The 216,902-nt window shown below is 39.8% G+C and overlaps 2 protein-coding genes and 1 pseudogene across 15 annotated transcripts; 1 reads left to right on the top strand and 2 right to left on the bottom strand.

Annotated features, from left to right (window-relative positions):
- Positions 1-13,319: 13,319 nt before the first annotated feature.
- Positions 13,320-107,112, top strand: ABCB4 (ATP binding cassette subfamily B member 4). 8 transcript variants are annotated; one of them, XM_036863801.1, is made up of 27 exons: positions 13,320-13,338; positions 29,397-29,450; positions 33,004-33,154; positions 38,879-38,936; positions 40,244-40,435; positions 41,517-41,688; positions 43,302-43,426; positions 46,968-47,139; positions 49,214-49,327; positions 50,388-50,498; positions 50,721-50,846; positions 53,159-53,362; positions 53,711-53,881; positions 62,646-62,807; positions 65,369-65,530; positions 67,938-68,084; positions 70,209-70,313; positions 72,539-72,616; positions 73,918-74,001; positions 75,045-75,248; positions 80,029-80,129; positions 81,627-81,767; positions 84,360-84,516; positions 86,293-86,490; positions 87,962-88,168; positions 98,672-98,818; positions 106,859-107,112. In XM_036863801.1, exons 3-27 carry the CDS (start codon positions 33,037-33,039, stop codon positions 107,060-107,062), a joined length of 3,660 nt encoding a protein of 1,219 aa, XP_036719696.1. In that variant the 5' UTR covers positions 13,320-13,338; positions 29,397-29,450; positions 33,004-33,036; the 3' UTR covers positions 107,063-107,112. The 8 variants fall into 8 exon arrangements, with proteins under 8 accessions (XP_036719696.1, XP_036719695.1, XP_036719697.1 ...); XM_036863800.1 differs by lacking the exon at positions 13,320-13,338 and adding an exon at positions 25,364-25,376; XM_036863802.1 differs by lacking the exons at positions 13,320-13,338; positions 98,672-98,818 and adding an exon at positions 25,364-25,376.
- On the bottom strand, positions 71,014-175,762 carry CROT (carnitine O-octanoyltransferase). Of its 7 annotated transcripts, none has more exons than XM_036863814.1 (18): positions 175,343-175,753; positions 175,002-175,091; positions 172,284-172,419; positions 168,914-169,038; positions 167,290-167,471; positions 166,994-167,118; positions 158,243-158,351; positions 143,508-143,601; positions 142,744-142,869; positions 140,994-141,095; positions 135,570-135,653; positions 135,047-135,154; positions 134,690-134,820; positions 127,695-127,818; positions 126,112-126,190; positions 125,929-126,022; positions 125,688-125,807; positions 71,014-71,124 (listed from the first exon to the last, which is right to left on the bottom strand). In XM_036863814.1, the coding sequence occupies exons 3-18, from the start codon at positions 172,396-172,398 to the stop codon at positions 71,085-71,087; spliced, it is 1,758 nt and encodes a 585-aa protein (XP_036719709.1). In that variant the 5' UTR covers positions 172,399-172,419; positions 175,002-175,091; positions 175,343-175,753; the 3' UTR covers positions 71,014-71,084. The 7 variants fall into 7 exon arrangements, with proteins under 7 accessions (XP_036719709.1, XP_036719710.1, XP_036719706.1 ...); XM_036863815.1 differs by lacking the exon at positions 71,014-71,124 and adding an exon at positions 96,047-96,131; XM_036863811.1 differs by lacking the exon at positions 71,014-71,124 and adding an exon at positions 106,998-107,083.
- Positions 175,763-193,241: 17,479 nt separating this feature from the next.
- LOC118900939 lies at positions 193,242-194,834 on the bottom strand (annotated as a pseudogene).
- Between the last annotated feature and the right edge of the window lie 22,068 nt (positions 194,835-216,902).

The raw sequence follows: 216,902 nt of genomic DNA on the forward strand, positions 1-216,902 counted from the left end.
TTGTGGCTCACGGGACCAGTTGCTCCGCGGCATGTGGGATCTTCCCAGACCAGGGCTCGAACCCGTGTCCCCCGCACCGGCAGGCAGACTCTCAACCACTGCACCACCAGGGAAGCCCTAAAAAAAGGACTTCTTTAAAAACTCTCATTAATTTTTGTAAGAATGGTTAAACAGTGTAATAATTCCTATTGTACATGTCTTTTCACATTGGGTTCTCCAAAGCCATCTGGCTTCATTCTTCTTGGACTTGATCCTGCTGATTCTTGCATTTCCACTTTATGCTGGCTGTCAAACCGACCACATAGATGAATACAGGATTTTAGGGGCTGAGATGGGGCAGAGGATGGACAGTTGTGAAGTGTATACTCTGATGTACATTGAATATCTTGCATTGCTCTTATAAAGGGCTCTTACAGGATTTTAATACTTTTGCATTTTTAAAAATACAATTCTTTTTCTGTTTTGATAATGCATCACTTTTCCCAGTAATTGGTCTCTTCCAAAGTTGATCCTTCTGGCGGCAGGTCATTAAAATGTGCCATAAGTTTAAATACATCATCGTGAAAACATGATGAAAAAGGAAAATATCACCAGAAAATGATACTCTGACTATAAAAAGACCAGCCAAAAAGCACTATAAACATGATTGAAAGTCACAAGCTGGGAGCAATATTTGCCATATTTATTATAAATAATTGGTATTGTTAATATATAAAGAATTTTAAAAGGAAAAAAATGCCATCACCTCCAAGGAAAAATTGGCGGAGGACATGGTCCAGTAAATCCCAAAGAAGAAATTCAGGAGAAAGAAAGTGCACACTCTCAAAGGAATGTAGATTAAAACAACAAACCCTTGAGGGGTAACATCAGCCCCATGGCGGAATAAGACATCCTTTGTTTCTCCCTCAGTGACATAATTTGGCATCCAAGCACAGACAAAAGTACCTTTTTGGGAGCTGTGGGATCCAGCATCATATGCCAAGGGACCTAAGAGGAGTCTTGCTTCCCCGTGAGTCAACTAATAGGGATAAAGACCTGGGTCCTGGCTGTGGACCCTGCAGTAACCTGTGAACTGGCTCCAGCCCCCCTTGGCCTTGGTCCAGGAACCCCTGGAAAACATTGTCTAAGACAATCACCCACAGACCAGAGAGCCTTTGTACAAGTCCTGGTTTCCAGATGAGAAGTTCCAGCACACCTTTGGAGCAAAAAAACTCTGAGTTTGGAAGCATTGAGAGGATGAGAGGAACAGCTTGACCTGACTTGCACCACCCCTCCCCACAAGGGGACACAGCTTAGGGCCAAGAGAGATCTCAGCCTGTGATTTCTTTCAGGGAAAGTGAGAGCTTGTGAATGAAACGTGGCTCACGGGAGGCTGCCAAAGGAGCTCGTTTCTCTCTCCCCACATCCAGAGTACTGAAACATGCACTGCATGACTGGGAGGCAGGAAGAGATGGAGAATGGCACATAGCTCCCTCAGAGGGTGTTAAAGGGACACAGAGCCTGCTAACCACATTCAAGAAGCCTGCCCTCAAGCCACTGGGAATGCCTCACCTGCAGATCCTCCAACGGGCGCACGGGTGTCCCCAGTGTTCAGTATGCCTCACCCACACAAACCCCCTGACCCTGTGGCTGGCTCCCTGTGTGTGCTCCCAGCAGCAGTGGTGAGAGCAAGATCTGGCAGATGGTGAGTGATATTCAAGCACACAAAGAATGCAGGCGTGAATCTGCAGGCCAGGGAGAGACCACAAATGAGCCTTTAGGGCCACCTTTGAGAAACAAAAGGGAGGCAGCCAATACATGGCTTGGTGCATTGCAGATCAAGGGGAGGCATATAAGCTTAAGGATTCTGCCACAAGAGGGAGCAAGAAGTGTGGATCAGGTGTAACCAGAGAAGGTCTGAGAAAGCCTCAGAATCACTAGCAGGGCTGATGGAAGATACTTCTCTCCTGAAGCCAGTTAATAAAGACAGGAGGAGGTGACTTTAACTTCAAATGGGAAGACAGCAATGCAGAACTTCAAGGAATATGAAAAATCAAGGAAACATGACACCACCAAAGGGTCACAATAATCTTCCAGTAACCAACCCAAGACATGGAGATCTGTGATTTATCTGGTAGTGAATTCAAACATGCTGTTTTCAGGAAACTCTGTGAGTTCAAAGAAAACACAAAGACAAGTCAACAAAATTAGAAAAACAATACACAAACAAAATGAGGAATTTAACAGAGATAGAAAATATTAAAAGGAACCAAACAAATTCTGAAGCTGAAGAATACAGTGAATGAAATGAAAAATATAATAAAGAGCATCAGTAGCAGAATAGGTCAGTCAGAAGACAGAAGAGAAGAACTTGGAAGTTACCTAGTCAGAGGAGAGAATGAGAAAGCCTACATGATATATAGAGTACTATCCAAAGAACCAATTTGTGAATTATTGGTGTGCTGGAAGGAGAAGAGAGGACAGAAAGCTTATTTAAAGAAATAGTGGCTAAGAATTTTCCAGACCTGGGCAGAGATTTAGATCTCCAAATTCACGAAGGTTCTAGGCCACCCAACAAAATCAACCTAGAGAGATCCTCTCCAATACACATTATAATAAAACTGTTAAAAATCTAAAACAAGGAATCTTAAAAGCATCAAGAGAGAAAAAAAGCTTATAACTTTCAAGAGAACCCCCATAAGGCTATCAGTGGATTTCTCAGCAGAAACCTTACAGGCCAGGAGAGAGTGGGATGATACATTCAAAGTGCTGAAAGGAAAAAAAAAAAAAGCCCTGCCAATCAAGAGTACTCTGTCCAGCAAAGTTGTCCTTCATAAACGAAGGAGAGAGAAAGACTTTCTCAGACAAACAAAAGCTGACAGAATTCACCACCACCAAGACCTGCCTTACAAGAAATGCTGACAGGAGTTCTTCAAGCTGTAATGAAAGGATGCTAATTAGTAACATGTAGTCAACTTCAGAATACTCTGATACTGTAATATGGTGCTGTATTAAAAGTTATAGGACAGTATAAAGGTTAAAGGACAAGAGTATTAATAATAGCTATAGCTACAATTTATTAATAAATACACAATATAAAGAGGTAAATTGTGGGCTTCCCTGGTGGCGCAGTGGTTAAGAATCCGCCTGCCTACCAATGCAGGGGACATGCGTTCAAGCCCTGGTCTGGGAAGATCCCACATGCCGCGGAGCAACTAAGCCCGTGTGCCACAACTACTGAGCCCGTGCACCACAACTACTGAAGCCTGCGCGCCACAGCTACTGAAGCCTGCGTGCCTAGAGCTCGTGCTCCGCAACAAGAGAAGACACCACAATGAGAAGCCCACGCACCACAACGAAGAGTAGCCCCCGCTCGCTGCAACTAGAGAAAGCCCGCGTGCAACAACGAAGACCCAACGCAGCCAAAAATAAATAAATAATTTTTTTAAAAAAGAGGTAAATTGTGACATCAAAAACATAAAAGGGGGGAGTAAAAGGTTAGAGTTTTTGTATGCAAAGTTGTTATCAGTGTAAAATAAACTATTATATGTGTTGGATGTTTTATGTAAGCTTCATGGTAACCACAAAGCAAAACCCTACAGCACATTCACAAAAGAGAAGAGAATCAGAGCATACCACTATGGAAAATCATCAATTCACAAAGGAAGGCAGCAAGAGAGGAAGAAAGGAACAAGGGAACTACAAAATAGCCAGAAAGCAATTAACAAGATAGCGCTAAGAAGTCATTACCTATCAATAATTACTGTAAACGTATGTTGATTAAATTCTCCAATTAAAAGGCATAGAGTGGCTGGATGGTTAACAAAACAAGACCCAATTATATGCTGACTACAAGATACTTACTTCAACGTTAAGGACACACATAGGCTCAAAGTGAAGGCATGGAAAAAGATACTCCATGCAAGTAGAAACCAAAAGAGAACAGATCTGCTTGCGCCTGCCAGAGAAAATAGACATATCAGAGAAAATAGACTTAAAGCCAAAAGCAATAACAAAAGACAGAGAAGGTCATTATATAGTGATAAAGGAGTCAATTCATCAAGAAGATATCACAGTTGTGAATATATATGTGCCCAACATTGGAGCACCTAAATATATTCAGCAAATACTAAGAGATCTGAAGTGAGAAATAGACAACAATACTATAATAGTAGGGGACTTCAGTATCCTACTTTAAACAATAAAGAGACCATCAACAAAGAAATGTTGGATCTGAACTACACTTTAGACCAAATGGATTAGCGGACATGTAGGGAACATTCCATCCAGCAGCAGCAGAATACACATGCTTCTCAAGTACACATGTAAAATTCTCCAGGAGAGATCATATGATAAGTCACAAAGCAAGTGTTAGTAAATTTAAGATTAAAATGATAGCAAGTATCTTTTCCAACCACAGTGATAGAAACTTAAAATCAATGACAGGAGGAAAGTTGGAAAATTAACAGTAATATGGAAATTAAACACTCCTGAACAACCAATAGGTTAAGGAAAAAAACAAAGGGGAAATTTTAAAAAATATCTTGAAGCAAATGAAGATGGAAACACAACATACCAAAACCTATGAGATGCAGCAAAAGATGTTTTAAGAGGGAAGTTTATGGAGATGAATGCCTACATTAAGAAATGAGAAAGATCTCAGAAAAGCTACCTTTACACTTCAGGAAACTAGGAAAAGAAAAATAAACTAAGACCAAAGTTATCAGCAGAAAGGAAATAAGATCAGAACAGAAATAAAGACTAGAAAAACAAAAGAAAAGAACAATGAAAATAATAACTTGTTTTTGAAAAGATAAGCAATATTGACTAGCTAGAAAGAAAAACAGAGAAATCAAATAAAATTGGAAATGAAAGGGGAGAAATTACAACTGATGGCACAGAAATAGGTTCATAAGAGACTACTCTAAACAGTTATACACCAACAAATTGGATAAAAACAAACTGATAAATTCTTAGAAACATACACCATACCAAGACTGAATCATGAAGAAGTCAAAAATCTGAATAGACCAATAATGAGTAAGGAGATTAAGTCAGTAAACCAAAACCTCCCAACAAAGAAAAACCCAGGGCCAGATGGTTTCACTGGTGAATTCTACCAAACATTTAAAGAAGAATAACACCAATCTTTCTCAAACTCTTCCAAAAAATTGAATAGGAGGGACCACTTCCAAAGTCATTGTACGAGGCCAGCATTGTCCTGATTAAAAAGCCAAGTATGAACATTACATGGAAACGACAGACAAATATCTGTGATGAATATAGATGCAAAAATTCTTGATAAAATACTAGCAAACTGAATTTAACTGCACATTAGAAGGGTCATACAGCATGATCAAGGGGGCTTTATCCCTGGGATGCAAGGGTGGTTCAAGATATGCAAATAAATAATTTATTAATAAATTATTTTTATTAAATAAAATGAAAAATAAAAATGAGATCATCTCAGTAGATGCAAAAAAGAATTTGACAAAATACAACATCCTTTCATGATAAAAACTTTCAACAAATTGGTTATATAGGCAATATACCTTAACACAATAAAGGCCATATATTGTAAGTCTACAGCTAACAGCATACTCATTGGTGAAAGGTTGAAAGGTTTTCCTCTAAGATCAGGAATGAGATAAGAGTCCCCACTCCCGACTCCTAGTCAACATAGTACTGGGCATTCTAGCCAGAGTAATCAGGCAAGAAAAAAAAATGGCATTCAAATCAGAAAGGAAGAAGTAAAATTGTCTTTGCAGATGATATGATCATATACACATACAGAATGTCCTAAAGTTTCTACCAAAAAATGTGTCTTTCTCTGCCTGGCTTATTTCACTTAGCATAATGCCCTCCAGGTTCATTTGTGTTGCCACAAATGCAGGATTTCCTTCTTTTTATGGCTGAACAGTATTCCATTTTATGTATATAGCACATTTTCTTTATCCAGTCATTCTTTGATGGATACTTAAGATTGTTTCCAAATGTTGGCTACTGTGAATAATGTGACAATGAACATGCAGTGCTGATTTCATTTCCTTCAGATATATACCCAGAAGTGGAATCGCTGGATCATGTAGTAGTTCTGTTTTTAATTTTTTGGGTAACCTCCATACTGTTTTCCATATTAAGCCACCAAATTTGTGGTAATTGGTTACAGTAGCCTTGGGGAACTGTTACAGGCTTCAAATCAGGAAAGCTAAATATAATGCTTTTATTTTATTTTATTTTTTTAAAAAGTGTAATGAGGCTCTGCGTTGGGCTAGCGAAAAGAGAGAAGAACGGGTGGCTGTGAGAAATATCCATAGTCTAGATGTGAAAGGTGGAGGGAGGAAAAAAACTGGCTAGGAAAATGCTGTGACATTGATGGAGGTGAGGAACTCTTAGGAGGAAGATGATGTGTTCATATGGCTTGAAGGTGACATCATAGTAGAAGGTTTTGAAAAGTATGGCCCTTGGGTACTAACTAAACACAGATGAGTCCCCTGTGTGCTGTTTGCTTGAATTCAACTCTGATTTTCTTAGTTCCATCCTACGATTCTCCAGCTCTGTCCAACTCTAAACAATGATGGTGATTTTGTTCACCAGAACGAACTTCTGAATTCAGGTCAAAGTGTGTTTCTGTTTCCTGACACAAAAAGCAGCAACTTGTTTCCAGGTCTCAATAATAAGAAGTCTTTTTGATTCGTTTTTCGTACTCACATCTTCATTTCAGATGCCTGCTTCTAGTTTGTGAACCTTTTGAGGAAAGGATTATGTCTTTGCATCACTTTGCTCTTTTGTCTGGCAACATCCTTAGTATGTACTCGAGGTTCAGTGTCTGCTCTTTTGCCAATTTTTTTTTATCTAGTATGAACTTTCCTCTGGGTCAGTTTTGCTTTATCAAAAATTAACATCTGAAAAGTCATTTGTTAATATAAGATATATTAACAGTATTCTTATCTAAGGCCATATAGTTTTACATAAAAAATAAGGAGGGGAGCTCATCATTACCATAAGACCTGTGACCCACCTTTACCTGCTCTACCAAATAAAAGGGAAAACTGTATGGGAATTGTGTCCATAATTTTGTAAAAGAAAAAAATACTTTTAAGAAGTTAGAGTAGTCTGATAACAGTATTATACCAATGTCAACGTCCTGGGTTTGATTTTGTATTATAGTTACTACCTGCTGTCATTCAGGGAAGCTGGATGAAGGGTACACAGGACTCTACAGTTTTTGCAACTTCCTGTGAGTCTATGATTATTTAACAAGAAAAAGTTAAAAGAGAAATAGGAGAAACATATGGTGAAGCTTTACTTAGAGACTTGCTGCTCTTGGAATTATCTGGCAGTCCAGTGGTTAGGATTCTGTGCTTCCACTGCAGGGGGTATGGGTTCGATCCCTGATCAGGGAACTAAGATCCTGCAAGCCACATGGCGTGGCCAAGAAAAAAAAATTTTGCTGCTCTTGAAGTGATAATAATTTGGGCTAAAATCTGAAAAATGAGGAGTTACCCAGGAAATGGTGTGAGTGTGGAAGACAGGATATAGGGATGAAGGGACAGCATTTCAGGTGGAGGAAACAGCCTGTTCCAAAAGGATTTGAAGTACAGGAAGAAGGATGTTGACGTTGGAGCTGGCTGATCAAGGCGGAGAGTGGCATGAGACACTGTGGCCTGCTACCTCTGGGAGCCCTGCCTGACAAAGTGGAGTTCGGGAGTGTTTTACCCCTCCCTCTCAGAACCCAGCCACTGTGCCACAAGAAGCAGCCCGAGTTACATGGGAAGGCCACATGACTTGACTCAGCAGAGCCCCCAGCCCACAGCCAGTATCAAGTGCCAGGCACATGAGTGGGTATCTCAGACATCCAGCCCAGTCAAGCCTTCAGATGACTGCAGCCCCCGCCAGCATCTGACTGTACCCTCATGAGATGAGAACCACCCAGCTGAGCCCAGTCAATCTGCAGAACCATAAGGGATCAAAAAAACCATTATTTTAAACCAATTGATAACTAGAATGAGTAATAACCCTTCTAGTTGCAGAGCCTATGAAGGATTTTCGCTTGCCTTAACTCTCGATCTTCAAAAGTATGCTGTAGGCTGTAATATCTTGGTGGGCATCTGGTTCACCGTAGTAATCCAACACCTCCATCGATGTAGAAAGTCCTCAATAAAAATCTTTGTTAAATGAAAACGAAAAAAGATTTGTCAGTCTTAAAAAAAGATTAGACAACAGATTTTCTGGAGCACCGTCTGTAACTGTAGTCCTTTGTCCCACTTGGAACTTCTAACACTAAGGTGAAAGACCTCTGCCCTTGGCGTCAGGAGAAATCAGAATAGCAAAGAGAAGAGCAGCAGTGCTTACAGATATGTGCAAGAGGCAAAGATACATGATGAAATATTTTTACCAGGACTCTTTCAAAAGAGCCAGTTTTGGTCATAAGGAAAAGTGACCTTTGAATTGGAAACTGAACATTTTTGCTTTCGGCACTAGGCAGCAAAATTTAAATGTTTTCCCTCTTATTGATCGTTGCTTGTTACGTGGAGAAGCACCAAGGCGCTCCAGCGGGAAAACCTGGGTTTCTCTTCTGGCTGCCTGTTTGTTACACATGTGATTCTTTGGGCAAGTTACTTATTTCCTCTCAACCTTTATTTCCTCATTGGGACTTAAGGAATTTCAATAGCTACCTCATTGGATTACTTGAGCACTAAATATTATAATAAAGTATTTAGGAGAATACTCAACAGATAGAATATAGCAAAAGAAAAATGTTGGTTGCCTTCACTTCATGTGTTTCTTGCTCTTCAAGGCCACCAATTCTCATGAAAAGGAAGTTCTGTTTTATATTTATTCACCTAAGAATTATCTTAAGTGCCTGTGGGCTAGATATTATTAGGAGCATAATGATAAGACAAGGAGCCACGGTTTAAGGAGACAGGAAATAAGTTTAGTGATGTGTGTAGGTGTCATAACACAAGACTTCTTGGGAAACTAAGAAGAGAGCCATCACTTCTCCTGGGAGTGCTTTGAGGGTTTAAAAAAAACTTCCTAGAGAACTGAGAATCTACTTGTCAGATGGACAGTAGAGAAAATCTATGCATGTGGAGAGCAGTGTAAACAGCCTGGAAGGCTGGATCAGAAGTGATTCATGGTGCTCAGTTTCAGGTGTTGGGTGTTGGGAGGAGTGGGTGGTGGCCACCACAGGGTTGAGTCTGGGAAGTCAGGTAGGAACCAAGCCTGAAGGGTCTGGTGTGCCAGAATAGGTGTATTTTTATTCTTGCTGTGGTTTATTTGAAATAGAGAGTTGAGATATGCCCTACTTTTGAGTGTCCACATTCCTACAAAGGTACCTGTGCAGTAAGATTTTATAAAATAAATCACATTTAACTTAACTTTGATTTCTGTTATGCAGATGGACATATCACCCTTTTACAAACTCCTTAAGGAAGAAAAGAACACACTTTAGAAACCTACCGTGTAACCCTTGCACATGTGGGAAACCTGCAAGAGAGCTTCTGCGACTGGAGTATTTCAACCACAAGCATCAGGGGCCCCAACATCCTAGCCTCTCAGGCCAGAAATCACACTGTTCTTTTTGGGAAGGAGGGGAAGAGGCAAGGTGAGGGAAAGAGGGTTTTTTTTGTTTTTCTTTTTAGTGAAGAGATAGAAAGAGAAAGCTAAACAATGTTATTAAGTCATACTTCTAATATTTAATTCTATTATTAAACAGTTGGCATTTGAGGCTTTCCTGTTCTATCAGAATTTGAGTATGACAGTTTTTGCATTTCCCAAAGAGTTCATTGTCCCTGTTCAATTCCCTCTTATGCAAAACGTGTCTGTCAGTGTGGGCAATGACCCCACTACTCCCACTCTTTAGAGTTTAAATAGATGACTCAGGCAATGAGTCATTTTTCCATGGATTGTCTATGTTGCTTGGAAAAGTGGCAGTTCTAGCCAAGCTATGGCTGAGACTACCTGAATTATTTGGAAAACACTATGGCCACAGTAATCTGCCTCCTTAGACTAAAAAAAAAATGGTATAGAATTCTTTGGGATCAGGGAGGCCAGGTCTGGAACATGTACATATAGATAAAACCTGGAGAGCAATATGCTAAAGGGAAATGGTTGGGTTAAAGTGAAAAAAAACAATTTTATGGACTCCCTCTGTGAGAACAAATACTTAGAAGAATGTCAGAGGCTAAATATAAAATACTGGATGTTTCATAAAAGTTTGCATTCGTGAATAAGTCTTTTGCATATATTTCAATTCTGAAAGTGAGTTTTTGGAGAAGCTAAATTTTTTATTGGCTATTAGTAGATGAAATTAAATTTCAAGGACATTTTATTTTTTTATTTTTTAAAAAATTTATTTATTTTATTTATTTATTTTTGGCTGCGTTGGGTCTTCATTGCTGCACACGGGCTTTCTCTAGTTGCAGCGAGCAGGGGCTACTCTTCATTGCGGTGCGCAGACTTCTCATTGCGGTGGCCTCTCTTGTTGCCGAGCACGGGCTCTAGGCACCTGGGCTTCGGTAGTTGCAGCTCACGGGCTCTAGAGCACAGGCTCAGTAGTTGTGGCACACGGGCTTAGTTGCTCCGCGGCATGTGGGATCTTCCTGGACCAGGGCTCGAACCCGTGTCCCCTGCATTGGCAGGTGGATTCTTAACCACTGTGCCACCAGGGAAGCCCTCAAGTACATTTTCAGTTTTCAAAATTTGCATTTACACTGGAAAGTCTACTTTGGCCAACAATTTTAGCCTTGCATATCAAGGCCAAGGTCATAGGTTAGCTATGCAGATCCTCTGCACCAAACTCCCATATACTTTCTACACCTCTTCAAGTTTATGTTTCACACTATATTTAAAATATTTGCTTATTTTTTCTCTCTGTTTATAGGTATTTTATATACCTGAGGGCGAAGTCTTTTATCTTGTAGTCTATACATCTTCTCTGTGCTCAGGGCAGTATCTTGACATAGCATGTGCCCTCTTCAAAAGTGTTGCGAGGATCATGAATAGACACAGCTAGGCAGGAAATGGTAGAGTTGCCAGTTTCCAGATTCTTCCACCTTGAGACGTGTCAAATATCTTCCCTTTGCCCTTCCATATTTACTCTCCTCCCTTCTCTCCACACTGCTCTCTGCCCGGGAGATTGACTTCTGTGGGTTCAGCTAAAGGGAAACCTGGGGGACAGTTGGAGGGGATCACTGTCCTTTTCAAAGCAGTTTTCTCTACATGACACTCATAAGGGTGCGGGGAGGGAGAAGTTCTGGTAACTTCTCCCTCCCCGCACCCATGCTGGCCTAGGAAAGGCAGTGCCCCGCCCCATTTTTGTGGCTCCAACATACTACACTATCCATTATGGTGTATCCACTATACTCTATGTTCTGCCCTTACCTTTGTAAATAGTCACTTCATTAAATCCTCCTTGAATATCCTAATTCAAATGTGCCTTTCCTCTCCTCCTGGGACTTCAACTGATAAAAGACAGTTCCAGTTATTTCAAAAAGAAGCCACCATTCTTGACAAGGTAATGATTGCTTTCTAAAAACCTTCTCAATTATGTCTGTGAGTCTAGATTCCTACTTAATGTATGAAACCTCTCACATATCCCACCACATCCTTATCTGCCTTTTGCCTCAAATGAAGATCATACCTCCTTCCAGGGCTCCACTCTTCACTTTTATCTATTTTTTGTATTATTTCCCTGCTTTTGGACTTTTAGAATTATTTCTCTTAGATGTAACTTCATATGTGAGATTAGAGAATACGAATTTTGTATTTTCAATGGGTATTGTGGGCTGGGAGTGGAGGGAAGAAACACACCTAAAAAAAGTTAAATAGCCTTGTTACTATAGAACTCTCAAAGAGTTTGATGTGCCTGATGACCTTTTTTTTTTTTTTTTTTTTTTTTTTTATAAATTTATTTATTTATTTTTGTCTGTGTTGGGTCTTCGTTTCTGTGCGAGGGCTTTCTCCAGTTGCGGCGAGCGGGGGCCACTCTTCATCGCGGTGCACGGGCCTCTCACTGTTGCGGCCTCTCTTGTTGCGGAGCACAGGCTCCAGACGCGCAGGCTCAGTAGTTGTGGCTCACGGGCCTAGGTGCTCCGTGGCATGTGGGATCTTCCCAGACCAGGGCTCGAACCCGTGTCCCCTGCATTGGCAGGCGGATTCTTAACCGCTGCACCACTAGGGAAGCCCCTGATGACCTTTGAGAGAGCAGCATGGTAACCAGCATTCCTCAAACTTATTTGACCATGGAACCCTTGTTATCTAAGTACCTGCTGGTACTCCTCGGGTCACAGTTTGGAAAACCTTGATCTTTAAAATCCATCCTTCTCTTCCTCCATAAATATTTCTTGAACAAATGAACAAATATTGACACAACTGGTCAGACCTCTAAGAGACGGGGCGTGGAAGACAGGTTCCACAACCCTTCCCTTGTAATCCTTCGGTGACTGTTGTGTCAGAATCTTCAAAGGTGTGCGTGGTGGGGTGGGAGGTAGCCAGCACTTCCTGCAAGATCAAGTTTGAGGTACTGATTGATTGATGGATATTCGATTAGAGGTCTTCTCCAAGCCTAGATTAATTGCGGATGCAGTTTCTCCTTTGGGCTTTCTGCCTTGATTCCTGAACTAGCTGGAGGTGGAAAAGAGGTGGGAAAGAAGGTAGAGTGGAGTGTTTATCAGGTGCTTGCAATGTGCCAGGTACTAAATTTAGTTCATCCCCTTTCTTAAAGGAGCTCACAGTCTAGTAGGAAGAAAAAGATGTAAGAATAATTAATGCAGTGTAATATATAATATAACATAACAGAAGGCTATAATGAACAAAGAGCTTATACCCTGGTTTCTTTAGGGGTACCTCGTTATTCTGTGGCAAGGTCTATAGTTACGGCATTTGACTTTATGCTTTGTTGCAGAGTAAGTTTAAGGTCAGACTGAGACAATGTCCACCTACCTGCATGTCTTACATAGAAAAACACAGATTTTTATAAGTAGCCATGATCTACTGGAGGTTACTAAGAAGGTGAGAGAGTGTAGAGGAGGGGAATGAGTGGATAAGTTAGAGAAATCTTTTTATCTAATACTTCACATCCCTTTTTCTATTGATGAACAAATACAAAGATTGGCTAATTTGATTTTAGAATCTTCTTCCTTTGCCTCGGCACCCTATTAGAGAAAATGGATTTTTAAAATCTGGTAGCAACTTCCAAGAAGCTGGAGTAGACATATTTTTCCCTATTCCTCCTGCTAAGTACAACCAGAAATACAGAACGTTATTTGTAAAACAATCATAAGAATACTCCGAAAAGTGAAGAGAAGAAGACAAACCAGCTAAGGACCTTGAAATCCAAAGAATGACATGGTGGTGAGTTCTTCATTTTTGTTTTTGGCCTGTGGGGTTTTTTTTTTTTTTCCTTTAATTGAAGTATAGTTGATTTATAATATTGTGTTAGTTTCAGATGTATACAGCAAAGTGATTTGGTCATACATATATATGTATATATCTATATTCTTTTTTTCATTATAGTTTATTACAAGATATTGAGTATAGTTCCCTGTGCTATACAGTGAATCCTTGTTTTTTATCTATTTTATATAAAGTAGTGTGCATCTGTTAATCCCATATTCCAAATTTATCCCTCTACCCTTTCCCCTTTGGTAACCATACGTTTGTTTTCTATGTCTGTGAGTTGGTTTCTGTTTTATAAATAAGTTCATTTGTACTGTTTTTTAGATTCCACCTATAAGTGATATCATATAATATTTGTCTTTCTCTGTCTAACTTACTTCACTTAGTGTGATAATTTCTAGATCCATCCATGTTGCTGCAAATGATGTTATTTCCTTCTTTTTATGGTAAAGTAATATTCCATTGTATATGTATACCACTTATTCTTTATCCATTCATCTGTCAATGAACATTTGGGTTGCTTCCCTGTCTTGGCTATTGTAAATAGTGCTGCAGTGAACATTGGGGGTGCATGTATACTTTTCTTAAAATTAATTAATTAATTAATTTATTTATTTTTGGCTGCGTTGGATCTTCGTTGCTGCACGCGGGCTTTCTCTAGTTGCGGCGAGCAGGGGCTACTCTTCGTTGCTGCACGCGGGCTTTCTCCAGCTGTGGCAAGCAGGGGCCGCTCCTCGTCACAGTGCATGGGCTTCTCGTTGCGGTGGCTTCTCTTGTTGCGGAGCACGGGCTCTAGGCGCGCGGGCTTCAGTAGTTGTGGCGTGCAGGCTTAGTAGTTGTGGCTCGCGGGCTCTAGAGTGCAGGCTCAGTAGTTGTGGTGCACAGGCATAGTTGCTCTGCAGCATGTGGGATCTTCCTGGACCAGGGCTGGAACCCGTGTCCCCTGCATTGGCAGGCAGATTCCTAACCACTGCACCACCAGGGAAGTCCCTGCATGTATACTTTTGAACCATGGTTTTCTCCAGATATATGCCCAGGAGTGGGATTTCTGGATCATATGGTAACTCTATTTTTAGTTTTCTTAAGGAACCTCCATACTCTTTTCCATAGTGGCTGCACCAATTTACATTCCCACCAACAGTGTAGGAGGGTTCCCTTTTCTCATTACCCTCTCCAGCATTTATTGTTTGTGGACTTTCTAAAAAAATTTTTATTGGAGTATAGTTGATTTAAAATGTTGTGTTATTTGCAGACTTATTGATGATGGCCATTCTGACCAGTGTGAGGTGATACCTCATTGTAGTTTTGATTTGCATTTCTCTAATAATTAGTGATGTTGAGCATCTTTTCAAGTGCCTATTGGCCATCTGTATGTCTTCTTTGGAGAAATGTCTATTTAGGTCTTCTGCCCAGTTTTTGATTGGATTGTTTGTTTTTTTGTTATTGATTTGTATGAGCTGTTTGTATATTTTGGAAATTGAGCCCTTGTTGGTCGCATGGTTTGCAAAGATTTTTTTCCAGTCTGTAGGCTGTCTTTTTGTTTTGTTTATGATTTCCTTTGCTGTACAAAAGCTTATAAGCTTGATGAAGTCCCATTTGTTTATTTTTGCTTTTATTACTATTGCCTTGGGAGACTGACCTAAGAAAACATTGCTACGATTTATGTCAGAGAATGTTTTGCCTACATTCTCTTCTAGGAGTTTTACGGTGTCATGTCTTAAATATAAAGTCTTTAAGCCATTTTTAGTTTATTTTTGTGTATGGTATGAGGGTGTGTTCTAACTTCATTGAATTAATTGTGGCAGTCCAGCTTTCCCATCACCACCTGCTGAAGAGACTGTCTTTTCTCCATTGTATATTTTTGCCTCCTTTGTTGAAGATTAATTGACCATAGGTGTGTGGGTTTACTTCTGGGCTCTCTATTCTGTTCCATTGATCTATATGTCTATTTTTGTGCCAATACCATGCTGTTTTGATTACTGTAGCTTTGTAGTATTGTCTGAAGTCTGAGAGGGTTATGCCTCCAGCTTTGTTATTTTTCCTCAGAATTGCTTTGGCAATTCTGGGTCTTTTGTGATTCCATATAAATTTTAGAATTATTAAATTGTTCTAGTTCTGTGAAAAATATCATGGGTAATTTGATAGGGATCACATTAAATCTGTAGACTGCTTTGGGTAGTATGACCATTTTAACTATGTTAATTATTCCAATCCAAGAACATGGGATATCTTTCCATTTCCTTGAATCATACTCGACTTCCTTTATCAGTGTTTTATAGTTCTCAGTGTATAAGTCTTTCACCTCCTTGGTTAGGTTTATTCCTAGGTATTTTTTAATGTGATTTTAAACGGGATTGTATTTTTTTTTGATTTCTGATATTTCATTATTAGTGTAAAGAAATGCAACTGATTTCTATATATTAATCTTGTATTCTGCTACCTCACTGAATTCATTTATCAGTTCAAATAGTTTTTGTGTGGAGTCTTTAGGGATTTCTATATAGAGTATCGTATCATCTGCATATAATGACAGTTTTACCTCTTCCTTCCAATTTCGATACCTTTTATTTCTTTTTCTTGTCTGATGTTTTGTCTTGTTTTGCTTTATTCTTGCTTCGTATATCCCAGACTTGGAGCTGAAGAAGGTGAAAACCCAGAAATGCCAATGTGCACAGACAAAAAGGAGCCCCAACAAAAGCCTGCTCTCTCTAACCAAAGGACCAGGAAAGGGGCAGCACAGCAAGACAGAAAATGTTTAGACATTTTCTAGCCTCTCTACTCTAGCCAAACATCATAGGAAAAAAAGTATAGCACCATCCAGGCCCACGCCTGAAAAGGCTGAGTGGCAAGCCTTGACTTCTACCCTTGAGAGGCTGTAACAAGGCACGCTAACCTCACCATCTGCGCCCCACCACGGTGATGTCAGAGAAAGCCAAGCAGGGAGCTGACTCTTCATCCCCACCACAGGAATGAGGTACCTCCTCCCCTCTCCTCTGGGATGGTATTAGAGGGGGCATAGTAGAGGCTCAGGACTTTCCCTGTTCAGCAGTAACAAGGCCACCTCCGCCCCCCTGTGGTGTCAGTGGAGACCATGTGGAGAGCTGTAACAATGCACTCCCACTCTGCCCAGCTAGGAAAGTATCAATGGAGACAGAGAGTCAGAACCCCCGCCTCTGCTTAGCAGTAACAAGGAGCCCCTCCCACCTCAGGGGTCAGCGGAGACCAAGTGAGGAATCTGGACTTCTACCCTCACTTACAGTAATGATACCCCTTTCCCTGGTAGAGCAGTGTCCCCAAATCAAGGAAAATAAAAGGTTTAATTAAGATCTAGAATCTCACAATACCTTAAATGTCCAGGTTTCAAGGGAATATTACTCAACAGACCAATATCCCTTATCAATTTGGACACAAAAATACAATATATTACCATTGGGGAAACTAAGAAAAGTGTACATCAGATCTCCCTGTATTATTCTTACAACTGTATGTGAATCTATAAACATCTCAAAATTAAAAATTTAATTAAAAAGAAGGCAGCAAGGGAGCAGGATAAAGAGAATTATAGATTCTACCTAATATTAGTAGGGTTCCATAAATAATGCACAGGTGATTGCAAACCCAAGTTAATTTTGCTTCAGTAGATTTCTGAACATTTCACAACACTCTTTAAAGTGATTGAAGAGCCCTTAAGATGCCACAATTTTAGGTCTAGGAAATAGTGCTGTGAGTAACTGAGAACTAACATCAAATGCCAACATAACATTCCTGTTCTTCTTTGTTATATTATCTATAGATATTTTAGTATGATATGAGCAAATATTTTAATCTGTAGCCAAGTACATACAATATTTTGAAAAGGTATGGTTTTAGAATAACCCTAAGAGTCAACATTAATGACCTAAAGCACAGTGACCCTAGCTGGTGCTTATTCATTTAATCTCTGACCTTGGCACCCTGCAGCCCTTCTGTCCACCCAACAGTTACCATAACTTTCACAGAGCACAAGAATTCCATTAGGCAATGTGACCTTGGAACTCTCAATGTGCCATTACTTTGTCCTGGTAGAAATGAGATGACCTTGTGATTGATAACAAACTCTTCCCAACTGCTTTAAATTTTGTCGTGGTACCTTTGCAAGCCTATCCTGGTTTAAGAGGGTATAAGGAAGAGTTCATTGGAAAAGTTCATTGGAACTACCAGTGAAAACCAGTTTCATTGGAAATCAGCATTACCCTCATCTTCAACATCTTATGAATGCCTTCCAATGTGCTGGGGCCAAATTAGATGAGTTTTATAATGAGGAAAAGAAAAGTGAGACCAAAAGGAAATGATTTTTTAGGAGATAAGAGGTCAGAGGTGGAGAGGGATTTTTGTTTTGTTTTTCACGCAGGTTAAGAAGGGTTTTGAAAAGAATTTGGGGAGAAAATTACAAGATGTAACATGGTTTGAAGGCAGTGAAGACAGGAGAAATCAAGATCCATCAACTCTGAGAGGAAGATGGAAGATTTAAGCAGAGGTACTGGTGACAGAAAATTTGGAAACAGAATGTAGGAAAGTGTGGCAACATGCAAATATAATAGTCAAAGATAGCATCTAACCGTCTCTCTTCAGAGATGAAAGGTCAGGGAATTGTTAGCCACAAATACAATATAGTGGGAGAAAGACCAGAGAGCATATTACCGTCAAGCTAAAGGTCGACTGGACAGAGAACTGAGTCCATTATTCTCTCTTCAGAGAAAACTGTTGCAAAGTCATTTATATTTAAATATAATATAAAATATATAATATAGTATATCCAATTATTGTAATATAATATTATAACACTATAGAAAATATTAAATATTTTAAAATACTTTGGTAGGTGGAGTTTGCTCTTCCCTTTGGCCCTTACTTACAGTACACTCTTTTTTTTTTTTTTATAGTTTTTAATGTACTTATTTATTTTATTTTTGGCTGTGTTGGGTCTTCGTCTCTGTGCGAGGGCTTTCTCTAGTTGCGGAAAGTGGGGGCCACTCTTCATCGCGGTGCGCGGGCCTCTCGCTATCGCAGCCTCTCTTGTTGCGGAGCACAGGCTCCAGACGCGCTGGCTCAGTAGTTGTGGCGCACGGGCCCAGTTGCTCCGCGGCATGTGGGATCTTCCCAGACCAGGGCTCGAACCCGTGTCCCCTGCATTGGCAGGCAGATTCTCAACCACCGCGCCACCAGGGAAGCCCCCACTCTTTTTTACATATAAGTCTTTTATGCTATAGCTTAAAACTATTGATCTATTCAGTACACATTTGATGAGCCTCTAGTGCTGTGGGTACTAGATCCAGAGATAGGCATGGCCTCTGCCTGGCAGCAGTCTTCCCCAGGGTGTCCTAATTCCATTCACTTACTTTTTAGGAATTCCAGTTGCCACACCTTTAAACCGAGAATGATACCGCCTCGCTTGTTTTCCTTGAACATGCTTCTTCTTTTGAGATTTGAATGAGGTGATATATATGTGTGACGGGCTCTGTAACTTTATAAAACACTATACAGATCTGATTTTTCTACTGGCTTATTCTCAGTTCATTTTGAGGCAGGAGCTAAGGCCCGTTTTTCTTTATATCCTCAAACCCTTGCACAGGGTCTGGTACATAGTAAGTGTGGGCAGCAAATGTTGGATATCTCATTGAACAAAACAGAGGAAAATATCTTTATTCTTGTGGGTCTTACATACTACTGAGGTGACAATAAACAGCAAGCATAATCATTTCATAAATTGTATAGTGTACTAGAAGGTGTAAAATGGTATGGGAAGAAAAATTGGAGTAGAGTAAGGGGAATTGGGAGTCCTGGGGATAAGCGTTTTTAAAGAGGTCAGGGTTGGTCTCATTGACAAGATGGTAATCAAGAAGAGACTTGTAGGAGGTGAAGGTTTCAGCCGTGTGAATATTTGGAGGAAGAGAATTTGGGGCCGAGGGAACAACTAGCCCAAACACCCTGAGGTGGAACCCTGCCTCTCTTGTTTGTGGAACATCCAAGAAGCCAGTGTGGCTGGCGGGGAGAGAGGCAGGGAGAGAAGTAGAAAACGAGGTCAGAGAAGTTACGGAGAGGGTGAGCCACTGCAGGCCATGGCTCCAAATGAACTGGGGGCCACTGGGGAATTGTGAGCAGAGACGTCACGTGATCTGACTCACTTTTCAAAAGAATCACTCTGGCTGCTGCTTTGAGAATGGACAGAGGCAGGAGAGGAGGTAAAGACAGGAGCAGAGAGACTGTTAAGAAGCTCTTGTAGTCAGGTGAGAGATGAGAACGGCTTGCACCATGCTGGTAGAACTGGAGAGAAACAAGTGGTCAGATTCTGGATATATATATATTTTTTAACCTTTTTTTTTTTTATGTGGACCATCTTTTTTAAAGTCTTTATTGAATTTGTTATGATAGTGCTTCTGTTTTATGTTTTGGTTTTTTGGCCACAAGGCATGTGGGATCTTAGCCCCCCGACCAGGGATCGAACCTGCACCCCCTGCGTTGGAAGACAAAGTCCTAACCACTGGTCCGCTAGGGAAGTCCCTGATTCTGGATCTATTCTGCAGGTAGAACCAATAAGATTTCCTGACAGAGTATGGGCTGTAGAAGAAAGAGAAGAATGCAGGATGACTCTAATATTTTTGCTGATCAACTGGATGGCTGGAGGTGCCAACTGAGAAGGAGAAAAACCTGCTGGAGGGGCCGGTTTGGGGGAAAGGTCAGGAGTCAAGGTTGGGCACTTGAAACATCCAAGTAGAGACACCAAAGATGCAGTTATATTGATATATATGAGCCAGGAAGTCAGGAAGGAAGTCTAGACTGTAAATAAAACATTAGAAATTGTTGGATACCAATGGTATTTAAAGCCCTGAGACTGGCTGAGATTACAGAGGGAGTGAGAATAGACAGAGAAGTCTGAGCAGTGAGCCTTAGCACTCCAATGTTGGTTGAGAAGCTGAAAGAAGAGGAACAACATCAAAGGAGACTGAGAAAGAGTGACCAGTAAAGCAGAAGAAAATCCAAGAAATATGTGATGTTCTGGAGTTCAAGTGAGGAAAATGTATCAAGGGAGAGAGATAAATTTGTCAACTGCTTGAATTTGTCAAGTCAGATAAGGACAAAAAATTGACCTTTGGATTTAGCAACGTAGAGGTTATCAGTGACTTACAAAGGCAGTTTTGGTAGTGTGAAAGGGTCAAACTCCTGATTAGAGTGTGTTTAAGGGAGAACAGGAGGACAGGAAATGGAGAAAGTGATAGAGATAACTCTTTTAAGAAGTGTAGCTGCAAAGAGAAGGAGGGAAATGTGATAGTAGTCGGTAAGAAAAGTGAGGTCAAGAAGATTTTTTGTTTTTAAGGTGGAAGAAATAACAGCATGTGTACCAGCAGGGCTGGGACAGAAAAGTTGACGATGCAGGAGAGACGGGGAGTAATGGCTCCTAATGAAGTCATTTTTGAGGAGATGAGATCTATCGCTGAAAAGTACAAACAAAAGGACTGCCTGCATATAGACACATGGATAGTTCATTTAGAGAAGCAGGGGGAAAGGCAGAGTGTTGGGTGCAGCCTCTAGTAAGCGGGCACATGTCCTGGCGGGAGACAATGGCAGTTCCCTTCTGAGCACCGCGATTTCCATCAATGAAATAAGAAGCATGTGACGATACGGAATGTGAAACAGAAGGTGAAGATATGGAATGGATGATAGACGTTGGAGGAAAGAGGAACTATGAAATAATGATCCAGGAAAGTGGAAGAGTAAATGCACTAAGGAAACATTTGCTGTTGGGCAGCAAAGGTTGGGATATAGTAGTGTATAAGACAGAAAAAAAAAAACCTTTGTTCGTAGGAATCTTGCATCCTGCAGAGTGGACAATAAATAATATGCGTAATAAATACATTAAGTATATAGTAAAGGGCCATTTAGTTTCGTGGTGGGACCATTCAGATGGTTTTGTGTTTTTCTTTAGCCATGTTCTGTTGCATGGTGGAAGCTTGTAGTAGTTGGATAATTTAAATAAGCAAGGTTGTAGTTTTACCAAGCAAGCCTGGTAAAGAGAGAAGGCAAGGGAGTTGCAGATGTCTGCGAGATTGGTGGAACACGGAACACCAGAAGAGTGAGGAAGGGTTAAAAGGTGGTAAGATCAATGGATTGGAGGAAGAAGATGTTTAACCATCCAAAACATTTGATCCATCTCCTCTATCCCCACTTCCCTGCCCTAGTTTAATGTAGTGGCTTAGAACAGTGCCAGGATTAGAATTCTAGCTGTGTCAATTATAAAATCTCTACTCTGTTTCATTTTAATTTTGTTTATCCCTGTCCAAAACACATTGCCTTAATTACTGTAGTTTCATAATAAAATTCTTGATATCCAGTAAGGCAAATCTTTAAATAATTTTTCAAAATGAAGGTGAGTTAAATTTTCAGGGAAAAAAAAGCTGAGAAAATGTATCACTGACTTAAAGGAAACACAAAAATGTTCTTTAGGTAAAAGGAAAATGATCCAAGATAGTGGCTCTGAGATGTAGGAAGAAATAAAGAGAAAGAAAATGATAATAAATATATAAATCTAAATAATAGTGACTATAAAGTAATATTCTCATAAGGGTCATAAAAGAAAAAATTAAAGTCCATGACAATAGTAGTGTGTGAGTCAGAGATGGATAAATGTGGTTTGAGAATTCTAAAGTTCTTGCATTGTCCTGGAAGAGGAAAAAGTACCACTGATTAGTCAAAGATACGTCATAATCTCTAGGAAGGAGTTAACTGTTAAATAGAAAAATAGAAGACTATAGACTTAATAAATCAAGAGAAAAGAAACAAAGAATAAAAATATTTAATTACTCCAAGAGAGAGCAAAAATTAAGATTAGAAAAGAAAGAACTAGTGGAACATGTAGAAAAAGTAAGACAGAGTGGGGGAAGGACATTAACCCGACATCAACAAGAGCAAAGCAGAAGTATCTCAATATCCTACCAACAAAAGAAAGTTAAGATTTCTTACAGCCTGAGTATCACTGAGAAATCTCCAGTGTATCATAGTGGCTTAAATATTGTTTTTGAATGAACAACCACATGGATGCACCAGGTAATGTTGTTTTATTGTTATCAAATAAATATAAAAGTGGCCCTTGGAATGGGCTGTAACACAGGCAAAAACATAAACAGTCATGTGGACATGGCTCCTCTCTCCCCACAAACATGCCTCAGATGCAGAATACACGTGATGAACACTTCTTATAGGGACAACTTTGTGAATAGACTCTGGGAGACAGACAGACAGGCACACACATCTTATTCCTGGGTCCTTTTGTTTGTTTTTTTGTTTTCGTTTTTAGTTCAGAAGCTTCCTACTTCCTCACGTATCCGCCTTTTCTCTCCCTCAAGTTGTCTTTTGTAGAAACTGAACAGGCTACCATCTCCTTATAGGCTACGGAGTTTTATAATGTCCTTCAGTCACCACCAAGCTTTCTTTCAAGCTAAACAATTCCAGTTGCTTTAATCTCAGAGTATTTTAACCTAGTGATCTGACCACCTGTTAGACTTGTGAGGAAGAGGAATTCTGGTTGATCAAAGAGAATCCTCATGATTGTGCTGGACGGGATAAGAAGAAAAAATATTTTAAGGAAAATCCGTAAATAAATTCATTTCTAATAATTCCAGAGCATGCCATAGTTTTTGTTTGTTTGTTTTTTAATTAATTTATTAATTTATTATTTATTTTTGGTTGCATTGGGTCTTTGTTGCTGTGCGCGGGCTTTCTCTAGTTGTGGCGAGCAGGGGCTACTCTTCGTTGCGGTGCACGGGCTTCTCATTGCAGTGGCTTCTCTTGTTGCGCAGCACGGGCTCTAGGCGTGCGGGCTTCAGTTGTTGTGGCTCACGGGCTCAGTAGTTGTGTCTCGCGGGCTCTAGAGCGCAGGCTTAGTAGTTGTGGCGCACGGGCTTAGTTGCTCCGCAGCATGTGGGATCTTCCTGGACCAGGGCTTGAACCCGTGTCCCCTGCATTGGCAGGTGGATTCTTAACCACTGCACCACCAGGGAAGTCCAGTGCCATAGTTTTAATCAACTCCCAGCATCTCTTCAAATCAACTTCTGCCTAGCTCAAGGTAACAGGCAGAGCAGGATGAAGATGAGTGGCATATCTAAGAGTGAGTGCTAGAGCTGCTGGCTCCTATCCCAGTCTCTTCTCCTAAGCCTCTTCTGATCTTTTAACTATTAATGCTAGTTGTCATTTATAAGGTACCTCCTATATGCCAGGCACTTTGCACACATTATGTTTAATCCTAACAACACCCCTGTTTTATGGTTTCGGAGACTGAATCAAGAATTAAACTGCCGAAGCCCAGACAGCTAGTAAGTGGTAGAGGTGAGATTCATTCCAGGGTCTGCCGACAACACCACCTCTTATAGGATGCTCTGCTTTAAGGTTCTCTGGGAACCCAAGAAAGCCATGGGATGACTTCTGTGTTAATAAGACAGAGCAGGAGCAAGGACCAGCAGGTAATCCTGCTACCTGGTTGGGAGGAAGGAAAGCCATATTTATGGAGTGTATTCTGTTCTAGGCTCAATGCTAGCTCCTTTTACCTTCTTAGTTCATTTATTCCTCACAGTGACCTGGTAAAGGAGATGTTTTATCCTTATGTTACATATGAGGAAACTGAGGTTTCGACAAGTGAGAAAGTGTCCAAGGTCACATAGCTAATAAGATGTGAAGCTCTGAGTTTGAATCCCACTGGCTTCAAAGCCATGATAACATATTACTCCCTGTTTTAGATTCTTCCTTTGCAAAGGAGTGCGGAGAGGTCAATGAAAAGCGACAACAAGACCACACGGGGGACTCAAGTGGGCGCTAGGTGTAGAGATAATTTAGCACAGGGAGAAGTCCAAGATTAGAGCAGTATGCCACAGGAGGACACTGGAGACTGGACCCTGGTCTCGAGGATGCAGCCTCAGGCGGGACTTAACCTCTCTGGGCATCAGTTTCTTATTGTTTAAAACAAACAAACAAACAAAAAAAACAGCGGGTTTTGAATTAGACGATCTCTAAAGTCCCTTCCAGCCCTAAAGTTCTGTGTCTCTAAGAATTAAGAGGGCACCGACAGAGAGAAGCTTAATGTGATGATTCCAGGTGGCCCTGCCCAGCTCTCGTCGTCCCTGGAGATGGTTGGGTTTGGTGGCCCGGGGACCAGACCTGGGGATGCAGAAGCGGGAGGCGAGCCTAGGGGTCTCTCTTGGTCCTCGACTGTCCCATGATTAGTGAGCGTCTAGAAACTGTCCCGCGCATGGGTTTAAAAAGAACACTGAGCGCCGAGGGAGTGTGACAGTCACTTTGTAGGGCTCGGGTGGCCCGCCGGGCGAGGCTTTCGGAACACCCGGCGGCACCGGGCCGGTCGCGGGCTTATCAGCAGTAGCTGGTGCAGCGGGCCCGGGGCTGGCTGCTCGCCCGGGTGGGCGGCGGCCGGCGGGGCACCTCGGGCAGCGAGGGCGGCGCGCCGGGCCCTTCTCCGCGCTGGGCCCGCCGTGTGAGCCGGGCGGGCGGCGGGAGCGGCTCCTGCGGCCCGGGGGCCCTCGCCCGGGCCCGACGCGTGCGCGGGGGTGGGCGGGGGCGAGGCCGGCTCTGCGAACAAAGTCCAGGCCCCGCGGCCGCAGCCCTGGTGCGCCCAGCAGCTCCGCCAGAGACGCACGAGGTCCCAGGTGAGGGGAGCTTGGGCGCGCCGGCTCCGACCGGGGGACTCCGGGGACAGTGGGCTCCGGGCGGCGGCAGCGCGACTTCCACGCGGCGCCCCCGGGCCCCGCGACCTGTCAGCCGGCCCCGATCCCTCGGGCAGGGTCTGCGAGGAGGCTGGTCGACCTCCCCGTGCTGGGGTGGGTGTTCTTGGACCTGAGACTGTGGTTTCTCACCTAGGCTGAGATGGATCTAGAGGCGGGAAGGATCGGAACAGTCCGGGTCCCCAGGAAAACGGAGGACGAATTTGAACGGGGCAGCAGCAGCAGCAGCAGGTACAGAACCCGCAGCCGCCGCTTTCCCGCGACACGTGAATCAGCAGGGCCAGCTCTGGCTGAGGGAAGAAGTTGAGAAAATCTGACGATGCCTTTGGCCTTTGTTTCGGAGCTTCCGTAGCGTCTTGTCTGAGGTTCTGACCTTACCCAAGGAATGTCACTGAGGCTTCTTTTGCAACAGGCTCAGGAAGAAGAGGATGTGTTTAAAAGTGCCCGCTTCTCTTTGTGCAGGGTGATCCGATGAATATGTGTGGCATAACATTCCTTGCGTTATGTAACCCAAAACTTTTCCGAAAAACTTTGATAAACATCATTTGATCTTTGTGCCCGCTTACTAGAGGCTTACTAGATGCAGAGCATCAGACACCTGTCGTTGATGGTTGTGCTTTTTAAACAAGTGTAGTGAAGCAGAAGCCTCCTTCCTCCCCCTCGCTATTCCTCTTCCTCCTCATTTTACCCATCCCACCCCCCTCCTCCCAGCGCCAGGCTGCTTCCTCTTTCTCCCCTGTGGGTGGTGAGGGGTGAAGAGGGGAGGGGGACCTGGGGCAGCCTCATTCTTCCTAACCTGTGCTTCCAAAGAAATTTTTGTTCACATGCAAGGGGGAAACCTCTTTCTTGAATGTCTTTCTTCCTGTGATGGCTCTTCGGTTCCCAGAGTTCCCTTGTTGCCCACGCTTCATGGACCTTAGTAGGGGCAGAAGCAAACCAGTCAATGACATGTTGCCATTGTCCCACTTTCACCGTGGGAATAGTGAATCACTTTCGCCTTCAGCCTCAGTTTATGAGGCTGTTGTGGTCTCTGAGTTCATGCCAAGCCACCCAAAACTAATTGAACTGTGTCATCCAGCGATCACCCCGAGGGACAAATTTTATCAGGTTCTGTAGTGTGTCCTCAAGCTGCAAGGGACCTGATTAGTCAACGGAAAACATGCCTATCTGGTGGTTCAACTGAGGCATTATTTTTGTCTGATAACGTCTTCATACAGTGATCTTGCCTTATTCCTTCTACATACCATGGTATTCATTCATAGAAAGTTTGGCGTGATGCATAAAATTGGTATTTTTTCTGCTAGAAAATAATTGATATTATTTCTACTAGAAAAATGTGGGTTTCGTCAGCTGACAATTTAGGCTGGGATTGACTGTGAATCTATAAATAGATGGCATTTTCTGGAAGAAGGCTATTTATGTATTGCACTGGCTGAACATTTGATGAATGTACAGAGGGGTTTTCCTGCAAAAGATGCAGTGACATAACAGAACTCAAGGAAGTTCTCAGAAGTGGAGCTCACAGCCTTGTGTTGGAAAGAAGACAGTTCAAAAGAGAAATACAAAAAGCTAAGAATAAGTTGAAACTGTAAGATTATGAAATTAAGTGTAAGGAGACAAATTTTTATAAAAAGTAGACTAACGCTTATACATTAAAGGAAGTTCAGCTCACTTCAGTTATCTAGGGAAAATTGAGAGTTAGTTACATGCTTGTTCCAATCATGCTGTTATTGCCTATGGCACATTCTTTTGAACGCATTTCATTGCAGATGTCTGTCCTTTGATTTTAGCGAATGTTCTAGATAATTTGGGATCAAGTCCTATGAGTAAAACTTTATCACCTACCTGGACATTTAAGCTAAATAAATTCATTTTATGTTTTAAAAAAAAAAGCTCTCCTAGAGTTTGCATTTATTGTATGGAAGATAGATATAAATAATACATATGCTGAATATGTAAACTACAGCAAATGTTAGAAGGTAATGAATGCTATGGAAAAGCATTAATCAAGGCTAAAGAAATCAGGAGTGCAAAAAGGAAGTCGTTTGCAATTTTAAGTAGGGTGGTCAAGGTAGGTCGTACTGAGAAGGCAATATCTGAGCAAGAACTTGAAATAAAGGAGGGAGGTGTGTGGCATCTGAGGGAGACCATTCCTGGCAGAGGTAATAAAGACTCTGCGATGGGAACATGGCTGGAATGTTCACAGAACAGCGACAACAGAGACAGCAGGGTGGCTGGGGCAGAGAAGCAGGAGTGGGAGTGGCACTGTGGTCAGAGAGGTGACAAGGAACATCATGTGGGGCCCTAGAGGCTGATGTAAGGATTTGGCTTTTACTCTGAGAAAAGTGGAAGCCATTGTAAGTCTTTGAGCAGAGGAGCAGCATGATATGAATTGAGAGTTTTTTAAAAATCTGCGTTATTGAAGTATAGTTGCTTTACAATGTTGTGTTAATTTCTGCTGTACAGCAAAGTGATTCAGTTATACATATATATGCATTCTTTTTTAATTCTTTTCCATTATGGTTTATCACAGGATATTGAATATAGTTCCCTGTGGTGTACAGGAGGACCTTGTTGTTTATCCATCCTATACGTAATAGTTTGCGTCTGCTAACCGCAAACTCCCAATCCATCCCTCTCCCCACATCCCTTGGCAACCACATGACTTGAGTTTTTAAATGATTACTCTGACTACTGTGTTGAGGAAAGACTAAAGTGGGCATAAGTGGAAGTGGAGAAACAAGGCAGGAGTTCTCCTGGCTATTGGGATAGCCATAAAATTGGTGAGCAGTGGTTGAATTCTAGATGTATTTTGAATGCAGAGTTGAGAGGATTTCCTGACACCACTCCCTGTAATCATTCAGAAGGGTGGCCTTTACTAATTTTATTTTATTATTTATTTATTTAATATAAATTTTTAAATTTAATTTTATCTATTTTTGGCTGCGTTGGGTCTTCGTTGCTGCGCGCAGGCTTTCTCTAGTTGCGGCGAGCAGAGGCTACTCTTCGTTGCAGTGTGCAGGCTTTTCATCGCGGTGGCTTCTGTTGTTGCGGAGCACAGGCTCTAGGTGCACGGGCTTCAGTAGTTGTGGCTCACGGGCTCTAGAGCTCAGGCTCAGTAGTTGTGGTGCACGGGCTTAGTTGCTCCGCGGCATGTGGGATCTTTCGTGACCAGGGCTCAAACCTGTGTCCCCTGTATTGGCAGGCAGATTCTTAACCATTGCGCCACCAGGGAAGTCCTGGCCTTTACTAATTTTAGATCAGTATGTATGATTTTAGCAAGTGAAGGATTAATTGATCTGGAGGACATTGTTAACATATTCATCTTCCCTCTGTGCATGAGCTCTGCAAGACAGGTGACCATCTCCCGGTTATCCAGAGATTCCTATAGTAACTTGGACGGTTACCTTTGCACTTGGTGATTGCCTTGCAGTCGAAACTGGATAATTTCGACAATTTGTGGACATCACTCTTTTATATTTGAAAGTATAATGTTGATACCCTGAGAAAACCATAATTCAAAAAGAGACATGTACCACAGTGTTCACTGCCGCACTATTTACAATAGCCAGGTCATGGAAGCAACCTGAGTTTCCATCGACAGATGAATGGATAAAGAAGATGTGGGACATATATATGATGGAATATTACTCGTCCATAAAAAGAAACAAAATTGAGTTATTTGTAGTGAGGTAGATGGACCTAGAGTCTGTCCTATAGAGTGAAGTAAGTCAGAAAGAGAAAAACAAATACCATATGCTAACGCATATATATGGAATCTAAAAAAAAAAAAAAAAAAGGTTCTAATGAACCTAGTGGCAGGACAGGAATAAAGACGCAGATGTAGGGAATGGACTTGAAGACATGGGGGCGGGGGGGAGAGGAGGCTGGACAAAGTGATAGAGTAGCACTGACATATATACACTGCCAAATGTAAAATAGATAGCTAGGGGGAAGCAGCCGCATAGCACAGGGAGATCAGCTCTGTGCCTTGTGACCACCTAGAGGGGTGGGATAGGGAGGATGGGAGGGAGACGCAAGAGGGAGGGGATATGGGGATATATGTATACATACAGCTGATTCACTTTGTTATACAGCAGAAACTAACACAACATTGTAAAGCATTTATACTCCAATAAAGATGTTAAATATATATATAATATTGAATATGATAAACTACTCAAATTTATATTCAATTGAAACATTTTGTAAACAGTTTTTAAATTCAGTCAATTATATTTTTTTTTACAGCAAACAAGATAAGGAAAAACGAAGAAAGTAAATTTGATTGGACCATTAACATTGGTAAGCTGTGAAATATTAAATATGAATAACTCCTGCCTTCATTTAAATTTGATGTCTTGGATCCATAGCTATAGCAGTACTTCAAGACTGTCTACAGGCAGCAATAGGTTTTCCTGCTGCACCTGTGCTGTCCTGGATTGGCTCATTGTAGTTAATGGCCACATTCTCAAGATGGATGATAAAAGAGGGTAGGGATAGGCTGGCCATGAGAGCAGAGCTTACTGGTGTACTGGGAAATGAAAATAGGACTTGTGTTCGTAGCGGCATACAAACCAACCGATTTCAGGAAAATGCATCTCAGCACTTGTTTCACAAAAAAACCCAAATTTGGTTTAAAGTAAGCTTGCATATAAAGAGATGTTAACTACAGAAAATTGTCAATGATTAAGAAATTTATATGTTCACGTTGGCTTCAGGAAAATAATTAAATATGGAGTTACTATTATGGACTCAGATATGTTACAACAATTCTCAGTGGTTTTCAGCTGGTCCAAGGCAAGCCAACATACTTTTGGAAGAAGTCGAATCTGTTTTTCATTTGTAATATGTCTTAGAGAGGGGACCCATGAAAGTGTTTGCCCACTGTTGGTGAATATGATGTGTTTCAAACTATGCCGGCCATTTTTTGATAGCAGAGAAGTTGGTATTAAGCGGCAATGTCAGCTGAAACCTCCAACTTATGAAGTAAAGGATGAGAGGACACCGAAACGTCCACACTCTGGAGCGCGCTGCATTCTTCTCATGTCGCCATAAAGCCCCTGTTCATTCTCTTCTCCCTTATGCTTGTGATGTTTTTGTTTAAAAGTCTCAGTAAGGGTAACATTTTTTCAGTTTAGTACTTTAGAGAATAAATTGTTTGTGAAACTAAATCTGGTTTTAATGCATAGCTTTTATTTTGATTGATTTATTCATTTATTTTTATTTATTTTTGGCTGCATTGGATCTTCGTTGCTGCGCGTGGGCTTTCTCTTCGTTGCGGTGCATGGGCTTCTCATTGGAGTGGCTTCTCTTGTTGCGGAGCACAGGCTCTAGGCGCGCGAGCTTCAGTACTTGTGACTCGCGGGCTCTAGAGCGCAGGCTCAGTAGTTGTGGTGCACAGGCTGAGTTGCTCCGTGGCATGTGGGATCTTCCCAGACCAGGGCTCGAACCTGTGTCCCCTGCATTGGCAGGCAGATTCTTAACCACTGCGCCACCAGGGAAATCCAGTGCACAAGTTTTAAATCTGCCTCCTAGAGAAAACAAAAATGTCACGACGTTAAAGTAGAAACAATCATTTGAATCTAAAAGTTTAACCTTAAGTTAAATTTAAGTGTAATCTTTTCACCCTCTGAATAGATTTTTTTGCTGTTGTTCTGATAGAGGTTCAGGACAAAACTGTGTTTTTTAATAGGAGTTAGAATGTATTCTTTTGTTGAAAAATCACTGAAAACAGATCTAGGTTTACTTAGGATATTGCTGTGAAATTATGGAGTTTTTAAATTGAAGCTTGAGACAATAAAGTTTTATTTAATTAATATGAAAAACTTTTAAATTGGAGTGCAACTAACGTATTACATTATATGAGTTCAGATGTACCATGAAAAGCACTTAAAACATTCCTCAATTTCACATAAATGTTCACTAAAGGAACATTATATGACAACCTGCTCCTGTGCTTGAACTGTGGCCCATAGACCCGACTGCTCTATCTCCCTTCCCCAGGAGCCATAAGACGAACCTTGGGGACACTGGTCCCTTTTGTAGCAGTTTTAGGGGCCCTTCCCCACTTGTCCTTGACTTTACCTGCTCCCCTTGTTCCATTCCAGGCCCCACCTGGCTTCTGACTCTTTCAGCACTCTTGCTTGCCCTGTGTGCTTGATGATGGAATGTGGTCTCCCAGACTGAACCCTTGGAACTCTTTGAGAACAGTTTGCACACACACCCCTCACTCCCCACCTTGTGCTTTTGACCTCAGGGTGCCCCTGCATAGTGACCCCGTCTGACTCAGCCTGCACTCTCAAGGACCCCACTCCACCAAGCCTGACTCATCATCCATTCTCCTGATTATTGATTCTTGTCTCCCAAAGGGGGGGGATGAGGGAAACGGGCAGCAGGAAAGATTAAAAAGACAGGAAAGATGCAAGGGACAGAGAGGAAGGTGTAGAAAACGGAAAAAACTACAGACGGAAGATGTAGTCTGGAAGGCAGAGGAGGAAAGAAGATCAAAGAGAGAGAGCCATAGTTCAGTCGATCAGAAATGATGAGAAAAAGTGCGAAATTGGAGAGGACTAAAAAAGATGGCGAGGGACAAAGTGTTTTGGAGTATTATGACACTGATTGGCTGGTTAGTTCTTGGGTGTTGTGCACTTCACTGTAACAACTGGTATCACCCCTCTCCTCTATAGGTGGTACTAAGTCCAAGATTGTTGGTGTGGCCCACCAGGCCTCTTAGACCTTTCTCTAATATCGTCTTCCACACTTTGTACCGTGCACTCAGGAGTTCCACTGCGTGGAGTTACCTGAGCACTCGTGTGGTTTCTAGTCGCCCTGCTGTTCTAAGCCTCAACATCCTCCACTTCCTCTGAGCTCCCCATTTCTTCTTCAGCTAATCCCCCCTTACCTTTCAAGATTCTACAGTGAGCGTCATCTCCATGAGCAAGACTTCCCTAAAGCACACACTCATGCACTCCTTAATGTCTGTTGCACTTCACTGTGGAGCTGCCTTCTAAAAGCTAACTTAAACCTCTTAAAGGGATCTTATCCTCAAAACCCAGAGGATCTGTTCCCCTCAACCCCTTTATAATTCTCCCTTTGAACTATTCTGAATGTCTTTCTTTTTAAATTTTATTTATTTATTTTTGGCTGCGTTGGGTCTTCGTTGCTGTGCGCGGGCTTTCTCTAGTTGTGGCGAGCGGGGGCTGCTCTTCGTTGCGGTGCACGGGCTTCTCATTGAGGTGGCTTCCTTTGTTGCGGAGCACGGGCTCTAGGCATGCGGGCTTCAGTAGTTGTGGCATGCGGGCTCAGTAGTTGTGGCTCGCAGGCTCTAGAGAGCAGGCTCAGTAGTTGTGGAGCACAGGCTTAGTTGCTCCGTGGCATGTGGGATCTTCCCAAACCGGGGCTCGAACCTGTGTTCCCTACATTGGCAGGCGGATTCTTAACCACTGTGCCACCGGGGAAGCCCTGAATGTCTTTTTAAAGGACATACTATGTGTGTGTATGTAAATGATGTCTACCCCTAGTTGCTCTTAATTCACTACCTCAGGAGCTCTGGAAAATCAAACATATTTCTTAATGGAACCAAACCTTCGTCCCTTCTGATTATATTGCACTTATCCAAATAAGATAGTGATTAAATGGAGTTAGATTGATTTCCTCACAGAATACAAAATAAATAGAATCATGAAATTAATCTGTCAGTGATTGGATTGAAATTCTTTCTTCCCTAATACCTTTATTTGCAACCGTTACAAAAGTACTGACATTAAATAAAAATCCGAAGAACATATCATTGTGACAAAAGAGAAATCCTGTTACACAAGCTAAGTATTCTTATCTTTTTTTCTTTTTTTTTTAGTTTCGATATTCTGATTGGCAGGATAAATTATTTATGTCCTTTGGCACTATCATGGCCATAGCTCATGGGTCAGGTCTCCCCCTCATGATGATAGTATTTGGAGAAATGACTGACAGATTTGTTAATATTGGAGGAAACTTCTCCTTTCCAGGTAAGCATTTCTCTATTTAAAAAATATATGTGTATTTTACATATATGTTTAACTGAGTGGAAGATTAGAAATTGATTTTTCTATTCATCAACTACTTGCTTCATGGTTCGGACATCTGGGTGACTCCAGATATCACAGAAGGGGTTGTAACATTCTCAGAAAACTTCCTCAAATACTCATTTAAATTTCAACAAATAGGTGTATGCTATTTGACTTTAAATATAGAGTAAGGAAATATCCATCTCCAGAAAGTTTTGCATTTAAATAAAGTAAGGAAGTCAGTCTACGTGAGGACGGTGGAACTATAACAGAGTATGTCTGGGCAGTGTCCATCCCATTAGTGATTACTGATGAGCTTCAGAATACATCAGTTGCGTGGTGGTACTTCTTAGCTATGCTCAGCTTGTAGGTCTGTTTCTGGTTTTCTTTTTTTATCTCCCCCCCATCCTTTTTGCTAAAATTAGACCCACTTTCTGTCTCTAATTTTGGATCAACAAGGTTGACTGTTACTTGATAGAATACTTTACTAAAGAGTGAATGGACTCAGTGTGAGAATGATGTGCTTTGATACTCACTCAAAGGACTATCATTACTGAAGAGCCAAAGGAATCCCATAAGTTAATGTCATCTATGTGAGAGGCTGTGTCAACAGCATTGGAGTGCGGTTTCAGTGGACAAAGTTATTTTCATATTAGCCAGATTTAACACAGAAAGGAAGATGTTCATGCTTTCTACGAAGCATGATAGCTCAGTTCCTCCCAAGAGACCTGTGGGCACTAGGCTGGAGAAGACCGAGTGAAGCTTTACTGGCACACAGATGGTGGAATAGAAGGAAAACAACTGATAAAGGAAAGGCAGCTTTCATAGTAAAGATATCTGAGAAAAAGTGGACTCTGTAATTTAGATGACACTCAGTAAGAGTTTTCAGTGTTCACTGATTGACAACTACATATTGGTTAGCATTGTAGGGCTTAATTGTAATTACCTAAGAGAACATGATTGCTTAATTTATACAACAGGAAAAAAAGCTGTACTTTACATAAACATTGATGGATATTAATGCCTTTTAGAAGTCTAGTAAAAGCATCCTTCGAAAGTTAAATCAAGCTCCTACAAAAATAGTTTATTTACTCTCCAGTACTATTGTCTCTGAGAAGAACCTCTTTATAATAAAAATAACACCAATAATAGTAACCTTTCATTGTGTGTATCAGGTGCTAGGTGTTATTTCACTTAAGCCTCACAAGAACCGTCTCACACAGCAGGTAATATTATTTTCTGTGACACATGAAGACACTGAGGCTTGTCCAAAATTATACAGTATTAGGGCAGAATTCAGGTCTCTCTGCCATCCCAGCCATGCTCATGCCCATATACATTATACTGCCAATGTAAATAGCTTTCTCCTTTAAAAAAATGTGTTTGGGAAAGTTTTAAATGGATTACTTGTGCTTGACCAGTGGCCAAAACTTCAACACAAACACCATAAAGGTAAAATTGGAGTAAGATAGGATAGTTTAAAAAGCCTTCAAGGAAATGAGGAATTTTCTATTTGTTTTCCTTTTACTTCTTATAAGATCTATAGATCTATAAGACACACACACACACATACAGTAGGATGATGCCTATATTTGAACATCAATAAAAAATTGGTTTCAACTCAGGATTTTAAAAAATCAGATTAACAAATGAGTGGATAAACAAAATGTGTTATATACATACAAGGGAATATTATTCAGCCTTAATAAGGAAGTTCAGACACCTGCTACAACATGGATGAACCTTGAGGACATTATGTTAAGTGAAAAAAAGCCTGTCACAAAAAGACAATTATTGTATTATTCCGCTTATATGAGGTGTCTATAGTAGCCAAATTCATAGAAACAGAAAGTAAGATAGTGGTAGCAGGCGTGGGGGAGGAGAAAATGGGGAGTTGTTGTTTAATGGGCATAGTTTCAGTTGGGGGAAGATGAAAAAGTTCTGGAGATTGGTTGTACAACAGCGTGAATATATTTAACACTACTTAACTCTACACTTAAAATGGTTAAGATGGTTTTGTGTATATTATCACAATTAAATTTTTTAAAAAATCTGATGCAGTGCTCTTATCACAGGGGAGTTGGCATTTGGTTCGGTTTTATTCGTCCTATTTTTGTTTTTGCTAACACCAGAGTAATTCCACAACTTTCTTATTTGGAGCAGTTTGCTTGTCTTTTCTGTGTTTCTAATTATGCAACCGTATCGCTTTGAAGCTGGAATGGCAGACAGGTGCCATGTACTGTGCCCAGGGCTAAATTCAAGGTCTCTCTGGGGAATGGCACGAGCAAGTCACTTACAGACCTGTAATAGCTGGAGTGATAAACTCACCCCAGTTGCCAACTCAGTTTCAGTGGCCTCCAAATTAAATGACACTTGGTCCTCTACGGCCACATTTGTCACTAGGCATATTAGCTGTCTTGGAGGGTTTGGAATGGGAAGTCCCTCAGATGTTATTAATTCCAATGTCCACTCTTTAGTAGTGTGTACAAATAATATTCCCGTGCCTCTTTGGAGAAGACGAAATTGTTACATTTCATACTCAGAGAGCTCATTGGTATGTTTACATTTGTAGAGTTTAGCAAATATCCTGGGGATTGAGAGTAGATAGAGTATTCAGCTGTACTTAGCAGAGCTGGCTGGCTCATCTCAGAGAGATGATGTTTATTTAGAGTCTATTCTTTAGAATTGTTGGATTCTTGGACAGCTAGACTAAATGGGAGCCAAATGAGAAGGGAATGTTAGAAGAAAAAAAGGTTTAAATTACAAGAGGGCCTGACAGTGACTTACTGTGAACAGAGCCCATCCTTGTCAACAGAATAAAGGCTCCGTGACAAGGCTCTTCCCTCACAATGACTTGGTTGTGCGGAAACTATGCATAAAACATTCCTCGTCCAAACCTTAAGAATGGAGTCATAGGAAACAGTTTTTCTGCAGAGTATTAGGAACCTGATATTTTATGCCAAGTCTATGTGACTGTAATAATGTAGGAGATTCTGTGGAGAAATCGATGTACCCTGCGTGCCCTTTGCCACATAGATGAGAGGAAAAGGCAGTTTTGAGCCCCAGTTACCTTAATTAATTACCCACACTACCAAAGCTGCCTGGACATGCACCAACTCTGTCCTGTGCTGAGTGTTTCTATATAATAAAAGAAGTGCTGGGCAGAATCAAGGAAGGCAGACATTGATTTACTTTGAGACTCAAAGTGACCTTATGTAATGTCTCCCCATGTAATCCTTAAGGTATATGTTTATTATTTAGGCCCTTACCAGCTTATGACTTTGGGCAAATTACTTAACCTCTATAATCCCTACTGTTCTCACCTTTGAAAGGTAGACCTACTGATAGAATTAAATGAGGCAATTTATGTCAAGTGTCTGGAACATAAATATTGGGGGAAAACTAGTTGTAAGAACTTGGAAATGAAACAGCCACTCTAAGATTCTGTTTCCCCATCTATAAAATGGATGAATTATATGGGCGCTCTCTAAAATGAATAGGCGGCTTCTAGAATTCCCCGTTTCCTCATTATGGGAGGCATTCAGGCAGGCTAGAGTAGGAGTTCTCCATCCTGGAACATTAGAATCAGTTGGGGACAGTTTTTAGAATTATGATCTAGACTCAGCCAGAGGTTCTGATTCAGCTGGTCTTGGATGGAGTCTGGGCATCTGTATTTTTTCACGCTCCCCATGGGATTCTAACAGGCAGACAGCATTGTGAAGCGTTCAACCACGTAACTGCTTAAAGACTGTTTAGGAGACTGAAGCCTAATACGTAGCATCTGAGAAGACCAGGTTGAGGCCCTTTCCAGATCTAATTCCATGAGATTTCCAGGTCTAGAATTCCAGATTTCATTCCATGACTCTTCCAGGAACGAGACATCAACACACATTTGCCTCACCTTTGTCATCAGGCAGCAGAAACTCTTGGTTTCCTGAGGGCTTTGGGGCTCCTACGGTTACTAACCCAGAATTAGATTGCCATTCTTGGCCTGGGACTCTGAGAAAGGAGCAGGTCAAACTTGGAATGTTTGTAGATTCTTATTTCCTAGGAGGGAGGGTCAATCTGAGTTGCAATATTGGTGTTGGAGGAGAGTAAAACTCATTTTAGGATTTCACCTGATTTCTATGTTCAGGGGGAAAAAATAGCCAGGTACACATATATCTGCAGGTTTCCTGTGGTTTTGAACAATGGTTTCTACAAATACCACAGCTTTAGGATAGCTTGTCTGCCTCTAATTCGAAACACGGTTCCAATGTGGCATATCAAAGGTGTCAGATTTATGAACTCAGGAGGGAAATGAGCATGCAAAACTGAACGGATAAGAACAGAAGTAAAATACGGTCTGATTCCTCAAGGATCTAGTAGCTGATAAAGAGCTAGATTAATAAGTAGAAACACTTCACTATGAACATCCGTAGAAAGAACAACCCTGAGGGAAAAATTATGCCACCATCAGGGCCACATGCCTGGTAATTGATCCTGACAGTAGTTTAAAATAAATTTCTACCGTATTTTCCTTTGGAGGAAGATAAGAATGATAACACAGCACCCAGAAAACATGATCTAAGGCTAAAACAAAGGCTAGTTTCTCTCCTGGCATCATGGTAAATGGGAAATGCCTACCCTGGTGTGTTTTCTCATCAATGCTTTGGTGACATTTTATCCTATTATTTTGTGAACGCAGTAGATATGGGCTGCTTTCTTTTTATTTTTTCACTTTGTGTTTTTGAAAAAGTGAAAATAAGTCATTACCACATGAATCAATCAGTGTAGTATAGTGTCAGGAGCTGTATGGTATAGTGTTAGGACTCTCAGCCTACTTGCTAGCTGTGTGACTTTGGGTAAGTTACGTTATCTCCCTGTGCTTCAATTTCTTCATCTGTAAAATGGGAATTTATGAAAGAGTCCTACCTCATAGAGTTGCTGTGAAACTTAAACGAAGTAATGCATGTAAAGTGTTCAGAACAATGCCTGGCATATAATAAATGCTCAATAAATCCTAGCTATTACTAAAACATGTAAACCAGAAAAGGCACATGGACATTTTTATCAAATTAGTTCAAATTAAAAGACAATTTCCTTCCAGTTAATACTGCTTTAAAAATACCAAAATACAGGACTGCTGATAACCAGGACAGGGAATGCAGGATGGTGACTGATCGCCAGTGATCCACTGACTTGTCTTTGAGCAACTCAGCTATCTTTCTTTTCTTTAATTTTTCTTTCTTTGCAATGAATGTAATTCAGCCTTTCTATTACTTATGTCGTGAGGAAGCATGTAAGGGAAAACACACACATATAGTAAAGTAAAATCAAAAGAAGCAAGTATCTGGAAAGTGCTTTGCGCCTCTAAGAAAAAAAGTGCCCCTTAAATCTTGTGTCTTCTATGTGGACCATTTCTTTTTTCCTCCTCTGCCTTCTGTATGCCCTTCATCAACTCCTCTCTGCTGCCTTAGGAAGCTGCTTTGCTTAAAGGCCCAAGACCTCTAGGAAGGGGGCTGAACCTGGGAGGGCTTAACTTCCCCCAGCTGGACCCTAAATGCACCTAAACCCTTGGGCCCTTTCCATGAGTCAAATGACAAGAGTGACTTGAGAGTGAAAAGGAAAGAGAAAAAAGATTTTTAAAACCTGGCAGTGCCTTTCAAAAATGTCTTATTTTTGTTTTGTTTTGTTTTTATTTAGTGAATTTTTCCTTGTTAATGCTAAATCCAACCAGAATTCTGGAAGAAGAAATGACTAGGTAATTGGCTAATATATGTATATATACATATGTACTTCTTTATGGTGTACTTTTAAAAAACATTTTATTTGAAAACAATTTCAAACTTACGAATAGTTTTAAGAATGTACAAAGAGTCCCTATATACGCTTTAGACTCTTTAACCTATTGTTTTCATTTATTCCCCCTCCCCTGCCATTTAAATAAGCTGCACAGAGTATGACCCTTTACTCATAAATACTTCAGCATGGCCCCTAAGAATAGGACATTCTCCTTACAACCACAGTACGCGTATCAACCTCAGTACATTTAATATTGATACAACACTTTGATCCAATCTACCATCTGTATTCCAATTTTGTCCGTTGATCCAGTAATGTCATTTATGGCATTTTTCCCCTCATTCAGCCTTCTTCGTAGAAATCCCAAAAGCCTGTCACATAACGTTTGTATGTTTACTTATCAGTTAATGCTGCTGACGTAAATGAATACCGTCTGTTTGCCATAGCAGGCCTGAAAGGCTTCTATCTGGAAACAGTTTGTAAAATGATATAGAAAATATATTTGAGAGTATTGAAATTGAATTTATTACTTTTAAAGATACTAACTTTTGGGACTTCCCTTGTGGTCCTGTGGTTAAGACTTCGCACTTCCGAAGCAGGGGGCACAATTTCCATCCCTGGTAGAGGAGCTAAGATGCCACATGCTGCGGGGCGTGCCCAAAAAAATAAAAATAAAAATAAATTAATTAAATTAAAAAAAAATAAAGATACTAACTTTCCTCTAATTTAGTTAAGACTTTACTCGAAATTGGTTTGAATTCATGACATTTTAGCATTCTATTTTTAAAACACCTTTCAACTTCTGCCAATTAGGAACAGGGTTTTTTGTTCTTTGTGTAAACAATACGGGAAAACTTATACTAAGAACCATTTTGCATGCTCAGTCTGTTTAGTCCTGTATTTGCAACGTGGTGCACTTTTTCAGTACAGTAAGATATGCAAGTCTAGAATATGAATTGTGAAAGAGTCAAATTGTGTTTACAAACTGTCAATATCAGTTTAAACATGGTTCATGAACACCATTATATTTTTTGCAGTTAACCACAAAACTTTATTTTACCTTTGGCTGATAATTCAAGTGGATAGATTTGCCATTATCCTCTTATAATTTAAGAAAAGAGAAAAAAATTAATGTGTGTTTGTTACAATGTCCTACACGGTCTTTGTGATCTGTCTGTCTGTAAATTTACTAATTCCCAGTTCTGAATATTTCTCCCCAAAGAGATTAAGACTATATTTAAATGAAACTTTTGAATTATTTTCCAGATATGCATATTATTATTCAGGATTAGGTGCTGGCGTTCTTGTTGCTGCCTATATACAGGTTTCATTTTGGACTTTGGCAGCTGGCCGACAGATTAAGAAAATTAGGCAAGAGTTTTTTCATGCTATTCTACGACAGGAAATAGGCTGGTTTGACATCAGTGATACCACTGAACTCAACACTCGGCTAACAGAGTAAGTATATTGTTAGCACCACACTTTCATAAAGAAATTAACTGCTAAGTATGTGAAAATTTGTCAAAGGAAGATTTTAGATGAAAAAAATTTTTTTTCCTAGATTAAGCATTTGGTGAGTATTGGGAATAGATCATCTGATAGCCATCTTTAGCAATTACAGCCTATGCCGCAGTGTATTTTCCTTATCTGTTAGTTTTTTTTGCCTTAGTTATGTAGTAGGCGTATTTGAGGAATGAGCTTACATCCTTTACTTATCTCTCATGGAGATAAACAGATATTTATCACGGGCCTGACAGATATTAAGATGACCCTCAAGATGGATGAATGAGTGAATCAATGATTGAATGAATTCACCAAGAGACTTGTCTTAGTACTTGTTGACTCTTCACTTAGTCAACAAATATTTGAGGGCCTATTATGCGCCAAACAGTGTTCTAGATGTTTGTGATATACCAGTGAATGAGACGAAGATCTCCATCCTCTTGTTGCTTACGTTCCAGCAGGGGGAGATAGATGATAAACTTTTTCTGACTGGAGGTCCTGGCAAGAGGGTAGTGAGCATATGAGGTCCAAGAGGAGGCAGGATCAGAGCATGTAGGGCCTGGCTGGCCTCAGCTTTGCCACTGGACATTTTTGATCTGAGGAGTAGCATGTTCAGATTTCCATTTTCAAAGGATCACACTGGCTGCTGTACTGAGAATAGAGTGGGTTGAAAATATCATCAAGGGTAGAAGCAAGGAGCCCTTCCCTATTCCTGTTGCAATGCCCTTCCTAGCTCCTGCTTTTAAACAAATTGACTCCTACGTTCAAAATGCTAATGTTTCTCTAACAGGATTAACTAATTGAATAGCATCAACTTTTAATGATGTTAACTTCTTAGAAGCGTGAACTAATCCTGAATTTCTTCCTTTGTACGGTATTTAGGTGGGGAAAAATGTCATTCAAGAGGCTAAGACTGTGAAAGAGGCTTGCAGGAGTCTGAACAAGTGTTGCCTGTCTCTGTGTTTGTTAGATGTCTGCTTCACCTTTCTGACTGAAGACCTCCTGCCTGTAACCACTTAGGTGTGATCTTTTTTAGTGACATCTCCAAAATCAGTGAAGGAATTGGTGACAAGGTTGGAATGTTCTTTCAAGCAATAGCCACGTTTTTTGCAGGATTCATAGTAGGGTTTCTCAGAGGATGGAAGCTCACCCTTGTGATAATGGCCATCAGCCCTATCCTGGGACTCTCTACAGCTGTTTGGGCAAAGGTATGTGAAGCGTGGGCATTTCCATGTGTGTTAACCCACGCAGACAGAGTTATTTTCAGTATGCAGGATTCTGGTACTTGTGCAGATCCATGTTAAATGTCATTTGAAACCACACCCAGGAGCATGTTGTTAATCTGGTGCTCTAATAAGGAAGATTGTATTTAAAGTGATTCAAAATGTCACAGTTATTACCTCAGTTAAATTTTGTTTTTGGAACTGTTACTACTTTAGGTAAATTTTCTGTCATACTAATTTAAATTACATAAATGGTCATGTCCTTATTTCAGGAAACATAATTTAAAAATATGACATTCCTTCAAACTACTGCATGAATATAAAACATTTAAATAAGTTTAGATTTGTCCTATTTATTTTTGTTACCTGTGACAGTTAAATGGCACTCTGACAATTTTGCCTTGCAGTAAAATCCACAAAACCTGTTCTATTTCAACCAGCACTCCAGAGTTGAGAAACTTTACTGGCAATTTTCGCTCATTCTGGGGTTGATGATGCACTTAGTAGACTCTGGCATCTCTTTTGTTTCGATTCTTCCTTTACTGTTCTCCTGCAACATCTTGTTTAGCCATCTTATTCAGTAGAATGCTCGTGAGTAGATCTGGAATTATGGTTTTCAAAGTGATTAAAAATCGTGACACAATAAGAAAAAGGATGGTGCATCCTTTCCAAGCAGTAAGGTTTTATTTTAGTTTATTTTGCAATTAACAGAGGAAAAACAGTAGTAGATACAGAACTCGACACTATTCCCAGAAACACTATCTAGAGAATTACATGTGGATTTCCTTTTGCTGACTCTGTTACCGAATCAAGTCCGGCTGCTCGCCGCTTAAAAAAAATCAATACTTGCAAAAGTTGGTAGAAAGGAAAGTTGCTTTTAATCAGAAATGCTGGCAGTCTGGGGAGATGGTGGACTTGGTGTCCCCCAAAAACCATCTCTGAAGATTCTGTTCAGTCATGAAAGCTTTTAAATGGAAAAGGGGAAGTAACCTCAGTTCATTGTTGAGGTAGGGGGTCAGAGTCATCGCCCTCCTCCACTGCCTGCAGGCTTGCGTGCAGGCTTGTTGACCTCTTGTGATCTTTCTTTAGATGTTATCTTGTTCACACAGTTTGTTCACGAGATTATTGAAGGGGAAGCTAGGGAAAAGATCTGGTCATCTGTTAATTACTTATTCTGCATTTCTACATCTTTGATCTATGGAAAGAACCAACAAGTTAGGCAAAGTATTGTGTGATCAAAAGATCTGAAAGGTGTGCTAGGGCCGGAGGTGAGTAGAGCATGGGGTCGCCTGGTTTAAGGTTAGTGACAAGACCAAGTGGCCTCCTGCAGAGAGCTCTTTCCTGCAAAGGGCGCTCTCCTGCCAAAAGCTGCTTACGACTCCTCTTGGGGAGCATATCACCAGGGCGGATCAAATGCGCCCCTTGTAGGGAGTGGAAACAGCCGTTGGATTGGGTACAGTGAGTGTGGTTTGCTTCATATCTACAATGTTTGATAAAGGACAGGGTTTGGGAAGAAAAAGTAAGTGAAAGAGTTGATCAGACTGTCTTTTAACATTTCTCCCCGTACAAAAGGCATGCAATGTTTCTCTTTTTTCCAGATACTCTCAGCATTTAGTGACAAAGAACTAGCTGCATATGCAAAAGCAGGTGCTGTGGCAGAAGAGGCTCTGGGGGCCATCAGGACTGTGATAGCTTTTGGGGGCCAGAACAGAGAGCTGAAAAGGTCAGAAGCATTCTTTGTCCACTAGTTCAAAGAACCCACTTTTACATTTTGTTACTTATTCGTTTGTGATATGTGTCTGCTGCTTTCCTTTACCTAATATTAACCCCTCACCCACAAAATATAGGCACCCTTTACTGATGGCTAGAGTTTAATGTCAGACTTTACGGCAGGGTTCTGACCTTTTTATGTTCCGTGGACTTCTTTGGCAGTCTGATGAAACCTATGGACTCCCTTCATAAAATAATGATTTTAGGGGCTTCCCTGGTGGTGCAGTGGTTGAGAATCTGCCTGTCAATGCAGGGGACACGGGTTCGAGCCCTGGTCTGGGAAGATCCCACATGCCGCGGAGCAACTAAGCCCGTGCGCCACAACTGCTGAGCCTGCGCTCTAGAGCCCACGAGCCACAACTACTGAGCCCACGAGCCACAACTACTGAGCCCGCATGCCTAGAGCCTGCGCTCCACAACAAGAGAAGCCACCGCAATGAGAAGCCCGCGTACCACAACAAAGAGTAGCCCCCGCTTGCCGCAACTAGAGAAAGCCCGCGTGCAGCAACAAAGACCCAATGCAGCCAAAAATAAATAAATAACTATTTTTTAAAAATAATAATAATTTTTAAAAAAAATTTAAAGTAATGATTTTAAATGCATAAAACAAAATACGTAGGATTACAAAGGAAACCAATTATAGTGAAGTACAGTTATCAAAACATTTTAAAATTGTGATGTGGTAATTACATATCTCTATTCTTAACCTATTAAATACTAAGAACTAAATACGGGTCAAATATTTACTGTAATTCAAAGTAGGGTTGCAGCTAAAAGATACTTTAAGATATCTGTAACAATTAGAACAGTGGTATGAAAATGATCTAGGATTTCTTTTGGCAACAGAGTCACAGTTACTGCTAACCATACAGCAGTTTGTTGCCTGCCTTGAGAACTGAAGGAAATGCTGAATTCTGGTTAGAGGTTAGTGATATTAAATATGTAAATTTTTCCCATTCAAGTTCCTTAACCAGGGATTCCAGGTGGAGTACCCCTGCTCTAAAGGAACTCGATAGGCGAAAACCTATATGCCAGAACAAAGCCCCCTAATAAAGGCTACTCAGCTCTACTTAAATGCCCCAACCAGTTTTCTTTAAATCATAACATCCCCTAATATAGCTGAAGTATGACTCCATGTGAAGTATTTTCTTTTGCCATCCTATGGGACTCCTGATACCCAAAACTCTGAGAGAGAAATTCTCTGGAAATTCTCCAGCCTTAAAAGCAGAGGTTTCCTACTCCCCTCTTTTTCATTTTCTATTTTTCTGTTCCTTAAGCCCTCTTCAAAGCCAACCTATGCCTGGTTCTCTAACTCTTCCTTTTTCTCTCTCACTGCTGCTTCCTGTACACAGCAGCCCACGCACCTCAGGATGAGTGTAATCAGTGCCTCTCCATTAGCAGCAGTAAGCGAGCCGCCTCAGCGAAGGTAATTACAGCATGTCCACCACTGTCCCTGGAGCCCCGTGTCACGTTGGGGCTGACGTGCCCGCACCTTGTGGCCGGGCCACCTGGGACTAAGCAGTGCTGGACATGGCGAGCTGGCTGTCTCCCCAGGGACGCAGCTCAGCTAAATGTATGCATCGTCCAACACTGAGGAAACAACACTGGAGAGCAGGGTGCTTTAAGTAATTGAAAGACATAAGTTTTGGTGGCAACGTACATTTTAAAAAAATGAACAAATTCTCAACATCTTATTTGGTTAAACTGAAAAAGATATTATGTTGTTTGTCTTTTGTTAGAAATAGAAACGCTCTAATGTATGTGGTATTTTCTCTAAAGTCTCATTGTATATCAGTGGATTTTTTTTTTCTGATTTTAGGGAGCCAAAATCAAAATTTATAGACTCTTTGCATCTAGCATGGAAGGCTTAACTGAAATTGACGGAAAAAATGTTGTTATTTGACAGAACCATTCTAGACATTTATACCTTTATGTCAAATCCTAGAAGGCAGTAATATGAATTTTAATTAATATTCAAAAATATGACAATAATAAAGAGCCATATTTAGGAAGACATTAAATTCTAAAACAATAGTAATAATAATAGTAATAGGAATTATCAGGTTTTGCCAACTGTATGCCAGCACTGTACTAACAACTTTCTATCATTATCTGTCAACCTCATAATCGTCTTGCAAGGTAGGGATTAGTAACTCCATTTTATAATGCCAATCAACTATCTTCAATTAAAAAAAGAGTAACTCCATTTTACAAGTGATGAAACTAAAATCTAGAAAAGTTGAGTGAGAGCCTATATCCCATAAGTAGTGACCACTTTATAACCTTGTACCCAGGCTTGACAGTTGAAGGTCAGCCTGATCAAAACCAAACCAAAGGGGCTTCCCTGGTGGCGCAGTGGCTGAGAGTCTGCCTGCCAATGCAGGGGACACGGGTTCGAGCCCTGGTCTGGGAAGATCCCACATGCCACGGAGCAACTGGGCCCGTGAGCCACAATTACTGAGCCTGCGCGTCTGGAGCCTGTGCTCCGCAACAAGAGAGGCCACGATAGTCAGAGGCCCGCGCACCGCGATGAAGAGTGGCCCCCGGTCACCACAACTAGAGAAAGCCCTCGCACAGAAACGAAGACCCAACACAGCCATAAATAAATAAATAAATTAAAAAAAAAAAAAAAAACCAAACCAAAACAAAAACCAAACCAAAGCAAAACAAAAAAGCAAAAGCCCAAGTATAAGTACACAAACATGTAAAATTCCTGTCCCTCACCCAGTGGGGCTGTGGAAGGAGGGTTTTCTCTGGAGAAGACAAATTGGCCTGTGTTAAGAATCTGTTTTAAGAGTCCCAAATAGTATTTACATTTTGGCGTCATTCCTGGTTGGCTTGGCTTGGTTTCTCTTCTTCCACCTTTACCTTGACTTGTGATGCTGGCCATGAAGGGATGGTGAGGTTCTCCCAGGGATGGGAGTTCAATCCTGGAACAGCTATGGGAACATTGGTGGGACTGGTAGGGACCAAGGGAGATGGGTCCAGGCCAGTAAAGAAAAGGCTCAGGGCTTCCCTGGTGGCGCAGTGGTTGAGAGTCTGCCTGCCGATGCAGGGGACATGGGTTCGAGCCGTGGTCTGGGAAGATCCCACGTGCTGTGGAGCAAGTAGGCCCGTGAGCCACAACTGCTGAGCCTGCGCGTCTGGAGCCTGTGCTCCGCAACAAGAGAGGCCGCGACAGTGAGAGGCCCGCGCACCGCGATGAAGGGTGGCCCCCGCTCGCCACAACTGGAGAAAGCCCTCGCACAGAAATGAAGACCCAACACAGCCAAAAATAAATAAATAAATAAATTTTTTTTAAAAAAGAAAAGGCTCGGATGGGTTCTAGTCCTGGCCGATCCTGAATCGGTTGAGTTCCCAGGAAGCTGGGTCTCACCAGGGGTTTCTTACTTTTATGGCTTTGTGCCTTAAACCTCCAACTATCAAGGAGGTGAATGTGGCTCAGATTATGGATTGTTTTCTTATTATCATGTTTCCCCCTCATTTTCTGGTAGGTATCAGAAACATCTAGAAAATGCCAAAAAGGTCGGAATTAAAAAAGCTATTTCGGCGAACATTTCCATGGGCATTGCCTTCCTGTTAATATACGCGTCCTATGCGTTGGCCTTCTGGTATGCATCCACTCTAGTTATAGCAAAAGAATACACTGTTGGAAATGCAATGACGGTAAGTTGTTTTCCTAATATTTATGAAGAATCTGAAAATGTTGTTTATCCATCTACCTTTTCTTTTCTTTCATTCTCCTCCTTTTTGAAGGATGAGCCATGGTTATAGGCTTTTTTCATTCTGTAAATCTTTGCTCTGTCCTGTGGGCAGAGCTGACCTTCTAGAATACACAGGGCATAACATGTAGATAGACCAATTGAGAAACATATGGAGCATATAAATTTTAAAAAATGGAATGAATTTATGAATGAACAAATATGTATTGGCGCCATCCTCATTCTGCCTTTGAGTTTCATTATATAAGAAAGTAAACATTATTATACATAGGTCATACTATGAGAGAATGTTAAATTTACATGATATAAAACATCAGCTATCCAAATACAAGATGAAAAGTTATTTGTTTCTTTTTCTTTTACAAAATGAAAATAGCTTCCTTTTTATGATTATAAAAATATATACTAGTTATACAAAGAATTAGAATAATTTTAAAAATTAGAAATTACTTAGAATTACTTATGATCTAATAATCCATATATACTTAATGATAACTTTTGGTGTATATCTTCCAGATTATTTTCTGTATGTGGATTTTTTTTCCTTTCAAAACTGGGATTGTATTATGCATACCTCTTTGTAAACGTTTGATAAACTAGCAATGTATTGTGACCTTCTTTCCACGTCAGTGACGGTCAGGGCAACACGTAACCATTCAACTAGCCATGTTTTAAAACCTGCACTTCCCTATCTTTCTAAACAGAGGACATGGAGCACTATTTGACCCTTTGATGATGACTTAGGGACATTATGAACATTTATCATTTCAAAATGTTCTCTAGGGTGGTACCTTCAGACTACATTGACGTTTTGGGGCTGTTTGGCTGGATGAGCTTTCGTCATTGCTGAGTCTGTTGTTTTCGCCTTTTGGTCTCCTCTCTGGTTGTCAGCTCGGAAGCTCTCCACCTCTCTTTACTTCCTCCTTTGCTAAATTTTTTGAAGAAAGGAGGTTGAATCCTGACTCTGCCATTCACCCTTTGTGATGAGTGTGCCCTCTCTGGCCTGGTCTCCCCATTTGTAGAATGCAGACAGTGACTTCTCCCGAGTAGGGCTACAGCATGATACCCATGATGCAGGGAGCCCAGCGATGCCCTATGCATAAAGACTGAGAACTCTAGCACATTGACTTCATAGCATTGCTTTTGGTAGAGACGGTTTTGCTCTCTTAGTGGTCTTTCTCTGTATTGCAGATAGTGGATAGATATTTGAGAGATATTTGAGTTCTGGGTATGTGAAGTGTTACTGTTACCGTCTTCTGAGAAAAGACAAACTATAAGTAGATGTTTCAGCATGCCCAGAGATAAAGGAGTCATTTCTCTTCATTTATGTTTTCTTCAGTTAACGTTTGTTGATAATCTGGATTCCTGAAGCTATAGTGTTGACTTTTCTATGTCAATTTATTTTCCTAGTGAAAAAAATATAAAGGGAAATGTGTTAAGTTTGTGTGCTATAGTACAGAATAATTGTATAATGGAATTATTAATCAACGCACACAGGTGTGATTTAGTGTTTTATAATGTGTGAACTATTACTTTTTATATTAAAAGTCTTACCAAAATATGTATTAATACATAACATAGTACTTTTTAAGGAAAATTTCTTGGGGCCAAAATCTGTTTTATCTTGAACATTCTGTGTAATTCCATGCATAGTTAGAGAAAATCATATAGGACTGAAAAATAATACTGATGGAAAATGTTTTCCTCTGGTGGCAATAGCTTCAGAATCAAGGAAATAGGTTTGAAAAATCTTTCTGACTTTGTCTAAGTCTAGGAGAAGAGCAACAGATAGTTTGGCAAGCTAGGCAAAAAAAATATTTTTGAGATTGAAGAAACCCATTCGTGCAATAAAATGCTATAGTAACCTTGTAAATTGTACTCTTTTGCCAAAAAAATTTTAAAGGGATAAACCTAATCTCGATCCTTTGGGTAGTATATGTTCCACACAAATCATATTTGAGATGATGGTGGACTCCAGAACAGGACTTATAACTTTTCCTTGTGTTCTTTTTGCTCAGGTCTTTTTCTCAATCATGATCGGAGCCTTCAGCATTGGACAGGCTGCTCCTTGTATTGATGCTTTTGCCAATGCAAGAGGAGCAGCATATGCGATCTTTGCTATTATTGATAATGTGAGTCATTTATTATTTTAATGCTGAAAAATTCTTTGAGGTCTGGCTAATTAAATCTGGCTTTCGGTTAAATGTCGAGTGAAAATTATGCCAAGTGAACAACCTCTCCTTAGTAATGAATGAAATCAAATGCCTCTTATTAATATTTCTGAAAGTTTATCTTTAAATAATCAAATAGCATTGATCTCATTTTGGGAAAGTACATCTGCACTAGTGTGTTATTATTAGAGTTCAAAGCAAAGATGTTTGTCTTCCTAGTTTTCCACCTTTTCTCTTTCATTTTGTAGCCAGACTAAGAATATTATGATTTGTATACAGGATGAGTGGATGGAAAAAATTACTGGTGGGACCAAAATTGATAGTATGCTTTGCTGTGGGTTGCCCCCTGTCAAAAAAAAAAAAAAAAAGATCCCTGTGCGTATGATATAATTTTGAATCAACTATATTGCATAAGTTGTACTGACTGCAGTGAAATAAAGAAAATCATTTTGACATAAGTATGTCACTGCATTTACACAGAGAAAATGCAAACTAGGTAACTGAAATGTGATTGTTTAATCCAAGCAATTCCTATTTCATTAATCTAAGTCATGAGAAAATTGTTCAGCTTCTGCGTATATAGAAAATTTACATCGTTCCTAAATAACTTGGCTCTAACCAATTGTTCAATCTTCTCAACCCAGTCCATTACATTTGTTGTTTAGGAATAAGCTAATTTTCACTAAATGCTGAAATACCTGGATATATCCATGATAGTATGTTTTTGTTATTGCAGCTGTAGGAATGTGCATGTTTGACCATTTAGAAAATTTATGAGGATATGCCAGAAACTTAAAGTGAAATATCGTATGAAATGAAATGAATACATCCCTTATGTACTTTTCAAGAAAAGCCTATTTTCTGAGAAGGAATATTTCCTTAAACACACAAACACGCACACACCGTCTTCAACTTGAGATGCCATTCTGGGTCCTATTTTTGGAATTTGCTGAAGCAGATTCCTTAAAAATGCAATTGTTTGTCCTATGATGGAATAGTCATTGAATTTTGTTTTATTTAGAAACCTAAAATTGACAGTTTTTCAGAGAGAGGACACAAACCAGATAACATCAAAGGGAATTTGGAGTTCAAAGATGTTCATTTCTGTTATCCAGCTCGACCTGATGTCAAGGTATTGTAAGTAATGTTTATAGGAATTCCTAATTCACACTGATTGTTTAATCATCTTAAAGAATCCATAGTCTCTATTATTTTGATATGTATGTGCTTTTTTCCTTTTTAGATTATATTCCCTTATTTGGTACTTTTTTTCCAAGTCTAAAATTGAATCAGATTACTCCCCTTTTAGGCTTTTGTTGTGAAGTGTGTTCTTTTTCTCTCTTTTCCCTCATAGATCTTAAAGGCCCTCAACTTGAAGGTAGACAGCGGTCAGATGGTGGCCCTGGTTGGGAACAGTGGCTGTGGGAAAAGCACGGTGGTCCAGCTGATACAGAGGCTCTATGACCCCACAGAGGGCATGGTAAGTGGGAAGAGCCATGTTCTCCAAAGTGGGAAGCTGGATACCAGTTAGCCCTTTGAAATTGTTTTGCTTTGTTTGGTTTGGTAACAAATTTGCATGTGAATCCAATTTTGGTAAAAAGGCTATAGAATTGTAGTGCATCTGGATAATGCATTCAAAACCTTGGGCTGCAGCAGGACGGTGGCCATGGAAGTCGGAATCCGCTAAGGAGTGTGTAACAACTCACCTGCCGAAAAAAAAAAAACAAAAAAAAACAAACAAAACCTTGGGCTGTTTTAACAAAAGTATTCAAGATGATAAAAGCCAAAGAAGCTAGACAACACTCTCCTCTGTTCCAACTAAGCTTTTCATAACCCACTAAGTCACTGGAAAATAGTCATCCAAACCACTGGGAGGACTTACTAAGTTTGGTCAAAAATATTCCATATAGCAATTATTAATAACCTTGTGTTCAGGATCACAAGAAATCTTAGGACAGTAATTAAATTCATCAAAGGCTGTTGAGTTTTCTTAAATGTTGGAATATCTGAAGGGGAAAGTGGGTTAGTCTCTAAGAAGCTTCTGGGGACATGGGGAACAGTAATGGCCTAGGGAATATTTTTTTGGCCTTTAAAAATTTTGTTATAAATTCTAACTTATTTATATTTATTGGAGTATAGTTGATTTACAATGTTGTGTTAGTTTCAGGTGTACTGCAAAGCAGAATACCTTTTCTGAGAAGAAGACATTCTCTTACGTAATCACAAAACAATCATCAAAATCAGTAAATTTAATGTTAATACAATACGAGCCCACAGTATATATTCAAATTTCCTCAGTTGCACCAACTTTTGGACGTTGAGTTTACCTGACATTGAAATGTATTATAATTCAACAATAATGAAAACAGAAGTTTACAAGTTACAAAGAAAAACAAAAAAACCTGAAAAGGCATTGAGATAGAACAGAGATTGCAGGAATGAATACAAAGTTTTCTAGGATACACAAATTATTTATTTATTTACTTTAATAAAATTAACAAACCTTCTTTGAAAAATCTGATACACCAAGGAGGAACATAGGGCCATCCTCATTTCCTAAAGCAAACTCTAGGTTGGTTCAAGTGTAAACAGTTTTATTCATTTTTTAAAAAGAACATACATAGTAAATACTAACCATTGAGGATAAGCATTTGAAAACATCTTATTTTTTAAATTATTATTGGAGTAATACATTTTTTAAAGAAAATACATGTCAGCAGGGAAAAAAGTTTTCAGAAATTCTATAACTCAGAGATATTGACTGTTCACATTGTGATTTAGCCATTTTTTTACTGCTGAAATAATAGAAAAAAATGCCCAGTGGTACAGTTGACTGATTCAGTTTTTCCTTAAATCTCTCCCCGTAAAAATCAGTAAAACTATAATAAAAGAAAGCAATAAATTGGAACAAATAATTTATGATATATGTGGGAAAACTATTATAATCACTGTTTTAGAAATTAATATGAATCTATCATAGGATATGAACATGCAAATCTTTCAAGAATAAATGTAGATTTGTAAAAAGTTGAAAGAAATGTTCAACCTCACTTATAATTGTATGTGAATTAAAATAAATATAAGCTACCACCCCACACTTATTAATTAGAAAAGACATTAAAATGATAAAAGCTCATAAGTTATAATGAAGCAGATATATATTTATATATTCCTGCTGACATAGTAAATTATTAAAAATCTTTTTAGAGGGTTGTTTATTCAACCTTTATTCAGCAAATAATAAATGCCCAACATATGCCAGTCATTGTATAAGTTAAGCAATTGTTATTGGAGAAGAAAAAATAAATCGTACTCTTCGGCCTGGTATTTCTGTGCTTTTACAATGCTTGTCCTTCAGTGTTCCTTGAAGGAAGCCAGATATTCAGCAGGGGGGAAATGCTGAAGTAAATTATGGTATATTACATGCAGTAAAACATCATAATGCCATCAAAATGATATGTGGACTAGGTAGGTAAAGGGACATTTTTATTCAGATTTAGTAATGGTAAGCAAAACTAATAGTTATGCCCAAAATGTATAACCAAATATATAATCACTTATGGGGAATAATCCATCCATAAAAAAACTGTATATGTAAGATTATAAATATCAAAAGAGAGAATACACTTTTTATTTCTAGTCTTCCACATTGTTTTATTTCCAATTCTCATTTCTAACCACTGAAATAAGTTAAATATTAGCTAAGGCTTTTTTGGTAACAAATTAAAGAGTCTTGATGCTTTATACATCAGAAGGTTTAAAATATTCAATGGAGGTATTTTGTTTTTTCAGATTACCATCGATGGGCAGGATATTAGGATGTTTAACGTAAGGTATCTGAGGGAAATAATTGGAGTGGTGAGTCAGGAGCCGGTGCTATTTTCTACCACCATTGCTGAAAATATTCGTTATGGCCGTGGAAATGTAACAATGGATGAAATAAAGAAAGCTGTCAAGGAAGCCAACGCCTATGAGTTTATCATGAAACTACCACAGGTAAAGCCTCCGTTAATGTAGTTGCCCTCGAAATGAGAATTTCAACTCATGTGAGTTCTTTCTTCAAAGGTCAAGCTAATAATGTTTGAGGTACAAGGTTGTCCAACTTTGCTAGGTAAGTCCCTTGAATTATCCAGTTGGAGCGTATAGCTTGGTACATGAAGCATACAAAATTTTATACAGAGTATGTTAGTAGTTTGTCAGAATTCGATATTATTTATTTTATTATAATTTGTGACTCATTACGATGGTCAAAATGAAGCTCCCTGTTGTCTTCATGAATTTCTAGACTCCATAGCTTTTTCTATCTGAAATACTTCAAGAGCTCCACCATGCTTTCTCTTGTAGAAATTTGACACCCTGGTTGGAGAGAGAGGGGCCCAGCTGAGTGGTGGACAGAAGCAGAGGATCGCCATCGCTCGGGCCCTGGTTCGCAACCCCAAGATCCTGCTGCTGGATGAGGCCACCTCAGCGCTGGACACTGAGAGTGAAGCTGAGGTACAGGCAGCTTTGGATAAGGTCAGTGGACCCTAAACACCTGAAGGCCAGCCAGTTGAGACGTTATTGAAAATTCTTGCCAATGCTTTGCGAGTCTAGGTTGAAAAACATAAACATAAGAGCAAATGAAGCTCTCCCGTGGGGTTTTCTTGGTTTCTCCTTTCTGGCAAGGCACATTGCAGAGAGAGGTGGGCAGCCCATTAACTGGCTTGTTTTGACCAAGGTGCAGTGAGCCCTAATCCAAACCTGTGCAGTGAGCCGCTTAGCTTTGTTTTTTTCTTGCATATAGGCTAGGGCTTTGATCAAAAGTAGTTGTGGTAAAATGTACAAAGAAAAATCTGGTTACTTACGCAGTGGTCCAGCTGAAAAGCAGTTCAAATATTTGCCTTATTTTGTAGGCAGTACATCGTCTTTATCTATTCATGAAAATGAATGGATGCTTTTCTGGAAATAAAGTTTAACTTGCGTGTTTGTCTAAGCATATAAATAAGCAACACTTTTTAAGGCTGCTGAGCTCATGGGCCCGGCTCAGAGTTTCTAAATCTCTCACTGTTGTCCTTACTAAACTAAAGCTTCAAAGGAAGAACCTTATCTTGGGACACTTTCAAGGTCAGTGCTGAAGTCATCTGTAATAACAACACAGTATTAAAACCAGAGTCAGATGACATCATGTAAATGGGTTTCAAACACATAAATATCATAAATATATTTGATTTGAGGAAGTTTAGTAATAAGATGTGCAAGTTACTTAGTCTATCCAACCTGCCTCTTGAAATTTTATTTTTTTGAATTGACCTATTTTATTTTGTTTTATTTTTTGATTTTTATTGAAATATAGTTGATTTACAATGTTGTGTTAGTTTCAGGTATACAGCAAAGTGACTCAGTTATACATAGTATCTATCGTCGTACATTTTAGACATGAACTGTATGAACCTTATTTTCTCAGGAAAATTTATACCTGAATCCTAAGTAAACACAGTTGCCTTGTGTGCTATAAACTGTAGTTAATTCATGCTTCCTGGTTTATCAGATTAATATTTTGGCTTATCTTATATAATGTAATTTAATAATTAATGAAAGATTATGATAATTATTCCTCACAAATTTTTATAGTCAATTACATTGCTTTCATGTATATTAAGTCTCAATATTAAGGAACCAAAATATAATACATAGGAGAATTGTATTTGCTTAGTTAATTAGAAGTGACTTAAATCAAGAAATCATAAAAATAATACATGCATAAATTAAACAATTAATTTTAACTCAAAACACATAAATGGTCATTCATGTGTCAATATATAGACTTTTTAGCATAAAGTTAGGTAGGATAAGAGAGATATTTATGTGAAAAAAAAAAGTCCTATTCAGCCCTAGGACCCATGTCCCAATACTTTGTAGGATAGAAACATTCAATACGTTAGCCCTTGCTGTGCTAAATGAACAGAATTACTGGAGATGTTGTTTTTCATGATATGAATTCGGTCAGCAAAAATTATAGCCTTGCAAGTTTTAATTAATATTTGGACAGGTTACTTCATTCAGTTTTAGCAATTTGTGTTCTGTAGGATTATGGCCCACTCCTCAGTTGATAACCTTTTACATATTGACTTTAAAAATAGCTGACGAATCACTCACAGTTTTTTTAAATCTCCAAGAAAAGCCATTAGCAGCTTGGGGTGGTGCTTAAGAGCACAGGTTGTGGTGCCAGACAGGCTGAGGTGGGAGTCCTGGCTTTGCCTCTTTCTTGCTACATGACCTTGGGCAAATTAACTAACCCCTCTAAGCCTGAGATATTGCAGAAGTAATTGGGGTGGGGGGCAGGGGGAGAAATAATGTCATAGGATGATTGAATAGATTAAATGAGATACTGCATGTAAAGTTATTAGCACATACCTTGCCCATGAGAAACAATGCAATTATTATGGTGATTACCATTACCATGATTATTATTCATTTTATTGATTGCTGAATCAGTTACCTATTGCTGCATAACAAACCCAAATTCAGACTTAAAACAATACTTCTGTAGATTGGCTGGGTGGATCTTCTGCTATTTTTACCTGAGCATATGGCTGTATTTACCTGGAGGGTTGACTTAGCTAAAATGGTCCAAGATGGCCTCACTCACGTGCTGGCTGTTGGTTGGGCATCTCATACTCATGCTAGTATTCACTCATACAATATGCTAACCCAGATTCTTTACACAGAAGTCTCAGTCCAGTGTATCCAGAGACAGAAGCTATAAGACGTCTAGAGGCGTAGACTCCAGAACTCACACGATGTCACTTTCACCACATTCTATTGGTCACAGAAAGTCACAAGGCTAGCCCAGATTGAAGGAGTGAGGAAATAGATTCTTGATGGGTGAGCTGTAAAGGATCTGTGACCATATTTAATCTTCCACAGCACACTCTCTGCCACAATTATTTACATTTCTCCCAAGTGCAAAATAAATCCACCTCTTCCCAAGACCCTCAAAATTTTCATACAGTTATGAGATCAGGCTCAAAGTCAGTATCTGAAGACGTGAATGTGGTCCAGATATGGATGAGATTCTTCATGTTAAGCTCATCTTGATCCAGAGAACTATGAACTAAAGAGACATTATCTTCCACACATATACCCACCATGTAATGGTGAGGCAGGGACAGGCTAATTATAACAGACACTCCTATTCAAAAAGGAAAACAGGAAGCACATAGCAGTTACTGCTCCATAGCAATTTTGAAACGCAGTCAGATGCATGTTGCCAATTACCCCACTGCTCCAAGGAAAGGAAACGTTCCTTGATTAAGGCTCAATTCTACCCTTAGTAGAATGGGTCCCCTAGTGCACTTTTTCTGCTTGGTTTGGGGCTTCAACCTCTGGGCTCTCAGATTCTCCCTCTGAGAGCTCTTTCCTTTTCCATAAGAAATGGCCCATGTCTGCAGCTAAGTAACTTTCTCAGCATGCTTTCTGCTCATAGAAATTTGAGACCCAGGGGCCTCTTTACATTTTTAATTTTCTCAGTCTCTTTTAGTCCAAGCTGATGGACTCTCTTAAAGACTTTGTGAGTTTGCTTAAAATTTGACTGTAGTTTGCTTAAGGCCCAAAAGTTACATCTTTAATTTTTTGGGGGGGCAAACCTCTCTCTACTTTGGGCTGTATATGAAGCTGCCATTAGAAAACGCTTTAGAGCCTTAGAAGCCCTTTTATGTAGCAGAGTGTCTCCTAGAATTTGCCTTAAATTTTTCAGAGATTTTAACAAAAAAATCTTACACCTACACCCTGATTTGATCTTTGGTCTCATTTGATTGGATGATTAACAATTCATTTTCCAACCCAGCAAGTACTGGGTCTTCTTTGTAGCCTCTAAATTCACCTTGCAAACCAAATGGCTTCTTCTTTAGCTCATCATTCTCTTCTCATACCTTATCATATACAGCCTGGCACTTTCAACATTCTGTTTAGAGACCTCTGGAATCTCCTTAGCCAGATGTACAAGTTCATTAGATAAAATATCTTTCTTCCAAGTTACTACAGGGAACAGTTTTTCCAGTTATTCTAAGGTTACGTAACACAGGTCACTGTCTTTCCAGCCTCCAATAGCAATTTCCTTACTTCCAGTCTCCACTAACAGTATTATCACCTCCCTTCTAGCCACTGCCTGCCACTCAGATCCCAGTCCCAAAGCCAATGTCACATGTTTAGGGTTTTGTTACAGTAGCATCCCAGTCTAATTACCAATTTCCGTATCAGTTGCCTTAATCCAGCACGTAGTGGGTTGGCTGGTGTGGCTCCTCTATTGGTTTTGCCTAGTCTCCCCAGGCAGCTACTCTCAGCTCAGGGTCAGCTGGGCTGGAATGTTCAAGATGGCCTCACTCATGTGCCTGGTAATTGGTGATGGCTGTTGCCTGAGGCAGCTTGGTTCTCCTCCAGCAGGCTTCTCATCCTCAAGTAGACTAGACAAGCTTCCTTTCCAGGTAGCTTTCAAAGATGGCAAACACACAAGCTATAAGGCCTCTTGAAGTCTATGCTTCAGAAATTGCACAAGCATTAATTCCTTCATATTGTTTGGTCAAAGCAAGTCACAAGGCCTGCCCAGATTTGACGAGGTGGAAAAATAGACTCCACCTCTGAAAGGGAGTAGCTGCAAAGTGTTTGTGACCATGTTTTATCTACCGTAGTTGCTACAAATAGTTTATAATCTACCCAATTGACTCCATACATTGCAAGATAACTAAACGGATATATTTTGCAGACAATAAACTATGTCTTTAAAAGGGAAATCCTTCATTATTGTACTCCCCCCAATGATACTAGTCAGTCAATTGGCTGGTCCATCTATTTATATACCACCTCTCTTTTAACAATGAAAAGTTGAATTTTGTAATTAATTATTTTTCCTCTGAGGAGCATAAGGATATACTACTATTATAGTTATTGTTTTTCCTCCCTGATTACCTAGCCTGGAAGAATAATATTTTCCTTTTGTGGATCCTTTATACATTTATCAATACCTCTTGTGGCACCAAGCTATTGTAGTTAGCTATTTATTTATATGCCTCCTCTCTCTTAGAAAGAATAAACCCCCTAAAAGACAGATTAATAAATGGTTCATGTTTGTGTCTCTATAACACCTACTCCAGTGCTTTGCCCATAGTAAAGCCTAAATAAATTTTTACTGAATTGATTACCATGGCCTAGCTCATTGAGATAATACATGTCTACATTAAAAAAATTATTAATGACCATTTCTGCTTTTGGCTCAATAGATAGCAGCTATTCATCAAAATAAATAATAGGTTTTTCCAATATAAGGTCTTAAAGAAGAATAGAAAAGCAGACTTGGTATTTTGATTTTTTAAAGAAAGTCAATAATCACAAAGTTTCATACCTACACACACTCTCCTACTCATAGTGTTTCCATACTGGAGGGGCAAGAAAAGAACCAGAGTAGTGATTTAATGAAATGATCGCCAAAAGTTTCATTTTATGCTTTTTTTCCCAGAAGTTCCAGAAGGGCTCATGGAATAGTACTTCCTTTGTTTGGGCCTGCCTTTCATTCCTACACATCCAAAATTAGTAGAAGTTCCAAATTTCTTAATAGTTGGTGTCCTTGAATCTAGGGTATTTATTTGCCAATGTTTTGTCATCACTGGGGTGTTTGAAAATAGCCCTTTGAAAATAGCCCTTTGTGTCAGATCTCCTCTACTCTGGCCAAAGAATCTCGGTCAAGGGTGACAGTTGCTAATTTTGAAATTAGCAACTTTGCCCACTTTGTTTCTCCTGCACACCAGTCATTTACTCGCAAGTCTGACTCCGATTCCTCTGGGTTTTTTAAAATTTTTTTAATTTTTTTAATTTTTGGCTGTGTTGGGTCTTAGTTTCTGTGCGAGGACTCTCTCCAGTTGCAGCAAGCGGGGGCCACTCTTCATCGCGGTGCGCGGGCCTCTCACTATCGCGGCCTCTCTTGTTGCGGAGCACAGGCTCCAGACGCGCAGACTCAGTAGTTGTGGCTCACGGGCCTAGTTGCTCCGCGGCATGTGGGAGCTTCCCAGACCAGGGCTCAAACCCGTGTCCCCTGCGTTGGCAGGCAGACTCTCAACCACTGCGCCACCAGGGAAGCCCCCCTCTGTTTTTTCTTAAGTTGATATAGCATCAACCCATTATAATCATCATGATAACCCAGTCACTGTTAGTATCATGAATATAATTAGGTTGATCAAAGTGTTTCCTCTGGGCCTCATCATACATGGACAAAGCCATGCAGCTTCCGTATCAGTAAATCAGTAAATATTTATGAATGTTTCTTTGGGGCCCATATGCTAAAAATCAAAGAACAGTCTTAAATGTTGTCCAGTAGTTATGCTCTAGTCTCTCTCTCTTTTTATGGTGTAACTCTTTTATATTTATTTAAACACAATTGCTTCATCTGGTTATTTTAGAGTAAGGACTGAAGAAGAAAGACCACATTATTTTTTTCCAGGCGGCTATGAAATTGGCTCCATAGTCCACCTTTTCTCTACGGAGAGACAAAGCATATTTATTCATACTATCATACTAATTCTTAAATGTTTTACGTCTATTTCTGGACTCTCTATATGGTTCTATTGATCAAATTGTCTTTTCACGTGATAGCTTCCCCCGGAATTTACTATTTTAATTGCTGTAGCTTTTTTTTTTTAAATTTAATTTATTTATTTTTGGCTGCGTTGGGTTTTTGTTGCTGCATGCAGGCTTTCTCTAGTTGTGGCGAGCGGGGGCTACTCTTCATTGCAGTGCGCAGGCTTCTCATTGTGGTGGCTTCTCTTGTTGCAAGGCATGGGCTCTAGGCGCGCGGGATTCAGTAGTTGTGGCTCGCGAGCTCTAGAGCACAGGCTCAGTAGTTGTGGCGCACGGGCTCAGTTGCTCCGCGGCATGTGGGATCTTCCCGGACCAGGGCTCGAACCCGTGTCCCCTGCATTGGCAGGCGGATTCTTAACCACTGTGCCACCAGGGAAGCCCTAATTGCTGTAGCTTTTTATGTTTTAGTATCTGGTGGAGATATTACCCAGATACTCATTAACTTTTTCAGAATTTTCATGGATGCTCTTTTTAAAAACATTGAGATATAATTCAGATACCATAAAGTTCACCCTTTTAAAATGCACAGTTCATTGGCTTTTTCAGTATATTCACAAGATTTTGCAACCATCAGCACAGTCTCAGTGCAGAATATTTTCATCATCCTGAAAGGAAACCTTGTACCGATTAGCAGTCACTCTCCATTCCGCCCTCACGCTTGCTCTTGGCAACCAGTAATCTGCTTTCTCTATGGATTTGCCCATTCTGGACATTTCATATAAATAGAATCATACAAGGCATGGTCTTTTGTGACTGGCTTCCTTCACTTAGCATAATGTTTTCAAGGTTCATCCATATTGAAACACACATCAGAATCTCATTCCTTTTTCTGGCCCAGTATTATTCCATTGTATGGATATACCACCTTGCCTTGTTTAAACCACCTTGTTTATCTTTCGATCAACTGATGAACATTTGGATTGTTCTCACTTTTTGGCTATTATGAATCTAGTCTTTTTTTTTTTAACATCTTTATTGGAGTATAATTGCTTTACAATGGTGTGGTAGTTTCTGCTGTATAACAAAGTGATATATATATCTGTATAACAAAATCAGCTATATGCACACGTATATCCCCATATCCCCTCCCTCTTGCATCTCCCTCCCACCCTCCCTATCCCACCCCTCTAGGTGGTCGCAAAGCACCGAGCTGATCTCCCTGTGCCATGCAGCTGCTTCCCACTAGCTATCTATTTTACATCTGGTAGTGTATATATGTCAATGCTACTCTCTTACTTTGTCCCAGCTTACCCTTCCCCCTCCCTGTGGCCTCAAGTCCATTCTCTACGTCTGTGTCTTTATTCCTGTCCTGCCCCTAGGTTCATTAGAACCTTTTTTTTCTTTTTTTAGGTTCCATATATATGTGTTAGCATACGGTATTTGTTTTTCTCTTTCTGACTTACTTCACTCTGTATGACAGACTCTAGGTCCATCCACCTCACTACAAATAACTCAATTTTGTTTCTTTTTATGGTTGAGTAATATTCCATTGTATATATGTGCCACATCTTCTTTATCCATTCATCTGTCGATGGACACTTAGGCTGCTTCCATGTCCTGGCTATTGTAAATAGTGCTGCAGTGAACATTGTGGTACATGTCTCTTTTTGAATTATGGTTTTCTCAGGGTATATGCCCAGTAGTGGGATTGCTGGGTCGTATGGTAGTTCTATTTTTAGTTTTTTAAGGAACCTCCATACTGTTCTCCATAGTGGCTGTATCAATTTACATTCCCATCAACAGTGCAAGACAGTTCCCTTTTCTCCACACCCTCTCCAGCATTCTCCACACCCTCTCCAGCATTTACTGTTTGTAGATTTTTTAATGACTAGCCTCTCATTTCTATCTTTTTAACTACTTAGGTGAATTGGGCTATGCTCTAATAACCATCCTAAGGATGTGGTTTTATTGCCTCAGAGTAGGAGTGGTCTTAAGAAGTTGTTAGTCTTTATAGGGCTAATGAGTGTTAAAAAAAAATAACCATTGTTAATGACATATCATGAATAGTTTGATGGGCATTTTCCAGGTTGTAAATGCCCGTTCCTAAACCCACCAAGCCAACGACATGTGAGTTCAGGGAACTACTTAGCGGGGGGTGATTTGTAGATTTCAGCATCCATAAAAATCACCTGAAGCACTTGTTAAAAATCATAGTTAATGGCCCCACTCCAGAGTTTGTAATTCAGATGGTCTTTGAACCATAACGTGAACCATCCAGATCCCAGGGTATGTTTTCACCTCAGCTGCCTGCATGGAGTCCATTAGAATTACAGTCAAAATCAGGCACTTCAAAAGAAATCCTACAGAAGTGCTCTGGAGAAGACAGTATGTGGCAACAACTTCTGAACATGCTTCTGCTAAAGTCTCTAGCATATCGTATAACTCAGAACGAGGGCTCCTCACACAGGTATGAAAACATTTGAGAAGGGTTGTAGACCTCCACAGTTATCCATCCTCATCCTGGAGGGACTGGCCTCCTGTCTGGTCCAGAACTTAAGTCTCCTTTTAGCCATTCACAGGTGAGTGATGCTTTTGTGCCCTAATCACACGGGGATGGTGAGCTATTCTCGCATCATCCGCAAACACCTCCATCCAAGTGCTTAATTGTGTGTTAATTGACAGTGCGGGACATTGTAACCCTCCTGCCCTACATGTTTGTCCTTTTTCCCTTTAGGCCAGGGAAGGCCGGACCACCATAGTGATAGCACACCGATTGTCTACAATCCGAAATGCAGATGTCATTGCTGGGTTTGAGGATGGAGTCATTGTGGAGCAAGGAAGCCACAAAGAACTAATGAAGAAGGAAGGGGTGTACTTCAGGCTTGTTAACATGCAGGTATCTGCCTCCTGGGAAGTTTTTCTGCTGTTTTCTCCTCAATATAGTATTCTTTACTTTATTTATTAAAATATCACGTAGCTAATGCCATGTTGAGAAATAAGAAGTTTTCAGGAAGATGCCTAAAATATACATCTGAGACTTTAATTCAGAGTCGTTGAAAGAATCTCTAAAGAGAAAGGTGAGGGGGGAGGAAAATAAAGGAAAATGCCCAAAACATTTTGAACTTATTCTTTAGGACAGAGATTCTTAATTGCCTGGGGAATGAACTTCTTGAGCAACTTTGCAAAATAAATAACCTAAAAATATGTTATTCTGTAAACATGATTCTTATATTTGTAAAAGTATATACATTTGCTTTGATATAACTGTAACTAGTATGTACATAATTTTGTTCTTTTTTCTTCACATTTCAGATACACATCATCCAGATTCTATCATTTTAATGGGTCCTCAGCATCTTTTCACATGTTCCTTGGCTGTTTGTATATTTTCCTCTGTGAAAGTGTCTGTTCCTGTATTAGGCTGTTTTCTGTTGAGTTGTTCATGATATTCTTATTGATTTATAAGAACACTGTGCATAAAAAGGAAATACACATTTCTCTTGCATGTATTGGAAGTATTTTTCCTGGTTTGTTCTTTCAACTTCACTTTGTTGTTTGTTTGGCTGCCATAAAAAAAGCTTTAAAATTGTATGTAATTAGATTATCATTTCTCCTCTCCATGTCTTCAGGATTTGGGGTTGTTCTTAGGATATTCACCCATATTTCCTTTCAACAGTTATTGTTTTATTTTTTACGATTGAATATTTGAGGCAGCTGAAGTATATCCAGGTGTAGGAAATAAGGTCTATTGGTTTCAAATATATACTTTTTATCAACTGGTGAAAAGTGGCCATCTTGGCTTTGGAGCTCAGTGACCTCAGCTCCCAGTAAATGAGGGCTTTAGGTGAGGCACAGAAAAGTATATTATGAGATAGAGAGAGGGATTATGCATTTGGTCATAGAAGAAGTCTAAAATCAGAATGGGCTTATTGGAAGAGCTGTCTATTGAGATAGCATGGACAAGATGACAAAAGGAGAAAAAGATAAGAAAAGGATTGATGAGAAGTGGTTCAGTTTGACTTGCCATGTGCTAGAATTTGGGGGAGCCAGGCTTGAGCATGTGGCGGGGAGCTGTGGAAGACTGTTGAGCTGGGGTGTGATTTGAGCAGGACTGCCCTTCAGGAAAGTGACTCTGATAGCAGTGTGGGAGTGGATGGAAGTGAGGATGTAGGGACCAGTTACAAGACGAAGTCTCTAAGCTAGGTTGTTTTTTTGTTTTTTAATAAATCTATTATTTTTTTTGGCTGCGTTGGGTCTTTGTTGCGGTGTGCAGGCTTCTCATTGCGGTGGCTTCTCTTGTTGCAGAGCACGAGCTCTAGGCACACAGGCTCAGTAGTTGTGGCTCACGGGTTCTAGAGTGCAGGCTCAGTAGTTGTGGCGCATGGGCTTAGCTGCTCCGCGGCATGTGGGATCTTCCCGGACCAGGGATCGAACCCGTGTCCCCTGCACTGGCAGGTGGATTCTTAACCACTGCGCCACCAGGGAAGTCCCGCTAGGTTGGCTTTTGTTGGGAGATGGTATGAAACCGTTCCAGTGGGAAACAAGGAAGTCCACCAAGCAGAGCATACCTGCAGTGGGGTTCAAGGCACAAGGGCAATATTCTGTCAGGTGCTGAAAGCACAACTGGAAAGTAGGATCAGATTAGATCCAGAGCTCAAGATAGACAGCCTCTGTGGGTACAGTAAGGCACTAGCCAGGTAATTGGGTTTGGGGACAGGACCTCAAGGGAAAAAAGACAATACCACAAGAACTGAGGTCCTGGACAAACCATTAAGATGTGGGCTCAGACGTGGCGGAAGCAAACAGAGAACAAAGTGAGACTCCAGGAAGGTTGGGTTGATATTCCCTCATCTAGCATTGAGCTAAAGGTCCTTAAATTATCCCTCTCCCTGACCCTTTAAGGAGAGAGTTGATCCCAAAGTGGGCAGTGAGGCTGAACCTGCAGGACTGTTCCCCTGGGGTGAGGTGTGGATGAATCTTTGCAGGACTCTGAGGAAGAAAGATGATGGTACTCAGCCAGATTAACAGCCTCCCTTGGGCAGTGACCGACCAGCTTTTCCTTGTTTGTAAAAATGAGCCCTTGGTAATGTTTCTGTTTATTCTTCTGCACCGTGGTGGTCTCTAACTTGTTTTCTGGATCCTGGTGTATTGAAGAAATTCCCAGTTACCTGCTGGATAATGAAAACTTTGCCTTTTAATTTTTAGAGAATATTTTTATACTCCAGGTTTCATATTGTTCAAACTGAATTTAACCTTTCTGTCCTTTGTAACCTCTTTTACTTCCATGTGTTGATATACTTCTTGACACTCTGCAGCTAACTTTGACTGAGAAGCTGTGACGGAACCTGAAAGTCTTGACACGTGATACTCAAATGGCTGTATGGTTCTAAACTTGGAGGTTACATCCATCTGGACGCAGACACACACACACAAGTCAATGTTTTGTTCTTCTTGTAGACATTAGGAAGCCAGATCCAGTCAGAAGAATTTAAAGTTGCACTAACTGATGAAAAACCTGCCATGGGTTTGGCTCATCCCATCGTTAGGAGTTCTTTTCATAAAAGCCTGAGGAATTCACGAAAGTATCAGAATGCCTTTGATGTGGAAACCATTGAACTTGTAAGTTGTTTTTCACTTAAATCTTTAGTTGTTTAGTTTTGCTGTTGAAATTCTTAGTCTTGCAAGTATATTGCAGGCACAGAGGATTCCTGCCATGAGCCATACTCTTCTTAAAAAAAGGAAACATCAAATTTTAAATGTATTTGTCAAAAATTGAAATCAATTCCAATTAAAATTGGATTTCCAATGAAAAAAGATCCAAAAACATAGTCTTTGTGCTTAGATGCTTGAAATTAAAACTAGATATTCCGCTTACTTTTGAGGTCCAGAGATAAATAAGGCTGGTCTAAAGTAAGAGGCCCTGATATTTGCATGCTCTATTAGGTAGGATTACTTTTGATTTCTATGCTAGGAAACTCAGATTAATATCAGTTTAAGAAAAATAAGAGGTTTTATTTCTCTTTCACATAAAAAAAATCTTAAAGGTGAGAAACCCAGGGCTAGAATGGTGCCTCCACCATGGTTACCATGGATTCAGGTTCCTTTCATATTTATCCTCACTATCCTGGCATGTAGCTTCCATTCTCAGTGATCTAAAATGGCTCCTGAAGCTCCAGCCATCACATCTGTGTTCCAAGCAGCAAGAAGAAACAAAGATTTTCCATAAGTCCAATACAGTACTTTTATTTATATGTCACTGGCCATAACTTAATCACATGGCGCTACTTAACTACAAGGAAGGGTAGATAACTGAATATTTTTGCTATATGCATTGCTACTCTGAATAAGATTGGAATTCTCTTACTAAGAAAAAGGGGAGAATAAGCAGAAATAGCCAAAGTGTACATTCTTTAACGTTTCTCACTTGAAGACTTGGGATGTTATTAATTCAAGTTAACAGAAGCCTTTATAATATTGATAGAAATCAATCCATTCCAAGAAAAGATATTTTATGATTTTAAGAAATGGTTTGAGAATACCTTTTGATGTTATTTATTGATAAAAGCTGAGTTTATTTTTACTTTTGTGTTGGCCTGAAGACAGTAATCCTACCGAGAATTCACTGCATCTGTTTTTCTCTGCCCACAATGTTATTTACTGCAGAGATTACGAGGGCTCTCTCAGAGGTCTCAATCTTGGTGTATTTATGGAAAGAGAATAACAGTTGAATTATTGTGGAGCTGCATTATCATACGTAAGATTAAACAATTTCCCCCTTTTTGGCTGTGGAAGTATTTACTTCTCATTTCCTCATTTATCTGGGCAGTTATGCTGCTAAATCTTGAGAGTCTGGTATTTTAAAGGAGCACTTCTCTTGGAGAAATGCACAGAGAAGAGTGGGAGTCAGAAAATGCCACATCAACAAGACTGTCCTAAGTGCCATCATAGAGGGATAAACGATGTGCCCAAGGAGCGGGGGAAATTAAGTCTGATTAGAAGGGCCTGGAAGACCTGCTGGCATGTGAAGAGCAGCCTCAGTTCGTTTAACAGACTGGAGACCAGGGCTAAAAGATAATGTTAACTAGGGAGGAAAAAAACACCCTAAAATGCAGAGAAAATGGGTGGCTTGAAAGAAGAGGGCTGAATAGAAACTATTCCCATGTTCTCTTTTTCATAGAGATGCAAACATGACCTATTTAAAAACTGTAAGGCTATGGGATTCCATAGGCACCTCTCGTATCTAGTTTACTGTTAAACCACCTCTGTAGTCCGAATATTCTCCTTTATGTGGCCTAAATCCTTCATGCTTGACCAGACACTGAGTTCAGCATTTGCTGAGAACCTGATGTTTGCCAGGCATTGGGCTATTTCTAGGGATATAAAGACATAGTCTTCACCTTAAAAACAAACAAACAAACAAGCAGAGTCATGTAAACAAACGGGGTGGGGGATCACAAAACAAGCTAAGCTATGAAATAGAAGAAGTCCGCAGAGGGAACAGTGGTGAAAGAAAAGGAGAGTAGTTACTTTAGTTTTGTGTGTTGGGAACACGTCACAGAAAAGGCAGCGCTGGGCAGGGTTCCGGGGTGAGGAGACCAGGCCCAGGTCCTCAGGTTAATCATGGCGCCTTGTGTTGGTGAGGCCACTTACCCATCTATTCACGGGTCTTGTCTCATGTGACCCCAACATCATGCCGGAGTTGAATTGGACTTGAATTCTAGGGCATTTTGTGCCCAGTTCCTGCTTCCGCTCACTCTGCTGAGGCTGGAATAGAGATGGGCTGGTCACACCATGAAGATTGCCTCTTGGGTGAAGGACTCATACTCAGCTTATGCTGTGTAGTCAATGGACATACTTAACATTTTGATAACATCCTGTCCAACCCTCTAGTAATTTGCTGTAGCCTGGTCATTCTCTGCATCTAGTCTGCAAGTTCCTTGAGGGTGATGCCAGGCCTTCTCTATGTCCATAAACTCCAGTGACTGTAGTGTTGTCACGTTTTTGTCCTGATATGTATGTGTTCTAGGATGAAACTGTGCCGCCGGTGTCTTTTATGAAGATCCTGAAACTGAATAAAACAGAATGGCCCTACTTTGTGGTGGGAACTGTGTGTGCTGTTGCCAATGGGGCGCTTCAGCCGGCCTTCTCGGTCATCTTCTCAGAGATTATAGAGGTGAGTCTGAAAACACCACTGGACAGCTTGAATGAAATCACTTCACCATTACATCAGTTCTCATGCCAACCTGGTCCATTTTGCAGTAAAGCAGCCTCAAATTAAACTAAGCCCAAGGTTTTAATTCCCTTTTGAGGAAAGCTGTTTGAGGCAAAAGAAAAAATAGGCAAGTTATGCTATCAATGAAATTAGAAACTGTAAAATCCCTGAAGAAGGCATTCTGATTCACTCTCTTCGTTTGGATGAACTGGTGTCAGGCAGTGGTCCCCATCCCGTTTGTGGAGAGGAGATGCATGTCTCACTGGATGGCTGGGTGGCGGGGAAGGGGAAGAGTTCAAGTCTCAAGTGTTCAAGAGGCCAGGCTCTGGGGACAGACCAGCCTCACCACTTAATCGCTGTGCAAATTGGGCAAATGCTTTCCCTTGCTGTACCTCAGTTTCTTCATCTGCAAAATAAACCTACCTCCTAGGATGGCTGAGGATTAAGAGATGATTTAGGTAACTATTTAAGAGTGTCTGCCTCGAAGTAAGTATTCAAAAAGTTGCTACATCATTGTTTAGCAATTGTAGCAATGTTTAGCATTGTTTAGCAATTGCTACATCATTGTTTAGCCATCCTTACAAGGCTTGGGGAGGCTAAGAAGGAAAAGCTACACCATCCAGTTGTTAAATTCATTGGGGTATATTTATCAGAAGTGATCAGAAATATCTAAGGCTCCATAAAATCCAACATTTATATTTTATAACCTTAGTCAATCTCTAATGTTATTGGAGAGACTTTTTTGTTAAAGATGAATTATTCTGCATCCCATTACCACTTTATTATGCTTCTTTTTTCAGCTTTTTTTCTATCTTTATTTTTTGAGCTTCATATAATGTATTATCCTTCAAAGTTTTATTTTATTGCTTAATTAATTTTTATTGGAGTATAGTTGCTAAGAGTTTATTATGCTTGTGACTTTGAACATTGGTTTAAGACCACAAGCTAAAAAATAAATCAGGAAGAACCCTCCAACTGTTCTTACATTACAAAATAAGGCACTCCCTGGCTCTCCTGCAATTCGAGAGCTTGTGTGGATTGTATTTATATTTGGGGGCATCTCCTTTGTGTCAAATGCTGATCTTGGAGATCAAGCAGGAAACAAAATAAACTAAGTCCTGCCCTCAAACAGTTTACCTTCTATTGGGACAGACACAGAACGCAGCCAAAAAGCAAATATGTAATGTGTCACAGCATAGCAAGCATTTTAAAAGCAGGGTCTGGCAGTACAGGGGCTGGAGCTGGAGGTGCTGTTTCATGCGGGTGGGTCAGGAGAGGCCTGTCGGGGCAGAGGCCCCGTGGAGTGGAGGCTGGCGAGCAGGTAGGGGGCAGGGAGGAATTCAGGCAGAGGGAACAGCAAATGCAGAGGAAGAGGCACAAACACGACAATGTGCAGCCACACACAGTCCGTAGGCAGTGTTTCAACCCACGTTAATAACCGCAAACAGTAAGTCCGCTACATGCGAACTTTCCACTTGTGAACGCGCGCGCCAGCCCGTGTGCCAGCTGTTGTACTGTACTACTGTACTTTTCAAGGTACTGTACTGTAAGACTGAGACTGTTTTCTTTATTTTTCGTGTTTGTTTTTTATGTACGTATCATTTGTGTGAGAAGTATTATAAACCTATTACAGTACAGCACTCTTGATATATACCCGATTGTGTTAGTGGGGTACCTAGGCTAACTTTGTTGGACTTACGAACAAATTGGACTTACAAGCGCGCTCTGAGAACGGAACTCGTATTGTATTCCTCCGATTCATAGAGACAGGCTCCCAAATGGCTGGGGGGAGGGTCATGGGAGTTACTGGTTAATGAGTACAGAATTTCAGTTGTGGATGATGAAAGAATTCTGGAGATGGATGGCAGTGGAGGTGGCACAACACTGTCAGTACACTTAATGCCACTGCCTAGTATACTTAAAATCTACTGTTTAGCCATTTTTATGTTACGTATATTTTACCGCAGTTAAAAAAACACGTACTCAGAACCTAGTTTTTAAAATGTGATGCTCAAGCCATTGTTTATGGGAGGAATAAACAAAGATCATGTAATCCAAGTGGGTGTTTTAAATGTTCTTTTGTAGATTTTTGGACCAGGGGACGATGAAGTGAAACAGCAGAAATGCAACATGTTCTCATTGCTCTTTTTAGGTCTGGGAATTATTTCTTTTTTTACTTTCTTCCTTCAGGTAGGTACCTATGATTTGATCTTCTCATCGAGTCTATATTCAGTTAGAGCATATAGATTAATTACCTATTAATTAGATTTTTGTTAATTATCTGTTAATATAGATTAATTATTGATTAATCAAAATCCGATAAAAGAAACAGGTGATCTAAACCTTAGCTTGGATTTGGAACTTCCAAATCTTAGACTGAAATGAATTGCAGACACAGTTGGCACAAGGCTCTTTGAGAGGGCAGTGTCCTCAGCAGGGGGGATTGTGACTTCCCTGTGTGCTAAATTACGTCATGTTACAGGTTGGCCCTCAGCAAAGGTTCATTACCAAGGACAAAAGAGACTTGAATTCACAGGACAACATAAGTCCCAGTTAAACTCCACTAGTCATAAATTGGAAAAAAAATCAGTACAATAGCATTCTCTCTTTTTTTTTTTTTAATAAATTTATTTATTTTATTTTTTGGCTGCATTGGGTCTTCATTGCTGTGCATGGGCTTTCTCTAGTTGTGGCGAGCGGGGGCTGCTCTTCGTGTGGTGCACGAGCTTCTCATTGCAGTGGCTTCTCTTGTTGTGGAGCACGGGCTCTAGGCGTGCGGGCTTCAGTAGTTGTGGCTCGCGGGCTTCAGTAGTTGTGGCGCATGGGCTTAGCTGCTCTGCGGCGTGTGAGATCTTCCCGGACCAGGGATCGAACCTGTGTCCTCTGCATTGGCAGGCGGATTCTTAACCACTGCGCCACCAGGGAAGCCCAGCATTCTCTTTTTTTACTCTTCATATAGTATCAAGTAACTTCTCTGATATTTTCTTCCTTAATTGATGAACTGTTTGAAAGAATGCACATTATATTGCATTTAGGAATTGTAGACCCGGACAAAATGAACTAGTAAACTTTGCTCTGGCTGTACTTGTCTACCTAGACTTCTGCCAAATTTCTTTTGTCTCTTTAACTCAGTGCCTTTCCAGTACACACAGGCCTTTCTAGTACAATCCATTAAGGCCACAGAATATTTCCTAGTCATGCCCAGTGTGCTTCTCTTTGATTATTGTTGAGCCAGTGGTAAAAGTAAGCCTAGCTTTTTATTTAGAAATCCGAGCCTTGCTCGTAGCAACTCAATGTCCAATGCAGTCGCAAGCCCTGGTGTGTTAGGGAGTGGAGCATACATATGCTGCAGCAGCAGTGGGCTGATGGACGGAACTACGGAGCCCTCACGAGCCCTGAGCAATCTGCCAGCAAAGGCGGGAGGAGACCAGGGCAGTCTAGGCCTGGACCCCCGGGGCAGAGTCACCCTGAGCACTGACCACCGATCCTCTTGGTTTAGTGAAGACCTTGGATGCATCCTCCCCAGAGAGCACCCCACGTGCCCACCCCAACACTCCGCGTGGCTGGAGGTTCACACCCATGCCAGCGCCTGGGAAGCAAACCCAGCTGTGGACATCTGGGCTGGTCTCCAGTTTGAACAGGATATAATTAGAAAGAGGGAAAGTGTCTGGCAAGGATGCTGGGGGAGACGGAGTAGCCTAATTGTTCGCTAATCTGAGAGCAGGTGGAGCTGTGACGGGGAAGCAGCAAACTCACCTGGAGCTTGATACTCCAGACATCCTCCCTCCCTCTACACTACAGGAGCCAAAACGCATCCCTGCATGGAATTTTGTTACTTCTGTTGGAGACTGATTTGCTTAAAGCATTAGGAACACACTGAACGTTGTAATTAAATACAGTATTCTTCTCACTGAGAGGTTGTCCTTGAGAGTTTTGACAAGGAAGTCTATTTAGAATGCTTCAGAAGCCAGAACTGGATACTTTTAAGGATTTTGGTCTTAGGATTTTATTGTATACCAATGATTTAGAAGTATATGAATTAAAAAAAATTTTTTTTATGGAAGTATAGATTTACAATGTGTTAATTTCTGCTGTACAGCAAAGTGATCCAGTTATACATATATAAACATTCTTTTTTTAATATTCCTTTCCATTATGGTTTATCATAGGATACTGAATATAGTTCTCTGTGCTGTGCAGTAGGTCCTTGCTGTTTATCCATTCCATATATAATAGCTTACATCTAGCAGTACATGAACTTTAAGTTGGAACTTTGAATTAGTATCTGGCCATAGACTTTGTCATTTGAATAGTTGATTCATAAATAAATGTTATAGAAATCCACGCGAATACACCCACTTGTGTCAGAATGCTTGTGATCATCAAAAGGGACAAAAGCCTTTCTTCTCGCCCAGGGCTTCACATTTGGGAAGGCTGGCGAGATCCTCACCACAAGGCTTCGGTCCATGGCTTTTAAAGCAATGCTGAGACAGGTAGGTGTGTTCCTTTCGAGCCTCTTCCTGTTCTGGCTGGCGTGCTGCCCTGCATGTTGTGTGTCCCAGGTGTTCATGCAAGGACTGCTCAGGGCCCTGCTAATGGTCCTGGTCCAAAGACCTCTCAGGGTTTTCGTGGGAGTAGGCTTAATTTAGGTAACTTTTGGGGCTTATTTTGCAACTATCTCTATCCATGTGGATACTATCATTTCCAGGACCTGTATCTGTTTTCTGGATTCTACGCAGGCCCTGGTGAGTCACTTGAGACTCCAGGATGCCTTTCAACAAAGGAAAGGGTGGTTGGCAGTGTTCCTGTCCCACGACTGACCATACTAACTATAGGTTTTACCAAATGTTGGTAATTGAGTTTGTTAGAACTCTGCTTTCACATTAATTCACTTGTTAATTCACTCAGTCATTACCCACTAGGTACCAGACAGTGTGCTAGTAGCTGGGCCTATAAAATGCATTATCTGCCCTCTTGGGAAGGTCACAGCCCAGTGCAGGACATGTGGGAAAATGTGCAAACATGAATTCTCTATTTTTATAGAGAAGGCTTAAGAGAGGGCCAGAATATTGTCCAACCGATTGGCAGGAATTGATTACATTCCTGTTCACAAAAGGGCACAGAGCAGGTATCATATTTTGTGCAAGTCTGAATTTGCAGACCTCTTTCAGTGTCTTTTAAACTGTTGCTATGGAGGAAAAATTACTTTATATGAAGCTTAAAGATGCCGTGGATGAGTGGCTTATAATTAAAATCATATCTAAGATAGACTCTTTTAATCCTTGCTTCAAACAAAACAAAACAAAAACGTGGTGAGAAACCAGGGCTGATGATCTCATGCCCAGAATTTGCAAGAAAGAGCCGTGTCCAGCACAACTCCACCGTGTCCAGCACAACTCCTTTGTGAGAGACACCACCCCATCAGGATACTACGGGAGTATCTGTAGTACAAGTTGTGAGGACTGGGGGATGGACCCACGTGCACCCACGGGCTCGGGGGAAGCTGGCGGCGAGCATAGCTGCAATCTGGATAAGCCCCGCCCCCCGTCAGTGTGCCTTCCCGGCACAGCAGAGCCGGATGCAGGTGGGGATGGGGCTTGCGTCCTGGTGGGGCTCCGAGGTGTACGCTCAAGGCAGGGACTAGAGCTCCCACTGCATGGGAGGTCTCCCCTCAACTCTGACGCCCAAGTTAAGTGTGGATATGTCCTCGGCATTGAATGTTTGGGATGTTTCATCTGATTTTCTCTGCTTGTTTTAATTTGGAATGAATTTAAAGGTGTATTTTGTGCCATAGGACATGAGCTGGTTTGATGATCATAAAAACAGTACTGGTGTGCTTTCTACGAGACTTGCGATGGATGCCTCCCAAGTCCAAGGGGTATGTAGACTGCACTCTACTACTGTTTTTCTTTAACATGGTTTGGAATAAACATATGGCATAGCTGCAACCTTTAAGCTGCCTTCAGCTGCAAACAACAGAAAAGTCAAACTGGCCTAAACAATAAAGAGGAAGGTTAGACTTAAGGGTTGGTGGATCCACTGGCTCACAGGTGGCCCGAAGGACTCAGGCGCCTTCTGTCTGTTGGTTCTGAGTGGCTTTCAGTCCTCAGGGTTGGCTTCATCCTGTGGCTTGTTCCCTCGTGGCCACAGGGCGGCTGCCAGGAGCAACCATAGCTACAAGCTTCCTTGTTTCCCATTCAGCGAAAGAGAGCGCACGCCTAAGCCTCGACTGCCAAACAAACACCCTTCCCTTACATCTAATTAAGACTGATTTGGGTCACATGCCCAACCCTAACTAATACCTGGCCCAGGGAGTGCCGCCATCTTCCTGGCTTCCCTCCCCAGCTCTGGAGCTCAGGTCTGTTACCTCGGAACTCACTGCTTCTGCATAGCGCAGGAGAGCAGCAAGTCCCCTGCAGTGTCCCTGTGAGAGCCCTCGTTTTCTGACTGGTGCAAACAGGATTACATCTTTATGCATGCTTTACGGGGGGATGGTCTCTTCGGATCTGTACCCTTGGTAACAGATGGTCTCTTGGGGCTCGTGAATCTCCCTCTTACACATTTGAAGCGAACAGGCTTTAAAATGACCAGAGTGCCTGTGGTGTGTTTCCTCTTTGAATGTTGCCTTCATGAAAAAGTGTGCACCCCACAGCCTCTCCCCAAAGCAGAGCAGCTGATGACTTGCTTCTGCAGTACTGAATCCGTATGGGCAGGAGAGGGAGGAGAGTTGAAAGGCACGAAGAAAAACCTGCAGAGCCTCCCAAGTTACCCACAGGTGTCTTGGGCTTATTGTAACAAAAGGGAGCAAATGTTAGTACAGGCACAGATCCCTCTCTCGTGGTTCTGACCCAGAAGCTGAAGGCTGCAGCTCATGGATTTGCAACTTAAAATACAGCTGCCTCTCTTCTTTTGCTCTTCCAGGCCACTGGGACCAGGTTGGCTTTAATTGCACAGAACACAGCTAACCTTGGAACTGGTATTATCATATCATTTGTCTACGGTTGGCAATTAACCCTTTTGATGTTATCGGTTGTTCCAATTATTGCTGTATCAGGAATTGTTGAAATGAAACTGCTGGCTGGAAATGCCAAAAGAGATAAAAAAGAACTGGAAACTGTTGGAAAGGTGGGTCCAATACGGCTTCAGTTGGTATAAGTATGGTTTTTAGACATGGGTTTTGATTGATTTATTACAACACGCATGTTTTAATAATGTTAGTACTCCCTACAACTAATAATGGTCAACGCTGTGCATGAAATATTTTACTGTGTCAATGCCTAGAACTTGAAAATGGGATAATTAATGTAAAGCTTTTATCCTATAGAAGGTGTTATATTCAGAAAATTTCTGAATTTGCAAAGTTCATTTTACCTTTTACTTTGTATACCGATGCCATTATTAGGACAGAAGTTACCCCTGTTTTACAGATGAAGAGTCCTTAAGGCAGAGAATTATAAGTGTATTGTTCAAAGTAGGACATTTGCCAGTACTTAAAAGACAGTCCTGTTCTTCTTGGCTGTGATTTCTATAGTTAATTAAGCTAGGCAGCCACCAGAGGACAGTAATGGTCTGATTTCTGGTTCTAATTATAATGGCAATTGGGCACACACTTAACTTTGTGCCAATTATTGTTCTAAGTATTTATATGCACCAACTCATCCTCACAATAATCCTATAAGGCAAATACTAATGTTACACCAATTTTACAAATGTGGAACCTGAGAATGAAACAAGTTAAAGGCATGGCTGGGTTTCAAGTCCTGGTCTAATTTCAAAGTTCTTTACTATATTAACCTCTTCATATGGGTTTAAATGTGTCTAAATCTCCATATAAACATTTTATTTACACGTACATGTATTTAAATGTTTAAATGTAGATAACAGCCGGGAATTTTTTTTACCCTTATTTATGTAAATATTATACTATTTTGAAACATTAGGAGGTGAAGCAGACAGTGTATATAAATTGTGATAGAGTTTCTATAGCACAACACTTGCAAAGCCCTTTCACAGACAATATTGCATAGGCCTTAATACAATTATGGTTACACAGGGTGGGCCAGATAGTATGTCTCGCTCATGGGTTAGAAAGCAGTTAGCATGATTCCCACACTTAAGCTCTGGGGTATCCAGAGTCCCTGAAGATCCTCTTGGCTGCTGGCTGTGGGTACTTTAGGGCAGTGGTACCCAACCTTTTTGGCACCGGGGACTGCTTTCGTGGAAGACACTTTTTCCACGGAGAGGGATTGTGGGGGGGCAGTAGTTCAGGCGGTAATGCGAGAGATGGGGAGAGGCAGATGAAGCTTCGCTCCACTTTCCTGCCACTCACCTCCTGCTGTGCGGCCCAGTTCCTAACAGGCCATGGACCAGTACCGGTCCGCGGCCCGGGGGTTGGGGACCCCTGCTTTAGGGCATCATTTCCTTGATTTCTGTCACAACTAACTACTGAAAAAACACCTTGTAGTGTTCGTTTCCTTTCTCCTCCTGAACCCTACCGCTTTTCACATTTCCGAAGGGAAATTGTCAGTAGGTAGAATGAAGATCAATTTTTCTTAGACTAGTCACATGAGTCTAGTTAAGATAATAGAATCTTAATTCTATTAAAAATGGCTAATGACACTGAAAGTTGCCAGAGTTTTGGCAGGAGCAGGGCAGTTAGAATGGAGCAGCTTGGCAAACAAAACACCACATTGGACCATCCGTCCTGGCCTTGCGGCTGCTCAGTATATCATACTGGAGAAGACCCCCCACTTCTCTGGTCTTCACTTTCCACTTCTGTAACGTGAGAAATTGTACCAGATGGTGTCCTAGGTTCCTTTCAGCTAATACATTGTCGTTCCAGGGATCAGAGAATGAACAACTCAGACTGATCAGTCTGAAATATTTTTAGTAACTACTTTAACCTGATAAGGGTTTGTTTATTTTTTAATGAGAGATTGGAAATGTTAAATGTTAATTATCAGCAGTTCAATCATAGTTCAATTCTGTTTACTCAGTCAACTCCTGATTAATCCAAAATCAGGGTTAGAAAGGTCTTGGATACCACCCCACCCCCAACATCACTGTTTTTTCAACAACAACAAAAAAGTTCTCATTGACCTGGGTGCAGATTAGTCATGGTTCAAGAACATGGGGATTTGGGATAACTTCCCATTTTCATTTTCCGGAAAAGGCTTAGTAATGAGGGTGTGATTGCTGGGCTGGGAGGAGGGGAGGGAGGCTGGATAATCACCCTCTTGACTCCGGCCCTGCCTGATGACTCAGATTAGGGGCCTGCTGAACCAGAATTAACCCTCAAAGCACTTAACCCGTGATCAGAAAATCAAGAGTTGACTGTCAAGTCCTAACAGCGAGTTTCTCCTTGTGTAAATGACAAAGCAGGGGAAGCAGAAGAGCATAATGGGTTAAGAACATGGACTTGGCATCAGATAGCCTTACAGGGATCCTGTCCTGCCTGCTTATTAACTCTAGAGTCTTAGGCAAGTCACTGTGCCTCGGCTCCTCACCTGTGCAAACGGGAAGAAGAACATGGACCTCACAGTGCTGTCAAATGAGGTAACACCTGGCACAGAGTAAAAGCCAGTAAGTACTCTCTAGTCTGGCTACAATTACTGTTAGATGTTTCATTTGTAATAAAGATAGGGGGCTTTCCTGGTGGCGCAGTGGTTAAGAATCCACCTGCCAATGCAGGGGACACGGGTTCGAGCCCTGGTCTGGGAAGATCCCACATGCCACGGAGCAACTGGGCCCGTGAGCCACAATTACTGAGCCTGCGCGTCTGGAGCCTGTGCTCCGCAACAAGAGAGGCCGCGATAGTGAGAGGCCCACGCACCGCGATGAAGAGTGGCCCCCGCTTGCCGCAACTAGAGAGAGCCCTCGCAGAGAAACGAAGACCCAACACAGCCATAAATAAATAAATAAATAAATAAGAATCCACCTGCCAATGCAGGGGACATGGGTTCGAGCCCTGGTCCCGGAAGATCCCACATGCCACAGAGCAACTAAGGCCGTGCGCCACAACTACTGAGCCTGCGCTCTAGAGCCGTGAGCCACAAATAGTGAGCCCGCGTGTCACAACTACTGAAGCCCACACGCCTAGAGCCCGTGCTCTGCAACAAGAGAAGCCACCGCAATGAGAGGCCAGCGCACCACAACAGAGAGTAGCCACCGCTCGCTGCAACTAGAGAAAACCTGCGCACAGCAACGAAGACCTAATGCAGCCGAAAATAAAGTAAAATAAATTTAAAAAATAATAATAAAAAATAAAGATAGGGACTTCCCTGGTGGTCCAGTGGGTAAGACTCCACCCTCCTAATGCAGGGGGCCCAGGTTTGATCCCTGATCAGGGAACTAGATCCGGCATGCATGCTGTAACTAAAGATCCCAGTGAAGATCCCGTGTGCCACAACTAAAACCTGGCGCAGCCAAAAATAAATAAATATTTTAAAATATATACAATAAAGATATAAGGCTATTCAGCTTAAGGTATTAAATATCTTGCTTTCATCTGGTTAAAAAGCTGGGAACTGGGATAAAAGTCTCCAAGCTGATACGATTTCATTTTGGGTTTTTGTCTTATGCTCCTTGTGCCAATAGTTTAGATGAATCAATTGCCAAACTGTGATTTAGACTAAATAGACACATCACAGACAATTAACATTAGTCAGGGGTGATTTGGCTGTCAGAAAACTGCTCTGGCTGGTTTGGGTAAAAGGGGTTTGATGTAAGGACACACGGAAGTGTGGGGAGTACAGATGGCTTGTGGCAACTGCAATGTCCCCAGCAGCTCCTCTCTTAGAGCCATAAGCGCACTGTCTCAGAGTCTGTCTACACGTTTGTTCTGTTCCTCAGTCGCTGAATATTCAGACCAGCTTCCTACACATACCCTGGTGACCTTAACCTCTGAATCTGCAGGCGCCTCCCAGGACACACAGTTGCCTCCAAGTCCAGGAAACTGAATCCGAAAGGCCTAAATGTGTCAGGTGTCTGTCCCCGGTTTCATCAGGAATTTAAGGCAGGGTCCTGATGTTTACAACTGGGATGTTCTCAAATGTGGGTAAACATTTTTTTCTAAGAAGCGGTATGCTTTAAGGAGGAAATGATTGGCACCTTCAGTAGGCCCATAGAAACCAGCCTGATTCTCTCTTCTAAGCTACTACCCTATGAAGGAAACAAAGCCACAAAGGGGTGTGACTAAAGCCAGTCAAGTAACTGCCTGGTGGCAGGGCTAGGAATAGAATCAGGCTTCTGGCGCCTGGGCCACCATTCTTGCCCTAAGCTGGTCTGTCTCCCACCATAGGACATAGGAAGACTTGCCACCAGATTTAGCACAACCAGAGGTGCTTTTAAGATTGCCAGTTTTGGGCTTCCCTGGTGGCACAGTGGTTAAGAATCAGCCTGCCAATTCAGGGGACATGGGTTCGAGCCCTGGTCCAGGAAGATCCCACATGCCGCGAAGCAACTAAGCCCGTGCGCCACAACTACTGAGCCTGTGCTCTAGAGCCCGCGAGCCACAACTACTGAGCCCATGTGCCACAACTACTGAAGCCCGCACGCCTACAGCCCGTGCTCTGCAGCAAGAGAAGCCACTGCAATGAAAAGCCTGCGCACTGCAAAGAAGGGTAGCCCCCGCTCGCCGCAACTAGAGAAAAGCCTGCGTGCAGCAACGAAGACCGAACGCAGCCATAAATAAGTAATTAAAAAAAAAAAAAAGATTGCCAGTTTTTTCATGGAGCTTGTCTTGAAGAACACATTATGCCTTTGCTTTCCAAATTTTAAAGGAATTGAAAACCTGTCAACATAACCTTCGGGGTTCTTTTGACAGAACCCTCAGGCTTATATATATTTTTTTATTATTTCAGAAGTAAAAGCCCCACTTCTAATCATGATCTATTCTACATTACAGATTGCAACAGAGGCAATAGAAAATATTAGGACAGTTGTGTCCTTGACCCAGGAAAGAAAATTTGAATCAATGTATGTTGAAAACTTGTATGGAGCTTACAGGTAATGAGCGTATGATTGTTATTAAGAGCGTAGTGTTTTCCTAGGCTGAATTACTGATTCCAATTTTTGTTCCTGCTGCAAACAATGAGATGATTGTAAGGATGACATTTTTTTCAATAATTATCTCAGTGAAAATAAGTAACTTTTTGATGCAGCTGGACCACAGGATTGGATTTTTACATCTCTTATAAAAAAACAGTAAGATTGGGTCTCTAAGAGCTAAAAGGTACAGAGGGCCACACAAGTATTTGTTCACCACTGCAGGCGACATAAACAACCCATGTGGTGATTCAGGATGAACATTCTTTTAGGGAATTGCTCAAACCTTTGTTTTCTTTGCATCGTGTAGACTGAACCAAAGATGAGATTTGTTGTTGGGTTAAAGTGTTTCCTTTGTTCTCTGGGTGAGGACCAGATCTGTGCTACTCTGAAAACAAAGACACGGAGCCTATTTGATTGGTTTATACTTGAGCAATTCGACAAACCTCCAGCACCTGTTTGCCACTTGTTTCCAACCAGGGCCTGTCCTTATAAATGAATATGTTTTAACACTAACAAAATTGAACACAATTTGAATCACAACTTTGTAGACTAGAACAATGGTTTCCAACACTTACATATTTGAACAGGGATAACTGAATTTCTCAGTGTATCCACCTTCCTAGTTATGTATACTTCATGCAGCTATTACATTTTTCTGGTCATTTGATGTCTGACATATATCTGTCAGTAGCATTGTAAATTGTTCAGTAACATTAAGTATTGTAACACCATGCTCACAGCACAGAAGTTAAACTATCCAGATTAGTAATACTTCAAATTTTTCCTCTTGCCAAGTGCCTGCCTTCTAATCTGAAAATAAATAAATTAATGTTCTTCTGGAGGATTTAGAATAATAAAGTAAAATAAAGTAGCTAAACTAATAGAGGATAGCAAGAGGTTTAATTAGAAATGGTTCAAAACAAATTGTGTTGGGGATGGTGGGATCTAGCTCCGGGAAGAACTTCTGATGTGTGTCTAGATAAACCTCGGTGACCCTACTTTTCTGAATCTGAAATGTGAACTTTGATATGAGAGACTATAACTCATCACAGAAGACAAGATAATAATATTAAACAACTGAATTTAGACAATTCAAACTTTAGTCCTAACTTTGACATCCTTTATTTTTGATAACAACAATCATGTGTGAGTTCCCAGATATTCCTGTGTAATAATAACAGCAACTATCATTTGAGCAACCACTATGAGCTAGGTACTGCACTAGACATTTGTATTGTCTATTTAGATCTCAAAACAATTTTGTATCATACTGGTTATCCGCCTCTTACAAGTCAGAAAACTGATGCGTAGAGAGGTTAAGTCACTTAAACTAATTATAACTGGGGGCAGAATTTAGACACAGGTTGACTAGACTTAGAAGCTGTGCTCTTTGTACAAGCCAGTGCTAAGAGAGGTTGAAGATAATGGTTACAGATATACTGATTTGCTTTTCAGGAATTCTGTGCGGAAAGCACACATCTATGGAATTACTTTTAGTATTTCACAAGCATTTATGTATTTTTCCCATGCCGGTTGTTTTCGGTTTGGTGCCTATCTCATTGTGAATGGACATATGCACTTCAGAGATGTTATTATGTAAGTAACTTTTAATTTATTGAGATTATTCCATAATAACGTTTCAATAGGTCTATGCAAAGGTTTGGAGTAGAGCGAAAAACTAACTTGTTTTATGATGAAGTCAGAGAGTTGAATCAACCCCAGAAATCGAATGTTGTCGGTACTCCAAGGACAGTTTCATTATGCGAGTGGACTAAAATCAACCAAGCTCATGAAAATGATCATAAACCAGAATTTCAGTAATACATAGAAGGACAGGAGGACAGCAAATGTTCTCAATGCAGAGATAAATCATAGTTAGAAAACTGCTGGCCACCATGGACCCAAAACAGAGGTTATAATAGCTTACTATTTAAGGGCAACCAAAGATGGCCTTGACAGTGGGATGGGAACGCTTGACTGAAGTCTGGTAAACACTCTGTTCCCTAACCAGCCCTGGGATGACCCTGCCAACTGTTGCCTCTTAGCCTTTCCTATTTTCTTGGTTTCCAAGGCTAACCAATGGTCTTTCAAACTATGCTAAATACGTTCAATTAGGTTGCAGTCTAGTCTTGCCAAAGGGAAGCCATTCTTTTAAGATCACTTTGGTGTATTTCTGCTCTGATGGGATGATTTTTAAAAAGTAGCAAACAACTTAAAAACCCAGGGTCAAGACGGACAGAGTGGAAGTGTTTAAAAGCTGTACTTTTGTTTTCATCCAAAATTAAAATAACCATGCAAAAAGAATATATATCTTTGCATCAATCAGGATCCCAGCAGGGAACAAATGGCCCCGCAGATGGGGTAATGGAGGACAGTTTGCTAAAGGGTCTGTTTATAAAGGTGTGAGAAGTATTAAGGTCAGCAGTGCCCGGCTAGGCACCACTAAGACCTTACTTAAGCCTAAAGGGCAAGAGGAGGGAACGATTTTCAGAAGCCAGTGCAGGGGCCTTCTGTGGTCTTTGGTGGAAGGACCCCAACACCACAACTCTCCAACAGGAAAGAAACCAACACAACAAACGCCCTGGTCCCACTCCTCCAGCCTCCTTCCCTGCTGTGCTATTCCTTGCCAAACCCCATCAGGAGCCAGAGGACCAGAAAAGCTTTCGATGCAAACCCTGAAGGTCAGCCTGTCAGGCATAGAGGAGGATGGTATAAGATAGACATGGGAGAGTAGAAAGTGGTTTTGGAGGGACAGATGGAAATAGCCAGCTGGGAATTACCACTTGGAGACATTCATTGTCTAGAAAAATACCAATGAAAAAATTGGCCCTGCTTTTAAAAACTGTTTTTATCATTAAAATGTTAAATTCTGGATAATTGGAAGATAGCTTTTAAAATCTTTCATACTAAAGCTGCATTATAGGCTGTACAGGAAAGCTAGGCAGCTAGCTACATGTGAGTTGTTCATCACTCTTCTAAAATTTGATTTTTGATAATTAACCTCATCAAATATTTAAGGGAGAGCCTTACTCTACCCACCATTCCCCCCACCCCCCATGTACTTAAAATACATTTTAATACCTTAGATTTACACTTTGCTGCACAGCAGTAATTAATACAGCATTGTAAATCAACTATACTTCAATTTAAAAAAAAAAGAATTAAAAAAATAATGCATTAAATTACAAACCAAAACAAGGAGCCAAATGCCCTGACACCCAATCCAGAATTATTTATCTGGTCTGTATCAGGGATACAGAAGCAAAGCAGAAAATAGTGCATGTAATTTATTTGATTTAACTTCTTCAAACTTGTGGAACTTTGGTCTCTCTTATTTGAGTGTAGATCAAAGAGACCAAAAAAGATAAAAAAATACAGTTTCCCCCCAAAATCTTAGATTTAGAAGTTTGGGGGAAATTTTTTTAAGTTCTCTATTATTAGAGATTTTCCTACCCTCCCCTCTGTCTAGGGAGCTCTGGTGCCAGAAGTAAACAACTTTGTGGAGGCATAAATCTCAGAATCTTCAGTTCCCCCTAGAAGTGATAATCCATATCCATTCTTTTAATTGGAGAATAGACCGTTAGCTTAATTGTTTTTTTCAGGGTCATAGCCATAGTTATTTTATTTGTAAGAGCAAAGCTATTTGTAGTAAAGGCTTATTTTGCCCAGTAAGAATTCTTTAACCACAGTGACGATGATTATTGTTTGTGCGGGGCTGCAGAAGAAACCACACTCTGGAGATCAGGGCTGTACAGTCAGGAGGAAACCTCACTCCTTGTCTGGTACTGATCAAGTCCCTTCAGCCCCCAGAGCTTCAGTTCCCTCGAGTCTAAACGGGGTATGTGGCTTGTTACTAGAATTACCTGAGATCACAACTCAAGATTCTGTTAGCAGATACTTCCTGAGAGAGGAGAGCTTTACAAAGTGACAGGAAATCTAGGAAATGAGAAGCTCCTAAAGGAAGCCAGAAGGCAGTAGAAAAAAGGAAACCCTCAGGCAGCCGGTGCTGCCTCCCCTCCCGGTGTCCTTTGGTCCTGGAATTTTCTAGCGATGTGTGGGGGAGGGAGGAGGGGGATGAGTAAGGGTGTGAAAACATCAGTACTGGCCAGCAGTATGTCTTTGGGCTTTGAGACATCTCGGGGCTAAATTATATAAATTAATGTTTAAAATTCCTCTGCTCCCATCTAGGGTGTTTTCAGCGATCGTGTTGGGCGCCGTGGCTCTAGGACACGCGAGTTCCTTTGCTCCAGACTATGCTAAAGCCAAGCTGTCTGCAGCGCACTTATTCAATCTGTTTGAAAGACAACCTTTGATTGACAGCCACAGTGAGGAAGGCCTGAGGCCTGTGAGTTCTCTGCTGTCTGATCAGCACTTGGTTAATTTTTTCCTAAAGGTTTGCTGTCTGCTAGATCATGTCGACCAACAAAAAAAGGCACAACGTCAGAGTTGTGAGTTAAGTTTTATTTGGGGCAAAATGAGGACTGCAGCCCGGGAGACAGCATCTCAGAGAGCTCGGAGAAACTGCTCCTAAGAGGGAGGCGGGGGAAGGTCAGAGTTCCATAGGATTTTAGTGAAGGGGGCACGTGCAGTCAAGCACGCATTTTGGCAGAGCCTTGCTACTGGTCACAAGGAGCAGATGCCCCCATTAACGATTGTAGTGCTTTTCTAGGTACGAGAAGATGCAAGAAATTGGGTTCATAAAATTTTCTCCTGAAAATATCTAACTATCTGAAGGCCTGTTCTGCCAGTTTTTCCCAGAGCACAGAGTGCCTCATTCCTGATCTCCGCCCTGAACTCCTTTCAGGGTGTGTTGAAGGCTGGCGGCTGCCGCAGTCTGTGACTTTGTCCTTGTACAGGCAGATGGCAAGTGGCAATTTTTAGTTGGCAGTCGTAACCACAGGATAAATTTGTAGTGATTACACTGACATTCACTTCACTGGCTTTGTGACAGTTACAAGGCTAATAATATTTGGCCAACTTTCCTGGCATTTTCAAATTTCATAGGGGGTTGCAAGGATGAGCACGTCAAAAGTAAAGAACCCCCAAATCCAGATGTACTAGAACTGAATAATTTCCATGAAAATTGAGTCATTTCTGCATGGAAGGTATGTGCCTGTAGCTCTGTGTGTAACTGCATTAGCAATTTGGCTTTCATCACATGTTGTCGTCACAGCGTTACGACTGGTGAGAAGGCCACTTTATTCAGAGTAGGAGGAATAGTCCTTTACTATCCCCAAACTTAGATGTCAGTGTTCTTTGTGTTCCTTGCATAACACAAGCCGCTGCACGTTTTAATGCAGGCGAAGCAGCGTGGGTAAAGCGATGGGGACTTAACACAACCGTTTTGGAACTTCACCAGGTATTTCCTGTTCTGAGAAAAAAGCTGTGCCCAGTGAGGGAGATAAAGAGGCCACCAGGGCTGCAGGCAAGGGCTGTCCACTGAGACGGCAGGTAGAAACTGCTCTAAGTCCCCAAGCCTCTGAGCCTTGGGCCGTTGACTTGGCTCCAGCCGCAAAATCATCAGTTGGGAAAACTAAGTATTTGTCTTCAATGAACCAGAAATTTTGAGTTTAGTTAACAACTCTGTAATATGACTCTCTTTAACCTGTACCCCTGGCTCCCATCTTCATTTTATATAACAACTTGCTACCAATACTAACTGGTGCCAGTACCTGTACTGAATATGAATTGTATGTTTCTCTGCTATAGTGTTTGGTAAAGCTTCCTTGAAATTATATATATATATTTTTTTAATTTATTTTTGGCTGCATTGGGTCCTCATTGCTGCACGTGGGCTTTCTCTAGTTGCAGTGAACGGGAGCTACTCTTCGTTGCGGTGCGCGGGCTTCTCATTGCGGTGGCTTCTCTTGTTGCGGAGCATGGGCTCTAGGTGCATGGGCTTCATTAGTTGTGGCTCACAGGCTCAGTAGTTGTGGCGCACGGGCGCAGTAGCTCCGCGGCATGTGGGATCTTCCCGGACCAGGGCTCGAACCCGTGTCCCCTGCATTGGCAGGAGGATTCTTAACCACTGCGCCACCAGGGAAGCCCTTGAAATTATACTTTTTATTCCAATCGTTATCAGACCAATTACAATAGCAACATAAAAATGCCTATTTTTTAGGATAAGTTTGAAGGAAATGTGACACTTAATGAAGTTGTGTTCAACTATCCCACGCGGCCAAACGTGCCCGTGCTTCAGGGGCTGAGCCTCGAGGTGAAGAAGGGCCAGACGCTGGCCCTGGTGGGCAGCAGCGGCTGTGGGAAAAGCACGGTGGTCCAGCTCCTGGAGCGGTTCTACGACCCCTTGGCTGGAACAGTGGTGAGCACACTTTCTTAAATTGGTAACTTGATTTGAGGCAATATTTCAAGTGGCTAAACCAATATTCCCATAACAGAAAAAACTGGACAAGACCTATAATCCTAACTGATACGATGACCACATTCTATAAACCCCAAGGTGGCACCCACAGTCAGACAAATACATGGGGACAATAGGGTAGAACATCAGGAATTGAGTGTAGTTCAGAAAGTACCTGAGTATGAAGTTGATCTGTGCCCTGCCCTGGGCCTTCTGAGCCAGCTGGAGCCTCCTGCGTGAACACTCACTCGCTTCCTGGGTTATAAAGGTAAGCCGCACAGGCCTGCCAGAGTTCTGAGTAGACTCCCAGGACTGCCTCCCCTCCTCCTCCTGCCCTGCCATCTCTCTAACCCGAACTCCAGCCCTCTCATATTTGGCTTTCAGCATTGATGTTGTGGTGTCTAGCCCCTGGCCCTCTTCCATGAGTGGAGACTTGGCTCTTACAGATAATGCCTGCATTTCCCATTACCTTGGGATGGTACCCACTGACCTAGCCCAGGAAGCCCACCACCATTTAGACAGTCACCAGAATGTTAAACCTTGTTGTTTCTTTGGGGAAAATCTTATGCTTCCACTATTACAATTACTCTGAAGGTATGAATATGGGCAAACCAGCTCAACAGTACTCTGTAGGTGTGCCGTGCTAATACTACAGTGGGAACTTCTTTCTCTAGGGGGCAAGACTAGTTGGACTTGTGTGTATTCCTTCACCGTGCCCCCTGCATTGCTGGAAGCTGTATTCTCAGCCCATCACAAGGCTCCTCTAGAAGCACCATGCCTCCTGCTTACAGCAAACAAAAAATAATCAAAACCACCGTCAACAAAGCCAGTTTCCCAAAGATAAAGATACTGCCCTTTGAGCTTGTCCACTTTCCATTGAACTCTTGTCCTTAGTGCTATCAGAAAGAGAAATGGGGGAAGTTGAAGCCTGGTAGTCCTCAAGTGAAAGAGAGGTAGAGGTAGGAAAGGAGATAACCAACTTTCAAAATCTGGGGCCATGCTGCCGATCTGCTTTTTTTCCTGGTGTGCCTGGAGGAGGGGGATACAGTCAAGGTGAAAGGTTGCAGTTGTTCAGGCGACAGCAGATATGAGCAGGACACCTAACTGCATACTTCTTAAAGGCAGAGGACGGTACACTTGCCTGGATGAGGGCAGGTAGGAACAAAGAAAGTAACGTGGAAAGATGGGGCCAAACGTGCCACCATTTTCCCAGGTAGAACAAGAAAGGGATGGCCTAGTCAACGTAAAAAAAAAAAATCGTTTTGTTGGCTGTGTTGGCCTCCAGCAGTGTAAGAGCTTACAGGCTGTGAGGGTTGGTATTTCACAAACTGCTGATGCCCACGTGCAACAGTCCTCCTAGTAACGTACTGTTTAGTTGTTTTTTGGTTTGTTTTTTAAGCCCTTCTTATAGTTTGTGGACTTTGGTTTTCAGCTCCTAGATGGTCAAGAAGCAAAGAAGCTCAACATCCAGTGGCTCAGAGCCCAACTCGGCATTGTGTCCCAGGAGCCCATCCTGTTTGACTGCAGCATTGCCGACAACATTGCCTATGGAGACAACAGCCGGTCTGTCAAGATGCCTGAAATCGTGAGTGCCGCCAAAGCAGCCAACATCCATCCTTTCATCGAGACCTTACCCGAAGTAAGTGAACTGGTAGCTTCCTAGGCTGATACCAGACTCAACTGCAAACTGTTTTCCTCCTCCAACAGCTCCCAAAGTTATGCTTCAAAGTCTTGTAACAGAACTTGCCTCTGTACTAGCACTGTGACCTTGGACAAGACACTGAAGTCCATGATACCAAGTTTCCTTACTGGTAAACGGGGAAATTAGGCGTGGTGTCTACCTTGTACAAATGTCGTGAGAAGCAAACAAGGTCATGTTAAGTCACCTCAAACTGCTGGTTGAGGGCTGGGTTTGTACTGTAGCCATGTTTGCTTTATTCCTTATGGTACTTTCTTTTTTAAACATTTTGAGATAATTATAGATTCATGTGCAGTTGTAAGGAATACAGAGATCTTGTGTACCCTTGACCCAGTTTCCTCCAATGACATCTTGCAAAACTAATAGGGTACTGCAACTACGATACTGATTTTGACACAATCCACTGATCTTGCTCAGACTTCCCCAGTTTTTTTTTTTTTTTTTTTGGTCTCTCCAACTTTATTTTTTAAACATCTTTATTGAAGTATAATTGCCTTACAATGGTGTCTTAGCTTCTGCTTTATAACAAAGTGAATCAGTTATACATATACAATATGTTCCCATATCTCTTCCCTCTTGCATCTCCCTCCCTCCCACCCTCCCCATCCCACCCCTCTAGGTGGTCACGAAGCACAGAGCTGATCTCTCTGTGCTATGCGGCTGCTTCCCACTAGCTATCTATTTTACATTTGGTAGTGTATATATGTCCATGACACTCTCTCACCCTGTCACATCTCACCCCACCCCCTCCCCATATCCTCAAGTCCATTCTCTAGTAGGTCTGTGTCTTTATTCCTGTCTTGCCACTAGGTTCTTCATGGCCTTTTTTTTTTTCCTTAGATTCCGTATATATGTTAGCATACTGTATTTGTTTTTCTCTTTCTGACTTACTTCACTCAGTATGACAGACTCTAACTCCATCCACCTCATTACAAATACCTCCATTTCATTTCTTTTTATGGCTGAGTAATATTCCATTGTATATATGTGCCACATCTTCTTTATCCATTCATCTGTCGATGGACATTTAGGTTGCTTCCATGTCCTGGCTATTGTAAATAGAGCTGCAATGAACATTTTGGTACATGACTCTTTTTGAACTATGGTTTTCTCAGGGTATATGCCCAGTAGTGGGATTGCTGGGTCGTATGGTAGTTCTATTTGTAGTTTTTTAAGGAACCTCCATACTGTTCTCCATAGTGGCTGTATCAATTTACATTCCCACCAACAGTGCAAGAGTGTTCCCTTTCCTCCACACCCTCTCCAGCATTTATTGTTTCTAGATTTTTTGATGATGGCCATTCTGACTGGTGTGAGATGATATCTCATTGTAGTTTTGATTTGCATTTCTCTAATGATTAATGATGTTGAGCATTTTTTCATGTGTCTGTTGGCAATCTGTATATCTTCTTTGGAGAAATGTCTATTTAGGTCTTCTGCCCATTTTTGGATTGGGTTGTTCATTTTTTTGTTATTGAGCTGCATGAGCTGCTTGTAAATCTTGGAGATTAATCCTTTGTCAGTTGCTTCATTTGCAAATATTTTCTCCCATTCTGATGGTTGTCTTTTGGTCTTGTTTATGGTTTCCTTTGCTGTGCAAAAGCTTTTAAGTTTCATTAGGTCCCATTTGTTTATTTGTGTTCTTATTTCCATTTCTCTGGGAGCTGGGTCAAAAAGAATCTTGCTGTGATGTATGTCATAGAGTGTTCTGCCTATGTTTTCCTCTAAGAGTTTGATAGTGTCTGGCCTTACACTTAGGTCTTTAATCCATTTTGAGTTTATTTTTGTGCATGGTGTCAGGGAGTGTTCTAATTTCATACTTTTACATGTATCTGTCCAATTTTCCCAGCACCACTTATTGAAGAGGCTGTCTTTTCTCCACTGTATATGCTTGCCTCCTTTATCAAAGATAAGGTGACCATATGTGCGTGGGTTTATCTCTGGGCTTTCTATCCTGTTCCATTGATCTATATTTCTGTTTTTGTGCCAGTACCAAACTGTCTTGATTACTGTAGCTTTGTAATATAGTCTGAAGTCAGGGAGCCTGATTCCCCCAGCTCCATTTTTCGTTCTCAAGATTGCTTTGGCTATTCGGGGTCTTTTGTGTTTCCATACAAATTGTGAAATTTTTTGTTCTAGTTCTGTGAAAAATACCAGTGGTAGTTTGATAGGGATTGCATTGAATCTGTAGATTGCTTTGGGTAGTAGAGTCATTTTCACAATGTTGATTCTTCCAATCCAGGAACATGGTATATCTCTCCATCTATTTGTATCATCTTTAATTTCTTTCATCAGTGTCTTATAATTTTCTGCATACAGGTCTTTTGTCTCCTTAGGTAGGTTTATTCCTAGATATTTTATTCTTTTTGTTGCAATGGTAAATGGGAGTGTTTTCTTAATTTCACTTTCAGATTTTTCGTCATTAGTGTATAGAAATGCAAGAGATTTCTGTGCATTAATTTTGTATCCTGCTACTTTACCAAATTCATTGATTAGCTCTAGGAGTTTTCTGGTAGCATCTTTAGGATTCTCTATGTATAGTATCATGTCAACTGCAAACAGTGACAGCTTTACTTCTTCTTTTCCGATTTGGATTCCTTTTATTTCTTTGTCTTCTCTGATTGCTGTGGCTAACACTTCCAAAACTATGTTGAATAATAGTGGTGAGAGTGGGCAACCTTGTCTTGTTCCTGATCTTAGTGGAAATGGTTTCAGTTTTTCACCATTGAGGACAATGTTGGCTGTGGGTTTGTCATATATGGCCTTTATTATGTTGAGGAAAGTTCCCTCTATGCCTACTTTCTGCAGGGCTTTTATCATAAATGGGTGTTGAATTTTGTCAAAAGCTTTCTCTGCATCTATTGAGATGATCATATGGTTTTTCTCCTTCAATTTGTTAATATGGTGTATCACATTGATTAATTTGCGTATATTGAAGAATCCTTGCATTCCTGGGATAAACCCCACTTGATCATGGTGTATGATTCTTTTAATGTGCTGTTGGATTCTGTTTGCTAGTATTTTGTTGAGGATTTTTGCATCTATGTTCATCAGTGATATTGGCCTGTAGTTTTCTTTCTTTGTGACATCTTTGTCTGGTTTGGGTATCAGGGTGATGGTGGCCTCGTAGAATGAGTTTGGGAGTGTTCCTCCCTATGCAATATTTTGGAAGAGTTTGAGAAGGATCGGTGTTAGCTCTTCTCTAAATGTTTGATAGAATTCACCTGTGAAGGCATCTGGTCCTGGGCTTTTGTTTGTTGGAAGGTTTTTAATCACAGTTTCAATTTCAGTGCTTGTGATTGGTCTGTTCATGTTTTCTATTTCTTCCTGGTTCAGTCTCGGCAGTTTGTGCATTTCTAAGAATCTGTCCATTTCTTCCAGGTTGTCCATTTTATTGGCATAGAGTTGCTTGTAGTAATCTCTCATGATCTTTTGTATTTCTGCAGTGTCAGTGGTTACTTCTCCTTTTTCATTTCTAATTTTATTGATTTGAGTCTTCTCCCTTTTTCTCTTGATGAGTCTGGCTAATGGTTTATCAATTTTGTTTATCTTCTCAAAGAACCAGCTTTTAGTTTCATTGATTTTTGCTATTGTTTCCTTCATTTCTTTTTCATTTATTTCTGACCTGATCTTTATGATTTCTTTCCTTCTGCTAGCTTTGGGGTTTTTTTGTTCTTCTTTCTCTAATTGCTTTAGGTGCAAGGTTAGGTTGTTTATTCGAGATGTTTCCTGTTTCTTGAGGTAGGCTTGTATTGCTATAAACTTCCCTCTTAGCACTGCTTTTGCTGCGTCCCATAGGTTTTGGGTCATCGTATCTCCATTGTCATTTGTTTCTAGGTATTTTTTGATTTCCCCTTTGATTTCTTCAATGATCACTTCGTTATTAAGTAGTGTATTGTGTAGCCTCCATGTGTTTGTATTTTTTACACATCTTTTCCTGTAATTGATATCTAGTCTCATAGCGTTGTGGTTGGAAAAGATACTTGATACGATTTCAATTTTCTTAAATTTACCAAGGCTTGATTTGTGACCCAAGATATGATCTATCCTGGAGAATGTTCCATGAGCACTTGAGAAAAATGTGTATTCTGTTGTTTTTGGGTGGAATGTCCTATAAATATCAATTAAGTCCATCTTGTTTAATGTATCATTTAAAGCTTGTGTTTCCTTATTTATTTTCATTTTGGATGATCTGTCCATTGGTGAAAGTGGGGTGTTAAAGTCCCCTACTATGATTGTGTTGCTGTCGATTTCCCCTTTTATGGCTGTTAGTATTTGCCTTATGTATTGAGGTGCTCCTATGTTGGGTGCATAAATATTTACAATTGTTATACCTTCCTCTTGGATCGATCCCTTGATCATTATATAGTGTCCTTCTTTGTCTCTTGTAATAGTCTTTATTTTAAAGTCTATTTTGTCTGATATGAGAATTGCTACTCCAGCTTTCTTTTGATTTCCATTTGCATGGAATATCTTTTTCCATCCCCTCACTTTCAGTCTGTATGTGTCTCTAGGTCTGAAGTGGGTCTCTTGTAGACAGCATATATATGGGTCTTGTTTTTGTATCCATTCAGCCAGTCTGTGTCTTTTGGTGGGAGCATTTAATCCATTTACATTCAAGGTAATTATCGATATGTATGTTCCTATTCCCATTTTCTTAAATGTTTTGGGTTTGTTATTGTAGGTGTTTTCCTTCTCTTGTGTTTCTTGCCTAGAGAAGTTCCTTTAGCATTTGTTGTAAAGCTGGTTTGGTGGTGCTGAACTCTCTCAGCTTTTGCTTGTCTGTAAAGGTTTTAATTTCTCCGCTGAATCTGAATGAGATCCTTGCTGGGTAGAGTAATCTTGGTTGTAGGTTTTTCTCCTTCATCACTTTAAGTATATCCTGCCACTCCCTTCTGGCTTGCAGAGTTTCTGCTGAAAGATCAGCTGTTAACCTTATGGGGATTCCCTTGTGTGTTATTTGTTGTTTTTCCCTTGCTGCTTTTAATATGTTTTCTTTATATTTAATTTTTGATAGTTTGATTAATATGTGTCTTGGCGTGTTTCTCCTTGGATTTATCCTGTATGGAACTCTCTGTGCTTCCAGGACTTGATTAACTATTTCCTTTCCCATATTAGGGAAGTTTTCAACTATAATCTCTTCAAATATTTTCTCAGTCCCTTTCTTTTTCTCTTCTTCTTCTGGGACCCCTATAATTCGAATGTTGGTGTGTTTAATGTTGTCCCAGAGGTCTCTGAGACTGTCCTCAGTTCTTTTCATTCTTTTTTCTTTATCGTGCTCTGCAGTAGTTATTTCCACCATTTTATCTTCCAGGTCACTTATCCGTTCTTCTGCCTCAGTTATTCTGCTATTGATCCCTTCTAGAGTATTTTTAATTTCATTTATTGTGTTTTTCATCTTTGCTTGGTTCCTCTTTAGTTCTTCTACGTCCTTGTTAAATGTTTCTTGCATTTTGTCTATTCTATTTCCAAGATTTTGGATCATCTTTACTATCATTATTCTGAATTCTTTTTCAGGTAGACTGCCTATTTCCTCTTCATTTGTTAGGTCTGGTGTGTTTTGACCCTGCTCCTTCATCTGCTGTGTGTTTTTCTGTCTTCTCATTTTGCTTATCTTACTGTGTTTGGGGTCTCCTTTTCACAGGCTGCAGATTTGTAGTTCCCTTTGTTTTTGGTATCTGTCCCCAGTGGCTAAGGTTGGTTCAGTGGGTTGTGTAGGCTTCCTGGTGGAGGGAACTAGTGCCTGAGTTCTGGTGGATGAGGCTGGATCTTGTCTTTCTGGTGGGCACGTCCACGTCTGGTGGTGTGTTTTGGGGTGTCTGTGGCCTTATTATGATTTTAGGCAGCCTCTCTGCTAATGGATGGGGCTGTGTTCCTGTCTTGCTAGTTGTTTGGCATAGGGTGTCCAGCACTGTAGCTTGCTGGTCGTTGAGTGAAGCTGGGTCTTGATGTTGAAATGGAGATCTCTGAGAGATTTTCACCGTTTGGTATTACATGGAGCTGGGAGGTCTCTTGTGGACCAGTGTCCTGAAGTTGGCTCTCCCACCTCAGAGGCACAGCCCTGATGCCTAGCTGGAGCACCAAGAGCCTTTCATCCACACAGCTCAGAGTAAAAGGGAGAAAAAATAGAAAGAAAGAAAGAAAGAGGATAAAATACAGTGAAGTAAAATAAAGCTATTATAAAGCAAAGCTATACAGACAAAATCTCACCCAGAAGCATATACATATACACTCACCAAAAAAAGGAAAAGGGGAAAAATTAATATATCCTGCTCCCAAAGTCCACCTCCTGAATTTGGGATGATTCGTTGTCTATTCAGGTATTCAACAGATGCAGGCACATCAAGTTGTTTGTGGAGTTCTAATCCGCTGCTTCTGAGGCTGCTGGGAGAGATTTCTCTTTCTCTTCTTTGTTCGCACAGCTCCCGGGGCTCAGCTTTGGATTTGGACCTGCCTCTGCATGTAGGTCGCCTGAGGGCGTCTGTTCCCGCCCACACAGGACGGGGTTAAAGGAGCAGCTGCTTCGGGGGCTCTGGCTCACTCAGGCCGGGGGGAGGGAGGGGTGCAGAGGAGGCGGGGCGAGCCTGCGGCATCAGAGGCCGGCGTGACGTCGCAGCAGCCTGAGGTGCGCCGTGTGTTCTCCCGGGGAACTTGTCCCCGGATCACGGGACCCTGGCAGTGGCGGGCTGCACCGGCTCCCGGGAGGGGCGGTGTGGAGAGTGACCTGTGCTCGCACACAGGCTGTTTGGTGGCGGCAGCAGCAGCCTTAGTGTCTCACGCCTGTCTCTGGGGCCCACGCTGATGGCCGTGGCTCGCGCCCGTCTCTGGAGCTCGTTTAGGCGGCGCTCTGAATCCCCTCTCCTCGAGCACCAGGAAACAAAGAGGGAAGAAAAAGTCTCTTGCCTCTTCGGCAGCTGCAGACTTTTTCCCGGACTCCCTCCCGGCTAGCTGTGGTGCACTAACCCCTTCAGGCTGTGTTCACGCCGCCAACCCCAGTCCTCTCCCTGCGATCCGACCAAAGCCCCGAGCCTCAGCTCCCAGCCCCGCCCGCCCCGGCAGGTGATCAGACAAGCCTCTTGGGCTGGTGAGTGCTGCTCGGCGCCGAGCCTCTGTGCGGGAGTCTCTCCACTTTGCCCTCCGCTCCCCTGTGGCTGCGCTCTCCTCCGTGGCTCTGAAGCTTCCCCCTTCTGCCACCCGCAGTCTCTGCCCGCGAAGGGGCTTCCTAGTGCGTGGAAATCTTTCCTCCTTCACGGCTCCCTCCCACTGGCGCAGGTCCCATCCCTATTCTTTTGCCTCTGTTATTTCTTTTTTCTTTGGCCCTACCCAAGTACGGGGGGAGTTTCTTGCCTTTTGGGAGGTCTGACGTTTTCTGCCAGCGTTCAGTGGGTGTTCTGTAGGAGCAGTTCCACGTGTAGATGTATTTCTACTGTATCTGTGGGAAGGAAGGTGATCTCCGCATCTTACTCTTCCGCCATCTTCTCTCCTCCCTACCAGTTTTTTTTTGTTTTAAATTTTATTTATTTATTTATTTATGGCTGTGTGTTGGGTCTTCGTTTCTGTGCGAGGGCTTTCTCTAGTTGCAGCAAGCGGGGGCCACTCTTCATCGCGGTGCGCGGGCCTCTCACTGTCGCGGCCTCTCTTGTTGCGGAGCACAGGCTCCAGACGCGCAGGCTCCAGACGCGCAGGCTCAGCAATTGTGGCTCACGGGCCCAGTCGCTCCGCGGCATGTGGGATCTTCCCAGACCAGGGCTTGAACCCGTGTCCCCTGCATTGGCAGGCAGACTCCCAACCACTGCGCCACCAGGGAAGCCCTTCCCCAGTTTTATTATACTTCTCTGCATTTGTATACGTTTGTAGTTCTATGCAATTTTATTCCATGTGTAGACTCATGTATCCACTACCCCTGTCAAGATATGGAACGTTTCCATCACCACAGATTCCTCATGTTGCCCTTTTATAGCCATACACCCCTCTTCCCTGCCCTTACTCCCCACGACCCCTGGCAACCACTAACTGTCCTCCATTTCTGCAATCTTATACTTTAAGAATGTTATGTAAACATATGTACAGTATATAACCTTGTGAGATTAGCTTTTTCCCTCAGCATAATTCCCTGAAGCTGTTGTATATAACTGTAGTTCATGCCTTTTTATTGCTGAGTCGGGTGGATCCATGGTCTGAATGACCCGCAGCTTTTTAAATTTTTATTGGGGTATAGTTGATTTACAATGCTGTGTTAGTTTCTGGTGTACAGCAAAGTGAATCACTTATATACATATACATTTATCCACTCTTTTAGATTCTTTTCCCATGTAGGCCATTACTGAGTACTGAGTAGCGTTCCCTGTGCTATATAGTAGGTCCTAATTAGTTATGGATTTTATATATAGTGGTGTGTATGTGTCAATCCCAATCTCCCAATTTATCCCCCTCCCCTTACCCGCTGGTAACCATAAGTTTATTTTCTACATCTGTAACTCTATTTCTGTTTTGCAGAGAAAAGGGAACCCTCTTGCACTGTTGGTGGGAATGTAGATTGGTACAGCCACTATGGAGGACAGTATGGAGGTTCCTTACAAAAAGTAAAAATAGAGCTACTATATGGTCCTCAGCTTTTTTAACTAGTCACCTGTTGAAGCACATCTAGGTTGTTTCCGTTTGGGCTATTAAGAGTAAAGCTGCTATAAATACTTGTGTACAGGTTTTAGTGTGACCCTAAATTTTTATTTCTCTGCGATAAATGCCCAGGAGCACAATTGCTAGACCATATGGTAATTGCTTGTTTAATTTTATAAGAAACTGCTAAACTGTTTTCCAAGGTGGCTCTGCCATTTCATTTTCCCACCAGCCAGTATGAGGGATACAGTTGCTCTGAATCTTTGCCAACATTTGCTGTTGCCACTATTTTTTCTACCATCCTGATAGGTGTATAGTGATATCTTACTGTGGTTTTAATTTGCATTTCCTAATGGCAGAGGACGTTGAACATTTTTTATATAGTTATTTGCCATCTATATTTCCTCTTTGGTGAAATGTCTTTTCATGTCTTTTGCCCATTTTCTAATTGGATTATTTTTTACTGTTGAGTTTTGACAGATTTTTATATATTCATGTTAGTAGTCCTGTGTTGAAAATGTAGTTTGCAAATATTTTCTCCCAGTTTGTAGCTTATTTTTTCATCCTTTTAACAGGGTCTTTTTCAGAGCTTCGGTTTTTAATTTTGATGAGGTCCAATTCATTTTTTCCTTTTACAGACTGTGCTTTTGATGGCAAGTCTGAGAACTCTTTGCCTAGCCCTTGGTCCTGAAGATTTTTCTCCACTGTTTATTTTCTAAATTTATGGTTTTACATTTTACTTTTAATTTCACACTCCATTTTGAGTTAATTTTGGTATAACATTGTTTTTCTTTAGTGTTTTATTTCTTTGGAGAGGACCTGTACTCTCCAATTTCCATGGTCCCCAACACTCCCTATTTATTACCTCATTATAGCAGCTATGACTATAGCCAAATTGCAGTGAAATCAATATGGATTTGAAAAGTAAGAGTTCAGTGAAACAATTTTCACAGTGACTAGTAACTTGATCTTATTTTGAGTGCTGTGTATGTATTTTTTTCTCTTGATTATATATATTCCTTAAGTGTAAGAACAGAGATTCATTTTTATACTTCCCACAGTTCTGGCATAATAGGTAGCTGGTAAATATTTAAGTGAATGAATGAGTTTAAAAAAGAATAAACTAGGCTCCATGTGGGTCATGTGAATATTTCAAATTAAAAATGTTATACCTTAGGGCTTCCCTGGTGGCGCAGTGGTTGAGAATCTGCCTGCTAATGCAGGGGACATGGGTTCAAGCCCTGGTCTGGGGAGATCCCACATGCCGCGGAGCAACTAGGTCCGTGAGCCACAATTACTGAGCCTGCGCGTCTGGAGCCTGTGCTCCGCAACAAGAGAGGCCGCGATAGTGAGAGGCCCGCGCACCGCGATGAGGAATGGCCCCCGCTTCCCGCAGCTAGAGGAAGCCCTCGCACAGAAACGAAGACCCAACACAGCCAAAAATATAATAAAAATAAATAAATAATAATTTTTAAAAAATAAATAAAAATGTTATACCTTAAACATTAACATGTAACCTTTTTAGGACTCCAATGATAGCAGATCAACTGACATTTTGATAATGGTAGGAACTGGAGAATTAGTTGCAGCATACCATTGAAAACTAAGGTCATTAATTTTCTAGTTTGATTTTGAAAATGAATGTCCTGTTAAAAAACAAATTAAAGGGACAACTTGGTAGTCATTACAGAAACTTTTTAGTGATTCTAAGTAATTTTTTCTTATAATTAGAACTATCAAGTGTTAAGAAGTAAAAGTTTATTCAGTATGTCATTAGAATTTTTCTGAGCTAGAACTTTATTAACTTTATTAATGGCTAACTTGCAGAAATATGAAACAAGAGTGGGAGATAAGGGGACTCAGCTTTCAGGAGGTCAAAAACAGAGGATTGCTATTGCCCGAGCCCTCATCCGACACCCCCAAATCCTACTGTTGGATGAAGCTACGTCAGCTCTGGATACTGAAAGTGAAAAGGTATGGCCTCCTACCTCATGTCCCATTTAATTTATAAAATAGAACTTCTTTGTGCAGTCAACCATGAAAAAAACAGATAAACACACAAACAGCTCATGCAGCTCAATATCCAGGGGAAAAAAAAAAAACCCAATCAGGAAATGGGCAGGGCTTCCCTGGTGGCGCAGTGGTTGAGAATCTCCCTGCCAATGCAGGGGACACGGGTTCGAGCCCTGGTCTGGGAAGATCCCACATGCCGCAGAGCAACTAGGCCCATGAGCCACAACTACTGAGCCTGCGCGTCTGGAGCCTGTGCTCCGCAACAAGAGAGGCCACGATAGTGAGAGGCCCGCGCACCGCGATGAAGAGTGACCCTCACTTGCCACAACTAGAGAAAGCCCTCGCACAGAAATGAAGACCCAACACAGCCAAAAATTAATTAATTAATTAAAAAAAAAAGAAATGGGCAGAAGACCTAAATAGTTATTTCTCCAAAGAAAACATACAGATGGCCAACAAGCACATGAAAAGATGCTCCACATCACTAATTAATGGAGAAATGCAAATCAAAACTACAGTGAGGTACCACCTCACATTGGTCAGAATGGCCATCATCAAGAAGTCGACAGGGACTTCCCTGGTGGCACAGTGGTTAAGAATCCACCTGCCAATGCAGGGGACACAAGTTTGATCCCTGGTCCTGGAAGATCCCACATGCTGCAGAGCAACTGAGCCCGTGTGCCACAACTACTGAAGCCTGCGCACCTAAAGCCCATGCTCTGCAACAATAGAAGCCACTGCAATGAGAAGCCCGTGTACCACAAGGAAGAGTAGCCCCTGCTTGCCACAACTAGAGAAAGCCTGCATGCAGCAACAAAGACCCAACACAGCCATCCATACATAAATAAATAAATTAAATAAATAAAATTTTATTTATTTAAAAAAAAGTCTACAAATAACAAATACTGGAGAGGGTGTGGAGAAAAGAGAACTCTCCTACACTGTTGGTGAGAATGTAAATTGGTACAACCATTATGGAGAACAGTATGCAGGTTCCTTAAAAAACTAAAATTAGAACTACCATATGACCCAGCAATCCCACTCCTGGGCATATATCTGGAGAAAAACATGCTCTGAAAGTATACATGCACCCCAATGTTCATTGCAGCACTGTTTACAATAGCCAGGATATGGAAGCAACCTAAATGTCCATTAACAGATGAATGGATAAGGAAGATGTGGTACATATATACAATGGAATGCTACTCAGCCATAAAAAAGAACAAAATAATGCCATTTGCAGCAATATGGATGGACCTAGAGATTATTATACTAAGTGAAGTTAAGTCAGAGAAAGACAAATACCATTATGATATCACTCAAATGTGGAATCTAATTTAAAACTGATACAAAGGAACTTATTCACAAAACAGAAATAGACTCACAGACATAGAAAACAAACTTATGGTTGCCAAAGGGGAAAGGAGGGGAGGGATAAATTAGTCTGGTTTAAAAGTGTACATACTACTATATAAAACAGATAACCAACAAGGACCTGCTGTATAGCACAGGCAACTATACTCAATATTCTGTAATAACCTATATGAGAAAAGATTTCAAAAAGAATAGATACATGTATATGTATAACTGAATTACTCTGCTGTACACCTGAAACTAACACACCACTGTAAATCAAATATTTCAATAAAATTTTTAAAAATAGGCAAGCACAGAAAAAGTAAACAAATGTAGATAGCAGTTATTTTGAGGTAGAATATTTTTTTGAGTCCCTTCCAGCATTTTCCATATTTTCAAAAATGACCACATATTACTTGTATAAACAAAAAAAGTAATGTTATTTTTTGCACTTTTCATTTGCTTCAGCACATTAATAATGGAAAAACTGGGAAATAAAATACTCAAAAGTGAAGTAGTTAAGTTTAAATCATTTTGTGACTAGTGTGAGAATCCATTTTTCTTATAAAGAACATAACTATATGCAAGATGGATTATGTAGCTACCCACCACCAGTCCCTCCCATCAGGAAACTTGCACAAGCCTCTTAGATAGCCTCATCCACCAGAGGGCAGACAGCAGAAGCAAGAAGAACTACAATCCTGCAGCCTGTGGAACAAAAACCACATTCACAAAAAGATAGACCAGATGAAAAGGCAGAGGGCTATATACCAGATGAAGGAACAAGATAAAACCCCAGAAAAACAACTAAATGAAGTGGAGATAGGCAACCTTCCAGAAAAAAGAATTCAGAATAATGATAGTGAAGATGATCCAGGACCTCGGAAAAAGAATGGAGGCAAAGATCGAGAAGATGCAAGAAATGTTTAACAAAACTAGAAGAATTAAAGAACAAACAAACAGATGAACAATACAATAACTGAAATGAAAACTACACTAGAAGGAATCAATAGCAGAATAACTGAGGCAGAAGAATGGATAAGTGACCTGGAAGACAGAATGGTGGAATTCACTGCTGCGGAACAGACTAAAGAAAAAAGAATGAAAAGAAATGAAGACAGCCTAAGAGACCTCTGGAACAACATTAAACACAACAACATTCGCATTATAGGGGTCCCAGAAGGAGAAGAAAGAGAGAAAGGAGCAGAGAAAATATTTGAAGAGATTATAGTTGAAAACTTCCCCAACATGGGAAAGGAAATAGCCACCCAAGTCCAGGAAGTGCAGAGAGTCCCAGACAGGATAAACCCAAGTAGAAACACACCAAGACACATAGTAATCAAATTGGCAAAAATTAAAGACAAAGAAAAATTATTGAAAGCAGCAAGGGAAAAATGTCAAATAACATACAAGGGAACTCCCATAAGGTTAACAGCTGATTTCTCAGCAGAAACTCTACAAGCCAGAAGGGAGTGGCATGATATACTTAAAGTGATGAAAGGGAACAACCTACAACCAAGATTACTCTACCCAGCAAGGATCTCATTCAGATTTGATGGAGAAATCAAAAGCTTTACAGACAAGCAAAAGCTAAGAGAATTCAGCACCACCAAACCAGCTCTACAACAAATGCTAAAGGAACTTCTCTAAGTGGGAAACACAAGAGAAGAAAAGGACCTACAAAAACAAACCCAAAACAATTAAGAAAATGGTCATAGGAACATACATATCAATAATTATCTTAAATGTGAATGGATTAAATGCTCCAACCAAAAGACACAGGCTTGCTGAATGGATACAAAAACAAGACCCATCTATATGCTGTCTACAAGAGACCCACTTCAGACCTAGGGACACATACAGAGTGAAAGTAAGGGGATGGAAAAAGATATTCCATGCAAATGGAAATCAAAAGAAAGCTGGAGTAGCTATACTCATATCAGATAAAATAGACTTTAAAATAAAGAATGTTACAAGAGACAAGGAAGGGCATTACATAATGATCAAGGGATCAATCCAAGAAGAAGATATAACTATTATAAATATATATGCACCCAACATAGGGGCACCTCAATACATAAGGCAACTGCTAACAGCTATAAAAAAGGAAATCGACAGTAACACAGTAATAGTGGGGGACTTTAACACCTCACTTACACCAATGGACAGATCATCCAAAATGAAAATAAGGAAACAGAAGCTTTAAATGACACAATAGACCAGATAGATTTAATTGATACTTATAGGACATTCCATCCAAAAACAGCAGACTACACTTTTTTCTCAAGTGTGCACAGAACATTCTCCAGGATAGATCACACCTTGGGTCACAAATCAAGCCTCAGTAAATTTAAGAAAATTGAAATATCAAACATCTTTTCTGACCACAACACTATGAGATTAGAAATGAATTACAACAGGGGAAAAAACGTAAAAAACACAAACACATGGAGGCTAAACAATATGTTACTAAATAACGAAGGGATCACTGAAGAAATCAAAGAGGAAATCAAAAAATACCTAGAGACAAATGACAGTGAAAACACAATGATCCAAAACCTATGGGATGCAGCAAAAGCAGTTCTAAGAGGGACGTTTATAGCTATACAAGCCTACCTCAAGAAACAAGAAAAATCTCAAGTAAACAATCCAACCTTACACCTAAAGGAACTAGAGAAAGAAGAATAAACAAAACCCAGAGTTAGCAGAAGGAAAGAAATCATAAAGATCAGAGCAGAAATAAATGAAATAGAAAAAAAGAAAACAATAGCAAAGATCAATAAAACTAAAAGCTGGTTCTTTGAGAAGATAAACAAAATTGATAAACCATTGGCCAGACTCATCAAGAAAAAGAGGGAGAGGACTCAAATCAATAGAATTAGAAATGAAAAAAGGAGAAGTTACAACAGACACCACAGAAATACAAAGCATCCTAAGAGACTACTACAAGCAACTCTGTGCCAATAAAATGGACAACCTGGAAGAAATGGACAAATTCTTAGAAAGGTATAACCTTCCAAGACTGAACCAGGAAGAAATAGAAAATATGAACAGACCAATCACAAGTAATGAAATTGAAACTGTGATTAAGACTCTTCCAACAAACAAAAGTCCAGGACCAGATGGCTTCACAAGTGAATTCTATCAAACATTTAGAGAAGAGCTAACACCCATCCTTCTCAAACTCTTCCAAAAAATTGCAGAGGAAGGAACACTCCCAAACTCATTCTACGAGGCCACCATCACCCCGATACCAAAACCAGACAAAGATACTACAAAAAAAGAAAATTACAGACCAATATCACTGATGAATACAGATGCAAAAATCCTCAACAAAATACTAGCAAACACACTCCAACAACACATTAAAAGGGTCATACACCATGATCAAGTGGGATTTATCCCAGGGATGCAAGGATTCTTCAATATATGCAAATCAATCAATGTGATACACCATACTAACAAACTGAAGAATAAAAACCATATGATCATCTCAATAGATGCAGAAAAGGCTTTTGAACAAAATTCAACACGCATTTATGATAAAAACTCTCCAGAAAGTGGGCATAGAGGGAACCTACCTCAACATAATAAAGGCCATATATGACAAACCCACAGCAAACATCATTCTCAATGGTGAAAAGCTGAAAGCATTTCCTCTAAGGTCAGGAACAAGACAAGGGTGTACACTCTCACCACTATTATTCAACATAGTTTTGGAAGTTTTGACCATGGCCATCAGAGAAAAAAAAGAAATAAAAGGAATACAAATTGGAAAAGAAGAAGTAAAACTGTCACTGTTTGCAGATGACATGATACTATACATAGAGAATCCTAAAAATGCCACCAGAAAACTCCTAGAGCTAATCAATGAATCTGGTAAAGTTGCAGGATACAAAATTAATGCACAGAAATCTCTTGCATTCCTATACATTAATGATGAAAAATCTGAAAGAGAAATTATGGAAACACTCCCATTTACCAATGCAAGAAAAAGAATAAAATACCTAGGAATAAACCTACCTAGGGAGACAAAAGACCTGTATGCAGAAAACTATAAGACACTGATGAAAGAAATTAAAGATGATACCAACAGGTGGAGAGATATACCATGTTCTTGGATTGGAAGAATCAATATTGTGAAAATGACTATACTACCCAAAGCAATCTACAGATTCAATGTAATCTCTATCAAATTACCAATGGCATTTTTTAAGGAACTAGAAGAAATCATCTTAAAATCTGTATGGAGACACAAAAGACCCCGAATAGCCAAAGCAGTCTTGAGGGAAAAAAAACGGAGCTGGAGGAATCAGACTCCCTGACTTCAGGCTATACTACAAAGCTACAGTAATCAAGACACTATGGTACAGGCACAGAAACAGAAACATAGATCAATGGAACAAGATAGAAAGCCCAGAGATAAACCCACGCACCTATGGTCAACTGATCTATGACAAAGGAGGCAAAGATATACAATGGAGAAAAGACAGTCTCTTCAATAAGTGGTGCTGGGAAAACTGGACAGCTACATGTAAAAGAATGAAATTAGAACACTCCCTAACACCATACACAAAAATAAACTCAAAATGGATTAAAGACCTAAATGTAAGACTGGACACTATAAAACTCTTAGAAGAAAACATAGGAAGAATACTCTTTGACATAAATCACAGCAAGTGTTTTTTGACCCACCTCCCAGGGTAATGGAAATAAAAACAAAAATAAACAGATGGGACCTAATGAAACTTCAAAGCTTTTGCACAGCAAAGGAAACCATAAACAAGACGAAAAGACAACCCTCCGAATGGGAGAAAATATTTGCAAATGAATCAACGGACAAAGGACTGATCTCCAAAATATATAAACAGCTCATGCAGCTCAATATTAAAGAAATAAACAACCCAATCCAAAAATGGGCAGAAGACCTAAATAGACATTTCTCCAAAGAAGACATACAGATGGCCAAGAAGCACATGAAAAGCTGCTCAACATCACTAATTATTAGAGAAGTGCAAATCAAAACTACAGTGAGGTATCACGTCACACCAGTTAGAATGGGCATCATCCAAAAATCTACAAACAGCAAATGCTGGAGAGGGTGTGGAGAAAAGGGAACTCTCTTGCACTGTTGGTGGGAATGTAGATTGATACAGCCCCTATGGAGAACAGTATGGAGGTTCCTTAAAAAACTAAAAATAGAATTACCATATGATCCAGCAATCCCACTACTGGGCATATACCCAGAGAAAACCATAATTCAAAAAGACACATGTACCCCAATATTCATTGCAGCACTATTTACAATAGCCAGGTCATGGAAGCAACCTAAATGCCCATCGACAGATGAATGGATAAAGAAGTTGTGGTACATATATACAATGGAATATTACTCAGCCATAAAAAGGAACGAAATTGAGTCATTTGTTGAAACGTGGACGGATCTAGAGACTGTCATACAGAGTGAAGTCAGAAAGAGAAAAACAAATATCATATATTAACGCATGTATGTGGAACCTAGAATAATGGTACAGATGAGCCAGTTTGCAGGGCAGAAGTTGAGACACAGATGTAGAGGACGGGCGTATGGACACCAAGGGGGGAAAACCGCGGTAGGGTGGGGATGGTGGTGGGATGAATTGGACGATTGGGATTGACATGTATACACTGATGTGTATAAAATTGATGCCTAACAATAACCTGCAGTATAAAAAAACAAACAAAACAACTAATACTAAACTTTCTTTGGGTTATTTGTATGGAAATATGTTAATATAAATGTTTCAGACATTACATGAAATTTCTAAAAATCTTACATGTTCTGCTATAATGTTATAAGTCATAATTCTAGTTATTACTTTAAAATGTATATCTCAGAAATAGCTAAATTTCCTTGTCTACTGCATTATTATGAACTTTCATCATATCTTTAACCGTGGTCATTTTTAAGTCTTTCGTCATTTACAGACAGTTCTGGGTGTACTCTGATGCTTTTGCAAGTATGTTCCTATAAAAGGGTTTCACCTTCAAGGAATTCATGGAAAAGACTGACAAGTACAGGTTTCTGGTAACTGACTATACTGCTGAAGTGAATGAATAAGCATTTTCAGAACTCTAATGGAAAACTGATGAACTCATAAAAGTGCTAACAAAAGATCAAGATGAAAAAAAAATTAATTACATGGGAGTGAGTGAACTGATGAGGATGATTATAATTTTTGTGACTTTGTTTGAATTAAAAAAAAAAATCCCACAAGGACTCAGAGGCAAAAAATATACAAATCAATTTTCACTGCAAAGTAAAGGAGCTGTTACAGTGGAGGATTACTGGACTGAATGTCAATATTATGACATAGTATGAGTGTGTTTCGTGTTTGGTAATTGCAATCATGGTTGCTTTTGTTGTGGTCATCCATGTACAATGCTTGGTGTCAGTCTATTTATCTCTTGTAAAAATAAAATACAGTGTGTGTGTGTGAAAAAAAAGATGGATTATGTAAAAACATGCATAAAGCTAAAGATTCAAAATGAGACAAGAAAGGTAATTTTCTTTTGTACAGATGGTAAAATATTTAGATTTCCTTTACAGTTAAAACTTATTTCTACAATTTTTAAGATAAGGCTTCTGTTCTGATTTATCAATAGATTGTCCAAGAAGCTCTGGACAAAGCCCGAGAAGGCCGTACCTGCATCGTGATCGCTCACCGCCTGTCCACCATTCAGAATGCAGACTTGATAGTGGTGATTGAGAACGGCAAAGTCAGGGAGCACGGCACGCACCAGCAGCTGCTAGCACAGAGAGGCATCTATTTCTCTATGGTCAATGTCCAGGCTGGGACACAGAACTGATGAACTCTTGTTATAGTGTATCTTAAAAATAAATACAAATCATTCTACAACTTTTTCTGATTTAGAGACTTCTTTTCTAAGTCATCATAAAATATAGGTATATCTTATTCCATATCAATTTAGAACATCCAATTTGGGGTTGGATATTACAGCATTTGAAATTTAGGAGTTAAAAGTAATACCTGGCTTGATGAAGTATGAAAACAGCCTAGCTCTGAGTTACCAAAAACATATGGAGAGAATATCACTCAACCATAAAAAGGAATGAAGTAACACCATTTGCAGCAACATGGATGGACCTAGACATTATCACACTAAATGAAATAAGTCAGAGAAAAATACCACATGATATCACTTATATGTGGAATCTAAAAAAGAAATATGATACAAATGAACTTATTTACAAAACAGAAAAAGACTCAGAAAACAAACTTATGGTTAGCAAAAGGGAAAGGGGGAGGGGTAAATTTGGAATTTAAGATCAACAGGTATGCACTACTATATATAAAAATAAACAGCAAGGATCTACTGTATAGCACAGGGAACAATATTCAATATCTTGAAATAACCTATAATGGAAAAGAACCTGAAAAAAAATGTATATATATATATATATATATAAAACGGAATCACTTTGCTGTACACCTGAAACACTATAAATCAACTATACTTGAATAAAAAAATTTAAAAATCATACGGAGAAAGTGAAGAGCAGAGTTTAGGTATATAAAATTGTAGAATTAAGATTCAATGCGATCCCTATCAAATTACCCATGACATTTTTCACAGAACTAAAATAATCCTAAAATTCATATGAAACCATAAAAGACACAGAATTGCCAAAGCAATCCTGAAGAAAAAGAACAACCCAGGAGGCATAACCCTCTCAGACTTCAGAGAGTACTACAAAGCTACAGTAATCAAAATAGCATGGTGGAACTTCCCTGGTGGGGCAGTGGTTAAGAATCCACCTGCCAATGCAGGGGACACGGGTTCAAGCCCTGGTCTGGGAAGATCCCACATGCCACAGAGCAACTAAGCCCGTGTGCCACAACTACTGAGCCTGCGCTCTAGAGCCCACAAGCCACAACTACTAAGCCCACGTGCCTGGAGCCCATGCTCCGCAACAAGAGAAGCCACCACAATGAGAAGCCCACGCACCGCAACTAAGAGTAGCCCCCACTTGCCGCAACTAGAGAAAGCCCACCTGCAGCAATGAAGACCCAACGCAGCCAAAAATAAAAATAAATTAATTAATTTTAAAAAGTACTTAAATGTAAAGGTTTAAAAAAAAAACAGCATGGTATTGGCACAAAAACAGACATATGGATCAATGAAACAGAATAGAGAGCCCAGAAATAAACCCACACGCCTATGGTCAATTAATCTTTGACAAAGGAGGCAAGAATATACAATGGGAAAAAGACAAGTCTCTTCAGCAAGTGATGCTGGGAAAGCTGAACAGCCACATGTAAATCAATGAAGCTAGAACAGACCTTCACACCATACACAAAAATAAACTCAAAATGGCCTAAAGACTTAAACATAAGACATGACACCATAAAACTCCTAGAAGAGATAATAGGCAAAACATTCTCTGACATAACTTGTACCAATGTTTTCTTAGGTCAGTCTCCCAAGGCAATAGAAATAAAAACAAAAATAAATGAATGGGACCCATTCAAACTTACAGGGTTTTTCACAGCAAAGGAAACTATAAACAAAATGAAAAGACAAGTTGCAGAATGGGAGAAAATATTTGCAAACAATGCGACTGACAACGGATTGATTTCCAAAATACACAAACAGCTCATACAACTCAACAACAAAAAAACCACCTAATCGAAAAATGGGCAGAAGACCTAAACAGACATTTCTCCAAAGAAGACATACAGATGGCTAACAGGTACATGAAAAGATGCTCAACGTCACTAATTATCAGAGAAATGCATTTCAAAAGGACCAATGAGGTATCACCTCACACTGGTCAGAATGGCCATCATTAAAAAGTCTACAAATAACAAATGCTGGAGAGGGTGTGGAGAAAAGGGAACCCTCTTACACTGTTGGTGGGAATGTAAATTGGTACAGCCATTATGGAGAACAGTATGGAGGATCCTCAGAAAACTAAAAATAGAGTTACCATATGATACAGCAATCTTGCTCCTGGGCATATATCCAGACAAAACTCTAATCCAAAGAGATACATGCACCCCTATGTTCATAGCAGCACTATTCACAATAACCAAGACATGCAAGCAACCTAAATGTCCATTGACAAATGGATAAAGAAGATGTGTAACAGATATACAACGGAATACTACTCAACCATAAAAAAGAACAAAATAATGCCATTTGCAGCAACATGGATGCAACTAGATTATCATACTGAGTGAAGTAAGTCAGAAAGACAAAAATACCATTATGTTATCATTTATATGTGGTATCTAAAATATGACACAAATGAACCTATCTATGAAAAAGAAACATAATCATGCACATAGAGAACAGACTGGTGGTTGCCAAGGCAGAGGGGGTTGGGGGAGGGATGGAGTGGGAGGTTGGGGTGGGCAGATGTGAGCTTTTATATACACAATGGATAAACAACAAGGTCCAACTACACAGCACAGAGAACTATATTCAATGTCATGTGATAAACCACAATGGAAAAAAATATATATAACTGAATCACTTTGCTGTACAGCAGAAATTAACATTGTAAATCAACTATACTTCAGTTAAAAATTAATTAAATAAACCTGTAGAATTAGACGAAGCCACAGACATAGGGAAAATTCTTATGGTCCTGATTCGTTGGGTAGATAATAGGGTAGTTTGGGAACAATTTTCCTTGTTACAAAGTTAAAATATATTGTTCAATAGTGTACTCTCTTCATTGGTAAATTTTCAAGTTATTCTATTAGAGAATTGAGGTTTTAAAAAAAGGAATGTATTCCCAGCTTTATCATCAAATTCCAAGAGAAAATGGAATTGTTCTTAGACAAGCTAACTGTAGGCACACACTTCTTCCATATAAAGCAAGAAAGAGGCATATTTTTTAAATGTTTAAAACACATTAATAAAAACTGTACATATTATCTCAGTGCAATTTGAAACATTTGAAAGAAACATAAATAAAATGCTGTTTCTATAGAACTGCATTACTTTTACAAATAATTTTATTTTCCCAGAAGACTGATCCACTTCAACAAGAAGGAATATGTTTAGTTGGAGACCAAAAAGGAATATTCTAGGCAACCCTTGTAAGTTAGCCACTCTGAAATGTTTTTTCCTTAATTTACTGCAGCAATAACCATTCTCACTGCTGTGACAGGTTGTTTAGGTCAGTAATCTATCCAAATCAGGTCTTCAATATGTAATAAATCATATATACCAAGGAATTTTTCAAATGTAACCATGTGTAGCAGTAGACTGAATTTCAGTTAACCAAGAGAGGAGTGGGGCAAAGGGTACGTTACCACAGTGACTCAAGGTGAGAATTCAACCTACTCTTATGTAATTATTCTCAAACTTGCCTGGTAAGGATCATGGAGCATTTGCTCCTAGAAATTCTGACTCAGTAGGTGTGGGTAAGGCCCAGGAATCTCTTTGTAAAAAGCATTCCAGACGATTCTTAACTGCGGGCAGGTTAGAGGAACATGTTAAAGCATGAGTGAAAAGAGGTTTCTCTGCAGGAGGTGATCAGCTTCTAAAATACCCAATTCTTTAGATATTATTTAAAAACAACCAAAGAGGCCTTACAACTTCTACCTTTCACTCTTGGAACATTCCCACTGCCCAGTATGAAGTCCAGGCTAGAATCCTGAATGATCAAAGACCATGCAGAGAGAGTCCCAGCCAGTAAGTCCCCAGGCAGTGGTGAGGCTGTCTCAGACTTCCCAGCCTCACCCAGCAGCCTGGTGATGGCAGCGGCATAACTCACTCAGGCAAGACAGAAGCAGAGCCATCCAAATGGGCACAGCCGACTGACAGAGTCACGAGAAATGATCATAAGACAGTAGGTTTTGCATGGTTTATTACACAATACATAACTGATCAGAAAGTACAATGTCCAACAGGAATGAAGCACTTACTGAAACACTAAACAAGAAGCTATATGATTTTGAGAATTTTATTTTCTGAGAATAGAAACTACAAAACAGAACAAAGGAAAGATAAATCCTGAGAATCTGATTTAGTATTTAATGCTTTTAAAGTCACTGATTTTAAATATAAATGCTTTTATTTCATATTCACAAAACTAATTATAACAATATACTATAATAAATTTTTTTAGGGTTTTTCATGTATGTCAGAGGGTGTAAACCTCCTTACTACAACCTAATTCTTTTGTCTGTTCAACATAAACTTTTTTTTAGACTAAATTGTAGTGGTCTTTCCCAAACATAGTAGACTTATATCCCTGTGGTGACTGTGGAATCATTGATTTCAGGGAAATTAGCATCCAATCCTGTATTTCATATCCTTTGGCAACTAGAAAATGTTAAAGTGCTTGAAAGATAGAGTCTATGATGATGTTCAGAGAGAAGATTTATTACCTACACAGGTACCAACAAAGATACTTAAAAGTTAGATTTGCATTGTTAAAATCTGTAGATTTGCATTGTTGAGGCTAACCTTCAAGTTTGCATAGTTCTATAGTCATATCATAATTTGCATTGCTGCTGCATCAGAAGAAGCTTAAAAATATTTCTATTTTCTATGTCAGAATAAATTTAGAGAGCATAATTCTACTAATTTCTACATTCAACAAGTTTCCTTCAGTCAACATCCCTTCCTATCTCACATCACCAACCCACTCCCGGCATCCAGTTTTATGATATGTTTTGTTAAGTGCTTACTAAATGATTGATTAGTCTCTAAAGATGAGCAATGTCCATCAGTTGCATCATATCATTGAAAGCACGAAAAGTCTGCTGAACTAGCTTTTCTGCATCAGTCTCTGGACATGATTTCCAGGCTGTACAGGCCACAATAAACCTGTGAAGCACAAATAATAAATGATGAAGTACAACACAAAAATCAACACAAAAAGGCTCCAAATAGTGATGGTGAATAGAGCCATGACCTTTATTCCATCTGGCTGTTCACATATGAAATATGATTTATTGCTCACATTAGGTAAATGTAAACTGACACAATAGAAAGTATAGCCATATTTATATATAATGCTAGGAACACTTAATTTACTGCGTGACTAGAGCCTAAGGACAAAAAGGAAACAAAAAACTAGCCAGAGCTCAAGAGTGCTCTGGAGTCAGGTCTTATTGTGTTAAACAACCTCACCTCTTCCCATAGAAGACCTTCCCAACATGCCCCAAATGGAGTGAGTTAGAATATGAATTCATGCCACTGTCTGCAATAAAACTTGAACTATTTTTAAAGAAGAAGAATACAGTGCTTGAAGAGAGTAAAAAAATAATAATAAAATACAGAAAGAAGGATAAGAGGAGAGAAAGGCTGTTTCTAGAAAAACCAGAGAGAAACTCTCCTGAAACCAAAATATGCTTTCCACCACCATGTCCTTCTAGATCCTCCTGATGAAGAAATCCCCTATCTGGCAGGTGATAAAAGTGGTCCCAGGAAGCTGAAACAAACAGGAAAGAAGCGTGGCTTCTGGTGGGCTCAGAGCCGAAACCTTGCTACTAACACTCCTGGAACTAGCCTTCCCCTTTCCAGGCACACAAATTTTCTACAGCAAAACATGCATTATGCTCAAGTTAAAATCAAAATGTTGTGTAATGTAAAGCTTGTGGATAACCATGCAATTTTCACATCACTAAAGATTAAGACTGGAAAGTACGTATCTTTGACATGTACTTCAGATTAAGCAGAACAAAATAAAAACATGTTCTGGTCCAGTATATAATGATGAAACCAATGTTTGAGTGGATTATATTTGCTGAAAGATATACAGCAACCTACAGAAAGTCCTGCCTTGTTTTCACGTAGTGATTCATGATCAGTAGGCATTTTCTAGCTACATTGTGCATATACTTCTCAAATATTTAGCAAGATCTAAATATTTCTTTGCAAAGAGCAACGATTTCTATTTATGTGTTAAATTTTTTAAAAATTCAGTTATTTTTAAATTATAGAAAGAACAATCATTCCTACATGACCAATTCACAAAAGAATATATACAGATGCCAATAAACAAAGAGAAAATGTTTTGCTTCATAGAATTCTGGTTAGGTTATTTTTCCCTATAAAATTTGTACAGACTGCTTCATAATGTCTAAAGCTGGCAATGATGTGATGAAATAAGGAAAGATATAATATTATCATTATTTGTAATGAGAAAAACTGGAAATAGTATGGAAGTGGTTAAATTATGAAATCCATAACACTAGACATTACTCAACCATTAAAATACCTCAAAGGATATTTAATGGCATTGGGAAATGCTTGAAGTAATATTAAGTGAGAGTGCAATTCACAAAAAGGACACTAAAATATGTACAATATGATCTAAATTTGTAATAATTACACACAATCTATGTATATTATAGATTAGAAAGATAATGGTCTTATGTCTTATAATGGAAATGTTAACTTTGTTCCTATATTTTTCCATATTTTACAAATTTTTTTACATTGAGCATGCAGTACATTTAAAATAAAATGTTGCACTCCCTCTTGCAAGAGCACTGGAATCACAACTAAGTGCTGAACAGTCATTGACAGGAAGATACTGGAACTCATCAAAAAAGATACCCCACATCCAAAGACAGAGGAGAAGCCTCAGTGAGAAGGTAGGATAGGCGCAATCACAATAAAATCAAATCCCAGAACTGCTAGGTGGGTGACTCACAAACTGGAGAACAATAATACCAAAGAAGTCCACCCACTGGAGTGAAGGTTCTGAGCACCATGTCAGGCTTCCCAATCTGGGGGTCCAGCAACGGGAGGAGGAATTCCCAGAGAATCAGACTTGAAGGCTAGTGGGATTTGATTGCAGGACTTCGACAGAACTGGAGGAAACAGAGACTCCACTCTTGGAGGGCACACACAAAGTAGTGTGCGCATCAGGACCCAGGGGAAGGAGCAGTGACACCATAGGAGACTGAACCAGACCTATCTGCTAGTGTTGGAGGGTCTCCTGCAGAGGTGGGGGTGGCTGTCTCTCACCGTGAGGACAAGGACACTAGCAGCAGAAGTTCTGGGAAGTACTCCTTGTTTTGAGCCCTCGCAGTGTCTGCCATTAGCCCCACCAAACAGCCGGGTAGGCTCTAGGGCTGGGTTACCTCAGGCCAAACAACGAACAGGGAGAGAACCCAGCCCCACACAACAGCAGACAAGCTGATTAAAGTTTTACTGACCTCTGCCCACCAGAGCAACACCCAGCTCTACACACCACCAGTCCCTCCCATCAGGAAGCTTGCACAAGCTTGCACAATGATAGCTTCATCCACCAGAGGACAGACAGCAGAAGCAAGAAGAACTACAATTCTGCAGCCTGTGGAACAAAAACCACATTCACAGAAAGATAGACAAAATGAAAAGGCAGAGGACTATGTACCAGATGAAGGAATAAGATAAACCCCCAGAAAAACAGCAAAATGAAGTGGAGATAGGCAACCTTCCAGAAAAGAATTCAGAATGATAGTGAAGTTGATCCAGGACCTCAGAAAAAGAATGGAGGCAAAGATCAAGAAGATGCAAGAAATGTTTAACAAAGACCTAGAAGAATAAAAGAACAAACAAACAGAGAAGAACAATACAATAACTGAAATGAAAAATACACTAGAAGGAATCAACAGCAGAATAACTGAGGCAGAAGAACGGATAATGACCTGGAAGACAGCATGGTGGAATTCACTGCCACGGAACAGAATAAAAAAAAAGAATGAAAATAAATGAAGACCGCCTAAGAGACCTCTGGGACAACATTAAACACAACAATTCACATTATAGAGGTCCCAGAAGGAGAAGAGAGAGAGAAAGGAGCAGAGAAAATATGTGAAGAGATTATTATCAAAAACTTCCCCAACATGGGAAAGGAAATAGCCACCCAAGTCCAGGACAAAGAGAGTCCCAGGCACGATAAATCCAAGGAGAAACACGCCAAGACACATAGTAATCAAACTGACAAAAATTAAAGACAAAGCAAAATTATTTCAAGCAACAAGGAAAAAACAACAAATAACATACAAGGGAACTTCAATAAGGTTAACAGTTGATTTCTCAGCAGAAACTCTACAAGCCAGAAGTGAGTGGCATGATATATTTAAAGTGATGAAAGGGAAGAAACTACAACCAAGATTACTCTACCCAGCAAGGATCTCATTCAGATTTGATGGAGAAATCAAAAGCTTTACAGACAAGCAAAAGCTAAGAGAATTCAGCACCACCACACCAGCTCTACAACAAATGCTAAAGGAACTTCTCTAACTGGGAAACACAAGAGAAGAAAAGGACCTACAAAAACAAACCCAAAACAATTAAGAAAATGGTAATAGGAAGATACATATCAATAATTATCTTAAATGTGAATGGATTAAATGCTCCAACCAAAAGACACAGGCTCGCTGAATGGATGCAAAAACAAGACCCATATATATGCTGTCTACAGGAGACCCACTTCAGACCTACGGGCACATACAGAGTGAAAGTGAGGGGATGGAAAAAGATATTCCATGCAAATGGAAATCAAAAGAAAGCTGGAGTAGCAATACTCATATCAGATAAAATAGACTTTAAAATAAAGAATGCTGCAAGAGACAAGGAAGGACACTACAGAATGATCAAGGGATCAATCCAAGAGGAAAATATAACAATTATAAATATATATGCACCTAAAATAGGAACACCTCAGTACATAAGACAAATGCTAACAGCTATAAAAGACGAAATCGACAGTAACACAGTAATAGTGGAGGACTTCAACACCTCATTTACACCAATGGACAGATCATCCAGACAGAAAAGTAAAAAGGAAACATAAGCTTTAAATGACACAATAGACCAGTTAGATTTCATTGACATTTATAGGATATTCCATCCAAAAACAGCAGATCACACTTTCTTCTCGAATGCACACAGAACATTCTCCAGGATAGATCACATCTTGGGTCACAAATCAAGCCTCGGTAAATATAAGAAAATTGAAATCATATCAAGCATTTTTTCTGACCACAGCGCTATGAGACTGGAAATCAATTACAGGGGAAAAAATGTAAAAAACACAAACACATGGAGGCTAAACAATACGTTACTAAATAACCAAGAGATCACTGAAGAAATCAAAGAGGAAATAAAAAAATACCTAGAGACAAATGACAGTGAAAACACAATGATCCAAAACCTATGGGATGCAGCAAAAGCAGTTCTAAGAGGGAAGTTTATAGCAATACAATCCTACCTCAAGAAACAAGAAAGGTCTTAAATAAAGAATCTAACCTTACTCCTAAAGGAACTAGAGAAAGAAGAACAAACGAAACCCAAAGTTGCTAGAAGGGAAAAAATAATAAATATCAGAGCAGAAATAAATAGAAACAAAGAAAACAATAGCAAATATCAATAAAACTAAAAGCTGGTTCCTTGAGAAGGTAAACAAAATTGACAAACCTTTAGCCAGACTCATCAAGGAAAAGAGGGAGAGGACTCAAATCAATAAAATTAGAAATGAAAAAAGGAGAAGTTACAACAGACACTGCAGAAATACAAAGCATCCTAAGAGACTACTACAAGCAACTCTATGCCAATAAAAGGGACAACCTGGAAGAAATGGACAAATTTTTAGAAAAGTATAACCTTCCAAGACTGACCAGGAAGAAATAGAAAATATGAACAGACCTATCACAAGTAATGAAATTGAAACTGTGATTAAAAATCTTCCAACAAACTAAAGTCCAGGACCAGATGACTTCACAGGTGAAATCTACCAAACATTTAGAGAAGAGCTAACACCCATCCTTCTCAAACTCTTCCAAAAAACTGCAGAGGAAGGAACACTCCCAAACTCATTCTACGAGGCCACCATCACCCTGATACCAAAACCAGACAAAGATACTACAAAAAAAGAAAATTACTGACCAATATGATTGATGAATACATATGCAAAAATCCTCAACAAGATACTAGCAAACACACTCCAACAACACATTAAAAGGATCACGCACCATGATCAAGTGGGATTTATCCCAGGGATGCAAGGATTCTTCAACATACACAAATCAATCAATGTGATACACCATATTAACAAATTGAAGAATAAAAACCATATGATCATCTCAATAGATGCAGAAAAAGCTTTTGACAAAATGCAACACCCATTTATGATAAAAACTCTCTAGAAAGTGGACATAGAGGGAACCTACCTAAACATAATAAAGGCCATGTACGACAAACCCACAGCAAACATCATTCTCAATGGTGAAAAACTGAAAGCATTTCCTCTAAGGTCAGGAACAAGACAAGGATGTCCACTCTCGCCACTATTATTCAACATAGTTTTGGAAGTCCTAGCCACAGCAATCAGAGAAGAAAAAGAAATAAAAGGAATACAAATTGGAAAAGAAGAAGTAAAACTGTCACTGTTTGCAGATGATATGATACTGTACATAGATAATCCTAAAGATGCCGCGAGAAAACTACTAGAGCTAATCAATGCATTTGGTAAAGCTGCAGGATACACAATTAATGCACAGAAATCTCTTGCATTCCTATACACTAACAATGAAAGATCAGAAAGAGAAATTAAGGAAAGAATCCCATTCACCATTGCAACAAAAAGAATAAAATACGTAGGAATAAACCTACCTAAGGAGGTAAAAGACCTGTACTCAGGAAACTATAAGACACTGATGAAAGAAGTCAAAGATGACACAAACAGATGGAGAGATAGATACTATGTTTTTGGACTGGAAGAATCAATATTGTGAAAATGACTATACTACCCAAAGCAATCTACAGATTCAATGCAATCCCTATCAAATTATCAATGCCATTTTTTACAGAACTAGAACAAAAAATCTTATAATTTGTATGAAGACACAAAAGAGCCTGAATAGCCAAAGCAATTTTGAGGGAAAAAAACGGAGCTGGAGGAATCAGACTCCCTGACTTCAGACTATACTACAAAGCTACAGTAATCAAGGTAATATGGTGCTGGCACAAAAACAGAAATACAGATCAATGGAACAGAATAAAAAGCCCAGAGATAAACCCAGGCACCTATGGTTAACTAATCTATGAGAAAGGAGGCAAGGATATACAATGGAGAAAAGACAGTCTCTTCAATAAGTGGTACTGGGAAAACTGGACAGTACATGTAAAAGGATGAAATTAGAACACTACCTAACACCATACACAAAAATAAACTCAAAATGGATTAAAGACCTAAATGTAAGACTGGACACTATAAAACTCTTAGAAGAAAACATAGGAAGAATACTCTTCGACATAAATCACAGCAAGTGTTTTTTGACCCACCTCCCAGGGTAATGGAAATAAAAACAAAAATAAACAGATGGGACCTAATGAAACTTCAAAGCTTTTGCACAGCAAAGGAAACCATAAACAAGACAAAAAGACAACCCTCAGAATGGGAGAAAATATTTGCAAATGAATCAACGGACAAAGGATTTTCTCCAAAATATATAAACAGCTCATGCAGCTCAATATTAAAAAAAAAAAACCCAATCCAAAAATGGGCAGAAGACCTAAGTAGACATTTCTCCAAAGAAGACATACAGAGGGCCAAGAGGCACATGAAAAGCTGCTCAACATCACTAATTATTAGAGAAATGCAAATCAAAACTAAAGTGAGGTATCACCTCACATCGGTTAGAATGGGCATCATCAGAAAATCTACAAACAACAAATGATGGCGAGGGTGTGGAGAATGCAACAGTGCATTCCCACCAAATGCACTGTTGGTGGGAATGTAAATTGATACAGCCACTATGGAGAACAGTATGGAGGTTCCTTAAAAAACTAAAAATAGAATTACCATATGACCCAGCAATCCCACTACTGGGCATACACCCAGAAAAAAACCGTAATTCAAAAAAGACACATGCACCCCAATGTTCACTGCAGCACTATTTACAGTAGCCAGGTCATGGAAGCAACCTAAATGCTCATCGACAGATGAACGGATAAAGATGTGGTACATATATACAATGGAATATTACTCAGCTATAGAAAGGAGTGAAATTGCGTCATTTGTAGAGACGTGGATGGACCTAGAGACTGTCATACAGAGTAAGTCAGAAAGAGAAAAGCAAATATCGTATATTAATGCATATATGTGGAATCTAGAAAAATGGTACAGATGAACTGGTTTGCAAGGCAGAAATAGAGACACAGATGTAGAGAACAAACATATGGACACCAAGGGGGGAAAGTGGGGGGGCGGGGGATGGTGGGATGAATTGGGAGATTGGGATTGACATATATACACTAATATGCATAAAACAGATAACTAATAAAAACCTACTGTATAAAAAAAGAAATAAAATAAAATTCAAAAAAAAAATTATTGGCTGAATATCCACATGCTGAGTGTTCATTAATTCCTCTAACAAATAATTTCACTTCACAACAAACATGGCATTGTAGTTCTAAAAATAAAATAAAGTAAAATGCTATTTCAAAAATAAACCAATATTCTTTAGGTCACACATTTTCAAGCTTAACAGTGAATGAAAAAATTCCTTTCAGAGAATTTCCATGTATTGTTATTTCATTTGAAAACTATTTTGGGTGTATACATAGTAATGACTCATAAATGTACACTTTGAGATCTGACCTCTTTTCTGAGCTCCAAACATATATCCAACTGCCTACTGGCATATTCTCTTGTATATAAATTATAATAAATTCGTGTATTAGCAGAGATCTTGAAGTCACCATGTACAAAATTGTTGATTCTACCCTAACACGGCCATTGCCCCCCTAATTTTCTCCATCCCAATAAATGCCACCATCGGAATCAGCAATCCATCAGTAAATCTTACTGGTTCTACCTCCAAAATACCTCTCAAATACCTCCACTGCTCTCCACCCTCAGTATCAACTGCCTCCTTCAATGTATCATCCATGCTTCCTGATTTCCTTCATCTCATTCTTGCTCACAGTACGGTCCACCTAATTTATATTGCATGTAACAGCCAAGGATCCTTTTCACATGTAAATCAAATGTAACTTTCATGCTTAAAATTGGTAAAACGCTTCCCATTATTTTTAGGAGAAAATCCAAACTCCTTAGCATGTTACAAGGCCCTACATCAACTGACCACCCCAACCAAATCAGTATCTCCAGGAGTGCTGTTTTTAAAGTTCTCCAGGTGATTCTCATGTGCACTCAGGGCTGAGAACACTGCCCTCCCTACCAGATTTAGCTCCTGTCTACCGCTCTTCAATCTCTTCTTCTACCACCCTCCCACTCAACTGTTAATGTATAGCCATAGTGCCTCTGTCCCTTAGAATTCCAAGCTCTTCCCTACCCTCAGACCTGTATGCTTACGTTAAACAACAAAGTCATTGTGAAACATTTACTGAGTGCAACATATTTATGAGGTATTGTTACAGAGCTGGGGATACAAAAACAAAGACCATGTTTGTGGGATTGTATTCTAGGAAGGAAAGATAGGTAACATGCAAATAAGTACATACACACACACACACACACACACACACACACACACACACACACACACGGTGGTTATAAATGTTAAAATGCAGCAGGTGTGTGTGGGGAAGGGGGGAAAATGCTATCTTAGATGGTCAGGGAAGGCCTCTCAGATGACAGCAAGTATCTATCTGAAATAAGGGAGTCATCCTTGCACGTATTTCAAGGAAGAGACTACTAAGCAGAGGAAATCATGACCGACCGTGAAGGCCTTGAGGAGGGCGCTTGCCTGGTATGTTCAAGGTACAAGGGAATCAGGAGCAGCCTTGTAGGAGACAAGGTCAGAGAGGTAGATGAGACCTAGATCATGTAGGGTCTCTCAGGAGGACTCTGGATCTTACGTGAGTGAAAGAAAAAGCCCTCAGAGGGTTCTGAGTAGGAGAACAATATGAGTTGAGTTCCATTTGGCCATCAGGGCTGCTGTGTAGAGAATGGTCTCTAGGGAAGGACAGGTGGAAGCAAGAAGACCGCAGAGAACCTGTTGCAGTGACCTAAGTGGGAGAAGACAGTGGCTCAGCCAAGGTGGCAGAGTTGGAGAGAGCAAGCAGGGATCAGATTCTGGAGCGCTGTCTTCCTGGCTATTCGTATGACAAATTCCTTCGCCTCCTTAACATCTCAGTTTCATTATCCCTCCCTCAGACACCTTCCCTGACCACATACTATATAAAGCAGTGCTCTGTCTCTCTACCAGTTTGTCTCTATTACCACAACAATTTGATTATTTGCTCTACAACATTCATCACTATTTGCAGTTATCCTGCTTATTTGTTTGCTCTTGTTCCTGTTTCCCAAGTAGAAAATACTATCTTTAAGAAAGGGGTGGGCTTCCCTGGTGGCGCAGTGGTTGAGAGTCTGCCTGCTAGTGCAGGGGACACGGGTTCGAGCCCTGGTCTGGGAAGATCCCACATGCCGCGGAGCAACTAGGCCCGTCAGCCACAACTACTGAGCCTGCGCGTCTGGAGCCTGTGCTCCGCAACAAGAGAGGCCGCGACAGTGAGAGGCCCACGCACCGCGATGAAGAGTGGCCCCTGCTTGCCGCAACTGGAGAAAGCCCTTGCACAGAAACGAAGACCCAACGCAGCCAAAAATAAATAAGTAAATAAATTAAAAATAAAAATAAAGGAATTCCTTTTAAAAAAAAAAAAAAAAAAAGAAAGGGGTTTTGTCTGTCTTGTGTCCTTACCACCTAAAACAATCCTTGGCACATTGTAAGTTCTCATTAAATATTTCCTGAATAAGTGAATGGAAACTGTCCCAGGATCATTAAATTACATTTTCCAAAAAGTCAAAGAGCTGAGGCATATCTGGCTTAAACTCTTATCACTGCATGCAATGTAACATCCACGACTTGTCAGAGAATATGTTAGAATCCTTAGTTATTCTCTGTATATAATGATGATTTTGGACCTGGTTAAGGATAAACATGGCTAATAAGATCCATGTTTAATCTTTATCATTCAACCTTTAATTTGTAGATTAATGTATAGAAACTGAATACTATGGGAATACATCATTAAGACTTAGATGCCAATGAATAAAAGCACCCCTGGTATGCACAAATCACGCTTGACATGGAGACAGATGATAAAATTTTGAAAAAATAACACTGACTGTAAACTCTTTAAAAAAGGAAAAATAGAAAAACAGTACCTTAGAAACTGAACTATGTCACACATTTTTTTTTTTTTAAAGAAGATAGAATTTATTAGAGGGAAGGGTCGCTGCCAGAACAGTGGGCTGACTTCCTATTCCGAACATGTGCTATTAGTCAGTTTTTATAGCCAGAGAACAAAGGAATGGTCCGAGGTGAAAATTTCATTTACTGATTGGTCGAGGCACATATACCTTCCTTCTATAGAGTGGGAGTGGGACAGGGCAGATGCCTTTCCTTATTTGGGACAGGTCCCATCGCCCAGGTGGGCTCAGGAATTTCATAACCATCGCAACATGGTGGGGAGGGTGATTAAGAGTCCAGTAGGGGGTGTGACGCTGAAACGTTTTCAGGCAGGGTGGTCCTTTGTCCTTGAAGCACCCTTGTCCTTGGAGCACCACAGCACAGAGTCTTGCTCACTGGACCACCAGGGAAGTCCCAGGAGGCTGATATTTAGAGAGGAAATTCCGATGGAACATAGATGTTTAAAGGGAATTGCTGTGATGTTTGCCACGTGGTGTGCAATGTCACTCTTCTTCCACACCTTCTCCAAAAAATCTTCAGTAAAACTTTATCGCTCCATCATGTACAGCAGACTGGAACTGGTCTCCTAGCATTGCATTTAAACACTGAATGCAGCCTAGAGTGGACCAAGGGTGAGAGCTCTGGTTACCGTTGGGGGCCTTGCCACATCTGGCCCCATCCGATTTTTTTTTTTTTTTAAACATCTTTATTGGAGTATAATTGCTTTACAATGGTGTGTTAGTTTCTGCTTTATAACAAAGTGAATCAGTTATACATATACATATGTCCCCATATCTCTTCCCTCTTGCGTCTCCCTCCCTGCCACCCTCCCTATCCCACCCGTCTAGGTGGTCACAAAGCACCGAGCTGATCTCCCTGTGCTATGCGGCTGCCTCCCACTAGCTATCTATTTTACATTTGGTAGTGTATATATGTCCATGCCACTCTCTCACTTTGTCCCAGCTTACCCTTCCCCCTCCCCGTATCCTCAAGTCCATTCTCTAGTAGGTCTGCATCTTTATTCCCGTCTTGCCCCTAGGTTCTTCTGACCATTTTCTTCTTTTTTTTTTTTTTTAGATTCCATATATATGTGTTAGCATACGGTATTTGTTTTTCTCTTTCTGACTTACTTCAATCTGTATGACAGTCTCTTGGTCCATCCACCTCACTACAAATAACTCAATTTCGTTTGTTTTTATGGCTGAGTAATATTCCATTGTATATATGTGCCACATCTTCTTTATCCATTCATCTGTCAGTGGACACTTAGGTTGCTTGCATGTCCTGGCTATTGTAAATAGAGCTGCAATGAACATTGTGGTACATGACTCTTTTTGAATTTTGGTTTTCTCAGGGTATATACACAGTAGTGGGATTGCTGGGTCATATGGTAGTTCTATTTTTAGGGTTTTTAAAAAATTTATTTATTTATTTATTTTTATTTTTGGCTGTGTTGGGTCTTCGTTTCTGTGCGAGGGCTTTCTCTAGTTGCGGCAAGCGGGGGCCACTCTTCATCGCGGTGCACGGGCCTCTCACTATCGTGGCCTCTCTTGTTGCGGAGCACAAGCTCCAGACGCGCAGGCTCAGTAGTTGTGGCTCACGGGCCCAGTTGCTCCACAGCATGTGGGATCTTCCCAGACCAGGGCTCGAACCCGTGTCCCCTGCACTGGCAGGCAGATTCTCAACCACTGCACCACCAGGAAAGCCCTATTTTTAGTTTTTTAAGGAACCTCCATACTGTTCTCCATAGTGGCTGTATCAATTTACATTCCCACCAACAGTGCAAGAGGGTTCCCTTTTCTCCACACCCTCTCCAGCATTTATTGTTTGTAGATTTTTGGATGATGGCCATTCGACTGGTGTGAGATGATATCGCACTGTAGTTTTGATTTGCATTTCTCTAATGATTAATGATGTTGAGCATTCTTTCATGTGTTTGTTGGTAATCTGTATGTCTTCTTTGGAGAAATGTCTATTTAGGTCTTCTGCCCATTTTTGGATTGGGTTGTTTGTTTTTTTGATATTGAGCTGCATGAGCTGCTTGTAAATTTTGGAGATTAATCCTTTGTCAGTTGCTTCATTGGCAAATATTTTCTCCCATTCTGAGGGTTGTCTTTTTGTCTTGTTTATGGTTTCCTTTGCTGTGCAAAAGCCTTTAAGTTTCATTAGGTCCCATTTGTTTATTTTGTTTTTATTTCCATTTCTCTAGGAGGTGGGTCAAAAAGGATCTTGCTGTGATTTATGTCATAGAGTGTTCTGGCTATGTTTTCCTCTAAGAGTTTGATAGTGTCTGGCCTTACATTTAGGTCTTTAATCCATTTTGAGTTTATTTTTGTGTATGGTGTTAGGGAGCGTTCTAATTTCATTCCTTTACAGGTAGCTGTCCAGTTTTCCCAGCACCACTTATTGAAGAGGCTGTCTTTTCTCCACTGTATATGCTTGCCTCCTTTATCAAAGATAAGGTGTCACACATATTATTTTTCCCATTTTTCCCATTCCACCTGAAATGCCTCGAAGCCTGCTCTCTTCTTATTCATACGGTGCTATATGTAGCCCCATTATCTTAATTCCCAAGCTCTGACAGACCCCTGTGAAGAGACGGCCAGACTCTGTGAAAGGGGACTTTCCATGCCTTTCTGTCAATTCGCTATTACCTTGTTCTCCACCTCTCTTTCCCCTGCCAGGTTTTAGTATTTTCTTTCTCATTCTTTCCACAAATTTAAGTCAAACCCCATACAACCAAAATGAAATGCATCTGAATTGGTAAAACATCCTTTTCTGAACATAAATTAATTTACCTTGTCTCGTGTCTTGGTCTCATTAGTATTGTCTATGACTGCACTAACCACCACATATTTACAGACCATCAAATTTTATCTGAACTTGTCATCAAATATCTTGGGTAGAACAAATATGGTAATATGTGTACTGATTTTGGAGGATGATGATGACGTGATCTCTGAGTCAACCTGAAACAGTGCTCTGCACAAAACACCTAAAGGACTGATTTGACAAATGTCTCAAAAGCAGGAAAGAGAAACAAATACGCATTAAACGCCTAAGTGGTAAAAAATAATTGCCCATGCAGCAAGTGACAGATGACAACACCATCAGAATCACAGTGTAGGAAAGACAAACAACAAAAGTGAGCACAGTTAAGAATAATAAAGATGTTAAAAAAATAAAATAAAATAAATAAAACACTATTCTAAAAAAAAATTTATAGATGCAAATAAAATATACCAAACTAAAAAATAAAAAAAATTAAAAAATAAAAAGAGCAGCCTCACCTGTCATCTCTGATATGATAGAAAAATCCATAGCCATTGTGTACCATGGGAACCACCACTCCCTGGACTCTTAAATAACCAATCAGACTTGTTGAGAGAACAAAGTTTCCACCTCCTCCACTGTATGGCACAAAGAAAGGATATTTTACTAGGCTTACAGAAGCTTACATTGTTTCTGAAAAGCTTTTAACATTCAGGAAGAAAGAAACTGATGAGGTTACAAAACACTACGTTATATTACCTTCTGGAGAAAAGTGGGTCTGTAAAGAGTTCTGGAACAGGGAGACATTCCTCTTTTGCTATGAGTGAGAGACCTAACAGATGACGGTCAAATCCTGCAATAAAACCCCAAACCTGAAGTTAGAAAAATGTTTTCAGCACAAGAGAATTTTTTTTTAAGTCAGAAAAAAAACAGTATATGTACCTTTTCCAGTTGAACAATCTTTCATCATTTTATTATGTTTTGCAAAAGCTTCTAACATCCTGTGCTGCTGCTCAAAAAGCTGTGTTAAAAATCAAGAGATACTTCAATAACAAAATGTACAGAAACCAAACAAAAAACCTGAGCTCAAAGTAATTAGAATTTGGCAGGACTTCCCTTGGGGCACAGTGGTTAAGAATCCGCCTGTCAGTGCAGGGGATACGGGTTCAAGCCCTGGTCCGGAAAGATTCCACGTGCCGTGGAGCAACTAAGCCCGTGCACCACAACTACTGAGCCTGCGCTCTACAGCCCGCGAGCCACAACTACTGAGCCTACGTGCCACAACTACTGAAGCCCGCACGCTTAGAGCCCGTGCTCCACGACAAGAGAAGCCACCGCAATGAGAAGCCCGCGCACCGCAACAAAGAGCAGCCCCCACTTGCTGCAACTAGAGAAAGCCCGGGCACAGCAACGAAGACCCAACGCAGCCAAAAAATTCATTCATTAATTAATTTTTAAAAAAAGTAATTAGAATTTGGGTAATTTGGGAGAGAAAAAAGATTCTGAGGAAGACCTTGAGATGTATAACTTTTCTGTCTTTTTCCTCACTTCTTCCACTGCCTTTTTTAATTTTTATTTTATATTGGAGTATAGTTGTAAGTTGTTGTGTTAGTTTCAGGTGTACAGCAAAGTGATATAGCTATACATATACATTTATCCATTCTTTTTCAGATTTTTTTCCCCCATTTAGGTTATTATAGAATATTGAGCAGAGTTCCCTGTGCTATACAGTAGGTCCTTGTTGGTCATCTATTTTAAATATAGCAGTGTGTATACGTCAATCCCAAACTTCCAATCTATCCGTCCCCCCTACCCTTACCTACCCTTACCTTTTCCTCTGCCTTTTCTTTCCTATATGCCCTGCAACTTGATTATTTCTTTCCCAGAACGAGAAAATAGAAACTTGTGGGCAGCACTGAAGTGACATTAACAAGTGTAAAGACAGAAGCAATTACGATTTCAAAACTAAAGCATAGTTGTACAAAAATGATAATGAAGCAGCTCTATGAAATTAAAATAAGTTAACATACATAACTATGTCAATCAAAACTAAAGAAACAAATGCAATACCAAAATAGCAGTGGGAAGGAACTACCCTTTTGTGTAAATGCTTAAAGTATAAAACAAAACATATAAAGCTGTACTGGTTCTAATATACAAAAAAAAATCTGATTTCAAAAACGTTCAACCACATCAAGAAAAGCTTCCTTTTAAAGGCACTTTGGGAGAGTCTACATTTTATGGGTGTTATCTAAAGGTAGATTAACAGTAGTGAAATACTCAAGGTGTTGAAGTTACTTTGCCTAGAATATGACACAAATGGGTTTCTTATCAGGTCTTCCCTGTTTCTTATTCTTTCCAAGTATACACTTCACTGGCAAATGAAGAAATGTTTGAAAGTTTCCAGAAAAAAAAGATTTGAAAATATTTTACTGATCCAGGGATTTGAAGAAGTTAGTTATTTAAGAGCCAAGTTTCCTTTAGAACAGACAAATTCTGTTAATTTTTTCTTTTCAAATACTCACACTGGTAGAAGGATCCTGCATGGATTGGCACCATCTGACTGCTTCTACTGTACACGATCGCACAGTCTCTGTACGGCCATGATAAAAGTATCTTGTCATAGCTGTTTCATAGCAGCAACCAGGGCTACAAGAAAAAATGAAAATAAGAGAATGTATCATGAGAAAGAAAATGCTCTAATATTATTACAAAGAGAGTTTACCTAATAAAGCTGGCTTTGGTCAGAGACTAAATTCTACAATACAGACTACGATTGAGATTTTCAATAACAACGAGGCTGTTTTCAACATCAAAGAGCAAAAAGTACTGTGGCCTGGTATAACAGGAAATGTTTCAAAGGCCTGGCTGCTGTCAGGTTGTGTACATTGGCGTCTGTGGCAGGTGGCCTCTGAGATGCCCCCAGTGATCCCTGCCTCCTGCAGATGCCCTGGTATAACCCCTCACGCTGTGTGTGGGATGGATTTAGTGTCTTCCTTCTAATGAAAGGAATATGACAAAAGTAATGAGATGTCACTTCTGAAATCAGGTTACAAAGAGAGCTCTCTCATCTCCTTACTCTGAGGAAAGCCTGCTGCCATGCTGGGAGTTGCCCTGTAGAGAGGCCCAGGTGGCAAGAAACAGAGAGAGGCCTCTGGACAACAGCTTGGGAGGAAATGAACCTTATTAATAACCATGTGAGTGAGACTGTATGCGGATCCTCTTTAAGGGGTGCCTTCAGATGAAGACACGGTCCTGGCTGACACCCTGACTACAACCTGACAAGAGACCTGAAGCCAGAGGCACCCAGCTAAGCTGTGCCTGGACTCCTGACAGACAGAAAATGTAAGTTGATAAATGTTTGTTGTTCTAAGCTACTAAGATACGGGGTAATAGAGTCCTTGGCCTTTAGTTTCCTCCTACAGAACATGAATGACTCTAGAATTAAGTAAAAGCATTATTTAAGAAGTTCCCTAGAATGATGACTGTTTTCCTGGGGTGGAGAATGATATAACAATTTTTGGTACAAAGCTCTCTTACTTTCCTGGTGATAGGAATTTAGAGTTAAGGCAATCAAATGGAAGAGTAAAAGGTCTGAACGTGGGCACTAAGAGTGCTCAGTTTTTTTTTTTGGCCGTGACATGCGGCTTGTGGGATTTTAGTTCCCTGACCAGGGATTGAACCCAGGTCCACGGCAGTGAAAGCACCGGGTCTTAACCACTGGACCGCCAGGGAATTCCTGCAAACAGTTATTGAGCCTCCTCTGTTCAGTGTTTCTATAAGACTGTCTCCCTGAGCTGAAATAGTATCCTTTCAAAATGTGAAGGAGAAAGTGTAAATAAAAATTTAAACCACCACTAAAATAGCATTCTTTAAAAAACAAAGATAAACGCAGTAAGAATGAATGACAAAAAAGCACTACTCTGCAACCTGTAATGAAATAATAGATCTTGGTAATGATCATCAATGGCCACTAAAACCATTAGGTAAAAAAATCAGGGAGGAAACTTTATAATGGATGTTGGCTAACAATTGAACTCAACCTCAATCTGAACAGGATGCGATAGGAAACAAATAATATTAACTATTTGATTTACTGTTATAAAAAATAATAAAAATAATCGATTACTAGTCTCAAGTTGCCAAATCTAACTACCAGTTTATAGGAAACATGGGAGACAGAACAACAATGTTTAACAGTTTTTTTTACTTAAAGGGCAAATACGTAAAACAGTAATATAAATTTATGTTAACGGACACACAACGTAAAAAGATGTAATCTGTGATAAAATAGAGGGCGGTACAGAGATGGATAAAAGCACAGTGTTTGTATACTATTAAAAGTAAGCTGGTATTATTCAAACTAGGTTGTTATAAATTTAAGATGTTAAATGTAATTTCCAAGGTAGCCATAAAGAAAATGGCTTAAAAAATACAAAGAAATAGGGAAATCAAAATGGTACACTACACAAAAAAAATCAAAATCACTACTACCAAAAAAGAAAGTAATGGAGGAATTGAAGAACAAAAACATGTATGCCCTACAGAATACACAGCTAAATGGCAGAATTCTCCCTCCTTATCAGTAACTCTCCAATCAAAGGCAGAGATTGGCAAGATGAACAAAAAACATCATCTATATACTGTCCACAAGAGATTCTGTTTAGAAACAAAGACAGTTAAGAGGTTAAAAGTAAAATGATGAAAAAAGATAGTAACCAAAAGAGAGTTTGAGTGGCTATACAATTTTTTTTTCCATTAGGAGTGGCTGTATATATATATATCAGACAAAATATATTTTAAGTAAAAAGGTTGAATGAGACAAACAGGACATTATTTACTGATAAAAGGTTTAATTAATCAAGATATAACAATTATAAAAATATATGCACCAAACAACAGAGCTATAAGATATATGAAACAAACACTGACAGAATTGAAGAGAGAACTAGACAGCTCCACAACAATAGTTGCAGACTTCAATACCCAACTTTCAATAATGGATAAAACACATAGAAAGAAGATCTAATAAGGAAAGAGAAGACTTGAACAACACTATAAATAACTACACCTAAAAGACATATATAGAATATGCCACTAAGGAACAGCAGAATACAACTTCTTCTCAAGTGCACATAGAACATTCTCCAGGATAGACCGTATATTAGGCCACAGGATAAGTCTCAATAAATTTAAAAAGACTGGAATCATACAAAGTATCTTCTTCAATGGCAATGGGATTTGCTAAAAAGCAAAGCTAAAAAGCAGTAACAAGAAAAACTGAAAAATTCACAAATATGTAGAAATAAAACAACAAACTCTTAACCAAGTGTTCAGGGAGAAATCACAAGGTAAATTAGAAAACACCTTGTGATGAATGAAAAGTAGAACATACCACAATTTATGGAATAAAGCAAAAGCACTGTTCAGAGGCAAATTTATGGCTCTAAATACTTACATTAAAGAAGAAGATCTCAAATCAGTAAACTAACTGCACACCTTAAGTAATTAAAAAAAAGAAGAGCAAACTAGCCCCAAAGCCGGCAAAAAAAGAAATTAATTAAGATTACAGTAGAGATAAACAAAATACAGAAATGAAAAATAAAGTTAACTAAACCAAAAGTTGGTTCTTCGCAAAGATCAACGAAATTGACAAGCTTTTAGCTACACTAAGGAAAAAAAGGGAGAAGACTCCAATTACTACAATCAACTATGAGAAAGAGGGCATTACTACTGACTTTACAGAAATAAAAAGGATTGTAAGAGAATATTATGAACAACTGTATACAATAAACTGGATAGCCTAGATGAAATGGACATATTCTGAGAAACACACAAACTACCAAATCTAACTCAAGAAAAAATAGAAATCTGACTAGATGTATAACAAGTAACAAGATGAATGAGCAATCAAAAACCTCCCAACAAAGGTAAGTCCTGGACCAGATGGCTTCACTGATGAATTCCAATACTTAAAGAATTAACACCAATCCTTCTCAAACTCTTCCAAAAACACTGGCGAGGAGGGACCATTTCCTTACTCATAATATGAGGCCAGCATTACCCTGATATCAAAACCAGGCAAAGACACTGCAAGAAAAGACACTATAGACCATTATCCATTATGAATATAGATGCAAAAATTCTCAACAAATTACTAGCAAACTGAATTCAGCAGCAGATTAAAAGGATGATACACCATGACCAAGTGGGATTCATCCCAGAAATGCAAGGATGGTTCAACATATGAAAATCAATGTAATATACTACATTAATAGAATGAAGAAAAAGACCTATATGATCATCGCAACTGATAAAGAAAAAGCCTTTGACAAAATCCAACCTATCTCTATGCACAGATATGTGGTCTTATACATAAAATGCTAAAGAGTCCACAAAAAACTGTTAGAGCTAATAAACGAATTCAGCAGTTTTAGGATATAAAGTCAACATGTAAAAATCAGTTGCATTTCCATACACTAGCAATAAATAATCTGAAAAGAAAATCAAGAAAACAATTTACAACAGCATCAAAAAGAATCAAATACTTAGGATTAAGTTTAACCAAGGAGGCAAAAAGACCTGTACACCACAAACTACAAAACACTGAAAGAAATTTAAAAAGACATAAATAAATGCAAAGGGACCCCATGTTCATGGATTAGAAGACTTAACATTTTTAAGATGACAATACTACTAAAAGAGATCTACAGATGCAACGCAATCTCTATCAAAATCCCAACGACATTTTTACAAAAATGGGAAAACCCATCCTAAAATTCATATGGAATTTCAAGGAACCCAGAGTTGCCAGAACAATCTTCTTTTCAAGAACGAAGGTGAAGGGGACTTCCCTGGTGGTCCAGTGGTAGAGAATCCGCCTTCCAACGCAGGGGACGCAGGTTCAACCCCTGGTCAGGGAACTAAGATCCCACATGCCTTGGGGCAACTAAGCCCGTGTGCCACAACTACTGAGTTCGCGCGCCTCAACTAGAGAGCCTGCATGCTGCAAACTACAGAGCCCGCGTGCCCTGGAGCCTGCACGCCACAACTAGAGAAGAGAAAACCCACACGCCACAACTAGAGAGAAGCCCGTGCGCCACAACGAAGAGCCCACGCACCTCAAAGCAAAGATCCCGCATGCGTCAATGAAGGTCCTGCATGCCGCACCTAAGATCCGACACAGCCAAAAATAATAAATAAAATAAATAAATAAATAATAAATAAATCTTAAAAAAAAAAAAGAACAAAGGTGAAGTACTCATTAGTTCCAGATTTCAAAACTTACTGGAAAGCTACAATAATCAAAACAGTGTTGTATGAACACAAGAAGAGACACACTGAACAACACATTGACCCAGAAACAAACCCTCACATCTATGGTCAATTGATTTTGGACAAGAGTGTCAAGACCACTCAATAGGGAAAAGACAGTCTCTTCACAAATAATGCTAAGAAAACTGGATATCCATATGCAAAAGAGTGAATTTTGATCCTTACCATACCCCCTACACAAAAATTAACTCAAAATGGATCAAAGACCTAAAGTAAGAGCTAAAACTATAAAACTCTTAGAAAAAAACATATGGGGAAAGTTTTGTAATACTGGATTTGGCAATGATTTCTTGCATATGACACCAAAAGCACAGGCAACAAATGAAATAAACAGATAAATTGGACATCAAAATTTAAAACTTTGTGCATCAAAGCATACTATCAAGAGAATGAAAAGACAACCTGCAGAATGAGAGAAAGTATTTGCAAAACACCTATCTGATAAGGGTTTCGTATCTACAATACATAAAGAAGCCTTAAAATTCAACAACAAAATGACAACCGAATTACCAAATGCACAAAGGATTTAAATAGACATTTTGCCAAAGAAGATATACAAATGGCCAATAAACACACAAAGATATTCAGCCTCATTAGTCATTAAGGAAATGCAAATAAAAACCACAATAAGATACCACTTCACAAGTACTCTGGATGGCTTTTTTTTTTTTTAAACAGAAAAGTAAGTGTTGGCAAGGATGTGGAACAATTGTACATTACTTTGTATATTGATGGTGGGAATGTAAAAACGGTATCCACTGTGGAAAACAGTTGGGCAGTTCCTCAAAAGTTAAACATAGAATTACCACACAGCCCAGCAATTCCACTCCTAATTATTGACTCAAAAGAATTGAAAACAGGGATTCAAACCAATACATGTATGTGAATGTTCACAGCAGTGTTATTCACAATAGCCAAAAGGCAGAAACAACCCAAGCGTTTATCAACAGATGAATGGATAAACAAAATGTGGTATATTCATACAATGGAATATTATTCAGCCATAAAAGAACAAACATTGAAAATACTATCCTAAGTGAAACAAGCCAGATACAAAAGGACAAATAATGTATAATTCCACTTAGAGGAAATATCCAGAACAGGCGAATTCATACAGACAGAAAGTGGATTAGAGATTACCAGGGGTTGGGATAGAAGAGAGAATAGGAAATTTTTGCTTAGAGTTTCTGTTTGGGGTGGTTAAAAAAAAGTTTGGAAATAGATAGTGGTGATGGTTGCACAACAGAGTCGATGTAATTAATGCCACTGGATTATATACTTAAAAATAGTTAAAATGGCAAGCTTTATTTTATTTATATTTTACCACAATAAAAGAAGATAACTGACTGTTGAAGGCAAAATTAGTAGTGCATCATGAGGTTGTTAACATATGTACAAGTATAATGTATGACAACAATAGCACAAAGAATGAGGTAAGCATAATAGAAACATTCTGTTTTAAGATTCTTTCATTATACTTTAAGTGGAAAATATCTGAAGGTAGGTTGCAAGTTTAAAGATGTATTTTGTAAAACCCTACTGAAAGAAAAAAAAAAAAACCAGTGTAGCTGATAATGGAGATAAAAGGAAAAATTTTAAAAAACTAGGAATTCAAAAGAAGATAAAAAAACAAAGAAGAAACGAAAAATAGATGGGATAAAGAGAAACAGCACGACTGTAGACTTAAACCCAACCTTATTGATAATTATATTAAATGTAAATGATCTAAACACCACATTTGCAGATACATATTCTCAGGTAAAAGTTTAAAAAGGAATATCAAAGAGCTTCCACTTCTGCTTAGGATGTAGAAAGTCATAACATACCATCTCTCCTATCCTAAAAATGAGTAAAGACTGTCTAATCTATAAAACCATACCTTTTCATGAAACCACTTGAAAACAGGCTGCAAGAAAACCAAGCGATCTGAATTCCAAAGAATGACACATCTCTCTCAGAAGAGAGCAGGCACTTCAAAAGTATCAAGGTAATGAAAAACAAGGAAAGACTGTTAAAGTGTCACAGATGGAAACTCTAATAACACTGTTGATGAAAGTACAAATTAGGGCACAGTGCCAACTGGGAAAAACGTAAGAAAAAACACTGGGGAGTTACGACAGAATAGCTATAGTAAAGACAGCCTTGGACTTCAAGACTATGAAAATGGAAAATGAATGGTCCTCACCGTCCATGAAGTCTATAATAGGCCAGCTGAAGTGCCAGCTGAACAAAGGTATCAGGGTGAAGCTTCTTCTTCTTGGTTAGCTTCTTGCCAAAAGATGTAAAGGCATAGACCAAAAGCTGCAGATCAGATGCCTAACAAAAAGAATTAAATACGAACAGTGAAAAAACACCTAAGGAGAATACCCCAAAGATAAGCAAAATATCATTTGCATTAAAATAATCATCAGACATAAATAAAGGTATTAAAGTTTTAATTTTTAAATGTTTTATGCCGTCATACTTGGATGATAGCCAAATATTCATATATAGTAGTTACAAGATAAAGTATTACTATCAAAGAGAAAAGTGAAAAATCTACCTGCTTGAAATATTGGGCTTTAGCTTGGTTGATGTCATTTAATACTTTTTCATCCACAGTGAAAACAAGCTCCTCTGGAAGTGGTATATCCCGTACTTCATCTGAACCCTGAAAATAGGGAAAACTTAAAAATATTATATCTATAAAAATATGAGGAGGGCTTCCCTGGTGGCGCAGTGGTTAAGAATCTGCCTGCAGGGGACACGGGTTCAAGCCCTGGTCTGGGAAGATCCCACATGCCGCGGAGCAACTAGGCCCATGCACCACAACTACTCAGCCTGTGCTCTAGAACCTGTGAGCCACAACTACTGAAGCCTGTGCGCCTAGAGCCTGTGCTCCGCAACAAGAGAAGCCACCACAATGAGAAGCCCACACACCGCAACGAAGAGTAGCCCCCACTCACCACAACTAGAGAAAGCCCATGATGTGCAGCAACGAAGACCCAATGCAGCCAAAAATAAAATAAATAAATTTATTTAAAAAATTATGAGGAGAAAGGGATGAAATATTTGTTCTAACATACCGTCCATCTTCCTTCACTCTCAAAAATTTTCTGATCAACATAATAGCTGATGCTTACGATAACCATTGCATCATAAGGAGCATGCTAAAATGAAAATACACAAGATTTTGAATAAGTTTTGTGAGTTAAAACTTGACCCATCCTTAGAAAACTAAAAATAGAAGTACCATACGACCCAGCAATCCCACTACTGGGCATATACCCTGAGAAAACAATAATTCAAAAAGAGTCATGTACCACAATGTTCACTGCAACTCTATTTACAATAGCCAGGACATGGAAGCAACCTAAGTGTCCATCGACAGACGAATGGATAAAGAAGATGTGGCACATACATACAATGGAATATTACTCACCCATAAAAAGAAATGAAAATGAGTTATTTGTAGTGAGGTGGATGGACCTAGAGTCTGTCATACAGAGTGAAGTAAGTCAGAAAGAGAAAAACAAATATTGTATGCTGACACATATATATGAAATCTAAAAAAAAAAAAAAAAAATTGGTTCTGAAGAACCTAGGGGCAGGGCAGGAATAAAGACACAGATGTAGAGCATGGACTTGAGGACACGGGGAGGGGGAATGGTAAGCTGGGACGAAGGACGAAGTGAGAGAGTGGCATGGACATATATACACTACCAGATGTAAAATAGATAGCTAGTGGGAAGCAGCTGCATAGCACAGGGAGATCAGCTCGGTGCTTTGTGACCACCTAGAGGGGTGGGATAGGGAGGGTGGAAGGGAGATGCAAGACGGAGGAGATATGGGGATATATGTATATGTGTAGCTGATTCACTCTGTTATAAAGCAGAAACTAACACACCATTGTAAAGCAATTATACTCCAATAAAGATGTTAAAAAAATTTAAAAATTTTTAAAAATGGAAAAATAAAAATTAGAGAAAATAAAAAATAAATATTAGATGTTTTAAAAAAATAAAATAAAAACAAAGTATCTCTTTAAATTTTTACTTTATAAAAAGTGGAAGACATTGAAGGGTTATGAACAGAGCACTAACATGATTTGTCTTACAATTTAAAAGGATCACTCTGATGGTTGTGTTGAGTTAAAAAGAGAGTGTAATGGGAAATGAACAGCATTATGCATTTGGCAAAACCATAAAGTTGTACAACATAAATAGTGAAACAATGTAAACTATGTAATTCAGTTAATAATAATGTATCAGTATTGGTTCATTGAATGTAAAAACATATACCAATGCAAGATATCAATGAAAGGAAAAACGGGGTGCAGGAAAGAGAGCAAGTGAGCATTTTGTACTTTCTGCTTAATTTTCCTGTAAATCTGGAATTTGCTCTAAAAAGTGAAGTCTACTAACTAAAAAAAAAAAAAAAAAAACTTGACCCAATATTTTATTTTCACCTTCCCTCCACTCTTAACACATAATAAAATGCAGAATTCTCAAATGCCTCACCTTGTAATGATAAAGAGATGGATATTCCACAGTATAGTAACTGATGTATTTTATTTTCTGAGAAAGAACAAATATTTAAAGTCGGAAGCACCTAATTAGGGCTCTTGAGGTAATGGGAAGGGATGTAAACATGAATAATCTAGAGAAAATAACTGCTATCTGTATTGGAAGTCAAAGGAGGTATACATATGTACATATACAATGCTAAAATGTTCTGGAATTGTAAAAGCACTATGGAAAAGCAGATGGGGGTGGCAGACTAAATCTGAAGGCTAAATGGAGGATGGGTATGAACTTCTTTTGGTAAACACACAGTCCACTAGATAAGTATTTAAAAGCATAATGATTTTGTGTACATATCTATAAGAGTGTTCAATGTGGCAGAAATAATTCTCAATGTTTAAGGAATGTGGGGAAGATGCGCTGAGTTACAGGGATGTCATAGTTTTGACAGCTGTATTTAGAGACAGGAACTGTGGCTAATGAATTTTCCCATCATTTATTCTGGAGGATAAACTTTTTGCCTTATCTTCTCCATGTTCTTTTGATGACAATTACATCACATGGGGTTTTTCCCCTCTGGGTTAAGGCTACCACTTTACATTACACACCATTACCATTCATGAACTGAAAGCGACACCGCTAGCCTTGGAGAGAAAGAAGGGAGGTTTAAGATATGAATCCAGCACACTTGGGCCCAGTTTCAGAGGGTGTAATTAGGTGTCTTAAATATCGCCTTAACACTACACAGCTTTGCTGCCCTGTATTACAGCCCCACGGAGCCTAGAAACACGGTATACCGCTACCAGGTAAGCAGCTACCAAAGCACCAGGAAGGGCTTAGTAGGGAGGTCAGTACAAGATGCAAGAGCAGTTCATCCCGCCTGCCAGCAACAGCACGTATAACAAGACTCAAAGGTCATGGACAAGACCCTTTTCTAACAGCATCTCACAACTGTGTACTTTGTAGCTTTACAAAGAACTTTCACAGATATTGCATATATTATTTCATTGAAGACAACAGTATTATACTGGAACCAGTAAGAAAGAGCATGACTGAAAGATATAAATCTCTTTGACTTATAATTTTACCCATTCATCTCCTGGCGGAAAGTTAATCATCAATTTAAAAAAAAAATGTTAGGAAATAGAAAAAATTCAAACGCTTTCCTGATGCTTTATTTGTTCACATAAGTTTTATCTTTTTTTTTTCATTTATATGGAGGCAATATGTGTAATATACTGTTTAATAATGTGGACTTTGGTTCTGAGTCCAAACCTTACTACTTACTAGCTACATAAGTAAGTTAAGTTCTCAAGTAAGTTACTTGAGAAAGTTACTTAATTCTTTAAGTAAACTGCCTCATCTGTTAGTAGGGAAAACAATACCTAGTCGCATACAGCAGCTGTGAAAAATGATTTTAATAATGCTTATAAAGTACTTACTACAGATCCTGGCCCACAGCAATAATTAGTAACTATTGTTATTAACAACTAATGTTTATTACATGCTTCCTATGTACTCCTACAAAAGCCTACAACAAAGCCTCTATAAGGAAGACAAAATAGTTGACCCCAGGATTTTTAATCCCAACAGGGAAATGCTATTATGTAGTCTAATCACAAAAGTATATATTCAAGCACCAATGGAAGAGAGCAGCAATATGAATTTGGATTAAGAACAACTTAACTTTACAGTATATATACTTTACTAATAATGTTTTACATTGGTTAAATAGCATTTTCAGTAATCATCGTAGGTTGCAAGGGGAACCTACATGGAATTTTAAAAGCATATTGTTAAGTGGAGATCATCAGATCAATCTGATAAGTATATGGGTGACAATGCATACACATGAAACATGTCCATACACTTTACTACAGGAAAGCATTTCAGTTGTGCAAAGATATATGCTCATTATGGGACCAGTATTTTTATTCAAAGATAGAAACATCATTAAAGTTATTTTCTCCTGAATTTGAGCAAACAGCAGGATGTTGATGCCATCAGTAAAAATCCAAGTAGTGCAAGGCGGTTTTTTTAGGGGGTTGGGAGTGAGGGAGGAAAGCAAGATGATGAGTTCTTGATGATGAGAGTAACTAACCCTTACGTAACAATGTAACATCCAGTTTGGACAATTTAACATATGGTGAAAGAAAACTCTCAAGGTGAGAATAATAGGTAAAAACTGTAAAAATATAACTGCAAGCTACCTATGTAGAAATGGTCAATGAAACTATTAAACCAGAGAAAAGAGCAGACACAGGGGGAATGGTTATGAATAATATCAAGCTCAGTTTTAGAATCCGGAGACAGGAAAAGACTGTTAGGAGGTTGAAGGCAGTGTCAGATGCATATGAAGAAGAGGGTAACCAACTGCAGCTGACAAGTCAACGAGAAATGGAGGGAAGGAGCCAGAAGGCAGTTAGCTACTTTACGAAGGACAGACAGGGAATAGCGAGGCTATGAACCAAACTGAGGAGGTCAAGAAGAATCAAACAAGGAGCTGAAGAGAAAAAAGCTGAGGCAAGTAACACAAAACCTTCTGTCAACACTGGACTCGTAAGGAAGAGGACAGACAACGAATCTTCAAAATGACTCAAGGCAACCTTTCACCCTGATGATTTACTGTAGAAGACATTCTATTACCTGCACATCAACCACACCACCTTCCTCGGCAATAACAGCTACTTTACTTTTCTTTAGGCAATCAGCACACATCTCTGTGGTGGTTTGAATGAGTGATTCTACCAGCTAGGTCCCAAGGTTTGGTATGTGACCCAGGCCAGGCGAATCAGAGCAGCTAACTCCCTGGAATGTGCACGACTGACACAGGCCAATACAACCAATGAGCATTATTCCCAGGTCTTTTGCTGGAACCACTGGGGTTAAAAAAAAAAAAAAAAAAAAAAGCTGGCTATTTCCACAGAGAACACTAATCTGCGAGGAGAGCTGTGAAAACATGAGACTGTAGGTACAACCATCACGTGGTGTAGTCTACATAAAAATAAAGCCAAACATAGGAAATTAATGCCAAAAAATGGAAAGAGAAATTTCTAATGAAAGCATCTGGACACTGGAAGTCAGCATTACCCAAATTTAGCTGTACCCCTATGCCATAAATACCTTCGTAAGCTAATGCCAGTTTGACTTAGGTTTCTATCACCTAAAACTGAATAAATACTGATTAATACAACTATTGAACCCAGATCAACGTAAAAGGATTTTTTTTAGTATCTTACAGTCCCTACATATCAATATTTTGGAGGAAAGCCCCCAAATACGAACAAAAAATCTACCTCATACTACTTTATACCTAATCATATACTTTATGAAAAGTATTATAATGAGGTTATAAGTATATATTGCAACTCTGACTTAGGTTGACTTTTTAATTTTCTTGGTTCATAGACCTCCTGAATGCCCATCAGAAAATGGCAAAGTAGAGCTAATGAAGACAACCATGGGAGAACAGAAAAGAAACAAGAAAAGTTGTGTGTGTGTGTGTATGCATGTGTTTGTTTTATGAAGAAGATAAAAAATGGTATTCAGTACCAGACATTTTAATATCCAGAAGTGAATAATGTTCCGAAGATCATGTGTCATTTTTTTTTTTACAAGGTTACAAAATTACTAGGTAAATGTAGAAATATATCCACAGACATTTCTCTGTGCATAAAACAAATACTAATGCTATATCTTTTAAAATAGGTTGTAATTTTCAACAACAGGTAACAGTGGATTTTAAAAGAGCTTATACTACATAAAAATGCAAGCAAATTCCACTTTACAGATACACACCACACTGTTATCCTGACTACAGATGAAAATAATTTGTCCTATACTCTATTTTCACCTTTTACTCTAATGCCATAAAGCTAAATAAGTGTTTGCTTATTCTACCACAGGACAGCGTAAGTATTGTAGATTACTGCCATTAAATTAACCTAAAAGAGTAAAAGGAAAAAATAATTTCAGTAGTTTACTTACATCACAATTACAGCCAAATACTCCATTAGAAAAGGAAATCAAGTTATAAGATTTGTCACCCCAGCGTACTGTTGGATCTCCAGTAAGAACCTTTGTAGCAACCTAAAATAAATGTAATATTTCCAAATTTAAAGGATTTTAATATTGGTTTTTAAGTATTTATATCTTAAATAGACACAAACACACACACACACACACACACACATGATCTCACTTTTCCTCTTCAGGTAAACCAAATTTAATAAAATGTTAGTTATACTCAAGAGATAATAATTCTGGCCCTGACTTTAAATAGTACTCAAAATCCAAGAAATTCTACCAGAAAAGAGAGTGATGGCACAACATTCATGAATGTTTAGAGAATATACAATTGAAAGGACAAGGCTTTTGCAACTTGAATAGGATAAGAGGCATTGATAAGTTTAGTCATTAAAGTCTAGTTACAAGAAAAATATTTCAAGAATTCATATCTTACTAAGCCAGTTTCTCAAATGGTAAGTTTTGGCCATAAGTGAGTCATGAAACCACAGTAAACATTCTTTACAAGAAAGAATAAAATAGAACATAAATATCAGAGTACATCGCAGATAGTCAAAGTAATTATTACCGTTTTGTGAAACTTCTATTATGTATGTATGTGTAAGTGTGCACACGCTTGTGGGCGTGTGTGTGTGTGTGTAATGGGCTGCAATCTAAATATGCCTAACTGTAGATTGCAGCAAAAAAGTTTGAGCAACACTTCATTAAAACACATTCTTCCTCAAGAAGCTTGTTGATTCTACTTAAAAAAAAAATGCAGCTAAGAGGAAAAATTGTTTTCTAGCTACAAGGTTTTTTCAGTCCTATATTATTTTATTTCTATCATTTAATATTGATGAATGTATTATGAAGTAACTTCAGTGTTTTCAAAAGACTCTGAGATTCCTACAAATATGACTACTACCTTTTATTTTTTTCCCAGGAAATGATATTGCCCCAGAAAAAAAAAAGTAGGCCACAATTACCCTTAAATTCACTAAAGTCAGTGTGTTCTATAAAACCAAATGATAAATCACAAGAATGATATAATTCTTAGGACAGACCTCACCAACTAAGGTATCAAGGCCCACTGGTGTGGGTTATAGGTAGGTTCTCATGTCACATTTGGTATGAAATCTCATTTAGCCTAGCGTCTTATGCAAATTTCCTGTATATATAATCAATGAAAAGGTTGGGAACCACTGACATCTGATAAGCAAATAATAGACATACTTCTTTAAACAACATGTAAGATATGTCTAAATGGAGCTAAACAATGTGGCAAGAATTTACAGAGCATTATTTATGTATAAGATTCATTTGATACGTGTGTCTCTGTGTGTGTCTGTGTGTGTGTGTGTGTATATATATATATATATATATAGCTAAGAAAATGTTTTAAGAGCCTGCATTAAATATTTATATTTTATGACTTAGTATTTGCACTTTCTTTTCTTAGCTTCCCCATTCTAAGATAAAAGATGTTTCCAAGATACAGGAAACAACTGTCTTCACAATTATGTTTCACAGTGGTTTTATGGGTGTATATTTCAAACTCAGTAAGTTGTATACATTAAATATGTACAGCTTTTTGTATGTCAATTATACCTTAATAAAGTGGTTTTAAAAAAAAAAAGCCTGCATGTAACAAAATTCTTCTCATGTTCAATTTACACAAGAGTCCCCCAGAAAAATCTGTGGGAAGAAATAACAAAACAAGATAGTTGAATACCTGAGAATAATCTTCCGGTGTTACACGTGGACTGCCATCATCTAAACAAAATACCAGTAAACTGCTCTGAATTTTTTCTAACATAGTCAAGTTCTCTGGATTAAGACTAATCAAATATTCTCGTGCCTAAAGGGCAAGGAGATAATAATAAAATGTTACAAATTAAATACAAAATATCCAGAAAATCTCAATAGGTTCTCAAAAAGTTACAGAAAAGGTTCATCAAGAAAAGTGTGAATTCAAGGACCTCTGTGTTGACTCCTGAACAGGTTTTTCCTCCAACTGCATGGCTGGTCCCTACACCTGTGCTACTAAATGCATAAATGTATAAAGTTACGCCACCGCCTAGATTTTCTCTAATAGTTTAAAATTGTACAATGTATTTAATGCTGCTTAAAGCTTAAAGCTGTCTGTCCGTTTATCTTTATTTCAAAAATCTGAACAAAGGGACAGCATATACTTGAGCTCAGTGTTTGAAATTTAAATGTAAATAAAATAAAAATAGCATACCCTCACCCCAAAAGTGTAAATTGTAGTTAATAATATTGTATTCCATATTTGAAAGCTTCTAGAGAGTATATCTTAAAAGTTCTCATGACAAAAAACGTATTTTTTAGTTTTCTGTATGGTGATAGACGCTAACTAGACTTACCGTGGTGATTATTTCTCAATATATACAAACACTGAATCCTTATGATGTATAGTTGAATATAATGTTGTAAGTCAATTATACCTCAAAAGAAAAGAAAAATGTAAATTACAACCTTAGCCCATCGAGTTCGCTCCTCACTAGTTAACGCTGCTACCCCAGGTCCATCAGGTTCACGACGGCACTTCTGTTGGATGTATGTCAATTGCCTTTGGAAGATTAAACAAAGAGGATTCAAAAAGAGCACAGGCAGGATCACTAGCTACTTTGGCCTTTAATAGGTTATAAAGTTTATACGTATTTAAATGTTTTGATATGTTATCCAAAGAAAGAGATTATGGTCTCAACAGCAATGGAGTTATTTCCTACCCAACTTTTTTTTTTTTAAAGTGATTATGTGGCCTATTAATACCATAAGTATACTTGACAAATCTCACAAATATTATGTACATTTTATCTAACTAAAAACTATGTGTATATATTAACAGAGGACTTATTCTATACCCAATTAATACTTGGGCTTAACCCCCAAAATGGAAATACCATGTAGTTAGTTTTAAATGTTTTCACATATGCCATTCTTACTTAAAATCATTACAAAGACTATTAGCTAAGGATAAATTATTTCCCCCCATAGCATTCTATAATCCTAGTCTGATGAGTTTCATGTATCTTTAAACATATAGCAGGTAAATAACAGGGTTCTTCCACAAAGAAATTTTCATCAAATATCCACAGCTTATTTTCATCCCTACTTCCTCATAAGATATGCTAAGAAATTACCTCAATTTAAACGCTTCCACAGGTTTCTTAGAAAGTGAGCTAACGTAGCTTAATAAATGGTCAAAAGGCACCACTAGTAGCCATCCCTTATTTGCGACTTTATCATTCAAGGAATGAATTCCTTGCTGCAAAATTCCTCCCTCTTTATTTGAAATTAATGGTGTCCTGTGGAGCAGATGAGGCCTTCTATACCAAACAATCTGCATCTATGGTGGAAGCAACTTGCCTTATCTCTTCCTGCTTACTTGTCTTTGCTAACTCTGATTTTGCTTCAATTACAAATAAAGCTTACAGAGTTGGTGGTTACATGGCGGCCATAGTAACTAGGATAAATTCTGAATGCTTAAGGAATTAAATCTACCTCACTGTTTTTCTCCATATGGTATGAGTTGCTGCCCGTCCCTTACCACCTGAGAGCACCAGTTTTGACTATGAAACTTTTCCCCACTCCCTGATATAGCTATTTTAATATTCAGTGGGAAAGGACCACGTCATAAAAAAACAGTCATTATCAGAGAGAAATCACCAGGAAAAATGTATTAAACCTGAAATGACATTTTAAGCTTGATAATAAAAGATCAGATAGTAACTGCCAAATCTTCACCATTAAGAAGTCCATCCTACCTAAAGTGATCTACAGATTCAAGGTAACCCCTATTAAAATCCGATGGCATTTTTCACAGAAACAGGAAAAAAAATCCTAAAATTCATATGGTACCACAAAAAACTCCAAACAGACAAAGCAGTTTTAAGCAAGAAGAACAATGCTGGAGGCATCACACTTCCTGGTTTCAAAATATATTACAAAGCTTCAGTAATCAAAATAGTATGGCACAAATAACAGACATACAGGTCAACGGAACACAATAGAGAGCCTAGAAATAAATCCACTTACATACAGTCAACTGAGGTGCCAAGGAAGCCAAGAATACACAATGGGAAAAGGATAGCCCCTTAAATAAACAGTGTTGGGAAAATTACCACATACAAAAGAATGAAACTGGACCCCTATCTTACACCATATAGAAAAATCAATTCAAAATAGATTAAAGGCTTAAATGTAAGACCTGAAACAATAAAACTCCTGGAAGAAAACATGGGAAAAAATGCTTCTAGACATTGGCCTTAGCAAGCATTTCTTAGACATGATACCAAAAGCATAGGCAACAAAAGTAAAAACAGACAAGTAGGATTACATCAAACTAAAAGCTTCAGCACAGTTAACAACTAAGTGAAAAGGCAACCTACAGAATATGAGAAAATACTTGCAAACCATACATCTGATAAGAGGTTAATATTCAAGGAACTCCTACAATTTAATAACAAAAAACCAAACAACCTGATTAAAAAATGGGCAAAGGGACTGAATAGACATTTCTCCAAAGAAGATATAAAAATGGCCAACAGGTATATGAAAAGGTGCTCAACATCACTAATCATCAGGGAAATGTAAATAAAAACCACAATGAGATATTACCTCATTCCTGTCAGAATGGCTATTAACAAAAAGATAAGAGATAACAAGTGTTGACGATGAGGTGGAGAAAAGAGAACCCTTCTGCACTGCTGGCGGGACTCTCAATTGGTGCAGCCACTATAGAAAACTATGGAGGTTCCTCAAGAAATTAAAAATAGAAATACTATATGATCCAGCAATCCCAGTTCTGTGTATATATCCAAAAGAACTGAAATCAGGATCTTAAAGAGACATCTGCATTCCCATGTTCCTTGCAGCATTATTCACAATAGCCAAGAGGCAAAAGCAACTTAAATATTCAACAATGGATGAATGGATAAACGAGATGTGATATACACATACAAAACGGAATTTTATTCTGCCTTAAAAAAGAAAGAAATCCCACCACTTGCAACAACGTGAATGAACCTGGAGGACACTACCCTAAGTGAAATATGCTAAACACAGAAGGACAAATACTGCATGCTATCACTTACACGTGGAATCTAAAATAGTCAGACTCTTAGAAGCACAATAGAATGGTGGGTGCCAGGGGCTCATCTAGGAGGAAATGAGGAGGCATTAGTCAAAGGATACAAAGTTTCAGTCATATAAGATGAGTAAGTCCTAGAGAACTACTGTACAGCATAGTTCCTGTAGTTAATGATACTGTACTGTACACTTAAAAATTTGCTAAAAGGGGAGATCTTAACGTAAGTGTTCTTACCACAAAAAAAATTATTAAAAATAAATTAAGAGGGCGGGACACCTTTGGAGGTAATGAATATGTTTAGGATATAGATTGTGGTGATAGTTTCATCAGTGTGTACTTATCTCCAAACTCATCCAGTTGTACACAATAAATATGTACAGCTTTCTGTGTCAATCATACCTCAAAAGTGGTTTAAAAATAACTTCTCTATTCATATAAAAAAGGAGGTACAGATTTGGTAACTAAAATAACCCCTCTTTTCCTTTAATTTGGCTATCTATGTACCTGTTTTCAGCTACACATGCAATTTTTGATATTTAAAAGCACAAAGATTTGTATTAACAATATTTATATTTCAGAATCACACACTTTTAAAATATTCTACCCTTGATATGTCCTCACAATCTTGTTTCTGCCTTCATTACTTCCCACTCATTCTTTAATTTACCGTAATCGGGTTTTGTCCTCCAGTGATTATCCTGAAAGTACGTTTCTGAATGTTACCAATGGCATCCCATAAAACCTAGCAGCTTTATCTCAGTCTTATTTTCCTCACTGCAGAGTGTTTAACACCCAGGAGTCAATCTTAAAATTCTCTCTGCCTTGGCTTTTGTAGCACTGTTCCACTGTGGTCTCCCTAACTCACTGACTACTGGGTCTTTTTCACTAACCATTTGTTCTCGTTCCACTGTCAAATGTGTGTTTCACCAAATTTCTCTCACTGCCCTCCCCCAACCTCTTCTACAAGTTTCTCTTTTGGTAATTTCATCCACTACTTTAATAGCTTCAACCATCACCTTTATATAAGAGGCAACGAAATCTCTAACTTCAACCCCATTTTCTCTCTAAATTTCTGGTACCAAATTTCCAAATGTTTATTGGATATATCTACCTTGATTTCTGTCAACATTCCCAATTAAATTTGGAATTTAAAAATTATCTCCCTGACCCCTCCTGATTAATACAAATTTTTAAAAAATTGATGTTAGAGGAAAACATAGGTATAAATCCTCATGACCTTGGATCAGGCAATGGTCTCTAAGATATGATACTAAAAGCACAAGTAACAAAAGAATAGATAAATTAGACTTGGTCAAAATTAAAACATTTGTCCTTGAAAAAAGGGCCATGAAGAAAGTGAAGAAACAAATCTAGAATGAGAGAAAATATTTGTAGTTTATATATCTGACAAGGGACTTCTATCTAGAATATCTAAAGAAGTTTTACAACTCAATAATAAAAAAGACAAATAACCCAATTAAAAATTGGCAAAGATTTGAATAGACATTTCTCCAAGTAAGATATACAAATGGTCATAGGCACATGAAAATATGTTCAACATCGTCATTATGGAGATGCAGCTGTAAACCACAATGAGATCCCACTTCATACCCTCTAGGATGGCTACAATCAAAAAGGCAGACAATAACAAGTGCTGGTGAGAATGAAAATAAATCGGAATCCTCAAATACTGCTGATGTGAATGTAAAATGGTACAGTCATATTGGAAAACAGTTTGGCAGTTCCTCAAATGGTTAAACATAGAGTTATGATCCAGCAATTCCACTCCTAGGTATACATACCCAAAAGAAATAAAAACACATGTCCACACAAAAACCTATACACCGATGTCCAAGACAGTATTACTCACAGCAGCCAAAAAGTGGAAACAACCCAAATGTCCATCTGATGAATGATTAAATAAACGTGGTATAGCCTCAGAATGAAATATTATTTAGCCAAAAAAAGGAAGAAAGTACTAATACATGCTACAACATGGATGGATGTTGAAAACATTGTATATGCTAAACGAAAGAATGCAGACACAAAAGGCCATATATTTTAAGATTCCATTTATATGAAATGTCCAGAACAGGCAAACGCATAGAGATAGAAAGTTAAGTGAAAGATAGAAAGGTTGCCTAGGGCTGGTGGGGTGGAAGTGTTTGGGAAATATGAGAAATGTCCGCTAATGGACAGGGTAAGAGTTGGGGAGCAAATGAGTTACTGCTTATGGGCTCAGGGTTACTTTTGGGGGTGACAAAAATGTTCTAAAATTGATTGTGGAGATGATAGCACAATTCTGAATATTCTAAAAAATGCTGAATTGTACACTTTGAATGGGTGAACTGCGTGGTGTGTGAACTGTCTCAAAGCTATTATTAAAAACAAGAAAAAAATTGAAAAGGTACCTCCTCGTCTGTTGCCTCCTCCTGTTACAATACTATCTGCTTACTCAGTCACATTTAACAGCTTCCTTTCTTTCTAAATCCAGTTACCAATTCATATTAATTTTATCTCCAAAACATTTTCTGCATTTATCCCATCTTTTTAAAAAAAATTTTTTTGAATTGAAGCATAGTTGATTCGCAATGTTGTGTTACTTTCTGAAGTACAGCAAACTGATTCAGTTATACATGTATATATATTCTTTTTCAGATTCTTTTCCATTATAGTTTATTATAAGATACTGAATATAGTTCCCTGTGCTATACAGTAGGACCTTATAGTTTATGTAGAGTGTCCCATATTTTAAAGCCCCAACCTCTTACTTCTTTACTGGATTACTGCAAATTTTAATACATCTCTTTTCAGGCTCCAACTCACTAAGATTCAGAATCCGACCAATCTATGTTACACTTCTAATATGTATCTTATGTTTCTAAATAAAATTTCCTAATGCATAGGACTGGCCTAATCACTCAATTCACTCACACATGCACACCCACACACTTCTGCTTTGTATTAAGCAGAGGAAATTTTTAAAAAAAGACCTGGTAAGTAGTCTCTTAGAGCTCCATCTGCATGTGAAAACACAGAAATGACTTCAATACAATTTAATAATCAATATAATAAAGATAAATATGAGGTATACAGAGAGTCTAAAGGAGTCTAAGTCCTTGGGCCATGAAGAGAAGAAAGGGAATGGGAAATCATGAAATAGGACATAAAATAGGAAGTAGTGACCTTGTGGTGACCTATGAACAGAAACATAAAGCACGAGGAGGAATTCTTACTTAAAAGTGGACAAGGCAGGAGAAGGCAATCCAAACAGAAAGCATGAGCACAAGAAAAGATCACAGATAACTTAACATGTTAGAACTGCAAGCAAAAATGGGGTAGGAGTATAGAATGCACAGGGAGGAAGAGCAGGACAAGGCTGAAGGGACAGGCAAAGGTCAAATCCAGACCACCACTAAAAAACTGGGACTTGTGCTTCCCTGGTGGCGCAGTGGTTGGGAGTCTGCCTGCCAATGCAGGGGACACGGGTTCGAGTCCTGGTCTGGGAGGATCCCACATGCTGCGGAGCAACTAGGCCTGTGAGCCACAACTACTGAGCCTGCGCGTCTGGAGCCTGTGCTCCGCAACAAGAGAGGCCGCGATAGTGAGAGGCCCCCGCACCGTGATGAAGGGCGGCCCCTACTTGCCGCAACTAGAGAAAGCCCTCGCACAGAAACGAAGACCCAACACAGCCAAAAATAAATAAATAAATAAAAATTTAAAAAATAAAATATTAAAAAATAAATAAATAAATAAACTGGGACTGTATTCTAGACCCAAAGAAACCATTCAAGAATTAAGCAAAAGTGAGATACAATCAAATATGAATTTTAAAGTCACAGGACGGATGACTGTAGAGCATGTAGGGAAGCAAGAAAACCACCTGTGAAGTTGAATCAACAGAGAGTTAAAGATCTGAACAACACTTTGATTTACTTTTTTAAAAGAAACCAGAAATCCAAATTTTTGTGTGAATTCAACCAGAAATCCATATGTTTCTCTGAATTCTCCTGATTTTTAAAAAGTAATGTAAATTCTCTGTTATCCAAGCAAAACAGGCCACAGGCTGAATTCAGCCCATAGATCACATGTTTCTGGGAGAGTGGCTTTCAGTAATACAATTAACAAGCCTGATCTAATAATTTTATGTCAAATTTGGAAATTTTAAAATATAGCTGGAACATACAGAAAGATTATCCAAGACACAAAAGCAAAACACCTAAAAGATGGATAATTTTGCCTATGTCAACATTAACAATGTCTGTTCAATTACCAAAAAAAATCTGTTAACTGGAAGAAAATGTTTGCAATCTGTATAACTGATAAAGGATCAGTGCTCCGAAATATAATTACTACAAATCAATAAGACTAAAAAAATAGCCAATAGAAAAATAGGCAAGCCTACCTCAAGAAACAAGAAAAATCTCAAGTAAACAATCTAACCTTACACCTAAAGGAACTAAAGAAAGAAGAACAAACAAAACCCAAAGTTAGCAGAAGGAAAGAAATCATAAAGAACAGAGCAGAAATAAATGAAATAGAAAAAAAGAAAACAATAGCAAAGATCAATAAAACTAAAAGCTGGTTCTTTCAGAAGATAAACAAAATTGATAAACCTTTAGCCAGACTCATCAAGAAAGAGAGGGAGAGGACTCAAATCAATAAAACTAGAAATGAAAAAGGAGAAGTTACAACAGACACCGCAGAAATACAAAGCATCCTAAGAGAATACTACAAGCAACTCTATGCCAATAAAATGGACAACCTGGAAGAAATGGACAAATTCTTAAAAAGGTATAAACTTCCAAGACTGAACCAGGAAGAAATAGAAAATATGAACAGACCAATCACAAGTAATGAAATTGAAACTGTGATTAAAAATCTTCCAACAAAAGTCCAGGACCAGATGGCTTCACAGGTGAATTCTATCAAACATTAGAGAAGAGCTAACACCCATCCTTCTCAAATTCTTCCAAAAAACTGCAGAGGAAGGAACACTCCCAAACTCATTCTATGAGGCCACCATCACCCTGATACCAAAACCAGACAAAGATACTACAAAAAAAAAGAAAATTACAGACCAATATCACTGATGAATATAGATGCCAAAATCCTCAACAAAATACTAGCAAGCACACTCCAACAACACATTAAAAGGATCATACACCATGATCAAGTGGGATTTATCCCAGGGATGCAAGGATTCTTCAACATATGCAAATCAATCAATGTGATACACCATACTAACAAACTGAAGAATAAAAACCATATGATCATCTCAATAGATGCAGAAAAAGCTTCTGAACAAAATTCAACACACATTTATGATAAAAACTCTCCAGAAAGTGGGCATAGAGGGAACCTACCTCAACATAATAAAGGCCATATACAACAAACCCACAGCAAACATCATTCTCAATGGTGAAAAACTGAAAGCATTTCCTCTAAGATCAGGACTGAGACAAGGATGTCCACTCTCACCACTATTATTCAACATAGTTTTGGAAGTCCTAGCCATGGCAATCAGAGAAGGAAAAGAAATAAAAGGAATACAAATTGGAACAGAAGAAGTAAAGCTATCACTGTTTGCAGATGACATGATACTATACATAGAGAATCCTAAAAATGCCACCAGAAAACTACTAGAGCTAATCAATGAATTTGGTAAAGTAGCAGGATACAAAATTAATGTACAGAAATCTCTTGCATTCCTATACACTAATGATGAAAAATCTGAAAGAGAAATGAAGGAAACACTCCCATTTATCATTGCAAGAAAAAGAATAAAATACCTAGCAATAAACCTTCCTAGGGAGACAAAAGACCTGTATGCAGAAAACTATAAGACACTGATGAAAGAAATTAAAGATGATACCAACAGGTGAAGAGATATACCATGTTCTTGGATTGGAAGAATCAATATTGTGAAAATGACTATACTACCCAAAGCAATCTACAGATTCAATGCAATCCCTATCAAATTACCAATGGCATTTTTTACAGAACTAGAACAAATCATCTTAAAATATGTATGGAGACACAAAAGACCCCGAATAGCCAAAGCAGTCTTGAGGGAAAAAAACAGAGCTGGAGGAATCAGACTCTCTGACTTCAGACTATACTACAAAGCTACAGTAATCAAGACAATATGGTACTGGCACAAAAACAGAAGCATAGATCAATGGAACAAGATAGAAAGCCCAGAGATAAACCCATGCACCTATGGTCAACTAATCTATGACAAAGGAGGCAAAGATATACAATGGAGAAAAGACAGTCTCTTCAATAAGTGGTGCTGGGAAAACTGGACAGCTACATGTAAAAGAAGGAAATTAGAACACTCCCTAACACCATACACAAAAATAAACTCAAAATGGATTCGAGACCTAAATGTAAGATCGGACACTATAAAACTCTTAGAGGAAAACATAGGAAGAACACTCTTTGACATAAATCACAGCAAGATCTTTTTTGATTCACCTCCTAGAGTAATGGAAATAAAAACAAAAATAAACAAATGGGACCTAATGAAACTTCAAAGCTTTTGCACAGCAAAGGAAACCATAAACAAGACGAAAAGACAACCCTCAGAATGGGAGAAAATATTTGCAAACGAATCAACGGACAAAGGATTAATCTCCAAAATATATAAACAGCTCATGCAGCTCAATATTAAAGAAACAAACAACCCAATCCAAAAATGGGCAGAAGACCTAAATAGACATTTCTCCAAAGAAGACATGCAGATGGCCAAGAAGCACATGAAAAGCTGCTCAACATCACTAATTATTAGAGAAATGCAAATCAAAACTACAATGAGGTATCACCTCACACCAGTTAGAATGGGTATCATCAGAAAAATCTACAAACATCAAATGCTGGAGAGGGTGTGGAGAAAAGGGAACCCTCTTGCACTGGTGGTGGGAATGTAAATTGGTGCAGCCACTATGGAGAACAGTATGGAGGTTCCTTAAAAAACTAAAAACAGAATTACCATATGATCCAGCAATCCCACTACTGGGCATATACCCAGAGAAAACCATAATTCAAAAAGACACATGCACTCCAATGTTCACTGCAGCACTATCTACAATAGCCAAGTCATGGAAGCAACCTAAATGCCCATTGACAGACGAATGGATAAAGAAGTTGTGGTATATATATACAGTGGAATATTACTCAGCGATAAAAAGGAACGAAATTGAGTCATTTGTTGAGACGTGGACGGATCTAGAGACTATTATACAGAGTGAAGTAAGTCAGAAAGAGAAAAACAAATATCGTATATTAACGCATGTATGTGGAACCTAGAAAAATGGTACAGATGAACCGGTTTGCAGGGCAGAAGTTGGGACGCAGATGCAGAGAACAAACGTATGGACACCAAGGGGGGAAAACTGCGGTGGGGTGGGGATGCTGGTGTGCTGAACTGGGCGATTGGGATTGACATGTATACACTGATGTGTATAAAATTGATGCCTAATAAGAACCTGCAGTATAGAAAAAACAAACAAAAAAAAAAAGCAACTAATACTAAACTTTCTTTGGGTTATTTGTATGGAAATATGTTAATATAAATGTTTCAGACATTACATGAAATTTCTAAAAATCTTATATGTTCTGCTATAATGTTATAAGTCATAATTCTAGTTATTACTTTAAAATGTATATCTCAGAAATAACTAAATTTCCTTGTCAATTGCATTATTATCAACTTTCATCAAATCTTTAACCGTGGTCATTTTTAAGTCTTTTGTCATTTACAGACAGTTCTGGGTGTACTCTGATGCTTTTGCAAAATGTTCCTATAAAAGCGTTTCATCCTCAAGGAATTCATGGAAAAGACTCTGACAAGTACAAGTTTCTGGTAACTGACTATACTGCTGAACTGAATGAATAGGCATTTTCAGAATTCTAATGGAAAACTGATGAATTCATAAAAGTGCTAACAAAAGATCAAGATGAAAAAAAAAATTAATTACATGGGAGTGAGTGAACTGATGAGGATGATTATAATTTTTGTGACTTTGTTTGAATAAAAAATAGAAAAAAATCCCACAAGGACTCAGAGGCAAAATATATACAAATCAATTTTCACTGCAAAGTAAAGGAGCTGTTACAATGGAGGATTACTGGACTGAATGTCAATATTATGAGATAGTATGAGTGTGTTTCGTGTTTGGTAATTGCAATCATTGTTGCTTTTGTTGTGGTCATCCATTTACAATGCTTGGTGTCAGTTTATTTATCTCTTGTAAAAATAAAATACAGTGTGTGTGTGTGTGTGTGTGTGTGTGTGTGTGTGTGTGAAAAAAAGAAGTTTTGTAAATTCTATCTTAAATTTTCTTTTACTAATTGCTAGTATATAGAAATATTAATTTTTATATGAAGACCTCATATCCAGCTTGCTAAAGTCACTTATTAATTCTAATTCTACAGATCACTTTAGATTCTTTAATTATCTGGAAATAAAGTGTTGTTTCTTTTTTTCTATCTTTAAAAAAAAAAGAAAAATAGGCAAGGGACTTCCCTGGTGGCACAGTGGCTAAGAATCTACCTGCCAATGCAGGGGACACAGGTTCAATCCCTGGTCCAGGAAGATCCCACATGCCATGGAGCAACTACGCCCATGTGCCACAACTACTGAGCTTGAGAGCCACAACTACTGAGCCCACATGCCACAACTACTGAGCCCACACAACACAACTACTGAAGCCTGTGCGCCTACAGCCTATGCTCTGCAACAAGAGAAGCCACCGCAATGAGAAGCCCACGCACCGCAATGAAGAGTAGCCCCTGCTCGCTGCAACTACAGGAAGCCTACATGCAGCAACGAAGACCCAATGCAGCCAAAAATAAATAAATTAATTAATTAATTTTTAAAAAAAGAAAATATCTTCCTAACACTGGGTTAGGAAAAAAAAAATTTTAAACAGTACACAAAATGTACAATCCGTATGGTAAAAGATTGATAAATTAGACTACATTCAAATGAAGAGCTTCTGTTGATGAAAAAGACACTTTGGGGGTTTCCTTGGTGGTGCAGTGGTTGAGAATCTGCCTGCCAATGCAGGGGACACGGGTTCGAGCCCTGGTCTGGGAAGATCCCACATGCCGCAGAGCAACTGGGCCCATGAGCCACAACTACTGAGCCTGCGCATCTGGAGCCTGTGCTCCGCAACAAGAGAGGCTGCGATAGTGAGAGGCCCCCGCACCGCGATGAAGAGTAGCCTCCGCTCACCGCAACTAGAGAAAGCCCTCGCACAGAAACGAAGACCCAACACAGCCAAAAATAAATCAATAAATAAATAAATGTGAAATTCTTAAAAAAAAAAAAAAAAAAGACACTTTGAAACCCATGAAAAGCTCATATCCAGAATGTATAAGGAACTCCTGCAACACTCCTAGTGTTGAACACACTAGTTCAAGTGCTTATTAGCACAACTACTTTGGAAAGCTGGCACAACCACTGAGGTTGAACATACACATACACTATGACTCCCCAAGTCCTCTCCTGAGTGTAATCAGACAGAAGTGCATGCATGTATACATCAAAGACTTGTACAGGAATTTTCACAGCAGCATTTTTTGTACTAATAAAAATTGCAAGCAAGCTAAGTGATTACCCTTGAGAAGAAACAAAAGCCCAGTAACTGAGAAGTGGTATAAGGGGGATTTCTGGAGTAATGGAAACGTTCCGTATCTTGACCTGCGTGGTGGCTGCATGAGTAATTAGCTATGTACTTCTGTATGTGCTTGTGTACATGTTTGTAATACTCAATAAAAATAATTTAAAATATATATACCTTCATACAATTCAACATTTAGAAGACAATCTAGAAAATTTGAACTGATTGTACTGATATATTAACATATTAAAGAATCCTTGATAATTTTTAGAATAAGCAAGTCATTAGGTGTGATAATGGTAATGTATATTTATGTTTTTAAGACTTCTTATATCTTAGAGAATCATACTATTTATAGTGAAAGGATATTACGTCTGAGATTTTCTTTAAAATAATCCATGGGGGAGTGACGGGAGGGGCACAGGAGGTATAGCTGAAACAAGGCTATGAATTTATAATTGTTGAAGCTAGGAGTTAATAACTGTTGAAGCTGGGTGTGAGTACATGGAGGAGCTTCATTATATAATTCCTGCTACATCTGGAAATCTTCCATAATACTAACTTTAAAAATATAAACATATGCAGCACTATTTACAATAACCAGGTCATGGAAGCAACCTAAATGTCCATCAACAGATGAATGGATAAAGATGTGGTACAAATATACAATGGACTATTACTCAGCCATAAAAAGGAACAAAAATGGGTCATTTCTAGAGACGTGGATGGACCTAGAAAGTGTCATAAAGAGTGAAGTAAGTCAGAAAGAGAAAAACAAATATCGTATATTAACGCATATATGTGGAATCTAGAAAAATGATACAGATGAACCGGTTTGCAGGGCAGAAATAGAGACACAGATGTAGAGAACAAACGTATAGACACCAAGGGGGGAAGGGGGGATGGGATGAATTGGGAGATTGGGATTGACATATATACACTAATATGTATAAAATAGGTAACTAATGAGAACCTGCTGTATAGCACAGGGAACTTCACTTCGTTGTACAGTAGAAACTAACACAACATTGTAAAACAACTATACCCAGGACTTCCCTGGTGGTGCAGTGGTTAAGAATCCGCCTGCCAATGCAGGGGACACAGGTTTGAGCCCTGGTTCTGGAAGATCCCACATGCCACAGAGCAACTAAGCCCGTGCGCCACAACTACTGAGCCCGCGCTCTAGAGCCCGGGAGCCACAACTACCGAGCCTGTGTGCCACAACTACTGAAGCCCGCACGCCTCAAGCCTGTGCTCTGCAACAAGAGAAGCCACCGCAATGAGAAGCCCGCGCACCACAACAAAGAGTAGCCCCCGCTCGCCACAACTAGAGAAAAGCCCACGCGCAGCAACGAAGACGCAACGCAGACAAAAATAAATAAATAAATCTATTAAAGAAAAAACATACAAAATGATACTCTCTCTGTATACACTATTATATGTACATACTATTTGTATATATGTAATATATACTACATATAAAATATACATATTTGTTCTTTTTTTAAAATCTGTATGTGCATATAAATTCACTGCAACAGATCTGGAAGGGTAGAATATACCAAGCTAGCAAGTGATTAATTTGGGGACAGGGAATGGGATGAGTAATATTTGTAATGTTTATCTTTTCTCCAAGGAGAATATATTCATATACATCTAGTAAAATTTAAAGTTAATTTAAATTAAAAATAAAATAAAAATAGATTTTTAAAAATTAGCATACATAAAATTCTAATTTCTCACCTTACCGTCACCTTTTAAAAAGGTAATTTTGAACATTTATTTTTTAACTCAAGCAAAAGCTTAAGACCTAATGAGACTCAAGAAAGTAGTCTGAGGGACTTCCCTGGTGGTCCAGTGGTGAAGAATCCGCCTTCCAATGCAGGGGACGCAGATTCGATGCCTGGGCGGAACTAAGATCCCCCATGCCACGGGGCAACTACTGAGCCCGCGCGCTGCAACTAGAGAGCCCGCATGCCACAAACTACAGAGCCCACGTGCTCTGGAGCCCAGGCGCCACAACTAGGGAGAGAAAACCCACACACCACAACTAGAGAGAAGCTCATGCACCGCAACGAAGATCCCGCGTGCCGCAACTAAGACCAGACACAGCCAAAAATTAAAAATAAATAAATAAATAAAATAAAAAAAGAATGTAGTCTGAGGGATGAGGGACTGCCCTGGTGGTCCGTGGTTGAAAATCCGCCTTCCAACGCAGGGGATGCGGATTCGATCCCTGGTCCGGGAACTAAGATCCCATATGCCACGGGGCAACTAAGCCTGCGCACCGCAACTACTGAGCCCACGTACTCTGGAGCCCGCGTGCCACAGCTAGAGAGAAGCCCGCATGCCACAACGAAAGATCCTGCATGCTGCAATGAAGATCCCATCTGCCGCAACTAAGACCCGAAGCAGCCAAAAATAAATAAATTAAATAAATTAAAAAATATATATAGATTAAAAAAAAAAAAAGAAAGTAGTGTGAAAACCTGAGAATCTCTGGTGGGGTCATCAAACATCCTTCATGCATTACATCGAACACAAAAACTCGGCCTCGACACATCACTGCAATGTGACTTGGGCAATGCCCTTCACTCTCTGGAAAAAAGAAAAAGAAAACAGAAGACTCAAATCTCTCAAAGTTAAGCAAGAGTAAAGTTGCATATTTATATCCAACAGAAAAAAAAATTCCTCCAATATTTTATCTATCATATATTTATCAAATATGTCACATGAATAAAAACATTTTAATAAGGTGATAAAATTTCAGTTATTATGTCATAAATACATGTTCTTGAAACCCGTCCATGTAAAACATCTAGAAATCCACGAAAGTTTCAAATATTTGTACACCTTAAGAATCATACAGGGCTTCCCTGGTGGCTCAGTGGTTAAGAATCTGCCTGTCAATGCAGGTGACACAGGTTCGAGCCCTGGTCTGGGAAGATCCCACATGCCACGGAGCAACTAAGCCCGTGCGCCACAACAACTGAGCCTGTGCGTCTGGAGCCTGTGCTCCGCAACGGGAGAGGCCGCGACAGTGAGAGGCCCGTGCACCGCGATGAAGAGTGGCCCCCGCTTGCCGCAACTGGAGAAAGCCCTCGCATAGAAACCAAGACCCAACACAGCCAAAAATAAATAAATTAATTAATTTTAAAAAAACAAAAAACTTCCTATTTAAAAAAAAAAAGAATCATATAAATTCCATACTATTGCTGGGCTTTCTAGTTTTATTTATGGATAGCATGGGAAGAGAAAAGGGTCACAGAGAAATCCTGGAGGAGAGCTATTTGAGTTAAGTTTCTTTTGGGGTTTTTCTTTTTTTTTTAACATCTTTATTGGAGTATAATTGCTTTAAAATGGTGTGTTAGTTTCTGCTTTATAACAAAGTGACTCAGCTATACGTATACATATATCCCCGTATCTCCTCCCTCTTGCGTCTCCCTCCCACCCTCCCTATCCCACCCCTCTAGGTGGTCACAAAGCACTGAGCTGATCTCCCTGTGCTATGCAGCTGTTTCCCACTAGCTATCTATTTTACATTTGGTAGTATATATAAGTCCATGCCATTCTCTCACTTTGTCCCAGCTTACACCTGCCCCTCCCTGTGTCCTCAAGTCCATTCTCTACGTCTGCGTCTTTATTCCTGTCCTGCTTGGGGATTATTTTAATGTTTATTGATCATCACATAATTTAACTGCAATAGTATCTAGCTGTGATTTCTCAATAAAATAATTTTCAGTAGAATAAGGACACTGTATGCCTGGGTGGCAAGGAGAAAGCATTTTGCCCAATCTGCAGCATTACTTAAGGCTCTGATGACACCTGGTAAGCCACTGATAATTGATTCTATGACTCATTTGGCACATCTTAATTCCCCAAGAACTATTTATTTTTGAGATTTGTAAATCTCAGACTACTCTGATTTAGTCCCATTTTTCAAGTACTAGTCCCTTTGACAAGGGTCCTCCTATAAGATCTCTGCTCCTTCCCTCTCAAAAAACAAAGAAGAGGAAGAAAGTTAGGAAAGACATATACTGCCACTGGAAGTAAATTTATTGGTTGACATTACATACAAGGAACTGTGCTAAATGTTTTACACAGATTATCTAATGAAACCTATTCATCAGCTAAGAGGAAGAGCCATTTCCTGATGGCACTATTATTTTTTCTCTTACATCCTATTTCCTCAAGTCCTTGTAGGTGAGGTATGTATTTCCTTTGTCCCTCATGGCTATTTCCAAACCATTTCTTCTTTCTTCCCCTTCAAAAACCTCCATACCCTTTTACATTTACCACCACTACCTTTTATTGCTGTCCTCTATTACCTAAAATTTCAGGCTGCAAAAGAAAAAATAAAATAAACCTGATGCCAAGTTAATCAATAAATATTTGGGAAGAGGATGACAGAAGGGTGCTACCACAGGATGAGCATAAGAGGGGATATCTGAGCAGAGAACAAAATGAAGCAAAGGTGTGAATACAGAAATACCTGCAGGAAGAGAGTTCCAGGTAGAGGGAACAGCAAGTACAAAGGCATTAGGACAAAAATGAGCTGGTCTGCCTAAAGGGAAACAAGGTCAGTGCAGCTGCAGCAGAGAGAAATGGGTAGAATGGTAGAAAAAATTGGGGCCAGACCATATTGGCCTTAGAAAGGGCTTGCAATTTAAAGTATGATGGAAAAGAAGCCAATGGAAGGTTTTAAGCAGGACAGTAATAATGTCACCTAAGTAATACTTTACAAAGGGCACTCTAGCTGCCATATGGAGAAGAGATTATAAGAGGGAAGAAAATATACAGCAAGATCAGTTAGGAGGTAACTGAAGTGGTCCAGGGGAGAACCACCTAAGTGAGAGTTGATGGTGGCTTTGACTGGGGTGTGACACTTGAAGGAAGCAAGAGGTCAATTTTTTCTTTTTAAGAAGGGAGATATTACAAATTGGTACAACCCACTAAAGAGGGAAAACTGTTAATGCAGCACAGAGAGAAAGGATAATGCAGAGGCAAGGTCCTTGATTAAAGAGGTGGTGGAGCCCAGGGCACCTTACAGAAGGGTTATCCTTAGGAGTCAGAACAGTTCCACACTCTTAAAAAGAGAAGACAAAGTATATGAATGTGCAGTAGTGTACTGCAAGGAGGTTACAGAATGGGCCAATATTTGAATGAATGTTTCTATGACTGCTGTAATAAATTACCACTAACTTAGTGGTAAATCACCACGAACAACACAAATTTATTGTCTTACAGGTCTGGGGACCGAAGTCTGAAATGTGTCTCACTGGGCTAAAATGAGAGTGTCAGCAAGTCTGTGTTCCTTCTGGAGGCTCTAGGGGAGAATCTGTTTCCTTTGCTTTTTCAGCCTCTAGAGGCTGCCCACATTCCTTGGCTCAGGGCCCCATTCCTCCATTTTTTTTTTTTTTTTGGCTGCCCTACGAAGCTTGCAGGGTTTTAGTTCCCCAATCAGGGATCGAACCTGGACCCCGGCAGTGAAAGTGCTGAGTCCTAACCACTGGACCGCCAGGGAATTCCCTCCATTCCTCCATCTTTAGAGCCATCAAGAGAGGATCATGACTTTCTCATGCTTCCATCCCATTGGTTCTCTCCTCTGCCTCTTTCTTCACTTATAAGAATTCTTATGATTACTCTGGGTCCACCTGAATAATCCAGAAAAATCTCCATATCTCAAGGTCAACTGATTAGCAAACAATTTCATCTGCAACCTAATTCCCCGTTACCATTTAAGGTGACACATTCAGTAGGTTCCAAGGATTAGGAAGTGGACATATTTGGGGGTCATTATTCTGCCTACCAGATAGGTTGGCAACTTTGGTGAGAGAAACATTGCTTTACATTTGTTGAGAAATAAAAGAGTTCATTAGCTGGGAATAAAGAAGGAGAAAGGCGTGAAACAGTCTTCTCCGGAAGTGAGAGAATAGCTTGACAAAAGAGTACAGCAAGGTAGTGTTTTGCGTCCACTTGAGGTCTGACTGAGAAAAGTTAAGTGATGTTCTGTGGTTTCCTTTGGCCAAGTAAATTGCTAAGGTAGGTGTCATTAATACGTGGAGGAAAGACAGAAGACTGAAATTTAAAGTGTTGAGGCGGGGGTGGAGTGGGGAGGGAGCAGGTGAGCAAAAGTTTGAATGTATACGTAAGGAGTGGTGACAGTAAAGAACCACAGAAAGATGTGAAGATGTAGCCGCAGGGAGGGAGAAATGAAACAGTGAAGAACTGCAGAGTAACTGAATTTTAAGTCAAGATGTGGTCAAAGAAATGGCTGAGGTGGACCGAAAGGAAGTGAGTTGTGAAGAGAAGGTGGAGGTCAGAGTGAGATGCCTACAGCCACACTGTTAGAGGTGAGAGAGTTTTTGATTATAACAAGGTCTATGGCTGGGCCATGGGAGTGGGTTGCTGCTTGAGAAGGAGAGGAAGGAGAGGAAGGAGAGGAAGGAGAGGAAGGAGAGGAAGGAGAGGAAGGAGAGGACGGAGAGGACGGAGAGGAAGGAAGGAGAAGCCACGGGTCACCCACAAATGGAGGCTGAAGCCAGCAAGAATGTGACTGAGGTAGTAATGGAGAGACAGACAGTGAGACTGGTGCTAAAGCAATCAATGAACGAAGGAAAGTGATCAAAAGGGAAGTCACTATGACAATGACAAGCAGGGGTGACATAACCTGTTAGCATTTTTTTTTTTTTCAAGAGCTCAAATTGCAAGGGAAAAGAAAAAGTGGAAAGGGCAATAGGAAATAAAGAAAACACCAACATCTCCTACTTGCCCTCCAGTACCAAAGTGTAAGAGAAAAACAAAGTCCCCATTTGAGATGGTTACAGGAAAAGCAGTGTAAAAAAATAACCAGGTTTCATGAACAGCACCTTTCAGAAGGAAAGGGGAACGTTCAGAGAAACGGTGGAGGATATAATGGATTTTGCTGACCATGAGCTCCATCAAGTACAGCAGAAGGGTTTGGGGAAGGAGTGGAGGGTGGGTCCCAGCAGTGGGGAACTTGAGTCAAATTAGGCTATGCACAAATCCATGAATCTAGATGACAAGAGATGACATTCGAAGTCTGAACTTCTTGGGCAAGATGAGGTGCACAGGATGAAAAGCAAAACTGAACTAGTCTTAGTGGTCTCTTAAGGTCAAAAACAACAACAGCAACAACAACAAACAAAACTGGGTCTAACTTGCCTGCTTATTGAGACGAGCCTCTTATCTGCAACAGCCTGCATGCTGCCGTCCCCCTCAACACACATCATTTCTTCACTCTTCTCCTTACCCAGGACAGATTCTAGAGCCAACATTATAATTTCTCCCTTGCAAAAATCCTCACTCCCTCTTCCCCTGCACCTGCCCCTGTTGCTGAAGGAAAAAACACAACACACCATATAGTCTAACTTTAAATTCATAAAAACACATCTCAACACTGTTTAGCTACCCTATGTTTCCACAGAATGTTTGCTTTTCCCACTTTCCAAAATGACCATTTCAAACCATCTCCTTTTTTCCTCAAATATTCCACCCCCACCTCAGTTCTTATTTCACCGAGGAAAACACAAGCAGTACATGGAACCGCTTCATGTTCCGACAGCAAGATCGGCCCATCTGTGTGCATCTAAACGCACACCTCCTGCATTGCCTCTCATCCTTGCTCCTGCCAAAGACCAGTCCTTCCACCATTTCTGCTCTTATAGTCTCAATGTCTTTGATTCTTTATCCTTTCCCCTGCAAGATAATTTTTCCTTCTCTCCTATGTCATTCCTATGATGTATCACCCATCTTTTTAAAAAAAATAACACATACACACACACACACACACACAATCTCCCACTGCACATCCCAACCTTTTTTGCAAGAATTATTTCCAAATGCTGCCACCACTTCTTCAGTTTGCTTTCATTTCCTCCAACTGAGCTCCGTTCCCCAACTTCCACTAACACTGCTCTTGTCAGGGGCAGCCTCTGTCCAAATCACTCTGACAAATCCAATGGTCACTTTCAATTTCTACCTCATTTGACCTCATGGGAGCATGAGGTAAAACACTTCTTTCTCGTGGCTTCTGGGAGACCACTGTTCTTGTTTTCTTCCTGCTTTGGTCTCTTTTGCTGGTTCCTCCTTCTCTGACCACCAAATACTATATTTGACCATGGTAAGTATCAGTACTGGTCCCCCTGATCATCTTCAGCTATGTGTATTCCAAAAGTAATCTAACCTATTTTTATGGGGGTAGAAATGATTTCTGTGCCTGCTAATGATGACTCCTAAATCTTTATCTGCAGTCCTGAATTCTCCCCAGTACCCCAAACTCTGTACCCAACTGCCAATTTACATTTCCACTTAGATGTCTAAAAGGCACCTTAAATTCAATGCAGTCTAGGGAACTCTTTATTTTCTTCCCTAAATATTTCCTCCCAATTTTTCCCACCTCATGAACCAACACACCTATCTACCCCGTTAGCTTCTCAAGCCCAATAACTTGAGGTCATCTCTGATTACTCTTTTTCTCTCACATCTCACAACCAGTCTATGAATAATTCTGCTTACTCCATATCCAAAATATCTCCAGAATCTAGTAACTACTCACCACCTCCATGCTACCACCCTAGGACAAGTCATTATTATGGCTCACTGAGACTACTAAAACAAGCTTCTAATTCATCTCCCTGCTGCTACATGTCTCTCTCCTAAAAATTTATTCTTCAAACAGCAGGCAGAATGATCTTACTTAAAACATAAACTGTTCACATCACTCTCTTTGTCAAAACCCACTAACAGTATCTAATCACATTTTAAATAAAAGCCAAAAAACCTTAGTTGGCTTACAAAGTACTATATGATCCAGAGTCTTTTACATCTTTACAATCCGCCCCCTCCTTCTTGCTTACTCTGCTCCATCGCCATTGCCCTTTGAACATGCCAAGTTTATTCATGCCCAGAAGATTCCCCGCTCCACACACACACACACACACACACACACACACCCACACACACACACCACCACCACCACCACCTCTACCTCTACCACCACCACCAAGCTGAACTAAACAAAAACAAAAATGAAAAGCAAAGAAACTGTGCCAGATCATCTTATTATTCAGATCCTCAGTGAGGTCTTCCCTGACTACCTAATCTAAAACAGCCACCCAGTTACTCATGTGATTTGAATTCTCTATATAGCATGTGTCACAAACTCTATGATATTTTTTCATGTTTACTGATTCCCTCAGCTTTATCCCTATTTGCACCTCTTCACCTAACTGTAAGTTCAAGAACATACTAACCATGACAGCTTAAACCACTGTATCAAGAAGTACATTACTGGGCTTCCCTGGTGGCAAAGTGGTTGAGAATCTGCCTGCCAATGCAGGGGACACAGGTTCGAGCCCTGGTCTGGGAAGATCCCACATGCCACGGAGCAGCTGGGCCCGTGAGCCACAATTACTGAGCCTGCGCGTCTGCAGCCTGTGCTCCGCAACGAGAGGCCACGACAGTGAGAGGCCCGTGCACCGCGATGAAGAGTGGCCTCCACTCGCTGCAACTAGTGAAAGCCCTCGCACAGAAACGAAGACCCAACACAGCCAAAAATAAATAAATAAATTTATTAAAAAAAAGTACATTACTAAATTAATGAATCCCCACCTTATGCACTGTAACTTAAAGAACTTACCTTATCTACAGACATACCTACTAAGCAATAAAAGATTGAATTCAAAACCAGGTCTATTGATAATAGTTCTTAACTAATATGCATATTATTTCTCTTTGCTACTGCTATTCTCCTATCAATTTTCTCCTGTTCATCTTTTCAATTCACATTTGGACGTTCAACTTTATGCCATAAATAACCAGGTTCCTAATTCTTTCTTTTAATTCTTTCTCTTGCAACATCAAGGTAAATGTGTCTGGGCTTAAGGACATTAAATATCTCAAGCTCCTACAGAGTTTTACATGCAAGAAGTTGAGTTCTACATGAAAGTAAACTTATACTTCTCACACTATAAGCAAAATTGGGTATTGAAATTTTACTTTTAAATAAAATTTTATATAAGAAAAATATCCATTCATAATGACATTCTGCAGTAATATAAACTATGTTATTAAATTTATAAGAAAAATTCCTGAAGTAACTGGAAACCAGCAGTTACTACGATAGAATTTTCCCTTTGAAGATATGCTAGGACACCAAGCAGAAAGTGCCATTAAACTAACTGTAAAAACAAAAACTCTGATGAGTCAATCTGAACTCATGTGCCTTCAAGAAGATTGGTATCAGGCTCTTACCTCATACGAGGAAGAGGGGTGGGTTGAGGGGAGGAAAGCATACTCACAAAGACAAATGGGACATGATGAGCACATACAAACACTCAGAAAGAGAATTCAGGTAAGAAATGAGGGTAGAAAGAGAAGGATCCAGATCATATGCTCCAGATCTCCTAAAACGGATTCACAATTCTACTCTTTAACTAAAATTTAAACTCTCAAATGATGCAACATAAGCAACAGGTTTGTACAGAACCATGTAAGACAGTTTCAAAAAATCCATTCCCGGGCTTCCCTGGTGGCGCAGTGGTTGAGAATCTGCCTGCCAACGCAGGGGACACAGGTTCGAGCCCTGGTCTGGGAAGATCCCACATGCGGCAGAGCAGCTGGGCCCGTGAGCCACAATTACTGAGCCTGCGCACCTGGAGCCTGTGCTCCACAACAAGAGAGGCCACGACAGTGAGAGGCCCGCGCACTGCGATGAAGAGTGGCCCCTACTCGCCGCAACTGGAGAAAGTCCTCGCACAGAAACAAAGACCCAACACAGCCAAAAATTAATTAATTAATTAATTAATTTATATAAAAAAAGAATCCCTAAAATGATTGGTTTAAAAAAAAAAATCCATTCCCAAAAATTACTTCCAGCTAATCACTATGACTGAAAGAAAAGGTTCATAGAAAGCTTCTGATTAGTCAAAATCCAGTAAGAAATATTTTTCAAAACAGTATGTTCCAAATTAAAAAAAAAAAAAGTATGCTCCACAGTGTCATGGGAATTCCCTGGTGGTCCAGTGGTTAGGACTCGGCACTTTCACTGCTGTGGGCCCAGGTTCTATCCCTGATCAGGGAACTAATATCTCGCAAGGCACGCGGAGCAGCCGAAAAGAAAAAGGATGTTCCACAGCATCACAGAAGAAACTGCAGCAAAACTACCCAAATCCCAATGCTTTTACGAGAAAAAGCACATGTGTTTGTTTTCTACTTACCAGTCCTAAAATAATTAATAAGTGAATCTCTAGTAATTCCTGGAACCTTGCAGGTGGCAAACAGCATTCGGAATTGATTCATATCTAGAGGAGTATTTCCAACTTTATGAACAGGCAATTTTTCTCTATTAAAACAAACCAAAAAAGTATATTGACCAAGAAATCATTATAAAATTTATAAACCAAACAGTCACACCTATAGTATTCATCCCCAAACGAGTAAATTAAGCTTCTCAACATTGTGCGACCTGAGATCTTGGGTAAATATGTAACCAAATTGACATAACTATCCTTACTTTCTTAATAGCTGCCAGTAGTTCAAGATATGCCAAAGACTTATACTTCCTCTTTCCAATTGCGTGCCTTCCTTTGGAGGCCAGTAGTGTTCAATATGGCTTGCAGGACCCCCAAAGTTGACATGCAGTTGTGATGGTATACGAACATCCAGGTAGGCAACATTCAGCCACCAGTCTTCCAGCTAAAAGAAATTAAGAACATCAGCCTAATGCTACTGATAATACTTCAGTGTGTAACTGCTGGGGAGAAAAAAGCTCTATTTGTCCTTTTTTCTTTAATTAGTCTTCAACACTTAAAAACATGTTTCATTTTAAATCATCACAGATATTAAAAAACGGTACTATGATCATTTCTTTCTTTCAGAATTATGGGATCTGAATTAAGTACTATTCAGTTCAACTACATTATCAAAAACGTGAAACAAGAAAGCACTGAAACAAACACCTTCAGACCGATCATACTGAAATCACCAAGTACTCAGAGTACCAGGAGTACCCAACAAAGTACTCTAGGTGTGTTTTCTCAGAGTACCTGGGGTACAATAGATATTCAACAAATCCTCAATTATAACAATTATTAAGGCACTTATAATTTTCCTATTTCCTTTTTCATAGAAATATGAAAACTTTTCAGTAGGCTTAAAACTAATTTGGATTTTTCACTGATACCACTTTCTATGTGTCCCTCTTTCACAACATTCAGCTGAATTTCATGTATAAGTAAGTGGATCTCATCAAATTACCTGGAGCTCTTTTTGAAGAATTTGATGTTATAAACTATAATCAGTCATTTCGAAAAAGATATAAGTGAAAAGGATACAGGCAGAACAACAACTTCTTTACCTTTACCCTAATTAAAGTCACTCAAGGCTCAAGATTGAGAAAAAAGGAATCTTGAGGTATTTATTATTCCATCATAGGTATCAAAGGACAATGAGAAGATCAACTTGCTTTTTATTTCTAAAACTAAATGACAGTTACAATAATTATTTCTAGATTAAGGCAATATCTTAAATTATGAAAACTCATGCTCTGGTTTGTACTACAGAAGCAGAGTAGTTAAGACGAAAAAGTCAAAGAAGATTCCTTGTGGCAAATTACTGAGATCCTCAGTAATTATTAAACCACTGTCTCCTCAGTCTACCTAACTGAAACACAGACTACTCATAACCATTCTCCACTCCACTTTTGTAATGGCCCTTTTCTCCTACGTACTGTTTAAATATTTGTATGCCACCAATGTGATGTGTATTTTAGTGTTGTGGGACTTTGATTATCTGGGCAAAAGGTTTTCCTCAAGCATGGTCTACAGATGACCTGCATCAGAACCACATGGAGTAGTTGTTAAAATAAGGATTTCTGGGCCCCCATTCCAGAGATACTGAACCAGAATCACTGGTCCCAGGAACTCTGCATTTTAACAAGTTCCCAAATAGGAGAGGAGCCCACACACAACACTTAAAACTCCCCAGAGTTAACCAATTCACTCATTCTTTTGGATGATGATAAAGACAACAATAATGGTAAGGATTTTACAGTACAGTAATAATTTTAAAAAGAAAGCCAGATACACTTTTTTCATTAAGTATCAATATTCTACTTCTAAGTACAATAACATAAATACCCAATTTCTTTTTTCTTTTGCCCTTTCAAGTAATTTCTGCTGCAATTTTTCTCCAATACCATTTTGAAATTTTTGGACAATTGCTTCAGTTTTCTTATATTCTTCTTCATTTGCAAATGGCTTTACTATAAAGAAAAAAATATGCATTAAAGTACTTAGATATCAAGTACCACAAACTCACCTCAGTTATTCTTACACAAATCTTGACTCAGTTATATAAAACACTTATGTATTAGAGCAGTCCACTAAATTATAATCGAGTTTACAACATGAAAATGGCTGAAAAGCAATAATGCAAAATACTGGAAAAAATAAAACAGTGGATACTATGTAGTCTGATAACTACTTCCCCCAAAATTATTTAAAAATCATTCTGGACGATGATAGTTAAAATGACATACAGGACTATCATCTAGCTACTAGTCCAATAGGAAAGTAAATCCTGTTTAGCCATGACTGAGAGAAATTAAAGCTTCTTTCCATTAATGTTGAAGCAGAGCCTTAAACATTATGAATGTAAGTGCAATATGTATGTAAATTTCAGTGTAAAGCCTTCCCAGAGCAGTGTAGGGTCCCTTCTGGCCAATAACGATTTCCCTCACACAGAGACACACACACACACACACACACACACACACACACACAAAGTATACAGGGGTATACTTAGGAATTATACCTAGTCCATGAAAACCAAGTGTTCTGAAAATTAAGCTATAGATGAAAGTAAATTAGAAATCAAGGGACATTAATATCTTCCTTTTGTTTTATTTTTGTCACTTCAAAGTCTTCTCTTAAAGTTAATTTAAATAGCTGCATTCAGAGAGCACAAGTGAATAATCAGTGATTTTTTTAAAAAAGAAACTAGAATTCCAAGATGAAAGTAGGTGCGAAAAAAGAATTAAAAAAAAAAATCAGAGGGCTTCCAATTAAACAAAGGGAACTAAGGTCATAAATTTATCTTCACTTCTAGAAACTCACTAAAATGAGAGTAATTAAAAAGGCATAAATTCATAAGGACATAGAAAATGAAAGAAGAGAGGACAGCAGACAAGTTAACATTTTACAAATTAAAAAACACGTAGGAAAATGGTGACTGACCGCAGAATGGAGAAAGCATCGACAGCCTGGAAAGTGGAATGTAGTGGGAGACGGGAGGGTTAGGTGCAAACCAACAAGCAAGCTAACTCCTGCAGCAGAACCCCAGGAAAGTTCAAGAATTCAAGACACATGGACTTCTAAAGGCAAGGGACAAAGTGAGGCTGAAAAAAGGACAACTGCTTCAACGTCGTCGGTAAAAGCAGCAGACAACCACCCCATCCACATATGTCCCTGTAGATCTTCTCCATTCTAGAAAGCCAGGCAACTCCTTCCCAATGGCACTAGAAATCTGAAGGTTTACTCTTAGGAGAAGTTGTACCAAACAAGCAGAATACATGGATTCTAGCTCATATTTTAAAAAGAGGGATTACAAAGAAAGTGCACACCAGAACAATGAGCCCTCCTGCGCCCCTCTCCACTCAGCTCCCAAAACACTAGCAGTCAGGCTTATGCCTTCGCAACAAAAGATGAGAGAATTCTTCTTTGGGGAAGCTATCAATCAGTCCATGAGAAAGGAGTACTGGTATTTGGATATGTCCCAATGAAACTGCTAGATCTCTGCCCTATTACCCTTCAAGGCTCATTATAAGGCCCACTTGTCGCCAAGGTCTACCCACGCACACGGAGCTCCCAGTCAGCTTCTCAGGGTCTGACTCAAATATGAATGACTAAGGATTGCCAGATATTTGAGGAAAGCCTCTAACATAACAGTCAGAGAGCAGAACAAACCAAAAAAGGACTAATGATATCAAACAGTAAATGGACCAAAAAGGGACAGGTACTAAAAATGAAAGGAAAACAATTTTTTAATTAAAAGCTTCGCCCAGAAGGACCCAGATCCAAGTAATAGGAGTTGCTCTCAGAAAGAGAAAAGAAGCGAGGAGAAAACTATAAAGGAAATGAAATTTTAAAAATTTCCTACAACTGAAGAACATGATTTTTTACATGGAAGGGACCCACTGAGTGTTCAGAGAAATAAATGACAAAACCTACACACCATGGGACATCACTGAGATACTCAGAATAATAGGGATAAAGAAAAGGTTTCCAAACACATCCAGGGAGTGAAAAACAGCAGGTCACATTACAGGATCAAATACCAGAATGGCATCAGATTTCTCAAGAGGAGCAAACGAACAGTGCCTTCAAAACTTACGAAAAAGCCATTTCCAACCCAGAATTCTATACTCAGCCAAACAGTCAAGTATGAGTAGCATAAATACATTTTTAGGTCATAACATTCGTTTCCTCCCAGACACCCTTTCTCAAATAGCTACTGAAGATTTACTTCACCAAAATAAGGGAATAAAAGAGGAAGACAGAACCCAGGAACCATGGAATACAACACAGGAGACAAAGGTGAAGAGAACAGCCAGGATGATGGCTATGGGAGAGCCCCAGGGTAAGCGTTGTCCAGCCAGCTTGACAAAAGTGAACACTGATTGGAACAAGAAGGTAGGGGGCCCCAGGAGGGATGTCTCCAAGAAGAAATAAAACTGACGGACTATCATATGTATTTAAATGGATTCAGGGATTTTAGGTGTAGTGAAGTATTTGGGAGTGAATTAGTTGTGGATACAAAGCATACTAAGCAAATGAAAAATGAGGAAAAACCCAAAAATGCAGCAAAAAGGTAATCAAAGTACTGTACACTGAATGGGTCTCTTGTGAATAACTGCATAACCACAAACCCTCAATGGTCAGGTAAATCAATTCAGGTAAATACTGATTTAAATCAGGTGAACACTAATTTAACTGCAAATGGTGATTTCTTACAACTACACAGAGAAAATGAGAGGGAAAATGTGGATATGTTAGACTGCATAAACGTTGGGACGCGAAGGTGGAGGTTAGGGGGTGTAGGACAGCTAAATCTACATCTTTTTAGGAACTAATATATAACATCTACGACTAAAAAAAAAATCCAAGAAATAGTAGTATATAAGAATGTTAGTTTAAATCTGGAGGTAAACACAAGAAGCAGATAAAATATTTGAAAATGCTTGCCTAAGGGCATGGAATTGGCAGTGGGGGAAATGAGGCAGAGAACTAGTACTTCTTATTGTAAGCCTAAAAGTACTACCTGGCTTTTTAAACTATGGAAAAATTAACGTGAGAGAGAAAGACAGAAATGTTTTGGACATTTTAAGGATAATTTTAATTATCATAAGCCTAGAGGAAAAAGCAATTAGACCCTCATCAACTTCTAATAATTTCGCAGTTTTCTAAGTTGCTAGCAATATTAATATATGCTAAAAGATTACAAACATACCTGATTCAAGGTATTTCTTTAATGATTCTTCAAGTGAAGGAACAGGCAGTGATGGAAGAGAATCCTGGTACTGAAATGTTCTTTCTTCAGTTGATTTAGCCAACTGATTTTCCATGATGCGATCACAATAGGAACACTAAAGGAAAAAAAAAGCCCTCACCTCACAATTCAATTTCATAAATATTCTTTTAGATGCTAGTGTCAACTCACTACATCACTATTTAGTGACCACAGTATATCTAGGACTTGGTCCTAGTCCTTAGGAATTCATTAACTTGTCAGAGAGAGAAAACCAATTTAAAAAAAAAAAAGTGTAGAGTCAAATGTGCTAGAGGTCAAGGAGTGATCAGTGAGACCAGTATAATTATCATTTATTGAGCACCTACTATTTGCCAAGTACTGCAATAAGTGTTATAGAAAATGTGTTATCTCTCTCATATTCACACTATCTCTGAAAGGTGGCATTCACTGCCGTTTTACATAAGAAGTCAAAACTCAGAGAGATTTAGTAAATTGCCTAAGGTCAAACGAACAACTCAAATCCAGATCTGTTTGACCACAATCTTCCTCCCATACAAAGGCTACACGATAGTGGGTGAGGGGACTTACAGTAGGTCTAAATGGGTAGGTAGAATTCAGATGTGTAGAAAAGGATAATGGGCTGAGAGAAAGAACTTTGAAGAGGAAAATACGAAAAGTAGTGGAAGAGTCATCCAACTATAGAGTTACAAAATGTTACAGAGTACATAAATCATATGACAGGCTGCTGTAACCTAATCCTGCAGTGGTGTGAGGCCTATACAGAATGATCTCAAGTATCCCAAAGCAATCTTGTACATTTTCCACAGATGTATTAATTTTCAGAAAAATCAAAGTGATACAAAATGTGAATAAAGAGATTCCTCAAAGAAGCCTTTATAAATTATATATTAAAATAGCAGTTGAGAAATGAAGAAACATTAATATTGAATAAGAATTTCCTGTCCTTTCAAATACTACTTGTTAAAACTAACAGCAAAGCCAAATAAAATATTCCACTCAGAAAGTTACAGAATAAAACATTATAAAAAACAATGGTGTGGCAGAGACTGTTTTCAGCCAATATAACTTTCCCCCTTCTTTCTTAACAGAATCCTGAGTTTCAGCTGGGTAGACAGCCATATAGCTGTATCTTTCCTACTCTCCCTTGGAGCTCAGTATGGCTTTGCGACTTGTATGTTGCCACCAGATCATTCCCCTGTAAGGAACTACAGGTGTTCTCCTGTGCTTTCTCTCCTCCTCACTGCCTATCAGGAAAGTCCCAACTGGAACAGCACTTTGGACCCATTTACAGGAGCCACGTACTGAGGCTGTCAGAATCTTCCTACTAGCCCTGGACTCCTTCTTCTAGATATATCAAAAAAAAAAAAAAACTTTTATTAATGCCATTGTAGTTTGGCTTTCTTTGTTAGGGGAGAAGAGCTTAGCCTACACCACTAATATAAAAAGATAACCCCAAAAATGAGGTACAACAAAGATCTCAATTTCTCTGCTTCTTCCTTTCTAAATAGGAAGAAGCACTTCACTTTCACCATCCGTAAACATGCCTTTAGATCGAATAGAAATGTAGATCTGGGTCCAAATACCAACTCGCCATTTTCTAGCCATATGCCCCTGCACAAATAACTTTACCTGAATTTCTTCATCTGTAGAGAGGATGCTCAAATAATCAGACAGAGTTGTTGTTAGGGTTTTGGTTTTTTTTTTTAATACCTGCAAAACTGCACTGTAAAAATAATCTAGTTTTAAGACAACCATATCAGGCTAGGTAGAATTTCTATGAGCTGCTCCCATGATTCTGCCCCCTCTAATACGCAGAACCTGTGAATATGAGATTATCACTTCCTTGACTGTAATGGTGTTATTGCACAATTGACCTTACTTGAAGTAGGGAGGTTATCCAGGTGAACCTAATCTAATCATTTGAGCCCTCTGGAGCAGAAAGCTTTCTCCAGGAGGTGTCAGAAGACTAGTCAGGGAGATTAAAAACATGAAAAGGATTGGAGGTGCTATCTGGCTTTGAAAATGCAGGTGGTCTTGTGGAACTGAGAGAGGCCCCAGCTGACAGCCAGTAAGGAAACTGGAACCTCGCGCCTACAACTGCATGGAAATTAATTCTGCCAACAACTTCAATGAGCCTGGAGATGGATTCTCCCTCAGAAAGCCCAGACCAACATAACTTTTATTTCAGCTTTGTGAGATCCGAAGCAGCGTACCCAGCTAAACCTACAGAGACCTCCCATCTACAGAGCTGCTAGTTAATAAGTTTGTGTTTTTTTAACTGTTAGGTTTGTGATAAATTGTTATGGTAGCAATAGGAAACTAACACACATATATAGAAAAAAATAAGCTATTCTCTGTATACATCCCTGCCACTCACTAGACTCTAGGAATCTGAGACCACGACTACCAGTACCATACTCACTACAGTCTTAACTCACCAAAAGGTACACAGTAAAAACAAGAATTATCAGATTCTTTCATGGAGGATTGTTTTGAACTCTCAATCACAAAGATTAAATAATACAATTCTAAACTAACCTACAAATGCATTAAGAAAATGATGACGCTGGATTTAATTACAGTGGGCCTCCTGGGAGCAATAAGATGTAAACTCAAAGTAGAAAACAGAATCAGGTAAACAAGAAACAGAAACAAGTAAAATAGATTATCACATACCGGTACACCAAGATCAATTGTTTACGACTTCCAAGAGCGTGTTGCAACAAATCTATTTTGGAATCACAGAGATTTGAACTGGGCTGGTGACTGTGGGCAGGAAGAAAAACAAGTTTAACAATTGCAGGGGTAAAAAATTAACAGAAACTAGTAAAAGAAGGTGGAAGACAAACAACTTAGGGGTTGGAGGCCCCAAGCCTCAAACTTTTGGCAATCACAGCAGACACACGCAAACAGTCCAGCTGCCAGAAAGCTGGATAAAAATTACTACACTATTAACTAGGTTAACTACTAGGACAACTACACTCCCTTCCATGAGACAGTCCCCAGAAACGATGTACCTCCCGGTGCCCGGGTATCTGGTGCCGGCGCTTTGTCGTAGGGCTGCAAGTTCAAAGCTTGGCTCTAGAGACAGGAGGGGTAGAGGGCGACGAGGTCGGAGACTCCTCCCACCAACGCAAAGGCAGCTCCGCATACTCCAAAGCCACCAGGTGAGAGAAATTCAACCAAGCACCACGACGGACCAGCCTAGCGGCCCAGCCTCAAGGATACCTCTCAGACCCCGGCAAGCGAGATGCCTGATGCCACCCCCGCCAGTCCTGACACCTCTGACGCTCTCCACTATTTAACGCTGTTCTAACGCCTTAACTTTTCCCCACCCCTCGAGGGTTAGCCGGGGAGAGAGGGAAAAAGAAGGGAGGGAGGGAACTCTACTCCGCAGGCCGACCACTCCCGACCCACAGCGGTTGATAAACTCCGCCGCAGCGCTCAGCTGCGCAGGCTCGCTTCCCTGAGGCCGCCCCGGAGCGGCAATTGGACGGAGACCCGCTAGGGTCCCGCCCCCCGGGCAACGGGGAACGGGGATTGGCTGGGAAGAAGCGACGGTTCCTCCCCCCAACCCCCCGCGTGCTTGAAGGCGGGGGTGGCGGGCCGGGCCTGCGCTCTGGTGCGACCTAGCTCCGCCTCCCGTCTTCTGTCGGGGGTAGGGGTCAAGGTTTCGGGCCTCGGAAAGGCTCGGCGGGGCGGACGAGAGAAACGGTCCAAACCCAGACCGGCAGCAGTCAACTGCTTGCTGCCGGTGGAGCTCAGCGCATTGCCAGGGACACGGAGGGCGCTAAGGGCCGTGCTCCGCTCATGCAGTTACCTAACCCTCTGGAACGGATGTAGGAAGAGATGGCCCATTTTCACCCAACTGCCCTGTTCCTCTTCTAGCCCCACCTATGGCTTACCAGCCGCTCTTACCCCGTTCCCAGTGTGACGCTTTTTGTAACCCCCAAGTAAGAATATATACCAGCGCCCTAAAAAGGAATCCTATTTTTCACTCCGTGTCCTAGGAAGAGAACAGTAACCACATAAATCCCTACTTGACCTCTCTTTTCCTTCATCCACCGAGGCTGAAATTTGCCCAGCGTAGAGAGGCTGCAGCGCTCTTCTCCGTCAGGGCGTCCCTACCTTTCCACAGGTCTTCATGCTGCCCAAGGTCCTCGAAGCCCCCAGGACTCACACTGCAAGCTTGAGGTTGACCTGATGTCTTTTACTATCGCACCAAGAAATGAAGGTTTTAACCAGAGGGAACTAGGCAAGTTCTAGAGGAAGATCATAATATAGTTAACTTAGTTTCACAGGCAAATCATTTTTACATTTACCTCCTGAAATATGTTTCATTTTTTTTCCTTTTTTTTAATTAATTAATTTTTTTTTTTTTAATTTTTGGCTGTGTTGGGTCTTCGTTTCTGTGCGAGGGCTTTCACTAGTTGCAGCGAGTGGAGGCCACTCTTCATCGCGGTGCACGGGCCTCTCACTGTCGTGGCCTCTCGTTGCGGAGCACAGGCTCCAGACGCGCAGGCTCAGTAGTTGTGGCTCACGGGCCTAGTTGCTCCGCGGCATGTGGGATCTTCCCAGACCAGGGCTCGAACCCGTGTCCCCTGCACTGGCAGGCAGACTCTCAACCACTGCGCCACCAGGGAAGCCCCTACTGTTTCATTTTTCATTTTAAATACACTTTCATTTTTGTGGAAGAAAAGACAAATACTTTACAGTGGCTCTGAACTGAATACCAAATATAAATAACTGGATTCCAAATTAACGTGTCATTACAGGTCCTTTATCTGTCTTTCCTAAGTCCCTTAATAGTAAAATCTGACCAGAAGGGAACTGAGGCTATGTATAACTGAATATTCATTTGGTGTGAATACTCATAAGTTCTCTACAGAAATATTAATGAGTTTGGTTACAGTGTAACTTCCACACTTGCTGGAGATGTTACTTAATACGTGGCAGACACACTTCTCTGATAAAAGTTCTGAATTCTGAAACATCAGGCCAAAAAAGTTTTCAGATAAGGGATTGTAAAGTTGTAGTAGTAATTTCTGCAGGTGCGGTAAAGAACTTTTCTCTCATAGTATTTAAGTTCTGTGTTCTGGATAATGTTCAAATTGGCTTACAAGATAGTATTCTTAAACAGAATTTTAAAAATAGTCAAAAAAAAAAAATAGTCAAAAAACCTTCACTGTATTTTTTTTTCCTTCCTAGAGAATTTTGGCACCTCTTAAAGTTTATGCATGTTTAATGACTGTGGGTGATTTAGGGTCACTTAGCTTCACTGCCCCTCTCCTAGTCTTAATGTTTATTTAAAGGGCAACAAGATATTTCTGTAAAGATTCCTGGATTCTTAGAAAGAGAAAAACCTGTGGTACTGAGTGAAAAGGAGTGGAACAGAGACTTGGGTATGCAGGGGGAGAAAAGATGATGTTTAAAAATATACAAATAAGGGCTTCCCTGGTGGCGCAGTGGTTAAGAATCCGCCTGCCAATGCAGGGGACAAGGGTTCGAGCCCTGGTCCGCGAAGATCCCACATGCTGCGGAGCAACTAAGCCCGTGCACCACAACTACTGAACCTGCGCTCTAGAGCTCGTGAGCCATGGCTACTGAAGCCCGCACTCCTAGAGCCCGTGCTCCACAACAAGAGAAGCCACCAAGATGAGAAGTCCGCACACCGCAACGAAGACCCAACTCAGCCAAAAATAAATTAATTAATTTTTTTTAATTAATTAATTCTTTTAAAAAGTACAAGAATTAAGAAAATTGAAAAATTATAAAACAGAAAATATACTGATAAGCAGAGGTACTAATAATCCCCCAAAGCATATATTTTAAAATGATTTTTCTTCAAAATACATAATATGTGTTTTATTGGCAGATTCCAAATTATGTTCTGTTCAGGTTAAATTTGAACTAGTTTTCATCTCTTAGAGTGGAGTGGGTGATAGTGGCTAGTGAGGAGGCACATGACATATATTGATAACAAGAAGTTGTCCCAAGATTAAAAATTGATTGTTGAGTCAAAATATTTTTCTAGAGAAAAACTTGTAAGTATTACCAGTGGTGATAATAAGGTTTTTAAGTTGCCATAAAAGATCTTTCATTTTTACTCCCATGAGATCTTTCATTTTTAATCCTATGTAGCTCTTTCTCAGTCTACCACAAATAGAAAAAGCTCTTTGTAGACAAGTCTATAGACAAAATCTTATAGACAAGTCTGGATTAGTTCCACCATAAAAAGTATTAAAAAACCAGGAATTTACATTTTGATCTGCATAGCTAGTTTACTGCTAAGACTTGTGGCTCTAAGAAGTAATGAGTTGTAGTATAAATAGCTCTAATCTATGAGACAGATCTTTAATCTACTTTCATCCCAATGTATAAAATGAACATATTGAAGAAATAATTCTGTGATATTTTCTTATTTTTAATGAGGGGATGGGGGCAGTAGACAGGTAGTCACTTCACAAAGCAGCTAACAGCAAATTAAAATATACTGGATGCCGAGAACTCCACCACCAACAGCAGATGAGCATACAAAGGGCCTCTTCTTAGTACTAGTCAGTGGTTTGGACTTGCCTTTAGTGATATTTACTGTATATAAAAATTTACCGGGCTTCCCTGGTGGCGCAGTGGTTGAGAATCTGCCTGCCAATGCAGGGGACACGGGTTCGAGCCCTGGTCCGGGAAGATCCCACATGCTGCGGAGCAACTGGGCCCGTGAGCCACAATTACTGAGCCTGCGCGTCTGGAGCCTGTGCTCCGCAACAAGAGAGGCCACGACAGTGAGAGGCCCGCGCACCGCGATGAAGAGTGGCCCCCGCTTGCCACAACTAGAGAAAGCCCTCGCACAGAAATGAAGACCCAACACAGCCATAAATAAATTAATTAATTAATTAAAAAAAAAATTCACCACCGAAATCCTAGGGAAGAGTTAAGATAACTATTATGTCTTTATATCTCAGAAAAATTCTGTATTACTAAACAGAACATGAATTAACAGCTTTGTCAAGATATAATTTACATACCATAAAGTTCCCCCATTTAAAGTGTATAAATCACTGGCTTTTACTATATTCACATGGTTATGCAATCACCATAAGCTAATTTTAGAACTTTTATTTTAGAATTATTTTTTTTAATGAATTTATTTTATTTATTTATTTTTGGCTATGTTGGGTCTTCGTTGCTGCTCACAGGCTTTCTCTAGTTGTGACAAGCAGGGGCTACTCTTTGCTGTCGTGCGCGGGCTTCTCATTGCGGTGGCTTCTCTTGTTGAGGAGCAGGGGCTCTAGGTGCACGGGCTTCAGTAGTTGCGGCACACAGGCTCAGTAGTTGTGGCTCCCGGTCTCTAGAGTGCAGGCTCAGTAGTTGTGGTGCATGGGCTTAGTTGCTCCATGGCACGTGGGATCTTCCTGGACCAGGGCTCGAACCCGTGTCAGGTGGATTCTTAACCACTGTGCCACCAAGGAAGCCCCCTAATTTCTTCTTACCAGGACGCTAGTCATATTGAATTAGGGCCCACCCTAACAGCCTTATATTAACTTAATTGTCTCTTTAAAAGTTCTGTCCCTAAATACAGTCACATTCTGAGATAATGGGGATTAGGGCTTCAACATATGAATTTTAAGGGATAGAATCGGTTCATAACAACATGTAAATAAAAGATCCACAGGTCCACTAAAGTACTGCTAGTACTTGACTAGTACATGAGTACTGCTTGTACTAGTGAGGAAGAAGAAAGGATTCTATTAAGGTTTCTTTTTAAAAGACCTTAAGTTTGGCAAAGGATTCTTTGAAATGACACCAAAAGCGCAAGCAACAAAGGAAAGAAAAAACCAGATAAATTGGATTTCATCAGAATTAAAAACACTTTTGCATCAAAAGACACTATCAAGAGGGTGAAAATATAACCTACAGAATGTTAGAAAATATTTGCAAATTGTATATCTGATAAGGGTCTAGCATCCAGAATATATAAAGAACTCTTAAAACAGTGAGACAAAATTTTTTAAAAATCTGTCCGATTAAAAAAATGGGCAGGGCTTCCCTGGTGGCGCAGTGGTTGAGAATCTGCCTGCCAATGCAGGGGACACGGGTTCGAGCCCTGGTCTGGGAGGATCCCACATGCCACGGAGCGGCTAGGCCCGTGAGCCACAATTGCTGAGCCTGTGCGTCTGGAGCCTGTGCTCCGCAACAAGAGAGGCCGCGATAGTGAGAGGCTCGCGCACCGCGATGAAGAGTGGCCCCCGCTTGGCGCAACTAGAGAAAGCCCTCGCACAGAGACGAAGACCCAACACAGCCATAAATAAATAAACAAACAAACAAAAAGTAAAAAAACACATGTTGCTAGGCTCTACCTACCCCCAGAGTTGCTGATTCAGTAGGAATCAATAATTTAAAAAAAAAAAAAAAAATGGGCAGAGGGGGACTTCCCTGGTGGCACAGTGGGTAAGACTTCATGCTCCCAATTCAGGGGGCCTGGATTCGATCCCTGGTCAGGGAACTAGATGCCGCATGCATGCCGCAACTAAGAGTTCTCATGCCACAACTAAGGAGCCCTAGAGCTGCAACTAAGGAGCCCGCTTGCCACAATGCAGGAGCCTGCCTGCTGCAACTAAGACCTGGTGCAACCAAATAAATAAATAAATAAATATTTTTTAAATGGGCAGAGGGCTTACAAAGACATTTGTTCAAAGAAGATATACAAATGGCCAAAAAGAGCATGAAAGGATACTCAACTCATTATCATTTGGGAAATGCATACCAAAACCACAGTGAGAAACCACTTTATACCCACTAGGATGACTATTAAAAAAAAAAAAAGCAAAATAACAAGTGTTGGGGAAAATGTGGAGAAATTAGAATCCTTGCGTATTGCTGATGGAATAGAATAGTGCAGCTACATTTTTTTTATTGAAGTATAATTGATTTACAATGTTGTGTTAATTTCTGCTGTACAGCAAAGTGATTCAGTTATACCCATATACATTCTTTTTTATATATATTCTTTTCCATTATGGTTTATCATAGGATACTGAATATGGTTCTCTGTGCTATACAGTAGAGCCTTGTTGTTTATCCATTTCATATATAATAGCTTACATCTGTTAACCTCAGTCTCCCACTCCATCCCTCCCCCAATCCCCTCCCCTATGGCAACCACAACTCTGTTCTCTATGTCCTTGAGTCTGCTTCTGTTTAGTAGATAGGTTCAATCGTGTCATATTTTAGATTCCACATATAAGTGATATGATATTTGTCTTCCTCTTTCTGACTTACTTCACTTAGTATGATAATCTCTAGTTGCATCCATGTTCCTGCAACTGGCATTATTTCTTTCTTTTTTATGGCCAAGTAGTATAGTGCAACTACTTTGGAAAGCAGTTTGCCAATTCCTTAAAATGTTAAACATCGAGTTACTATATGACCCAGCAATATCACTTCCAAATATATACCCCAAAGAATTGAAAATAGGTACTCCAACAACACTTACATACAAATGTTCATTGCAGCACTATTCACAGTAGCCAAAAGGTGGAATCAAGTCAAAAAGTCTGTCAACAGACAAATGGATAAAGAGACTGGAATAGAAAGGAACAAAGTACTGATAAAACATGGATTAACCTTGAAAACATTACATTAAGTGAAAGAGGGCAAACAAAAAAGTCACATACATGAGATTCCATTTATATGATTCCATAAATATTCCATTCGTAGAATAAGCAAATCCATAGGGACAGAAAGTAAATTTGTAGTTACCAGAGGCTGGGAGGTGAGTGGAAAGGTGAAAGACTGCTAGTGGGAGTGGAGTGTCCTTTTGGAGTGATAAAAATGTTCTGGAATTAGATAGTGATAATGGTTGCATAACCTTGTGAATATATATTTTTAAACACTGGATTGTATAATTAAGAGGGTAGTTTTATGATATGTGAATTATAGCTCAAATTTTGAAATTAAAAAAATGGATTATTAAATATAATCATATGCACAATTTGTTTCTTCTCACAAATTCTTATTTTTGAGTGTTAGAAATACAGGATAAAAAGAATGACATTTTAAACTGATTAATTATCAGACTCACATTTATAAACAATCTGATTCATAGGAGAATATAATTTAGATAGCAATTCCTCTTTTGTAGGGAAGAGAACATTTTTAGGATAATAAAAGGAGGTTCAAAAAAAAGGAGAGACGCAGCCTACATCTCTTAAAGAAAAAAAATAAGGTAACTGTACAGAGTTTGAATATGAAAGGAACACTTGAGACCAGAGATAGCTATTTAATTAATAGGAATTTCTAAAACCTCAAGGGATGTTTCCAAAGCTAGTCAAGCTTTCAGTTACAAGAGGAACTCATTCTGGGGATCTCACAACATGGTGACTATAGTTAATAATATTGAAATACTTGAAATTTGCTAAGAAAGCAGATCTTAAGTGTTCTCACTGCCAAAAAAAAAGAAATGAAAAGAAAGTAACTATGTGAGGTGATGGACGTATTAATTAACTTGATTGTGGTAATTCACAATGTATACATATACTAAATCATCAAGTTGTATACTCTAAATATATACACTTTTTATTGGTCAATTATACCTCCATAAAGCTGGAAAAAAATGAAATAAAACCAGTCATTCATGAACAGTTTTGCTGAACCTTCAGGATCCATGTTGGAACAAATTTTCATTTTGAGAGGAGCTTAAAAATAAAGGCAGTCAGGTCATTTTTCTAAAGGTGCTTCTGAAAGAATAAAGAAATCCTGTTTCCATGGAAACAGAGAATTAAGCCTAAACAGAAGATGGTGAAGTAGAAGGACATGAGCTCACTCCCTCTTGTGAGATCACCAGAATCACAACAAACTGCTGAACAATGATCGACAGGAAGACACTGGAATTCACCAGAAAACATCCAAAGACAAAGGAGAAGCTGCAATGAGACGGTAGGAGGGGCCAGTCACAATAAAATCAAATCCCATAAACGCTGGATGGGTGACTCACAAACTGGAGAGCAATTATACCACAGAAGTCCACCCACTGGAGTGAAGGTTCTGAACCCCACATCAGGCTTCCCAACCTGGGGGTCTGGCAATGGGAGAAGGAATTCCCAGAGAATCAGACTTTGAAGGCGAGCAGGATTTGATTGCAGGACTTAGGACTGCAGGAAACAGAGAATCCACTCTTGAAGGGCACACACAAAGTAGTGTGCGCATCGGGACCCAGGGGGAAGGAGCAGTGACCCCATGGGAGACTGAACCAGACCTACCTGCTAGTGTTGGAGGGTCTCCTGCAGAGGCGGGGTGGGTGGCTGTGTCTCACCGTGAGGATAAGGACACTGGCAGCAGAAGTTCTGGGAAGTATTCCTTGGCGTGAGCCCTCCTGGAGTCCACCATTAGCCCCACCAAAGAGCCGGGTAGGCTCCAGTGTTGGGTTGCCTCAGGACAAACAACCAACAGGGAGGGAACTCAGCCCCAACCATCAGCAGATAAGCAGATCAAAGTTTTACCGAGCTCTGCCCACCAGAGCAACACCCACCGCTACCCACCACCAGTCCCTCCCATCAGGAAGCTTGCACAAGCCTCTTAGATAGCTTCACCTGCCAGAGGGCAGACAACAGAAGCAAGAACTACAATCCTGCAGCCCGTGGAATGAAAACCACATTCACCGAAAGATAGATAAAATGAAAAGGCAGGGGACCATATACCAGATGAAGGAACAAGATAAAACTCCAGAAAAACAACTAAATGAAGACAGGAGATAGGCAACCTTCCAGAAAAATAATTCAGAAAAATAATAGTGAAGATGATCCAGGACCTTGGAAAAAGAATGGAGGCAAAGATTGAGAAGATGCAACAAATGTTTAACAAAGACCTAGAAGAATTAAAGAACAAAAACATAGAAGAATTAAAGAACAAACAAACAGAGATGAACAATACAATGACTGAAATGAAAAATACACTAGAAGGAATCAATAGCAGAATAATTGAGGCAGAAGAATGGATAAGTGACCTGGAAGACAGAAAGGTAGAATTCACTACCTTGGAACAGAATTTAAAAAAAAGAATGAGAAGAAATGAAGACAGCCTAAGAGACCTCTGGGACAACATTAAATGCACCAACATTTGCATTATAGGGGTCCCAGAAGGAGAATAGAGAGAGAAAGGAGCCAAGAAAATATTTGAAGAGATTATAATCGAAAATTTCCCCAACATGGGAAGGGAAATAGCCACCCAAGTCCAGGAAGCACAGAGAGTCCCAGGCACGATAAATCTAAGGAGAAACACGCCAAGACACATAGCAATCAAATTGACAAAAATTAAAGACAAAGTAAAATTATTAAAAGCAACAAGGAAAAAGTGGCAAATAACATACAAGGGAACTCCCATAAGGTTAACAGCTGATTTCTCAGCAGAAACTCTACAAGCCAGAAGGGAGTGGCATGACATATTTAAAGTGATGAAAGGGAAGATTTCAACCAAGATTACTCTATCCAGCAAGGATCTCATTCAGATTTGACAGAGAAATCAAAAGCTTTACAGACAAGCAAAAGCTAAGAGAATTCAGCACCACCAAACTAGCTCTACAACAAATGCTAAAGGAACTTCTCTAAGTAGGAAACACAAAGAGAAGAAAAAGACCTACAAAAACAAACCCAGCATAAATGTGGAAAAATAGAAATCTCTTATTATGCTCCCTGCCTTGTGTGGATCCTGGGCTTGGGGCACTGTCCCCTGCATCCTTAGAAACCACTAAGAATTCAAACTCATGCTCAGCTGGGTTAAGTTAAAATCCTCAAGGTGAAAACCAGTTTTAGTTCTTTGCATACTTCTCTTACTTTTAGTTTTACTTAGCTTTTTGACTCCGAGAAGTCCTTTCTTGCTTGCTAACTCTTCAATGCATTTTGACTTTTTTCCCTTATTTAATTCAGCATAAAAAAAAAACTAGTGGAGTGTTTCTTAAAGATAGCTTGGGACTTCCCTGGTGGCGCAGTGGTTAAGAATCCGACTGCCAATGCAGGGGACATGGGTTTGAGCCCTGGTCCAGGAAGATCTCACATGCCACAGAGCAACTAAGCCCCGTGCGCCACAACTACTGAGCCTGTGCTCTGGAGCCCGCGAGCCACAACTGCTGAGCCCAAGTGCCACAACTACCGAAGTCCACACACCTAGAGCCTGTGCTGCACAACAAGAGAAGCCACCGCAATGAGAAGCCCACGCATCGCAACAAAGAGTAGCCCCCGCTTGCTGAAACTAGAGAAAGCCCGCACGCAGCAACGAAGACACAACGCAGCCAAAAATAAAATAAATAAATAAATAAATTTTTTGAAAAATAAAAAAATATAAAAGATAGCTCATCCGTAATACTGCTGGGAATTGATTTTCATGTTCTTTTTAAAAGATTACAAGAAATCATATCTGAGATTTGCTTTAAAATAATTCCATCCAAAAAATAATAATACAAGGTTGGCAAAATGTTGAAGCTGGGTGTTAAGTACAAAGGGGTTCATTATACTACTCTTTCTACTTTTGTGTTTGAAATTTTCTTTACCTTTTTTTCTTAGTTTTTTTTAAGTATAGTTGACTTAAAACATTGTGTTAAGTTTCAGGTATAGAGCATAGTGATTTGTGGTTTGTTTGTTTGTTTGTTGCAGATTATATTCCATTATAGGTCATTACAAGATATTGGGTATAGTTCTCTGTGCTATACAGTAGATCCTTGTTGCTTCTCCGTTTTATGTATAGCAGTTTGTATCTGTTAATCCCATACTCCTAAAATTATCCTTCTCCTCCTCCCTCTCCCCTTTGGTAACTACAAGTTTGTTTTCTATGTCTGTGAGTCTGTTTCCATTTTGTATACAGATTCATTTGTATTTGAAAATTTCTTTAATAAAAAATTTTTAATGAGACATAGAGAAAAAAGGAGAAATCAGATGTTTGATCACAAAACGTCTCCCTCCCTTTTCCTTTTCCCTCACGGTTGTCTAACTCTCACCACTTTTTAACCTCCAGCCACAATGTTGAACCCCTTCAATGCTTGTATGGGAGCGAGTGGGCTTCATGCCCAGATACCAATGCCGAGGGAACGGTCTTTGCAGGGAGAAGAGGCTTTATTGCAGGGCGACCGAGTCAGGAGACAGGAGGCAAACCTCAGATCTCTCTCCCCATCTGGGAACCCCTCACCCGTTACAGAGTTAGGCGAGGGGGTTGGTATGAGGAAGTGCTGGCGGGCAGGTTTTGATTGGCAGGCTTTGGAATGGCAGGCCATTTATGGTCAGGTGCGGGAACGGGGCTTCAGCACCGGATCTTCCTGGACAGCGGACCGTTCGTTTCTGAAAGGGTTCCAGTGCTCCGGTTCAGGTCATGTCTGGTCCTTTGGTTCCGTGAGGGGAGAAACTTTGGTTCCAGGTCTTGTTTGAGGTCAAAATTGTCACCTCTGTGCATACTTTGGCTGCATGACTTACAGTTTTGTTCTGTTGTCTCTAAAGAACAACTCAGAATAGGGCTAGTTCTGTGGTTACACTCTCAGTACATATAAAAATAGAAATACATGAAAATAATAATTATAGTTTTACCAATAGCTATTATTTATTATCTTTGCTCTGGGTAAATATTCTCACAAGGGACCTAGTCAGACGGTTTCGTTAACATCTCCATTTACAGATGAGGAAACAGAAGCGTAACTAGATTAAAAGTGACTTCTTGATCGTCATCCCTTCCATCAGTGGTGGAGCCACTAACTAAAAATCTATGACTAAAAAGCATTCTGTGTCTGTCTGACTGCAAAACTCCTGCCTGAACCACTGCCGGAGATCACCTCCCACTGCACCAGACTTTACTGAAAAGAAAGAAAAAGACAAAGGCGTGACCTCCTTCTCCTTTTGGAAATCTTCCTCAGCTCAGAGGAGGAAGTGTTTCTCCTCCTTTCCCCTCCCCTGTTTTGTGATTCCACTGTCTGCCCTTCACTGGATCCTTTCCTCACCTCCTCCACCTTCAGGGTCTGTGTCACCAACTTCCTGTGGGGAATTTTCGATCAGCCATTCCTCACAACCAGCTCTGGTAGCCATAACTTCTTCATGTTCACTGCCAGGACCCAAAGTTAGGCATGAGGCCATGAATACTATAATAGCCTCCTAACTGACTTCCCTCCTCTGATCTCTTATTTCTCCAGCCTACTCTGTATTTCCCCCAGGTTAGTTGCCCTAAAACACTGCTCTGTGTTGACTCTGTTCAAAAACCTTCAAGTCGGACTTCCCTGGTGGCGCAGTGGTTAAGAATCCGCCTGCCAATGCAGGGGACACAGGTTCGAGCCCTGGTCCGGGAAGATCCCACATGCCGCAGAGCAACTAAGCCCGTGCACCACAACTACTGAGCCTGCGTGCCACAACTACTGAAGTCTGTGAGCTTAGATCCCATGCTCCGCAACAAGAGAAGCCACCACAATGAGAAGCCCACACACCACAACGAAGAGTAGCCCCCACTCGCCGCAACTAGAGAAAGCTCATGCACAGCAACGAAGACCCAACGCAGCCAAAATAAAAAATAAATAAATAAAAATTAAACAAAAACAAAAACAAAAACAAACCTTCAAGTCAACCCAGGACTCATAGCTGAAATGACAAACCCATGTCACAGAAGAGCCCTTCCATGCCCTGCTGCCCCCTCTCACTCTCACCCGACCACATGCACTAACAGACCCACGCACGCTCATTTCTCAACCTGGTGCTCCTGGAAATCCTGAAGCACTCTTACTGCAAGTGGCCCACAGCCCCGAGGGTGAACTCCTGCGCGTGGTCACGGCCCTCCCCCATAACACTTTCATTCTTCCAGTGAAATCTCAGTGAATACTTGCACGAACCCTCTGTTCCAGCCAAACTGCTCATTCTCCTTCCGTGGATACGTCTGGCGCTTTTTCACCTTGGCTTTTGCTCTTTGCTCATGCTGTTTCCCCAATTTTGCTTCCCACACCCTCTTCTCTACTGGCCAGGTCAGCTCAGATTCTAACTTCACACAAATCCCCCTCGATCGCCTCACCTGGACATGCCCTTTCCCTCCTTTAAGCCTTTCTCCCTTGCCTGGCCCTTCTCTCACTGCCTGACAATGACCACTTAGGAGTCTTACTGTGTCTCTCTCATCCCATCCCTGTACCTCTTACGCCCTATCGCTCGCAGGAGGTTGTTAGAAACACAATTGCATTGTTCTTAATTTCCCAGGTAAAGAAACTAAAGTGCAGAGAGGTTAAGGGACTTGCCCAAGTTGACAAAGTAAGTTGGAGCTGCCTGGGTATTGCATGTCAATTTCTGGATGCCCTTCAGCATCATTCTCTCTACACTATGTTACTTCCTTCACCAACTAAAGGCTAATTTCCTGCAGGAAGAGCATGTTTTTTGTACGTTGTACACATACCCATTCCTGCCCTCGCTCACGCACACACACACACACTCACGCTCACACACACACCTTTTCCATGCCTAGCACACAGTAGTTGCTTTATACACATTTTTCGATGATGAAAAGGCCATCCCATTTGGAACTATAGTCTTTGCATAGTCTCACATATGAAAGCAATTCTCTTTTCTTTGAGAAGGGGAACATTTGAACAAATAACCCCCAGAGAGAAGCAGTAATAAAAAAGAAATGTATTTAAATGCTCTTATGTAATCATCCAATTCTCAGACACACAAAGGAAGGACACCGCCTCCCTTTGCCCAAGGCCATGTTAAGATAGTTCGGAGTAGATCAATCTGATGTTTTCCCTTTTCTGACTGCTAGAGAATTCTGCTCAAAAATCCATTGCAGAAATCAGATGTGGTGACTGTGATACTTAATTCAACTAAGATGTATTGGGACCACTTGTGTGCAGGACTTGTGCTCAGCTAGAGTGGAAGATTCAAAAGTGAGACTTTCACAGATTAATGGGGACATAGTCACATGTAAAAGTAACTCAACATCAAGACACACTCTCAACGTGCTCTGCTGGAGAGTCAATGTAAATGACGAATAAGCACTTGAAAAATTATTCTATGTCACTAGTGATCAAAGAGAAGCAAATTTATACAATAATGGATATCATTATTTCCCAGTCAAATTGCCAGAGCTTTTTGTTTTAAATCATAGCACCTAGTGTTGACTAGAGTTTCTGGGAAATGGGCTCTCAAACATTGGTGGTAGAAGATCCTGTCAGGTAGATATAGCAAAATTCTTAAAAAACCTTAAAAATGTACACATTTCACCTAGCAATTCTATTTCCCTAAGTAGACTTAATAAAGTCTGCTTCCAAAGATTTCGCTACAGAAGTATTCATTGAATCAATATTTTTACTTGTAATTGTGAAAAACTGGACACAATTTAAATAATGTTAAGCGCTAACATTGAACTGAGTATTTACTATGTCGTAGACACTCGTCTGAGCACTTTACATAGGTTGATTCATTCAGCCCTCCCAGACAACTCTGAGGGGAAGGTACTATTATTATTATCATGCCCATTTTACAGATGAAGGACTGAGGCACAGAGAGGTTAAGTCACCTGGTCACACACCCAGTAAATGGAAGAGCCAGGATTGAGCTCCAGCAGTTTAACTCTAGAGCTCATGCCCTTAACCAGCCCACTCCACCACTGCGCCAATCTAAACAGACAGTAATAGGAAAATGGTTAAAAACAGTAATGCTCAATGTGTGTGTGTGTGTGTGTGTGAGAGAGAGAGGGGGGTGGCGAGGGGAAGAAGGAGGAGGAGGAGAAGAATGGAAGGAAGGAGGGTTGGAGAGAATGAATGTGTGTGTCACATGCAGGAGAGCTGTGTCCTAAGAGTGTATCCAAATCACTTAGGGCCTCTTGTAGTGGCGGGACTGTTTCGTATTCCTTGGGAGTAAAGAGGAGGGAAAAATAAAAAAGAGACAGGACCACTAGGTTGCATGAATTATAGCACATTTGTACAAATAGGACGCACTCATTAAAATTTTGATGTATAACTTCATTGAGTTCTAGAACAGTGTCTTTCAAATTCTTTTGACATGACTGATATTAAGAAATAAACACGTTTATCACACCATGCCCATCCATAACAGGTTGAGGGTCAGCTGTCTCCCACCAGTTCAATTGTACTAGTTATTTACGGTGGGTGTCTATTCCTGTGTCATGCCAGGTTGTAAATTTTTTTGAATATCATATACATTGTTTTATACACACACACATCTGAAATAAGTTTCATGAAACAATACTCAATCATAAGAAGTGCGATGCACTCATATATTCTGCTCTATTCTATGCTATACTATTCTGTTTTGTTCCTTTCTGTTCAGTTCCATTCTGTTCTGTTCCATTCCATTCCACTCTATTCCATTCTTAAAATTCTGGTTGTCAGCCTCTAGTTGATTTTATCATCCTAAATTAATGCACCCGTAATTTGAAAACAATTCTAGAAGAAAATTATGGTGACTGTAATACCTAAAGTTTCCACAACAGGGCACCACAACTCTAACCAGAGACATTTTATAGGAAAGGATAAAGCGCGGGCCGTGGGGCAGGGGCAGGACACAACCAAACAGGCCACGAGTGGGCAGGCATCTGGCCCGAGGACAGCCAGTCTCTTGACCATTAACGTATCTGAAGTCCTGACACAAGAGTCCCACCCCTAAGGAGACTATCAGGATCTATCAGAATCTCAGTCTTGTGAACCTGAAATGGAAACTGCAGAGAGATTTAAGTGGTTGACAGAGTGAGGCTAAAGGTGAAACTCCACCAGATAAGGAGAGGCTAGAAGGGTAATAGTGGGTCACGAAAAAGCCAAAGGTTTTGATAGGTTGAAGTCACGGGAAAGAAGAAACTGAAGAAGCAGAAGCTATAAGGACCTGAAAAAGATACGTATGGCAGGGAAGCCTGTCAATATAAAGACGAGAGCGCCGCCCCAATACACATTGATGTGTAGTCACTTTAGCGGTGGAACCCTGGAAGGAGCTTCTCAAGCTCATGCTGCCAGTGTCCCTTCTAGGGTCTCATGGATCCTGTATCCCTTAGTGCCAGGCATACTTACAGTAAACTCTTCTTCCTTTTGCTGATCTAGCAGCTGTTGAATCTCTTCTGTTTATTCCTGCAAAGGAATCTAATTAAAAAAAAACAAACAAAAAAGAAAGATGTTCCCAGTATATTAAGTTTTTAAAGGATATCATTTAGTAGCACTTCTTTATAATGTAATTTTGTTTTAAAATCTATAATAGAATATAAAGTCCAGAAGGATAGACATCAAGATATTAACAGTGGTTATAGATGAATATAGATGATATAGTGAGAATACTTTTTTCTTTTTTATTGCACAAGCTCTTTTTCTAAAATGAGCATATACTAATAGTTAAATGTTTTAAGTGCAATGCTCATTCAAAAGGAAAGAATTTTTTTTTTATTATTTAAGATTATTGTATTTCCTTACAAGGGGAATGTTTTAACAAATTTTACAGGGGTCAATCAACCCTTGTTCAAATTGAGCACACATCAAATCTAGCATTATAGGAGTTTTATTTGGAAGTGAACTTTTAACTATCAATACAAATGCCAAGATACTATACAAAACATCCACAGGAACTTTTTTCATCTTTTTTTGAATTGTTCACAAACATTTCCTACATGATCCAACATACCACAGGGAAATGGTACATCTTTTTCTTTCAATTTGCATACAATGGAAAAACAAGAATATATATATATATTTTTTTACAAAGTTTAAATAATAGACACTACCAAGCTGACGGTTTAAGTCTATAGGAGAAAAATTATCTAATAAAAAATAATCAGAATTTATTTAGCATCAGTCACTTCCATAACCAAGTATTATTCTGATTAATAAAACTTGCCTCCATTAATTAGGCTTCTGGTATATACTTATACCAACTACTCCATCTGTTGTATTGCTCCCCATCTTGGTTCTTCACAATTACAAACAGAAAATCATCGCAAAGTAGGGGCAAGCATTTGCAAAAACAAACAAAAATCCCCAGCTTATTATAAGCATGAATGTGTGGTGGAATTTCCTCCCAAGCAATGGACTTTAAAATCACTTAAGAAATCACCGGAACTGAATGTGTCAAGATATTTTGCCTAAGTCCAAGAAGAGATGCATTTATTTATATCCAACAGAGGACTGAAAATTGAACTTAGTGTTTAGTTTGGGGGCAGGTTGTGGGGAATTCCGTCGTTTGAAAAATGACCGTCTTAAAAAAAAAATGACCACCAAAAATAGGGTCACTAAATTTATTTTAAAAATCATAAAACATTTCTTACAAAAGAGCATTACATTGTGCACACTGCTCTGAATATATGCCAGGGACATATGGACTATTGTTACTTTTCCTCCCTGTCCCCCCCACCCCCAAATGTTACAGTGACCACAAAGCAAAGAGTTCACAATAATTACATGGGGGGATTTTTTTTAAACCACCAACAGTGAACAAAAATGAAAAGTCACTCACTCTGCCACTGTTTCAAAATTTCAAAGTTAGTGTTTGCACAACCCCCCCCCTCACCCCCAACCCTGTTAGTAAGGAACTAAAAGATTACATGTGGTGAACAGCAAAGATTTCACTACACCTCAAATGCAGAACACGTATGAAGCAGAGGAATGTTGCCTTTTTTTTTTTTTTTTTTTTAAATAAATTTATTTATTTATGGCTGTGTTGGGTCTTTGTTGCTGCTCACAGACTTTAGTTGCAGAGAGCAGGGGCTACTCTTCATTGCAGTGCGTGGGCTTCTCATTGCAGTGGCTTCTCTTGTTGCAGAGCACGGCGTCTAGGTGTGCAGGCTTCAGTAGTTGTGGCACATGGGCTTAGTTGCCCCACAGCATGTGGGATCTTCCTGGGCCAAGGATCGAACCCATGTCCCCTGCATTGGCAGGCAGATTCTTAACCACTGCGCCACCAGGGAAGTCCCCGTTGCCTTTTTAAACAGAAGCAGATAAAAAGAAATGATGCAGGACTCCTTCAGTTCTTCACTAGTCTTAGAAAAACTTTCCAGAATACTGCTTCACACTGTTCTGCAGCAAATACTATGCATTCTGTATCTGGGCCTGTGTTCCTGTAATGGTAATGATCCGATCTTTGGACCCTTCTAAAGGCTCACCAATTTTGATCGAAGCTGCTGACTCATGAAGGATTTGTTTAATCCGCTGACCACCTTTGCCAATAATAGATCCAGCCAAATCTTTGGGAATAGTTACTTGTGTAGTAATAATAGGTCCACCAAGATCACCATATGAGCCATGACCCCCGGCATAGGAATAATGATATCTAGAGCCACCCTGTGGTTGATAAGCCATCTGCCACTCTGATGGGCTCCATGCATCTACTGCAGAGTTCCAGGTTTCATCAGCACTGAAACCAACCATGCCATCATAACGGTCTCCAGGTCTCCCTCTTCTGTCATAGGCCATTAGCTCTCCTCCTCTAGGTGGTGGTGGAGGAAGAGGAAGATTCCGAGCTCTGCCACCACCCCGGCCACCTCGTCCAGGAGGAGGTCCTCGACGAGGGCTCATATCATCATAATCTCTTCTGGATGGAGACATGGGATGCCCACCCCGACCAGGAGGCATTCTGTCAAAACCACCTCTTCCCGGCATGGGAAATCCCACAGGACGTCCACGGCAGTCATCGAACATCATTTTAAACCACCACACTCACAGGTTTCATCGTAAAAATTGGGATCATAATGCTGAGCACGTCCTTTGATGGGAGACTCTGATATAAGATCAAGGATGGTCTTTATGCACTCTACAACACTATCAGGTTTTCCTCCAATAAGAACGACTCTGTCAGTGGATTGAGGACAACATTCCTGGAAAAGCTTGATTGTTATCTGAGTGTTCTCTCAAAGTTCTTTGATTTTAGCACCTTTGACCCCAATAATTCCTCCAGCCAGACTCTGATGAATCAACAGTCTCAACTCGCAGTCAAAGTCGCTTCCTTTATAGTGTTGGTAATTTAAGCATTTCACAGCTTCAGATTCGAGCGGGAGCTGGCTGGTTGCGGTGGGTGATGGCAACTGCAGCCCCTCTTCCAAGGTAGGGATGATTTTCTTCAGAATTTCTCCAACTGTTTCAATATCAGCACTGATACTCAGTGTGCGCTCGGGGCCACTGCTGTCTGGGACTGAAACACGAGCACTGCAGTCTGTGGGGAGAGCCTTAATATTCTTGCCTCCTTTTCCAATCACTGCCCCAGCATTCTTGCTCTGAAGCAGAATATGCATAATTCAGCCATCTCATCAGTGTTTCTAGATCTTTTAAAAGCTTGTTCCTCTTCCATATCTTCAGCAGGGCGTTCACCAAATTCGCCATTGGTTGTGGTGTTGGGGAAGGTTTCCTCTGGCTGTTCAGTTTCCATTTTCTTGTATTAAAGGCACACACCAATCAGTTATTAAATATATCCTTGCAGGGCAGAACTGAAGTGTTCTGGGCGGGACCAACTGACACCCTAGTGCTGCAGTAGCCTGGCAAAGCTGCCGTCCCTATGCCGCCGCGCCGCCTCAGCCGGTCACAGCTAGACCTTTTTTAAAAATAAATTTATTTATTTATTTATTTTTGGCTGCGTTGGGTCTTCGTTGCTGCGCGCGGGCTTTCTCTAGTTGCGCGAGCGGGGGCTACTCTTTGCTGCAGTGCGCGAGCTTCTCACTGCCGTGGCTTCTCTTGTTACGGAGCACGGGCTCTCGGCGCATGGGCTTCAGTAGTTGCGACTCGCGGGCTCTAGAGTGCAGGCACAGTAGTTGTGGCGCACGGGCTTAGTTGCTTCGTGTTATGTGGGATCTTCCTGGACCAGGGATCGAACCCGTGTCCCCTGCATTGGAAGGTCGATTCTTTTTTTTTTATTAATTAAAAAACTTTTTGGCTGTGTTGGGTCTTTGTTGCGGTACGCGGGCTTCACATTGTCGTGGCTTCTCTTGTTGCGGAGCACAGGCTCTAGGCACGTAGGCTTCAGTAGTTGTGGCACGTGGGCTCAGTAGTTGTGGCTCGTGGGCTCTAGAGCACAGGCTCAGTAGCTGTGGCGCACGGGCTTAGTTGCTCCGCGGCATGTGGGATCTTCCTGGACCAGGGCTCAAGCCTGTGTCTCTTGCATTGGCGTGCAGATTCTTAACCACTGCGCCACCAGGAAAGTACCAGGAAAGAATTTTTTAAACCAAGATATGTTTAAAGATAACAGTACAAGGTTGCTGAGTCTCTGCAGGAGGATCACGTGATGTGAGCTGCGCCTGAGGGCATTGCAAGGTACAGGTGTCTGGCAAACTTTCCTTAAAGGGACCACTCTGGTAAAGCCTGAGAGGCCAGTGCTTCCAGGGAATGCTGGGAAAGGTGGGGTTGGTGGGGGGAGGACTGGCCTTAGCTGAAGCAGAGAGTACCCTGAAATCATAAAAGACATATAAATTTGAATATATTTGGTGGAGATTATTTTATTTTTTCAACTTTTAAAAATTATGCACTATTTGATAGATATTTTAAAAGATGTAATTTATATGTAAGTTATAAAGCATAATAATAAAACAACAAAAATATATCCATTACCCAACTTAAAAAAAATAGAACATAACTAATACCTTTGAGACCCCCATATACCCATCTCTGAACCTATCAAGCTCTCTCCCTTCCAAAAATAACCATTGTTCTGAATATTGTGTTTAAAATTTCCCTTATGGTTTTATTGCGAATGCAATAGGAAGAGCTAACAGTCTTTGGGAGCTTGGTCTTTGTAAGGCACTATTCTAAATTCGTTACATGTTTTAACTCTAGTCCTCACAACAACCATAAAAGGTAGATATTGTTTCATCCTCATTCAGCAAATGGGGAAACTGAGGCACAAAGAGGTTAAGAGACTTGCTCAAAGTCACACAGCTAGTAAGTGGCAGACTCTGGTTTCAAACCCAGGCAGTCTGCTCTAGCTTCTGTACCCCTAACTACCTGCTGCACCTGTTCTTTTTTTTTTTTTTAATAAATAAAATAAATAAATAACCGATTAATTCCATCATGACATGAAGGAATTTTATTCTAGAAAAACTTTTAATTCACTTCTCAAGTTTACAAAAGACTGATTTCTTTCCTCCTATATTTCAAGCAAAACAACCTATTTTCATAATACAAGTAGCAGCTTAAAAAAAAAACCTGTGTAAGAAGCTGTTTACTTTGCAAGAAAATAAGACCTAAAAATCAGAATTTCCCCTGTAATTTGGAAACGTTTGGTAACAATCTCAGAATAGTCTTGGTTTTAAGAAGTTAGCTACTGAAGTTTTTGTTTTTATCCAGCAGAAAAGAGCTCACATTCAGCTTTGTTATGATTCCTTTCTTAACTAATCAAAATTAAAACATGTATCTATTTCTAAATCATAAAGTAAAATATTTACATTTGGCTCCTTTAGTGAACTGCCCCTTTACATAAACTGATTCAGGTCAATACAGAAGACATATGAAGTCAGTACAGTAGGTCCTCCAGATGTGAAACCCACAGATACAGTGGGCTGACTGTACTACACCATTTTATATAAGGAACCCGAACATCCAGGGATTTTGGGATCCACTGGAGGTCTTGGAATCCACACCCCCCTCCCCCAATCCCTCCTGCACTCTGGGATACCTAGGGACGACTGTATAAAGCCACTGTTCATCTCCTACCTTCTTCAACTACCATCCCATCTTTGCAGGCATACAGGTTAATGAAATATTCCAAAACTATCCCACTGTTTTTTCTTCTTTACTTTCATCTCCTAGGAAAAGCATGACCCACCACTAAGTCAGTATATGTAGAAGCCTGTTATTCCTCCAAATCAAACACTGTTTAATGTGATTTTCAATTAACAGAATAAGATTATTTACATCAGGAATCCTATATAGAAACCTTATGAATGAAAATTAATAAAGACATTTAGCTTAGAAACCACTAACTGGGTGTGTAGCCTCAGGCCCTCGTTACCATTCTGTGGCTTCAGTATCTTCCCCACAAAGGAGGAAATTCTATTAGTTCAGAGATTACAAAAATATGACACGTGTGGCCTGCTACTCCCCCTCTGAACAGCCACTACTAATTGGTCAGAGATCAAATAAGAAATGGCACCTAAGGTGAAACTTGCTAGACAAGTGATCTAAGCTTCCTGCCCCTTCTAACATTCTGTCTGTGACCTACTTGGAATCAAATACATTTGCAGTGAACAGCTCAGACACAGATAGAAACAATATACACAAGCTGACTTAAGGAGTTAGAGCCTCAAAATACAGAAATTCTTTATCATCTTTCAATGTACAGACTTTTTTTTCTTTTAAAGAATAAGTCACTATTTATACATTTCTCTATTTCAGATGTAAAATTCTGGAAAATAATCAAGTCTAAGTGGAAAAACCTTAAAATACTATATCTTTCTCAATTTCCAAATTGTGTAAAATAGTGTTCTTTATCATGAACTACATTCTTGATACTCAGGCATGCTTGAACATGCCTGAAGAGCTCCCTATGGAAAGAATATTGAAAAGCTTCCTGAAAGTCAACTAGGAATGTTTGCCTTATTACTTATCTCAAGTAGGATGCATAGCCAGTTACAGATTTACACAGAACTCATAAAGGTGAACACCCTGACAGATGTTTAGACAATTACATAATTCTGTCAAAGGGTTATTTCTAGCACCTTCATGTGGCCTTCTGAATGTCTAAAGCCTCCTCCTATAAAGCCCTTCCCCCTAAGTGCTCCACTACAAATTTCCAGTTCCTCCTTCTTGGTTCCTATCAAACTCTCATTCCCTCAGCCTAACCTTCAACTGTTAGAAAAATATTCTGACTCAAGTGAAAAAAAAATTTTTTTTTTGCTTTTGTTCAGTGGAGAAAGGTGAAGCCAGGGAGGGGGAGGGAAATAACAATTGTCTGGTACCATCAAAAAGTGAAAATGTGTAGAGAAAGGGTGATTCATCAGTCAAAACAGAAAATAAGTGCTTACTATGGGCCAATTATTGTGCCAGGCATGGGAGATACGGTAATCAAGATAAGGCCCACTGCTGACAGTAAACTAGCCAGGAAAAATAAGTAACTAAAGTAGTATCAGTGAAACATAGGACCTGTGCCGTATGGTCACAACACAGTCTTAGAAACCAAGGAAGGCTTCCTATGAAAAGATTAGCCAATAGTACAGCAACATTTGAGAGATAATACGACATATTCGAGGAACTGCAAAAACTATAGTATACCTGACATACAGAGACAAGGAATGAGGCTCAGAGATCATGGAAGACCATGGAAGTCACTTTAAGGAACTGAACCTTATCTCAAAAAGTAAAAGTCTCTGAAGGAGACTTATTTGAGGAGCATAAGTATACCTTTACAGAAGTCTCTATCAGCCTACTTCCCCCACTGCTGTAAAGGCGATTGAGAAGGGGAAGGTGTGAGGAAATAACAGAAAGCGAGAGACTGAACAGTGCTTCAGAGACTTCAGAGTATACTCAGACATCTTAGGTTAGAGCTACAGTGCTTGGAACACAGGTGTTCAATCATATGCCTCAATATGTACTACATGCAAAAAGGAATTATGGAGGTGAAGAAGAATCAAGAGCTCGAACAAACTTACATTACTGTCTTAATAACTGAGAAGTCTTATTAAGAACTGTATTTTCGTAAAATTAAAGATACAGCTCTTACTGTTTTTTGTCTACTACTTTTAAACAGTATTGGTTGGTAATTTTTGTTTTTAACTCAGTTCAATTTAAAAGACACTATTCACCTTGTTATACATCTATCTAAGCGTGAAGTCCAGTAGAAATGATTTCCCTTTACGGAAAGCTCCTGCCACGGATACCACTACTATGTTAAGATCTCCTATGTGCTCCTGTAGCAATATCTGCTCCAAAGCTTCTTCATCAGGCTCAAAGTTACGGTCATCTTGATGTGCAAGAACAATCTGTACTGGACATGGTTTCTTCATAACCTCATCGGAGTTTACTAGGTCACCATCTTCATAATTCTCACCGAGGAGGGTCGTGGACGAGACATGGTTAACTCCAGTGTTTGGGTCGCTGGTTCGCAGCCCCTCGTGTGACTGCTGTCCCCGCGCTGCCTCGTCCCCCTTCGCCATCTTGTACCGATTTACAATTAACTCCCCCTGCTGCACCTGTTCTTAACAATATATTGTCATTCTACTTATTTTTGAATCACATACAAATAGAACCCTACTGTCTGAGTTTTGTTTGCCCAGAAGCACACTCTGAGACATGGATTCTAATACAAGCAGTTTAGTTGGGTGGCAAGCCACTGTATTAGTCAGGGTTATCCAGGAAAATAAAACTAATAGGATATATATAGATATATATAAGAGGTGATTTGTATTTATTATAGGAATTGGCTCATGTGGTTGTGGAGGCTTAGAAGTGCCACCATCTGCCGTCTGCAATCTTGACAACCAGGAAAGCTGGTGGTGTAATTCAGTTCGAGTCTGAAAGCCTGAGACCCAGGGCCCAATAGTGTAAATCTTGTTCTGAGTCTGACAGCCCTCGAACCAGGAGCGCCAGTGTCCAAGGGCAGGAGAAGATGGGTTTATCAGCTCAAGCAGAGAAAGCAAATTCACCCTTTCTCTGCCTTTTTGTTCTGTTCAGGTCCTCATCGGATTTGGTGATGCCCAGCTGCATTGGTGAGGGCCACCTTCTTACTCAGTCTACCCATTCAAATGCTAATCTCTTCCCAAGGCATCCTCCCAAACACACCCAGAAAGGGTTTACCAGCTATCTGGGCATCCCTTAGCTCAGCTGACACATAAAGTTAACCATCACAGCCACAGAAGGCCAGCAAGGGAGTGGGGAACTGAAGCAAGGAAGAGAAAGCAGTCAACAAAGAAGTTACTAGGCCTGTGGGCACCTATATCTTAATCACACTGAGGAGCCGGAGTAGAGTGTACACTTTGGAATTAATCCTCCCAAGTATTTATACACAGGTCCTGTGGATCATTGGCTGAGGGCTGGCTCCTGGAGGGTGTTAATTCCCTGGCACTTATGGCCTGCCACGTGTGCAAGCAGAGTGGGCTTTGCAAACAAAGGAACCCCTCTGGCAAAGGGTTGAAATTTCTGACAGTTAGGGGTTGGACTGGCCTGTGCTGAAATGATAAGGCCTAAGGGTTTATGAGCAGGGCGCTTCCAGTGTGTTATATACTCACGAGCATTCTGCAACTTACATTTTTTGGTTACTCTTCACCATTATGGTTGTGAGCTTCATCCATATTGGCATGTTGATACATGTATATAACTGCGGTTCACTCACTTTGAGTGCTATATTCCATTGTATAGATCTGGTCCACTGACTTATCCATTCTTTTGTTAATGGACATTTGGGCTGTTTGCACTCTTTTGTTATCACAAATAATGTTACCTTGAAACTTGCAAGTCTCTTGCTGCATTTGTGTAAGAGCTATTTCTACACACCTAGGTTTAGAATTATTGGGGTGAGAAGTATTGGCACCTGCATCTTTATGACCTAATGAGTATAGCAGTTCTTCCGGTAGAAGTGCCAGCAGCAGAGATGTAGATGTCCTAAAGTTTTATATCTTTGCTTAAAAATGATATTGTCGGAATTCCCCGGCAGTCCAATGGTTAAGGCTCCACGCTTCCGCTGCAGGGGGTGCAGGTTCGATCCCTGGTTGGGGAACTTAAGATCCTGCCTGCTGTGTAGCATGGCCAAAAAAAAAAAAAAAAAAAGGTACTGTCACACTTTTAATTTTTGCCAGTCTGGTTGGTATAAAATTATAAATAGTGAAATTTCTTCATCTTTTGAGGATCTATCTATCTGTCTAATTTTTTAAGTTAAAAGTCATGTGGATTCAAGTTCAGTATTCGTTCCTTTAATTGTTATTTAAATTGCCTAAGAAGAAAGATTGGATAATAATAACATTGGAATTGTAACTATAAATGAATGGTATTGTTTTGCTTGCATAACTTGTATGATGCTTAATTTTAACTGTCACCCTGACTGGGTCGTGGGGTGCCCAGATATTTGGCTAAACATTATTTCTGGGTGTGTCTGTGAGGGTACTTCCGGATGAAATGAGTGTTTGAATCAGTGGAGTCAGTAAAGCAGATTGCCCTCTCCAGTGTGGGTGGGTATCAACCAACCTGTCGAGGGTCCAAATAGAACAAAAAGGTGGAGGAAGGAAGAACTTGGCCCTTCCTGCTGATTACTTGAGCTGGGACGTCCACCTTCGTCTGCCTTCAGCATGCCTGGTGCTCAAGCCTTCAGACCTGGACTAGAATCTACATCATCAGCTCTCCTCGTTGTCAGATCTTTAGAGCAGACCGAACCACACGACCAGCTTGCAGATGGCAGATTGTGGGATTTCTCAACCTCCAAAATTGCATGAGCCCATTCTTTATAACAAATCAATCTCTCCCTCTCTCTCTCTCTCCCCCTGTCGCCCCATATATATATATATATATATATATATATAAATTACTGGCTCTGTTTCTCTAGAGAACACTAATACAACTTCCCAACAGGTTCTAAAGTCAATTACAAAAGACTTTCAAAAGTGTGAGTGAAGGTAGCAACTTGAATTAGGTGTAGCGTGTAAGGATAGCATTGTAGGAAGACACTGAAGTTCTCTGTGTCTATTAAAAATTCAGTGTCCTTATTTTATAGGAAAGTGTCATTCTCTACAGGCAATAGGTTTCCTTCTCTGTACTCCTACTTAATGGTTTTCTTAGGACCCTCTTCACTTTGGAACAAGTGGTTCTTCTAGGGCACTTACTACAGGAGAAAGCTTTGCCAACCTTATTAAATTCTTGCAACATCTCTAGTGAGCGAGGAAGCAGTTCCCAGTAGAAGTGCCCAGTATTAGTTTCGTAGCACTGCTGTAACAAATAACCACAAACCGGGCGGCTGACAACAGCACACATTTATTCTCTCCCGGCTCTGGAGTCCAGAAGTCCAAAATCAGGGTGTCAGCAGGGTTGTTTCCTTCTGGAGGCTCTGAGGGAGAATCTGTTCCATGCCTCTCTCCTAGCAGCTGGTAGCTGCCAACATCCCTTGGCATCCATTGGCTGCATCACTCCAACCTTGGGCTTTCTTCACATAGCCTTCATCTCTTACAAGGGCGCTTGTCATCGGATGTAGGGCCACGTTAATCCAGGATAATCTCATCTCGAGGTTCTTACCTTGATTTTACCTGCAAAGATCCTGTTTCCAAATAAGGTCACCGTCACAGGTGTTTGGTAAACATATCTTTTGGGAATCCACAATGCAACCCACACTACAGGAGGGAACAGAAGACACTGTTGGCAAGAGAAGCTAATTATATCAGATATTCAGAGGTTCTGCTCAGATCGCTCTTTTAGGGGATGGGGTTGATTGAAAAATACCATGCTGCGTGTTATAGATGAGATTTCTTCCTTTGTGTATTCTGAGTGTTAATACCTTTTCCCTAAATAGAGGCTCAGTAACAGATGTCTGCTACAGTGTCAAGGAATCCAGCCAAGGGGAAGTGGTGCTAATATTTTCATGGGGGAGAATATAAATGACTCTCCAAGAAGGAAAAATGGGTGTGCTGTTGGATGGACACGTTGTACGAGAATTTCTTTACCTTGGTTGTTATTTATTTAATTTTTTCTTTTGCATCTTAATGTGTTTCTTTAAAAAAACAAAAAACAAAACAAAACAAAAAACAAAAAACTTCCCCAAAGTTCTTCCCTGTAAAATAAACCTGTTCTGTAATGTTCTATTTATTTTATTTAACAAGTCAGAAGAATGACAAAAGGTTAACTTTTTCATTTTTTTAAACTTTTCTGTATTTTTGCAATTAAAGTTAATTTGATAAATTTCCCATTATTAACAGGAGACATCATAGATATTTTTTTAAGCGATACTGTTTACTTCTTCAGATGTTTTTCACTATGAACCTGGATTGCTAAGCAATGAGATAGTTGGATTCCTGTCTAGTCTCCCTTAAAAAAATTAAAATGGGGCTTCCCTGGTGGCGCAGTGGTTGGGAGTCTGCCTGCTAATGCAGGGGACGCGGGTTCGAGCCCTGGTCTGGGAGGATCCCACATGCCGCGGAGCAACTGGGCCCGTGAGCCACAACTACTGAGCCTGTGCGTCTGGAGCCTGTGCTCCGCAACGGGAGGGCCCGCGATGGTGAGGGGCCCGCGCACCGTGATGAGGAGTGGCCCCCGCTTGCCGCAACTAGAGAAAGCCCTCGCACGAACCGAAGACCCAGCACAGCCAAAAATAATAAATAAATAAATAAATAAATAAAGTAGCTATAAAAAAATTTAAAAAAAAATAAAAAGGAAAACTCTTTTAAAAAAAAAAATTAAAATGACATTATTCTAAGAAAAGAAGTGTGATTACCCCGTTGTTAGGTCTATTTAGAGAACAATTTAAGCCACATGGGAAGGGCACCCTCAGAAAGGCTAGCAGGTTAGGGCTTGAGCGTGTGCGATGCTGTGCTTACGGCCCTAAAAATATCTAATTGTCACAGAGAAAATACCTTTGTGAAAAAGGATCTTAACTCTGACCCCCCCAGAAGACCAAAAATATCCAATGTCACTATATAAAAAGCTAATACAACTACACTGCATCTGTGAACTACATTTTATTTTTCTTTCTTTCTCCTCTTTAATTTCAGGGCTTCCTCTCTTATGGCCAAAGAGTCACACGATGTTAGTGCCACAGATCTTTAAAAAGCGATCTGTCCCATCGTTCTCATTTATAATGAGGAAATGAAACCGGTAAGGTTAAATAAATAACTGAACGTGGCACAATTAGTGACAAAGCCAGGGCATAGTACACACTTCTCCTAAAGCTAAATGCCTGAATTTTAAATAATTTACTCAAAATCATTATCAGGAATATTCTAAATCTTGAATGAAATGGTAACAAAAAATAACTGCCTAATGTCATTCCCATCATTTTTTCCTGAGCTTTCTTAAGAAATGTATTTTAGTTCAAAACCTAAAAAATTCTTTACCTTGTCCATGAAACTGTGCTTTCAAATTTCTAAATCATGAATTTGATTAGTTAAAAACAACACGCACACACAAGTTAAAACTCAGAAGTTACAATATTATAGGAACTTCAGTAAACTGTTCATCGGCTAAAAAAAAATCTATTTGCTGGGGCTTCCCTGGTGGCGCAGTGGTTGAGAATCTGCCTGCCAATGCAGGGGACACGGGTTCGAGCCCTGGTCTGGGAAGATCCCACATGCCGCGGAGCATCTGGGCCCGTGAGCCACAACTACTCAGCCTGCGCGTTTGGAGCCTGTGCTCTGCAACGGGAGAGGCCGCGATAGTGAGAGGCCCGCGCACCGCGATGAAGAGTGGCCCTGACTCGCCGCAACTGGAGAAAGCCCTCACACAGAAACAAAGACCCAACACAGCCAAAAAAAAAAAAAAAAATCTATTTGCTCCTATTCAAGAGGACTGGCTTAAATTAGCATATTTGTTTCTTTGTTCTAATCTCTCTGTGCAAATTTTGCGCTTTCACATTGAGAACAGTGTTTCAGCTGTGGGCAATAGACCCTGTTTCAGATTTTATCCACTTCAGGAGCAGTGCTAAATCAATTATTAAAGCACCTAAAAATGTCTTTTTATACTGTGTGACTCATTCCCGTGAATAGCACTTTGGAGTATAAAAATCAATTTCACCTACCATATCTCATTTAATTTTCACATCCTCTGGGGAAATTTATTTTCCTTAGTTTTTTTTTTTTTTTTAATAAATTTATTTATTTATTTATTGTTGGCCGCATTGGGTCTTTGTTGCTGTGCGCGGGCTTTCTCTACTTGCGGCGAGTGGGGTCTACTCTTCGATGCGGTGCGCGGGCTTCTCAGTGCGGTGGCTTCTCTTGTTGTGGAGCACGGGCTCTAGGCGCGCAGGCTTCAGGGGTTGTGGCTCGCGGGTTCTAGAGCGCAGGCTCAGTAGTTGTGGCGCACGGCCTTACTTGCTCTGCGGCATGTGGGATCTTCCTGGACCAGGGCTCGAACCCGTGTCCCCTGCAATGGCAGGCGGATTTCTAACCACTGCGCCACCAGGGAAGTCCCTTCCTTAGTTTTTATTTTATATAAAACTGAGCCTCTGACAAAGCCACAGTTCTGTACTACACAGCAGCCTTATTTAAAAATAGGAAACTCCAAGTAAAGTGTGATTTAGTTAATAGTATTATAGCAACGCTAATTTCTCAGGTTTGATAAATGTGCCGTAGTTGTGTAAGATGATAACATTGGGGAAAGCTGGGGGGAAGGGTATGTACTAGAATTCTCCGTGCTACCCTTAGAAGTTTTTTGTAAATCTATAAGCATTTCAAAATAGAAAAATATTTTAAAAATAGATCCTCCAGTTATTCTCACAGTTTGTTAGCATTTTAGATCTGTCAGGGTAGAATATAATGTTTCCTTTTACAGTTGAGGAATCTAGTGCCCAAGCGGACTTTTTTAAGCTCAGACCAGGCAAGTAACTCCCGATCACTGAGCTGGCTCTTTCATGACACCTGCCTGATTTGCAGGGGGTGTGTGGAAATCTCATTCTTCTATTCAAAAAAATGTGAGCAATAAACCCACAGATCCTACCCACTCCTGGGAGCACATTCAGACTGCAAGGTGCAATCTGCTGCAATGCCTAAATTCGTTATATTTGTGAATCCATTTTCCTATCACATGACTGTTCAAACTATGTGTGCCTTGTTAAAATTCAACCGAGTAAATTTAAGGCTCAAATTGGCTTTATTCAGTGATTCATGAATCAGGCATCCTCCCATGTAGCAACACAAAGGAATGTCACCAGGTTGTAGAAGAGGAAAGGTTTTTCACGGTGGAGGAAAAAGGAAATTATTAGCAAGGAATGCGCTGTTTCAGGCAAGGTCATCTTCCTAAGGGGAAGCCGAGGGCCTCTGGGGGGATTACCTCACCAGTGCTGACCAGGTTATTCCAGGTGGACTTGCTAAAGACTACACTCCTGGGGCTCGAAACTGCAATTAGGTTAAGTATCAAGTCTTGGTTTGTGACGTGGAGTTTAGTACAGGTGACTCCACTAGGGGCCTGTTGTCTCCTGTTTAACCTGAAAAGGCCCCCAGAAGTTATTTCCATCTGGTCCCCCGTGTTGTAGGAAGACACTTTCTCCCTCCTTCTTGTTCTTTTGTTGCTTTTCTTTGGTACTGCAGCCTTTATTCCGTCTTGATTTGTTTTACCCCCTTACCTTTTTTCTGGAGTCAGCTGAGTGAGGCTGTGACGGTCATACTCAGAGCAGAGTTTCGAAGATGCGTGCTTCTCCCACGCCCTGCCCTTAAAGGGACATCCAGTCCCACCAGACTCAGGCACGGATTCCCTGCCTCGCCCTCCTCTGGTCCCTGAGCCCTGGGAACAGGGAGAAACACATCTCTTCAAAATGCTGCTGGGCGACCCTTCCTCCATCCGGCTCTTGAAATCATTCTATATACCATAAAGATGGCCTGGGGGTTATTACTTCATTCCTGCTGTAACCCACCTTGCTGACAGGTACTGGATTCTGATTTTTTCCTAGTTCTCACTTCCTGGATTGACTTTGGACGCTGCTTCTTGCCTCATCCTTTCCTGACCTCTATCTAGTTTCAGTTTCTGAAAACTGTTGCCCTTGGCTATGAAGGAGCATATGATGCCCGTTTCTACAGAGCATATATTAAGGGAAGAAAGGAAAACAAGAAAGAAGCACAACTGCATTATTTCCAGTGTTCCTGTCTTCTCCAAAAGCCTGGAACTTCACGACCATTCAGGAAACCAGAGAAAGATGAATTTTAAAAAACTGTTTTTATGTTTTCCATGTTCCTTTCCAGTCTTGGTTCACATGCAAAGATATTTTACACAATTAGAGTTGATCCTTGAACAATTCGAGGGTTAGGGGTGCCACGCCGCTGTGCAGTGGAAAATCTGCGTATAAATTTACAGTTGGCCTTCCCTCCGCATCCCTGGTTCCACATCTGAGGATTCAACCAACCACAGATCGTATAATATGTGTTTATTGAAAAATATCCACAAATAAGTTGACCGTTGCAGTTGTTCAAGGGTCAACTGTATACTATAAAGATTCTATTTTATATTTAGTTTTTCCCTTTAACATTGTCATATTCATTTTTTCCATTTTGCTACAATCTTCATTATGTTCATTGTAGTAAATGTGTAATATGCATAATTTACAGAGCTTTAACTATGTGTCAGGTGTTTAAAATATTTTATTTAATTCTCACAGAACCCTACAGGGCAAGTATTGTTTTGCTGATTTCACGAAAGTCCAAACTGAGGCCCAGAGGGGTTAAGTAACTTGGCTCAAAATCATGCATCTATTCTATTTACTTAGAATCATTGGACCTGATGTTATGACTGCCAATGACCCCTCAAGTGAAGCTCCATCTCAAACCAGTTCACCAATTATGTAAGTGTCACTGGCAAAGTCCATTGACAATTCCCAGGAAATAAAAATAGAATTGGTTAATAAAAAAAAAAAAATCATGCCAGGATTCAGACGAGGTCTGTCAACTCTACAGGGTGTACTATTGACTTGTCAGATAATATAATAAGGATCCACAGTGAAACCCAGGCCCAGATTCTGAGCCCAATACTGTGTTCTTAAACCGTGATTCTCGGAGATTAACCAAGATGGCGGAGTAGAAGGACGTGCTCTCACTCCCTCTTGCGAGAGCACCAGAATCACCACTGGCTGCTGGACAATCATTGACAGGAAGACCCTGGACTTCACCAAGGAGGATACCCCACGTCCAAGGACAGAGGAGAAGCCACAGTGAGACGGTAGGAGGGGCGCAATCAGAGTAAAATCAAATCCCATAACTGCTGGGTGGGTGACTCACAGACTGGCGAACACTTATACCACAGAATTCCACCCACTGGAGTGAAGGTTCTGAGCCCCACGTCAGGCTTCCCAACCTGGGGGTCCGGCAACGGGAGGAGGAATTCCTAGAGAATCAGACTTTGAAGCCTAGTGGGAATTGATTGCAGGACTTTGACAGGACTGGGGGAAACAGAGACCCCACTCTTGGAGGGCACACACAAAGTAATGTGTGCATCGGGACCCAGGGGAAGGAGCAGTGACCCTGGGGGAGACTGAACCAGACCTACCTGCTGGTGTTGGGGGGTCTCCTGCAGAGGCGAGTAGTGGCTCTGTTTCACCGTGGGGATAAGGACACTGGCAGCAGAGGTTCTGGGAAGTTCTCCTTGGCGTGAGCCCTCCCAGAGTCTGCCATTAACCCCACCAAAGAGCACCGGTAGGCTCCAGTGTTGGGTTGCCTCAGGCAAAACAACCAACAGGGAGGGAACCCAGCCCCACCCATCAACAGTCAAGTGGATTAAGGTTTTACTGAGCTCTGACCGCCACAGCAACAGGGAGGGAACCCAGCCCCACCCATCAACAGTCAAGTGGATTAAGGTTTTACTGAGCTCTGACCGCCACAGCAACAGTCAGCTCTACCCACCACCAGAGCCTCCCATCAAGCCTCTTAGATAGCCTCAACCACCAGAGGGCAGACAACAGAAGCAAGAAAAACTACGATCCTGCAGCCTGTGGACCAAAAACCACAGTTACAGAAAGATAGAGAAGATGAAAAGGCAGAGGGCTATGTACCAGATGAAGGAACAAGAAAAAACCCCAGAAAAACAACTAAATGAAGTGGAGATAGGCAACCTTCCAGAAAAAGAATTCAGAATAATGATAGTGAAGATGATCCAGGACCTCGGAATAAGAATGGAGGCAAAGATTGAGAAGATGCAAGAAATGATTAACAAAGACCTAGAAGAATTAAAGAACAAACAAACAGAGATCACCAATACAATAACTGAAATGAAAACTACACTAGAAGGAATCAATAGCAGAATAACTGAGGCAGAAGAACAGATAAGTGACCTGGAGGACAGAATGGTGGAATTCACTGCTGCAGAACAGACTAAAGAAAAAAGAATGAAAAGAAATGAAGACAGCCTAAGAGACCTCTGGGACAACATTAAACGCAACAACATGCGCATTATAGGGGTCCCAGAAGGAGAAGAGAGAGAGAAAGGACCAGAGAAAATATTTGAAGACATTATAGTCGAAAACTTCCCTAACATGGGAAAGGAAATAGCCACCCAAGTCCAGGAAGCGCAGAGAGTCCCATACAGAATAAACCCAAGGAGAAACACGCCGAGACACATAGTAATCAAAGTGGCAAAAATTAAAGACAAAGAAAAATTATTGAAAGCAGCAAGGGAAAAACGACAAATAACATACAAGGGAACTCCCATAAGGTTAACAGCTGATTTCTCAGCAGAAACTCTGCAAGCCAGAAGGGAGTGGCATGATATACTTAAAGTGATGAAAGGGAAGAACCTACAACCAAGATTACTCTACCCGGCAAGGATCTCATTTAGATTTGATGGAGAAATCAAAAGCTTTGCAGACAAGCAAAAGCTAAGAGAATTCAGCACCACCAAACCAGCTCTACAACAAATGCTAAAGGAACTTCTCTAAGTGGGAAACACAAGAGAAGAAAAGGACCTACAAAAACAAACCCCAAACAATTAAGAAAATGGTCATAGGAACATACATATCAATAATTACCTTAAACGTGAATGGATTAAATGCCCCAACCAAAAGACATAGACTGGCTGAATGGATACAAAAACAAGACCCATATATATGCTGTCTACAAGAGACCCACTTTAGACCTAGGGACACATACAGACTGAAAGTGAGGGGATGGAAAAAGATATTCCATGCAAATGGAAATCAAAAGAAAGCTGGAGTAGCTATACTCATATCAGATAAAATAGACTTTAAAATAAAGAATGTTACAAGAGACAAGGAAGGACACTACATAATGATCCAGGGATCAATCCAAGAAGAAGATATAACAATTATAAATATATATGCACCCAACATAGGAGCACCTCAATACATAAGGCAACTGCTAACAGCTATAAAAGAGGAAATCGACAGTAACACAATAATAGTGGGGGACTTTAACACCTCACTTACACCAATGGACAGATCATCCAAACAGAAAATTAATAAGGAAACAGAAGCTTTAAATGACACAATAGACCAGATAGATTTAATTGATATATATAGGACATTCCATCCAAAAACAGCAGATTACACGTTCTTCTCAAGTGCGCACGGAACATTCTCCAGGATAGATCACATCTTGGGTCACAAATCAAGCCTCAGTAAATTTAAGAAAATTGAAATCATATCAAGCATCTTTTCTGACCACAACGCTATGAGATTAGAAATGAATTACAGGGAAAAAAACGTAAAAAGGACAAACACATGGAGGCTAAACAATACGTTACTAAATAACCAAGAGATCACTGAAGAAATCAAAGAGGAAATCAAAAAATACCTAGAGACAAATGACAATGAAAACACGACGACCCAAAACCTATGGGATGCAGCAAAAGCGGTTCTAAGAGGGAAGTTTATAGCTATACAAGCCTACCTAAAGAAACAAGAAAAATCTCAAGTAAACAATCTAACCTTACACCTAAAGAAACTAGAGAAAGAAGAACAAACAAAACCCAAAGTTAGCAGAAGGAAAGAAATCATAAAGATCAGAGCAGAAATAAATGAAATAGAAACAAAGAAAACAATAGCAAAGATCAATAAAACTAAAAGTTGGTTCTTTGAGAAGATAAACAAAATTGATAAGCCATTAGCCAGACTCATCAAGAAAAAGAGGGAGAGGACTCAAATCAATAAAATCAGAAATGAAAAAGGAGAAGTTACAACAGACACCGCAGAAATACAAAGCATCCTAAGAGACTACTACAAGCAACTTTATGCCAATAAAATGGACAACCTGGAAGAAATGGACAAATTCTTAGAAAGGTATAACCTTCCCAGACTGAATCAGGAAGAAACAGAAAATATGAACAGACCAATCACAAGTAATGAAATTGAAACTGTGATTAAAAATCTTCCAACAAACAAAAGTCCAGGACCAGATGGCTTCACAGGTGAATTCTATCAAACATTTAGAGAAGAGCTAACACCCATCCTTCTCAAACTCTTCCAAAAAATTGCAGAGGAAGGAACACTCCCAAACTCATTCTATGAGGCCACCATCACCCTGATACCAAAACCAGACAAAGACACTACAAAAAAAGAAAATTACAGACCAATATCACTGATGAATATAGATGCAAAAATCCTCAACAAAATACTAGCAAACAGAATCCAGCAACACATTAAAAGGATCATACACCACGATCAAGTGGGATTTATCCCAGGGATGCAAGGATTCTTCAATATACGCAAATCAATCAATGTGATACACCATATTAACAAATTGAAGAATAAAAACCATATGATCATCTCAATAGATGCAGAAAAAGCTTTTGACAAAATTCAACACCCATTTCTGATAAAAACTCTCCAGAAAGTGGGCATAGAGGGAACCTACCTCAACATAATAAAGGCCATATATGACAAACCCACAGCAAACATCATTCTCAATGGTGAAAAACTGAAAGCATTTCCTCTAAGATCAGGAACGAGACAAGGATGTCCACTCTCACCACTATTATTCAACATAGTTCTGGAAGTCCTAGCCACGGCAATCAGAGAAGAAAAAGAAATAAAAGGAATACAAATTGGAAAAGAAGAAGTAAAACTGTCACTGTTTGCGGATGACATGATACTATACATAGAGAATCCTAAAACTGCCACCAGAAAACTGCTAGAGCTAATTAATGAATATGGTAAAGTTGCAGGATACAAAATTAATGCACAGAAATCTCTTGCATTCCTATACACTAATGATGAAAAATCTGAAAGAGAAATTATGGAAACACTCCCATTTACCATTGCAACAAAAAGAATAAAATACCTAGGAATAAACCTACCTAGGGAGACGAAAGACCTGTATGCAGAAAACTATAAGACACTGATGAAAGAAATTAAAGATGATACCAACAGATGGAGAGATATACCATGTTCTTGGATTGGAAGAATCAACATTGTGAAAATGAGTATACTACCCAAAGCAATCTACAGATTCAATGCAATCCCTATCAAATTACCAATGGCATTTTTTACGGAGCTAGAACAAATCATCTTAAAATTTGTATGGAGACACAAAAGACCCCGAATAGCCAAAGCAGTCTTGAGGGAAAAAAATGGAGCTGGAGGAATCAGACTCCCTGACTTTAGACTATACTACAAAGCTACAGTAATCAAGACAGTATGGTACTGGCACAAAAACAGAAACATAGATCAATGGAACAAGATAGAAAGCCCAGAGATTAACCCACGCACCTATGGTCAACTAATCTATGACAAAGGAGGCAAAGATATACAATGGAGAAAAGACAGTCTCTTCAATAAGTGGTGCTGGGAAAACTGGACAGCTACATGTAAAAGAATGAAATTAGAATACTCCCTAACACCATACACAAAAATAAACTCAAAATGGATTAGAGACCTAAATATAAGACTGGACACTATAAAACTCTTAGAGGAAAACATAGGAAGAACACTCTTTGACATAAATCACAGCAAGATCTTTTTTGATCCACCTCCTAGAGTAATGGAAATAAAAACAAAAATAAACAAATGGGACCTAATGAAACTTCAAAGCTTTTGCACAGCAAAGGAAACCATAAACAAGACAAAAAGACAACCCTCAGAATGGGAGAAAATATTTGCAAATGAATCAACGGACAAAGGATTAATCTCCAAAATATATAAACAGCTCATCCAGCTCAATATCAAAGAAACAAACACCCCAATCCAAAAATGGGCAGAAGACCTAAATAGACATTTCTCCAAAGAAGACATACAGATGGCCACGAAGCACATGAAAAGATGCTCAACATCACTAATTATTAGAGAAATGCAAATCAAAACTACAATGAGGTATCACCTCACTCCTGTTAGAATGGGCATCATCAGAAAATCTACAAACAACAAATGCTGGAGAGGGTGTGGAGAAAAGGGAACCCTCTTGCACTGTTGGTGGGAATGTAAATTGATACAGCCACTATGGAGAACAATATGGAGGTTCCTTAAAAAACTAAAAATAGAATTACCATATGACCCAGCAATCCCACTACTGGGCATATACCCAGAGAAAACCGTAATTCAAAAAGACACATGCACCCGAATGTTCATTGCAGCACTATTTACAATAGCCAGGTCATGGAAGCAACCTAAATGCCCATCAACAGACGAATGGATAAAGAAGTTGTGGTACATATATACAATGGAATATTACTCAGCCATTAAAAGGAACGAAATTGAGTCATTTGTTGAGACATGGATGGATCTAGAGACTGTCATACAGAGTGAAGTAAGTCAGAAAGAGAAAAACAAATATCGTATATTAATGCATGTATGCGGAACCTAGAAAAATGGTACAGATGAGCCAGTTTGCAGGGCAGAAGTTGAGACACAAATGTAGAGAATGGTCATATGGACACCAAGGGGGGAAAACTGCGATGAGGTTGGGATGGTGGTGTGCTGAATTGGGCAATTGGGATTGACATGTATACACTGATGTGTATAAAACTGATGCCTAATAAGAACCTGCAGTATAAAAAAACAAACAAAACAACTAATACTAAACTTTCATTGGGTTATTTGTATGGAAATATGTTAGTATAAATGTTTCAGTCATTACATGAAATTTCTAAAAATCTTATATTTGTATTTGTATGGAAATATGTATGGAAATATGTTAATATAAATGTTTCAGACATTACATGAAATTTCTAAAAATCTTATATTTGTATTTGTATGGAAATATGTATGGAAATATGTTAATATAAATGTTTCAGACATTACATGAAATTTCTAAAAATCTTATATGTTCTGGTATAATGTTATAAGTAATAATCCTAGTTATTACTTTAAAATGTATATCTCAGAAATAACTAATTTTCTTGTCAACTGCATTATTATGAACTTTCATCAAATCTTTAACCGTGGTCATTTTTAAGTCTTTTGTCATTTACAGACAGTTCTGGGTGTACTCTGATGATTTTGCAAATATGTTCCTATAAAAGGGTTTCATCTTCAAGAAATTCATGGAAAAGACTCTGACAAGTACAGGTTTCTGGTAACTGACTGTACTGCTGAACTGAATGAATAAGCATTTTCAGAACTCTAATGAAAAACTGATGAACTCATAAAAGTGCTAACAAAAGATCAAGATGAAAAAAAAAATTAATTACATGGGACTGAGTGAACTGATGAGTATGAGTATAATTTTTGTGACTTTCTGTCTGAATTTAAAAAAAAAAAAATCCCACAAGGACTCAGAGGCAAAGAATATACAAATCAATTTTCACTGCAAAGTAAAGGAGCTGTTACAGTGGAGGATTACTGGACTGAATGTCAATATTATGACATAGTATGAGTGTGTTTCATGTTTGGTAATTGCAATCATTGTTGCTTTTGTTGTGGTCATCCATGTACAATGCTTGGTGTCAGTCTATTTATGTCTTGTAAAAATAAAATACAGTGTGTGTGTGTGTGAATAAAAAAAAAAAAAAAAAAAAAAAAAAAAAAAAAAAAAAAACCGTGATTCTCTACTTAGCTGCACACCAGAATCATCTGGAGAGCTTTAAAAAATACTGCTGCTGAGTCTCATCTCCAGAGATTCTGATATAATTGGCCTGGGGTGTGGCCCCAAGCATCAGGGTATTTGAAAATTCTGAGTATTTTAATGTCCAGCCGGAATTGAGAGGCACTGCTCTTTAGGAGAGCTTTACTGTAGAGACAATGAAAGAGGAGAAACATGGTTATATCATACCTGAAATGAATGAGTTATTTAACTTCAAAAGTGGCTTTCTTCATAAATTATCTATCTCCTGACAAATTGCCGAAGTCCATTCGTATAGGTTTGTGTGTCATTAGCATAGAGATATAAATGGAAGCCATGGATATATGTGAACTGGCCCTTGCAAAACATGTAGTGAGAAGAGAAAAAGGCGAAGGACAGAGCCCTGGGGGCTAATATTTAAGAGCCATGCAGAGGAAGAGCAGAAGAGCTATAGTAAAGGCTGTTTCCAGAATTTTAAAATGCAAAGTGCTGCCGAGAGGCCAGATAGGAGGAGGCCTGAAAAGGGTCCAGTGGATTCAGCAATAAAGTCCCCATGGGAACCTTCATGAAAGAACACCGGGGAAGCAGGCTGCTAAACCAGATTTCAGTGATTGAGGCAAAGGTGGGAGGGAAGGAAGTGGATACAATCTCTATGGACCTTTCCACAGAAAGTTTGGCTTTAAAAATGTGCCAATATGCTTTCAGCTGTGAGCATGGGAATACCCGAATAAAAATGACTTAGACAATAGAGATACTCCCATTCGACACACACACACACACACACAGACGCACACACACACACACCCCACATATAAGAAGCCCAGAGGTGGGCAGTTCACAGTTAAGATTCTAGTTGGTTTCTCTGGGATACTCTCGGCCGCCCTTCATGGTCATAAGACGGTAGAAGCATCTCTAAATACCACATCATCATATGACACTGTCTAGAGGGATAGCTCTCTTCACGCGCCTCTCTCCTTTTTTCAGGGAGGAAACCTTCCTAAAAGCCCCCAGCAGATTTGCCCTAATGACTCACTGGCCCTAAAACTCACATTCCCCTCCCCCAGCTACAAGTGAACATCTGGCGTTTTTTCCCTTTATAGTGGGAGGTAGGCTTTGCTGTCAAGGGAGAAGGGGGAGGGGTAAGACGGCTACCAAGGCAACCAAGAGTTCCAGGAGGGTGTGGAGAAGGAGTGTGGTAGCCAGAGGGAGACACAGGTTTCATGCGAGGTTCTTGCTTGTTTGTTTTAACATGATTGAAACTGAGCATGTTTAAATGCTTTTCACAGAAGAAATATAATCAAAACAGTGAGACCCCTATGACCGTGGAATGGAATGGGATGTAAAACACGAGAGAAAGACAGGCATCTCTTCCATTCTCACTGGACAGAAGGAGGAGTAGGAGAGGGTGGACAGAGGTGAATGTGTAGGTTTGCTGGGAAGTTGAGGGAATTCTCGTGGGATGGCTTTGGTTTCTTCCCTGTGAAGTAGGCAGCTGAGTCATCTGCTGAGGGTCAGGGAGAGTAGACAACACAAAAGAGAGTTGTCCAGGCAACACAGGATTTCCAGATGGTTCTAAGGGCACAGTTGAGGTTGACTGCCTTAAATCTAAAATTAATTTAATTAGGGGCATTTATGATTTTTTTCCCCTCCAGCTGTGCTAGACACCTGGCCACAGGTGTTGAGAAAGCAGAAGGATTAATATCTCAGGGGACTTTCTGCCCAGGTGTGGTAAAATAAATGGGACCAGGGAACTGAAGATATCAAAAGATCAATTGCAGCGATAGAACACAGAATTTAAGCTGGAAGAAAGTGAAAGTGGGAGAGTAGATCCACTGAGAAAAAGTCAAGAGACCAAAGGATCAGAGACACTAAAGTGACCAAAGGACTGATATATTGACCAGGAGTGAAAGATTTAAAAGGATTGGAGGAGAAGGCTTACTAAATGGTGTATCTGGGCTTATTTCAAACACGGGTGTTGCCAAAGTCCAGAATTTGCATTGGAATGAGTGGCTGAAGCACAATGAAGATCAAGAAATAAGAAGTGGTGGT

This window comes from Balaenoptera musculus, chromosome 9, assembly GCF_009873245.2.
Source record: "Balaenoptera musculus isolate JJ_BM4_2016_0621 chromosome 9, mBalMus1.pri.v3, whole genome shotgun sequence".
Lineage (NCBI taxonomy): Eukaryota > Metazoa > Chordata > Mammalia > Artiodactyla > Balaenopteridae > Balaenoptera > Balaenoptera musculus.

Coding starts and splice junctions, on each gene's coding strand:
- ABCB4 (XM_036863801.1), top strand. CDS start 33,037: ATGTCCTTTGGCACTATCATGGCCATAGCTCATGGGTCAGGTCTCCCC. Junction 75,249..80,028: donor AACTGGAAACTGTTGGAAAG/GTGGGTCCAATA, acceptor TCTACATTACAG/ATTGCAACAGAGGCAATAGA. Junction 86,491..87,961: donor ACCCCTTGGCTGGAACAGTG/GTGAGCACACTT, acceptor TTTGGTTTTCAG/CTCCTAGATGGTCAAGAAGC.
- CROT (XM_036863809.1), bottom strand. CDS start 172,398: ATGGAAAATCAGTTGGCTAAATCAACTGAAGAAAGAACATTTCAGTAC. Junction 169,039..172,283: donor AAAGAAATACCTTGAATCAG/GTATGTTTGTAA, acceptor TTTTCTTTATAG/TAAAGCCATTTGCAAATGAA. Junction 135,155..135,569: donor AGAGTGAAGGAAGATGGACG/GTATGTTAGAAC, acceptor CCCTATTTTCAG/GGTTCAGATGAAGTACGGGA.